Source organism: Oryctolagus cuniculus, chromosome 5, assembly GCF_964237555.1.
Source record: "Oryctolagus cuniculus chromosome 5, mOryCun1.1, whole genome shotgun sequence".
NCBI classification, from domain to species: Eukaryota; Metazoa; Chordata; class Mammalia; order Lagomorpha; family Leporidae; genus Oryctolagus; species Oryctolagus cuniculus.
Window position 1 is genome coordinate 42,147,702 of NC_091436.1, and position 288,358 is coordinate 42,436,059.

Consider the following 288,358-nt stretch of genomic DNA (forward strand, 5'->3'; position numbering starts at 1 on the left):
GTACTCGGCGTGTGGGTAGCAGAGTTGGGATTGGTGGAAGAGGACTATAAAGGAGGAGAGAGACAACATGCACCAGGAACATCTATCTGAAGGAACATCTGAGCAGCCCCCAAGAGAGCCGGCCGGCGGTGTGCCACTCCCCCGCGGAAGTGGGGAAAGTGGCAGGGGGCCCGCCCCTCCACGGAGGTGGAGGGGTCGGCAGCCAACCCGGGAAGAACCAGCAGCAAACCCGGGAAGGGCCGAGCAGACAAAAGAACAGCGCAGGGTCCTGTGTCGTTCCTCCGCGAAGAGGGGGAGCGACACCTTGTCTTCAAATTCTCCACTGGGGAATGGAAAACTTAGGATGCCAAACTTGTTTGTCAGACATAATGAGAATGGACCTACTGTGCTTATTTTTAAGGTAGAGTAACTATTGATGAATGTTGAGACCTTCAGCAAGAAAAAGTAGTTAATGAATTATCAAAATGTTAATACAGGATTTTGATGATTCTGAGTTATTAAACTGTGATATTAGATTTAATGGTAATATCAAATGTATATAGCATTCATATAAAAAGCACCAAATCTTCACTTTGAGGTGGGAGTTGTGGCATAGCAGCTTCCTCCACCTGAGAGGCCTACATCCCATACTGAAGTGCCTGAATCAAGTTCCATCTACTTCATGTTTCTGATCCAGCTTCCAGCTAATGTGCTTAGGAGACAGAGGATGACAGTCCAAGTGGGTTCCCGCCATCCATGTGTGAGACCCAGATGGAGCTCCCGGTCCTTTCCTTTGGCCTAACTCCCTAGTTGTTGCAGGCATTTGATGAGAAAATCAGCAGATATCAAGATCTCTCTCTCCTGTCTGTTACTCTGTCTTTCAAATAAGTAAAATCATTACCAAAAATGTTCTATTTAGATTAAGTTAAGATTGAAAATGGGGGCAAGTTAAAATCAGGCATACAATAGTATTTTACCAATAATGTGTGGCTAGATACTGATCTTAATTACCAAGAGTGACTATTCATGATTTACAGAAGTAATGCAATATAATTTTGATTATCCAAGACCCAACTACATATTTACATAACAGCAATGACATGAGTAACTACAGTACTTATAGTAGAGAAGCAACTCATTCACAAAGTAGCCTGAATCCAGTCTATGAATTAAACTGTAAGTTTTGGGCCATAACATTAACTTGTAAAATGTGTAAAAGTACAATGCAACATTGTAGAAGAGTCTTTATTGAGAGGCCTAATATTACACTAGACCCAATGTAAAATATAGGTTGGGTAGCCTTTTTAGAGATGAAAAGAAGAATCATGGTGTTTACAACCTAAGAAATCTATGATTCATTAGTTATTATCTAAAATATAATTCAGAGAAAAATGTGACGCATTACTGCATACAAATTGCAGTAAAGGTCACAATAATGGCACAGTTCCAAGCTAAACTGCTCTCAAAAACCAGAGGATGGACCCCAAAACATCATGTGTTTTTTTCTGTAAGGACACTACAAATCTATTTGTGTATATTAACCAGCGCCTATGTTTCCAACTCTCTGCTTGAAATAATGAGGAAAACAGGAATATTATCTCAAGGTATTTACCATCCAGATGGACCATTGTAAAATAATCCAAAATTAACCATGTTTCTTTTTAAGATATTTTATTTATTTATTTGAAAGATAGAGTTAGAGAGAGGGAGAGAGAAAGAAAACCTTCTATCTGCTGTTTTACTCCCTCAATGGTCACAACAGCCTGGGCTAGGCAAAGTTGAATCAGGGAAACAAGAACTCCATCCAGGTCTTCCACATGGGTGGCAAGGGCTCAAGCACTTGGGCCATCTTCCTCTGCTTTCCCAGGCACAATAGAAGGAAGCTGGATCACAACTGGAACACCAGGGGCTTGAACCTGTGCTCACATGTGATGCTGGTGTCTGCAAGCAGCAGCTTAACCTGCTGGGCTACAACATTGGCCCCAACCAAGTTTTTCTAATGGTGTAACATTAGTTAATTTTATAGAAATTCATGAATGACAAAATTTGGAAAAAAGCGGGCTGGCGCGTGGCTCACTTGGTTAATCCTCCGCCTGCGGCACCAGCATCCCATATAGCTCCGGGTTCTAGTCCAGGTTGCTCCTCTTCCAGTCCAGCTCTTTGCTGTTGCCCCAGGAAGGCAGTGGAGGATGGCCCAAGTGCTTGGGCTGTGCACCTGCATGGGAGACCAGGAAGAGGCACCTGGCTTCTGGCTTTGGATTGACGTAGTTCTGGCTGTAGCGGCCATTTGGAGGGTGATCCAACGGAAGGAAGACCTTTCTCTCTGTCTCTCGCTCACTGTCTATATCTCTACCTGTCAAATAAAAAAAAAATTTGGTAAAAAGCAATGAAACAATATTGACAAAATAATAATAGTAACAATGACAGATAATAGAATAAGTAGTATTTCCAGGCACATAGTAATCATTGCAGTGCCAGTTACATAGTAATCATTACTTATCATTAGTTACAATTATTGTGTTCCTTTCACTGTGATGAATAGCTACACTATTTCTTAAGGATAATCACATAAATCAAGTACTTTAATAATATTAATTTAGCAGTATATTTTATGTGTAGGAATAAATAAATGAATGGATAAGTGAAAAAAAAAAAAGTTCAACTGACTTGTCTAAGTTCATATGACAAAAACTTTGGGATGCCGGCACTACAGAAGGTGGCCTCTCCTGCCATGCCACAGCACTGAGCTGATAATTGATTCTTAACTTTTGTTGGGCTTTCTAAAGTTGCTAATTGCATTGAAGTAATACTAACTTAGGAATAAATTGAAATATAAATACTTGAGCAGAGTACGAGTTCTTAAAAAAGCAGAACCAAGTATGTTTTATGTTCTAGACTACATTTATTTATAGTGGCAAAATTTTATTTGTAAATATTTATCTGAAAAAATATTTTAATCATATTATTATGCATTTTTGTTTGAATGAAGCCTTTGAATCTTAGCATTTCCTAGGGATATTACAGCTCAAGTTTGGGTACATTATGAAAAATTGTCTAATAAAAATTCCAAATAATGTGGTTGCATTTTTCCTTTGTCTTTTTCCCCTTTATTCTTGGTATGTTAATAAAATTTTGAGCCTTTCATCATATATGTCACAGATTATTTCCCATCTCCCCAAAGTGTTTCAAGGTTGTCTCAATTCTCACCAATATGCTTGAAGCTTCCCAGCCCAGGAACAATGTCTTGATTTATCTTTGAATCCCCAGCACCTTGGACAGTGCCAGGCATAAGATAGGCTCTTAATATCCGTTTTGGAAGATAAATGATTTTGTTGTGATACGATACTTGTCTATATGTCACTGGAGATATTAATCACCAGGGCCTGAACACATTTTTGCATTGCTACAATGACTGCTTATATGCAAACTACTTATCAATTGTTTTTACTTCACTATTGACACAAGACTTCCATTAGGAAAGCAAAATTTATTACATCAAAACTTAGGTTAGCATTGTCCATTATTCTATTTTTGTGATATTTACCTCCTTTTACCTACTAAACCTCCATATTAATGTCAGAGAAATTTTTTTTTAAATGTCCTTTCAAAACACTGCTTGCTGCTGTTTTCAGTTCTAACACCAACAACAATTCTTTGTAGTTTGAAGGAGCTTCCCTATGTTATTCCACCCCAAAAATTGTAAAGAAAATGAGAAATATCCACTCAATTTTAAAAAATATTATTACTGGAGCAATATAAATTGTAACGCATATATTCTGAATTCTTCGTCCTCTTTTCTTTAAAATTCATTTTCAAATTGATATTTTATCAACGCATTCTTCCTGTTATCCCAGGCTCAATAAACATCAGGGATCCCAGGATTGTTCCCTCTTTTCACAGTGAATACTGGCCCTCAGTAAAAGCAAATATGAAAATGTACCGGGGGCAACTGGTCTGTAAACGACCTCTTTATGCCGATATTTATTCCGCTTAGGTTGAATTAGTGCAGCTTCGCAAGATTCCTTTGTCTTTGGGATGGTGGGTCTGGCAACCATTATCTATTCGTGGAAACGACGTCTGCTGACTCCGCCCGGGCTCCAGACGGGGAGGGAGCACCGCGTGGAGAGAGGGCTCTTCTGAGCATTAAAGTCAGCGAACAAAGAGAACTCCCAGCAGCCGCCCGCCAGCAGCCTCGCAGCTGCATCGGAGACGCCAGACACGCCCGGAAGGCGCTTGGAATCAGCCTCCTTGGGAAAAGAACTCCAGTTAATAATTGATGGAGATTGATTGGACCCAAGACAAAGCTTTGCAGAAAACCACGCCATCCGATTTTAAGCGGGTCGGGAATCTTCTGCCAAGTACGGGACATGAGTGTGGAGTAAGGACTTTGAGCGCGGCTGCCGGTCTTCCTTCTCGGGCGTGGCTCAGGCCTTTTTGTTTCCTGGTGCTGCACGCCCTCTCCCACACCCATATCCCCGCGCTCTTTTCCTTTCTCTTGAAAGTAACCGCTCTCTGGTTACTTCTATTCTGTCCTCCCTTGCAATCCCGCCCTTTCCCCTGCCCAGTCCGGTGAAGTCAGCTCATGAATATCTCTGCACTTCCTGGGCAGCGTCTGGCACTGCTTGGCACCTCGGGCGTTCGCCTGCAGCGAGCGCAGCGCCAGCCCGGCCGCGGACCTCCTGGAAGTGACCGGCTCTTGACGTTAGCGCCATTGTTTGGAGAAATCGCGTGAGTGTGGAACTGGAACCAAGGGTCCCACCAATCCTGCTCAGCCAGAAAGTCGCATATAATACCGCGAAGCTGAACTTTGCTCTGAAAGACACAAAAGCAAACTCTATGAGATCCCTGGAATATCGGAAGGAAAGTGCTGTTGATTTGCATCGTCTTGGAAACATCTCCTCTGCTGAGAAGTGAGCAGTTCTGGATTTCTAATGCGGTGGGTCAGTAGGCAGATAAAACTAGAGATTTAAAAGTGTAGGTTTGGGCCATGCTGGTTTGTGTGGGTGGTGATTTCCACAGAGCAAGCCTAGGAGAGACACAGCATGTTGTCACTTTTTAAGGACCATGTGACAGCAGCAGGTGCCATTGACCATGGAGCCCAGTTCCTCGAGCCCTGGGCGTTCTCCTGGGTTGAGGTTATGTAGGGGCCAGTTTAAGCATTGATCCATGGCTTATCAGTGATCATGTCTAATTAAAAACAAAAGTACGTTCATATTGGCTATATAAACTAAGTAAAGTGGCCCACATTTGTGTGACCACTGGGTATGAACCAGGCCAAATATTGTAGTAACATAGGAGCTCTGAGAGATGTAGCATGTAAGTGGACCTACAACTTTGTTCACCTTTATATTGCAGAGTGAATTGCAAAAACAGAAAGGGAGAGAATGAAGGAACCACCTATTAATATTTTTTATAATATGAGGAATTACTGAATGCTAAGTTATGATACTAAAATGGATAACAGGAATCATAACAGTAAAGTGAATGGCAAGCCATCTCCTTTCTTAAAAGCATTTACTTTTTAAAGCAGAACTTTATGCCTAGTCATATCCTTATCTATTATTTGGAGAAAAATATTGTTTCTAAGAAAAGAAAAGCATTAAATTGAGCAGCTGACGAGACCACCTGGTCACTGAGGAGGGAGAAGAGTGCCTGAAGCAGTAGCATGCTACTTTATAGATTGCCAGCCCCAGTGGATAGGTTTATCTTGGCAAGATACACAATGGAAATTGATCTTACTGCCATGAGGGGAAATGCACCAGCTTCCTGGGTGCAGCATTTTTCTGTTTCAGGATTCGGTTCCATAGCAGGGTATGGGGCTTTAAAGTACAATGTTATCTGTGATATACCACCTGGGAAGATGCGTAAGAATGCAAACATATCCTGTCTAGCAATTACATTTGAAATTATTCACAAGAACTATGAAACTAGGTAAGTGTAGAAAAATTTATCACTTGCAACAGGAAACCGTAGAACTGCCAATCAACTTTTCCAAATGTATTTTTAAAATTATTTCCCAAAGTTTAAAAGCAAAGAACCTTTGTAGTTGCTAAGGACTAAATCATATGATTTTTATTGATATCAAAGTTTATTTAAAGTCATCCATTATTTATATTTTATTTTAGATCTATTCTAAAGGTACATGAGCACATTTCTCTAAAGTCAACATCAGGGATTGGAGCTGCTCAGGAAAAATATCACTTATCCATAGCATATTTTCTCCAAGAATCTGCATCATGACTCTCCCTCTAATTGACACTTAGTAATACTAATTAAATAAAGCTTTTCACTAAACTAGGCTTTGCAGATTCGATGGTGAACAAAGCCAACGTTGAAGAAGCAGGAGTTTGTCTATTCTAGCATGTGGACATCTCCTTTTCCTTCAGAGGCTTCTTCTCAATCAACCCTTACCCTCTTTTCTTTCATATCTCCCTTCTTAGCACTTCCTTTCTGTTATCTCACCCTTTTCAAAACGTGCTACTGTGAGAAGGTAAGGTTCAGCCCCTTTCAGATCCGGCCTCATCAAGCTGAGCTGGAGTGTGATGGAGGCAGCGCCACCCTGGGGTGAAATGAGAACTGACAGCTCTGCATCTTATTCCTAGAGTCAGGGCCTCTGACAGGCGCTTCTCAAATCTTTACATTTTGGAGGGCTCCTCTACTACCGCAAAGCTACCCTTTGTAACAACGCAGACATGCTATGTGCTTGCCTTGTTTTGTTTCTGTCCCAGCTTAGAAAGGAAGGTTGGTGGTGGTGAGGAGGAAGAGGATGATCTAGTGATCAACCATTCCAAATCGCATCCGGTAGGTGCTTCCTACACCGCCATGAGTCAGCCACCGATCGGGGGCGCTGCCCCTGCCGCAGCCGCAGCTTCCGCCGCCGCCGCAGCCACCGAGGCTCGCCTGCACCCGGAGGGCAGCAGCCGAAAGCAGCAAAGAGCTCAGTCGCCCGCTAGACCCAGGGACAGCTCTCTCCGACAGGCAGCCGTGGCCACCCGGACCCCGGTGGGCGCCGGCTCGAAGCTCAATTCCGTTCGGCAGCAACAGCAGCAACAGCAGCAGCAGCAGGGTAACAAGTCCGGGAGCCGCGCAGCGCTCGCGGCCGGAGCCCGCGGAGGCGGAGGCGGGGCGGAGAAGGCGGCGCCCCTGGCGCCCAAAGGGGCTGCCCCGGGAGCTGTCCAGTCCGCGGCTGGTGCTGAAGCGGCCCCCGCGACGACCCTGGCCGCTGTGGGCGGCAGGAGGCCCGGGCCGCCAGACGAGCCGCCCCGGGAGTCAGAGTCAGTGCCCTCAAAAATCGGGGAACCCCCTCCGCTCGGGGAAGGAGGAGGAGGGGGCGGGGAAGGAGGAGGAGCCGGTGGCGGCTCCGTGGAAAGGGAGGGGGGCGCTCCGCAGCCGCCGCCGCCGCCCAGGGGCTGGCGAGGGAAAGGCGTCCGCGCGCAGCAGAGGGGCGGCAGCGGCGGGGAGGGGGCCTCCCCTTCGCCATCATCCTCTTCTGCGGGCAAAACCTCAGGCCCGGGGAGCAGAAACTCCGGGAGTGGCGTTGTGGGGAGCGGCGGGAGCTACTGGAAGGAAGGATGCCTGCAGTCTGAGCTCATCCAGTTTCATCTCAAGAAAGAGCGGGCGGCGGCGGCCGCCGCGGCTCAGATGCACACTAAGAACGGCGGCGGCAGCAGTAGCCGCGGCTCCCCGGTCGCTGGCGGGCCAGCCATTTGCGAAGCCCTCGGCGTCCCTTCCGCCTCCCCAATGGCGGCCGCGGCGGAGGGCCCCCAGCAGAGCGCAGAGGGCAGCGCGAGCGGCGGCGGTGGCGGCATGCAGGCGGCGGCGCCCCCTTCGTCGCAGCCGCACCCGCAGCAGCTCCAGGAGCAGGAGGAAATGCAGGAGGAGATGGAGAAGCTGCGAGAGGAGAACGAGACTCTCAAGGTGAGGCGGGCAGGGAGGAGGGGAGAGGAGGCTAGTGGGGGAGGGGAGGTGTGGGGCCCTAGAGGATTAGGGCGTGTCCCGAAGGGGGAGCAGCCGCTAACCTGGGAGACGCAGGGGAACGAAGAAGAGGGGGAGGAGGACTGGGGGTGGGATCACCTAGGCCTAGTTCGGATTGAAGCAGAGTCTGATGTGAGTAGCGTCAGTTTTTCATTTAAAAACAAATCTCGGCCTTCGTTTCTCCCAAGGATCGTGGTTTGTTCCACTTTTTCCTTGGAAAGGGCTAGAGTAAGAGCGAGAGAAGGCCAAAAGTGTACCTGTTTTTCTAGTTTCTGCTCCTTCATCCATCCCCTTGTCATCCTGCCTCGTGGACGGGGGCAGTAAAGCTGAGAATGTGGAGTTGGGAATGGGGTGTACAAGGTGTCTGTCCGAGGGGCTGGAGGCGAGGCTGATTTTGACCTGCGGCCTGTCACCGCCCCAGAACGAGATCCATGAGCTGAGAACAGAGATGGACGAGATGAGGGACACTTTCTTCGAGGAGGATGCCTGTCAACTGCAGGAAATGCGCCATGAGTTGGAGAGAGCCAACAAAAACTGCCGGATCCTGCAGTACCGCCTCCGCAAAGCCGAGCGCAAAAGGCTCCGCTACGCGCAGACAGGGGAAATCGACGGGGAGCTGTTGCGCAGCCTGGAGCAGGACCTCAAGGTCTGCGGCGAGGGGACCCTGGGGGGCGCGGCAGGGGCGGTGGGTGGGCACTTTGTCCGGGCTTCTTTGCGCAGTGCCTTCTTCAGTGGCGATTGGGCAAGGAGCTTTAGCAGTGCTGACCACGAAGTATCAGGGTTGTGAAAGGGGAGGAACTGCGGATGGGCCTAAAGAGTGAATGTGAAGGGCTTGGCTGAGGAGGACCCTGGTGGACTCTCCTGGGAGCATCAGTGGCTCTTCCAGAGGTGGTGGGAAGAGGGTGCCTCCTCCTAGGATGAAGCAGGTGCCTGGCAAAGCATAGGCTCTGGCCTTGTCCTTGATCTTGATCTGGGATCCAGGGTCTGTCTTTCCAGAGAACACTGGGTGGAATCAGGCACTGGAGATCAAGCTCTCCAGAGGAGCTGTGTCTTTGAATTGGAGCAGCACTGGGAAGATATCAGTTAAGATTTCTTCCTACAGTTCCCTTCCTGCCCGCCTCCTCAGCCTTCTTGTAGGGCTCTTTCCTTCCTGTACTTAGCACATGAAACCACTGGCCAAATTGCGGTCCATTTGGAGAAGTAAAGGAGGGTGAAGTAAATGTAAGAATTCATTTTTAAAGCAAAGTTGCACTTTCAGTGCCTGTCCCAGTGGATAAATCTCATCCTGAAAATGCATTTTTTAATAAAAGTGTGGATCGGTTTGTAGGCAGATTCATTGTCAATGCAAGATAGATATTAAGTTCACGGTCTTAGGCTATATATATATATATATATATATATAAAGCTTTATATTTAGTTGAAAAGAAGAATTACAGAGAGGAGGAGGGAAGATAGATTTCCAATCCACTCATTCACTCCCCAAATGCAGGCAACAACCAGGACCTTGGTCAGGCTGAAGCCAGTAGCCAGGAACACCATTTGAGTCTCCCACAATGTTGTAAGGTATCAACTAATTGAGCCATCATCTGCTGCCTTCCAAACACCTTAGCTTGTCTCTGGATCTGAAACAGAGGCAGACTCAATCCCGAGCACTCTAGTATTGGATGTGGGGTTCCCAAGTGGCAATTTAACCCTCTGTGCCACAATGTTCATCTCAATCAATATAATTTTAACTGTATTAACTTGGCAATATAGAAATAAAGTATAATTGTCCTATATTAATTTTAAAGAGAGCTCTAAGTAAACATTTTGTGAAGGTCATTGTATTACTTTTTTATCACTTTTCCAAACATTTGTTGAGCACACACTATGCAACAGGTGCCGTAGCAAGCATTATCCACCTTTCTTCCAATCTATATTTCCAAGATAATCTCAAAACATAGGTCATTAAAAAAAATTAGTTCCCAGAACTAAAATGTTTTCTAAAATTAAGCATCTGGAATTCCAGTTACAAATCCATGCCCAAATCCAAGCGCATCCCCACTTGTGGAAATTTCTGTTTCCCAGTTTTTGACCTAAGTGGGAAGAGAAGCATCTATTTCATAGTTTTGTTGTAGAATTAGGAGAAATATGTATTTCTCTGCAATGCTGAAATGCAATTGAATATTTATTACCATATTAGAATGAGGAAATTATGAGAGCAAAGTCTAGAGTCAGACTGCCTACCTACTTTTTGTCTATGTGACCTTGAGCATATTGCCTCACTTCTCTGACAGTCTATTCATAAACAAAAAAGGTAATAATAGTAACTAAATCACAGGGATGTGGTGAGGGTTTGTTGATAAAAGTGAATGGCTTTTATGTATTGTGTTTGGAATACTGCTTGGCATATTCTAAGTATTAAATGAGATATTTACAAAAAGTTCATGGAAAATGCATATTATTAAAAAACTGAGATGCATTTCTTGTTTCTCTTTGCATCAAAATAAACTTGTAATTCAACTTTCTGTGAAGTCTTTGAAGTACCCTCTCACATGAATTGACTCTTACTACTCTCAATGTGAATAAAATTTTAGTTCAATTATTATACCTTCTTTAATTCTATTTTATTATTACCCACATTTCCATTTAGGTTGCAAAGGACGTATCCGTCCGACTTCACCATGAATTGGAAAATGTAGAAGAAAAGAGAACAACAACAGAAGATGAAAATGAGAAACTGAGGCAACAGCTCATAGAAGTTGAAATTGCAAAGCAAGCTTTACAGAATGAACTGGAAAAAATGAAAGAGGTTAGTAATTGATTATCTCATGGTGTACTATGTGTTTTTTGGCTCTTTAGAAAACAACTCCAAGGACTAATGTGACAAAGTAATTTTAACTTTCACAATTCTAGGAAATCCTGTTGTTCTCACCCAATCTACCAGAAAATGTATAATCTCATATTAATAAATGAGTAGCAACAGAATAATTCTGGCCTGACCCCTGCTTCTAGCTTGACATATATGAGGTGTGACTGGTGTTTCATCCTTGTGTCATCTAAATGTATGTTAATTAAACCAGTTACACATCATACTGAAAGACTGTTAAGAATATGAAGGAATGAGTCTTAGTTAACTGAGGTGAAGAGTTAGCTTTGTGAGATCACTGCTGAGTTCATAGAACCTTAAACTTCTAGAGTGGAAAAGACTATATGGGCTGTTTAATCAATTCCAATTATTGCTTGAATTCTTTTTAAGGAAGTCCCCCACATGGTCTAATGGCTTAGTGTCTCACTGATGACTAACCCTGTAGATCTTTCACTGCAGACAATTCCATCACATTATAGTGCTGTTTAAAGGTATCCTTTGTTTTGAGTTGAAATCCAGTTTATTGTCATTTAACCAGCCCATCTTTGTTGTACCCTTTAGGGTAAAGAATCAAAGTTCTCTTTCATGTTGGTAACTTGAAGATTCCTACCTTATTTACCCTGAGTCTCCTCAAAGAAAAGTCAGGATCAAAGGAAATAATTGGCAGAGAAAAGAAACAGAAAGGATCTATCCAAAATTAATTAGCAGCATGATAAATAGCAATTAAACTTGAATTCAAAGTAGTATTTTTCTTTGAAAATTCCCTGCATGTGTACACTGCTGCTTGAAGAAGCTAATATTGAGAATTAGCAAATGCACAAATTCATCTTCTGAATAATTTCACCAGCTTGGATATGCAGAATTCTAAAGAAAATACTAATCTTTCCACAGAAAAACTGAGTTATGAGCCACCTGTAATTATTGAGTTTATCTCAAAATACTACAAAAATGTAACTGCCATAATAACAGTGAAATCTATAGTCTGAGAATATGTTAGTGTAAGGACTTTGTAGAGTATACTTTCAGTTGAATAAATTAGTTTTTGTAATCTTGGTTCTACTTATTTCATTTACCTGACTTTAAACATTTTTTAACATGACATACAGGAAAAATCATTTTATTATTTAATTCTCAGCTATTAGCTAAGAGTGGCTTTGCTCTACAGTAGAGACACATAACAAAATGGGAGCCATATTATTTATCTTCACCAATAGCTAAGTGACCTTAAAAAGCCTCTAACATCTACTTGCCTCCGTGTATTTCACAATTTGTATTGTGAAGATTGTTTTAGGTGATTCTCAATTTCTCCTGCCATGATGTAAGACAATTATGAAATCTGTGACATTACCATTTAAAGAGCAGCATATATTTTTCCCATATAATTAAGAGATCAAATATGAAATTAATATAGAAATGTGTTTTCAGCAATAATGAACAGTTGAAGAGTGCCAAAAGTTGAACAGTTCATTTCCAGGGAAAAAAGTAAGTAGGTGGTTGTATTTGTTACTACTGTAACAAAGTCTCAAAGCCTTGGTGATGTAACAACCATTTCTTTCCTTATAGTACCAGAGACTAAATTTCCAAAATTAAGGGGTTCACAGGTTTGGCTTCTTCTGAGGGCTGTGAGGGAAAGATCTGTTCCAGGCCTCTCTCTTTGGCTTGGATATGACCAAGATAGCTGTCTTCATGATCACATGATGTTCTCCCTGTACTAGCTGTTTTCCTCCTTAAACAAACACCAGTCATATTCAATTAGGGACCATTCTAATGACTTGAATTGGATTACGTCTATAAAGATACTATGAATAAAATCACATTCTGATGTCTTGGGGGTTAGGACTCCAACATGGGAATTTGGTGGGGACAGTTTGGGAGAACAGAGAAGGACATGATTTAACTCGCAGTATTAGCCATTTAATAGCTTCTTACAGGCATGCAGAAAGTTAATTGTCAGTCTCATTAGGCTCCATTGCCTGTTCATACATTACTCTTATACAATTTGAAACATTCAAATAAAAACGAGTTTCAATTGATTATCAGAGATAAAAGAAAAATATCTTGTAATTTGGTGTCATGTGACTGTTTTCTATGTATGTATCTGGAAAGCTGTATTTAAGAGCTTTCTGATTTTCATGCTATTTCCAGGAAAAGTGAAATGCTTATAGACCATCTATAAACCAGTTAGATGGTACCCCCATCTTAAAATAAAAGTCAAAATAATCTGGCGTCCTAGTGGAAAGACTGGGATTTAGAAATGTTCCCAAGAGAATCACTGAAAAAGTACATTTCCTTGACTCTGGTCCCCATACAGGTCCTTGTGACTATTTCCTTCTGCAGGGCTCTTACTCTGGATTGGAAAGCTATAGCAGCACCTAACAGTGTAGGTATATGTGTTCTTACCAAACAGGCAAATCTCATTCTCCTTGGTGTTATAAAAGCCAAACTCCAATCCCTGAGAAAGGAATACAACAATAAAACTATGAGGGATTTGGGAGCATGTATGTAGGACATCAGATTTCGAAATAGCCTTTTATTATTAAAAATAGCCATAATAATTTGAGTAGATGGTGGGGGAAGGGGAGAGAAATAGAAATAGAATAGAAAATAAAGATTTGAGGAATGTGAAATATAATAAAGGAAAAATGAAAAATATTCTATCAGAAGTCTTCCATAATCATCCATTTGAGGTTGACTTCCATTGTGTTTAAAAAAGGGTCAAAAATAGTTAACATAATTTAAAGATATGTTTAGAAGTAGAAAATGTTTATTCAAGTAAGAATTTTTTAATGGTAGTTTTGTTACCCTCCAAGAAGATTAATATTAAAATGGAACTGCAATAATAACAGTCTTACTTTGAGGATAAGGTCTCTGAACTTGCCCTTGGATAACTTGGAATAGCTTCAGTTACCCATCTGCTTCTTTGGTTGTAAAATAAAAACATATTGAAGTCAATGATGAGTGTTGACCATATGGGCTATCATCCCTTTTTGTCATTCTACAAGTTGAGAAAAATAGAATCAAGCCAAGTTCTCCATAGTGAGTAAAACACTCTAGTTATGGAGTAAAGCCATAAACTGCTACGTATGATATGCTAGAGAGAAGCAACCCTCCAATTTCAAAATTTGAATTCCTTATTTGGAGTCATATAGATGTTAAATAGTACCACAGAGACCAATGGAGCATCTGCCAGAGTTTGGAACCATTTACTAAGGATTTAACTAGCTTCACGGGTATTGACCAATGGCTCTCAGGGCTAGCGATTGCACAGTCTTATGCACCTGCTCATATCCATCTGCTTATCTTCTCCCCCTGAGAGGATAGAGTAGGCACCTGGGAGTAAGAAGAATTGAGTTGAGGCAGGATGGAGGTAATTAGATGAGTTTACTGGAACTCATTACTTGTATTGAAATGGCTGATATTCTGCCAGTTGCAAACAAGAGGGACTTCTCAGAATGCTGCCTTCAAATCTTAATAGCATTCTCTTCCCAATTATAAAACATTGATTGCAGCTAACAGTATGCTTTCTTGCTGTAGAAAAATGTCTTTACCTTTAAGTAATCTGGGGAAAATGGTCTATGATTCTGCATCACAAATGAGGCAAGGTTTTTATAAACCTTATATTATAGGAACAACTAGCTCTTTGAAAGCCAGGATAGGTTTATGCACAGGTAGTATAAAGTCAGGTTATGAAGAACATTCAGTACCACCCATTCTCTGTGAAGGATGAGGTTTTGCTCCAGTTAAATTGAGGGCCACTGCCTTTCATGAAGTTCTGCTGCTGGAAAGAGAACTCTTAATTTCAAAGCTTCAAAGCTCCCTGAGCTCTTCAGGAAGGAGGGAACTTCTCATTAGTTTTTAAGATCTGGTGCTTGGAGAAGCATTTATGACAGACATTTGAGCAAAGAAATCACCAACAGAGGACCGATGTGAAGCTAGAGTAAGTGAGATGATGATGAGAATTGTTTACCAGAAGTTTTTTTTTTTATTTCAGAATATCCTATATTATTTTTGTTATCTCATCCCTCACTCTTACACAAGAGTCTCAAAAGAAAATACTCCTAATTCTGTTGTACCAATCTTAGTCTCAGAGGGCTCCTGACTGACCTAATGCAATAGTACTGTCTATTCTGGGACTTTTACTTGCTGTGCACTCTGTTAATATGGCCTATCTATGATGATGAACTTTCATTCTAGAATACAAGAGTAGTTAGTACTATAAATTTTGACATTTTGAGATTTTTTTTTTGTTTTCTTTTCTAAAATACGGGTATCTGTATATCCAGATTCTCTTTACAAATAGAACAGTTTAATAGACAAATTCTTGCCCTACATGCATACAATTACCTATTTATTTTCTTATATAAAGGAATGACTTTATTTTGCTAGAAAATGTTTGTCTCAAATATGATGTGTGAAGAAATGCTAAATGATCATCCAGTGAAGCAGCCACTCAAAAAGTTTTATTCAGGATGCAAATAATTTCCCCTGGTTCTGTTAGTGTACTTAAAATTTGAAAATAGGACAGTAGTACTTGTTATTTTTAAATGGAATGACCACATATATTTTTAAATGCATCAATTAAACACTATTAGTTTAGTCATCCTTTCTCAGAGCCAGTAGTCTTTTGAATCACATAGACAGGAATAAGAGTCTAGAATGAGTGTGCTAGGTAAGCATGATAAAGCTTGTCTTCCAGGAAGTCACCATGTGCTGTGAAGGCATTTTTATAGATCTGTTTATTTAGAAATTATAAGTGCTATTGGACTTTTAAATGAAATCACATATGCGGTTGCATGCACTCTGAAGTGATTCTTAAGATCCAGTCTTGGCTCTGGGATTTCTTTGTGCAGATGCCAAAACCCTAGCAGAAACAAAGCAATACAGAGATCAGATACTGGTTGCTTATTTTATGAATTATATTGGAATTTTATGACAAACTTCAAATTTCTGAATATTTACATAAAATACAGGTCAGTATTGCATACCCCCAACTTAAATGATCAATCTCAGTTTCTTTCTTGGCAGAAATTTTGAAAAAATTTTTAAAGCACTGAACAAGTAGAGGTTTCACCTGATTGTGCATCTCCTGTTGAGTACATTTCTAGTTCCCACATAAGATATCTATTGATTTTGATGTTTGCAGGGTTATGGGATTCATAGAAATTTTTGAAAACATGTGTGTTACATTTTCTGATAAACTATATTCCTGGGAGCTAAGTCTCCAACCCTGAACTCTAGTTAGAAGCCAGTTTAACATGGCCTAAGGACTGGTTCTTGGCTAAATGTCAGTGACTCACTCCTGAGATATCAGCAGTTTACCTTTGTTGAATGTAAGTATGTTACTCATATAGTTACTGAAGTATTGTTTACTTCTCTGACTTCTGTATACAACTTTAAAAAACAATTTAAAATGAATCATAGTAAAGAATAATGAATTAGCAAATTAAAAAGTTGGCCAAATAAAAATTTTAGGAAGATGAAGGAAAACTAGATCTGAGGACTATACATTGTTATGAAAAAGCACTTGAGGCAAGAAGTGAAATATTGAAAGAAATTCCTTCCTAGCTATGACCAAATATGGAGGCAACACTGAGTTTCTCCTGAGGCCTCTGGAGTAGCCATGAAAAATATCAATTGTAATACAGAAGATTTTTACAACTATAGCATTTACATGGAAAATAACATGGATGAAAGAGACTCCTAAACAATTGTCAGTTCTCAGCTATATCTCAGTTAGGAATTAAAATACTTTTAATGCCATGCTAGAGGCTAAACCAATGGGGAATGTGCAATCTTTTTAATCTTTTTTTAAAGAAAAACATTTATTTATTTATTATTTGAAAGGCAGAGTTACAGAGAGGGAGGGGCAGAGAGAGAGAGAGAGAGAGAGAGAGATAGAAGTCTTCCATCCACTGGTTCATTCCCCAAATGGCTGCAATGGCCAGAGCTGGGCTGATCCAAAGCCAGGAACCAGGGGCTTCCTCCAGATTCTCCAAGTGGATACAGGGGCCCGAGGAATTAGACCATCTTCTATTGCTTTCCCAGACCATAGCAGAGAGTTGGATTGGAAGTGGAGCAGCCAGGACTTGATCCGGAGCCTATATGGAATGCCAGCACTGCAGGCACACTATATCAAAGTGCCAGCCACAGGCACCAATATACCACAGTGCCAGCCCAAGGAATTGAAAGTTTAGAGGAAATAAAATAGTCATTTTTGCCATTAACCATGTATGTTAGTGTGATTTATTAGAAAGGGTATATGTGGCCGGCGCCACAGCTCACTAGGCTAATCCTCCGCCTTGCGGCGCTGGCACACCAGGTTGTAGTCCCGGTCGGGGCGCTGGATTCTGTCCCGGTTGCCCCTCTTCCAGGCCAGCTCTCTGCTATGGCCAGGGAGTGCAGTGGAGGATGGCCCAAGTGCTTGGGCCCTGCACCCCATGGGAGACCAGGAGAGCACCTGGCTCCTGCCATCGGATCAGCGCAGTGCGCCGGCCGCAGTGCGCTGGCCGCGGCGGCCATTGGAGGGTGAACCAACGGCAAAGGAAGACCTTTCTCTCCCTCTCTCGTTCTCTCACTGTCCACTCTGCCTGTCAAAAAAAAAAAAAAAAAAGGTATATGTCATGAGGTCTGGAAACTGGCTTTGAGGTTCCACCTGTCATTCCCTGTGACCTTGAGCAAATAACTTGAAATGTCTTGTCCTCACTTTCTTTATTTGTAAATGCACAGATTAAATTGAATGCTCTCAAAGATTTCTATAAAAACTTCTTCTACTTTTTTAGTAGTTCTCTGTCAGTTCTCCCTGAAAGTTTCACAGTCAGGTATGATACTCAGTTTCATTAATTACTATAATTATTTTTCATATATTCAATTAACAGGTATTTATGGAATATCACTTACTACATGTTAATAATGTGGCCAGATAGGTACTACAGAGAATATAAAGATAGAGATGGCAGAGCATTGCAGGAAACTCTAAGTTTGCACTGTATGATAAGCCCTTCTGAAGGAATTTTAACACAGAGAATAACACTTGCAGTAATCTCTCTCATTGTTGCTTCTCAACATTCGGAGTCTGGTTAGGATATGTAAAAATCAGAACTGAACACCTGATATATAAGGCTGAGGACATGTGGAGCTTTACTAATGATCTAAGCTTTGCTTTTTGATGTAGCCTTAGCTCTATACCCTAGCAAGCCACAAAGACTGTTAATCAAAGAATTCACCATCTTTCCCAGCAAGGAAACCAGTGTGTTGAATTGTCCCGTCCCGTGGGACAGCAACTGGGGCCGAGCACCTAGCAGGGGAAATGAAAGGGACAGGAGACACAAGGATGGCAGCAAGACAAGATGGCTGATCAAGCTGCGATTTTTATTTTTCAACCACACACTTATATATCATAAAGGCAGGGTGTCGGGCGGGGGAAGGAGGGGCGTTTAGGAGGGCAGGGTGTTTAGGAGGGCAGGACGTTGGGCGAGGGAAGGAGGGAGAGCTTATCTTGTAGCTGCAATGCTTGTGCAAGTAGGGGAAAGGTTACAAGGTCTTAAGGCATAAGGTCACACAAGGTTGAGTTATCAGTACTATCCGGTCTGGGCTATCTAGTCCTGTCTTTCCACTAAGAGGCCACATGCTGCGTGGTCCCCGACATTGAATGGTGGCTCCTGGACATTCTAGTTTGTGCAGAAACCTTCTGAGATTTCTGGGGTGAAATCTGTCATGCTTTCCTGCCCCCTAGAAGGCTCTTACTGCAGAGGATGTATGTTTGTAGCATATAAATTAATGAACATTTGTCCTCAGATAAACTTGAAAACATTTGTGGTTTGCTGCTATTGAAATTTATTTTTATTCTCTTATGACTTCTCTGATGTTTTCTAAAGTTCCAAGTCTACATTTCCAAGAGTGAGATCGAAATCCCTTTGAGGTTACTTGGCCTTTGAATGTTTGGCAGACTTTCACCTCATGTAGAAATGTCCTCATTAAACAACCTCACTCCTTTCCTTGAAGGATTTCGAGGGGGTGGCTGTGACTTAGGCAGTCCCTGTGGTACTTTTAGGCTTTGAGGCAGGAATTAATGATACCATTTTCTTCCTCTCCTCTCTGTCATGGGCATTCTTGGTGGTGTGAGAAGATCCTGGTCCATTAGTAGTGGCAGAAAATATCATCTCACCTCTGTCTTAACCTTTTATATAACACTAAAAAACTATAAACTCTGATGTGACTTTAATGTAGCAAACATTTATTAAACATAGATGGATCGCTTCTCGGCCTTTTGGCTAAGATCAAGTGTAAACATAGATGGAGGATCTTCAAAGTGTTCATTTAAATTAGAATTAAAAATATGTTTATTTTGATATAAGGCTTTTTGAAGTCTATGTATACCTTTTTTGTAACACAGTTCCATGAACTTTTTGAAGATTTCCACCTTTACAACGGACAATAGATAATGTCATTATGGGGGCCAGTCTCTATGTTCAAGTTAATTGTTTTCTGATAAACAAAACAGCCTTATACAGGTGGTACATTTACAGAAGCTACACATATGCATTGTTGTATCATGTACTTGGATGTCCATTATCTCAGGAAGTCCTCACAAGACCAATAGACTGTAATGTCAGTTGAGAACATGACCCATACCTGGTTTGGTCATTGTAACATTCAGTATCCAATGCAGTGTCCAGCGTGTAGGCAATTAGATCGTATTCTTCTGGAATATAATAATAACTGCTATTTCTTACATAATTCATATGTACTTTTTCTGGCACTAGTTTATAAACTCTTAAAGAGTCAAGACTGAGTCTTCTATTTGTCATTGTATACACAAAAACCAGAAGAGAACTGGATACAAATTTGGTCATAATAAGTAATTTTTAATAGAGAATGAATGATAACTAAGCTAGGCATTTCAGATCTTATTTTCAAAGAGGAAAAAAATTGACTGAGAACCAGGGTTCTTTCCATGACACTTAGTGTGATACAAACAAAATAAGGGAACACATGGATAACTACAGCACCACCATACTTCCAGAAGTAATAAGGTTCTATAGGATTCTTGGGAAAGTGAAGGAAGACAGGAACTCAAGAACAAGAGCATAACTCTGAAACAATGGACATCAGCTCTGCACTTGTTCTTTATATGCATTGGTGAGAAAGTGAGAAATGCAGGAATAAGAAATAAGAGAAGACTGCAGATCCTGTCCTCCCAATTGCTATCCAATTGAATTTGCTTTACATTTTCAATTTTGGAGACAATTGACTTAACAGTTAATTTGGCTAGAAAAAGAAAATTACCCCAGAGTTGCAGGTGCTTTAATAGCCCACAGTGTTGAGTTCTGATTATTATATGTGTCACTGTACTAGATCCTTTATGTATAATTAAATTGTTAATAGCTTCATCCTGGAGATAAAGAGTCCAAGACTCAGAATAATCAGACCTAGTCCACAGACTAAGTCTATTTATCTCCAAATGCATGGCTTCCACTAGCCAAATCTGCAGGGAACAGTAGCTTAGGCTATCCCTCTGTGGCCACTTCTGTGTTCTTCTGACCCACAGAAGACCTGCCATTCTTAGGGACTAAAATTCCTAGAATCTCCAGGTGCTGTTTCCTCTGGGATCTATTAGGAAACTTCTAAGCATCACTGAGAGAAGACTTACAAGTTGTCTATAGGGAAGAATCTATTTTATTTCACTGAAAGGGAAATCTTTGGAGAAAAAAATTAAGAACATAGAATTAAGAAAAAAATTTTCAGATCTGTTGATTCTCCTTTTTTTTTTTTTCACAAACATAAGAGCTGTGCTATTTCTGAAGTCACTTAACAAATGACTCTGAATTTTATCACTTCTTAAAGGAAAATAAATGTTTTCCTTATCTATTTTACTCACAAGGATCGCATGAGATAATATATGAGAAAAGGCGGTATGAACTGCAAAGTACTATATCTGATGTTGTTAATATGAATATTATCACATAGCTCTAGGTTAGCTGATTGAGACTTAACTGTTAGAAGAAATTTTTAAGTACATAAGACTGAAATTTTAGATTTGTCTAGGACTCCTGTTATGCTTTTGCTTTTTCTTGTCCCATGAATGCTACTTCTAAATCTCCCCTAGACTATCCTAGTCTCTCTTTGGGTATTTCCTTAGTCTTTATTGCTTTTCCACTTATTAGAGCACATATGCAGATGTGCTGTTGGATGTTCAGTCTGGCTACACTGTCTACCACTGCATTTATCTACAGAGCTGACTAGGCAGATTTGTCTGATTAAATATCTCTTTCCCACCTTGCAGCTCTATTAGTATTCTTCCTAAGGAGATACACTTTAGCAGAGAGAGGAACTCTGTTCTTTGCTTTGTTTCTTATGTTGACTCTACAGCTAACCTCAGTGCTCTCTGAATTTAAGAGCATATTTCTACATGATTCAAACAACACACACACACACACACACACACCACATACTATTTTATATATATGAAACTTTATAGATACATAAAAACTATCATTAAATGCTTGAGCAAGAGCTTTTAACAGCTGTATATGCTGCGAGAGGAGATCATCTTTCTTAAATTAGAATTAACTGAGTTCCTTTGTTTTCCAATATTTGTGTTACTTTTGAATAAACATAAGATGTGACTTCTGCTGTATAGAAAGAAGTATTTTCCAAATTGAAAATTCAGTTGTATCTTGAAGATGTTAGACTTGATAGAATTTAATGGAAATACAATTATTTATTTGATACTTCCATTATAATTCTATTTTTACTTTTCAGGGTCAGTTAAGCCAATCCTTATCCAGATGGTAAATGACATTTGAAGATGTCATTTAGCTTCTTTCCTGACCTTTTACACTTTTATACTTATGTATTTCACTTAATGGGGCCATTTATATTCAACATGATTGAACTCAGAAGTGCTTAAAATTAAAAGTTAAGAGTATTCTATAGTCATCTCCTGGCTAGCTTAGTTATTTCCAATTTGTCTAGCCAATTAATCATAGAGGTAATAAAATTTATGGTGTTATTTTTTTCCTTTACAAAGTAATAATTTCTTATCATTACATTGACCAAGAATATTAGATAATAGTTGAAACAGTGATATAGCACAATTGCTTATTGTAGTTATGAAAGTAGTAAGCAACTAATATGTTGGTGTGTAGTGGTATCCACTGCTTCTTTGCATTTGAAGGAAAGAAAAATTTTCATAGACTTTATCAAGCGACTCCATCTTTGTGTATTTAGGCCTATCTGTATATAGAAAGTATAAAAGATCACATATAGTTGGTGGATTCATTTATGTAGAGATAAGACTAGATTTAAATTAGAATAATTATGTCTGAAATGGTTCTGAAAGTAGGAATCCTGTTGACTAGTGTTAGCTTTAAATTGTATTTGTGTTTTTGTAATGCATGTATGATTGTCACATTTCCCAATTAGCAATATCAAAAGTGAAACAAGATTAAACAAACAAGATTAAAATTTTTTTTATTTAGGTCAAATCCTCAGGTAACAATATGGCCTTTCTTCAATTAATATACTAATATGTATTAATACACTAAGATTGCTACTATTAAAGCATTCAGTGTTATAAAAGCTTTTATTTAATATGCAATTATACAGTCATTTAAATATTATATATAATATATAGTATATAATATAAATTATATGTATTATATACAATAAATTATATACAATATATGCATATATACATACTATATATGTATATTTATTATATACATATATAATATGTATAATATAAATATGGAAATAATTTCAATACTTGCTGTTAAAGATTTTAAACCACAATTTCTGGATTCTCAGACTTTGATTTTAAATAATTTTAAACTGACTAGATAAAGCTCTTGACTTCATTTTTCAAGATAAGCTTGTAGATGTTATATTTTATGAGCCTTTACATTTTTGAAAATATTCCTTGGTTGATTTCACACAAGAATGGCCCAGTGAAATCAATGAGTCAAAATTTTTGCTCTCACATTATATATTCTGTTCCATTAGCTCTGGCACAGGTTTTGTACTAGAGAAGTGTGAGATTAGTCTGACTTTGATTCTTTTGTTGGTCAAATAATTTTCTGTTATACATATTTATGGATATTTTTCTTTTCCCTTTTTATCAAATAGGAGTATTCCAGTGGGAACAGAATTCAACCACGATAGTTCACATGAAGGGGGTTTCCTCCCAATAGTGTGGGCAGGATGATGCGAACAAACTAGGGCTGGTATGGCAATCAAAGAAGACTAGCAAAACTTGGAAACCTCATCACCACTAGTCATGAAGAAATAGCTGAAGCAATAGTGCTATGGAGGCCAGTGAGGACTGTAACTGGAAAAGGGCCCATCCAGTGTCATCTATTGCTGGAAGGGAATTAGCTATTGTCTAAGAAGGGGTGTTGAAAAAAACATTCTTGCCAGTGCAAGAATGACCTCACTGGTCAAACCCAGTGAGGAGTTGGCTGGTGAGGAGGGACCTCTCTAAATTAGTATGCAAGAGGTCAGCTTCCTGTAGCACAAAGCAAAACAGAGAAAGGTTAAGAATGGAGCAGGGTGGCTAAAGGAGAATGACCAGTTCAGCAATAACTCCTGGACATATCCAGGTGATGATTGGTGTTTATAGTATATTCAGAACAAGTAAATGCTTTAAACTGAAAATTAGCATTTATTTATTATCATAGGAAAGGTTTTTTACATTACAGACATGATAATCACACATGCTTTATCTTTCTTCTTAGCATTTTGTACACTTTTATTCCTTACTATTACAGGCTCAGTATCCCTCACCCAAAATGCTTGGTACCAGTGTGTTTCAGATTTTGTATTTTGGAATATTTGCATGTACATAAAGAGATAGCATGGGGATGGGACTCAGTTCTAAATACAAAATTCTTTTATGATTGACAGATACCTTATACATATAGCTTGAAAGTCATACTTTTAAGATGTCTGTGCTTTGATTGTCACCTCTCACATGAAGTCAGATGTGAAATTTTTCACTTGTGGCATCATTTAGGTGGATTTTGGAACATGTCGGATTTCAGGTTTTCTAATTAGGGATGTTCAGCCTGTATCTTCTTATCTTTTTATTTTTTTTTACACCTTCTGTATCCTTGGACAATTTCTAAGTTTATTCTCAATATCATTGAATCAAGTTTCTGTTAGTTGTTTCATGTTAGTTGTGCTTCTTGAAGACAAAAATGCAGTGTAATTATTGCACTAATTTTTAGAGTTCCTTGAGAGTTTTCTCATTCCCAACAGTTCCTTACTCTTCAGAGCTTGTTATGATCATCTTGTTCAAAGAGGCCATCTTTATTATTGTAATTTTTAAAGATTTATTTATTTATTTGAAAGGCACAGTTACAGAGAGAGGTAGAGGGAGAGAAAGAGATCTTCCATCTACTGGTTCACTCCCCACAATGGTGAAACAGACAGGGCTGGACCAGGCAGAAGCTAGGAACTGCATCTGGGTCTACTATGGGTGACAGGGGCCCAAACACTTGGTCCATCCTCCATGCTTTCCCAAGCACATTAGCAAGGAGCTGGATCAAAAGTGGAGCATCTAGGATTTGAACTAGCATTCAAAAAGGATGCTGGCATCACAGGTAGCACAGTGACTCAACTCACTGTGCCACAACAGCAGCCCCCATATTATCTTATTAAGAATATAGTATTTTTTTAAAGTTGCATGCTGTTTTTCATAATACATAGTTTTCTAGGATTTTTATTTGCTTTACTCTTGTTCTTTATTAGGTTTGTTTGATTAGCCCAATGAATTTATTTTAGCAGCTTTTTTGTGATATAATTCACATATTACTAATTCACTTAAGTGTTGAATTTAGCAGTTTTTAGCAAACATAGGATTTTGCAACCATCACCATTAACCCAATTTTAGAACATTGCTATAACTCCATGCAGATCCCTTATGTAACCCCAGTCAGCCATTAATCTATTTTCTGACTCTATAATTTTGTATTTTCTGAGTGTTTAAATATTTTCAGGGATATCTATCTTATCTTTTGTATCTAGTTTATTTCACTTAAACCAGTATTTATGAGATTTCCTGCAGCATGTATCAGCACCTCATTTCTTTTTATTTATAAATCATATCCATTTGCATTTATGTACCACATTAATCCTTTAATCAGGTGATAGGTGCTGGACATTTTCTAATTTGACATGTAATGTTGCTATGAACAACTAAATACACGTTTTTGTGTGGCTATATGTCTTCATTTTTCTTGGATAAATGCCAAGAGTAGAATTTCAGGGTCAGATGGTGAGTTTTTCTTTAATTTTTTAAAGACATTGCCATGTGTTTTCTAGGGTGATCACCTACAATTTTATATTCCCACCAGCAATGAATTACGATCTCAATTTATCCCCATCCTCGCTGATATTCTTTGCCTTTTTTTATTATAGCTGATCTACTAGGCATTGAGTGATGTACCACTAATGATGTTGGGTCTTTTGATGTGCTCGTTGTCTATCCATATACCTTGTTTTGAGTGTAGTCTATTTCGATTTGTTTTGCCCAATTTTAATTGAATTGCCTGTTTTTACATTTGGGTTCTAATTTTGACTCTATATACTCTGGACACAAATCATTTATCAAGCACATGATTTGAAAATGTTTTTTCAAATGATTTGTCTTTTTATTTTCTTTCTTTTGGGGGGCAGGAGTTTAAAATATATTTATTTGTGAGGCGAAGAGAACGAGAGAGAGAGAGAGGAGAAGAGAGAGAGAGAGAGAGGTTGCTCACATCTACTGGTTCACTCCCTAAATACCCTGAACAGCTGGGACTGGGCTGGGAGGAATGCAATCTAGAGTCTCCATTTGGGTGTCAGGAACCCAATTCCTTCAGCCATCACCTCTGTCTCCCAGGGTCTGCATTAGCAGGAAGTTGAAGTCAGGAGCTAGAAGTGGGAATTAAACCCAGGTACTCTGATAGAAGATGCATTTATCCTAACTACTAAACACTCACTCCTGGTTTTGCTTTCTTTTGAAGTATAATACTTTTGAATTTTTTGATTCATTTGCACACTTTTTTCTTTTTTCGCTTTTGCTTTTGGTGTCATATCTAAGAAATCTTTGCCTAACCTACAGGAAGATTCACCTTGCTGCCTTAGAGTTCTATGGGTTTTGCTCTTGCATTCAGATTTGCAGTCCATTTTGAGTCACTATTTGTGAAGACTAGACTTAGAAATATAAATTTCTCTTTTTGCCTGTGGCTTTCCAATTGCCCCAGCACTATTTGTTTCACATACTATCTTTTCCCTGCCTTGACTAAGACACTTTTAACCTCTTTTTCCCTTAATAAGATTTCCTCATTAAATGTCAAATGTTCTTTATAGATTTAGTGTGGGCTCAAAACATGCACTTCTTAGTCCTCGTCACTGTCCAACTTAAAGTAGTTGCCACTCCTTTAGATCCAGAAGTGTACAGCAGTTTGATATGCATGATTTCAACCCAATTTCTTCTTTTAAGAAAAGATTTATTTATTTGAAAGAGTTGCAGAGAAAGAGGGAGAGACAGAGAGTGATTGTTCATCTGCTGGTTCTCTACTCTGATGACTGCAACAACCAGGGGTGGGCCAAATCAAAGCCAAGAGCCAGGTCTCCCACATTCCAATCCAATTTCTAATGACTGACGAAACATTCACCTAGTTCTGGTTTATTTATCTGAAGTAGAAAAGTTCACTAATGTCACCCTCGTGGACACTGACTTTGAGAAAGACTTGTATTTTAGAAACATTTGAATCAGCTTGTGTTTGCTCTTTGTATATTGGTAGTTTATGAAAAACAATAAAACCTATCATGGGTACTCCCAAGGTTTTTCTAGCTGTGCTTCTACCCATGAAGCTCTAGACAAATAAAGAATATGTCTCTTGATTCACTGCATAATTAATAATTTAGCACCTTCTGCATAGTTCCTACTTGTATTGGAATTCTAATAACCAGAGGGCCGCTGATTACAGCTACACTACTCTTCCAGACACAAAAAAAGACAGTGTCTGTGCACTATTTATGTATGTATTGGGGGAAAATAGGGCTGAGGTGAAGAAGTATTGGCTGTCTAGTTGGTTTGTTTTTAATAACTTTAGAGTCATGTTTTACATATCACGTAATTAACCCATTCCAATTCTACAATTCAGTGATTTGTGGTAAATTTATTTCCAAGTTGTGCAACTATGACCATAAATCAGTTTTAGCAGTTTCATCACCCCAGTAACATCTCATCCTCACTTACTAATATCCATTCCTACCTTCCCTCTCACTAACCCAGGCAACCACTGATCTACTTCCTTATCTATAGATTTGCCTTTTCTAAATTTTTCACATAATTAGAATCATAAAATATGTGATCTCTTAGCTCTGACTTCATTAACTTAGCTTCTTTAACTTATCTAATATGCATCATTTATCCCTAATTTATTCCCTTTTTATTGACAAATAAAATCCCGTTGTGTGAATACTGTTTTACCTGTTCATTCATAAGAAGATGGACATTGGAATTGTTTCCAGTTTTTGGCTATTATATGTAATGCTGCTAAGAATATACTTGTGCATGTCCTTTGTGGATATGTTTTCATTTATGTTGGGTGTACACCTAAGAGTGAAATTACTGAGTCATATGGAAAATTTAGGTTTAACCTTTTAAAAAACAGGAATGTCTATTTCAATTGGCTGCGGTCCAATCCTTCTGTTTCAGATAATAAATACTAAATATTAGGTAATGTTTCTTGTTTGAATTTCACTGACTCTATTGTTAAAGGAAAATTTTCTCAGATTTTGAGAAATACCTCACTACTAAATGCTAGTTTCCAGTGTTGCTTTGTTTATACTTTTATCTTATCTTTGCCTTGAGGTGTGTATGTGTGTGTGTGTGTGTATGTGTAAATTAAGAAGTTTAGTTGACCATGAACTAGGTTTGAAACCAAGTCATGAAGAATGCTTGAAAAACATCAGCGTGTACATAAACCACAGGCAAGAATACTTAAGATATGGTTATTCTCTTCTGGCATTTGAAGAGATGTACTACAATAGGAGACAAAGTAGATTTATTACTTGAGTCACTGTAAGTGATTTTTAACTTTAAGTAGATTTGAAATCAAAATAAAGATGTTTTTATTCATTAGGGTCATCTGTAAAGGGATTGCGTTGCCCTCTGCATATAGAAATGAACTCCTGGTCACCAGAGAAACACAGGCAGGCTCTAGGTGCTGTGCGTGGGGTTCTGGTAAGGCAGTGAATAGAAGGTTGAATTTCTTGGACCCCTTCCACATACATGACTTTAGCAGTCCGTGGCAGAGTTTAGTCATTTCAATGTTACTGAGGACCAAGAAAAATCATATGAGTGAATGAAGTAATAGGGCAAACTGGAGAGCAGGCTTCTCAATATTCAGTTCCAAATCAGGGTTGCCACACCATAATCTGGACCCAACAACCAAGTCTTTCAGTTTTTCAAGTGAAAGTGGTCTGGATTATTTTAATGTAAATTACTTATATTTTTAAATTTCACAATTAGTTCCAAAATTTTAAAAGCATGATTTTGAACTTAGATTAGGGATTTTCTGAAGAAACTTACTCCTGCTTCTTTTTCAGTGCATTTTCAGAATTATTGAATACTCTAATACTAAATTTTTGTTATTCAATATCTTAATGTATAAATGTATAAAGAATACTTTTTTAAGGGCTGGCACTGTGGCATAGTGGATAAAGCTGCCACCTACACTGCCAGCACCCCATATGGGCACTGGTTCGAGTCCAGCTGCTCTACTTCTGATCCAGCTCTCTGCTATGCCTTGGAAAACAGTGGAGGATGTCCAAGCTCTTGAGCCCCTGCCCTGTGTGGGAGACCTGGAAGAAGCTCCTGGCTCCTGGCTCCTGGCTCCTGGCTTCAGGATTGGCCCAGCTCCAGCTGTTGCAGCTATTTGGAGAATGAAGCAGTGGATGGGAGACTCCTCTTTCATTCTCTCTCTTTCTCTCTGTCTGCTTCTGTCTCTCTGTAACTTTGCCTTTCAAATAAATAAATAACTCTTTTTTAAAAAAGTACTTTTTTAAAGATTTAATTTGTTTGAAAGGTAGAGTCTCTCTGTAACTTTGCCTTTCAAATAAATAAATAACTCTTTTTTAAAAAAGTACTTTTTTAAAGATTTAATTTGTTTGAAAGGTAGAGAGAGAGAGAGAGAGAGAGAGAGAAAGAGATCTTCTCATGTGCTAGTTCACTCCCCAAATGGCCACAACCAGGGCTGGGCTAGGCCAAAGCCAAGAACCAGGAGCTTTATATGGGTCTTCCACATGGATGCAGGGACCCAAACACTTGGGCCATCTTCCACTGCTTTCCCAAGTGCATTATCAGGGAGTTGGTTCAGAAGTGAAGCAGCTGGGACTGGAACAGGTGCCCATGTGAGATGCTGGCATTGGAGGCTGTAGTTTAACCCATTACACCACAATGCCAGTCCCAAGAATACTTTTTAAGCATTCATGTACTACACATTTCTTAGCCTCCCACCATCTTGTAATGACACTTTCAAGCATGTTTCTTACAAAAGACTGAATGTGATGCAATGGTGATGTTATTATCACTGCATTAATGAGTTAGAAACTGGTTGAGACACAGGTAGATAAAACTAGATGGCTCATCTTTTCAGAATGCTGCTGCTATTTTTTTCTTAGTTTCGTTGTATACATAAAGGCCATAAGGAACTGCCGTTACTACTGCAATACAATTTTCTAAATGTGTTTTAATTACTACATGGAATGAGGCTTAGAACTTAATCCATCTAACAGGAGCAAGTTAGAAAGAATATAAATCTTTGCATTTGCTTATGTCACTGTGTATAAAACATCTGGCATTAAAATAACTGTATTTTTTAACTCTTATTATTTCAGAGTTCACTATCCAGGTTCACAAATTAAAAAAAAAAAATCTCAGCTAAGCAGTCTTCCACTTTTAAGTCCATTTGTTTAGTAGAGCCTTCTGAGGCCTTTGCATGATGTTCATTCAAGTGTAATATTTTCTATGACTATCAAAGAAGCATTTATGTTCTCTTTCCTTCTTTAAAAGAAAATAATTTCCCTTTAGGATCAATTTATTATTGATAATTTGGCGTACCTTGTAACAACCCATACCCTGCTTTGAAAGAAGAATTCTCCAATGATAAAAAAAATCTTGTATCAGAAATGATGTCACCCGTAGCCTTGAGGACACTGGGTCCCAGAGAAACTAAGAGAATGCAGAGACTTTACTCCCTAAGGATTCACGAAATATTTTGATTATTTAAAGGAACCATACGATGGGAGACAACTAGTGGTTCTAAACCTGAATTTTAAAGGGAATATTTCCACAAAGATTTTATAATCCCAAACTATCACAATCTCTCTCCCAATTCTGCATCTTGTAGTTCTATAGCAACCATATGCCATTGACAAGAGAAGCCTTTGTTTCATTCCTTCTGTCTGATACCCATGATCCTTAAGATCTGTGAGGGTCTGTGAGAGTTAAATACATTTTACTTTTCAAGTTTCTGGCTTATCAAATTTCATTATGCTAGTAATGGAGAGTGAGTTCCAATATAAAACATCTGAATACTATTAGCAAGCTATATGCTAGGAGCAGGGCAGAGGTGTTCCTAGACATTTGGGAAGAGTAGGGCCATTTTGCCATGAGGAGGTAACATTGATTTTAGCACAGAAAAAGATTAGAAAGTGTTCCCTATCATTGGTAGCCTGGCTCGTTGCATGAACTGCCAAGTTCACTCACGAGTATTCCTTATCAATGAAGAATCATATAACTCTGTAGTCACTTGACCTCTTCTGTGGGTACTTACTTTAGCACAATGGAAAATGATGAAGAGACCGAGAAAATAAAATTTCTTTGGATTTTTCACTAGAAAGAAAAGTGTAAAGCTATTTCAAGTAGTCTTTACAACAGAAAAAAAAATGTGTTTTTTGTTTCAACTTTTAAAACTTGGTTTTACTTAGTACTCCCTGGAGATAAGAAAAAAATAAGTTTGGCAGCCTCATAACTCAGAAGATAGGACTGGTGCCTAGGCTTATGAAGTGCCGGAAGGGCACAACTCTGGCAGAAGAAGGTTGACTTGTTAGTGCATACATGGGGTTCTACCTCCCTGAAACACACATTAGTGTCCCAGATACAGCTCTCCATCCAGAGGCAACCATGTGACCTTCTCCAGAAGGACACAGGCATCTTCCTTAAGAATAAGAATAAATGAAAGATCTCCACGAGTGAGATCTCAGTGGAAAGAATGGGTCATCAAAGAAGGAGGTGCCTTTCTCTAAAGGGAGGAAAGAACTTCCACTTTGACCATGGCCTTGTCTAAATATGATCAGAGTCAATGAACTCGGGGGGCTTCCATAGCCTTGGCAACTCATGACAAGAGCCTAGGGTGATTACTGATGCCATAAACAAGAGTGTCAATTTGTTAAGTCAACAACAGGAGTCACTGTGCACTTACTTCTCTCATGTAGGATCTTTGTCCTTAGTGTGCTGTACATTGAGCTTTAATGCTATAACTAGTACTCGAACAGTATTTTTCACTTTATGTTTCTGTGTGGGAGCAAACTGTTGAAATCTTTACTTAATGTATGCTAAACTGATCTTCTGTATATAAAGAGAATCGAAAATGAATCTTGATGTGAATGGAAGGGGAGAGGGAGTGGGAAAGGGGAGGGTTGCAGGTTGGAGGGACGTTATGGGGGGGAAGCCATTGTAATCCATATTCTGTACTTTGGAAATTTATATTCATTAAATAAAAGTTAAAAAAAAGAAAAGAAAAGAAAAAAAAGAATAAGAAAGTCCTTAGTTTTAAATTTTCTTCTGAAAATAAAAAAAATCCATTTTAAATTGCCAGTTTCCTTTCCTATTTCTTCCAAAATCGCTTCTTGGGCTGTCTGAATTAATAACAGCATTCTTTTGTCCCTTTTCCATTCTATTATTTTCTAAATTCTGGCCATTTTAACTACCAATAGAAGTTTGGAAAATCTGATCCTTAAACGACAAATGGCAATTTTATGGTGCAGCTCCCTGTGTGTTCATCTTTATGCTTCAACTCTGTAAATTAACCTGATTTTCTCAAGAGGATTATTTTCATTTGCCTAATAAAACTATGGAAACTGAAGGAGAAACAAAATATGCTAATACTAAGAGTGGAATTAATAAATATAAATTAGAGACTTAGGTCTGGGGGGTACTTCAAAGATGTATACTTCATTTCTTCCTCAAAATGGAGACTAACACCTAAGTTCAAAATGAAGAAATACTTCAAAAATGAGCTGGCCTAGCCCCAGTAACAAGATTGAATGTTGGGATGTACTTATTAGCTTTTAACTAATATATCACCTTATGTGCTAATAGAACACTTGCTTTTATTAAAAGAAGCATCTGCAATTTAGAACTGAAAGGTGAGCTTTTAACATAACTCACTTAAGGCTCTGTTTCATTAACTTTTTGTAATTCAAAATATTGGCAGAAGCAGAATGAAAGTAAAAACAATGAAAATATACTGAGCTTTATTTTGCCTATATTTTATATCTCTCTTCAATTCTTTCTCCTGTCCTTTTATATCTCTTTTTTTTCCATACTTTTCTGGTATTTGAATAAGGAGTATTTGAAATAAACACAGGCAGAGTTCATTAACCTCATGTCCTTTCATTCTCTGAAATGAAAAATATTTTGTAAATGTATTCTTTATGTTTTGCTGTGTAACAAACCATCCTGAAATTTAGTAACTTAACAATTATGCATTTAGCTTGCAATTCTGTGTCCTTTTATTTGGGTTGTTTTGGCTTCAATTGGTCTTTGCACATACTTGTAGTCAGTTACCAGTCAGATAGGAGACTTTGCTTCTGTGGGTTGAGTGCCTATTGGCTGGGGCAGTTGGAGCAACTGAGCCAAGTGACTCTCTTCCTCGAGCAGTTTGCACCAAACTTAAAACAGGGGTAGCAGGTTTAAAAGAGACAGTGAGCAGAAGTGTGCCAGATCTCTCAAGAGTTGACTCAGAGCTAGCATGCCATGCCTCCCACCACATTTTATTGGTCAAGGCAAGTCCTAAGGCTAGCTTGGTTTCAAGAGGTGCAAAAATTGATTCTGCCTCTTTTTTAAAAAAAAAAAAGATTTATTTGTTTGTTTGTTTGTTTGTTTGAAAGGCAGGGTTACAGAGAGGCAGAGGCACAGTCTTCTATTCACTGGTTCACTCCTCAGATGGCTGCAATGGCTGGAATTGCACTAATCCAAAGCCAGGAGCTAAGAGCTTCTTCTGGGTCTCCCACATGAGTGCAGGAGTCCAAGGACTTGGGCCATCTTCTACTGCTTTCCCAGACCATAGCAGAGAGCTGGATCAGAAGTGGAGCAGCTAGGGCTTGACCTGGCACCCATAAGGGATGCCAGCACTGCAGGCGGTGGCTTTACCAGCTATACCACAGCGCCAGCCTCGATTCTGCCTCTTGATGAGGCACACTATAAATGAAACTGCTACTGACAGGAGGAAAATAGAATTTTGTAAAGAGTTTACTATAGAAAACTTTACTCACTAATAAAAGTCTTAAGTCTAATATATAATGAGATTAGTTAGGGCCCAAAGGTTAGATGTCCTAATGCCTATAATTTCCAGATTTTTTTTTTGTAAAATGATGATGGATTATATTATATGGAATGTAACTTAGTTCACATCATAATCATCACATTTCTCCAAGGGGAGTGAAAGCAGGAGAATCAGGTGAGTCATAGGCTTGGTTCCACTCAAAAACCCTTTTCATTTTGAGGGCAAAGAAGCAGCTTGCAGAAAAGTCCTTGTGGTGTGGACTTGAGGGCAGAAAGATAGACACAGAGTCCTGGGAGTGCTTGGAGAGCCAGGGACAGAGGGGGAATCGTGAGAGAAGCTGAGGAACAGAAGCCTCCAAGGCAGATAGACTGTCAAAGAATGTCGACAGCAGATGGACTTTACAAAACGATTTTGAGCTCCAGAATCTTAATCGATGACACCAGTAAAAAGGTAGTGACAAACATCAAGCCAAGTATTCCAACAATGTGAGGGTTTAAAGTATGCCTTGTGTTAAATACTTCTTAGGTCCTGTATTTTCTTTTTACTCTTCAGTCTTCATTGAAAAGATTGATTTTTTCCAGCTTTAAGTTGTACTTGTAACATTGACCTTCTAAAATAGGCTTTTATTTATTTCTTTTTGATCATTTATCAACTTCTTGTAATACTTCCAAAACAAACCTATGTAAGAAGCAAGACTGACGTAGCCATCTCCTCATTTAACTGACACTGATTGAGGAGTTCCTTTAAGCTAGGTCTGTTTTTTTGAGCAGAAGCTACAACAGACATCCATCCGTGCCAACAGCCTGCTCTTGTGGAGCTCACATGCCAGAACAAGGAGGCAGACGTGAAACAAACCAGTGTGGTGAAAGAAGCTGTGGAGAAAAAGTAAAACAGAGATAGGAAGACACAGTGTCTACCGAGGAAGAAAATGAGGGCAGTGGTTGTCTGTATACATGATGTGGTCTGGGAAGGTCTCTCGGAAGACCAACCTTGAAGAAGCTGTGCAAGGATATCATGAGAGTATCTAAAGGAACCATAGCAGGCAAAGGAAACTGTAGCCCAAAGCTTGGGGTATTTGAGGGACAAAGATGTCTGTGACACTAGACAAAAGACAGCTGGGAGGAGTGGTGGGGGTGGGAACATGAGGTTAGGGCACTTGATTGGGGTGAGAGTGGGGCTGACATAATGGTTCACAGTGCCAGAAGCACACTATACTCACCCTGAGAGCTATGGAAAGATGTTTGGGCCCAACCACAGGAACTGTCTTAACTGATCTAGATTTAAGTCTTTGTGTAGTGTGTAGTGTGCAGTGTGTAGTGTGTAGTGAAGACCTGGTGCCTTAGGAAAGCATGAATCAGAGGGTGAATGACAGGGAAACCACTTCAAGATTTGCCACAGAATGGCACCTCTTGGTCACCCTGGTTTCTGCCTCTTCTCCTTTCATGTTCCCCTTGACTCCCAAGATCAGATGCAAACGTGGGATCTTGCTCCATCCTTTTAGAGGAGAGAGTGAAGAAACGGTCCTGAGCAGGACCCCTGGGCACCATCTCCTGTAGGTATCAAGGTATCAAGGATGTGTTTAATAGAGAAGGAGGAGGATTCCTAGGGCCAAGAGCCCCTCTTTCTCCATTCTAAGATCAATTGGAGCCAGAGAATCCTGCCACTTTCAGTCTCCCTCTCAAATTCATTCAACAATTTCTGGGTCTCCATCCCAATTTTTCCCTGAAGTCACAAGTACTTGCACAATAACTGTGAAACCTACTAAGTATGTGTGCCACTTCTGATGAAAACAAACTGCACACATAGACTATATGCAAACCAGTGTCCCAAGCTCAGGTAGCCATGCTCTGATGGCATAGAGAAGGGTATGCTCAGACTTAAGAGAACTCTGCTTCCTAAATTGCACTGTTCTTCCTTTGGACTCACAGTATAGTGTAGTTGTTCAAACAAGGACTCTCAACTGGATAGCTTGCATCATAGTTCTAACATTTCCTAACTGTGTGGTTGAGCCATTGTGTGTTTTTGATAATGGTGCCAAACTGCCATTAGATTTAATGAAAGTAAACATATAAAGTACTTGGCAAAGTATATGGCACATATTCTGTGGCAAGTAAATCCTAGATGTCAAAGCAGCTATTGGTTCCTTCTTGATTTAATACTGTGATTGTGGATCTCTTTAATTTTAAAATATGCACACATGTACATAAATAATTTTAGGAAAATTCTTGTATAATCACTGAAAATATAAATGTGCTGTATATTAACAAGTGAAGCGGATGTTTGATGTAACAGTTAAGATGACAGTTAAGGGGCTGGCACTGTGGTGTAGAGGGTAAAGCCCCCACCTGCAGTGCTGGCATCCCATATGGGCTCTTGTTCAAGTTCCAGCTGCTCCACTTCCTATCCAGCTCTCTGTATAGCCTGTGAAAGCAGTAGAAGATGGCCCAAGTCCTTGGGCTCCTGCTACTGCACCTGCTTGGGAGACCTAGAAGAAGCTCCTGGCTCTTGGCTCTTCCCCATGTGGCCATTTGGGGAGTGAACCAGCAGAAAGAATACATTTATTTTTTTCTCTCTCTCTCTGCCTCTGCCTCTGTAACTCTGCCTTTCAAATAAATAAATACATCCTTTAAAATAATAAAAAGCTGAGAATTAAGACCTCTGCATCCTGGATTGGATTGCCTGGGTTTGATACCCAACTCCAGGTCTTGACTCCACTTTCCTGCTGTAGCGGACCCTGGGAGGCAGCATTGCTGATTCAAGTAATTGGGTCCCTGTCATCCATGTGGGTACATGGATTTGGTTCCTGGCTCCCAGCTTTGTCCTGGCCCAGCCTCACCTTTTGTAGAAATTTGGGGAGTGAACCAGCCCATAGGAGATCTCTCTGTCTCTCCTGCTCTGTTTCCCTCTCGAAAGAAGTGAACCAAATATCAATTGAGAAAGAAAGGGAATTTCAAAGTAGTTCTACAAAAAGCAATCCATTTTATATAATTGTTGTGCAGAGGTAATTACTTGCAAAACCCTTTAATTCCTGGCCTTCACATGAATCAAAAGGACAGTGGCTTCTTTTTGGACAAGCTGAGGCTGGGAATGAAAATAATTAAGAAGTGGACAAGAGGTATTTTCAACATATTTATCTAGAGAGCCATCTGAAGTGCCTGCTTTGGCAACAAAGATGCAAATCTGAAATTTCACTGTAGGCTTCCAAACCACTGTCCTTCCAGAGGTTACCACATTTAGTGGATAAAACTAGGACAGCACAATAAGAGGGGAAGTAACACAGTCTTATCCTCACTGGAAAGGGATTGTTTGGAATTACATTATTTCCCTAGGCTTCTCTACTTCTCATCTTTATTTTATAAGAGTCAGAAAGTTAATAAAAGCAGTGGAATATGAAAATATGATTAAAACTTTATTGAAAATTTAAATGTGATACTAAATGTACTGTTAGTCCTAGAGGAGCTTTAAGGGCAATGTACCTTTATTCAAGGGGAAACCTCTGTTTCAGAACTTGATTTGAATTTAATAGCCTACCTGAGTGATATTTAAATAAAAGTAAAGTGGAAAATGCCTCTTAGGAAAGAATGACCAAGTTTAAGCATTTGTTCTTTAATAATTTAGAGACTTCATTTTAACATTGTCCACAGGATAAAGTATAATTTCTCAGCTCCAGAGGCTAGTGTTGGTCATTTTTTAGCATCTTCTTCTACCCCGTCTCCACAGTGGCCCAACCTCTGTGACTTCTTTTCAGAGTGTGGATATATGCCACTGCTTGTGACACCAACATCCCATATCAGAGTGCTGGTTTGAGTCCTGGCCTCTCCACTTTTGATCCAGCTTCCTGCTAATGCACCTGGAAAGACAGTGGTACTTGGGCCCATGCGACCAATGTGGAAGACCAGGATGGATTTGTTGGCTCCTGGCTTTGACCTGGTACATATTTGGCTATTGCGGGCCTTTGGAGAGTGAATCAGCCAGTGGAAGATCTTTGTCTCTCCCCCTGTCTATCTTTCTCTTGCTATACTTTTCAAATAAATAAATCTTTGTTAAAAAAACTTTTTAAGAAGAACTCATGACATCTTTAAGGTACATCAGTTCTTCTGTGTCTTGTGCTGGTCACTCAGTTTGGTTTCTGTTGGAATTATTTACATCCTTCAAAGGTCAGCCCTATAAGATGATTTTCTCTGATTCCTCAGATCTGGAATCATAGCTTCTTCCTTTTCTCTCTGTCCTTTGTTGATGTATAGTATAGCCTGCTGTTTTAGCTATTTGCCTTCTTTTTGTCATTATAAGAAGCTCTATAGGGGGAGAGTAAAATATTGTTTAGTCATGTTTGTTTACTATATAATACCAAAAATATGCCAGGTATTTGACAAGTATCTGTGAGTGAATGGAACAAATTACCAAACAAACCAACAACAACAACAAAAAGCAAAGGTTTTTAAAACTGGAACATAGCTTCCAAAATAACCCTTGTGTGTCATCCTTTTATCTCATGGCCATTTGCACTGCCTCCTTTGTGTCTTTGGATGTCTTTTTTGACAGTCTAATTTTGACACTCCTTGTTTAAATTCCTTCAGTGCTCCAAATTGTTCTTAGAACAATAATTTGATCTGTGAGATTAAATCCAAACTTTATCCCATGTCCTTCAAGTTCTGATTTCTGCCATCAGTAAAGCTCATGTCACACTTCTCCTCATTGCTACACCCATACTAAATTTCCTTGTGTCCCAGACATGGATTTTCCACATAGAATGCTTTGCTCTTCCCTTGCCTTTCTCTCCATCTTCCACTGGCTAACAACTTAGCCATCAAATTTGAGATAAACTGTTATTTCTTTCTGGAAATCATCTACCTGCACCATCTCCAGCCTCAGGCTAGATTAAGCCATTCTCCTCTATGATTGATTATAAGAGACCATCAGAACATTTGCGGAAAAATAAGATTGAAAGAAAAGGTTGTTTTGGTGCAAGAACATTTTGAAATTCATCAGTAATTTTTTGACATGTCTTTTCCATGAGTTTTTTTTGAAGACCCCTTATAGAATACAATAAGAAATGAAAAAGACTTGCGTCAAGATCTGATTCTTCCTCTTATCTCATAGTAACCTGAGACCAACACAAGCTTTAATGTACATCAGAATCATCCAGCAAGTTCAGTAAATCATAGATGGCTGAGTCCCTTACCCTGAGTATCTAATTCAGTGGGCCTAGGATGGGTCTCAAGAATTTCCTTTGCTACTAGCATATTATTCAGCCATAAAAAAGAATGAACTCCTGTCATTTGCCTCAAAATGGATGTAATTAAACCAGAAAGAAAAATAAATACTGCATGTTCTCTCAGATGCACAAGTTTTGTTTTGTTTCATTTTTCAGAAAGTAGATCTCATCTTAGAATAATGAGCTCTGTAGACTGAGAAAGCTGTAAGGACAGAGAATAGAGGGAGGTTGTGTAACAGAAATAATAACAGTTAAAAGTAATAAAGTCTAGCGTTCTTCAGCAGAAGAGCTCATAGTCTTCAAACATAAAAAGAAAAGATAAGGAAATGGAAATGGTAACTATGCTAATTACCTGGTGATCCATTTATTCTGTATACATGTGTTGAAATATTACTCTGTAACCCATAAAAATGTGTATTACATCTTGAGCAATGACTTTTCAATTCAGTAAATTTATTAAAATGGAATTTAGGGCTTCTTGTAGCTATCTCCTGCTTACAATGTTCCATATTCTTCAGTACCACTCATTAATAATGTATTCTTGGTGTTCATGGTACTATTTTTCACTGATTGGTTCCTAAATCACCTTTGATTATGGTTACTCAGTCTCCACAGCCTTCATTTCTAAGACAGTTATCCAAACAATGTAGAGAACTGTTCTATGAAAAAAAAAATCAACTAGAAGTGACTAATCCTCTGGACTACTCATTTATCTCATTTCATTTTTTCAGTTTATTTTTATTTTCTGTTTATTTAATGATCATAAAGTTAAACCTGCACCAAGAGAAAGAGTATAACATATAGTATTAAGAAAAAAAAAAAAAAACACTGTTTCTCAATGGAAGACACAAGTGCTCTAAAAAAAACATTGAATCTCAAAATGTCCATTTCACTCCAGCACATTACATTTTAGATACTCTATTAGTTACCACAGATCAGGGAAAACACATGATATCTATCTTTTTGGGACTGGCTTATTTCACTAAGTACAATGGCTTCCAGTTGTGCCCATCCTGTTGCAAAAGGCAGGATATCATTTTTTTTTTACAGCTTAGTAGTACTCCATAGTGAATATATATCATAATTTCTTTATCCAGTCTACAGTTGATGGACATCTGGGTTGATTCGATATCTTAGTTACTGTGAATTATGCTGTAATGAACATGGGAGTACAGATAACTCTTCATATGCTAATTTATTTTGGTTTGGGTACATTCCTTGGAGTGAGATGGCAGATCATATGGTAGGTCTATATTCAGAGTTCTGAGGTGTCTCCATAGTGTCTTCCATAGTGGCTGCACCAGTTTACATTCCCACCAATAGTGGATTAGGGTACCTTTTTCCCCACATCATCACTAGCATTTGTTGTTCATTGATTTCTGTATGAGAACCATTCTACCTGGAGTGAAGTGAAACCTTGTTGTGGCTTTGATTTGCATTTCCCCGATGCCTAGGACCCTAGCATTTTTTCACATCAGAATGATCATTCACCCCTGACCAAGTGGAATTTATCCCTGGTATGCAGGGATGGTTCAACATTCACAAATCAATAAATGTGATACATGGCATTAGTAAAATGAAGGACAAAAACCATATGGTTATCTCAACAGATGCAAAGAAAGCATTTGATAAAATACAATATCCTAGGCCGGTGCCACGGCTCAATAGGCTAATCCTCCACCTGCTGCACTGGCATACTAGGTTCTAGTCCCGGTTGGGGCACCGGATTCTGTCCCGGTTGCCCCTCTTCCAGGCTAGCTCTCTGCTGTGGCCCAGGCGTGCAGTGGAGGATGGCCCAAGTGCTTGGGCCCTGCCACCCGCATGGGAGACCAGGGAAGCACCTGGCTCCTGGCTTCGGATCAGCACGGTGCACCGGCTTCAGTGTGCTAGCTGCGGTGGCCATTAGAGGGTGAACCAACGGTAAAGGAAGACCTTTCTCTCTGTCTCTCTCTCTCTCACTGTCTACTCTGCCTGTCAAAAAAAAAAAAAAAAATACAATATCCTTCCATGATGAAAATCTTAAACAAATTGGGTTAAGAAGGAACATTCCTCAACACAATCAAGACAATTTATGACAAACCCATGGCCAGCATCTTATTGAATGAAGAAAAGCTGGAAGCATTACCCCTAAGATCTAGAATTGGGCAAGGATGCCCACTCTCACCACTGATATTTAATATAGTCCTGGAAGTTTTAGCCAGAGCCATTAGGCAAGAAATAGAAATCAAAGGGATACAAATATGAAAAGAAGAAGTCAAACTATCCCTATTTGCAGATGACATGACTCTATCTATAGGGGGTCCAAAAGACTCCACTGAGAGACCATTGGAACTTGTAATAAAGTTTGTGTGAAGTGGCAGTTTCAATTTCACTAAATAAAAGCAGTTGTCCCAATGTATTCCACTGCCTCTGTGCTTTCTTTTAACACTGGATACAATTACAAGTTAGCATATGGAAGGACAGGGCCTTTAGTCCATTTCCCACATCAATTTCTTGGGTTCAGTTCCCAGTTCTAGCCCCTGACTCCAGCTTCCTGGTAATGGGGACCTGGGAATGCAGCAGTGATGTTTCAAGTAGTAGAATTCCTACCAGTCAAGTACATCTGGATCACATCCCCATCCCTGACCTTCAGTGCAGTCCAGCCATTATGTATGTTTGGGAGTGGGCTATAAGATGGGAGCCTGTGCACTCGTGCTCTCTCTCTCTGCTTCTCACGTAAAAAAAAAGTTAAAATAAATTAGCATATGAAGAATTTAATTTTGTTCTTTGCAAATTCTTTTTTTAAAAGATTTATTTATTTATTTGAAAGGCAGAGTTGACAGAGAGAGTGAAAGAGAGAGATATCCTGGTTGACTCCCCATGACTGCAATGGCCAGAGCTGGGAAGATCCAAAGCTAGGAGCCAGGAGTTCCTTCTGAGTCTCCCACGTGGGTGCAAGGGCCTAAATACTTGGCCAACCTCAGCTGCTTTCACAGACACACAAGCAGAGAGCTGGATTGGAAGTGGAGCAGCCAGGACTTGAACCAGTGCCCATCAAGGATACAAGCCTCCCAGGCTGCTGCTTTACTTGCTGTGCTACAGTGGAGACCCCTCTTTGCAAATTCTTGAAGCCTCCTCTCTTGAGAAATCTTTCCTGCTTGTATAAATGTCAGTTTATACCTCCATCCTTCTCTTTGACTTCAGAATCCCATATTTTATGTTAGCTCACTAATTTAGCAAATTCTTTTCACTGTCTTACATGTGGCAAGCATTATCCTCATGGTGGAGGTGTCACACTAAGACAATGTCCCTGCCATAAAGAACCTAGAGCATGGCATTGCCAGCTTTTATCACAATTGTTTACTTCCCTGTCTCCCATGCTGAATTTGAGCCTCCTGGTAGTCAGTGCACTATCTAATTGAACTTTGGATATCCAGTTCACTGTCTAGTATAAGGTAGATACTTGTGCATCTGGATAATTACTAGTGTCAGAAAGAGAACTTTCTTATTATCTTTGAGTGAGAAATGGTACTGAGGACCACTGAAGCAGTTTGGTACTATGTATGTGTTCTTTGACTTGCAAAGTATTGTTTGCTTGAATTCAATTAGGACCAACCAACAAAATGTGAAAGATTTTATATACCAGTCCAGATTTATGTCTTCTCTTGCAAAAGCCCATATTCCCGTGTTGCACTGATGAGCTGAAGCCACTCACAGTCCACCTGCTGCTTTAGTTGGGGCATGCCCTCTCCATTTGACAACAACTTCCACTATGTCTTTTGTATTGTGTGTGTGTGTGTTGTGTGTGTGTGTGTGGTGGGTGGGGATGTGTTTGCATGGATGTGTGGTGAGAGAAGAATGATATTCTTCAAAATCTACATGAAACCATTCAGAGTTTGTTGTTACAAGCTTCTGGCAATCTAACTCCAACATGAAATTACTTACTCTCTTGTGTTTTTCCTTAATAATGTGGAATACTAGCAATCATTTTCTTTCATTACAAAAACATAGCATATTGCATCATCAGTCTAAATTCTGTCTGAGTTGTTTTTCTGGATTTCACGTTAGATTTCCCGCATTTCCAAAATTGATTAGATAGTCATCAGCTTCGTTCTACTGTGAGGTTTATTCCAGTCCAAAGTTAAAACATATCTAAAGCTGTCTGGCTTGGTTTTGTTATATGGAATTAGAACTACTAAAAACACAAAGTTGAATGAAATTAAATTAAAATTATAGTTTACAAAACTAAATGTATTCCTGCTTTGTTTCAGCTATCCTTAAAAAGAAGAGGAAGCAAAGATTTACCAAAATCTGAAAAAAGGACTCAGCAGACTCCCCCAGAGGTATGTGGAAATAAAATTACAGTAAGTACATTGAGCACCTCTAAGTGTATGTACAGTTACATTTATAAATAGGTGTAATGGCTAGCTAGACTTCTGCAAAAGTTAAATTATGCATATCAATATGCATTGAGACAAGTGGTATAAAATATTCAGTATATTTGATTATAAAACCAGCACTAATAACCCTATTATAATTGGCTTTTATATTGTCAAAGCTGCAGAATGAGATTAGTACTTTATTCAATGCTGTACTAGAGATCTGTACCTCTGTTGCTAATCTAGTTCCTTCCTAATAGGTCAATAGAATGATTGTTCCTATAGCATCCATGGGGGAATAAAAAAGGGATGTTTTAGGAAGGGATGGTAGAAGGGAGGAGAGGCTTATGATGTCTTAAGAGAGCCCTATAATGAAGTAATTCTCTGAATCAGTGACTGGAGAAGCACAATGAAACGAAGAAATAAAAATAAAACTCAATATTCAATATTGGCTTGTTAAGAATACTAGAAACACAGCCATAGAAGGGTCAGAAATTTGGTGCTGGCTATTGTGGGCATTTGCCAAATGAACCAGCAGATGGAAGATCTCTCTTTTTTCCTCTGTGTCTGTCTTTCAAACTAAAAAAATAAATACACCTTTTAAATAAGAGAAAGAAACTACCATAATAAAGATTAACTCTGCTTCCAAGGTGAAGGCGTTGATGAAAACATGAAGGGAATTTTTTTTAACTTTTATTTAATGAATATAAATTTCCAAAGTACAGCTTATGGATTACAATGGCTCCCCCCCATACTAGTTAGAATTTTAAAACAGAAGAAGAAAGATTTGGGAAAAAAAGAGGTACTATGACTCCAGAAACATTTGGCTTAATACTCGTTTTAAATATCTAAGTTGGAATCTGTGGCAGTGTAGTATAAATTTTAAAAAACCATTACAAGGTATTTTGTCATTAAATAACATTAACTAGAGTAATAGTTACATATTCAAAGTTCAAAAAAGTTAATTGCAATCACATTCTAAACCACACATTGAATGTGTATTATTTCCCCCCTTCCTTTCTCTCCTTGCTCTTTTCTTGGTTAATTTTTCTCCTGGTTCTTGCACAACAGTTATAGGGGCTCCACATTTCTGGAATTCCAGTGAATTTCTTTTTTTTTTCTTTTTATTTATTTTTTTTTTTTACAGGCAGAGTGGATAGTGAGAGAGAGAGACAGAGAGAAAGGTCTTCCTTTGCTGTTGGTTCACCCTCCAATGGCCGCTGCGGCCAGCGCACTGCGCTGATCCGATGGCAGGAGCCAGGTGCTTCTCCCGGTCTCCCATGCGGGTGCAGGGCCCAAGCACTTGGGCCATCCTCCACTGCACACCCGGGCCACAGCAGAGAGCTGGCTTGGAAGAGGGGCAACCGGGACAGAATCCAGCGCCCCGACTGGGACTAGAACCCGGTGTGCCAGCGCAACAAGGCGGAGGATTAGCCTAGTGAGCCGCGGCGCCGGCTCCAGTGAATTTCATATGTAGGTGATGACATCTTTTTCACGCTTTTCTTCTCATTCCCTTAAAAAGCCTAAATATTCTCTGCCACCACTACTTCTCCACTTGATCTTTTCCATAACTTTAGCTACCTCATTCTGCTGTGGGTCACTTCATGTGCTGTCAGGAAAATTCACCCTACTTTGAGGAGTACATGGTGTGTGCTCCTGTTTTGAAATCTTACATCAGCTTTACTTAGTCATTTATTTTTATGAAATATATATTTGTCGTCCTCTTAAACTTCTTATTTTAAAGTTTGTATATTCTTCCCATTAATAATCCCTAAACCAGGAATTGTTAACTGACTGTTTCTGATGCTGAACTGCTACCCCCATATCATGTGGGCATCTTTCTGTCAAAGACATTCACAGCTCTCATCAGTTTCTTTGTGGGAACCTGGGACTTGACAAAAGTCAGGATGCCTTACAATTCACCAGTTTTTCTTTCACTGGCATAAAGTTCCAGGGAAATTTATAAGTACAGTGTTGTGGCATTGAAATCTTTCTGTCATTTTCAACATATTCATTTTCAGACACTTTTATTGCCAACTTGCTATTCATTTTGATTGACAGAGTGGCAATTTTATAGAATGCAACTTACTATTATTCAAATAGCTTTGTATTTCATTTTGTTAATTTGTGTCAGCTTCTTTGCCCCATTTCTCTACATGTTCCTCCAGCAGCAGAGTGACTTTGCTTGCTGAGAAATGGCATTGCACAACAATTAAAAACAGTAAAGTTAGGGTCAGATTACTTAGGTTGAAATCTCTAGAATATACCAGCTGTATTAACCTAAGACAAGTCACTTGTTCTTTCTGTGTCTGTTTTCTTCTATATAAAATAGAGACTGTAATAGAGAATTGTGTTGCATATTTATTAAATGAGTTAATGTATGTAATTAGAATCTAATTTAGTATCCCATAATGCCTCTTCAAGCCAAAGCCTGGCTCAGCTCACTTCTTCCTGACTTTCCATCAGTTTTATAATCCTCATACGTCATGTGTATCTTCTTTTGAGCAAGTCCCAAACATACACAAAACTACTAAACAAGTTGCTTCACCTCCCAGAGTAATTTATTCATTCTTTCCTATTCATCATGGAAAACAGGAACAAACATTTACTCTTTGGTTACAATGTACCAGGAACTTTCTATAAATCTTACTTTTTTGACAATTACGTATCAACCCACAGATGTTAGATTACAAAAGGAGGACAAAAGCATACAGCATATATGTTTCTTTTTTAAAAAGATTCAGTTATTTGAGAGAGAGAGAGAATCTTCTATTTGTTGGTTCATTCCACAAATGCCCACAACAGCTAGGGCTGGGCCAGGCTGAAGCCAGGAACCAGGAGTTCCATCCAAATGTCCCATGTGGTGGCAGGAACTCAGGTACTTTAGCCATCACCCACTGCTTCTGAGGCACATTAGCAGGGAGCTTGATAGGAAATCAACTAGCCAGGACTTGAACTAATACTCTGATAAGAGGTCCAAATGTTCCAAACACCACATCACCTTGCCCCTTCATGTAGGGTTCTTGAACTCCTGGCATTGTGAAAACTAGCAAACTTTGTACCTTAAAAGGATTCCTTTTTCAATAAGTACAATTATCACCATGTCCATCTTCCTCTTGCTAAATCTCCTTCCCTCATGGTGACTTTATTGCATGCAGTAAATGTCCAAGTCTGAAAGCAATGTTTATGCTTTCATTCCTTTGGGCAGGAGTGCTTATATACATATAAATCAGTTATTTTTCTGTCTTCTGTGTGCTTAATATAGCCCAGTGAAGTGTTATTCTGTTCCAATCTGTGGTTTGTATCATAGCCACTACAGTTTTGCTTAGATTCAAACTTCAGCATATGCTGACATTTTTTTGTACTAGCAAATAAAAGCTTTCTCTTGCAATAAACAACTTCTATCAAGCATAAAGCCCTACGCTTTCCCAAACTTTGACCTTTTATTTTCTTCTTCTCCTTTCCTCTCCTCTCCTCTCCTCTCCACTCCTCTCCTCTCCTCTCCTCTCTTCTCCTCTCCTCTCCTCTCCTCTCCTCTCTTCTCCTCTTCTCTTCTCTTTTCCTCCTTGGCTGCCTGTGTAACCATTGCAGTAGCTTCAACCATCACCTATGTGCATTGCTTTCTCCTGGACTCACCTTTAGACCTCAATTCTCCCCAATTCCCAAACTGTAATATTTCTGATCTTGGACTTGAGGTTCCACATACCTGATGTGAGATTTTTCCTCTCAGTAGCTCCCCCTGTGACACCTGAAAGAACTCTTATTGGCAGTATAATCCAGAAGACTCTTAAATTCAAAACTTCAGAGTTATCATTAATGCCTCTGCAGATGTGATCTTAAACCTTGTACTGTGTCCTTGGTTCTAATGGAATATGCATTCGTGTGAGGGCCCCACACAAAGTCTGAGGGCAACTTCCTTCCTCCCTTGTGTAGTAGAGTCCCACATCCAAGCTTTCAGTACATTCCTTCACTTCTCCTTGGAAGTTGCTGAGGTTCTCTTGTCTCTTCTCACTGTGCCTCCATCCTTTCTCCTAAATAACTTCTACAGGAACATGTGTAAGCCAGATCATCTGATTTCCTTCATCTTCCCCTTTTGCCCTGTTCTTTTGAGCTTTTTCTCCAGAGACTACATGTGCAATGGAAAGAAGAAATAGAAATTGTGCTTTGTGCTTTAGCAAATTAGGATATCTTTCTGAAATGTGATTGCTTTATCTGTAAAAGGGCTGGAGTGAGGACTTGGTGGTAACAGGAATGTGATGTTCTTCACATTCCTATTAGGAGATCTGTGCCATTTCATCATTTCTTCAAACTCAAGCACTCTGGGCCATATTGGCTGAGCATCTCTGGAAAAGCTCATTCTTCTCACCCTCCCCACCAGGGATTGCTCCTACTTTACCAGAGTGCCTCTCAAACACAGGTGACTCTCAGTGTTGGGTAAGAAGGTATTTTCATTTCCATTTGTAACCTGAAGAAATCAGTGTCTACAGAAGTTTCATGACTAGCCCAAAGTACATACTTAAAAGAGAATTTTGGGAGCTTGACCTTGGCAAAAATGTTCAGGCATAGTAGTGCTTCTATTACAGCTCTCAGTGAAAGAATGGATTTCCATTTCTGCTTTAGTTTAGTTCAGTTTAGTTTGGTTAGCACTTGAAGGTTGTCATAGACTATGTGAAAAGAACTTCCACAAAGTCTACTCCATTATCTTTTCACCATGCAAACCAGCTCTATCCATATCAGACTGATGGGAATACATTTTACAATAAATGCATCTCAGTGGAATACCAATTAATTTGTCATTGAATGGGCCATTCCAGCGTCAAACTTTCCTCACTTACCGGCTTTTTAAACAAATATCCTTTCAATGAAGGTGGAAGACAGATTATTTTATAGAAGGCACAGTGATCATGAGTGTTAGTTTCAGACAAAACAATTCAAATTTCACTTTTACTTTGCTATTTATTAACTGGGTAACCTTGAACAAGTCACTAAACATCTTTAAACCAAGAATTTCAATATCTACTGGTAAGTTTACTCTGAACATTAAGTTAGGACACATGTGTAAAAACCTTTATAGGGGATGGAATTGTGCTCAGTTAAGTTAAGCCACTGCCATTCCATATTGGAGTGTTAGTTCAAGTTCTGGCTGCTCTGCTTCCAATTCAGCTTCCTGCTAATGTACCAGGAAAACCAACAGAAGATAACCCATGTGCTTGGACCCCTGCTCTCCATGTGTGAAACCAGGGTGAAGTCCCTGGCTCCTGGCTTTGGCCTAGACCACCTCTGGCCATTGTAGCCATTTGGGGAGTGAACCAGCAGATGGAAGATTCTCTCTTTTGCTCTCTCTCTCTCTCTCTCTCTCTCCCTCTCACTGACTTTCAAATAAAGTGAAAATAAATAAATCAAAATCCTTAAAAATGAAAGATGCTTATTTTTGGTGAAAAAAAGTTTTGAACTCAATGTCTACAAAGCATCTTCAGCAAGTTCACAGAAAATGCCCACAAGGAAAAACACAAACTTTTTTCAGTACCCTCGCAGAACAGTTTCTGAATAGTGATGACTACAGCTTTTCTCTTTCGGTATCTCATTCCCTTTTTTGCTTCCCAGATGTAATACTGTCCTATTCTTTAATTTGCCAAATAATTTCAGTGATTTGGAGAAAAAGATACTGCAGCTAAGTCTCTCCATGTCATTAAATCTTAATTACAAGAAACAGAAATTTTTGCAGGTGTCCTTTTTTGATTGTTGTTTTGTTTTGTTTTTGATTTACATAAAAATGATCCTTTTCCCTCTTTTCCCCCCAATGAGGAGGACAATGAAGATCTGAAATGCCAGCTGCAGTTCGTTAAGGAAGAAGCTGCTTTGATGAGGAAGAAAATGGCCAAGATTGACAAAGAAAAGGACAGATTCGAACACGAGCTTCAGAAGTACAGATCCTTTTATGGGGATCTGGACAGTCCTCTGCCCAAAGGAGAAGCCGGGGGTCCTCCCAGCACCCGGGAGGCCGAGCTCAAGCTGCGGCTGAGGCTGGTGGAGGAAGAAGCCAACATCCTGGGCCGGAAAATTGTGGAACTGGAAGTGGAGAACAGGGGGCTAAAGGCGGAGCTGGACGACCTGAGAGGCGATGACTTCAATGGCTCAGCCAATCCGCTCATGAGAGAGCAGAGCGAGTCCTTGTCGGAGCTGCGGCAGCACCTGCAGCTGGTGGAAGACGAGACGGAGCTGCTGCGCAGGAACGTGGCCGACTTGGAGGAGCAGAACAAGCGCATCACCGCGGAGCTCAACAAGTACAAGTACAAGTCCGGCGGCCACGAGAGCGCACGGCACCACGACAGCGCCAAGACCGAGGCTCTGCAGGAGGAACTGAAGGCGGCGCGCCTGCAGATAAACGAGCTCAGCGGCAAGGTCATGCAGCTGCAGTACGAGAACCGCGTGCTCATGTCCAACATGCAGCGCTACGACCTGGCCTCGCACCTGGGCATCCGCGGCAGCCCCCGCGACAGCGACGCCGAGAGCGACGCGGGCAAAAAGGAGAGCGACGACGACTCGCGCCCGCCGCACCGCAAGCGCGAAGGGCCGATCGGCGGCGAGAGCGACTCGGAGGAGGTGCGCAACATCCGCTGCCTCACGCCCACCCGCTCCTTCTACCCCGCGCCCGGGCCCTGGCCCAAGAGCTTCTCCGACCGGCAGCAGATGAAGGACATCCGCTCGGAGGCCGAGCGCCTGGGCAAGACCATCGACCGGCTCATCGCCGACACGAGCACCATCATCACCGAGGCGCGCATCTACGTGGCCAACGGGGACCTGTTCGGACTGATGGACGAGGAGGACGACGGCAGCCGCATCCGCGAGCACGAGCTGCTCTACCGCATCAACGCGCAGATGAAGGCCTTCCGCAAGGAGCTGCAGACCTTCATCGACCGCCTCGAGGTGCCCAAGTCTGCGGACGACCGCGGCTCCGAGGAGCCCATATCCGTGAGTCAGGTACAGTTCTGCCTTTTGCGAGCCACGGCGCTGGCGAGGCTGGCACGCGGAGCTGCAGACCCTCGTGGGGCATCTCCGCGCTCCAACTTCCACGCCCCGCTTTAGGGAAGTCCCCGCCCCAGGGAGCACCTGTTCCTTCATCCTGCCCTTCCGGCCTGAGGTTTGGGGAACTCACTCTCTCAGTCAAATACCTCTTTACCTGCCTGTTTTCTTTTAAAAGGGAAATTTATCAAAGCCATTTCAGATTTTGTATAAAGATGAAGTGATTTATAAGATACGTTAGTATTTTAGAAGGCCAACATTTTCATACCATTCTGTGAAAAGATCGAGATGCAAGAAGGCCTGAATTGGAATCGCTAAGTGTTGATCTGAGATTTTAAAGCTAAGATCCAAATTGAGTTTAAGGTGTGTGTGTGTGTGTGTGTGTGTGTGTGTGTGTAAGTACGAAATAGGATAGATGGATGTTGACTGGTCAATGTAAAAATCAGTGGTGAAGAGACATGACCCTGAGTCTCCTGTCCTACCGAAAGGAACGCATGGAGACCACTCCTTTCCCGTAGGCGGAAGTGGCATGATCGTATTTTTTAGAGAAAATCATCATCAGTTAGGTGGTGGAGAACCTGAGGATTGGGGAAGTAGTGTTACAATTTAAAGCAATACTAATCTGGAGGGGAAAGTAACAACTATTCCAGCACAGGCAAAGCCAGCCTTTTCCTCCTCGGTGATTTGTAGAGGCACAACCGATGAATGGGACTCAACTGCATTGGTCAGGTATGTGGCCACTTGAGGACCAATGCATTCTGTCAGAGTAAGCCACATCAGAGGTCACTTAGGAAACAACACAGGCAGTGCTATCCCCTCTGGCAAGCCTGCTGCCCTGTATCCTTTAGAGAACGCGCAGAAGTATGATAGCATGCATGGCTTTTAAGACACGCAAGACGTTTCTGTACAGATATCAACTTGTGCACAGAAGCATGGCCCTGAACTAACTGCCTGTTAATCATGACTAGAAAAACCACAACCCTCTTGCTTCTTTAGCGTGCATGTTGCTCTGCTTTGCTATAAAAAAAAAGTTTTTGTGATCAAAGTTGTTGTACTTTGAAATGTTAAGGTTTATTTTTTTCTATTTATTTATTTATTTATATTTATTTATTTATTTATTTCTATTTATTTATTTATTTATTCTATTTATTTATTTATTTATTTATATAAAATAATTGGTTTTTAGTTTCCTTGTTGCAGATTTTGAATACTGTTTTGAGCTTGTGGTTTTTCAATTATACCCTCATGGAAAAAAAATAGAAATCAGAGTGAAAGAAAGCACTGTATATAATTATAGGCTTTCATATTTTGTAAGTATAGGCATAATGGGGGTGTGTTTACTTTAAATTGAATAAATACTTATTTGACATGAATTTAAGTTTTAAAATTTATTATTAATTAACTCTTCTCTTTGTCTTTGCATTTACCTTCCCAGATGTTCCAGCCTATCATTTTACTTATTCTCATTCTTGTATTATTTTCATCACTTTCTTACACAACGATATTTAAGCTTGTCTTCCTTTTTACACTATTTTTTGTACTGTAAATCTTTCATCATTTGTCATTCATTGTAGTATTTTCAGTTTGTTTATTTTGTTCACCCTTCAAGACAAGAAGTAAAAGAAGTATAATTTCTGTAGTAACCAATGCTATAAAAACACTGAAGACTGCTTATTTCTTTAAAAAGATACAACTCATCTTCCCACTACAAATTCAATAAGAAACCCAGGGACTAAAATATTTCAGGTAAGGAAGTAAGTGTGACTTTCCATTTTCAGTATAAATCAGTTTAATGTTTGCCTCTTTCTTTTACATCTTGATGTGTGCCCTTTCTTGATAATAATTGCCAGATTGCCTGTAAAAATTGACCAGATCTTTTACAATTACAGCTGAGTAGTTGACTATTCTGATCATTCAAATACTGAGTATTCACAAGTTCATCATACTTCCAAGCATTGTGTGGATTATGAAGTTCATTTGTTGGGCTTCATCAGACTAATAAGATAATTTTGACATCCAGTAAATGTCTGTGAAGAATAAGGTGAATAAATGAGATGTGGCCCTCATGGAGCCAAGTAATGTGTTGTCATGTTGGCTTGCTCTGTCTACAGATATGTATATGGAAGCATGAGAGTGGATTAGGCCTTTGTTCACTGAGAAAATAATTGTCCCCCCTACTGTATTTGAGCAGCTTATACCACACCAGCCATTTCCTTATTTACTTATGGTTGTTGCCTGGAGTGCTGTCCTCAATAACACATTGCTGCATAGAACAACCTCCAGAGCTGGACATATTCTGTAATACAGTATGTGAATTACTTCAAGTGGAGGGAAACATGCAGTAATTCTCTAGCACTTCCTTACATCATAACCCAAAAGCATAAGCTTAGTTCCAGTGAGAGTGCTGTCTGGATATGAACCTTCTTAGGTGATCCTGAGCATCCTTCTTAGTCCTCATACCTAAAGTGGCCTGGATAAACTCCATGTACCCAAAGGCCCTACTCTTTGATGGTTTACCCAGTGGAAACCTGGGATGTACCAGTGTCATCCAAGACTCAGCAATCCCATCACTGGCTGAAGTCACATACAGTGGTTGTATAAATGCTCTCAGGCTGGTTGGTGGATGTGAAAATGTGTGGTAAAGTGATGTATGTTATACCTCAGCAAAATAGGATAATATGTGGGCAAGCTTGGCTCTGTGACAAAATTCAATGCTAGTAATGAACTTTTGAATTTCAGAAAGAGGATGGCAGAAGACTATGATTTATTTATAGCCACATACCCCCATAGAACCATTTCTCTCTCTCTCTCTCTTTTTTTTTTTTTTTTTGGACAGGCAGAGTTAGACAATGAGAGAGAGAGAGAGAGAAAGGTCTTCCTTCCTTTGGTTCACCCCCCAAATGGTCACTACAGCCGGTGCGCTGTGCCGATCCGAAGCCAGGAGCCAGGTGCTTCCTCCTAGTCTCCCATGGGGGTGCAGGGGCCCAAGCACTTGGGCCATCCTCCACTGCACTCCTGGGCCACAGCAGAGAGCTGGACTGGAAGAGGAGCAACTGGGACAGAATCCAGCACCCCAACCGGGACTAGAACCCAGGGTGCCGGCACCGCAGGCAAAGGATTAGCCAAGTGAGCCGCGGCACTGGCCAGAACCATTTCTCTTTGAGTATTAATTTATGGTAACAAAAACAAAAATCTTCACAGTAGTTTAAAAATTCAGTATAAAATATCTGCACTTACTCTCCATGGAGCATTTTTTTTTTTTTTTTTGACAGGCAGATTTAGTGAGAGAGAGAGAGAGAGACAGAGAGAAAGGTCTTCCTTCCTTTGGTTCACCCTGCAAATGGTCACTATGGCCGGCACCCTGCACCAATCCGAAAGCCAGGAGCCAGGTGCTTCCTCCTGGTCTCCCATGCAGGTGCAGGAACCAAGCACTTGGGCCATCCTCCACTGCCTTCCTGGGCCACAGCAGAGAGCTGGAATGGAAGAGGAGCAACCCGGGACAGAATCCAGCACCCCAACCGGGACTAGAACACGGAGTGCCGGCACCGCAGGCCAAGGATTAGCCTAGTGAGCTGCTGCACCAGCTGTTTTTTGGGTTTTCTACGGGAAAAGAGAAGCATAGAGTGAGCAGTGGTCAACCCACAGCATACCATCTCTCATTTTCTGGGTTTCCATCTTAGAGATTCAAAGGGCTAGGTGGAACTTCATGACAAAAAGGAATAAAATAATAGAAATACTATGTTTAAGCAATTATTATTCGAGTGTTTAGTTTTTAAAAAATCATCTTAGAGATAGTAGCCACTTTCAAAATTAAAATATATTAGAGCCTTGGTAAGTCTTCAGATCACCATCTCAAAGGGACTGCAGTAAATATTTTGAGGGCTGAAATTTATCTGAAATGTTTATGCCTTTGGAGCCAGGTATATTCAATGAAATAGGAGTTCTTAGCTGCCGAAGGAGCGTTTGGAAAGGTATGGAAGTGTTTCAGGTTCTCATAATGATTGGGAGGCTCTCTGGCATTTAGAGGCAGGCATCAGATCTTCAATAATCCCACATCAGAAATCATTGTCCTGTCCCAACTGTTGATTGTCTCTGTAGAGAAACAAGGTATGCAGTGCCCTCGCATATTCACTACCCTGTGTGGCTTTGAGAAACTGATTTAGGAATCTAGGCTTCCTTTATCTTAAAAGCAATTGAGAACTAAATATCTAGATAAGGAGTTTTCAACCCTTGCTGTGCAAATCAGAACACCTGGGATATTTTTAGAATTGGGGCCCTACCCTACACTTATTGAAACTTAGTGTGTATTTTTCCAAACTCTCCCAAACCACTACTTTAGGTATTTGAAATATGTAAAAAATATCAACACATTCTATAGAACACCAGCAAAGGTTGTAGCAGACTATGCAGTGCTAGGATACAGGATCATCCGTTGCCTGTGTTTAGTTGCCAGTTGCTCAGATGACTGAATCTTCTTTAGAGTGTGTTCACTCAATACAGCCTTTGCCACAAGACCGCTAGTGATTTACAGTTCTCTTTCCACACTGGTAGTGTTGTTAAAAAACTCTACTTCAATTAATATAGGTTCTCAAAACTAACAAAATCCTGGAAGACAAGTAGAAAAAAATACATAATATAAAAGAGAACCAAGATGAACAGTGTAGGCTTCCAGAGTGATGCACACACCTAGAAATTAGGCACACAAGTGTTTCATTCAGGAATGACAGCCTCAGGACAATCCCATGATGATCTAACTTGCTATTACTGTAAAATTCCTAGGGATCCCTAGAAGGACTGATACCATAATCATAGGCATGGGGTAGGAGTAGTGGGGTGGGAATACCTCAGTGATAACTTGTGGCCTGAATAAGGGAGGAGAGATTTCTGGACTAACCAAAACACAGGTCTCTTCTTTACATCTCTCTTTAGGACTCATGGTTATCCTAACAACAGCAATATTAACTTCACTTGAGAACTCCCAAAGCATTGATTTTATAGAAGAGATCATGTGAATTTGAACCCTATCCAGGCCCTCCGTGTATGGAACTCTCATTTGATACTGGGGAGGACAGAGTACACTGAAACACTACTGACTTGACTGCTGCTCACAGATTGTAGGGAGGGAGGGAGTTGGGATCACTCAAGTGGCTCCTCTGAAGCTAGGGAGCCAGTTGAATCTCAGAGACACTATTTCCATCTGACTTGCCCAATGCAGAACTGGCCTCCCAGTTGTACTTGAATGTGTGCCCCCCCAACACACACACACACACACACACACACACACACACACCTGCATCACACCGAGGTGCATTATGAGAAATACATGCAGGCTCAGAGCATTCAGACTTGCCTAGATCTCAGAGGACATGCTTGGGACCATGAGGTGGAAGTGGTCCCAGCCAACTGCCAGAAGAACAAGGTGACCTTTTCCTTTGCCATCTTCTCCCTGTAACCTCAAACCATTCTGTGGACACTCAGTGTCTAAGGTGCATCCCTCTTTACCAGAGAATAAAGACTTGGGAAGAGAAATTTTTTAAAGATTTATTTTATTTATTTGAAAGACAGAGTTACTGAGAGAGGTAGAGACAGAGAGAGAGGTCTTCCATCCGCTGGTTCACTCCCCAATTGGCTGCAACGACTGGAGCTGTGCCAATCAGAAGCCAGAAGCCAGGAGCTTCTTCTGGGTCTCCCACATGGGTGCAGGGGCCCAAGGACTTAGGCCATCGTCCACTGCTTTCCCAGGCCATAGCAGAGAGCTGGATTGGAAGAGGAGCAGCTGGGACTAGAACCGGCACCCATATGGGATGCCAGCACATCAGGCCAGCGCATTAACCTGCTGTGCCACAGTGCCAGCCCCAGGAAGAGAAATTAACTAAAGATGTTGCCCAAGACCTCAGAAAGAGAGCCATCAGCATCTCCTTCCCTTCCCCTTTATGCTGTTTCCATTGTTTATGTTGTATTAAGCTAGTTTTGAAAGAGCACCAGGCTTCTTAGTTCATTAAGAGATCAAGAGAGAAAACACCCCCAATTATTGAGTAAAGGATCTTCCTGTTTCCACCTTAGTAGCTGTGCTGTCTAAATACCACAGGAAAACAAACTCAAAAATTCAAATATTACTGTATAAAACCCTCTTGCATGCATGTGTTTGAACTTAGGAAGGAATGACTTTGTTAATTTCGCCTAGATTTAAGAAAAAGTGAATTCAGTTGGCTATTTTTAAGCATAAATGGCTCAAACTCATAAAACAAAGCAAAATTCAGTGCTGAGCCTGGAATGCGTATTGGCCTGCCTTTCCCATTCCTGTGGTAGAGTGGGATATGGTTTTTTTCATCAGCTGCCAGCAAAGTTTGCATGGTCAGTTGGGTAGCCCAACCTTCACTGCAGATATTTCTGCACAGATATTCCTGTAGTATTTGTAGCTGCACACCATAGCTCAGCTTCATCTGGCAGAGCCACACTTGTGGACAGATGCCCACATTGAGTTAAGAGTGCTCTAACATTTTCCAAAGGGTTCTAGTTTTAAAATTAGTGTTTATTAGTTTTTATTTTATATTTATTTTGTGTTTATTTAATGTCTATTTTGGTACAAAAGTCATTTAAAGTTATTTAATATATCTAAAAATATAATGATAATAACATTTAAATAAATATCTAATATGAAAGTCAATAAAAGCACACAATTTTCTCAACTATTGGGAAAACTTTAATATCCCACACACTATGGAGATGCAGGTGTGGAAATTATTGATTCGGAAAAAGCATGCTTGAAACGTTTAGTCTCTTCTGAATGTTTTTAGTTGAGCTGCTTATATGAAGAATCTTCAAACAGTTCATGGAAATGCATATTATGAAAACACCATGCAAGGCAGACATTGTGGCAGGCAGATGCTGTGGCACAGTGGGCTAAGTCACTGCTTGTGATGCCCACATCCCAGCTCAGAATGACTGGGATTGAGTCTCGCCCCTGCTTCCAATCCAATTTCCTGCTAATGTACAGCGGATGATATCTCAAGTGCTTGGGACCCTGCCATCCACATGGAAGAACTAGATTGAGCTTCTGTATCCTAGCTTCAGCCTGGCCCAGCCCTCGCTGTTGAGGCCATTTGGGGAGTGAACTATTGGATGGAACATCTCTCTCTCTCTGTCTTTCTCTCTCTCTTTCTTCTCTGTCTCTCCGCATTTAAATATGTTTTAAAAAATAATTATCTGGCCGGCGCCGCGGCTCACTAGGCTAATCCTCCACCTTGCGGCGCCGGCACACCGGGTTCTAGTCCCGGTCGGGGTGCCGGATTCTGTCCCGGTTGCCCCTCTTCCAGGCCAGCCCTCTGCTGTGGCCAGGGAGTGCAGTGGAGGATGGCCCAGGTGCTTGGGCCCTGCACCCCATGGGAGACCAGGAAAAGCACCTGGCTCCTGGCTCCTGCCATCGGATCAGCGCGGTGCGCCGGCCGCAGCGCGCCGGCCGCGGCGGCCATCGGAGGGTGAACCAACGGCAAAGGAAGACCTTTCTCTCTGTCTCTCTCTCACTGTCCACTCTGCCTGTCAAAAAAAAAAAAAAAAAAAAAAAAAAAAAAAATATCAAGCTCTAAAAACATAAAAAAACTATGCATGGATTTTGAAAACTTTTTGCACAATAAACTTATCCTTTAATTACATTTTCCGTGAACTTTTTGAAGTACTTCATATAATCTATGTTAAGAAGTAAGTGACTAGTGAAGACTGGTTATTGTTCCTTGCTGAGGTTGTCTAGCATGCTGTACCTTTCAAGTCAGTCTTCTCACTTCATATCAAAAGTATATGCTTTCAATTATGAATGCAGACATGAAGAGTATGTGGGGGTAGAGAGGAACTTAGTTTACCGACTTGCCTCAATAACAGCCAATGGTAGGAAGGTACGACTGCTTTTTGGAATATACAGAGTAGTTACTGCTTCATTCCCACACTTGAATGTCTATTGCTGTATGCAATGCCATCAACTTGCAACTCTGTTCCTATCCTCTTTTCCTTTATGGATTATTGGGATGTTCATTGGTAAACCACCCATCACAATCTTGTGTTTATACACTCACATGGATTTACTGAGGGACTTTAGCTATGTGGAACGGGTCTGCAGAAGTCCTCTGATTGGAGTAGGCCTGGAGGCTGTACTGCAGTGTGACTGCAGTCTTCCCTTTCTGTACTCTCATCCCCAGATCCTTCACTGCAGCCTTCACACACCATGGTGCCATATTTCTTTTCACCTAGCACCAAGTGCTCAAAATCTATCACCCACTCATATGGTTTGCCATTCATATCTTTTCCCATTCCATGCACCATAAATGAAACAAATAACTTCACTGAGCTGAAATCAAAACTTGCCCATACGAAGCTGTTCTTTCTGATCCTTTCTTTGTGTTAGATGTTATTTTCTGTGCCAAGGTATGAATAGCCATAATTCTTCCTTCTCCTTCAGTGGCATTTTAATAGACAACTGCTGGAAACATAATGCTTTCACCCAGTAGTAAACTAGCATTTCTAGCAAAGGATATAATGGGCTAGTAACCCCCAGGGGATTGTGTATTAATTCCTGTGTCTTCCCTTCGTACTCCCTAAATAGCCTCTCGGCCAGGCTTTCCTGCTGGAAGTCAGCAGCACTGAGAGGTGCCTCACGATGGCCCTCTTGTGGTGGGTCCCCATCCACAGAGCTCTTCCAGGTCACTAAATAAAAGAAAGCCTTAGAACTGTCCCTTTCTTATTTCTATTGCATTGTCATCATGATCAATACCTCTCATGTCAGGAATCTGTAAATAATAAAATGGGAGGCTAAAAAAATTTTGAAAATTATAAGCAAAGTCTGTCTCTAGTTTTAAATAGCCCACGCTTCCAAATATGTTATTGTTTTGTTCAGGATTTGGACTATTACTTAAAAAGAACAGATAGTTCAAAACTGTCTCTTTTGAATGTTTCTGTCATCTGGAAATGGCCCGCACACAAGCCCCATGACGGATCTGCTTGGCTGAAAAGTCTGTTACCACATCACCAGCCTCAGAATAGAAGAGAGAGCCAGCGTCCTGAGATTCTAGGGAAAAACATCCAGCACTGAGGAAATAGTACATTAGCTGGAATACAGTCATGTAAATGTGCATCTTCCATGGGTAATGAACACTCTGAGCTTGACTCTTATCATTATGAACCCCAGAACAGAGGCTTAGAAGTATCAAAATGATATTTATTTTTTTAATACACAGTTGAAACTCTGCCATCTAGGACTGAAATGACATAGAACTCACTGTGACGGCATCAGCTGTGAGACTTTCTGAGAATTCAGAGCCTGGACCTCACCACTGGATGGTCCGATTTGAAAAGTCTGGGGGAAAAGTTTCAGCTTTAGCATTTTTGAAGAATTGCAATTCTTTGAGTGATTCCATGTGCTGAGAGTAACAGTAACCACTAAACTGTACTTCCCTGGGTGGAATGTAAGGATATATCAGGAGAGGGTCTCCAAATTTACTTACAGATTTATTTCAAGGTTGCAGGCTTCTCAGGATGGGAACAGTCCCTGTGGGCCACATTTCACGGAATCTTCAGTGTGGACTGAACTTGCTGAGAACAAGGATTTGTCTTATTCTTTGAATTCTTGTGGTCTAACTGGCACAGAATCTGTGGTGCTCACAAATACTTCTTATATGGAATGCTAAAGTGCCCAAGACTTTTTCTTTGGAACTGAAGATGATTTAAGACTCGTGAATTCTGCTAAAAAACTGAGATCAAGTATCTTAAAGTACTTTGACAGTTGCCTAGGGCAGACACTATTCTAAAAGGAAGAATTACTTAAAATATGTCACCTGTGATAGCCTCCATACTCTAACATGCCCTAGAATGGTTTCAGTTTTTCAGTTTTCAGTAGTTATTCTCTTTTCCAGTCTTTTCCATCTCAATGAAAATAGAAGCATGATGCCCTTTGGACTGTTAAATGTGTTTAAAGGATAAAGAAGTGACTGACAAACTATATAAACAAGGAGTCGGAAGCCCACCCAATCTCTGAAAAAACAAGGGTCTCATTGCCTAAAGAGATTAAATAAGCAAATGCTTTGGGATAATCCTCCAGAGATAAAACTATAGATCTGGCATATATAGGCACACTTAAGGCTATGTTGCCGAGTTTATCCCAATATTTTTTCAACTACCAAGTTAAAATTCCTCTATATCAGTATTGAAAGACAGAGAATCAGCTCATCATTTGGACCCAAAAGAACAGTGAATTAAAACTCGACAAAGCCAGAAGTCAGTCTCTCACTCTCCTGTCACAGCCGACACTTTTATCCCTGAGTCTGATCGACTTCCCTTGAACTCCGTGGAATGTTAAACTTCTAGGCGCTCCACTAGGAAGGAGAAGACCTGAATTCTATTCTTGGCATGACTAGTAAGTGGCTCTGTGACCTTGGGAAGATGACTTAACATCTGGGCCTCTTCTCTCTGCTGTAAAGTGAGAAGGCTGGGAAGGTTAAGTGGATGACTTCAGAGCCTCTTTCTGGTCCTAAAATTCTGTAAGTCTGGAAACACCTGCTCATGACATTTATGCACTCAAAAGCCATCCCTCCTTCCCCATTTCTGAATTGCTCTAGGTTGTGGCTCATTAGTAGTAGTAGTATAGTTCTTTTAACATCCTTTGTAGAATTTTCTTTTTTGTTAATTGACAGCAGCTAGTGTTTCTACATTTATTTCCTATTAAATGTTATGACATTCACTTCTTTATGTATCAGTACAGTAAAGTAGGATTTTTATGTCATCAGATACGCATGTTATAATTGTTTCCAAAACATAGAGCAGTGATCTTGGTGGATTTCAAAATTGAAGTCTTAAATGTTCATGTGGCTTAAAAGTAAACTTAGATTACATTACAAATTACAATTTTTCCATAAAGTTGTCAGCCATTCTGACACCTGTTTGAAAATTTAAGGCAGTTCACATTATCTGAAAATCACTGTAGGGCTACATGGACCAGCATTAGTCTTTTTAGCCAACTTATTGTATGCATATAACTACAAGAACTTTTATCAAAACAAAAATTTTCTTAGAATTTTGTAAAGATTCAGAATTAGAATGAATATTTGTTGCCCTTGTATCTAATTTAATTAATATCTTTTGGATATGAAATACGGTGTGGAAAATATAGATAATGCATAAATTATTCAATTTATTGTATATAATATATAAATTATTGATAAACATGAGAATACATGGTTTAACATAGTGAAATTCTTCTCAAGGCCTTTCACTAGTTTTTTTTTTTTTTTTTTTTGACAGGCAGAGTGGATAGTGAGAGAGAGAGACAGAGAGAAAGGTCTTCCTTTACCGTTGGTTCACCCTCCAATGGCTGCCATGGCTGGTGCGCTGCGGCCGGTGCACCGCGCTGCTCCAAAGGCAGGAGCCAGGTACTTATCCTGGTCTCCCATGGGGTGCTGGGCCCAAGGACTTGGGCCATCCTCCACTGCATTCCAGGGCCACAGCAGAGAGCTGGCCTGGAAGAGGGGCAACTGGGAAAGAATCCGGCACCCAGACCAGGACTAGAACCCGGTGTGCCGGCGCCGCTAGGTAGAGGATTAGCCTATTGAGTTGCGGCGCGGGCCTCACTAGTTTTTGATTCCAAGTGAGATTTATGGCCAACTATACCATGACAAAAATTAGGTGAAGCATCTGCAATAAGCAATTACTAGGATATACATGGAAAAGAGCACTGAAACAGATACTATTGGATGTGACCTAATTAACATAATTTAGCCACATGTTACCTGATAAGATTTGGAAAAATGTCTTAACTTGATTTACAAAGGATACATAGAAATTAAGATGTTTAGAGTGAAGGAAAGGGCAGAGGAAACAGTGTTATCAGGTAAGCCTATACTGACCCTTTGGGCAACTCCCTCCTTTACCCTCCCTCTCAGCATCTTTTTTTTTTGTCCGAGAAGGATGGATATAGAGGTTAGACACCAGCTAACAGTTATTCTGTGCCACATACATACACCTCTCTCTCACATTCATGAAGCAAATAAAATTATCCATTAATGAAGAAACAAAGGATTCAAAATCACACAGATAAGTGGTAGCAGTAAAATTGAAACCTAGATCTCTTTGGCAAAATTCCAGAGTCTCCAATTAGGGAAACTAGTTGCAAGCCCTACATATCCACATGGGCGTATTTCTATGAACTTTGGCAAGATCCTTTCCATCTCTGAGCCATAGTTTTATCAGGAAGATCGGGTTAATAAAATTTACAGTCACAATTGTTGTGAGTTCAGATAAAGATTTATTTGAGGTACTTAGCCTTGCCAGGAGTTATGAATAATTCTGTTGTTACTATTGTATTGTTGTTGTTAATGCTGTTGAGATTATGATGTCAGGCTTTCCAAACATAGGGTCAGGATTTCATTCAATTGTCCTGTGTGTATTCAAGTCCAAATATGAGCGGGTTGCTATTACTCAACTTTTCAGCTCCTTATGAGCTATTTATTTGGAAGCCAATGAAAATAAAGAGAAAGTGAATATGTAATGCTTTAAAGATCACACCAGGGAAACACTTTGAACCCTATTACTTAAATATCAATCTAGCTGGTTTGCTGAAATAAACATGAAATTGATGTAGAGACTTTTTGACTAAATTAAGCCAAACATGAGATTCATGTGTGTACCTGGCCACAAAAAGCCTGGAAATATTGCTGGTGAAGCAAAGACTCTTAACATTTTCAGGATAGGCCAATATGATTGTGATTTAAGGAGCTTTTCCTTATACTTGGGCTGCTGCACACCTCAGTCAAAAACAAGCATGTAGGGCTGTCATTATTGTCTTTCCTTCCCATAATAGGTAGTATCATCCTTTCCCTTGGGCTCTTATTTCCTTCACTGTAAAAACATCACTAGCATAATGAAATGGGCAACATGCTATCAGAGAATCACACAGTGCTGTGAGGTTGGTGTTCTTATAAGACCCATTTTTCTTTTATTTCAATACAGAAGTTCAGTCAGTTTTTGCAAGATGGTGGAGATCATATATATTTATATATTTACTACCTATGTTGTTCTGCCACATCCAGACACAAACTTTTAGAGGCACTGAAGAGTGAGTGCATCCTGACAGCAGCTGAGAAGGGTGAAAGAGAGGTATGCAAGGAGGGGGTTAATTCTTACCTATAAAAATGAGTTTACTTTCCTTAATAAAAGAAATCTAAAATTGGCCATTGTCTTCATGTGATGTCAACAACCAGCACTTCTGGAGAGTTTGAAAATACTGGGCTCCATTATAAAAGCTAAAAATGTCCTGGACCAGGAGTTGTTTACCCAGTGTAGGAGCCGCTCTAAAGTTACAGAGCTCTGGTTGGAAGAGGTGGCCTGAAAGCCGCCTCCAAGGAACTGACGTCACAGTAGTCTCCTCTGCTGCTGTGACACTGAGCTGAGTAGCTTTTTGACTTGAGAACGTGCTGAAGGTTTCAAAGGAACTTGTCGTTGCCGCTCTGTGGAATGGCTGGACTGATTCTGGAATCCGTTTTCTCATAAAGATTCAAGATTCTCCAAACTGAAACTCTTCTCTTTAAGATGACTAGCTCTCCACTCTATCTTCTTCCTTTGTGAGATTGACCAGTGGTCAAGCATCCGTAGGAATTCCCCCCGGTGCAAAAAGGTATGTTTCTGTTTGACAAGTCTGAAAGCAAATGACTGATTTTGGCAAGATGCAGAGGGTTGTTTTCAAGCAGCTTTAGACTGTGGATATGGTTTCAGTGCACTGACATTCAGCATCTGCCCGTGCTGGTGTGTGTGTGTCTGGGCTGAAGAACAGTGGGCGGGGTGGATAACGGATTGCCCTGACACAGGGCGAAGCTGTTCAGCTGCTGAGGGTGGATTTTCTGACCCTGGGATGACAGTAACATCCACTCTTTGAGACTTTGTTTTTCAAATGCTGCTTCTCAGTTATTTAAAAAGCACTTTATTCCCCATGGGATTTCACTAAATGCAATTAGTATTAGAACGTGATAATTATGTAGATGAAGATTTTTAAAGTTAACAATTTGAGTTTGCTGGTATTTGAAAATTGCACTGAAACATAAATAAATGAAGTTTTATCCAAGATAAGGTTGTGCTTACGTAAGATAAGTGTTTTGGTAATTTGAACTGAAATCTGAGTCATTCATAATGGGTTAATGTACAATTAAGAGGAAAGTTTACCACTATATCTTTAGTTCAAGACATATCAAAGCTTGTATTTTGCAAGTGAAGTAACATGAGTGTCTCTACAGCTTGAATGATTGCTGATTTGAGAAAAAGAAATGGAAAGAAAACAGGAAATTAATGAGAAGGCAATACTGATTCCTTCAGAATGAAGCATGTGGTACTGTATCTCTTGACCTTGGTGGAACATGAGGAATGTGCTTAAATAGCACTAAACAACAATAAAATTTTTTTCCCTGTACTCTGCAATGAAATCAAATCAGATTGGTTTTTGGAAAGATGCATTGGCAGCTGAACAAAGGGAAATACTGAGATAATTGAGATCTTTTAATTCATTCAAATGATGTAGGTGATGTATATTAGCATGGAGAAAGTGGCAAATTGTGGAGGCCAATGACGCTTCACTCAGATAGGTATGGGCATAGGAATTCCCAGTCCCTCAGAATCAGAGGCAAAACCTCTTTGGGCCAAATGTGAGATAGGAAATCCCTCCTGTGTGTGGCATTCATGTTGGTATATGTAACCTTTTATACATGAAAAATCTTCAATTATATAAAAAAAAAGTTACGTTTAGGAAAAGGAACTATGAAAGCAGAAAACAATTACTCTGCAGCCAAAACAATCTCAGAGAAGTAGCAATTGAGTAACCTCCCCAAGCACTGTTTATTTCGGTTGCCTAAAATCAGATGTCAGTGGGCGAGGTGAAGATTGCAGTGGTAACGACCAAGGTGTGGTAAGAATGAAGCACCCCTCAGAGAAAGAAGTGTTGCCGTGATCAAACTGAGACTAATTTGGGAGATGAAAATTACTTATTGCAAGACCCCTGTGTTCCTCTTAAATACTTCTCACTGGAAGGGCTGGAAGGTTATCAGAAGTATTTGCCTCCCGTCACCACACTTATGCAACCCACTCACAACTTTTTACAATTCTGGCTTGCAGCCTGGGGAAAGGAAGTGGGTTAAAAGGGATTATGTAATGCTGGCTTCGCTGTTAGGGAAGAAAGTTGTGTGTGACTCAGTAATGCAGCACACTCTGTCCTTTCCCATTTGCCCTAATAAACTTTTATTCTGAATGAAATTCCAGCAGGAGTGAGATGAAATTGGGAGCTCAAGAGATATGAGGAGGGGGATCCAGACAGCAGGAATCCTCCCTTCTCTCCCACATAGATGCCAGTATCCGTGGGAGGAAAAGGGTGTCAACCAGGAACAAAGAGAACTTTCATATTTGCTTCAGTCCAGAGCACTAAAATTGAGTCTATGAATCTGCTGACCCCTTTTGTCCCATAGTTTTGCATTACAGAACATTCTGTTCCTACAAAGTTACCCCTTCAGTTTGATTTCTTTAAATATTTATGTTATAGCCAAAGCAGTCTCATGTAAGACTTAATTCAAATTTTTACACAGAATAAAAGTTGTTTTCCTGAACAGTTAACTTGGCATGTATCTTTGAAACAGTTGACAAGTACAACAGCAAGAGAGAATCATGGACAGCATCAGAGTTCACATGAACAGACGTGTTGCTATCAATTTCCTGCTTAAGTGAAATCAAAATGATCAGTTTTATTACAGACAAGGGGAGTGGGATAGATGATGGAAAGGAAGGAGAAAAAAAGGGAAGACAAGAAAGGAAAAGGAAAAAAGAGGGAGGAAACTGAGAGGAAGGCGTCTCTGAAGCATTCACTATGATCTTAACCAGTGTTTGGGCACTTTGCTTAAGCATTATCTCCCTTGCTCACTTAATCACTGAAACAATTCCATGCCCCCCTTTTAGAAGAAAGAAGCGACATAGTCAGCCGCATTATGTTTGATATTTAAATTTATGACAAGACAGAGATGCCAGATAGGCTAACTTGAAGTCCTCCTATAAAAATTGGCATGGATATTACTCTACAGAAACTTTCTTGCAAAAGCTTGCTTTTCTGATCCATAACCATGACATTTCCTGGCACTTGGAATCACTCTGGTGCTGGGAAGGGGATGCTCTGTAGATAGATTGGCTCCATAATAAGCTATGAGTTTTATTCTTTGCAAATTAATACAGACTGGTTTTGTTCTTTGCAAATTAATATTCAGAGATACCTGCTACTGAGAGCAGGCTGATTTAGAGTATTCCTAAATGATCTGGTATGTAAAAACAAAAAGCATTTGGCACCTTCTAAACTCTAGTGTAGATGGAAATGGTTCAAGAAGAGTTAGGGATAAAAAAACTGGAACCACTTACAACAAAATTGTAGGGAAAAAAACCTTATGATAGTGATTTCTGAATATTTCTGGTGTTTAATGATAGTTGGGATAAAACATGGAATAGCATAGCCCCTCTTTTTCAGGTAGCTTGAAATTAGTCTGCTCCCTTTTTATAACTTCTTTGATTGCTTAAGTTCACAACCATTGCTGAAATCTCAAATCACTCCATTCTTCCTAAGAAGGTCCAGTGGTAAACACTAGTCTCAAGACAATTTCAGCTCACAGCTAATTACGTAGAGTTTTAAAGCACTCAGCCAGTCTGAAAATAAGCACTGTCTGCATTTTCTGCGGGTTAGCTGTTAGATGAACCTAAAAGATTACTAGGCAATCAAGATCAATGAACAATTAACTGAAACAAACAAAAGCAAACTCTATATTCTTTACAGATGTATCTACTGACATTTATTTGGGGGCAAGTGAGCATTTGCTATGGCAAGTATTTTTAGTTCTGGGCTTGTAGGTAGGAGGGTAGCAAAAGAAGGAAGGGAGGTTAAAGGGGATGGAAAATGAAGTTAGAAATAGAGCATGGCTAAGTGGGTAAAATGACATAAGATGGCATCTTTAATTGCTAAAGCTGACTTATTCGTCTTGACTGAATTAATCATAAAACCATTAGTGCCAAATAAGTAGGTTACAAATATCAAAGTGTATTCACCAAATAGTTTAAGGGAACAGTAACATTGAAAATCCCAGTATTCCTAGGGTACTTTTGAAGGAGAAGCCCTGAGTAAAGAGTTGACTTTTTTATTCTTGTTAGTTTATTACAATTCATTGATAGATTGCAGCTCAAAAAATATGCTCAAAATTGTTTACCTCTCTGATGTGTCTGTTCAGAACAGCCTTAGACAAAAATAAAATTAGTCTTCAATATTTATCTTATATTTGGGATACAAAATACGCCACCATTTTCTGTGAATACAAAATTGGCACTTGCTTCCTGGTTATGCATGTTTAATTTTACAATGCCAGCATCCACAATGCTACTGACTACTGGGACATGGCCATAATTAGCATAAGCTGTTGCTGGAAAGATATAGGCATTTTGGTAATGGTTTAATAAACTTAAGAGATTCTTAGTGGCATAATTGCCTTAAATAAAGATTCAAAAATTTAAACATGCTCTTCTACCTACTAAAAAAGGCAGATGACTTTATTATTAACAGCTATTTATTTTCAACTTAAATCAAAGAAAGATATTTAAAAGAAAATTTCTCATGTTGTTTTACATTCAATATTCCATTTTATCTTTACAAAAATTTGTGAATATTATCATTTTTAAATAAATTAAATCTCAGAAATGTAAGATGCCTAACATATCTAGTATTTTAAGTTGCATGTCCAGCCTCTAAATATACTTACCGTGAATGCTAGAAATCTAAATATTTCATTCACTACTTAAAGTAATATAGAGGATTCTCTACAAACTGAATAAAATGTTTTCTTCAATTCTCTCTATTTAGTCTCCTAACCAGTTTATGGTATATAGACTATTAAAAGGAACTGGAAGCATGGGTAAATTTCAATGTGTGTCTCACAGGATAGTTTTTATGCATTTAGATGGTTTTAAACTATATATACATATATAAGTATATAAATATATATATATATATACATAAACACACATAAATGTGTATACATACATATACTTTCAGTTTCTTTCTTGTTGATACATCTGTCCCAAATTGACCATCAACTTCAGGGTCTTAGTTGATATAGTAATCACATAAGCTATGGGCTTGATCTCTGAATGTAGAATTGAGACTGTAGTCCAGCACTGACTTAAGACTCTAAATCACAGAAATATGTTATCAGATTACATCGGAGCACAACCAGTAAATCTCTTGCAGCAGAATTTTCTGTAGTATGTACATGTGATCATACAATTTAATTTCACATTTCTGCTTTTAGGTACTCATGAAAAAAATCCATTTTTAGATTAGGTGGTTAAATAAAGGAATATTTGTATCACAAATGTGCATTTAACCATCTTGTGCACTATGATTTTGCTGTCTGGTCTCAAACAGGGGGAAAAGAAGACTTTAGACATCCTTGCTACTTTATTGACTGTGTTAATTTCTTTACCTTTAGAGTAATGTTGTCATGCTACAATTAAGCATCTCTTCTTTGGAGTCTAATTTTCTATGGTTTGTTTATGTGAATGGCTCTTGACAAAATGATAAAATATGTTTCCAGAAAGCACATGGGATCTGGAACTCTGTCTCGTTGTGTTTATATTAGGCTTTATTTTAAAGGCAACTGAGACTGCTTCAGATAAAAACAACTCTAAGCTTCCAAGAAACAGTTAAGAGAAGGCAGAGAGGAGCAGTAACACTTCTTCACTGACACTCACACTGTTGCCATGGACCTACATAAGCAGTGGGAGAACACAGAGACTGACTGGCACAAGGAGAAAATGGAATTGCTGGACCAGTTTGACAATGAAAGAAAAGAATGGGAAAGTCAATGGAAGATCATGCAGAAGAAGATAGAAGAGGTACAAGTTCCTTTGTTTTGACTATTGTGAACTTTAATCTCAGAATGCAAATTCTGTTGAAGTTTTATTTTGTATTAAACTCTTTTAATTTTCTTATTCCACCTACTACATGCATGTCTTAGTGACATTTACTAAGCCAGAAATAGCATTGTCTTACCCAGTGGTGTCTTGGGGATTATTCTTTTTTTACAGCATTGCATGAAAATTAAGACATTAAAATGTCACTCTAAAATGTATTCATTTATTTTTTTCCAGCTTGAGAGTCATGGTACCAAAAATGAGTACATAATTTAAATAAATTTCCGAACACCAGAGCTCAGGAGGAAAATGCAATAAAGAAATAATTAGTGGGACATATATTAGCAAAATTACAATTAAGAATTAAAACATAGATCTTTCCTGAGATAATCTATGATAAATGTTTATTAAAGAAAATTACATATTAGACAGCTCAATGTAATCAACAGGGTTATCAAATATCAAATGCTAATGGCTATGGGCATGAGATTTCTTTTGGCAAGGTGTGGCACATTTATTGGTACATATTAGGAGAAGGGTTATGAAAATGACATGTGATGACTCTAAGACAAATAGGCTTTTTATTCTTGTTGTCTATTCCTGAGCCTGTTGGGCATGGAATATTTCCTTTAAGCATTTGCATTGGTGAGTATACAAACTGGCTCAAACTAGAAATTATGCTTATCTTGCATTATTCGGGTAACAGCCATAGTATTGAATTGCATGGTTTTATGCATATAATCAAAGTGGTTACTTTAACAGATTCCTTGGCCTTTATTTGCAAACAACCAAAGCAAGTGCTTTATATATTGTAATGTACATATTTTTCTTATTAATCAGTTGTGAGTAAAATACAAATTGGAATGCTAAAAGGAAAAATAAAGAAGACTAGCTATTATTTTTTTTTCATTTTCCAAAGATTTCTTTTGTAAAGGAGCCATATTTGGCAATTAGATTGAAAATCTTCTAGAATTCTGTACAAATGTTATTATTACAAATATACACAAGGCTTTTGTTAAGAAAAGACATCATGACAACAAACAACAGAGGTGGCTTCTGTATCACCTACCACCTAGGGCATCTCAAACCTCCAGGAAAATAATGGGGTGATGGATCATAATATAAGATACACGAAATACACTACATTACATTGTGTACACTGAAGTTGAAGAACCCACTGTCCCCTTTGGACTGGTGACTGGCCCTCTGGCAGGAAGGAAGACCATTCACCACAAAATGCACGTAAGGAGAACTCCTTTAAGCTGAGAGGGGAAGTCCTGTGGAATGAAGTGGATCACCCTGAAATCTGTTAACAGCACAAAGCATGTCCTTACAGACAGGTGGTCAAAGTGAAGTTCAGAGATGGACCACTCCTTGTGCTCTTGGAACTCCTCAACTCTCCCTGTCCTGTTCCATCTCTGTGAACCCAGCAAACGCCTTTCTGGACAGCATCCTTATATGAATCAGCCCAGCCTTTGGCTCCAAGGAAAAGCAGTGGCCTGCCACCGTTATGGGAGACCCAGGTGGAGTTCCAGGCTCCTAGCTTCCATGTGGACCAGCCACATCCATTATGGCCATTTGGGAAGTAAACCAATTGATGGAAGTCAATCTCTCTCTCTCTTAACCCCCACCTCTCTCTGTGTCTCTCCCCCTTCCCTTCCTCCCTGCTTTTTTATATCCGTCTGCCAGTAAAAATGTCACCACTTTGCCTGTCAAATAAATAAATAAATCTTAAAAAAAAAAAAAAGAATAAGCCTTTCTTCTAAAATAGAGCAAAGAAGGCAGGCAAGTAGTATACTTAGAAATTGAAAGGTGGAATCACATTTTATCTCTCTCTTTGTTAAAAAAAAGACTTATTTATTTATTTGAAAGGCAGTGTTACACAGAGAGAGAAGGAGAGGCAGAGAGAGAGAGAGAGAGAGAGAGAGAGAGGTCATCATCTGCTGGTTCACTTCCCAAATGGCCACAACAGCTTGAGCTGCGCCAATCCGAAGCCAGGAACTTCCTCTGGGCTCCCACACAGGTGCAAGGGCCCAAGGACTTGGGCCATCTACTGCTTTCCCAGGCCATAGCAGAGAGCTGGATTGGAAATGGAACATCCAGGGCTCGATCTGGCACCCATATGGGAGGCTGGCACTGCAGACCCCCAACGCATTTTATCTCTTTATAGTCTGGAAAATGTGTTCTGCTTACTCCCTTAATTTCTTTACACAGAGACTCAGATCAGATCAACAAAGAGACACGTAGGTCAATCAGAATCTTAATCTATAATTCAATAAGAAATTAATTTATAGTTATAGGTCATTGGCTCCCAAGGATTTGGTAAAGATCTCAGGTAATTCTAGCATCCCAGCAAAATAATTAAAGATTGTAAAATTCAGTCAAGCTAATAGTTTAAGCCATGTAACTAAAACAATCTGCTGTCTGGTTTAATTTGTTATTGGTTATTAATTGTTCTGACAACTCTATTGACTCATATGTGATCACTACTAGCCTTATTAATAAGCAGACATTAGCATATTTTAAACAAGATTATAGCTCATAAAGATACTTCCCTTTATGCATCAGGGAGACAGAGGGCTGTAGTATTTGTTCTTCATCCTGGAAAGTAGTGATGTTATTTATGTCTTGCTGCATGTGGTATACAATTACATAGAAAGCATATCTCATTCATGATGCTTTCCAATACCTTAATAGCACCATGCTTACCTTATCACACATCTTATATGTATATGTCACACATATGTATATTCAGAAATATATACTTAGAAGAATTATATCATGCCATCTGTCTTACAGACATCAACCATGAATATTGTTCCTCTCAACTGAGATTTGGGTAAATATTGAGCATCAATAAATCTGTTATATTTCTTAAATAATACATGTAGTGCAGATACTGATTATCACTGTAAAATGTAGAATTACTTGGTTAAATAATTGTTTGGGAGCCTCTTTGGAAATTTGGCAAACTCTTCAAAGACTGAAGTTGGAAGAGAGGGCATTTTTCTTCCTCTGTTCATGAATGAGCTGAATGAAGGCCTGTCAACTAAAGTCTCATCAAGAAATAGTTTGGGATCCACATAAAGACTAGTAGGTGATCATACCCTTAGAATTCTATTATATAACAAAAGACACTGTCGCATTTGTTTTAATCTGGATGAAAAGCTTCCTTAGAATATCTATTGCTTTGGAATGAAAAAAAAAAAAAAACTCAGTAGTATCTAGTTCTCATGAAGGTAATTGATCAAACAAAGAAATCACCCATTGACGAGCAAAATGAATTGACTTGCTGTATGAGATTGTTGACTATTTAGACAGTTAAATATTGAAATACTAGTAAATCACATATATACATGACTTTTATATCAGTAACTTTTGCTCCACTCTGCGAGCAGCTTGAGCATGGCCAGTAATAGATTGAGGTAATGCCAATCTTGCAACAATGCTCCTCTGTCTAGACATACAGGTTTATTTTGTTTTTGAACAAGACGTTGGTTACTAGCCAGAATAATAGAACTTAGCATGCCTGAGCTGCCCCAATAGAAAGTAGACTTTACACTTCATTGCAGTTGCCCAAGCTTATCCTTGTTTTAGAGTCAGTATTTAGAGCTCTAAATATAAACATACCCAGGGTAGTATATAGTTCTATGGCAAAGAGAACACAAAATGGTTTGCTTAGTATCAAATACTGGCAAAAGTGAACTTACAAAAATAAAGTTTAATTTGAGAATTTGATTTTCACACAGCTTTGTCAGGAAGTAAAGCTTCGGAGGAAAATCAACATGAACGAACGTGCTAAGATGGTGGTTCTTGATCATGAAAAGGCCGCTCAAGATACAACGGTGAATCCTTCTTCAGATTATCCAGAGTCAGGACAACACGAACTTACCCGGATGAATCACAGGCATGGTCTGGAAAAAGAAACGAAAACAGAGCAGAGTTCACTCGGCAAAGGAAATCAAATATGTAAGGAACAAAAAGCAGCAAAAACCTCAATAGGGTTTGTGAATCCTTTGGGCACAGACAACCATAAGGAATGTGAGGCGTGGCCTGGTCTGGGGGCTTCTGAGAGAGAGAGCAGGAGCTGTGCTGGCGCCCTCAGCCTAGTAAGTATGGAAGTGATTCACCTACAGATGTTTCTAAGGAAATGTTTACATGTCAAAGTGCTAATGTGCTCTTGTTTATATGCATAAAGGCTCTTGAAGAACTTGCCAAAGTTAGTGAAGAATTATGCAGCTTTCAAGAGGAAATTCGAAAGCAGTCTAATCACAGAAGGTAAGCTGCTGTAGCTATAATTGTTTTATGTTGGAAAACAAAAAGAATATTATTTTTAGTTATTGCAAAGCAACTCCTCTTTATAATTTTTAGTAGTAATCCATTAGTTATTAAAATTTATCATGTTTGATAGAAGATAGAGTCTATTCATTAATTCTTAAAGCAAACTTTCAGCCCTCTTTGAAATTTGACTATTAGGAAAGAATGCTTTACTCTTTTGTTGTTTAGTTAAGGTAGACCTTGCATATGAAATTAGCAAATATCCTCTTATATGTTTTTTTTAATGTTGAGGATTAAGCCAGGAGAAGAGTATAAAACTGAATTAATCCAGTTAAATACATCTTTGTACTATGTCACATTTAACTCTGTAGTGTTTTAATTATATAATGACATTCTATTGAGATATTTTGTGTCTGATTTATTTCTCTATATAATGGAGGCATACAGAATTTTCAGAGTAACATACTACAAATATATACAAAATACACATGCCACAAAAAGTGCTATGTTATTTTAGAAACAATATGTAATTATAAGAGTAAGTTTTAGCCAAATTAACAAATCTGTTTTGGATTCTTTACAAGTAAGGAAGGATTACTCTAAGGTCAGCATTTATCTCTTGTGGGGCTGTAAGCACAACAACATGTTGCTCTTTCTTTTAACACTGAGGAAGCTCAGAGGGAGCTTTGGTTCTGACTTGCCATAAATTTGCTTTGCCGATTGTGTTTTATTCATGATTTTTTCATGGATCGGGCTCTTTAGATTTTTGTCTACTATTGTTCATTAGCGGAGATGTATCTACACTTTATAGGAAGCTGTCTCATAATCTTTTATAAGTTGACTAGCTATAATCATGATTTATGCTTATCAGTATGGTTAAATTTGATTTGTGAAACCACATTTTTGCTATAGTTAGGTTTTTATTTAAATCCACATTTTTTGCTATAGTTTGGTTTTTATTTAAGTAGTTCAGAAAAGACATGCGAGTTTTCTTTTACAAATCACATGTGGTATAAAGCTCTTACTGTCACCCATGGGCCATTAGAAAAAGTTCAAAATCTTTATATGTAATTCAAAGACATTGCCACATAACATGACTTAGTCTTTCTCTCTCTCTTCATTATCCTTTCTAATCTGCTTTCTAACCCATCCATTCCAAAAAATTCATTGTTCCTTGAATAACTGTACTATTTTTGTTACACCCCACTTTATCTATATTCCCTTTATTCAACTCATTCTCCTAAATCTTACTTTTCTTTGAAGCCAAAATCATACCTTCCTTTTGGAATTATTCATGTCTCATTGCAGTTTTACTCAGATTTCTTACTATTTACAATGTCATTTCAAATTCAAGAGGAGTAACTTGAGCTCATCTTGTAAAATGAATATGAACTTAGTAGACAGAGAGGAAGTAAGGACAGGGCAAGAGAAAAGCTGTAGAATTCGGAATGCCAATAGCAGGAATCCAAGAGACTACATAATCTAGTTGGAGTGTAGGTGAAGTTTCAGGTAATAGAAAACATGAATGACAAGATTGAAAAGATAGTTTATGTATGCATATAAATAGCCTTGAATGTAAGACTCAAGGGTGGACTTTATCCTAAAAGAAAAGAGACTTGAGGGGTGGGCATATGGTGCAATGTTTAACACACTACTTGGGACGCCTATAATCTGTATCCAAATGCCTAGGTTCAAGTCCTGGCTCTGCTTTCCAACTTCCTACCAATGTGCATCCTGGTAGGCAGCAAGTGATGTCTGCAGTAATTAGGTTTCTGCCACCCACACGAGAGACCTGGATTGAGTTCTGAGCTCCAAGTTTCAGCAGGGCCAGCCCTGGCTGTTGTGGGAATTTGGGGAGTGCACAGGCATTTGGGATATTTCTTTTGATTTCTCTCTCTCTCTCTTTCAAATAAATAAAATTAAATCTTAAAAAAATAAAAAGGGACTTGAAACTTTTGACTAGATGTTTATATAAAAATTATGTTTGAGGAATTTTTGGCTCCTTTTATCAGAAATTCATTGCTTATGCCATACTTTCTTTAAGAGTTTATGCTACATAAGGATATCACTGATCTGCCATGTTTTAAAATTATTTAGGATGAAGTCAGACTCTTTTCTCCAGAAAATGCCAACTGTGGTTAATATGCCTCCTGGGGACCACATGATCAACAATGGCCAGTGCATCCTTCCAGTCAATTTAGTAAAAGGAAAAGCGAGAAATAGGAAGAATCTGAACTGTATCAATATGCTCCAAAGCAAATCAGTGGAAAGAAGTGGAATCGATCTGCAAAGAAATGAAACCCCACCAGTTCCTCCTCCAAGGAGCACCTCTCGAAATTTTCCCATGTCATATTCCGAAAAAGCCTATGAAAATTTAAAGCACATTTTAGACCACCACAGCTGGGTGACTCATGAGGGTCCAGGTGAATGCAACTGCAGTCCTCATTCCCTTTTAAGGCAACGTGAGACGCCTACATTGTGTCCAGATGAAGGGAAGACTTTGAAAGATGGCATATTTTCCTCTTTGGAATTAGAAGTGAAAATAGATAGCAAGCCTCCATGTAATGAAAATGTTGGTCTTAGCATGGGGTCATATGACACTGGGAAAGATGCCAAAAACAGCCCTCCTACTGTGTGGTTTCAGAAAACCTGCTCCACCCCCAATAAGTCAAAATATGAAAACATGATCCCAGATCCTCCTGCTCAATCTCATGCTGATCTTCATGTAAGTAATGACTGTAGCTCTGTGGTGATTCAGGGAAGTGGCCCACTTAGAAGTTTCAATGGTGGTTTTGAAAGGACAACAAGGAATGAAAAACTGGCAGCCAAGACTGATGAATTTAACAGAACTGTATTTAGAACAGATAGAAATTGTCGTGCAGTACAGCAAAGTCAAAGCTACTCAGAATCATCTGAGGATATTAAGCACTGTGATACCTTAACCACAAATCCAGGTAATATATCCAAAAGTGACAGTGTATCTGGTAGTCTGAAAACCAGTGCCCACATGCCTGTGCCTATGGGAAATGTGCCTGATAATTCAACCAAGAAACTCACAACTGGTCTTGTCAGACAAATGCCGGAACCCACAGGTCCTAGCAGTTATCGGAATATGCTCCATGAGCATGACTGGAAACCAAATAATTTGTCAGGCCGACCAAGGTCAGCTGATCCCAGGTCAAATTATGGTGTTGTGGAAAAGCTGCTGAAAACCTATGAGACATCAACAGGGTCTGCATTGCAAAATTCTAAGTGCTTCCAAGATCAATGGACCAAATGTAATTCTGATGTCGGTAGTGGTGACACATTAAGTCGGCATTTAAAAATGATCCAAATGGAACAAGAGTTTCAACGAAACCCAGCTATTTGCGGGGTACAGCAAGTGAAGCAAGTAATAGATCGGAAAAAGATAACAGAGGTGAGAAAGCAAAACAGCCTATGTTAATGGAACTGCATTGGTAGTTAGTGATGGCTCTGAGTTGAGTTTAGTTGCCCAACACATCAGTAGAACATAGGCACAAGTTTTGGCATCTTCTGGGCTTCTTGAATATTTGTTGTTTCTTTCCTGAAAAATACTCAGGCTGCATATTTATTGATTCGTAGAATTTTAACCTTTTAAAGCTTTCTTTATTCAAAAATAATTTTCAGTTATTAAGTATGATTAGCTCATATTGAGTAAGTCACATGATTTTTAATATGGGTAAATATTTAAAAATAGTGACCTGTAGAATCCTATCTCTGGAATTAAAAGAGAATATATGAAATAAGATCTTTTTAAATATATATTCTTAGCATGAAAGTTGCTAAAGAAGCATGAGGTTTTTAAGTAAACTGTTATTCTCTTTATCTGTTTACAAGAGTATAACTTTTGTTAACTATAGGAAAAAAGAGATCAAAGAAATTTGTATTTACAAGAATCCCTTTCTATGAATTACAATTTTTAAGAACAACTTACATACAGTTAACAGCTTACATATAGCTAACAGTAACAAATACTGTTATTGTTAGCCAATCCTTCTAAAATTCTAGTTTTACATAATGCAGTGTGTATTCAGCATGGTTTTAAGCTATGATGGTTTCCTCCTTCTGTTGTCAAAAATATTTTTATGTCCTTTTGAGCCCCGCAAAATCATATTTTCCACCACTTTATCAGAAACTTTCCCTGTTTTTATGAGGTACAAATAATTATACTGTTTTTATAGTTCTCTCTTCTCTAGTTGAGCTCATAAATAGCTAGAGATGAAAAATTCAAACATATACAGTAACCAACCAAAATTCTCGTTAACTAACAAGGAATAACCCTAAATGTCTCCCTGTTCTGCATTGATTGAGGATTTGGAAGTCCTCTATTAGAGATCACTAGAAGTACTTTTGTTGGTTTTCCTCTGTAAGTACCCAACTCCAAAGAGAGAAAAAAAGGAAATGCAGGTTACTATAAGGCTTTGACTAAAAATTAGTAGACATCAAGCCCCTCCTCACTGCCCATCTCAGATGCAAGGACATGGATTGGCTAAGAAAGTCACTTAGAACCAAGAGTATAAAATGTATCATGGAAGCCTTTAAAATTTTTTTTAATTGATAAGGAATGCTTTTCTTCCACTGAAATGAAAGGAAAGAAAAGAAAGAAAGAGAAGGAAAACATTTTCATTTGTCAGAAGATACCCGATATAAACAGCAACTCTTTATTTGCAGTTAGAATGAAGGTACATGAAAAGTACTTGGGGGTGGGTGTTGTGGTGCAACAGACTAAGCTGTAGCTTGCAATACTTACATTCCATTTTCAAAGGGCTGGTTTCAAGCCCCTGCTCCTAAGGCTTCCAACCCAGTTTCCTGCTTCTGCACCTGAGAGACAGCAGATGATGGCCCAAGTATTAGGGTCACCCATGCTGGAGACCTGGATGGAGTTTTTGTCTCTTGGCTTTGGTCTTGCCCAACCCTGGCTGTTGCAGCTATTTGGGGAGTGAACCAGCAGATACAACATCACTATCTTCTCTGTCTCTCCCTTTCTTTCTGTCACTCTGACTTTCACATAAATAAATCCATCACTTTGACTTGCAAATAAATAAATGAATATCTTAATAGAAACATCCAATGTGGTGCAGTGGTTAAGTTGCCACTTAGGAAACCCATATGAGAAGCCCTGGGATTGAGTCCCCTCTCCACATCTGATCCAGCGACCTGCTGATGTGCACTCTGGGAAGCTACAGATGATGGCTCAAGGACTTGAGTCCGTGGCACCCATGCACGGGACTTGGATGGAGTTCTGGGCTCTTGGTTTTGGCTTGACACTACCCCAGGTATTGCAGTTATCTGGGGAGTAAACCAATGGATGATAGATGGATCTCTTTCTCTAAAATTTTGAAATTTAAGAAAAAGTATACTAATGATCATTTTAACTTGAGAAATAGTGATGGTGTCCTTAATTTAAAAAAAGAGATAAATTATGAGATTTTTATGTCTTTTGCTTATGATCTCTAAGAAGTATGAACTAGACATAAATGAGCAGAAGTTTTTCTATAAGGCATTTTCATTTTTAAATAATACTAAATATCCTAATAATCCGGTAAGAGACATCTGTAATTCCATCCTATCAGTCATTTAACTTGAACTTTTGAATCCTGAGCTCATAACTATTTTTACAAAGACATCAACTGTATTGAAATTTGTCAGTGTGAATGAGATCCACAAGATTATCACATGTAATGATTTATATTAAAATTGAATTGCTTTGATTAAACATTCCAAGCCACAAATATTAGACAGATACCATCTTTAATTTTCAGTGCCTTTTCTTGGTTATAAGTAGGCCACATTGATCCCTTAGTTGGGATCTACAGTATATATAGTTTGCCATTAGTGCCTGTATAGTGAGATGAATGTCTTCCCTTGTGTCTCAGGAATCCCTGGCAGTGAAGGCCTTCCCTGGAAAAGGGTTTTCTCGACCTGCTAGACCAGCAAATCGCCGCCTCCCATCCAGATGGGCATCCAGATCACCGTCAGCACCCCCAGCCTTACGGAGAACTGCCAACAGTTGCACCATTTCTCTTCAATCTGAAGCAAAGATGGTCTAAGTCTCTGGCCTGGATTGTTAGATTACAAAAGCTCTAGTCCCAGTGGCCAAACAGCATTATGAGTGTTTACAGACAGTCCTGTTTTCTACTGTATCTTTCAAGATCACTGGGAGGAGTAATTTAAATCTTAACCTTCCATCAGTCTTCAGTGTTTTTAATCTGTGGAACAGTTATCTTCCTGTGTTTTGATTTCTTAGACCAGAATTTTTAATGTCACCCTCATCAATTTCCCAATATGATTTCAGTTGAAACAATGTGTACAGATATTGTATATTCTTTCTTGCAAGTGGCAGAAAGCAAGGTTATGTGCATGACCATTTGTTTGTAGGTGCATGTGTTGTCATAGGAAGTATCCTAGTATGTGTTTAGATAACAAAACCGTATGTGCTAGTGTTCACTTTGAAATTATAACATGTATGCCTATATATTCTTTGTGTTTATTTAAAAGTTTTGAAAATATACAGTACTGTTTATATTTTGTAGACCTTTTAATAGGTATCCACTTAAGTTATTTGAGGTATACATATATTAATTAACCACTTCTATGGCTGTCAACTTTATTGAAAAATAATCATTATACACACGTCTAACACTGGTAGTTTTCTAAATACGAGTCATAGTTGCTTAATCCATGTGAGGATGAACTAACAATATTGATCTCCTTTTTTAATCTTTCAAGTAAGTATGTCACAAACCTAACAGATCGACCTTCTGAAATAGCATAAATATTCATAAAAGCTTTTATGTATCATTTGGTAGTCTAGTTTGGCTCTGACAATGTATTGATCCTCAGAGCTGGTTTCATGAGACTGCCTTATAAATGACATGACGAAATAATTTATTTTGTCAATCTCAGTGACAAATATTCCTTAAAGGGGATGCAAACAGAAATTAAACTATGTTGAAGTTCTGCTTTTTGTTAAAATTGTGGTAAGCTTTTAGTTTTGTTGCTTTATCTAGAGTTATACATGACTAGAGGTAAGTTGTTCATTTTTTCCTTTTTCTAAACTTTTCCCTAACATTAAGAGATAAAAGACTAATTCACTGTTTTTACTAACAAGGAAAGCAGGAATAATATTTCACTGAGCGCTGAACTGTAATATACTTCTTATAGTGTGCTACAAAAAAAAAAGCCTTAAACTAAACTTTGGCATCCATTGTAGCATAAGAATCAGAAATGTATATTTTGGCATTTTCTACAATTTAAATACAGTGAACACCTAAGATCCATGTTCTCACTGATATAAATAAGAATGATGAGGTGCTTGGAATTCTACACAGAAGATTTTAGAGGCAACTTTGCTCTTCACTGTCTATATAATACAAAAATAATTATGTTTTATTATTATCAGTAATTCTATGTAATTTTTATTTTACTGCCAGAAAAGGTTAAGAATTTCTTATTCCAAATGTATTCAAAGAGCCTTCTCTTTATTCTGACCATTTAGAGAATCTCACTTCATTCTATACCATGCCCAAAGGTAAAGTAAACAATTATAAAATAGCAAACTGCCTTAAAAGGCTAAAGACTGCAGCATGGTGATGGCCAGATTCATACTTTACCACAAGGTGACCTTCTATTGTGAAGCTAAAATAATCTTCTAGGATAAGATTTTGGATTGGATGGTAAGTAAAGGCTATCAATCCACAAGTAATCTAGAAATCAATTGAAATCACTGTCATTATATGCTTTTAAAGCAGAGGGGTGAAAACACTGGGAAGGTGGTATTCTGGGTAATAAAAAGATGGACCTGTTAGGAAAATGTTGCTGCAGTGGTGCCAAGACACCATCCATCACTGTATTCCAGGCAGTTTTGTATGATCTGTGGCTCCTACCTTTACCTACAAGTCAGAATATTGAGGATTTCTTTTAAAAATGAAATTATTGCTCTTGTTGCATAATTACTAATGCAAAATTTCAAAGGGTAGGAACTAGGACTCTCTTAAAACAAAGCAAAATACTTGATGACCAGGATGATTTGCAAGAAATAACACTGATATCTGAATGAAAAGATAACCTTGGGTAATCTCTTTCCTTCCCTGGGACTTGCCATTCCTACCTGTAAATTAGAAGAGTTATATTGTCAGGCTTCCTAGTTTTAAGCCACTAACCACTTGAATGAGCCAGTGGGACACATTTTAATATCTTATGATGACAAATCAGAATATTAGCCCTAAAACATTTAGTATCTAGTCCAACCCCTTGGTTATACAACTGAAGAAATTAAATCAGCTTACTTGAATGTTCTGCTTTTTATTTAACATGTTTTATAAATTTTTATGGAAAAATCTATCGGGTAAATGGAAGTTATCCTTGGAAAATATTTTTTGATGTATTGTGATTTTTAACTGGTCGTTTTTCTACTTTGGATGGACATTTTCTTCCCAACAACATATCCTTCATTGTGACACCATTTTTGGATTTAAATATTGGAGTAGAAACTCTTATAATGATAGATGTGTTCCTTAGAAGGCATTTGGGGGTTGGGAGTCTTACATTATTTCAACAGGAGATTATTGGCTAATCTCAGAAAGGAATAACAATGAGGCAGAGAAGAGTCCTGTGTGAGTGTATGTATGTGCCTGTCTGTGCCATCCTAACTTAAGCTCTTTCTGTTGCCCTTATGTCCCTAACACAAAAAATATAAATGATGCTTTGTATAGTTCACTTTCTCAAAACTTACCATGAGTTTTATTGACTTTTATTTAGACAATGAGAATGATCATTTTTCATTTTACAGATTTTTCCATAAAACATAATTCACTTCTACACAGATTGATTTTTACAAGGCTCCTTGTCATCCTGAGGAAACACCTCAACCTTCAAGATTATCTGCTTCCTTAAAAAGATCTTTAGAATTATTTTAGGCACATTTGCTGATAATGAAATCTCCTTCACTCATTGGAAGCTATTAAATAAAATAAGTGTGGAAATACCTGCTGTGGCATTTTTATGCATTCAGAAATTCTGTTTTTTCCTCAAAGTTGAGAGTCTTATGTGTAAATTCAAATACGTACACAGTTTAATCTAGCCTTCCCAAAAATGTCTCTAAACAGTAGAATCTGAGCTAAATCTGCCTGACTTTCTGCTCCTGGCCACATCTAACCCCGTATGAATATAGTTTCTCACACACTGACATTCTGTCTCCTATCTGTGTCCAGGTAGCATCTGATAGAGTTGATTAATATGGTTTTTTGAAAAGTGCATTCACTTTTGAAAATTTCCATTTGCATGATTGTTTACAATCATGATTACCCATCTTATCCAGAATATGTGTTCCTTCAAAAAAATGGACTTCATAAAGCAAAAAACAAAAATGTTTTTAAGGAAAGAAAGGAATGTCCCCCAGATAAGAACAAAAGATGACTTCAAAACAATGATTTTTACTGTATACAGGTAAATTTTTCAAATAGGAAATGATTTTTGTTTCAATGCAAATCAAATTCTGAAGACATAAGATCTGACATATATTTCAATACTGTGCAAATCCAATAGTTTATATTGATAAATTCCAGAAAAAAATATGAAGCTAAACAGGACTCTAGAAAATTAGGGAAGTCTAGATTTGGAAGGAGTTTATAAATCACTCTCCTCACTTAGAGATGAAAAACCTGAGATTTGGTGTGGCCTTCTTGGCTGGCAAAGTAACAAGAAGGGGATCTGGGACTGGGCTCAAAGACAGGTCCTGCTTCCCCATGTAAATGTGTGATGTGTCTTTATGACTTTATTGTTTCAAAGAACATTGATCTTCTATGACTTGTTTGATTCTTGTTAAAAACTTCAAAACAAGCAATTGGATTTCTTATCAGAGGGAAAATTAACTAGTCAGGTTAAGAATTAGAAATATTTCCCAAGATAATAGTTAGAAGTAAATGGATTCAGACTTCTGGTTCAGACTCTTTGCCAATCTTTCTTTTTCCCCAAAGAGGAAGGGGAAAAAAAGAGTAGAGTTATTTTTTCATGTTTGTTTGGTTATGTTATGAGTGACACAGAAATTTTTTATTTGCAGTCATTGATAGTTTCTCAAATTGCTTATTTTGCTCTCACTGAGAATTTCTCTTGATTCTGTTCTTCAATGGTCTTAATCATTAAGCATCAATCTTGATTTCTTTGCTTTTAACAACTTTAAGAAGTTGTGAAGAAGGCTCACTTTAGCAAAACTATTTTTCACATGTAACATCTATGTTCTGATTTTATATAAGTTTTGTGTATTGGACATGATGTTGAAGATAAAACCAATAAGCAGCCAAGCAAACATCATCTATAAAATCAACTGAGTCATGACCTTCTCAGTGTTCAAAACAATCATAGAAAAGCTTTACAACTGTAACGTAAACGTTCCAGAATAAATGAGACTGAGATTTCTAGAATTGTATTATTTTGCTTCAATTCTTGGACTCTTTTTTTTTTAAACTGGCAAGTACATTTTTCAGAATTTATAGCTATGACTGATCCAACTTACCCAGAAAATACACTTCAAAATATGGGCTTGATAAAGGACAAAAAAATTGTTTAAGTGAAAACAAGATGTGCTTGAAGAATTACCTTAATCCTTTTGTGCTTCTATAACAAGATGCCTGGTACTGGCTAATTATAAAATCCAGAGATTTGTTCCTTACAGTTGTAGAGGCTGAAAAACACAAGATCAATGCACTGTCATTGGTATTTCTCTGTTTCCAAGATGGTGCCTTCTTACTGTATCTTCACACAACAGAAGAACAAAAGAGCAAAAAGGGATCAAGTGTTGTATAAAGCTTTTTTTACGAAAGCTTTAAAGCCCATGTATGAGAGAGGGGCCCTCTTGACCTAAACACCCCTTCTAATATTATTGCATTAGAGATTTAACTTGCAATGTGAATTTAGAGCAACAGATGCACACCATAGCAAGCATGCAGTTATTTCCTATTTTAAAGTCTCACTCAAGATTGTGCTGTGCCATTAGTTTCTTCTTCAAGCTTTATTTCCTAAATAAATTGTTTAGTCATGTGGCAATCTTATAATAATGAGATAAAATTACCTATTCAAGATCTATCATTTTTTTTGCTATAAAGTGCTGATCAGTCTCAAAATAATGGCTAATATTCTAATTGAATCTCATATTTCATCATTTCGATCTTTGCTTGAAATTTTGTGTTTAAAATTTTGTCGTTAGGGGTTGACATTGTGGTGTAATAGGTAAAGCCACCGCCTATAGTGCTGGCATCCTATATGGGCAACAGTTCAAGTCCCTGCTGCTCCACTTCTGACCCGGCTCTCTTCTCTGCTGTGACCGGAGAAAGTAGTGGAAGATGACGCAAGTCCTTGGATTCCTGCAAGGACATCTGGAAGAAGCTCCTGGCTCCTGGCTCCTGGCTTTGCATCAGGCCCAGCTCTGGCCATTGCAGCCATTTGAGGAGTGGAATGGAAGTCTCTCTCTCTCTCTCTCTCTCTCCCTCTCTCTCTCTCCTCTCTCTCTTTCTCTCTCTCGCTGCATTTGCCTCTCTGTAACTCTGCCTTTCAAATAAATAAATAAAAATTTAAAAACTTAATTTTAAAATTTAAAATTTAATTTTACACACAAACTCAGTGAAAGGTTTTCTGAGTATCTGAAGTGAAACTTCCAGTGAAAGCCAGAGAAACATCTACAATGTTTTTAAAAGGAAGTCACATGGAGGAGTAATAAGAGGAAAAAGTTTCTATCTGTCGAAATTCAAGAGGTAAATCACTGGGGCTAAAGCTTCTTCCTAAGAAAAGCAGCGGCCAGGAGAAAGGAGTGGGGACCTGGTGTGTCATGTTGTTAAAGTTGATAGCCGTCTAGAAGAGGAGCTAAATGAATTCATAAGGCTTCCTTGGCAGAGCAAGGGCCTAGAAAAAGCTGTTCATCAAGGAGAGGACCAGACACAGGAATCAGACAGGTGGGCTTCCTCAAGATTTTTCAAAAAGCAGGGCCGGCGCCGTGGCTCACTAGGCTAATCCTCCACCTTGCAGCGCTGGCACACCGGGTTCCGGTCCCAGTCGGGGCACCGGATTCTGTCCCGGTTGCCCCTCTTCCAGGCTAGCTCTCTGCTGTGGCCAGGGAGTGCAGTGGAGGATGGCCCAAGTGCTTGGGCCCTGCACCTGCATGGGAGACCAGGAGAAGTACCTGGCTCCTGCCATCAGATCAGTGCGGTGCTGGAAGGCGGCCGCAGCAGCCACTGGAGGGTGAACTAACGGCAAAGGAAGACCTTTCTCTCTGTCTCTCTCTCTCACTGTACACTCTGCCTGTCAAAACAAAACAAACAAACAAACAAAATAAAGATTTTACAAAAAGCAGCAGATCTGACACTGATTCTAGGACCAAGGTAGAAATAAAATATCTGGAGAAGGAAAGTGGCAAAAATCAAGATCTGAGTGAAGAAATCTAGTCCGGGGGAATAACATGTTAGAAAGTTAAGAGATGGAACCTGAGGTAGGGAGGCAGATGCCATTGGAAATAGCAATGGAGAAATCTTCACCAGCACAGAAAACTTACACTGAAGTCAGAATCCAAGGAGATTTGGGAAGGAAGGGAGGACCCACTTGGCAGGAACCACCATAAACTTGAATGAAATTGTGGATCAGTTAAGCTTGAGCCTTCATCTGAGGTGTTTTCAGGAACTATAATTGATAGGATGCCTTCATAGGATCCCACAGTGTAGGACTGAACAGGATTGCAAAATTGATGACGTGGCCGGTGCCGCAGCTCAATAGGCTAATCCTCCACCTAGCGGCGCCTGCACATTGGGTTCTAGTCCTGGTCGGGGTGCCGGATTCTGTCCCAGTTGCCCCTCTTCCAGGCCAGCTCTCTGCTGTGGCCCGGGAAGGCAGTGGAGGATGGCCCAAGTGCTTGGGCCCTGCACCCCATGGGAGACCAAGAAAAGCACCTGGCTCTTGCCTTCGGATCAGCGCAGTGCACTGGCCGCAGCGTGCCAGCCGTGGCAGCCACTGGAGGGTGAACCAATGGCAAAGGAAGACCTTTCTCTCTGTCTCTGTCTCACTGTCCATTCTGCCTGTCCCAAAAAAAAAAAAAAAAAAAATTGATGACATGAGGATAAATCCTCTTTTCTCACTACTTTCCCTTTCTTATCACTTTCTTGCGGCTCCATCCCTGAACCTTAAACATTATCTGATGACAAGTCATTTATATTTTATATACTAGATATTAAGAGCAAAATTAGATACCCTAGGAATTAAGTTATGGTTTTCTCTAATTACAATTCAAAATAGGCACAAAAATATTCATGTCATAGAACTTGGAAAATGACATCAAATTGTGTGTCTAATCAACTAGAAGAGCACAGGGATCACCCAGACTGCATTGATGAAGCAAACTGTGATCACAAGGAAAAAGAAACACAGTGTGATTATAACAAAACACAAAACGTGTGAACTCTGAGCTCTGAATGGACGGCAGATAGGCTGCGTGGAGCCCCGGAAAAGAGATTCACAGATGAAGCTCATCTGGTGTTGACCTACTGCTGCCCAATGGAAAAGCCCAGGTCTGACGGCAGAAACTTTCTAGCCACAGGACTATTCCATTCTCCTGTGGCAACGTGAAGGTATCTGAAATGAATCTGTGCCACACACACAGGCCAGAAGGTGGCCGATTCCATCAATTCACCTCCACTTTCACGCCTACTGCCTTTCTCATTTTTTAACCAGCCATCTAGTACTATGGGCCAGAGAGCATGCAGACCAATGTTTCTCGAATGTTTCCACAAAGTTTTTTTCTAATAGCACAGAAAAGAAATAGCCATCCAAAGGTCTCTGATCATGTCTAAAATTGTGCATTGTAAGAGAAAATTTTTTTAAATAATTTAATTTCCAGTGGGTTTTAACTTGAAAATTTTGAATTCACAAATGCAGATTTCTGTCTCTTCACTGATTATACTAAGTAATTAAAAAGATTCGGAGGAGGCAAGATGGTGGAATAGGAAGGGAGCACACTGATAGTCCGGGGAGAGACACTTTAATAACAGTGGAGATACTGCAGGTTCAAGGAAGAGTAGGGGAGGAAACAGCAGAAGAAACTCTTCCGGAACGCGTGATTCACAGTGGACCTGCATGGAGAGCGTGGGAGCCCACAGTTCGGGACACCAGCGGCAGACTCAACACACCAGTGCTGGAACACGAGGTGAGCCGAACCTCAATAGCCCGAGACACCGGCAGGCAAGCGGAGAGAGGAGACTAGAGGGAACGACCGCCGGGGTGGTGGGGGGGGAAGTTCACCAGGCTAACTGGAAGAGAGAGAGAGAGAAAAAAGGTGACTGGTACGGACACGGGTTTCTCTCTCCGCTCACCTCTCAAGGGCGAGCAAGACAAAGAGCAGGCACCATCTTGGACATACGTCATAAGCAGAGCGACCTCAGGTCTGCACCGGCCCTGAGCCTAGCAGAAAAACCTGACTCTGGGCGGGGCGAATTAACAGGAGATTAGGACCTAGTAAATTTGTGGTGCTACTGAACTGAGACTGTGAAAAAAGAGACGGTGGGGGAGAGAACACACAGAATTCACGTGAGTAATCTCCAGAGACGCTACAATTCCGTAACTTTGGCAACCCAGTGGGAGACTGAAGGAGAATTTGAGCCCACTCTGAGGGCCGAACAGATTCCCTGTGTGGTCCTTGGGAAAGAGCTTCTGATCTCTGGCTCCTGTGGGTATATCATTTGCCTGCTAACTACCCCCAACTTCGTTCAGCTGTGCGGAATTACTTCCTTTTGAATCAAAAAAAGAAAGAAAGAGAGAGAGATCTACCACGCCTAACCTGGGAGTGTCACTTTGGCACACCAGAGCTCTCAGGCCACACCCATCTCAAGCCTCTAAGGCTCCATCAAAAACAGACAGTCCACTTAATCTAGAGTCATAGTATAACAAGAAAAAGCACCACAGTGAAGAAACCAAATATCTCCAATATGCCAAATAACAAACGCAAAAACCGAGGTAATAAAAACAAGGAAGTCACCATGACACCCCCAAATGAAAAAGACACCCCAATTCAAGATTATGAAGATGATGACATAGAAGAAATGCAAGAAGCAGATCTCAAAAAATTGATAAGAACATTAAGAAGTTCTCAAAAACAAATTCTTGAACTACAGAAATCCTTAATGGACAAGATAGAAAATCTCTCTCGTGAAAATGAAATATTAAGGAGGAATCAAAATGAAACAAAACAACTAGTACAACAGGAAACTGTGATAGTGACGAGAAATCATAATGAAGTGAAGAATTCAATAGATCAAATGAAAAACACAATAGAGAGCCTTACAAACAGAATGGGAGAAGCAGAAGAGAGAGTATCGGACTTAGAAGACAGAGAACAGGAAAGGATACAGTCAGACCAAAGAAAAGAAGAGGAAATTAGAAATCTAAAACATATTGTCAGGAATCTTCAGGATACTATTAAAAAATCCAACATTTGGATTCTAGGAGTTCCTGAAGGCATGGAGAGAGAGAAAGGATTAGAAAGCCTTTTTAGTGAGATAGTAGCAGAAAATTTCCCAGGTTTGGAGGACAGAGAAATCCTAGTACAGGAAGCTCACAGAACGCCTAATAAACAAGACCAAAAGAGATTCTCACCACGACACATTGTAATTAAACTCTCCACAGTGAAACATAAAGAAAAGATCCTAAAATGTGCAAGAGAGAAACCTCAAATTACTCTCAGAGGATCTCCAATCAGACTCACAGCTGACTTCTCATCAGAAACCCTACAAGCTAGGAGGGAATGGCGAGATATAGCCCAGGTACTAAGAGAGAACAACTGCCAGCCCAGAATATTATATCCTGAAAAGCTATCATTTGTGAATGAAAGTGAAATAAAGACTTTTCATAGCAAACAAAAATTGAAAGAATTTGTTGCCACTCGTCCAGCCCTGCAAAAGATGCTTAAAGATGTGTTACACACAGAAACACAGAAACACGGTCATCAGTATGAAAGAAGGTAAAGGAAGGAAACCTCACAGCAAAAGATCACAGGGAATTCAAAGCATATATTAGAACTTCTCTTTGGCAAATGGCAGGGCAAAGTTACCACTTATCATTAGTCACATTGAACGTGAATGGCCTGAACTGTCCAGTTAAAAGACACCGATTGGCTGATTGGGTTAAGGAACAAAACCCATCTATTTGCTGCTTACAAGAAACACATCTTTCCAACAAAGATCTATACAGACTGAAAGTGAAAGGCTGGAAAAGATATACCATGCCAACAGAAATGAAAAAAGAGCAGGCGTAGCCATATTAATATCGGACAACATAAACTTTACCACAAAAACTGTTAAGAGTGACAAAGAGGGACACTATATAATGATTAAGGGATCAATACAACAAGAAGATATAACAATTATCAATGTATATGCACCTAACTACAGGGCACCGGTTTATCTAAAAGATTTGTTAATGGACTTAAAGGGAGACTTAGACCCCAATACAATAGTTCAAGGTCACTAGCAATCAGGGAAATGCAAATCAAAACCACAATGAGGTTTCACCTCACCCCGGTGAGAATGGCTCACATACATAAATCTACCAACAACAGATGCTGGCGAGGATGTGGGGAAAAAGGGACACTAACCCACTGTTGGTGGGAATGCAAACTGTTCAAGCCACTATGGAAGTCAGTCTGGAGATTCCTCAGAAACCTGAATATAACCCTACTGTTCGACCCAGCCATCCCACTCCTTGGAATTTACCCAAAGGAATTTAAATTGGCAAACAAAAAAGCGGTCTGCACCCTAATGTGTATTGCAGCACAATTCACAGTAGCCAAGACCTGGAACCAACCTAAATGCCCATCAACGGTAGACTGGATAAAGAAATTATGGGATATGTACTCTTTAGAATACTATACTGCAGTAAGAAACAATGAAATCCAGTCATTTGCAACAAAATGGAGGAATCTGGAACACATCATGCTGAGTGAAATAAGCCAGTCCCAAAGGGACAAATACTATATGTTCTCCCTGATCGGTGACAACTGACTGAACACCAAAAAGGAAACCTGTTGAAGTGAAATCGACACTATGAGAAACGGTGACTTGATCAGCATAGCCCTGACTGTTAATGAACAACTTAATACATTATCCCTCTTAGTATTTTTTTTGTCTGTTCTACTTAATATGACTGGTTTAATTCTGTAATTAATACACAGTTATTCTTAAGTGTTGAAATTTAACTGAAATGTGATCCCTGTTAAACATAAGAGTGGGAATAAGAGAGGGAAGAGATGTACAATTTGGGACATGCTCAAGCTGACTTGCCCCAAATGGTAGAGTTAGAAACATACCAGGGATTCCAATTCAATCCCATCAAGGTAGCATGTACCAATGCCATCTCACTAGTCCCAGTGATCAATTTCAGTTCACAATTGATCCTAATGAAAGGACTAAGAGTCAAAGGGAGCACATAAACAAGTCTAGTACCTGCTAATACTAACAGATAGAATAAATAAAGGGGAGAGTGATCCAACATGGGAAGTGAGATACTCAGCAGACTCATAGAATGGCGGATGTCCTAAATAGCACTCTGGCCTCAGAATCAGCCCTAAAGGCATTCCAATCTGGCTGAAAAGCCCATGAGAGTATTTCAGGCATGGAAAGCCAAGACACTCTGAGGAAAAAAAAAAAAAAAAAAAAAAAAAAACCTAAATGAAAGATCTCTGTGAGTGAGATCCCAGTGGAAAGAACAGGTCTTCAAAGAAGGAGGTACCTTTCTCTGAAGGGAGGAGAGAACCTCCACTTTGACTATGACCTTGTCTAAACAAGATAAGAGTCAGAGAACTCAAGGGGTTTCCATAGCCTTGGAAACTCATTACTGGTGCATAGGGAGATTACTGATTGCATAAACAGGAGTGTCAATTTGTAAAGTCAACAACGGGAGTCACTGTGCACTTACTCCTCATATAGGATCTCTGTCTTTAATGTGCTGTACATTGAGGCTTAATGCTATAACGAGTACTCAAACAGTATATTTCACTTTGTGTTTCTATGTGGGTGCAAACTGTTGAAATCTTTACTTAATGTATACTAAACTGATCTTCTGTTAAAAAAAAGAAGAAATTAGCAATTCCCAACTTGACTCTCACTGGGATTAAACATGACAATAGTTCTGATCTGATTTCATCATCATTTAAAAAATCATCTATTATTTTTCACCTTATGTTTCTGTGTGGGAGCAAACTGTTGAAATCTTTACTTAATGTGTGCTAAACTGATCTTATGTATATAAAGAAAATCGAAAATGCATCCTCATGTGAATGGAAGGGGAGAGGGAATGGGAAAGGGGAGGGTTGTGGGTGGGAGGGACATTATTGGGGGGATGCCATTGTAATCCATAAGCCGTACTTTGGAAATTTATATTCATTAAATAAAAGTTAAAAAAAAAAGTGTCAGCACTTTGTTTGAATTACTTGCTAATAAAAAAAAAAAAACAAGAACAGCTTTCTTCTCTGATTCCTTACTTACAAATTTACTTACCTTATAGATTTGAGCTGGCTTGAATTAATTTGCATAGAAATTTCTCTTCTTGTGTCACTACAAGCTGAATCCGCAAGAAAATGTGTAAAAATTAAAATTGTTTTTTTTTCACTGTTTTGAAAATTTTATGAAAATAAGCACTACAGTAAGTTGGCCAGAACGTTAACAAAGAAATAGTGCACCTGAAGATTTCAAACTATTGCTGGTATAAAATGTCTTTTACCTGAAGTTCAGGACTTAATATCATAAGAAATATAATCAGATTGTCTCTTTTATTATCTTAGGGAAAGACAATTGAAGGAAAAATAACAACAGATTACATGTGCTTGTATCATCTATAGATGAATTAAGTTTTCAGAATTTTGCTTTCACAAAGTAGTTACCCTTAAAATGTTGCCACTGAATAAACGAACTTTGTGAACCACTGTTTGTCATTAGACAAAGCAATGATTCATCATTTTATCCCATGCTTTATCCCATTGAGATTTTAATTCTCTTCTTAAACAACAGTTCGAATAATTGAAAACCTAATCAGAGATGAGAATTGAGCCTAGTGGATAAAGGTCGGTGTCCTACAGCAGAGCACCTGGGCTCAGTTCCTGACTCTGGCCCCTTACTCCAGCTCCCTGCTTAAGCAGACACCAGGATGGCTCAAGTAGTTGGGTCTCTGCCTCCCACATGGAAGATTCATATTAAATTTCCAGTTTCTAGCTTTGGCCTGGCATAGCTCTGGACATTTCAGGCATTTGGAGAGTGCACCAGCAGATGAGAGCTCTCTGAAAGATCTCAAGTACCTGGGCCATTACTTGTTCCCTCTCAAGTACATTATTAAGAAATTGGATAGGAAGGAGGGGGAGGATTTGATCTCAGGCACTCTGAAATGAGGTGTGAGCACCCCAAGCAGCAGCTTCACTTGCTCCACCACAACACCCATCCTCTCATGGTAAATCATTTATATAATGAGTGAAGAAAGATCAATAATGAATCAAAACACTGAATTATTCATGTCTATGCTTTCCGACTTAAGGAGCAAAATTATTATTCATCTCTCGGCCAGTCATTCTAGGATATCATTCTTGCATGTTAGAACTATTTGGTCAAGTATGATTCAATCAATGTACCTTTTTATTTTTCACATTGCCAGTTTCTTTTTAAGCTCCACACAGGTTTAACCATAACTACAGCAAGTCTGTGCTTGTTTGATTTTGAGAATGTTAATCACTAAGAAACTTTGGCTTTTTAATTGCTTTTCATTCATAGACAATTTTTTTCCTTCATTGGTGCAACATTTTCTGGTTGTATAAAACAGTCATTTTTAATGCTTCTTACAAAAACAGTGATGGTTCATGCAATTACTTGCACCGAAATTGTTAAAAGAATAGATTTCTGAGGCCGGCACCATGGCTCAATAGGCTAATCCTCCGCCTTGCGGCGCCAGCACACCAGGTTCTAGTCCCAGTCGGGGCGCCGGATTCTGTCCTGGTTGCGCCTCTTCCAGGCCAGCTCTCTGCTATGGCCCGGGAGTGCAGTGGAGGATGGCCCAAGTCTTTGGGCCCTGCACCCCATGGGAGACCAGGAGAAGCACCTGGCCCCTGCCTTCGGTTCAGCGCAGTGCGCCAGCCACAGTGCGCTGGCCGTGGCGGCCACTGGAGGGTGAACCAACGGCAAAGGAAGATCTGTCTCTCTGTCTCTCTCTCTCACTGTCCACTCTGCCTGTCAAAAAAAAAAAAAAAAAAAGAATAGATTTCTGGCAGTTGTGCTAATACTAATCTGTTTTAAATAGGCCTTTTAGCCTATCTATTATTTTTATATGGCAGCCACTTACCAATTCATTAGAAAAGAGGATGGTCTATGATAATTTTCACCATCACGTTCACTGTTAAAACTTCATCTCTTCCATCTTTTCAAATTTCTGCCTGGACTAAACATTTTTAATCATCTTTCATATTTTATATAATATAGTTTATGATTGAAATTTATTGTTAAACCAGATTATATATTTCCTGTTAGAAATATCATTTTAAGATTATCATACTTTGAGCCGGCGCCGTGGCTCAATAGGCTAATCCTCCACCTTGCAGCGCCGGCACACCGGGTTCTAGTCCCGGTCGGGGCGCCGGATTCTGTCCCAGTTGCCCCTCTTCCAGGCCAGCTCTCTGCTATGGCCAGGGAGTGCAGTGGAGGATGGCCCAGGTGCTTGGGCCCTGCACCCCATGGGAGACCAGGAAAAGCACCTGGATCCTGGCTCCTGCCATCGGATCAGCGCGGTGCGCCGGCTGCAGCGGCGGCCATTGGAGGGTGAACCAACGGCAAAGGAAGACCTTTCCCTCTCTGTCTCTCTCTCTCACTGTCCACTCTGCCTGTCAAAAAAAATAAAAAAAATAAAAAAAAATAAAAAAAAAAGATTATCATACTTTAAATGTATAAGTAAAAAATAATGATGACCACCATTGGGAGGTACTTATTTGCTGTTGGCAGGAAGTAGAGCTAAAGGAAATCAAATGCTTGAAAGCAAAATACACAGTAAGTGTAACTGTTATAAATTTTTAAGTTCCATTTTGGAATCGATGACTTTTGATGTGGTGAAGGTTAATGTTTAAAAATGAAAATAAAAAAGACTGGCTGTGTAGGTATCTAAGCACCCATGAAAATATCACAGTTTTCAGCACTTGCACTCTGGCAGCCAATGCCATAAGCAACCTCAACACATTCTCTTTCCCTAGTAGCATCCCAGATCAGTTGGTTGGCAATGTGACCTTAAAACACTCTATTTCTCAAGCCCAGCAGCACCACATTTTTCAATGATTGCACATAAAATGTTTTCTGTTCTTACATGAAAGCAACAAAATATTTCCCAGGAAAAAAAAATCAAATGGTATTATTTGCTTTAAGTTGACATGTACCAAACACACTTTTTTTCCCTTTTGAAATAATGCTGGATCCAGGGGAAGCTAGAAACATAGAACACAGTTCCATGCATCCATCATCCACCTTCCTTTTTTACTGATCAACTTTATTTTTTAATTATTATTTAATAAATGTGAATTTACAAAGTGCAACTTTTGTATTGTTGTGGCTTCCCCTCTCCAACCTCCCTCCCTCCTGCGGCCCTACCCTCTCCCACTCCCTCTTCCATCCCACCCTTCACCAAGTTTCATTTTCAATTACCTTCATATACTGAAGATCAACTTAGTATACACTAAGCAAGGATTTCAACAGGCTGCCCTCACACAACCGCACAAGGTATAGGGTATTGTTCGACTAGTAGTATTGTTTTTAAGTTTCATAGTAAAACACATTAAGGACAGAGATCCTACGTGGGGAGCCTGTACCCAGTGACTCCCGTTGTTGATTTAACAATTGGCACTTTTATTTATGACGTCAGCAATCACCCAAGGCTCTTGCCATGAGCTGTCTAGGCTATGGAAGCCCCTTGAGTTCACCAACTCTGAACTTGTTTAGTCAAGGCCATATCACAGTGGAGGTTCCTTCATCCCTTTGGAGAAAGGTGCCTCCCTCCTTGACTGTTTCAAAACCCGCATTTAGGGATTGGCATCTGGCTTACTAGTTAAAATGCCTACATTCCATATCAGAATACCTGGGTTCAATACCCAGCTTCAGCTGCTGATTTCAGGTTCTTACTAATGCAGACCATGGGAGGCATGGTGACAGCTCAGGTGATTTGGTTACTGCCAATGACATGGGAGACATGTATTGAGTTCCCAGCTCCCAGCTTTGACCAGCCCAGCCCTGACCGTTATGGACAGTTTGGGAATGAATCAGCAGATGGTGGCTCAACTCTCTCTCTTCCTCTCTAATTAATTAGCTAAAGAATAAAACATGCATTAATTTGTGTGCGTGTTTACATGCACTTTTTCCATAGACAAAATTCTGTGATCACTAGCTCAGTCAAAATACAGATCTGATCCATCACCACAAACGAATATCCTACTCCTACTTGTACCAATGCCTCCATCTCCCCCACTACACATGTCCCTGTGTCCTGGCAGCCACTAATCTGCACTAACCCATCTCTGTAGTCATCCTGCACACTACATTTTGAAATTAACTTTTTTCTCACCTTTTTCATTCTATCAGTTAGTATTAGCAGACACTAGTCTTGTTTATGTGATCCATTTGACTCTTAGACCTATCATTATGATAAATTATGAACTGAAACTGATCATTTAGACTAGAGAGATGGCATTGGTACATGCTACCTTGATGGGATTGAATTGGAATCCTCTTGCATGTTTCTAACTCTACCATTAGGAGTAAGTCCAATTAAGCATGTGCCGAACTGTACATCTCCTCCCTCTATTATTCCCACTTTTCAGTTAAATTTAAACACCTAAGAATAAGTATGTATTAATTAAAGAGTTCAACCAATGGTATTAAGTAGAACAAAAAATACTACAAGGAATAAAGTAGTAAGTTGTTCCTCGACAGTCAGTACAAAGGCTGATCAAGTCATTGTTTCTCAAAGTGTCCATTTCACTTCAACAGGTTTCCTTTTAGGTGCTCAGTTAGTTGTCACCGATCAGGGAGAACATATGGGAAGCGGGATACACAGCAGACTCATAGAATGGCTAATGTCCTAAACATCGCTCTGGCCTCAGAATCATCCCTCAAGGCATTCAGATCTGGCTAAAAAGCCCATGAGAGTATTTCAAGCATGGAAAGCCAAGACACTCTGGCAAAAAAATAAAATAAAAAAATAAATTACCTAAATGAAGATCTCTGTGAGTGAGATTCCAGCAGAAAGAACAGGCCATCAAAGAAGGAGGTACCTTTCTCTGAAGGGAGGAGAGAACTTCCACTTTTGACTATGGCCTTGTCTAAATAAGATAGGAGTTGGCGAACTCAAGAGGCTTCCATAGCCTTGGCAGCTCATGACAAGAGCCTCGGGTGATTACTGACATCATAAATAAGAGTGTCAATTGTTAAATCAACAACAGGAGTCACTGTGCACTTACTCCCCTGTAGGATTTCTGTCCTTAATGTGTTGTACAATGTGAATTAATGGTATAACTAGTATTCAAACAGTACTTTATATTTTGTGTGTCTGTGTGGGTGCAAACTGTTGAAATCTTTACTTAATTAATTAATTAATCTTTACTAAATTGATCTTCTGTATATGCAGATAATTGAAAATGAATCTTGATGGGAACGGGATAGGTGAGGGAGTGGGAGATGGGATGGTTGTGGGTGGGAGGGAGGTTTTGGGGGGAAAAACCACTATAATCCAAAAGTTGTATTTTGGTAATTTATATTTATTAAATAAAAGTTAAAAAAAGAAGTATTAGATGGTAAAAGCGAAATATTCTATCAAAACCTGTAAATGCTAGAGACATGTTTATGAGACTTGTTTATTAACTTCTTTCATTAAATTTTTGGCTATGACAAATCCATGTGCTTTATTTTCATTCTGGTAGTTAGGGAATAAAAATGGCATGAACGTGAAAAAAAAAAGAAATTAAATTTTTTAGTAGATGTGATACACTTGAAGTTCATCCAGTTTGTTGTTTGTTTCAGTTCATTAGTTCTCATTGCCATTTAGTATTGCATTGGACAGCTAGATCATTTTGTTCACCCACACACATTTGATTCTTTCCAGTATTTTAGCAATAAACAGTTCTAACCATTTAAATACATGTTTTTTTATGAACATGAGTTTAACTTCTCTGGGATAAATGCCAAAAGTATAATTGCTGGTCATTTAAATGGTTAATTGCTGGTCATTTAAATGGTTAGTGCATGTTTGGTTTTATAGAATCTGGCCTACTGTGACCCAGCATAGCTGACCCATTTTTAATTCCCAACAGCAATGTATGAGAAATCCAGTTGCTCCACATCCTCTCCAATGTTTCTTATTTTAAACAGTATAAGTATAAAGCAATAATTCATTGCGGTTTCATAGTTGCATTTCCTTAATGGCTAATGATGTTTAAGATCTTTTAATATACTTATTAGCAATTCAGGTCTTCTCTTTGGCAAAATGTTTTTAGATTTCCTGTGCTCATTTTTCTCATTAGATTCTTTTTTAAATGTTGACTTTTTTGATTCTTCATATTTTCTTAATATAAAGCCTTTATCAGACATGTAGTTTACAATTATTTTATTTCTGTCAGTGATGGTCTTTTTTTTTTTTTTTTTTGAAGGCAGAGTTAGTGAGAGAGAGACAGAAAGGTCTTCCTTTTCCGTTGGTTCACCCCGCAAGTGGCCACTACAGCCGGCACGCTGTGGCTGGTGCTGCGCCGATTCGAAGCCAGGAGCAACCCGGACAAAACAGGCGCCCCAACCGGGACTAGAACCCGGGATGCTGGCGCTGCAGGTGGAAGATTAGCCAAGCGAGCCACGGCGCTAGCCTGGTCTTTATAACTTCTTAACAAGGTCTTTTGCAGAACAAAGTTTTTAATTTTCATTTTTTTATTAAATTTATTTCACTTGTGGATCATGTTTCTGGTGTTAAGTCTAAGACTTTTTGTATTGCTCTTTCTCCTGAAAGTCTTTATCATCTGAAAATTTTGTAGTTACTATTTTACATTTAATTCTATGATCAATTTTGCATTAATTTTTTTAAATCATGAGGTTTCTATTGAATATCAGGTTTTGCCAATTTTCATATCTTTTCTCCATTTCTTATCTCTTGTGGATTACTTATATATATTTTAGAATTCCACTTTCATTTATCTAGAGTGTTTTTAAATATATTTTCTCTGGTTAATGTCTATGGTTGCCTAGTTATTACTGTGTTCATATGTTAAACATCACAGTGTCCTAGTATAAACATCTTACTGAATTGAGTGAGGTATAGAAAACTGACATTTATTTAAGTCCTTTTACTCATCTCACTTTTAGACAACAATGTCTAATATTTCTTCCAAATATTTTAAGCAACACATGAGATGAGTTTATAATTTTAGTTTCAACTTCAAACACAGTTTAAAAATTCATGAGACAAAAATAGTCTATAATTTTTATTTCTATTTTCATCCATTCCTTTTTTAAATTCCTTCCTGAAGTTAAACCTCCTCCTTTTAGTGTTTCCTCTCTGTACTGGAGAACATGCTATTAGATGTTGTCTAAAGGTAGCTCTCTTGGCAAGAAATTCTCCTAGAATATCTGTCGCTGAAAATGTCTTCGCTTCTTCCTTCCTAAGGTTATTTTCATTAAGGTTTACAGTTGAACATTATGGCACTTCATTTTGGTTTCCATGTTTCAGACAAAAAAAAATCACTTTTACTTTAGTTATTTTCTCCATAGGTAATGTATGTTTCTCTGTAACATCATCCAAGATTTTTTATTAGGTTCTCAGAAGTTTGATTGTGATATGACTGGCATGAATTTTAGGAGTTTATCCTGTTTGAGTACCACTCAATAAGTTTATGCATTTCATTGCAGTTTATCCTGTTTGAGTACCACTCAATAAGTTTATGCATTTCATTGAAAATATTGTGTATTCTGCTTTTGTTGTGTGGAGAATTCTATAAATTTCTAATTCTGTTGGTTGGTTGTGTGGTACAGTTTTTTTGTTTGTTTGTTGTTTGTTTGTTTGTTTTGACAGGCAGAGTGGACAGTGAGAGAGAGAGACAGAGAGAAAGGTCTTCCTTTTCCGTTGGTTCACCCCCCCCCAAATGGCCGCTATGGCCGGAGCTACGCCAATCCGAAGCCAGGAGCCAGGTGCTTTTTCCTGGTCTCCCATGCGGGTGCAGGGCCCAAGGACTTGGGCCATCCTCCACTGCTTTCCCAGGCCACAGCAGAAAGCTGGACTGGAAGAGGAGCAACCGGGACAGAAGCAGTGCCCTGACCAGGACTAAAACCCAGAGTGCCTGTGCCATAGGTGAAGGATTAGCCAAGTGAGCCACGGTGCTGGCCAAGGGTCAATTTTTAATGCACTCTTCCAATATCTACCTTTTAAGTGATGAAATTATATCATTTACATTTAAAGTAGTTACTGCTATGTCAGTGCCCAACTCTGCCTTTTTATTATTATTAGGTACAAGTCCCTTAACAGATGTATAATTTCCAAATATATTTTCTCATTCTATATGTTATCTTTTCATTTTATTTATGGTGTTCTTTGAAGCACAAAATTTCTTAATTACAATGAAATGCAATTTATATTTTTTCTTTTGTCACATGTTCTTTTGGTATCATAACTTGAAAAAAGCATTGTCTAATTCAAGGTCATAAATATTTACCTCTGTGTTTTCTTATATTTATATTTTTTCTAGTTTAGCTCTTATATAGATTTATAATCCATTTTTAGTTAATTTTTGTATATGGTATGTGGTACTTGTTATTTTACATGAGGACACACAATTTTCCCCAGAACCATTGATAAAAAGTCGTTATCTAAACAAGAATACATGAAAGAGTTCATGGTAAAGGAATTAAAAGGTAAGTTTTCTGTGGTATAATTTTTTTAAGTCCATGAATAAAAGTGATCTTCAAAAAGTTTATGAAAATGCATATCATGAAAAAATGCATGAATATAAAAACTTCTTGGACCAGAATAAGCTTATGTTTCAATTCCATTTTCCATAAACTGTTTGAAATACCCTTACATATCCAATGATTTTTGTTTCTGGATTCTAAATTCTATTCTACTGACCTGTATGTCTATGTGTATGTCAGTACCACAAATTCTTGTTACTATAGCTTTGTAGTAAGTTTCTAGGTACCTGAAATTTCTATGTGAATTTTAGGATATGCTTATTGATACTTATAAAAGAAGAATGAAGTTAGGACTTTGGTAGCAATTGCATTAAATCTCTAGATAAATTTGGACATTATTGTTATCTTAATAATATTATGTCTTCTGATCTACGAAAATGGGATGTCTTCACATTTATTTAGAAACGCTTTAACTTCCTTCAACAATGTATTATTGTTTACATTTTACAAGTCTCATATTTCTTTTGTTAAAATTTATCCCAAGTATTTGATTCTTTTTGATGCTATTACATATGGAATTGCTTTGTTAATTTCATATTATGATTTATATTGCATATTGATTTTGTATCCTGTAATTTTTCCCGATTTATCTGGGCTGAAATTTGCATTTCAGGGATGGGGACACAGGGAATCCTCAGGACATTCTATGTATAAGATAATGGCATCTGCAAATTGAGATAGTCTTACTTCTTCCTTTCTAAGATACGAGACTTTAATTATTTTTTTCTGAACTAAATGACCTTGTTAGAACATATAGTGCAGTACTGAATAGAAGTATCATGAGTGGCTATCCATGTCTAATTGCTAATTTTAGAAGAAAGAATTCAGTCTTTCTTCACAAAGTACGATGTTAGCTGAAGGTTTTCCATGAATCTCTTTTACCAGTTTAAAAATATTGCCCTTTATTGTTAGTTGAGTGGTTGCTTTATTTTTCCTTTCATCATTAATAGGGGGTATATTTGAAAAATACTTTTTCTGCATCTATGCAGATAGTCATGAGTTTTTTGTCTTTTATATAAATGATATGCATTTATATAATTGATGTTGTATATAACTGACAGATGTTAAAACAACTATGCATTTCTCTGACACATGCCAATTGGTCATGGTATACTATCCTTTTTATGTGTTGCTGGCTTCAATTCACCAGTACTTTGTGGAGAAATTTTGTATCTATATACACAGTGGATATATGTGTCTAGCTTTCTTTTTTTGTGGTATCTTTGGTTTTGGTATGAAAGTAAGACTGGCTTATAAAATGGGATGTTAAGTGTTCTCCTATTTTTTGAAGAATTTGTGAAAGATTGATATCAGCCTTTTAGGTCTTTGGTAGAATTCACTAATATAATAATATGGTAAAATGTTTGAGTGAAAAGTTTTTTTAAATACAAATCTTCAAATAAAATTTACCTTCCTTAAAACTGTATTGAACTTATTATATGGCATACCACTATCACTTCCATTTCATAAGTGTTGCTAACCATTCTTTTGTGAAATAATATACCTTGTTATACATGGAAAAATTTTTCAGGTACCTCTTTAAAGATTGTGGTGGAGGATTTCTACTGTCTTCTCATCAATACTTTATCAATCAAGGTCTAGTCAGAAGAACAGAAACAACACCAGGAATTTCCAAACAAATCAGGGCCAGCGCCATGGCTTAATAGGCTAATCCTCCACCTGTGGTGCCGGCACACTGGGTTCTAGTCCCAGTCGGAGCACCAGATTCTGTCCCGGTTGCTCCTCTTCCAGTCCAGCTCTCTGCTCTGGGCCCTACACCCACATGGGAGACCAAGAAGAAGCACCTGGCTCCTGGCTTCAGATCAGTGCCATGCGCTGGCCGCAGCACAACGGCCACAGCAGCCGTTGGGGGGTGAACAAACGGAAAAAGGAAGACCTTTCTCTCTGTCTCTCTCTCTCACTGTCCACTCTGCCTGTCAAAAAAAAAAAAAAAAAAAAAAAAAAGAGAAAAAAGAAAGAAAGAAAAACAAATCAGGAAGTTATTGACAAATGTGATGGAATATCTAGGATGATAATAACAACAACAACAAAGGTGTGATGATACTGCTAGTGTTCCTGGCCTGGAGCACATATCTGATTCCACTCTGTGGGCTGATTCTGAAACACATAGTAAAGGCTATTCAGCTTTTCCAGTTGGAAATGTTCTGCTTTCACTCAAATGTAGAGTCTAAAATCATCTGACCTCCAATCCCATAACAACTGCCAACAACTACCACTTGGTAGGACCTAGGAGCCAAAAGCTTTTCTTTCCTTTGTCTTTCTGTACTTTGGCAGTAACAGCAGAGGCTAGGAAATATAATTAACCATGTCCCAGCCCTCACCCCACACAGCAGAGCAAACAAAGGCAAGTACAGAAAATTCAAAATGATCCTTTAGAACTTATTCTAAGTTTAAACATTTGATTTAAAATGCTTTCAACAATAGGAAAAAATAATAGTAGATGGTGTGTATTGCATGATTTTCTGTTCATCCTAATATTTTTAGAGCAAAATAAAATTATTTCAAAAATGTGCTTACTTATGGTTCATAGTAAAATCAACAAAGTGGATTTAGAGTTTAACTTGGCAGAGGGTACTACAAAGAAATGTCAAACTTCCAAAGAATAATAAGGGCTGGCACTTTTTTCTTTCTTTCTCTTTTTACTTTTTAAAGTTGAACATATTTCATGTGTTTCATATAGACAGATTAAGCAGTACAGTGATACTCCCTACCCTACTATCTCACCCACCCTCTCTTCTTTCCTTTCTGATTCTTTCTTTTAATTTTTGCAATTATCTACTTCCAGTTTATTTTATACTCATAAGATTAGCCATACATTAATAGAGAATTAAGCAAATAGTAAGAAAAAAATACTATTCCTCAACAGCAGAGACAAAGGCTGTAAACAAACATCAAATCTCAAAATGTCAATTTCACTCCCATTTATTACATTTTTTGTACTCTATTAGTTACCACAGATCAGGAAAATATATGATATTTGTCTTTTGGTGACTGGCTTATTTCACTAAGTATAATGGCTTTGAGTTGCATCCATTCTATTGTGAAAGACAGGATTTTATTCTTTTTTATAGATGAGCAGTATTCCATAATGTATGTACACCATATTTTCTTTATCCATTCATCAGTCGATGGCTATTTGGGTTGATTTCATATCTTAGCTATTATAAATTGTGCTGCAATAAACATAGGGGTACTGATAATTATAAGCTGATTTCATTTCCTTTGGAGAAATTCCCAAGTGTGGAATAGCTGGTTCATATGGTAAATCCATTTTCAGATTTATGAGGAATCTCCATACTCTCTTCCACAATTGCTGTACTGGTTTGCATTCCCACAAACAGTAGATTAGTGTACCTTTTATCCCAAATCCTAGCCAGCATTTTTTGTTGATTTCTGTATCATAGCCATTCGTACTGGGGTCAGGTGAAACCTCATTGTGGTTTTGATCTGCATTTCACTGATTGCTAATGATCCTGAACATTTTTTCATGTCTGTTGGCTACTTGCACTTGCTGGTTCAAGGACTTTGCCTATTTATTAACTGGATTGTTGGTTGGTTCTATTGCTGAGTTTCTTGAGTTATTTAAAGATTTTGAATATCAGCTCCATAGGTTGCAAATATTTTCTCCCATTCTGTTGGTTATCTTTTCACTGTATTGAGTAATTCCTGCACTGTGCAGAAGCTTCTTAGCTTTGTGTAATCCAATATGTCTATTTTTACTTTTATTGCCTATGTTTATAGGGTCCTTTCTAAGAAGTCTTTGCCTCTGCCAATGTCTTGCAGTGTTTCCCCAATGTTGACCTCTAATGATTATTGGTATCAGGTCATACATTTAGATCCTTTATTTTGAATTGAGTTTTGTATGAAGTGTAAAATAAGGGTCTTGTCTCATACTTTGCATGTGGAAATTCAATTTTCTCAGCACAATTTATCCTTTATCCAGGGATTGATTTCAACATGTTTGTCAAAGATTACTTGGTTGTAGATGCATGGGTTAATTTCTGAAGTTTCTAGGTCTTTGTGTCTATTTTTATGCCAGTACCAGCTATTTTGATTTTAACTGCCCAGTAATTTGTCTTGAAATCTGCTTTTGTGATGCTTCCAACTTTGTTTTTGTTTTTTTTTTTAACTTTTATTTAATAAATACAAATTTCCAAAGTACAACTTTTGGATTATAGTGGCTTTTTCCCCCAAAACCTTCCTCCTACCCACAACCATGCCATCTCCCACTCCCTCTCCCATCCCATTCACATCAAGATTCATTTTCAATTATTTTTATATACAGAAGATCAATTTAGCAGATACTAAGTAAAGATTTCAACACTTTGCACCCACACAGAAACACAAAGTGTAAAGTACTGTTTGAGTACTAGTTATACCAATAATTCACATAGTACAACACATAAAGGACAGAGATCCTAAATGGGGAGTAAGTGCACAGTGACTCCTGTTGTTGATTTAACAATTGACACTCTTGTTTATGGGTCAGCAAATACCTGAGGCTCTTATCATGTGCTGCCAAAGCTATGGAAGCCTCTTGAGTTCACCAACTCCTATCTTAATTAGACAAAGCCATGGTCAAAAGTGGAAGTTCTCTCCTCCCTTCAGAGAAAGGTGCATCTTTATTTGATGCCCATTCTTTCTGCTGCAATCTCACTCGCAGAGATCTTTCATTTAGGTAATTTTTTTTTGTCAGAGTGTCTTGGCTTTCCATGCCTGAATTCCTTAAGGGCTAATTCTGAGGTCAGAGTGCTATTTAGGACATCTGCCATTCTATGAGTCTGCTGTGTATCCCGCTTCCCATGTTGGATTGTTCTCTCCTTTTTCATTCTGTCAGTTAGTATTAGCAGACACTACTCTTGTTTATGTGATCCCTTTGACTCTTAATCCTATCATTATGACCAATTATGAACTGAAACTGATCACTTTGACTAGTGAGGTGGCATTGGTACACGCCACCTTGGATGGGATTGAATTGGAATCCCCTGGCATGTTTCTAACTCTACCATTAGGGGAAAGTCCAATTGAGCATGTGCCAAACTGTACATCTCCCTCTCTTTTTCCAACTCTTACATTTAACAGGGATGACTTTTCAGTTAAATTTAAACACCTAAGAATAATTGTGTTAATTAAAGAGCTCAACCAATGGAATTAAGTAGAAAAAAATACTAATAGGGATAAAGTAGTAAGTTGTTCCATAACAGTACAAGGGCTGATCAAGTCATTGTTTCTCATAGTGTTCATTTCACTTCAACAGGTTTCCTTTTTGATGCTCGGTTAGTTGTCACTAATCAAGGAGAACATATGATATTTGTTTCTTGGAGACTGGCTTAATTCACGCAGCATGATATTTTCCAGATTCCTCCATTTTGTTGCAAATGACCAGATTTCATTTTTTTTTTACTTCTGTATAGTATTCTATAAAGTAAAGTGTCTCACATCAGAGTGCCTGTATTCCATTCCTGTTTCCGGCTCCTGACTCCTGCTTTCTACTAATCAGACCCTGGGAGGCAGTGGTGATGCTCAAGTAATTGAGTTTCTACTACTCGCATGGAAGACTTGAATTGAGTTCCTGGTTCCCAACTTCAGTCCCAGCTCAGCTCCAGCCATTGCAGGTACTTGGGGATTAAACCAGCAGATGAGAGCTTTCTATGTCTGTCTCTCCCTCTATTTCTCAAATAAGCAATATTTTAAAATATGTAACCAGAGTGGAGATAACATACTAGAAAGATTGACTAATAATATTTCTGATCACAGATCCTATCCACATCCCAGCATACAGATGGAGATTTTGCAGGATTCTATGCTTTGCCATGCCCCATTCTATGACCTAGAAAAAAAATAGATCCTCTGTAGTCAATCTGACTAAAGTCCTGGTGAAACTGCCAGCTCTGGGCATGGAGGAAACATCTAACACAGAAACTCAAAATAATCAGAAGGATGAAGAAATTTTTCTAGATTCATTGAAATCAACGAGATTAGAAGTTCCTATAGCAAACCAAAATATTCAGAGAAATATGTATCCAATCATAAGAAAATAAAATACCTAATTTATTAGTGTTTCATTCAGTAAATATTTATCAAACAATTGTGTATGCCATGCTGTTCTAGGTCTTGGCAGAATCAGCCATGAACAAAGAAAAAAAAATGATCAAATCCTTTCACCTGGTATTTACATTTTAGACAAAGAAAGATCAAAAACAACACAAAAATAAAAGGCATACAGCATCAACTGGTATGCCGGAAAATGAAAGAAAAAGGATAGGGTATGCAGAGGTGGGAATTCAATTCGAAAGGAGTGATTAGGGAGGCTTCATAAAACAAAGGATGCTTGAGTAAAATCAGAAGGCAGAGTTGGACATTTGGCACAGCAGGTTGAGCCACTGCTTGAGACATCTACATCCCATATCAGAGGTCTTGAATTTCAAGTGTCCTGCTGATGCTACCCTGGGAGGCAGCAGGTGCTAGCTCAAGTACTTGGGTCCTTGTCACCCACATGGGAGACACATATTAAATTCCTGTCTATTGGCTTCAGCCTGGCCCAGCACTGGCTCAGCCCTAGATGTCATGGGCATTTGGGGAGTGAATCAGCAGGTGGGATATCTCTGTCTGTCAAAAAATAAATAAAATAATTTTAAAAATCATAAGGTAGTGAGGGAAAGAACCCTATAGATATCTGAAGGAAGAGTATTCAAGAAAAAGGGAATAGCAAGTGCAAATATCCTGAGGCAGTGATGTGCCTGATATGTTAGAGTCACAGCAAAAATCAGTAGTGTGGCTAGAGAAGAGTGAGCAAGACAGACAGAAAAGAGACCAGAAAGGCAATGTGGCCATGTAGTAGTTGGCCTTCTGGGATGTTTATGATGTATGCTTTCACTGAATAAAACATAAAACCAGTGTAGGTCTTTTAAGCAAAGGTACGGTATGAACTTCTGCATGTTTTAAAGGGATTATTCTGACTGCTATGTTGAGAATTAAAAAAAAATAAAGTTTGTCTTTGCTCTCAAAACAAGAAGTCTATAATAGTATTATATATCAGTTGATATGTTGAAATACTTACTTAAGGTATACTAAGCTGATCTTCTGTATATTAAGATAATCGAAAATGAAACTTGATGTGAATGGAAGGGGAGAGGGAGTGGGAAAGGGGAGGGTTGTGGGTGGGAGGGACGGTATGGGGGGGAAGCCATTGTAACACATGAGTCGTACTTTGGAAACTTATATTCATTAAATAAAAGATTAAAAAAAAATATATCAGTTGATAAAAGAAATGCCTTGTCCTGCAGTCTACAAAAATGTGATTTCAATCCATCCCCATTTGGGCATGAGGCCGAAAACTTGTGGTAGAAGTTGGAACTGACCCATCTCCTTCGGTAACCTTGCCATACCTCTGACACTTATGACTCCTCAGTTGTTGACACTAAGGAGCCAGCTGGTCAGGATTAGGCACTTCCTTTCCACACCAAAAACTATCAGGAAGGGGTGGGCAACAGAAGCTTATCATGGGCAGGTGCAGGTTGAAATACTTATCTCTCATCCTCTGCCTGTTAAAATGAATATCAATTTCCCCTCAAGGACAAATGAAACAGTGTTTTATTAATAAAAAGTAAGGTTTCTGTACTTCAATTATTACACACACACACACACACACTCACACACAAATGAAATGCAAAATCCCTGACCTGCCATCCAAGATTTTCTCAACAGAGAACTGGTTTTTCTCACATGTTTTTTTTTTTTTATTTTTCATGAATGCAGAGCATGGACTTCAGCTAAACTGTACCACTATTTTCTGCTTTTTAAAACTCATATTATTGCTCTGCCTAAAAGGTTCCCCTATCTCTCTTATTTCTTCAGGTTTGAATCACACCCAAAGCAAAGCAACAAAATGAAGTTGAAAGAGAACTTAGAATGAGAAACTCTAATTGTTAAGCTTTCATCACATAAATTTTTTATTCTGTTTCCCTGAGTGCTGTGACCTACCTCATGGAGTTTGTTGCACACCAAATTGATGATATATGTGAAAGTCCTCTTCAAATGCAAATAAAAAAACTCATTAACTTATTAAGTCAATAAATCTTTATCTCATTAAAAGAGAAAATGTTGAGGAGCACCATGGAGGAAATGGGGAACATTTTCAGAAATAAGAAAGCACAATGGTGAGTGTGTTCAAGGAGGAGGGTCTATGGGCCCCCTGGGGTACTCTTCCCCAAAGACATCAGGTTATATGGTGCACAGAAAGTAATCAGGCCCACTCCTAACATTTGTGCAGCTTAGCACAAGAATGAAAATGGAGACCTGGGTTCCATATATCACATAACTTCATAGCAACAAAATTGCTAAACACATATAAAATTATGGCTTTTATATAACTGGATGTATGTAAAACAACAAATAGACTGAGTTCAACTACTTTTACACATGTGTGGGTGTCCAGTTCATAGACAGGTGATGTGACAAGTAAAAATAAAGATATATATGCATATGATAAATTATCGTACATTTCATAAAGTTACTTTTAATGTCTATTTTAGCAAAACTGCTAATGATGTGCTAAAAGTGTAAAATACAGATTTCTGAAGACAAAAAATGTAAAATATCTCAGCTGTTATTTTTTAAAAATAAGACACCTGTCTAATTGTTTTCAATTTCCCTTTTCTTTTTTCTTTTCTTTTCTTTTCTTTTCTTTCTTTCTTTCTTTCTTTCTTTCATTCTTTCTTTCTTTCTCTTTCTTTCTTTCTTTCTTTCTCTTTCTTTCTTTCTTTCTTTCTTTCTTTCTTTCTTTCTTTCTTTCTTTCTTTCTTTCTTTCTTTCTTTCTTTCTTTCTTATTTCCTTCCTTCCTTCCTTCCTTCCTTCCTTCCTTCCTTCCTTCCTCCCTTCCTCCCTCCCTCCCTCCCTCCCTTCTTTCCTTTCTTTCTTTCTTTCTTCCTTTCTTTTCCTTTTCTTTCTCTCTTTCTTTCTAGAAGCTGAGAGACAGGGACAGACAGACATACAGAGAAAGCTCCCATCTGCTGGTTTACTTCCTCAAATGCCTGCAACAACCACTGGCTGGGGATAAAGCTGGGAATCCAGAATTCAATTCAAGTCTCCCATGTGAATGACACAAGCCCAATCATTTGAACCATCACTATTGACTCCCGGGATTTATATTATAAGAATCTGGAGTCAGGAGGAGAGGAAGGCATCAGATCCAGTCACTCAGATATGATTCATGGACATCCTAATCAGTATCTTAACTGCTGGACCATTGCCCACTCCTCATTAGTGGCTTTTGTGTTGATTACATATTGATAAGATAATGGTTGTATATATTGGGTCAAATAAACTATGTTATTGGAATTGTTTGTGGGAGGGGCACGCATTTACTTTTGTGTTTACATGAACCTAGACATTGTGCAATCTAAAACTAATTTGAGATATCACCCTTTTTAATTTTATTTCTGAGGCAAGGAACATGACTGAACATTCCTGGTGACCATTGCTCCTTCAAAATCTTCCTTACTCAGATGTAAGAAGAACACGATAGAACAGGGCTGCAGCTCAAGAACCTGGAACAGGAACAGGAGGCCTAGGTTCAGTTGAAGGTCACCCTTGGGTGTGCTGTTTCCTGATTTCTCTTCCTTTATATGAGGTCACTATAAGGCTGATTTACTAGACAGTAGGCAGAGAAGCGAGGAGAGCTATGAACCTAAACTAGCTCATTGAACAGCAAACATGGCAACTTCAAATAACAGAAAAAATTTCTTTCTAAAATCACAGGAGGATAGAGACAACAACATTCAAACCGCTTCCCATAAAATTGTATTTCATATTGGATGCAAGTACATATGTATCTTGTAAAACTGGGGACATCAGAGTTCCTGGAAATAACCTTGAAACTGAAAGAAGTTGTAAGTAACTCAGAGTCCATAAGATAGAGCCTATCTCATTAACTATAGCACTGTTATGAATTTTATCTGATTAACTCAAGTTAAGGTAACAAATTCATAGAAATCTAGTTTAAATATTTTAGAACTCTTCCTTTTCAGTCTGGATTGTTTAGAATGTGGAAGCAACACAGGGATTTAGAACACTCAGGATGTATGGGCATAAAATAGGGTTCTGGGATTGATCACAGTGGAGCATTAAAGTAAATTCTGTCCTCACTAAAAGTAGAAAGTTTACAGGGAACGTGCTGAGGCATCCATGTGTGGTCTTGACCTGTCATGGAGCAACTCAAAAATAGGGAAAGATTCAGGGTCAATGTGTACTTCTCAAAATGACCTTGGAGTAGGGCCCAGCCAAAGAAAACAAGGGAGAAAACCTTCTTTTTCAGTATCCTCCCACTTCCCTTGCTCACACACGTACAAGGGTACTTCAAAAAATTCATGGAAAATCGAAATAAAAAAGCTTATACTAGTGCAAAAAATGTGTGAAATTCATGTATAGTTTTTCCATAAAGTGCATTTTCCATGAACCTTTTGAAGACCACTTGTTATAAGGATCTGAATAGGTACAACACATTCATATTTCTCATTCATCTATTTAATAAATATTGAGTGACATCAAAGTGTTTACAATTAAGTGGGAAGACATATTAAACCAGTAATGACATAGCTTGTCATTTAATTATAGTCCATAAAATGCTGTGAAGGGAAAGTATGAGATGTTGGGAGTATATATAACCGGAGAGCTTGCCTAAACTAGGACATCAGGGAAGGCTTCCTTGAGAAAACATTTAATTGGTTGTAGAGGATGAGTAGGAGTTAGTTAAGCAAAGTGATGGAGAAAGAACCTTCCAAAGTGATAATAAAACTCAGACTCTAGGTTGGCATGAAGCTTGATAAGCTTTCAGAACCAAAAGTAGGTCAATGTGTCTGTGTTGATCTAGAAGAAGGGCTAGATGTAGGCATGCTAGGACTAGTCCTTGGAGAGCAGACTGCAATTTCAGTTCATCGTGTAGCAGCTTGCCTTAAAGTTTTGGTCCACAATCTATTCCCAAATTTGCCCATCTTTGTATCCTAATGTAGTTTAGCTGAGATGTTCTTCATTAATCAATATATAGTAATTCCATTTTGAGAGGGAACAAGCCTATATGAAATCATGTGATGAAAAGATCAGATTAATAAAAAGAACATTTATTACTGCACATAGCTTAAAATCAGTGATGAAATCAAGTTTTTTACTGCTGACAGTTACACCAGAAGGCAAAGGGCTTATATTATCAGAATTGATACGTGTATGGACTTAATAAGAAGCAGATGCCAGGCAGACCAATATAGATTTTCTGATTATTCCATCATTTCAATAATACTTAATTGTGCAATTTCTACCTAAGTCTTTGTTAACAGGCCCTAGAGACCAGGAAAAACACTCTGATCAGTATAACAGTCTCTGATTTACAAGTTCTATCGCAGATTCCAAAGTGTTAATTTTTTAATCCATAGAGTGTGATTAGGCACACATACACACACTGCATACTTGTTAAAACTACAGCATTCTCATGTGTTTTTCTCAGTGGCACATCAAGTGACAAGGAACATATCAGAACACCAGAATAAGACTTAATGTTTTAAGATATAAAAACAATATATTTGAATTTGTCTCATCTCATAAAGGAAATGACTGATTCTAGGGTTTCGGCAAGAAAGATACAAGCTTATCCTGGAATCATTTGTTGTATAAGAAATTGAGGAAGTACTCATCAAAAAAAGGACAGAAATGATAGATGCATAAATAAATGACACATGGGGCACCTTAAAGTATCTTACATTTCAGCAATCTGAAGCAATTTAAATATATAAGGACAGAAGTATAGAATAGAATAGAAAACAACATGCCTACAATGGAGATAGAGAGCAAAGGGCCCATCCTTTCCTAGATTGATGACTGATAAACATGGGGCAGATGCTGGAGTTTTAAAATCTTCACTTTGCCTGCATCAACAATACTCTTATTGATTCAGTCAAGAATAATCAGTAAGTGCTAAATATGAAGGTGGTATGAAAGATGAATTTTATAAATAACAGAATATTTTCATGGCTTCAAAGTATCTGTCTATGGTTTATTTATTAGCTGCAGGAGACAAATTAAATAACCATGAAGTAGATAAATTAGATAACACATTGACCAGTGATTAAAGAAAGCATCACTATGGTGACACAGGTTGATATTGCATGCCTCCAAAAACGGCATCCCGAAAAGAACACGTCATCACTTACAGTATTCTAGCCAGGATGGCATTAGCTGAATCAGACTATGAGGAAACATTATGGGAATAAATATTCAGATGCTACAAAAACACAGAGAAATGAAAACTTTTGGAAACGCATGATCCTACACCAGCCCCTTCTGGAAGGAACATGTTACATGAATCATTATAAGAAAATTGTTGTTTTTAAAAAGCAAGAGTATGCAAAAATATTATTTTACTCCAACAGTACATGGTAGTTTGTAATGCTTTACTTCATGTAGGTACATCTGCAGGCTTATAGACAGATGCATCAAATCAGCATTAAACCAATTGGAGAAAGGCTTGAGTGTCTTGTTTTGCCAGGTAGAACCAGCTAGCCAAACACTACCAGAAAGATCTTCCACTCAAAGATCGCACAGCTCTTGTGCAGTCACTCAATGTAAGCTGGATTTTGACTCGTGACAGCCCCGTGTCTTCATTCATTTTTATGCCACAAATCACCTTTCTCTGCCTTTTATTGCTTCCTGCTTGGTTTCTTGAATATTATACCTAAGAATTACCTGGACTCATGAATTACCCTTGAATTATCAATGTGCTCAGTTTTAGACTGAAGGTACCGCCTGATTTGGAAAATACATCTTTTAGTAAGAGAGCCTCTATCTCCACCAGCACCAGGGCTCTGTTTCCGCCTGTCTAAAATAAGAGAAAGAAACTCTGATGACCTAGGAATTTTCTTTTAGCACTAAAATTCTGTGATTCTAATGTCAATAATGGTAATGGTAAGTGGCAGGGCATGCTGATAACACAGTTATCTGCCACATGGGTTGCCAGTAAAGTACTAGTCTGTACCATGGATAAAGGACATAAGAACGATTGTAGTTGTTAGCTGGGAGAGGCCATATCAGATGCCAGTGCCTCGGATGGCAGCTTAAACTTCTGAGTCACAATGCTGGCCTCTCTTCAACATTATTTAAAGTAACATGATCATGCTTTTTTGTTTTAATAATGACTTTGCCTTCAGAGTGAAGCTGTTATAAATATTATTTTGCTAATTTTCATATGCCTCATTGGAATAAGTACCACTGGTAACTTACAAACCCTGAAAATTAATTTTAATTGAATATTTCCAAAACCAAGAAATCTTGTAAGAAATGCATACAGTGGGAAGAGCAGGATTTTCAAAATCAGATATGTCTAGGTTTGATCTTAATTTTGCTACTTAATAGTTCTGTGAATTGAGAATAAGGACTTCATGTCTCTGGATCTATTTATTCATCTGTCATATAAAAAAACAATTTCTATGGGAAAATGTTTTTACAAAGACCCAGTGTGATCACATATAACACTGCTACGTTGTTAGTCATAAAATTGGCATCAGTAAATGTTCCATTTTCTTAGTAGCCTTGGATTTTGAGAGACCTTCACCTTGTCCCTTTTCATTCTGACATCAAGTAGAATAACAATTATTTCTAAGCTTTATCCATTACTGAGTTCAGTTTCAAAGTCTCACAAAAGAATCTGATTTGGAGCAATGTTGTGCCAAGCAGCTGAGCCTAGAGAACACTGGGTTACTATTTTATCAATAACCTACCCTGTACCAGTCTCAAATGGAACTGAAGCAGTGACATTCTCATACTTGCACAATACTGATGTGTAGAGGGTGTTAAGATTCCCTTTGGGGGAAAATTCTCAGAGGCTTGCCTTGAAAAGTTGTTATTCTGGTTTCTGGCCAAGAGTTTAGCAAAGCCAGTTTCTTATTACTCAGTTACCTAATTAAGTAAGAATCTCTTTCAAAAGTTATTCATTAAGATTCCTTACAATGTGTTCTTTATACAAGTTTTCCCTCAATCTAACTTCATTTTTTAAAATTATTGGTTCAGTCTAACTTTAAACTGGTGTGCTAATGATATGCTGTTTTTGTCCATGCTGACACACTCAAGGAAAGACCAATAATGACCATTTGGACAGCAGTAGGAAGGGAGACTGTTACCACTCCTACTGAGGTCACTTACTATTCTGCATGTGAGGTGTTGAGGACGGCCGCTATCATAATTAATCAAGTGAATTCAGGAAGTAAGAACTCCCACTCCAACTTCATAATTATAATCCAAAAATTTTAATTGCTTCTTGACTCTTAACTCAACTTCTATCTAGACTAAATTCTACTTCACACATATCTATAACCATTTAACGTACATAGAAAAATAAAACTCTGTGAATGCAAAAGTGTGCATGTGCTAAAAAAAGTTATGGAAACATCTTTTCTGGGTTTTCTGTAAAATCATGGCTAACATGTGTCTAATAGACAATGCATGCTAATTTTATCTCAGGGTAATTATATGTATCTAATTTAACAAAGGTTAAAACTGACATTGCCTTTGAGGGATGTGCCTTGAGATTTTCTTCGAAACGTGTATTATATGTAAGATAATAGGTAAGAGAATTGATTCAACACCAAGTTACTGTCCTGTACTATACAGGACAATGTTAATGTTACTGCATATCAACCTGAAGGAAGTGAAAAACATTAAGATTCCCGAAGGAATGTCACAGTGCAAATATAACACCATCTTCTAGCACTGTTTCTGTAAGGAATACTCAGTGCTGTATGCAATCCTAAAGTTTCTGTTACTATATAATTCATAAATCTTATTATTGAACTTAGTTGGTATGCTTGTACTATAAATACAAAGGAAGCTGTAGGAGTGAGTTTCTGGTTTCTATTTGAGGAAAGCAAGGCTGATGGTGTGGGACTTACAAAAATAAAAGGAGATAGTCAAAAGTGTTAACCAAACTCAAATGGCAAATATCACTCAACAGCAAAAATAGAAGTGGATTTTCCAGGCAAGGTAAGATTTTATGTGAAAATAGCAAAGTAAAACCTAAGGTGAATAAACAGGGAGACATTGGACCTTTTTCTGTAGAAACCATGAGATGTCTGGACTGCAACAGAGGCAGAGATATCTGTAAATGCCATACATATGATGAACTTAAAGTAACAGAATAAACCACCTGAGAAAGTAATGGTGTTTTTCCGCAGATAATTAAAAGTAGACCTACCAAGTGATTGAGGAATCCCACTACTAGGTATCTATCCAAAGGAAGTGAAACCAGAATGTTGAAAAGATATCTTCATTCCCAAGTTCAGGGCCATACTATTCATATTAACCAAAATACAAAGTTAAACAAAGTGTCCACCAATGGAAGAATGAATGAAAGAAATGCAGTATATATATATTTATATTTATATGGAGAGGGGACGTGAAAAAAGGAGACTTCAAAAAGTTCACGGAAAATTCACACTTTTTTAATTCCACATTTCCATGAACATTTCAAAAACTCTTCATACATAATGGAATATTATTCAGGCTTCAACAAGAAGGAAATTTGATCATTTTCAACATACAAATAAGAGTGAAAGATTCTATGCTTAGTGAAATAAGCCAGACATAAAAAGACAAATACTGCGTGATCGCATTATATGTGGCATCTAAAAGAATTTGAATTAATAGAAGCAGAGAATGAAATGGTGGTCACCATGGGTTGACAGGCAGAGATAGGGAGGTGTTGGTCAGTATGAAATTTCAGTTAGATGGGAGGTATAATTTCAAGAGGTTTACTACAGAACACGGTAATTACAATCAACAACATAATATAAACTTGAAAATTATTGAGATTATATTTTAAGTGTTCTCATCATAATGTATACATATTTCAAAACATCATGTTGTATATGATAAATATATATAATTTGTATTTCTCAATTGAAAAATGAAGGGTTTACATTGCACAGCAAAAAAAGGAAAAATGATACAGTTCCTTGATAAAGATTAGTGGGGCAGGCATTTAGCCAGTTATTAAGACCCCAGTTTGGGTCCGGCACTGTGGCTCACTTGGTTAATCCTCCACCTGCGGCTCCGGCATCCTGTATGGGTGCTGGGTTCTAGTCCCAGTTGCTCCTCTTCCAGTCCAGCTCTCTGCTGTGGCCCGGGAGGGCAGTGGAGGATGCCCCAAGTGCTTGGGCCCCTGTACCTGCATGGGAGACCAGGAAGAAGCACCTGGCTCCTGGCGCTGGACCAGTGCAGCACCGGCTGTAGCAGGCATTTAGGGAGTGAACCAATGGAAGGAAGATTTTCTCTCTGTCTCTCTCTCACTGTCTATAACTCTACCTGTCAAATAATAATAATAAAAAAAGACCCCAGTTGGGAGGCCCACATCTCAAATTAGAGTACTTGGATTTGAGTCCTAACTTTGCTCACAATTCAAGCTTCCTGATAATGAGGACACTGGGAGGCAGCAAGTGATGGTGCAAGTACTTGGGTAACTACCACCTATGTTGGAGACCTGGATCATATTCCCAGCTCTCGGCTTGAGCCTGGCTGAGCCACAACTGTTGCAGGCATTTGTTGAGTGAACTAGCAGATGGGAGCTCTCTGTGTCTGTCCATCTCTCCCTCTCTGTCTCTCTCTGCCTCTCAAATAAACAAAACAGATTATTTAATGACTGATAATTCAGACTTGTGGGACACTTTTAAGTGGCAAGCAATAGAAGAGGAAATCTGAAATGAATCTTAGCAATTAGAAAGGACATTTTCAATGGAAAGATAAGAATTGAAACTATTTTCTGTTGGAAGATTATAGAGAGTATCAGAAAATATGAAATTCTGAAAGGAATAAGAATTAAATTCGTATGCTACTTCTGGTTGTTGGGAGAATTTTTCTGATGTTTTGTGCAATGCAGGGGAAGGGGAAGGATTGGGTATTGGCTGAGTGGTCACTAGTTGACCCACCTCACTACCCAGAGTGACAGCACAATGCCAAGAACTTTACAGTATGTTCCAGGTTCAGATCCCAGGGCTTGATACTATTAACAGACATGAGTCCTGTGGTTTTCAAAAATGTTGAAGTTTTTGCTATTTTCCTTTCTCTTTTTTCCCTTTGTTTTTGGTGTGAAGTACACTGGTGTGTATAAGACTTGACTGAATGAATAAAATTGATTAAAATGATATAACTATTATTGAGGAGAGGGCATGAAATGAACTCACATTTATGTTGCTTTCTGCTTCAGACTGTGACAAAGTCCTTGACTGTGGCTTATTAACAGTGTCTTCTGGGAGGACCAGGACAATGTTGGCCATGAAAAAATACTTTTACTCAGGCTGTTTGATCCTCTTTATCTGCTTATGATATTTTATCTGCCTCTTTGCTACATGCATTTGTATAACTATGATACCTTTGGCACCTCTTGAAATTATTTCCAAAGCAGAAAAAGTTATGTAATGTCACTTGCTTAAGCCTGGTAAGGGGTACTCTACTTAGATCATTACAGTAAGTTTAAGGACCACCACAATGGGATTTTGTGGTAGAGGAGAAAGATTGAGCTCAAATCTGAATACAGCATGGGAAATGGTAACTTAACAGCCAAGGAGAAGCATGAAGGTCAGCGGTGGAAAATTAATAAAGCCATTATTAGGGGTAAGGAAGGATTCTGTCTCAACCAACCTAACAGGATTCTTGCTGAAGAAGGGCTAAGGTAATAAAACATCTGGAGGGGTGTGGAGGTTGAGGAACCTGTTTAATTAGCAAAAGCAATTGGATGTGAAAGATGAGAGGTACTTGGCAAGTTGACTTGGCAGAGCATCTTTTTTTTTTTTTTTTAATCAAAACTGTACTTTATAAGATGGTACATAAAAGGGACTAGGATCTAGGAGAAGGTTTGGGAGCCTAATATTTGGCTAAGGAACGACTCATTATTACTGGACTCACAAGTCCCCTTTTCCAGGGAGCCAATCCCAACACTAGGAAGTAAGGGTATGTAAGGATTGTGTCTGTAGGAAATGTCCTTGTCAACAAAGCCAGAGCTGTTTGACCCAACTATGGGGTACAGGACCAAATTAGTCCATCAGAAGAAGAAATAGGGGCACTGGGAGTTGAATGAGCCAAGTTCCTTCAAAGACATGGAGAATCTGGACAAAAATGAATGTTCCCAATTTCCTGCCACTGGATTCCTGGATCTTCTTTCTTCCATTCCTTGTTGAATTCTGAGTTTTTCTTTTGATTTCGTGAGATATATCCATAGTCTTCCAACAAATTTCCTGGTCTTGTTTAGACTAGTCCGAATTGGTTCCCACAGCTCTCAACCAAAAGGACTTAATGAATGCTCTTACCATTGAGAAGGTAATGTTGAAGAAAGGCACATTCTTCGAGTTGCATGGCAGAATTAGCATTCTATGTTTGTTGATGGAAATTTGAACCAATAATTCTATGTTGCTCCATTAGAGAGTACTGTCAACTTTCCCACAAGAATGCAAGCTTTAGAGACAGATAATATTACCAATTTGCACAACAATGAATCCTATGCACTTAGCATACAGCCTGGCATGAAGTAGATGTACCAATATTATTGAATGGAGAGAACTCATAAACTATATACCATGTCATACTTACCATGGCAAAGCTAAGCTCATTTTGCATTTCTACAATGTCGCTATTTATTATTACTTATTTTAGGGCTTTCGTTTATACAGTTTACAATTTTCTTCTTCTTCTAAATCTTGAGCCTGAGTTATTTTCTTTGTTTTAAAGACCTAAATTCATTCTGAACCTATATTATGACCATAAAATCATGACTTTACTTAGAAACCTGATTTAAAACATGGAAAATAAAGTATACTTAATATATACAATATAATTTTCAAAGAATTATAAACAGCTGACTCTACAAATTATTCTTTCTGGTTCTTTCCTGCAAATGAAAAAAAAGTAGTGAACATTCACTATTTGAATCTCTTAGTGGAAAATCTGTAAGTTTTCTGCTGGTAGGCATCTAGTGTGACTAATGTAGTTTGCAAAGCATTCAAATTGGTAATCTCTCACCCTGCATTTTACTGGAATGAGTAATGTGATTCCATATTAAAACAGCTGTGGGAGTGGGAATTTGGACCAGTGGTTAAGATGCTGTTTGGGATGCCCACATTTCATTTTACATTGCTTAGGCTCAAGTCCTGGTTCCACACCTAGTTCCAGTTTTCTGCTAATGTGCACCTGTGAAGCAGCAGGTGATGGCTTAAGTAGCTGAAATCCCTGCCACCCATGTGGGAAATCCAGAATGAGTTCCAGCTCCAGTTCAGCCTGGCCCAGACTGGGCTATTGCAGGCATTTGGAGAGTGAACCAGAAGATGGAAAATAAAAACTCTTTCAAATGAAATGAAAGTAAAATGAATAAAATTTTCAAAAAAGAGTTGTGGAGGGATGTGCATTTGGCACATAGGTGAAGCATCCACTTGGGTCACCCACTCCCATATCAGAGTTCAAGTCCTAGCTCATCTACCTCCAATCCAGCTTCCTTCTAATGTGCACCTTGAGCAGCATCAGATGATGACTCAGGTACTTGAGTCCCTACTATTCAATTGGAAGATCCAGATAGAGTTGAGCTCCTAATTTCAGCCTAGCACAACCCTGGTTATTGCAAGCATTTTGAGTTGAAGCAGCAGGTAGAAGGATGACCTCTGTCTGCCTTTCTTTCTGTGTGTCTCTCTGCCTTTAAATAAAATTTTAAAAAAGTTTTAAGACAGCTGTGGAGCAGCTGTATTCTGTCTTGACCATTCATAATTTTTTTCTCTCTTCTAAGATATAAAGCATGTAAATATCTGACCTAAGGACAAGGGTTCTAAGTTGGGTGCTGGTCAATGTTTTACAACTGGCTGTCTGGGAATGAAAAGGGAAAAAGAAAACAAAACAAACAAAGAAAAACCTGGTTACAACATTTGTTATTCTCATGGTTTACATTGTTTCAACCATGACCAATTTCCAGCAACCAGTGTGATGTTAACCAGCTCACAAAATTCCAGAAAACTTGTCATTGGCTCTCATGAGATTGTATAACATAAGCACATCACTGATTTCCTTCCTTGGAGAATGCCTATCACATATCTCATTCCATTGTGGCATTTGGCTTCATTGACTAATGCATGCATATTTGTGCTCATTTCTTACACTTGATCTTAGCCAAAGGCTGAGAAGTGATTGTGTTTATTTCTTAAATTAGTATTTATCAAGTGTCTTGTGACAGGAATGGAAGATAAAAAAGATGGACCCTACCCTCAAGGATTAATAGTATAAATTAGATAAAATTTTAAGAAGAAAATATAGTATTAGAGGGATAAACATTCTACCTGGAAGCACAAACATAAAACTTTGTAAATGAGGAGGTCAAGGAACATAAGATTAAAAATTTAGTCATTTTATGAGCATGCTTTCAGTAACTACTGTGTACCAGAATCAGGGAAGTATTTGATAATACAAAGGAAATGAAATGTATCTATTGAGGCATTTGCACTGTAATAAAAATATAAGTAAGTAAATGATCACTATCTTGTTAAGTACAATCACAGAAGTAGATATTAGAAAAGTGATGGCAGGAGAGAGGCATCTGGTATGTGGTTAAGCCAATGTTTGGGACACCTGAATTCCATATCAAAGGACCTGAGTTTGAGTCCCAGTTCCACTCTCCATTACAGCTTCCTGATAATACATACTGTGGCAAGTAAAAGTGATGGCTCGAATAGATGGGTCCCTGTCACCCATGTGGGAAACCCACATTGAGTTCCTGTCTCCAGGCTTCAACCTAGCCCAACCCTGACTGTTGGAGGTATTTTGGGAGTGAACCAGCAAATGGGATATTTCTGTGTCTCTACCTTTCAAATAAATATAAAATGAGAAAATAAATATAAAATGATGTCACATAAAAAGTCTAAAATCTTCTCTACTCAGCAGAGCTTATGGGACTCACAGTTGCAGAGTCCTTTCATCTTCTTAGACCCATTTCTGGTAATTTCATGCAATCTATGCTCCAATTTGGCTGAGCATTTAAAACTCCACCAAAATACCTATTTCTTGCCTCTGAGACTTGGGCTTTTCTTCTTGGGAATCAATGGTACTAGATATTTTCAGATAATATTTTTTGGAGAGGCAAACTAGAGCACAATTTCTTATCTTTCTGTCTGAATTTCTTTTCTTTACCTTTCCAAAAATGTTACAATAATTTATATTATTTTCAAGTAACATGATAAAATTTACTGTTTTATTTGTCCAGCAATATTCAAAACAATTGAAATGACTTCTTTAGAAATGTGTCTTGAGATTATCCTTTATGTGGAGCTGTTGGTAGTTAACAATTTTTAATTTGTAAATGTCTTAATTTTTCCTTACTCTTTTGAAAGACTTATTTTATTTATTTGAAATGCAGAGTGACAGAGGGTGAGGGAGAGACACAAAAAGAGAGAAATCTTTCATCTGCTGATTCACTCCTTAAATGGCCACAGTGGCAGGGACTGAGTCTGGTTGAAGCCAGGAGCCAAGAACTTCATCCAGGTCCCTAAATAGGCCCTGTGCTACTGGATCAGAACCACAGCCTCAAAAACAAACTGGCATCCTAATACAGGATGCTGGCATGCAGTGTTGCAAACAGTGGCTTAACGCTGCACCACAATGCCAGTCCCTCTTTCTTTATTTTTAAAAGGTTTTGCTAAATATGAAATTCTAGGTTGGATTTTATTTTTCAATAACGCTAAGGTATTATCCCACTCTCTCTCAGCTTTCATTGTTGTTTTTGAGAAGTCTGTTGTATCTCTATAATTGCTGATACTACTCATTAGTTTGGAATGGAAAGAATAAGAGTGGTTTTGAAAACCATGCTACTCCCCAAAGGTATACTGAAGGGAAACCTGAAACTGAACAGAGCTCAGCTCTTTGCAAACACTGATTTGTAGAATTTGCTGGCTAAGAATTATATGACGGCCACACAACAGTTTACATGTTCTTATAAAGTTAGGGATAATTTTTGCACAGTGCAGTTGATGTGTCTGGATGTAGATTTAGGTCTTTAATCCATGTAGAGTGAATTTTTGTGTAAGGTGAAAGGTAGGGGTCTTGCTTCATGCGTCTGCACGTGGAAATCCAGTTTTCCCAGCACCATTTATTGAATAGACTGTCCTTGCTCCAGGAATTGGTTTTAGATCCTTGATCAAATATAAGTTGGCTGTAGATGTTTGGATTGATTTCTGGTGTTTCAATTCTGTTCCACTGGTCTATCCACCTGTTTCTGTACCAGTACCATGCTGTTTTGATTACAACTGCCCTGTAGTATGTCCTGAAGTCTGGTATTGTGATGCCTCCGGCTTTGTTTTTGTTGTACAAGATTGCTTTAGCTATTCGAGGTCTCTTGTGCCTCCATATGAATTTCAGCATCATTTTTTCTAGATCTGCGAAGAATGTCTTTGGTATCTTGATTGGGATTGCATTGAATCTATAAATTGCTTTTGGGAGAATGGACATTTTGATGATGTTGATTCTTCCAATCCATGAGCATGGAAGATTTTTCCATTTTTTGGTATCCTCTTCTATTTCTTTCTTTAAGGTTTTGTAATTTTCATCGTAGAGATCTTTAACGTCCTTGGTTAAGTTTATTCCAAGGTATTTGATTGTTTTTGTAGCTATTGTGAATGGGATTGATCTTAGCAGTTCTTTCTCAGTCATGGCATTACTTGTGTATACAAAGGCTGTTGATTTTTGTGCATTGATTTTATATCCTGCCACTTTGCCAAACTCCTCTATGAGTTCCAATAGTCTCTTAGTAGAGTTCTTTGGATCCTCTAAGTACAGAATCATATCGTCTGCAAAGAGGGATAGTTTGACTTCTTCCTTCTTGATTTGTATTCCTTTGATTTCTTTTTCTTGTCTGATGGCTCTGGCTAAAACTTCCAGAACTATGTTAAATAGCAGTGGTGAGAGTGGACATCCCTGCCTGGTGCCAGATTTCAGTGGAAATGCTTCCAACTTTTCCCCATTCAATAGGATGCTGGCTGTGGGTTTTTTATAAATTGCTTTGATTATATTGAGGAATGTTCCTTCTATACCCAATTTGCTTAGAGTTTTCATCATGAAAGGGTGTTGAATTTTATCAAATGCTTTCTCTGCATCAATTGAGATAACCATATGGTTTTTCTTCTGCAGTCTGTTAATGTGGTGAATCACATTGATTGATTTGCGAACGTTGAACCATCCCTGCATACCAGGGATAAATCCCACTTGGTCTGGGTGATGATTTTTTACTTGTAAAAATTTTCACTTGTCTTTGTTTTACCTGATAGATTCTTTTAAGTTTGATTATTTTGTATAAGAATAAACTAAGATCTTATATCTCCATAATAGCATATCAACATAATTCCTTACAAGCAGGTGTCATTTTGATCAGAAATGTAAAATACCAACACCTGGGTTATATCAAAAACCACAATAAATTGATGATGATATAACATTTATTACAAGATTGTGTAGATATCTAATATTGAAAAATGAGTGGCCAATAGATACTTTCATTTTCCAAATCTTCTGATTTCTCTGGTCTTCCATTTCTGTGATAAATTAACCCTCAGAGAAACATTTGCTGAATGCTCCCTGCATTTAATAAATTAACTCAATTGTATAAGACAGGAAATAGTAGTAGTAGTATTCCCATACGAGAAAATTCAAACTTACAGAAGTTAAAGAATGTGTGCAATAGTTACATCACTGGTTGGACCAAGTATTCAAATTCAGAATTGTTCAAATCCAAAGCTCCTAATAATTTAAACATTGGTATGAAGTTGTTTATGAAAATAGCACCTAATTTTCCTTACATAAGGACTAACAAACAATTCCTGTTTAAATGCAGTGTAAGAAAAAATTGCCACTGTAATCTAAATTGTACATTTTCCTTTGCTAGATCATGAGAAGTACATCACTTCATATAATTTGCAGATGCCTGGTACTAAATTTAAAATTGCTTTCATCAAGGGTTTTTATTCTGCTTTTGTTTTTTTCTTTTAATTTTCAAAAGGGTTTTAGATATTTTTATAAAATAGGCAAAGCATGTTTTAAAATTCAATATAATGTGCTAGGTGTGAGGAATTTTCATTTCCTCAACACCAATGTTTATTTCAGTTGAGTTTAATCAAAATTAATTATTTGGTTGTTTCAGGAACCAGCGTTAGCCCTGGAGATACAAAGTTGACAGGGACAATGACTGATTCTCAGAGGAATTTGCAGAATTTTTTTCCCAAAGAGTTATTCATTTGGAAGGCAGAGTTTCAGGGAGGCAGGGACAGAGAGAGAGAAGTCTTCCATCCTCTGTTTCACTCCCCAGGTGGTCGCAATGGCCAGAGCTGTGCCAATCCAAAGCCAGGAGCCAGGAGCTTCTTCCAGGTCTCCCACATGGGTGCAGGGGCTCAAGCACTTGGGCCATCTTCTAATACTTTCTCAGGCCATAGCAGAAAGCTGAATTGGAAGAGGAGCAGCCAGGATGAAAACCGGTGCCCATATGGGATGCAGATTAATGTGCTGATGCACAGCGCCGGCCCCACATTTCTGGTTCTAAAGGGTGCTGTCTCTGTTAGACATCAAGGATTTCAAACTATTATAGCAATATAAACTGTCATTTGAGAAGGGAATGAAAATAGATTTAGTTTTAGATTCCATGTTTATTGCTACAAAAAAGAGCCACAGTTGGCATCTAAGACCATACAGCTTTCAAATAGATTCCACATGGCACCACGAAGAGTCTCCTCTAGGCCAAAGAAAATAAGGAGAAAATTCACCAGAAACAGCAAAAGCAGAACATGACAAGTTAGAGTAACAATGACACATTGTTGTCCATTCATTTGGCAACTCTCTAAGTATTTGTCTCCATAAGACAAATCTAGTACACATAATCAAGCAACACCTGTAGTTTATTTAAATAGTACAGATTTCCAACATGAGTTAATGTTTTTAAAACTGTAGCAAAAATACCGAGACATGAAATTACAGGAATGAGACAAAAATGATCAACATGGGTGGTGGAATATAAATTGGTCTATCCTTCCCAGAAAACAATTTGGAAACAATTATAAAATGACTTTACTTAGGGGACACCATTAGGCAGGGGGTTAAGCTTCCACATGGGATGTCCACATCCCAGATAGGAATGCCTGCGTTAGAGTTCTGCTTAACTTCCAATCCAAATTCCTGCTGATGCATACCCTAGGAGGCAGCAAATACTTGGGGCCCTGCCACCCCAGTAGGAGACCTGGGTGGGTGGAGATCTGGGCTCCTGGCCCAGACCTGGCTACTACAGGCATTTGGGAAGTTAAGCCAACAGATGGAAGACTCATTCTCTCTCTCTCTCTCTCTCTCTCTCTCTCTCCCCCCGTGTGTGAGTGTGTGTTGTTCTGCCTTTTAAGTAAATGAAAATAAGTTAGTTAAATAAAATAAAGATACTAGTTTTTTAAAAAGCTTACTCAGAACCTTTTGATACTTCCGGTGATCTAAGGAATTATGCTTTACAGTTATATTGATGTTTTTCACAGTACTATTCATGAGAACAAGAGTTGACTCTCCAACAAAGGAATGATTAAATAAACCATATTGTCTCCACTTCATAAAATATTGTAGAGCCAATAACCATGTTTTGAAATTTATAATTCTTTGATGTTTATTTTCATCTGTTCGAAAGGTGAAATGAGAAAGAGAAAGAAACACAAAAGATCTTCCTTCTTTTTTTAAAGATTTATCTTTTTTGAAAGCCAGAGTTACAGAGAGAGAGGGAAAGACAGATATCTTTCATCCATTGGGTCACTCCCCCAGATGGCCACAATGGTCAGAGCTGGGCCAGGCCTAAGCCAGGAGACAGGAGCTTCATCTGAATCTCCCACAGGGGTGGCAGAAACCCAAACACTTGGCCATCTTCCACTACTTTCAAAGGACATTAGCAGGGAGTTTTGTTGGAAGTGCAGCAGCCAGGATATGATCCAGTGCCCATATGAGAAGTGTTGCAGGTGGTGGTTAAACCCACTATGTCACAATGCTGGGTCAGAGATCTGCCATCTTAAAATTCACTTTCCAAATGCCTGCAAGAGGCAGGATTGGATCAGGTTGAAGCCAAGAGCCTAGAACACACAGGTGGCAGTAACCCAAGCACTTGAGTCATCATCTGTTGCCTCTAGGATGCATCCAGGACTCAAACCAGCACTGTAATGTGGGATGTGGGTGTACCAGGTCCCAGCTTAACCCACTGTGCCACAACACCCAGCCCTAATATTACTTTTAAGGGTTAATTATTCATGCTAAGTTTTTGAAAATTGAGTAAAATTTGCATAAATGTGGCCAACCACCAAAGTTTATAAAAATCAAAATAAAGGAAATGACAGTGTTTGAGTTACTGATACTTTCTATTGCCAGACAACAATAGCTGCTATATTTATTGATGAATCAGGGTTTCTTTTTATTATTTTTAAAAATGTTTAAATTTTAATTTTAATTAGTTTTTTTTTTTTTTTTGACAGGCAGAGTGGACAGTGAGAGAGAGAGACAGAGAGAAAGGTTTTCCTTTGCCGTTGGTTCACCCTCCAATGGCCGCCGCGGCCGGCGCACTGCGGGCGGCGCACCGCGCTGATCCGATGGCAGGAGCCAGGAGCCAGGTGCTTTTCCTGGTCTCCCATGGGGTGCAGGGCCAAGCACCTGGGCCATCCTCCACTGCACTCCCTGGCCACAGCAGAGGGCTGGCCTGGAAGAGGGGCAACTGGGACAGAATCCGGCGCCCCGACCGGGACTAGAACCCGGTGTGCCGGCGCCGCTAGGCGGAGGATTAGCCTAGTGAGCCGCGGCGCCGGCCTTAATTTTAATTAGTTTTTAACAGATTCAATGTGGTTTGTAGACAAAATTCTAAGAACATAATGATATCCTCTCCCTTTTTCTCCCCCCCTCTTTCCTTCTTACTCTTTTTCCTTCTGTTTTTTTAGCTCCTGTGATAACATTTTAAATTTACATTACAAGAGAGGGTGGAGCCAAGATGGCGGAATAGTGAGGGCGCACACCGATAGTCCGGGAAAATTTAGTTTAATAAAAGGGGAGTTACGGTAGCCGCAGAAAATAGAACCAAAAAAAATTGCAGGGGAAACCCTTCTGGATGGAGCAGGCGTGAATCGGAGGACCTACTGGGAGAACAAGGTCGCCCACCCCGCAGAAGCCAAGTCGCGGGACCCAGCCACAGAAGCCCCAGGGTCTACGCGACAGTGCTCCAAGGGGAGTGCATGCCACACAGACAACAGCGGGGAGACTTGGGACGCTCAGGGCTCCGAGTCCACACATCGGCGCTGGAAGGGGAGGTGAGCTCAATAACCCGAGACATTGGTGGGGGAACGGGGGTCAGAATCTAGAGGGGGGCCGGAAAGTGCAGCAAACTCACTACCGGAAAGAAGGAAAAAAAAAAAGCTTCGGGGTTTCTCTTCCCCCTAACCTTGCAAAGGTTACAAGGCTGCAAGGCTTGAAGAATTCCCAAGAGACAAAGAGCAGGCCTCCTCTTTGGATTTACATATCAATGGGGGAAAGTTAAGGAACTGAGTCACTACAATTCAGTAGCCTAGGCAACCCAGTGGGAGTCCAGAGGAGCCAAAGACTGGAAGCTAAATACCATCAATTCTGCACAGCCCTGCCCTGCGGTGTTACTTACCCCCTGAATAAATAAAATAAATAAATAAATAAAAAAGAGAGAGATTTACCACGCATAACCTGAGGGTGTCACCTTTGCACACCCTTAACCAGGAAGAACCAGGCAGAGCTCTCAGGCCGCACCCATCTCAAGCCTCCAAGGCTCCTCCAACAGCAGGCAGTCCACTTAACAGGGACACAGTATAAAAAAAAAAAAAAAAAGAAAAAAAAAAACGCACAGTGACGCAAGAAGAATTAACTATGCCGAGTAACAAACACAGAAATAGAGGGAGCAAGATCAACGATGACACTATGATGCCTCCAAATAAGCAAAACACCCCAAGCCAAGAGTATGAAGATGATGAGATAGAAGAAATGCAAGATACGGATTTCAAAAAATTTATGATAAGAACATTTAGAAGTTTTCAAAAGCAAATCCTTGAATTACAGAAATCCTTAATGGACAAGATTGAAAATCTCTCTCGTGAAAATGAAATTTTAAGGAAGAGTCAAAATGAAACTCAGAAACTAGTAGAACAGGAAAGTGTAATAGTCAAGAGAAATCAAAATGAAATGAAGAGCTCAATAGATCAAATGACAAACACATTAGAAAGCCTTAAAAACAGAATGGGTGAAGCAGAAGAGAGAATATCGGACTTAGAAGACAGAGAACAGGAAAGGATACAGTCAGACCAAAGAAAAGAAGAGGAAATTAGAAACCTAAAAAATATTGTTGGGAATCTACAGGATACTATTAAAAAAACCAACATTCGAGTTCTAGGAGTTCCTGAAGGCATGGAGAGAGAGAAAGGATTGGAAGGCCTTTTTAGTGAGATACTAGCAGAGAACTTTCCAGGTTTGGAGAAGGACAGAGATATCCTAGTACAGGAAGCTCATAGAACCCCCAATAAACATGACCAAAAGAGATCCTCACCACGACACGTGGTAATTAAACTTACCACAGTGAAACATAAAGAAAAGATCCTAAAATGTGCAAGAGAGAAACGTCAGATTACTCTCAGAGGATCTCCAATCAGACTCACAGCTGACTTCTCATCAGAAACCCTACAAGCTAGGAGGGAATGGCGAGACATAGCCCAGGTGCTAAGAGAGAAAAATTGCCAGCCCAGAATATTATATCCTGCCAAGCTCTCATTTGTGAATGAAGGTGAAATAAAGACCTTTCATAGCAAACAGAAATTGAAAGACTTTGTGGCCACTCGTCCGGCCCTGCAAAAGATACTTAAAGATGTGCTACACTCAGAAACACAGAAACACGGCCATCAATATGAAAGAAGGGAAAGGAAGAACACCTACCAGTAAAAGAGCATGGGAAGCTCAAAGCATATACTAGAAAATATTTCCGGGAAAATGGCAGGGCAAAGTCACTACGTATCAATTGTCACATTGAACATTAATGGTCTGAATTCTTCAGTTAAAAGACACCGTTTGGCTGACTGGCTCACAGAACACAACCCAACTATTTGTTGCCTACAAGAAACACATCTCTCTAACAAAGAGGCATGCAGACTGAAAGTGAAAGGTTGGAAAAGATATTCCATGCCAACAGAAACCAAAAAAAAGCAGGTGTAGCCATATTAATATCAGACAAAATAAACTTTAATACAAAACTGTTAAGAGAGACAAAGAGGGACACTATATAATGATTAAGGGTTCAATTCAACAGGAAGATGTAACTATTATAAATGTATATGCACCTAATTACAGGGCACCGGTCTATTTAAAAGATATGTTAAGGGACTTAAAGGGAGATTTAGATTCCAATACAATAGTACTGGGGGACTTCAATACTCCACTCTCAGAAATAGACAGATCATCCGGACAGAAGATCAACAAGGAAACAGCAGATTTAATTGACACTATTGCCCAAATGGATCTAACAGATATCTACAGAACTTTCAACCCTACATCTACAGACTTCACATTCTTCTCAGCAGCGCATGGAACCTTCTCTAGGATTGATCACATACTAGGCCATAAAGCAAGTCTCAGCAAATTTAAAAGAATTAGAATCATACCATGCAGCTTCTCAGACCACAGCGGGATGAAGCTGGAAATTAGCAACTCAGGAAACCCTAGAAAGTGTGCAAACACATGGAGACTGAACAACATGCTCCTGAATGAACACTGGGTCATTCAAGAAATCAAAAGAGAAATCAAAAACTTTCTGGAAGTAAATGAAGACAACAACACAACATATCAAAACTTATGGGATACAGCAAAAGCAGTATTGAGAGGCAAATTTATAGCAATAGGTGCCTATATCAAGAAATTGGAAAGGTACCAAATAAATGAGCTTTCAGCGCACCTCAAGGACCTAGAAAAACTGCAGCAAACCAAACCCAAATCTAGTAGGAGAAGAGAAATAATTAAAACCAGAGAAGAAATTAACAGGATTGAATCCAAAAAAAACATTACAAAAAATCAGCCAAGCGAGAAGCTGGTTTTTTGAAAAAATAAACAAAATTGACACCCCATTGGCCCAACTAACTAAAAAAAGAAGAGAAAAGACCCAAATCAATAAAATCAGAGATGAAAAAGGAAACGTAACAACAGACACCACAGAAATAAAAAGAATCATCAGAAATTACTACAAGGACCTGTATGCCAGCAAACAGGAAAACCTATCAGAAATGGATAGATTCCTGGACACATGCAACCTACCTAAATTGAACCAGGAAGACATCGAAAACCTAAATAGACCCATAACTGAGACAGAAATTGAAACAGTAATAAAGGCCCTCCCAACAAAGAAAAGCCCAGGACCAGATGGATTCACTGCTGAATTCTACCAGACATTTAAAGAAGAACTAATCCCATTTCTTCTCAAACTATTCAGAACAATCGAAGAAGAGGGAATCCTCCCAAATTCTTTCTATGAAGCCAGCATCACCTTAATCCCTAAGCCAGAGAAAGATGCAGCACTGAAAGAAAATTACAGACCAATATCCCTGATGAACATAGATGCAAAAATCCTCAATAAAATTCTGGCCAATAGAATACAACAACACATCAGGAAAATCATCCACCCAGACCAAGTGGGATTCGTCCCTGGTATGCAGGGATGGTTCAACGTTCGCAAATCAATCAATGTGATTCACCACATTAACAGACTGCAGAAGAAAAACCATATGGTTATCTCAATTGATGCAGAGAAAGCATTTGATAAAATTCAACACCCTTTCATGATGAAAACTCTAAGCAAATTGGGTATAGAAGGAACATTCCTCAATATAATCAAAGCAAAAAAAACCCACAGCCAGCATCCTATTGAATGGGGAAAAGTTGGAAGCATTTCCACTGAAATCTGGCACCAGGCAGGGATGCCCACTCTCACCACTGCTATTTAACATAGTTCTGGAAGTTTTAGCCAGAGCCATCAGACAAGAAAAAGAAATCAAAGGAATACAAATCAAGAAGGAAGAAGTCAAACTATCCCTCTTTGCAGACGATATGATTCTGTACTTAGAGGATCCAAAGAACTCTACTAAGAGACTATTGGAACTCATAGAGGAGTTTGGCAAAGTGGCAGGATATAAAATCAATGCACAAAAATCAACAGCCTTTGTATACACAAGTAATGCCATGACTGAGAAAGAACTGCTAAGATCAATCCCATTCACAATAGCTACAAAAACAATCAAATACCTTGGAATAAACTTAACCAAGGACGTTAAAGATCTCTACGATGAAAATTACAAAACCTTAAAGAAAGAAATAGAAGAGGATACCAAAAAATGGAAAAATCTTCCATGCTCATGGATTGGAAGAATCAACATCATCAAAATGTCCATTCTCCCAAAAGCAATTTATAGATTCAATGCAATCCCAATCAAGATACCAAAGACATTCTTCGCAGATCTAGAAAAAATGATGCTGAAATTCATATGGAGGCACAAGAGACCTCGAATAGCTAAAGCAATCTTGTACAACAAAAACAAAGCCGGAGGCATCACAATACCAGACTTCAGGACATACTACAGGGCAGTTGTAATCAAAACAGCATGGTACTGGTACAGAAACAGGTGGATAGACCAGTGGAACAGAATTGAAACACCAGAAATCAATCCAAACATCTACAGCCAACTTATATTTGATCAAGGATCTAAAACTAATTCCTGGAGCAAGGACAGTCTATTCAATAAATGGTGCTGGGAAAACTGGATTTCCACGTGCAGACGCATGAAGCAAGACCCCTACCTTACACCTTACACAAAAATCCACTCAACGTGGATTAAAGACCTAAATCTACGTCCTGACACCATTAAGTTATTAGAGAACATTGGAGAAACCCTTCAAGATATTGGCACAGGCAAAGAATTTCTGGAAAAGACGCGGGAGGCACAGACAGTCAAAGCCAAAATCAACTATTGGGATTGCATCAAATTGAGAAGTTTCTGTACTGCAAAAGAAACAGTCAGGAGAGTGAAGAGACAACCAACAGAATGGGAAAAAATATTTGCAAACTATGCAACAGATAAAGGGTTAATAACCAGAATCTACAAAGAGATCAAGAAACTCCACAAAAACAAAACCAACAACCCACTTAAGAGATGGGCCAAGGACTTCAATAGACATTTTTCAAAAGAGGAAATCCAAATGGCCAACAGGCACATGAAAAAATGTTCAAGGTCACTAGCAATCAGGGAAATGCAAATCAAAACCACAATGAGGTTTCACCTCACCCCGGTGAGAATGGCTCACATTCAGAAATCTACCAACAACAGATGCTGGTGAGGATGTGGGGAAAAAGGGACACTAACCCACTGTTGGTGGGAATGCAAACTGGTCAAGCCACTATGGAAATCAGTCTGGAGATTCCTCAGAAACCTGAAGATAACCCTACCGTTCGACCCAGCCATCCCACTCCTTGGAATTTACCCAAAGGAGTTTAAATTGATAAAGAAAAAAGCGGTCTGCACCCTAATGTTTATTGCAGCACAATTCACAATAGCCAAGACCTGGAACCAACCTAAATGCCCATCAATGGTAGACTGGATAAAGAAATTATGGGATATGTATTCTTTAGAATACTATACCACAGTAAGAAACAATGAAATCCAGTCATTTGCAACAAAATGGAGGAATCTGGAACACATCATGCTGAGTGAAGTAAGCCAGTCCCAAAGGGACAAATACCGTATGTTCTCCCTGATCGGTGACAACTGACTGAACACCAAAAAGGAAACCTCCTGAAGTGAAATGGACATTATGAGAAATGGTGACTTGATCAGCATAGCCCTGACTGCTAATGGACAACTTAATACATTATCCCTCATAGTATTTTTTTTTTGTCTGTTCTACTTAATATGACTGGTTTAATTCTGTAATTATCACACAGTTATTCTTAAAGTGTTGAAAATTAACTGAAATGTGATCCCTGTTAAACATAAAAGTGGGAATAAGAGAGGGAAGAGATGTATAATTTGGGGCATGCTCGGGCTGACTTGCCCCAATTGGTAGAGTTGGAAACATACCAGGGGATTCCAATTCAATCCCATCAAGGTGGCATGTGCCAATGCCATCTCACTATTCCAAGTGATCAATTTCAGTTCACAATTGATCATAATGAAAGGACTAAGAGTCAAAGGGAGCACATAAACAAGTCTAGTATCTGCTAACACTAACCGATAGAATAAATAAAGGGGAGAGTGATCCAACATGGGAAGTGAGATACTCAGCAGACTCATAGAATGGCGGATGTCCTAAATAGCACTCTGGCCTCAGAATCAGCCCTAAAGGCACTCGGATCTGGCTGAAAAGCCCATGAGAGTATTTCAGGCATGGAAAGCCAAGACACTCTGGCAAAAAGATCTCTGTGAGTGAGATCCCAGTGGAAAGAACAGGTCTTCAAAGAGGGAGGTGCCTTTCTCTGAAGGGAGGAGAGAACCTCCACTTTGACTATGACCTTGTCTAAACAATATAAGAGTCGGAGAACTCAAGGGGCTTCCATAGCCTTGGAAACTCATGACTGGTGCATAGGGAGATTATTGATGCCATAAACAGGAGTGTCAATTGGTAAAGTCAACAACAGGAGTCACTGTGCACTTACTCCTCATGTAGGATCTCTGTCCTTAATGTGCTGTACACTGAGGCTTAATGCTATAACGAGTACTCAAACAGTATATTTCACTTTGTGTTTCTATGGGGGTGCAAACGATTGAAATCTTTACTTAATGTACACTAAACTGATCTTCTGTAAAAAAAAAAAAAATTATCAATTCCCAACTTGACTCTCACTGGGATTAAACATGACAATAGGTCTGATCTGATTTCATCATCATTTAAAAAAAATCATCTATTATTTTTCACTTTATGTTTCTGTGTGGGAACAAACTGTTGAAATCCTTACTTAAGGTATACTAAGCTGATCTTCTGTATATTAAGATAATCGAAAATGAATCTTGATGTGAATGGAAGGGGAGAGGGAGTGGGAAAGGGGAGGGTTGTGGGTGGGAGGGACGGTATGGGGGGGAAAGCCATTGTAACCCATGAGTCGTACTTTGGAAATTTATATTCATTAAATAAAAGATAAAAAAATTTACATTACAATAAAATGCTTAATAATTCATTAAATAAGAAATTTTACAAGTAAAAAGCAAAACATACTAGTTTATTGAGAATATAGACAATGGCTATAAACAACAATTAAAAGAAAAATGATTATTTCACTCATATAAATTTTAAAGTCATCACTGATCATTAAAACTATAGTAGTATAACATTCTTTGTTCCTTTTTTTTTTTTTTTTTTTTGACAGGCAGAGTGGACAGGGAGAGAGAGAGACAGAGAAAGGTTTTCCTTTTCCATTGGCTCACCTCCCAATGGCTGCTGTGGCCGGCGCACGGCGCTGATCGGAAGCCAGGTGCCAAGTGCTTCTCCTGGTCTCCCATGGGGTGCAGGGCCCAAGCACTTGGGCCATCCTCCACTGCACTCCCGGGCCACAGCAGAGAGCTGGACTGAAAGAGGAGCAACCGGGACAGAATCTGGCGCTCCAACTGGGACTAGAACCCGGTGTGCTGGTGCTGCAGGAGGAGGATTAGGGCCACGGCGCCGGCCCTTTGTTCCTTTTTTAAAAATGATTTCTTTATTTTATTTGAAAGGCAGAGTTGCAGAAGGGGAGAGGGAGAGGCAGAGGCAGAGAGAGAGAGAGAGAGAGAGAGAGAGAGAGAGATCCTCTATCAACTAGTTTACTCCCCAAATGGCTGCAATGGCCAGAGATGGGTCAAGCTGAAGCTGGAAGCCAGGAGCTTCATCCATGTCTCCCACATGGGTGCAGAGGGCCAACTACTTGGGTCATCTTCAATGGCTTTCCCAAGTGCATTAGCAGGTAACTGTATCAGAAGTGGAGTTGGTATTCAAACCTGTTGTACCCTTATGGATACCGATGTTGCAGGAGGTAACTTTACCAGCAACACCACAGTCCAAACCCATAATATAACATTCTTAATCATTGGTTTTACAAAGGAATAAAACAATGTTTTACAAAACTATATTTGCAGCAATACTGATACACACAGACATTTCTTTCTTTTTCTTTCTTTCCTTCTCCCTCTTTTTAAATTTTAGCTCCCACATATAAGGAAGAACATGTGGTATTTATCTTTTTGGGAATGGTTTATTTCACTCAACATGATGACCTCCAGTTGCATCCATTTTGCTGCAAATAGTAGAATTTCATTTTTTATAGCTAAATAATATTCCATTGTAATATAGACCATATTTTCTTTATCCATTCATCTGATTATGAACACCTTGATTGAGTCCAAGTTTTGGCTATTGTGAACAGTGCTGCTATAAACATGGTGGTATAGGTATCTCTTTGATACCTTGTATTCAAATCTTTTGGTTATGTTCCCAGTAGTGGGATTGCTGGATCATATGGCAAGTCTATTTCTAGGTTTTAAAGAAATCCCCACATTGTTTTCCATAGTGGCTGCATAACTTACATTCCCACTAACAGTGTTCACCTTTCTCCATATCCTCATCAGCATTTCTTACAGAGAGTGTTTTGGATTTTAGCCATTCCGACAGGGTTGAGGTGATCTTTCACTGTGGTTTTGATTTGCATTACCCTGATGGCTAGTGATGTTGGGCATTTTTTCATATAATTGTTGGCCATCTGTATTTCTTCTTTTGAGAACTATACCACCCTGACCACACTTGATCTCATCTGATGAATCAGTTTTAATTCTGTTCATTTAGTCCATTCAGAGCGACCCTGTTCCCACTCACTCACTTTATACATATTTCAAAGCTAGGTGTACAGCAATGCCAGATGATCTTTCTGCCCACCTTCAATATTAACTTCTCCATATTAAATACCCTTGCTCCCACTAGCCATATCCTATGTGTCATTTTCAATATCCATTTAATGAGAATTATATATAATGGTTTATATATGATGCTAGTTACTGCTCTGTATGCTTGACAATGGTAAGTTACTCTAGTCTCCAAAGTATTTGCTTATCTGGGCTATCTAGAGACTATTTTAGTTAATAAAGCCTCAAAGAAAGTGAAAGGGAAGAAGGTGGTTTTTTAAAAATATTTATTTAAGAGAGAGAGAGAGAGAGAGAGAGAATTTCCTCCATCTGCTGGTTCACTCTGTGAATGGCTCCAACAGCCAGGGCTGGGCCAGGCCAAATCCAGGAGACTGGAGCTTCTTCCAGGTCTCCAAAGTGGATACACAGATCCAAGGACTTGGGCCATCTTCCACCATTTTTCCAGGCACATTAGCAGGTAGCTGGATTGGAAGTGGAGCACTCACATGGGATGCTGGCATTGCAGGCAGGGGTTAACCGGCTATGCCACAATGCTAGCCCCTAACTAGAGAAAGACTTTTAAGGAAAGAGAGAGGGAGGAGATATGAAGGAAAAGAGTAAGAGAGGAAGGAAGGGAGGAAGGAAGGGAAGGAGAGAGAGAGAGAGAGAGAGAGAGAGAAGGGAGGGAGGGAGGGAGGGAAGAGTCTTGAGACTAGTCCAGGTGGAGAGTTAACACTGAGTCCTGCTTTCCCATCTTGCACAGAATAGGACACTTGAAGGGCTCTGCTTTCAGTATGATGATAAGTGAGGCAAAATCTATAGACCAAAAATAAACATGTCTAATTTAACTTGAGCCATGTGTGAAGAAAAAAATCTCCCTTGAGAATTTGTAAACACAAGCATGATTCAAGCAGTTTTAGAAATTTAATTTAAACCATGAAGGAGTGCCAAGATAAGAGATGTACTTACAGTTGTCCTCCCTTAGCAAGACCCTAGGTATCTGGCAGAACATTCTACCTAAAGGAAATCATTTTAATACAGCTCTCAAGAGTCCAATAATCAAGCTGACAGGCCAAACATGACCTCATACCTCAGAATTACAAAACTGACAAAGTTTTTTTTTTTTTAATGCTTGAACAAGTTGAGTGAAACAAACACTAATGACCTAAGTAATTATGCTTTTAAATATAGGATAATTTGAAAATTTTAAAAATGAAGTAAAAATTAAAAATGGAATCATTTAAATTAAACATGCAATTTGGGGCAGGCATTGTGGTGCAGTATGTTAAGCGGCCTCTTTGAATGCCTGAATCCCATCAGTGGGGTGTGGGTTCTAGTCCCAGCTACCTTGCTTCTGATCCCAGTTTCTGCTAATGCATGCTGAGAGGCAGTAGATGATGGCGCAAATGCTTGCACCCCAGCCACCCACTGAGAGACTGGATGGAGTTCAGGTATCCTGGCTCTGGCCTGGCCCAGAACTGGCTATTGCAAGCATTTGGAGTGGGAACCAAGTGGCTGAACATCTCTTTTTGCTGTGTGTGCATGTTTATATGTATGTGAGAGTATGTGTGCCTATATCTCTGTTTTTCAAGTAGATGAAAAATTAATTTAAAAAATTAAACATTAAATTTTATCAGAATAATTTGTAAACTAGAAAATAAATCTGAATTTTCTGAAATGTAGCATATAGAAATAAAGAAGAAATATTAGAAGAATAGAGATTAAGAAACATGAAGGATAGAATTAATGTATATATGTTCTCATATATTTGCATGTGTATATGTAGCCCTAGAAGAAAGAAGTTACTATGAGAAAAAAGAGAAAGGCAATATAATCAGAAAAGGAAAAGCAAAGACAAACAAATGATGTTAAAAAGGAATTCAGAAATCAAGAGATTGTTTATACAGAAAAAGTAGACCCATTGCAGATTTCTCAATCTGAACAACAGAAGCCACAAATTTTTCAAAGTATTAATACAGATTAATTTCAATCGGCAATCATACTTACACATAAGAAATTATTCAAAAATGTGAAAATAAAACAATTTCATGACAAAAATCATAAAACATAAGTTAGCTCTCTACCAACAAACCCTCAACAAAAGAAATTTCAAAATTATATTTCAGAAAAAAATGGTGCCAGAATATGGTGCCAAAGAAAAGAAGAAATAGTGATCAAAAAAGTGATAAAAATTAAAAGTCTTCAAATACACAATGAGAAAAGCTAAATAAAATATAAAATGCATCAAATAACTACAAAGAAGTTAGGATCTTAGAAGAGAAACATATCAAGATGAGCTTGACATTCTGCAACATTTTCCTTCCTAGGTATTTGTCAGCTTATAAATGGCACAGCATAAAGCTAGGTAGAAAGCTGCAGCAGAAAATGTGAGAAACCAAGCTACGATTCACACTGTCACATACCCACAAAGACACACTTACATTTAGGACTATGAAGGCAGCCAAGATCTGAGAATCCTATATTACAGAAAGAAAGGAAAGGCATTCTCCTCAATGCATTTGCCTATTTACAACCAGCATGAAGTCAAGAGACTAGGAAGACAGGCATAAATATTTTCATAATGTTCCCATGGTTGTCTCACCAAGTCCAGGAGGCAAAAATTAAAACCCAAGACCCCATTAAAAATAAGGGTCTTGCTGGAAGTCCACTTAGGTTCTCACAGGGACTCAGTTTAATACTATAGATGGTTAGAAATAGCTCAACCCTCATGACTGAAAATCAGCTCTGCACCAGCTCAGTTCCAAATGGGTTTAAAGTGATCTATTCTCATTTAACTGCCTGATGGAAAGCAAAAGCAAATTTTGGAGGAAAATAAGATTAGCAAGAGCTACAAATTATCTTTTAAAAGATTTGTACACTTTTTTGGGTTTAATCAAAATTATCAGGTATGTCAGGAAATAGAATTAAAAGATCAAAAACCAAAGGAAAAAATAGACATTAGAAACATGTACACAGGATGTTAGAATTTAGAACTGCTAGGCTCAGATTTTAAAAATTCTGCAACTGATATATAAAGAATCTCACCAGAAACTAAGCTATCAAAAATGGAATCTCTAGAATTTGAAATATAATAATTAACAGCATGATCTCAATAGATGGTGGTTGGACAGTAGCTTAAAAAAGAAGATTAGTAAAACAGAAAGTTAAAAATATGGAATGAAAAAAAGTTCCTAAAAAGCATAAGGGAGGGATAGGAAATGTTAACATTATCAGATTTAAATGTAATCTGAGTCTTAAGAGAAAGGGAAAAAATATTTATACAGTACAGACTGAGAATTTCCAAAGCCTTAAAAATATACATCAGTTCAGAAAGTTATCAATACTTTAAAACAAATGTAGGTTAGGGGCCAGTGATGTGGCACAGTGGGTTAACACCCTGGACTGGAGCACCTGCATCCCATATGGGCGCTGGTTCGAAACCCAGCTGCTACGCTTCCGATCTAGCTCTCTGCTATGGGAAAGCAGTGGAAGATGGCCCAAGTCCTTGGGCTCCTGTACCCACGTGGGAGACCCAGAAGAAGTTCCTGGCTCTTGGCTTTGGATTGGTGCAGCTCCGCACATTGCAGCTATCTGGGGAGTGAACCAGCGGATGGAAGACCTCTCTCTCTCTGCCTCTCCTCTCTCTGTGTAACTTTGACTTTCAAATAAAGAAATAGATCTTTAAAAAAAAGTAGGTTAATACAAAGAAAGCCATAGAAAATTTCTGAACAAAAAGACAATTTTCAAAATAATCAGAAAAAATGTTATCTTCAAAAAAGCAATTTTTCAACACTGACCTCTCAAGCAGAGATGAAAGCCATAAACAATGATGACATATTTAAATTTCTAGAGGAAAAATTAAACATTAAAATTATGTGTCTAGGAAAATAACTTTTAAAAATGAATATTAAAATAGTAGTTTTCCAGATGCACAAAATATAACAGAATATGCCACTAACAGGTTCACACTAAAAGTTAAAAAAAAAAGGAAACTCCTCAAGGAGCAATAAATGGATCTTAGAAAGTTAGGTAAACAAAAATACTTACAATTTATCCACTGGCTCCCATCCCCCACTAATTAAAGTGTAGACCTAATGGGCAACAACTTCCACTCTACTTCTTCAAGGCTGAGATTAAAAAAAAAAAAATCCTTATGTCCTGCAGTTATGGAAAAGGCACAGAGGTAGGAGGTAGAAAAAAGCATAGAGTAAGTTTGAAATAAGGCGCTTTGTGAGTCTGAGCTCCTACAAAACCACCCACTGCAAAACAACTGAAATCACTGATGGCCCAAAGGAATGTAAGGCAGGATATCAAAAGTTTCTCCTGCATCATTGCATATGAAACTCTAAAATTTGTTCAATTAACATGGAACCATTATGGGGCAAGCACTTGGCCTAGTGGTTAAGATGTTGAATCCCATATCTGAGTGCATGGTCTTGATAACCTGCTTCTGGGTCCTGATTCCAGCTTCATGGTAAAACAGACCCTGGGAGGCAGCAGTGATAGCGCAATTAATTGAGTTCTTGGCTCCTGCTCTTGGCCTCGGCTTCAGCCCAGCCCCAGTCACTGCAGGCATTTGGGTCAGTACACTCTCTTTCTCTCTCAGATATAAATATATATGCATATACACACACATATATATGTCACTCTAATATTTTTTCAAGTTTAATGAGATTATTTTGAATTTTGTGGGATCAAATCTATAGCCATTCTTCAATCCTGTATAAACATAAGAACATCACTGTTTTCTCACCTTCATTCTCTTCAAATTTGCAGAATTTATCAATAACAAATATAAATCAGTGTCACTCTAATGATCACATTTTGACTTATCCAATAGATTGGGTGATAAACAAAATTAATATGGGATTTCTCTTCTCCGAGATTTCAAGGCTTACAACTTTTGACCTCCTAATAAAAAGTTAAGAAACTTCATGATACCATGAGTCAACCAGTTAATTATGTGGTTCTGTTTTCATTTCAAAAAGCAAACATATAATGGACTCCAAGCAAATTTAAAGAAGAATTTAATGCTGGAGGCCTAAGAATCTAAACTCTAATTTCTAGGTTCTCTTTTCCCCTATCCCTCAAAAAATGAGTTGTGCACTACAATGCTGTCGCTGAGAATTATCTCTGAGCTGTGGGGTAAGTTCATTTGAGTTGCCTTTGAACTCTCCTGGATACTCTCTGCATGACAGCTACAAGGCTTTCTACAGAGACAAAAGGAAATAAAATGCATGTGTTTTATTGAAATAAAGCAGAGCACAACTCCCTTCACCCACTTTGCCAAAGAGAGGGGCATGAGACATGTTGACTCCATAGTCCACAGCCAGTCAAGGATGCCAGAATGAACCCAAGCCTGACATAAAACCAGATACAAATCAAGTCGCAAGTCCCATAAAAGGGAAATTAATATTTGCTATGGTCAGTCAGTATTACTTTAAAAAAAAACTCAGTTAAATGTTTCAGATAAAAAGTTTGAAAAGTTTCCTCTGATTTGCCTAATGTGCATACAGTATCCAATTTTTTCTTCCTTTTTCACCTTAGACATGGCTACATAAACCTGCCAGAGTTACTAATGCATCTTACTCTATTATTCCGAGGCTTTACTAAATATGGAAACATCAGAGAAACAGGTCCTTAAAAGAAGCAAATGTGCTTGCTGTGGAGAAGTGAGCAGGGCTGCTCTTCCCTTTTCTACTGCTTATATGGTGTTACAATCCTTCCATGAGTGTGTGAGTGTGTGCAAAAGAAAAGTAAAAAGAGCTAGCTCCATTGAATGCTGAAAAAATGAACTGTAGGACAAAAATGTACTTTCTCAAAATCTTCAGAAATATTTTACTCCAATAAAGAGCTCCCAGAATACATGCTGATGGTAAATGAAGTTTTCAGAGTGCTATGGTGACTATTGTCTTGTCTTCCTAAACCATTTTGCATAGTGTCGCTCCCCCTCTTCGTGGAGGAATGACACTAAACCCTGCCTAGGCTTCATATCCGAGTCACGGCACCTTTATGTCGCTCCCCGTCTTCGTGGAGGAACGACACAGGACCCTGCGCTGTTCTTTCGTCTGCTCGGCCCTCCCCGGGTTTACTGCTGGTTCTTCCTGGGTTGGCTACTGTCCCTTCCACCTCCGTGGAAGGGCGGTTCCCCCTGGCCACTTTCCCCACTTCCGCAGGGGAGTGGCACACCGCCGGCCGGCTCTCTCGGGGGCTGCTCAGATGTTCCTCAGGTGTTCCCCTTAGATGTTCCTGGTGCATGCCGTCTCTCTCCTCCTTTATAGTCCTCCTCCGCCAATCCCAACTCAGCTGCCCACACGCCGAGTACGCTGCTCTCCTCTAATCAGGAGCAGGATCAGCTCCTGGAGGTCAGCACTCAAGTTGGCAAGAGGCAGCTGCGTAGAAGCTGTTTTCTCCTCTCCCAGCGCCATATTGTGGGAGAGCAGATGCACAGAATAAGTCCTAATTCCAGTAACTTAGTCTAGTCCGAGTTGCTCCCCACACATAGTTATTGCACAACAACTGTTTTTAAGCTATGAGCTCTTTTTCTCACATTGTTGACATTATTGAGTCCTTAAGATGCCTGAATTTTGTGGTAGAAGTAGCCACTAGAATACTCTATGTACTTGCTAAAAGGTTGCATGAGCTCAGAGGAAGGAACATTCTTCTGCCTACCAGGTTAGGGTAGAAATTTATTACCATTTAAAAATAAAGTCTGTTCCTCTTCTCCCTTTTCTACTCTATCTACCCTACTACCATCACCCCCAACAAACATCTCATTCTCTCATTCTCTCTCTCTCTCTCTCTTTCTCTCTCTCATATTTGGAAGACAGAGAGATAAATTTCCCATCTGTTGGTTTACTCCCTCAAATACTTACAACATCCAAGGTTGGCCTGGAGCTCAAGCCAGGAGCCAGAGAACCAATCCATGTGTCCTATTTGGGGGCAGGAACCATCATGGTTGTCTCCTAGTATCTGCGTTAGCAGAAACCTGGAGTTAGGAGCTGGACATTCAACTCAGGCACTTTAATATGGGACATAAACATCTTAACCACAAGGCGTAGTGCCCACCCCTTTTTCTTCTCTTGCCAGGAGCTACTCAATGCCCAAGTAACCCAGTGATGCTACAGTCACCCAGGTACTGGTACACAGGACTTCGAACTGTTCAAGTAACTCTATATTCTGGAGAGCAAAGGCACCATTTTGATGGACGGAACGTGTGACCTGGTCTACTTCACCCACCAGGGCCTAAGCTGATCATAATACATGGAAAGAAGTTTACAGCTCACAAGACATTTTTACATAGGTCTTTCTGCTGATTTTCATGACCACTCTAAGAGAAAAGCACAAAGGCAAAAAGGGTTAAAAGCATCTCAACATATTTGTGCCATCATTTCATATAGTGAAACCACTGGTGAGATTTATCCAGTAACTTATCTACCTTGCCTCGATCTGCAGGTATCTATCTTGTAAAACCCTCCTCTGTGATGGATACACACACACACACACATACAGGATGGGGTCTTTAAAAGCCTCAAAGAAAATAAATATATATTGTGAAAAAGTGTATGAATTTCAGAACTGTTTTGCAACAAAATAAACTTATTAACTCCATTTCCAAGAACATATTCAAGCCACTTTATATGTATGTGCATGTGTGTGTGTGTGTGTAGATTTATTTGAATGATCTTTGCCTGCTATTCAAAAGTTGTTTCGTTGCTTTCATTTATTTTCTATTTTATTTATTTGAAAGGCAGAGTGCTGAGAGAGAGAGACAGAAAGAGGGAGAGAGAAAGAGATGAACTTTCCATCTGTTTGTTCACTCCCCAAATGTCCACAAAAGCTGGGGCTGGACCAGCCCAAAGCCAGGAGCCTGCAACTCCTCCCGGGTTTCCCATATGAATGGAGGCGATTCAAGTACTTGATTACCTGCTGTCTTCCAGGATCATTAGCAGGAAGCTGAACTGGAAGCTTCATAGCTGGGACTCAGTCCTAGCACTCTGAGTTGCATGTGTCTCAAGTGGGGCTTAACCTGCTGTGCCACAATGCCCATTCCCAGTAGTTATTCTATTACTTTGAACAATTCTTTAATTCTGTTTATGCTTTTCTAGTTGTTTTATTACAATAAATATGTAGGAGATGCTTTCTTTTTGTTTAAAAAATTAATTATTTATTTGAAAGGCAGAGTTACAGAGAGGCACCAGCAGAGAGAGAGAGAGAGAGAGAGAGAGAGGTCTTCCATCACTGGTTTATTTCTCAGGTGGCCGCAAAAGCTAGAGCTGCACCATTCCAAAGCCAGGAGCCAGGAGCTTCTTCTGGGTCTCCTATGTGGGTTCAGGGGCCCAACGACTTGGGCCACCTTCTACTGCTTTCCCAGGCCATAGCAGAGAGTGGGATCAGAAGTGGAGCAGCTGGGACTTGAACCAGTGCCCATATGTGATGCTGGCACTGCAGGTTGTGGCTTTACCCACTATGCCAAAGTGCCTGCCCCAGGAAATGATTTCTTAAAATGGCAAAAGACAACAAAATATGGTATTGAAGAGTTTAGTTTTCACCTTTCAGTTGCCTCATTCTTCATAATCTAAACAGAACCATTGACGTTATACTATTCTCTGGACCTTAAGGAGCTCACCTATTCTAAATTTTTGTAGATATTTTAAATTGAGCCAAAGTATCTAAAACAGAGGAATTTTATCACAGAGGAATGGCTGCAGAAGAAATGAAAGGACTGAGAAGCCCAGGAGAGGAGAGTGAGGCCATTCAGCAGCCAACAAGAATGGGAAACTACTTTTTCCCCTGTCCCAGGATAAAGGGACAAAAGAAAGAGGTGGGGTTATCAGAGCACAGGGGCCAGGGTCACCTGGCAGGAGCTGGAGACATATGAGGAAACACAGCTCTGTCAATTACAACACTGCTGGCAAAGAGATGGGAAAAAGTCTTGGCTTCCATTTTCCTCCCACCCCCAACTTTCTCCTGTAGCTGTCATTGGCTATAAACCAACTGGCGAGGGAGTTCGTTCTTTTGCAAAATAGAGCAGCAGATCAAGAAGGTGATTTGAGGGTAAAGTGGCCCAGAGCCTACACAAAAAATATAAAACAGGAGAATATAATCTACTACTATGATTGTATCTGGAATAAACCCCTTTACTCATTCCCCACTTATACACCAGCCTGGCTATGTAGCCATACAGTGAGAAATAATTGCTGGTAAGGTAGTCTTAAACTCTTTTTACTGTTTCACTAAGACAGAAACCTGAGTAAAAGGAGACTGAATGAAACTGAGGAAGCTCTACAAATAGAGGAATGGAGATCTGTTAATGAAGTGTTTAAACTCAAATCATTTGACATAGAAAAAACGACAAGAGGTGTCAGTGTTGTGCTGGAGTGGGTATAGATGCTGTCTGCCATGGAAAGCCAAGACACTCTGGCAAAAAAAAAAAAAATAATAATAATAATAACCTAAATGAAAGATCTCTGTGAGATCCCAGTAGAAAGAACAGGCCATCAAAGAAGGAGGTACCTTTCTCTGAAGGGAGGAGAGAACTTCTACTTTGACTATGGCCTTCTCTAAATAAAATCGGAGTTGGCGAACTCAAGAGGCTTCCATAGCCTTGGCAACTCATGACAAGAGCCTCGGGTGATTATTGACGCCATAAACAAGACTGTCAATTGTTAAATCAACAACAGGAGTCACTGTGCACTTACTCCCCTGTAGGATTTCTGACATTAATGTGTTGAACTATGTGAATTATTGGTATAACTAGTACTCAAACAGTACTTTACACTTTGTGTTTCTGTGTGGGTGCAAAGTGTTGAAATCTTTACTTAGTATCTACTAAATTGATCTTCTGTATATAAAGATAATTGAAAATGAATCAATGTGAATGGAATGGGAGAGGGAGCGAGAGATGGGATGGTTGCGGATGGGAGGGAGGTTTTGGGGGGGGGGAAGCCGCTATAATCCAAAAGTTGTACTTTGGAAATTTATATTTATTAAATCAAAGTTTAAAAAAAAGATGCTGCCTGCAACACAAACATTCCATATGGGTGCCTGTTTGTGCTCCAATTGCTCCACTTCCTTTCCAGCTCTCTACTAATGGCCTGGAATAAGCAGCATAAGATGACTCAAGTGTTTGGGCCCCTACCACCCATGCTGGAGACGTGGAAGTAGTTCTTGGTTCCTGGTTTTGGCCTGGACCAGCCCTGGCCATTGCTAGCATCTGGGGAAGAAGGAAGAAACCAGCAGACAGAAGATATTCTCTCTCTCTCTCTCTTTCTCTGTAACTTTGACTTTCCAATAAATAAGTACATCTTTTGAAAAAAACAAAGAGCAAGGTTCAAGCTAAATTAAAATGAATTCAGGGTTCACTTAATTTTCCTCTGGTTCTATACTAGATACCTTTGAGGGTTAGCTAAGTGCTCTAAGCGCTCTACATGGATACAAAACAGAAACCTGATGGAACAGGTGTTGGAGCACAGTGAGTTAAACTTTCACTTGAAATGCTGGCATCCCATATCAGAATGCCAGTTCCAGTCCTGGATGCTCTGCTTCCAATCCAGCTTCCTGCTAATGTTTCTGGGAAAGCAGTGGTTGATGAACCAACCATTTGGTCCCTTGCCACCCACATGAGAGTTGCGGATGGAGTTCCAGACCCCTGGTTTCAACCTGGGCCAGCCCTAGCTGTTGTGGGCATTTGGGGAGTGAACCAGTGAATGGAAGACTGCTTTCACTCTCTGTATCTCCCTCTCTCGTTGTCACTCTGCCTTTCAAACAATAAATAATATTTCAAAAAAGAAGATACATGAAAATTATCAAAGCACTATTAAAAAAAACGCAGAATTTGGCTTCAAATTTTGTTTTGCATTTATAAAGCATAGTATATTTGGTAAGATTTTAGTCAACCAGACTTTAGATTCCTTATCTATAAAATGGAGTTAACAAACTCTATCTAGAAACTTTCTTTGAGAATGTCCATATAACAGAGACTTGAACTGGACAGGACAGTTTGGGGAAGTGAGTGTTTAAGTCACATTTGCACAGAAAACAGCACTTGTCTAACATAGAATTGCCACCAATTAAAATTAGCAAATGTAAACTACCAGGATACATACTAGGCACTTGATACATAGTTCCACTAGTTTTGTTTCTAAATCTAGGCAAACTCTGTGCTTAAAACAGAGTCTCGGGCCAGCACTGCAGCTCAATAGGCTAATCCTCCACCTAGCAGCACTGGCACACCGGGTTCTAGTCGCCGTTGGGGTGCCGGATTCTTTCCCGGTTGCCCCTCTTCCAGGCCAGCTCTCTGCTGTGGCCAGGGAAGGCAGTGGAGGATGGCCCAAATGCTTGGGCCCTGCACCCCATGGGAGACCAGGAGAAGCACCTGGCTCCTGCCTTTGGATGAGCGTGGTGCGCTGGCCACAGCGTGCCAGCCATGGTGGCCATTGGAGGGTGAACCAACGGCAAAAGGAATACCTTTCTCTCTCTCTCTCACTATCCACTCTGCCTGTAAAAAAAAAAAAAAAAAAAAAGAAAGAAAGAAAAAAAAAAAAGAACAGCGTCTCCTGGGACATGGAAGGTCCTGAAACATGTGCTGAAATTTAGGCTACCCTTCACTACTGATTGCTTAACTGGTAATTCTGAAATCATTATGTTGCTAAGAGCTACAGTTGTGAAGTTACAGAATATTATCTTTTATTGTTGGCCATTACACATGTATGTGATTTACCAGAAAGCCTGACTTCTTAATTTCACAGTATTCATATTTCCAAACCACTTATCTTTGCTTTATTTCAGTCTGATAACTTTGAATCTCTCCACTTTCAAGACTGAATCTCAAGGCTCCACCTCCACCTAATCCTTTCACTCTGTTCTGCTCCCTCCTGTATTCGTGGCCATAATACTTATCATTGTACGATCTCTGGCTTCTTTACCTCTTCCCCTTCTTTAAACTTTCCAAACCTACCTTTTGTTTTCATTTTTTAAAATCTACTTGAAAAGCAGAGTGAGACAAGACAGAGAGCAAGTGTGTGTGTGTGCTTCCATTCACTGGTTCACTTCACAAAAGCCTGCAACAGCCAGAGCTGAGCCAGAAAAAAGCCAGAAGCCCAAAACCCCATCTGGGTCTCCCCTGTGAGTGGCACAGACTCAGTACCTGAGCCATCATCCGCTGCCTAAAAGGATATATTAGCAAGAAACTCAACAGGAAGCAGTGGTTTTGGGACATGAACCAGCACTCCCACATGGGAACATAATCCACTGTACCATGACACCCTCCTCTCCTGAATCCTTCTGTATTCATTCAGTACATTAGGCCATTTACGACTGCCTTTATTTGGCATAATTCCATGCTCATATATTTCAGAACTATTCTTCTTGCCAGCACCTTTAGATTCCTAAACTCCTTAACCTCCCACAGACTTATAAAATCAGTCCATGTATCTTGACAAGTTTCCACACCCACAACTTCACAACTTTTTCTTAGAATACCTAATGCTACCACATGTCACAACATGGTTCTGGTTGGATCACATGGATTTCGGCCAATTTTATTTCAACTCAAACAATATCTTAATTCATTTCTTGTAGGCTCATAATCACATCCCCAAACAGTCCTTTAAAAATTTTATTCCTCGGCCAGCGCCATGGCTCAATGGGCTAATCCTCTGCCTGCAGCACCAGCACATCAGGTTCTAGTCCTGGTCAGGGCGCTGGATTCTGTCCCGGTTGCCCCTCTTCCAGTCCAGCTCTCTGCTGTGGCCCGGGAGTGCAGTGGAGGATGGCCCAAGTCCTTGGGCCCTGCACCTGCATGGCAGACCAGGAGAAGCACCTGGCTCCTGGCTTTGGATCAGTGTGGTGCGCTGGCCACAGCGCGCTGGCCACAGCGGCCATTGGAGGGTGAACCAACGGTAAAGGAAGACCTTTCTCTCTCTTTCTCTCTCTCACTGTCCACTCTGCCTGTCAAAAAAATTTTTTTTTATTCCTCTTCTCTCCAATCTCCTAGTCCTACTGTGGCCTCTTTGAAGCCAAGTGGGAACTTTACTTTTATTTAACTTCTACAACTTTTAACAAAACAAAGTAAGGCTATTCATCAATGGGGCATCTTTATGAAGAGCATGTCTACCTGCCCCTCTTTGCCCCAGTCCACCATAGAAGTGGGGTCAGAATTTAGGTAGAGGGGAAGGGGAAGGGCAGGATGTGGGGTGTCTTATTTGAAGAAGTTTCCAGTGAAGCAAGCACTGTCTAGAATCACACTTAGCATTGTTGCCAGATGTTTTCTGAAGTTCATTATCATGTCTCACACAGAGCTATTCTCAGACCGTCCTGGAGTGCACAGCAGGCCAGATGCATCTGTTCGCTGACAACTGACAGTCTCCAGGGACAGACCTGAACTGGTAGCTCACTGGAAGCTGTCATCATACCCTGGCTGAAGTAACCCTGTAAAGCATGCTTGGTATTGCTGGGCTCATTTACCCACTGTTGTAGTGGACTTTGTGATACTGCCTTCAACTTCCTGCATCACCTCAGGGTGTTCCTGGCAACCTTCAATAAACTGCTTGCATATGAATCACTGGAGTGAGTAAGATCTGTTAGGTCTGCAGGCAGCAAGGAAAGACATCTAATGCATGATTTTCTCACACACAATGTTGGGAATAAGTGCTTTAACAAGATCGAAATCAGCTCTCCAAATTGATATTATTTTTCCTGTTTTTCATTTCAAATTACATGAGGCTACACCTTACCGTGCAACAAAGATTGTGCAGTGACCTCCCAATCCACTTGCCTGTACTTCAATACATCTCCTTGTCAACATTTTTCATGTTCTTGTTTACTTTCAAAACTAAAATCCGGGGCCAGCGTTGTGGTAAGTTAAGCCTCCACCTGAGGTGCTGGCATCCTATATGGGCACTGCTTTGTGTCCTGGCTGCTTCTCTTCCAATCCAGCTCTCTGCTTTGGCCTGAAAAAGCAGTGAAGGATGGCCCAAGTGCTTGGGCACCTGCCCCCATGTGAGAGACCTGGAGGAAGCTCCTGGAAGCTTCAGATTGGCTCAGCTCTAGCCGTTGCAGCCATTTGGGGAGTAAACCAGAGGGTGGAAGACATCTCTCTCTCTCTCTCTCTCTCTCTCTCTCTGTAACTTTGCCTCTCAAATGAATAAATAAATATTTTTTAAAAAATACCTAAAATCTGAAGACTATTAAAAGAGCTTGCCTTTATTTAAGATTTCTCCATTCTTATACATCTCATCTATGACTGTGCCATACCTTACCTTGCACCCCCCCCCAAAAAAAATCTAGAAGGCTGGTTTTTAAGTCACTGCTTTTACTTCATCACATTCCCTGCCACTTGTATGGGAAAACTGGATTGAGCTCTCAGTTCCTGGCTTTGATTTGGCCAAGCCTAGGCCAATGCAGGCATTTGATCGAGTGAGGGATCTGACTGTGTGTGTGTGTGTATGTGTCTGTGCATGTGCGTGTTGTGTTGTGCCTGCTTCTGAAATAAGTAAAAAATAATTTTAAAAAGTTACAAGATATAAAAAGGGACATTTTTCAGTGGCAAAGGAGTTATTCTTAGGAAAATGCAATATTCAAAATCTAAAAGCATACTCTGGAAAGTTAACATAACTGAAAGGAAAAATAGAAATAAATTCAGCAATAATAATAAGAGACTTCATTATCCTACTCTCCGCAGGAAACAAGTAAGAAGAAGATCAACAGGGAAATAGAAGACTTGAACATTATAAAGCAACTACTTCCAACAGCTATGAAACCCTCTATTCTATTACTGTATCATATACAATATTTTCATATACATTTCTCTCAAATGCAAATGAAGCATTCTCTGGTACAGACAACATGATAGACAACAAAACAAGCCTCAGTAAGCTTAAAAGTACTAAAAATCACACAAAGTTTGTTCTCTGGCCACAATGGATGAATAAATAAAAAATGGAGCTAGTTAGTACAGTTTCGTATTGTGCTGTAGTTGGTTTCATAACTAGGATTTTCATCTTCAACAGGGAAGAAACAATGCCAACTTTCTTTTCCTTAGGAGCTTATAACTCTTAGTGCAAATTTGCTATGGGGGAGGAGCACACAGCTGCAGCTTATTTGGCCTTTACTAATCAAGATGGTGCCTGGTTAGGTTACATCTGGTTACTGTCCTGTTCCAGAAAATCCCACTCATAGAGATGGCCTTCCAAGAGTTTTTTTAATTTATCCTTCTATTGAAGTTCTTAGGTCAATTATATATGTTTACTAAATTTACAAATAAACTTGTTTATTCAGAAAAAATACAAGAATTCACAAATAAGTGTGCATTAAACAACACACTCCAAAATAATATGAAGAAAATTATATTGAAGAAAATCACTGTAGAAGAAAATCAAAACAACTTTGAAATAAAAAAAATACATAAAACTCTGAAACTTACAAAAGCAGAAACAGCAGTGTTTGGAGGGAATTTATAAGCATCTATATAAAAATATTTTAAAGTATTCAAAATTAACCACCTTAAAACATCAAAAATCATTAGAATAAATCTAAAGTAAGCAAATGAGGAAAACTTTTTAAATTAGAAAAGTAATGAACAACAGAAAAGCAATAGAGAAAATCAGTCACACTGACAAAACTTTATCCAAGCTGGTGAAAAGAGAGAAAACTTGTTAATAAAATTAGAATTTGTATTGGTCTACTTAAGGTGGTATATAAAACATCATAGACTAGATACCTTACCCTCAACAGGAACTCATTTCTCATAGTTCTGAAGGTTGACAAGTTCAAGAGCAATGCACAGGCAGATTTGGTGTCTGGTGAAGGCCTATTCCTGGCTCACAGGTGGTGAGTTTTCATGGTGGAAGTGGTAGGGCAGCTCTCTGGAACATTCTGTTAGACTACTAATCCCATTCCCAGCTAAAGTCCTTAGCCCCTAATGCTGTCACATTGTTGATTAGGCTGTAAACATCCAGAACAGGAAATAGAGGTTATATTACTAAAGACATTACAGAAGTGAAAGGATTGTAAGGATATACTACTGCAATGGGCATGATGATTGTGCTTCCCCCAAAGTTATATGTTGAAAACATATCCTCTTCCTGCCTCCCCTCTGTTGCCACCACCACTATAATGGTTTAAGAGATGGGATTTGGGGGAGGTAATTAGGTCATGATGGGGGAGCCCTCACAAATGGGATTAGTGCTCTCATGGAGAAACAAACAAAAAACCAGAAAACTCTTTTTAATATGTAAGGGTACAGTGAGAATGGGCCATCAGTAAGTGGGAAGACAATCCCCTCCAGAAATCAGACAAACTGGCATCCTGATGTTAGACTTACACAACCTTGAGCAATCAATGTTGTTATTTAACCCACCCAGCCTATAGTAATTTGTGATGGCAGCCTGAACTAAGAACGTGCAGGCCTCTAGAATTTATTCATCCAGCTTCGTCTCCCACTGCTTCCCTCAAGTACTTCATATAGATCATTTTCATGTCCATATCATACATTTCTATCCTCAGAAATTTGCATCTCTCATTTCTGTCTCTTCTCTGTTGTTAAAACTTACTAATCCAACAAGGCTCAGTTCAAGTGCCAATACCTCTGTGATGACTTTCTTCAGTGTACTTGCCAAAGGTATACTCTCTATGATGAAATTCTTATCATGTGCCACAATAATCAGATATTAATTTGTGGTTTTGCTTCTCATGCATATGCTTTTTCTCTTCTACTAGATTTTAAACTCCTACATTTAAATATATGTTGTTTAGCTACTTTTTAAAATATTTTATTTATCTATTTGAGAAGTAGAGTTACAGACAGAGAGAGGGTGAGAGAGTGTGGGGAGCAACCGGACTAGACTGAGTTACTGGAATTAAGACTTATTCTATGCATCTGCTCTCCCACAATATGGCGCTGGGAGAGAAGTAAACAGCTTCCGCACAGCTGCCTCCAGTTCAACCAATAAACTGTAGGACTTGCTCCTGATTGGAGGAGAGCAGCGTACTCGGCGTGTGGGCAGCCGAGTTAGGATTGGCGGAGGAGGACTATAAAGGAGGAGAGAGACGGCATGCACCAGGAACATCTAAGGGGAACATCTAAGAGGAACACCTGTGCAGCCCCCGAGAGAGCCGGCCGGTGGTGTGCCGCTCCCCTGCGGAAGTGGGGAATGTGGCAGGGGGAACTGCCCTTCCACGGAGGTGGAAGGGATAGTAGCCAACCCGGGAAGAACCAGCAGCAAACCCGGGGAGGGCCGAGCAGACGAAAGAACAGCGCAGGGTCCTGTGTTGCTCCTCCACGAAGACGGGGAGCAACAACAGAGAAAGGTCTTCTATCCACTGGTTACTCCCCAAATAGCCACAATGGCCACAGCAGAGCCAATCCAAAGCCAGGAGCCAGGAGCTTCTTCTGGGTCTCCCATGTAGATGCAAGGACCTTAGCACTTGGGCCATCTTCTACAGCTTTCTCAGGCCATAACCACAGAGCTGGATCAGAAGAGGAGCAGCTGGGACACAAACTGGTGCCCATGTGGCATGTGGGCGCAGCAGGAGGCAGGAGGCTTAGCCTACTATGTCACAGTGCTGGCCTCAATATATTTTATTCAGCTTTAAATTTTCAAAGGCCTTATCATAGTTCTTATCACATTGTAAATGTCCACATAGATCTTAAAACATGATAATTATTGATAGATTTCCTATACCAAATGAGAAGCACCAAAAGAATCACCTGGGAAAACACCAATTTTTGACATTTTGTGATTGTGTGGGTTGAGCAAATGAAATTTGTTACTGTATCTATTTTTCCTTAATGAAAGTGTTTAACATATTTCTTTTTTCTTTTTTCTTTTTTTTTTTTTTTTTTTTTGACAGGCAGAGTTAGACAGTGAGAGAGAGAGAGACAGAGAGAAAGTTCTTCCTTCCGTTGGTTCACTCCCCAAATGGCCGCTACGGCCAGCGCTGCGCCGTTCCGAAGCCAGGAGCCAGGTGCTTCCTCCTGGTCTCCCATGCGGGTGCAGGGCCCAAAGACTTGGGCCATCCTCCACTGCCTTCCCAGGCCACAGCAGAGAGCTGGACTGGAAGAGGAGCAACTGGGACAGAACCGGTGCCCCAACAGGGACTAGAACCCAGAGTGCCGGAGCCACAGGCAAAGGATTAGCCTAGTGTGCCACGGCACCAGCCCCTAACCACTTTTCTGTTCAAGTAAATAAAACTTTGAATGCTATTATGTAAAGAAAACATAAAAATTTTGTTGATAAAGGTCATTATTTTTATCTTACTCAAAGCAAATAATCAGTATGTTGAAGGGACTTCTATATCTCCATGTTCATTGTAACATTATTCACAATAGCTAAAATATAGGATCAAAGTGTTTGCTGAGGGATGAATATATATAATATTTATATATAATAGAATACTACACCATACTGTACAACAGTATAATACTATGTTATACTGTACAATAGTACAATATTATGTAAGAAGAAAATTTTCTCATTTGTGACAATTTGTATGAACTTAGCAGCATAATGCTAAGCAAAATAAATCAGAACAGAAAAATAAATACTGTATGATATTACTTATAAGTGGAAAAGTGTTGATTACATAGAGGCAGAGAGGGGAAAGATGGTTGCCAAAGGCCAGGAATAGGGGAATGGAGACCAGAAGACACTGGTCAAAGGGTATAAAGTTTCAATTAAGCATGATGAATGAGCTTTGGGGATTCATTTGATAGCCTGGTGAGTATAACTGTATATAATAATGTATTATATACCTGAAAATTGTATGTGTATATGGACTCATCTGTACATATCAGATATCATAGATGAAAAGGACAAATCTGTAGAAAGAATAAAACAAATTAAATCAACCAAAGAAGAAATTTTAAAAATGGACAGCCAATGAGTAAATAGATTAAATTAGTAATTCTAGTCTATACACAGGGAAAAATGGGCTCAGATGACTTTCCTGAAAAATTTTATCATTTTCTTACAAATGTTTCCAAAACAACAGCTGATGAGGGAATATTTCATTCTGTGAAGACAGTATTACCCTCATATGAAAATCAGACAGAGATACCACAAGAAAATTACAAACCAGTATCTCTCAGATAGATACAAAACTCTAGGGGTCAGCATTGTGGCCTAGGGGGTTAAACTGCCGCCTGGGATGCCAGCATCCCATATGGGCACAGGTTTGGGCCCCAGCTGCTCCATTTCCAATCCAGCTACCTGCTAACCCACCTGGGAAAGCAGCGGAAGATGACCGCCACCTACTAGGAAGACCCAGAATATGCTCCTGGCTCCTGATTTCTGCCTGACACAACCCTGGCTGTTGCAGCCATTTGTGGAGTGAACCAGCTGATGGAAGATCTCTCTCTCTCTCTCTCTCTCTGTTTCTCCTTCTCCCACTCCATAATTCTGCCTGTCAAACAAATAATCTTTAACATAAAAAAAACTCCTGTACAAAATATTCACAAATGAAATTCAGCAACAAATAAGAAGTGTCGCTCCCCTTCTTCGTGGAGGAACGACACTAAGCCCTGCCTAGGCTTCATATCCGAGTCACGGCACCATTATGTCGCTCCCCCTCTTCATGGAGGAACGACACTAAACCCTGCCTAGGCTTCATATCCGAGTCACGGCATCATTATGTCACTCCCCCTCTTCATGGAGGAACGACACAAGACCCTGCGCTGTTCTTTCGTCTGCTCGGCCCTCCCCGGGTTTGCTGCTGGTTCTTCCCGGGTTGGCTACTGTCCCTTCCACCTCCGTGGAAGGGCAGTTCCCCCTGCCACATTCCCCACTTCCGCAGGGGAGTGGCACACCACCGGCCGGCTCTCTCGGGGGCTGCACAGGTGTTCCCCTTAGATGTTCCCCTTAGATGTTCCTCTTAGATGTTCCCCTTAGATGTTCCTGGTGCATGCCGTCTCTCTCCTCCTTTATAGTCCTCCTCCGCCAATCCTAACTCGGCTGCCCACACGCCGAGTATGCTGCTCTCCTCCAATCAGGAGCAGGTCCTACAGTTTATTGGCTGAACTGGAGGCAGCTGTGTAGAAACTGTTTTCTCCTCTCCCAGCGCCATATTGTGGGAGAGCAGATGCATAGAATAAGTCTTAATTCCAGTAACAGTCTAGTCCGGGTTGCTCCCCACAAGAAGTATTTTATACCATGGCCAAATTTAATTTATTCCAACAATGCAAGCCTTCAGTGCTTCATGAAAAAAAAAATGAACTGAATAAATTAGGAATAGAAAGAAATTTCCTCAACCTTTGGGTAATATGAACATTTTAAAAATATTAATTTTTCCAATCCATAACTATGAAATATCTTTCATATATTCATGTCCTCAATTTCTTTCATCAATGTCTTACAGTTTTCTTACAATCTTTCATCTCCTTGATTATGTTTATTCCTAGGCACTTCATTCTTTCAGATATTATTACAAATTGGATTATAATTTTTTGTATAGCTTAGTTTTACTGCCTAACTGATTTGTGTATACTTACTTTATAAACTGAAACTTTAATGAATTTGCTTATAATTTTTAACAGTACTTTGGTGAAGTTTTTAGGATGCTCTATATATGCAGCTGCTTCAAAAACTTCATGAAATTGAATTAAAATATAAGCTAATTTTGGTGTAAAAAATACTTGGAAACATCCACATGGTTTTTCATCCTATGCATTTTCCATGAACTCTTTGAAGCTCCCCACCCATGCATGGATTTCATGTTTTTGTACCAAAATGAATTTACCTTTTAATCCTATTTTTTAAAGATTTACTTATTTGGGCTGGCGCCATGGCTCACTAGGCTGTTCCTCTGCCTGCAGTGCCAGCATTCTGGGTTCTAGTCCTGGTTGGGGTGCCGGTTCTGTCCCGGTTGCTCCTCTTCCAGTCCAGCTCTCTGCTGTGGCCTGGGAAGGCAGTGGAGGATGGCCCAAGTCCTTGGGCCCTGCACCCTATGGGAGACCAGGAGGAAGCACCTGCCTCCTGGCTTCAATAGGCGCACACGCCGGCTACAGCGGCCATTTGAGGGGTGAACCAATGGAAAGAAAACCTTTCTCTCTGTCTCTCTCTCACACTACCTCTGCCTGTCAAAAAAAAAAAAAGATTTATTTATTTGAAAGGCAGACATATGGAGAGAAGCAGAGAGGGAGAGAGAGAGAGAGAAGGAGGGAGGGAAGGAGAGGGAGGGAGAGGGAGGGAGGGAGGGAGGGAGAGGGAGAAATCACTGGCTTTGCAGGAGGTGGCTTTATCCACTATACTACAATGTAGACCCCTCCAATTCATTTTTGTAGAATTGCTCACAGAAGTCTTTTACAATCATTTGTATTTCTGTGGTATCAATTATAATGTCTCTTCTTTCTTTATAATTTTGCTTGAGACTTCCCTCATTGCTTAGTCAAGCTAAAGGTTTGTCAATTTTACCTTGGAAAAAAGACCTAATGTTGGTTTCATTGCTCTTTCGTTTTTTTTTTCTAGTCTCTGATTCATTTATTTATGTACTGATCTTTATTATTTCCTGAGATCTACTAATTTTCAGCTTATTTCATTCTTTTTGCTAATTCACTGAGGTATAAAGTTAGATTGAGATACAAGAATCATCATATACTTAATGAAGGAATTTATCATCATATACTTCCCTCTTCAAACTGTATTTGCTGCATCTCATAAGTCCAGGTACAGGAGGGTCAAAGGCTACCACTCAGATTCAACCAAATCTGATATATTATAGTCAAACTCTCTAAAGATAAACATAAAGAGAGGAATCTTAAAGGTGCAAGAGAAAAGAGAAACAAATAACAAATATAAGAGTTTCAATTTGTCTGACTGCAGATTTCTCAGCAGAAACTTTACAGGTCAGGAGGTAGTAGGATAAGACTTTTATAGTACTGAAGGAAAAAAAAAAGTTGCCAGCCAAGAATACAGTATCCTGAAAAGCTATCTTTCAACATGAGTGATAAAGGCAATCCCAGACCAACAACAACAACAAAAAAAATCTCGGAAAATTTATCACCATGATATCCATGTTACAAGAAATGCTAAAGAGAGGCTGTGGTGCAGTGGGTTAAGTCGCCATTGTTGCCACTTGTGATGCTCACATCTATATAAAAACATTGGTTCAAGTCTGAGCTGTTTTGCTTCTGATCCAACTCCCTGCTAATGCATCTGGGAAAGCAGCAGAAGACGGCCCAAGTATTTGGGCCCCTGTCACCCACATGGGAGACTTGAATGGAGTTCTGAGACCCTGGCTTTAGCCTCACCCAACCCCAGCCATTGCAGCTATTTGGGGAATGAACCACCGGATAGAACAGCTCTCTATCTCTCCCCCTCTATCTCTGTATTTCAAGTAAATTAATAAATATTGTTAAAAATGTTAAAGGCATTTCTTTGAACTGAAAGAGATGCTAACAAGAAGAAGATATCAGAAGGTAGAAACTCACTGGTAAGAGTAACTATACAAATTCAGAATGCTTTAATATTGTAAACATAATGTGTAAACCACTTACAGCTTTACTGTACAGATTAAAAAATTATCAGTTCATTAAAATAGTAAAAGATGGGCAATATTTGAAAAGGTCTGATGTAACACCAAAAATTCACAATGTAGAGAGGAATAAAGCACAATGTAGAGTATGCTACATTTTTTATCTCTTTGGTTTTTGTTTGTTTCTTTCTCTATGTTTATAATCAATGTTATATTATTATCTATTCAAGGTAGTTTGTTATAACCAAAAGAAGTCTTTTGCAAACCTCACAGTAACCACAAAGCAAGAGGCTGGGACCAAAAATAACAATTATTACCAAAAATAATAATCAAGAAATTAAAATTCCACCACTAGATAAAAATCACTTAACCACAATCAGAAATTATAGGAGAAGGAGACAGAAAGAAATTAAAGCAAAAACACAAAACAAGTATTAAAATGGCAGTACTAAGACTTTATCTATCAGTAACTAGCTTAAATGTCAGTGGACTAAAGTATCAAATTCAAAAACATAGAGTGACTGAATGGATTAAAAACATAGGAGGGGCTGGCACTGTGGCACATTGGGTAAAGCTGCCTCTTGCAGTGCCGCATCCCATATGGGGGCCAGCTCAAGTTCCGGCTGCTCCTCTTCTGTTCCAGCTCTCTGCTATGGCCTGAGAAAGCAATAGAAGATGGCCCAAGTCCTTGGGCCCCTGCACTCACGTGGGAGACCTGGAAGAAACTCTTGGCTCCTGGCTTCAGATCGGTGCAGTTCCGTCCAATGCGACTGGTTGGGGAGTGAACCATTGGATGGAGGATCTCTCTCTCTCTCTCTCTGCCTCTCTGCCTCTCCTTCTCTCTGTGTGTAACTCTGACTTTCAAATAAATAAATAAACCAAAAAAAAAAAAAAATAGGACCCAACTACATGCAGCTTACAAGAAAGCCATTTCACCTCTAAGGACACTCATAAACTGAAAGCAAAAGAATGGAGCATGATATCCCATGCAAATGGAATCCAAAAGAAAGGAAGAACAGCCATACTTCTCTGGGATAAAAGAGATTTTTAAATCAAAAGCAGAAAAAAGAGGATCCAGCAGTGTAAAGCAAGAGTACTGGATTGAGTCTTGGCTACTTTACTTTTCATCCAGTTTCCTCTAATGCACCTGGAAAAGCAATGAATTATGGCCCAAGTACTTAGCCCCTCCCACCCATGTGGGATATCAGAATGGAGTTCCAGCTCCTGGATTCAGCCTGGCCCAGCTCCAGTCCAACCCTGGCCACTGTGGCCATTTGGAAAATGAACCCAGCAGACAGGAAGATCTCTTTCTCTCTCTCTCTCAAAGGAGGAAGGGAGGGAGGGAAGGAAGGGAGGAAGAAAGGAGGAAGGAAGAAGAAAGGGAGAAGAAAGAGAGGGAGGGAAGAAGAGAAGAAGGGAGAGGGAGGGGGAGGAATGGGGGGAGAAAGAGAGAGACAGAAACCTTTTTAAAAATCAATAAAAAGACATCAGGAAGGTCATTATATAATGAAAATATGCTAGATTTAGTAAGAGAAAATAACGCGACTATATATTTAACAAATATTAGAACACCCAAATACATAAATCAATATTAATAGACCTAGAAAAAAGAGACTCCAATACAATAATAGTAGAGAATTTTAACCCCTCACTTTTTTTTAAGATTTAATTATTTATTTGAAAGTCAGAGTTACACAGAGAGAGGAGAGGCAGAGAGAGAGAGGTCTTCCGTCCGATGGTTCACTCCCCAGATGGTCGCAAGGGCCGGAGCTTCACTGATCCAAAGCCAGGAGCCAGGAGCTTCTTCCAGGTCTCCCACGCGGGTGCAAGGGCCCAAGGACTCGGGCCATCTTCCACTGCTTTCCCAGGCCATAGCAGAGAGATGGATTGGAAGAGGAGCAGCTGGGACTAGAACCAGCGCCCATATGGGATGCCTGCACTTTAGGCCAGGGCATTAACCCGCTGGGGCACAGTGCTGGCCCCAACCCCTCACTTTTGATAATTAACAAGGGAACAACAATTAAACTGCACCCTAACAAATATGTACAGACCTTTCCACTTAACAGCTGCAATACACATCTCAAAAGTATATGGGACATTTTCTAGGACAGATCATATAGTAGGTCACAAAACAAGTCTCAAAAAATTTGAAAGAACAGAAATCATATCAAGTATCTTTTCTGACCACAATGCAATAAAAAAAGAACTCATTAAGTATAAAATTTTGGAAACTACAAAAATACACAGAAATTGAACAACTTAGTCCTGATTAATCACTGGACCAAGGAAGAAATCTAAAAAAAAAATTTTTTAATTTCTTCAATGAAAATGGTAAAACAGGGGCCAGCGCTGTGGCTCACTTGGTTAATCTAATCCTCCACCTGCGGTGCCAGCATCCCACATGGGCGCCAGGTTCTAGTCCCGGCTGCCCCTCTTTCTTTCTTTCCTTTTTTTTTTGACAGGCAAAGTGGATAGTGAGAGAGAGAGACAGAGAAAAAGGTCTTCCTTTTGCCGTTGGTTCACCCTCCAATGGCCGCCACGGCTGGCACGCTGAGGCCGGCACACCGCGCTGATCCGATGGCAGGAGCCAGGTGCTTCTCCTGGTCTCCCATGGGGTGCAGGGCCCAAGCACTTGGGCTATCCTCCACTGCTTTCCCTGGCCACAGCAGAGAGCTGGCCTGGAAGAGGGGCAACCGGGAAAGAATCCGGCGCCCCTACCAGGACTAGAACCCGGTGTGCCGGCGCCGCTAGGTGGAGGATTAGCCCATTGAGCCGCGGCGCCGGCCTAGCTGCCCCTCTTTCATTCCAGCTCTCTGTTGTGGCCTGGGAGAGCAGTGGAGGATGGCCCAAGTGCTTGGGCCCTGCACCCGCATGGGAGACCAGGAAAAAGCACCTGGCTCCTTGCTTCGGATCGGCGCAGCGCTGGCCGTAGCAGCCATTTGGGGAGTGAACCAATGGAAGGAAGACCTTTCTCTCTGTCTCTCTCTCTCTCACTGTCTATAACTCTACCTCTCAAATAAAAGAAAAAAAAAAGGAAAAAAGAAAATGGTAAAACAACATACCAAAACCTATGGAAGATAGTAAAAGAAGTACAAAAATGGAATTTTATAGCAGTAATGCTTGCATTAAAAAGTTGGAAAGTTAACTAGCATTGTGGAACATTGTGTTAAGTCCCTGTCTATGACGTCAACATCCCATATGAGCGCTTATTCAATCTCTGGCTGCTTCACTTCTGATTCAGTTCCCTACTAATGCACCTGGGAAAGCAGTAGATGATGGCTGAAGCGCTTGTCTCCTGCTAAACATATGGGAGACCTGGATGGAGTTCTATGGTCCTGATTTTGGCCTGGCCCAGCTCCAATGGTTGTGATCATCTGGGGAGTGAACCAGCAGATGGAAGATTTCGCTCTCCCTTTCTCTCTGTAACTTTGCCTTACAAATAAACAAAATAAACCTAAATATATATATATATATATACACACATATCAAAAAAACAAGTTTGCACTGCACCTCAAAGGAACAGAAAAACAAGAACAAATCAAACCCAAAGTTGATAGAAGAAATAACAAAATTTAGAGCACAAATTAATAGATTTTAAAAATTCAAAAAATCAATAAAAAGTTGATTCTTTGAAGAGATATGCAGAATTGATAAGCCTTTCAAGCAACTGAAAGAAGATTCAAATATACAGAATGAGAGATTAAAGTGGAGACATTGTGAGTGACACCACAGATATACCAAATATTGTTAAAGATTTCTATGAACAATTACATAGCAAGAAATTAAGTAACCAACCTAGAAGAAATGACCAAATTCTTGGGCACAATCACCTTACCAAGACTGAATCATGAGGAAATGGAATATCTAAACAGACAAATAATAAGCAACAAACTTGAATTTGAAATAAAAAAAAAACACCTTCCAGTAAAGAAAAGCCTGAGATCAGATGGCGTCACTGCTGAATCACATCAAAATTTAAAGAAGAATCAAAACCAATCTTTCTTAAATTATTTTAAAAAAAAGAGTAGGAAGAAACTTTTCTAAATTCATTTTATGAAATCACCATTATCTTAATACTAAAATCAGAGGACACAGGAACAAAAAAGAAAGCTGCAGGCCAACATCTTTGATGAACAAAAATACAAAAACCCTCCACAAAATACTAACAGATAGAATCCAACCTCATATTATAAGACGATTCACCACTATCAAGTGGAATTCATCCCAGGGATGCAAGGATGGTTTAATGGTAGTAAATCAATACATATGATATATTACACTGACAGAATGAGGGAGTAAAACAAATCATACGATCATTTCAATAGATGCAGAAAATTCCTTCAGGATTAAACGTTTGACCAAATTAGGGACAGAAGGAAAATTTTTCAATATAGTAAAGGCCATATATAACAATCCAAGAGTTAATATCATATTGAATGGGAAAAAGCTGAAGACTTTCTCTTTAAGATCTGGAACAAGATAAGGATCCTTACTTTTACCACTTTTATTCAACAACATACTGGAAGTCCTAGCTAGAGCAATTAGGCAAGAGAAAGAAAGAAAAGGGGCATCTCATTGGAAAGGAGGTATTCAAACTGTCACTGTTGGCAGATGACATGATGTTATATATAGAAAACTTCAATGATTCCACCAAAATGCTCTTAGAACTAATAAAGAAATTCTGCAGGATACAAAGCTGGTACACAAAAACCAATATCATTGTTGTTTACCAATAGTGAATCATGTGAAAAAAGAACAATGAAAGCAGTCCAATTTCCAATAGCTACAAATAAAATAAAATACCTGGAAATAAACTTAACCAAATAGGTGAAAGTTCTCTAGCAATTAAAACAATATGTTATTGATGAAAACATGGAAGAATACACAAAGAAATGGAGAGACATCCCATATTCATGGATTGGAATAATCAATATCATTAAAATGTGCATACTACACAACATGATTTAGAGTCCATGCAATTTGTATTAAAATACCAATGATATTTTTACAGAACTCAAAAACACACTACTAAAATCTGTATGGAATCAAAAGGCTCCAAATAGCCAAAGTGATTTTGAGGGGGGAAAAACAGGAGGCATTACACTATCTGAACTTAAAATATATCACAAAGGTAAGTAATTAAAACAGCATGGCATTTGCATGAAAATAGATTCATCAAGCAGTGGAATGAAACAGAAATCCTAGAAGTAAATCCACATATCTACATCTAAGTGTTTTTTTGAAGAAGGTGTCAAGAAAATGCATTGGGGGTCAGTATTGTGGCATAGCAGATTAACCCTCTGCCTGCAGCCCTGGCATCCCATATGGGCACCAGTTCATGTTCTGGCTGCTCCTCTTTGGATCCAGATTTCTGCTTATGGCCTGGGAAAGCAGTAGAAAATGGCCCAAGTGCTTGGGCTCCTGCACCCATGTGGGAGGCCTGGAAGAAGCTCCCGGCTCCTGGCTTCAGATCATCTCAGTTCCTGCCTTTGTGGCCATTTGGAGGAGTGAATCAGGGGAATGGAAGACCTTTCTCTCTGTCTCTCTCTCTCTGTCTATAACTTTACCTCTCAAATAAGTAAATAAAATATTAAAAAAGAAAATACATTGGAAAAAGGATGTTATTTTTAATAGATGGTGATGAGAAAATGGGATACCTACAGGCAAAATGAAATAAGAATCCTTATTCTCACCATTTACAAAAATCAACTCAAAATAGACTCGAGCCCCAATTGTAAGACCTGAAACTTTGACATTACTGAGACAAGAAAATGAATCAGAATATTGGAATGGGCAAGGATTTTCTAGATCAGACCCCAAAAGCACAGAAAATAAATGAAATGCCGTACACCTTGCCACACCCCTCTTCCTCTCAGAGATCAGGCAAGTGTACTATGAGGCAATGTGATGCCTGGATTGTAGGTATTTGCCAGCAATAAAAAGCAACCCAAATACAACTATGTTCTTTAGTTTTTTTGAGCCTTGTTCCCCTTTGTTATCTTCATGAGAAAGAATTTCATAAAGGGAAATAATATCTATTAATGAAAGCAGATTTGTTTCAGTGTCTGTATTGTTTTTTTCAGGCCTCTCTTCTCACCTCAGATTCTTTTTGACAGGCAGAGTTAGACAGTGAGAGAGAGAGAGAGAGACAGAGAGAAAGGTCTTCCTTCCATTGGTTCACCCCCCAAATGGCTGCTACAGCCGGTGCACTGCGGCCAGCTCACCACGCTAATCCGAAGCCAGGAGCCAGGTTTTTCCTCCTGGTCTCCCATGTGGGTGCAGGGCCCAACCACTTGGGCCATCCTCCACTGCCTTCCTGGGCGACAGCAGAGAGCTGGATGGAAGAGGAGCAACCGGGACAGAATCCAGCGCCCCAACTGGGACTAGAACCTGGGGTACCGGTGCCGCAGGCAGAGGATTAGCCAAGTGAGCCACCTCAGATTCTTAAATTGAGAGAGAATACTCCTAGAGACATCAATGTGACTGGTGCCAAAAAGTAGACTTATTTCACCTTCCTTGATACTGCGGCACCATATTATCAGAGGTTTTATATCGTCTTTTCTTCACTCATCTCAACTTGTTATCTTTTCAACTTGTTAGCTAATTCTTAGTCAATAGGTAACTACAAAATGTTGGACAAAAGACATGGAATAAGACAGTATCATCCCCAAGTGACATTTATTTTCTATTTAATGAAGATACTATCCCAGAGCTACACAAAAATGTTCAAAGGTCGAGCTTCTTAGCCACAGCTGCTAACCTTGGAAGGTTGCAATACCACATATACATATATAAGTCTAAGGCACAAATAATATATCTGTCTCCTTCATCATTCTACAAACTGATAGATTAATTCTCCTAGACCAGTTAATCAAGTGACTCTCATGTTCAAAACAGCATAATGGCTTAACTTGCCTGTTTTACAATAAATGGGAATTAAATACTTCTAATGACTTCCTTCTACCAGTCCACACTGGTCTCTCACTTCTTCTCTATCATACACAACTCAGCACCACAAAACTTCACTGTCATCCCTGCTTCACTCCTTTGGCACATTCTGTTCCCTGTGCTAGAAACACTTCCTTTACTTATTTCAGTTTTACCTACAACTCCATCCAAGTCCCAGCAGGAAGTGACTTGACCAAGTTATGTGCCTGGGATGACACTTGCTCTCCTTGCAATGCCACCTGAGGAAGCACAACTATTTGTTCTGGGCAACACCCAAAGAGTGACAGGTCCTTGATCTTCCTGTCTCAGGCATTTACTAGAGAGGGCTTATAGTAGCAAATGTGTACTTAGTGCAATTCAGAAGTACTCTCCGAATACCTAAGAGGCATTCCTTTGAAAAGGATGAAGCCCAGCTCCATGTATGGGAGAATAAAATCCCAAAGTAAATAACCTAACAGGCACAACCGGCCTAATCACATTTACACCAATTAATCTTGCCTAGCTTTACTTCTCTCATTACTGAGCACCCACACTGACTGTCCCTTAAGGGCCAAATTACCTCTACACCAACTAGAATGACACTCTTTCTCCTACTGTCTGTATTTACAGCATAAAAATCTATTTCCACCGCTTTAATATGCAGCTGTATTCATCTTTGACATCCACTACCCAAGATACACCTTCAGTACTTCGTCTTTGAGTAAAAAAGACTCTAATCCTGTAAGCTATCTTCCAAACTACTACCTGTCTGCACCATAAAATAGGTTTTAGCACAGAATTTTAACATTACGGAGCTGTATAAAGAACACGTCACACTCAGGGCAGATTGTCAGTATACAGTTTTTTAAATGTCAAAAAATACCTATTTTCCCCTCAGCATCAGTATTTTTCCCTCGGCTCCCCGTCCATTATTCCTAGAAACTGCCTTCTCGCCCTCTCCTTCTTCCCCGGCTAAGAGCGCGGGACAGGAAACTAAGCCAGGTTCGCTGACCACGATCCCAGAGCCAAAAAATTCCAAGCAAGCACAAAACAGCCCGCAGTGCTGGGCTCGCTTGCAACCGGGTCCGCTGACGGTACAATCGGGTAAAGTGGCCCAGGGGAAAGGCGCATCTCGCTGTGGGGACGGGTCTTCCGGGGTCACAGGGGCGCTGGGATGAGGAAGAGCACGTGGGGAGCGGAGCGCGGGCGCCGTGAGGCCGGAGGGAGTCGCCACGGAGTCCTCAGTGGACTGAGGCGGGCGGAAGAGGATCTTGCAGGAGCGAAAGGGAGACCAGGAAGGCGGAAGTGGGGGTGCCGGGGAGCGGAAGGGGGTCGCGGGAGAGCGGAAGGGGAAGTCACCGCTGCCGGCTGCAGGGTCCTGCGTCCGTGCTTTCTGGTCCTACGGATTCACCTTTGGTGTCATCAGGAAGAGAGTCCTAAACATGTCGCCGTGGTGCGGACTCTAGGGCTGTGCCAAGCGATTCCAGGCTGTGAGCCGCGCGGCCCGGCTGCCCGCTGTCCGCGAAGTCGCAGCGCAGGCTCACTGCCCTCTGCTGGCCGTGGGGGCGCAGGGCCGAGCGCCGCGGACCGACGTTGCGAGGTGAAGTAGGGCGCCGGGGCAAGAGTGGAACTTTGCAGAGAACGTGGGAAAATGGTGACTTTTTAACGTTTGCAAAGGGATAAGGAGGCTTGTTGCCAACGCTCTAATTTCACTTGTGAATAATTTCAAAGCCCCGTACTAAGGTAATAATCCCTGGAACCTCCGTAATTGTCCCTTCCCTTTTGTATTACATACATGATCTTGCTTAACAGACGTTTCTTAAACCATCTGGTTTCGTGCAGCCAACTTTTCACCGATAAAAGTTAGTGTTGGTTGTTTTACGCTAGTTTTTGCAGCCGCAGTACACCCTTTAACCGCACGCACAGAAGGTATCCTTTGTCTAGAGGGTTAAATTGCTTACAGATTCAAAAGGCTGATAGGTACTTGGAGGCTAAGTCAGCACTTCTCTCCTCGCCACCTTTTCGTTACCAGCCACTGCTTGTAGGTGCTAGGTATAGAGATACAGCTGATGTGGGCGGGAATAAAAGGGCGTTTTCTTTTTGAAGATTGAGCACTCACCTGAAAGAAATACACTTGGGGTTGATTAGGGGTGGAGAAGTGTAGTTGTTGTGAAATCCGGGGGAGGGAGGGGCGTGGTAATAAAACAGCTGATCTTTTCTTAGCAGCCTATTGGGTTCTGACCTGAAAGATGAGTGGGTAATAATCTTTTGGGGCACAAGCAGTGATCAGCATTCCAGTAAGGGGAACCAGCTTGTGAAGAGGTAAGTTGAATCGAAGTAAGTGTAAGAATAATAAACAGGGAAGCTGGAGAGTTGGTTTTTGGACAGATTCTTAAGTCCCTGTATGGAATTTAGTCTTGAAGGAAATTTTAATTGGCATTTCCTGCTTGTCAGATACTATTCCAGGTCCTTCAGATGCCCTCTTGCACTTAAGTCTAATGGGATGATTAGGTTGAAGAACTAATTAGGGTGAAGTAGTAAGTGAGGGTTATGATGAGGGGTATAAAAGTGAGCACAGATAGGAAGGGAACTTTGATGTAGTCTGGGGTGTTCCAGGAGATGACGTGGAGTTACTCTAAGGAAGAGGTTAGTGTAACAGATATTGGTGTCACACATGCAAAGGATTGAAATGATGAATGAGAAACCTGAAGGATTTGAGGAACTAAACGTGTTCATTTGGTTGTATGATGGCGGCATGCAGTGAAACTTGAAAAGTAGTTGATTTGATGACAACCTAAAATAAAAACTTTAGAAGTGGCCTATGTTGACAGCGTAAAAGCAAATTAATATGACTTTTCCTTGTTTGCTACCTGCCTTAGGTTGTTTTCCTGTTAAGCATGGGTTTCTGTTTGCTGTTTGGAATAAATGATTTCAACATAAGATAAAAACAGGAAAAGGGTTTCGAGAGAACATCTAGCTTATTTCCAGTGCCCTGAGAATAACTGTGTTCGTTCACTTTCACAGAACTCGACCTTCGGTCTCAGATGGCCATAAGGAGTTCCCTTGCTGCCCCATTGCTAGTGGCTTAGCAGTGAACTTCCTTGTCTCGGTGTACTTTCTGCGTGCAGTGGAAAGAATGGGTCATCAAAGAAGGAGGTACCTTTCTCTGAAGGGAGGAGAGAACCTCCACTTTGACCATGGCCTTGTCTAAATATGATCAGAGTCGGTGAACTCAGGGGGCTTCCATAGCCTTGGCAGCTCATGACAAGAGCCTAGGGTGATTACTGAGGCCATAAACAAGAGTGTCAATTTGTTAAGTCAACAACAGGAGTCACTGCGCACTTACTCCTCATGTAGGATCTTTGTCCTTAGTGTGCTGTACATTGAGATTTAATGCTATAACTAGTACTCAAACAGTATTTTTCACTTTATGTTTCTGTGTGGCAGCAAACTGTTGAAATATTTACTTAATGTCTGCGTGCAAGTTTTAAACGTTTTTTGCCCTGAGGGTAGTTTTTAAAATTATAAATGCTTCAAAACCTTTTCATTGCCTTCTAATTCTGGAAGAAATCCCAAATACTGATTGTTTAATTTTATTTGTTTGCTTGTAGTTTCAGAGACCATCATTTCTCTGATGGCTTCCACCTTATCTCCTCGATCTCAGCATTGAGTTCTTGTCTGTGGTAGTCTTTGAATTTAGATCTGGGTTGAAGGCAAACCCAGGAAGTCATTATTCAATTTTTAGATTGGATTCCTAAACTTGGGGCTAGCAAATCTTGTAGTCTTAAGAGGGGTCCTTGAGTTTTTCTGGCACCACTTTAATAAGACAAAGAGATATAAAAGAGAAAGGGGAGAATTAGAAGTGGGGAGAGAATGAGGGTACAAAGAGCAAATATAGAATAGGGAAAAGGATATATAAAGTAGTGGCATAAGGTTTTCTTCAAAAAGTCAGCATTTCAAAGATAGATTAATGATTTCTAATGAGGCAAAATACTATTACAGAAATATGTAAATGTTGAATTAGTAAAGGATAATGAACTGCATATCTTAGCATTCATACTAATTGCCCTAATATGAAAGCAGAATATATTTTGCTGATTGATTCTATTATCTCACAATGATAGTTAAAAATGATTGAGGTAGGCTTTTGGTAGAGAGGTTAGTTTACCACTTAACCCTAATCCCATATCAGAGTGCTTGATTTGAATCCTGGCTCCTCTGCTTCTGATCCAGCTTCCTTCTAATGATGTGAGCTAAGGTGTATTAATTGTTACTCCAGGCTCTTGTCTCACGCAGAGACAAGTGTTCTAAGTGCAGACACGTATAAGGTATGCTAAGTGATAACAAACTTCTTTCAGTAGGTGAGAAAGTGAACATGTATGCAATCATGAGCTTGGGTTGCTCCACATGGAGAAATATCCATCATGAGTGGGCCGTGGGCCAGAGGAGTGCCCCAAGGGAGAAGGGGTGGAGGAGGAGAGACCAAGACACCTGTGAGGCACCTCCAGGCACGGTCTATGGTAACAGAGCTTCCCCCAGTTTTTGGCTTCTTTTATGAGATACGGGGTGGTGCCCCTGCAGATGTGAAGCCTCCTGGGAATTTTATGCTACCTCCATAAGTCCCATGAGGGCCGCCTTTATATCCATATTTTCGTGGTGTGCCCTCTTAAACCTCAGATGAAGCAGATGCATCTCAGTAAAGGGGGTGTTTTGATTGACAGGTAGAAGGATGGAATTATATATGGAAACTTGCAACTTCCAACTCAGCAGACCTATCTGGGTGCCTGCCTATTCATTACACATCACTAATGAACACCCTGGAAAGCAGAATATGGTGGCTCAAGTACTGGATACCACCACCCACATGGGAGACCAGGATTGGGCACTGGGTTTCTGGCTGCTGTAGGCATCTGGGGAGTGAACCAGCAGATGCAAGATCTTTTCTCTGGTTCAAATTTTTTTCAAAAGCTTAGGGCAGGTATTTAGCTTAGAGGTTAAGGTGTCTGTGTCCCATATTGGAGTAACTGGGTTCAATATTCAGATCTAGCTCCTGGCTTCAGCTACCTGCTAATGCAGACGCTGACAGCTGCAGTGCTGTCAACCACTTTTATGGGAAACCTGGATCCAGTTCCCAGATCCTGGTTTCTGTCTTAGCCAGTCCCAGCCCGTGTGAGTTTTTGGGGAGTGAATTGGTCGTTGGGAGCTCTGCCTCTCTAGATCTCCATCTCTTTCCTCCTGCCCCTCCTCTTTCCTCTCCTCCTCTACCTTCTCTACCTCTCAAATAAATATGTGCTTTTTAAAATGCCAATGATTTTTGAAAGCCACTCTTTATTTTCCGGTGTAATTCCTTGTTCATTTTCTAAAACAGAAGATTATTGAAATCTTAGGCAAATTTTAAAAAATTATCCTCTGTTCCCTTAGCAAGTTTCTTCATGTTTATTGCTGAAGTCATGATCATTGTGGAAAAGATTAGGATCTCTGCTCCAAATGAATTTTCTCCCTTGAATTGTCTCCCCACTTGATTCTGTCCTGGGAAAAAGCATACATAGAGCACAGTCTACAAAAATGCAAGCTCCTGGAATACCGTGTGTGGGTCTGAATAGGTAGCCTCCCAGCTTTGTGAGTGGAACTGGTAAGTGACATGGAGAGCTTATTTTCCCTAGAGGAGAAGCAGCCCTAAGAGGCCTACTCTTATTTCCATATCTCCCTCTGGAAGGGGGAGTGGGGAAGATGAGGACAGAGTAGTTAAGTCTGGGTTTCTCTTTTAAATTTTCTAATAGCAGTTGCTAGCAGTTTGCTACAATACTGACTTGGTAAACTGCCTCTCCTTCTGAGAAACTGGCAGGGAATGTATCAGGATAGCCATAACCTGTAACACCCAGTAGCTGTGTGAGAAACATCTATTCATTTTTTTTGCCATGTCCCCCCATTCATAGTAGAGACCAGGCATGAAGCCTGAGTTGAGGTATATTTGGGGAAAGTCTACTCTGCCTCCTCTTTCTATACAGTCAGTGTAAGAATGCAGCCAGTGGTAAGGAGGCCTCAGATAATTGAAGTGGGACACATAATTACTAATCAGACTCTTATAAAATTTGTATTATAGATATTAAATATAGAAAGTACCTTCATATTGCCTATAAACCCTATTCCTTTAAAAGTGTTATTTTGATTAATGACCTAATAGATATCATGTTGGATGCAAACCCATTTTGTAAACATGAATGAAACCAGAAACAGAGCTCTTGCTGTTCCCACTCCTCTATTTCCAAAGACTAGCAGAAATTCCTCAGCTGGTACTGAAGGAGGAATATTGACACCGTGGCAAGCTGACCAGAGATCAGTGGGAAAGAGAACTTACTTCTCTTCCTATATATGATTCCCTCACACACTTTGGGCCACATATCCCAGACTTGAACATTTCTTAGAAACCCAGAAATGAAATAATTTTCATTTTGTAAATATAAAACTTTAGGAAATGAGGGGTACTTATAATACCTCTGTAATGTTAAGCATATGTCATTCAGTTCAACAAATATTATAAAACTGTATGCTAAGGGCTGTGAATAAGATATAGTCCCTGTCTGTAACAAATTTTTGATTTAATGGAATAAGGAACTCACCCCCAAAATACTACCTTTCATCTCATATCTAATTCTCTATTACCTTTTCTGGTTGTGCATCAATTTTTAAGAGATAACATTACTTTTAAGGTATCTTGCTTATGTTGCCAGATGTACCAGAGATTTTGGATTGCTTATGAGTTTCTTATCACCAGTAGCTACCAATGTAAAATTTCTTTTCCCTATTAAATTTCTTCTGTATAAAAATATAGAGTACTTAAGAAGTTCATTTTTTTAAAGATTTTATTTATTTATTCAAGAGGTAGAGTTACAGACAGTGAGAGGTAGAGACAGAAAGGTCTTCCATCTGCTGGTTCAAGAAGTTCATTTTCAATTTGGCAAGGTAGAATATTACTAGCAAAGGCAGAGACATCCTCAACATTTGGAATAATAGTCTTCAGTTAAAAGTTTGTTGAGAAGTAAATGTAACATACGTACATAGGGTGTGAGAGATATAAAAATCTAAAGAATAATTTAAAAGAAACCCTGTCATAAGCAGAGCACAACCATCCTCTGAAAGAGCCTCTTGGTTTTGTGAGCTGAGCTGACCTTGAGAGCTTATTTTCGTAGAAAATATCCCTGAGAAATGCTTAGCCCTACTGTGTCTGACTTTCTAATCAGTGAGCAAAAATCATTTTTAATAGAAGTATATATACAGACTAGTAATGTACAGCTTCTTTATTATATTTAATCATATAGTCTGTATATAAAGTATGTTCTTGTCCATTCAAAAGACTTGTGAGTCTAGACTACTATGGAATGACTTGAAAGAGTATCCCAGATATTTAATAAATTGATAAATTTTTTAAAGATTTACTCATTTATTTGAAAGAATTAGAGGGAAAGACAAAAAGGTATTCCATCCACCGGTTCACTCCCCATACGGCCACAACAGCCAGGGCTAGGACAGCCTGAAACCAGGAGTTTCTTCCAGGACTCCCATGTGGGTGGCAGGGGCCCAAGCACTTAGGCCATCGTGCTTTTCCCAGGCCTATAGCAGGAGCAGGATCAGAAGTTGAGCAGTTGGGATACTAACCCACCTGGGATGTTGTGTTGCAGGCAGCAGCTTTACCTGTTATACTATAATGCCAGCCCTGATAATTGTTTTTTTAAAATTTGGCTTAAATATTGGTATCTGACCTGGGATGTATGCATCTGATGTAGGAGTGCCTAGGTTGGAGTTCCAGCTCCACTCCCTATTCCAGCTTCCTGCTAGTGTGCACCTTGGGAGGCAGCAGATGATGGTATGAGTACTTGGATGCCTGACAACCATACGAGAGATTCAGATTGAGTTCTGAGCTGCTACCTTCAGCTTAGCCTACCCTTGGCTGTTGCAGGCATTTGGAAACAACCACTGGCTGGGAGCCATCACATGCATACTCTGTCTCTCTCTCTCTTTCAAATAAGTATATTTTAATGTACACACTTACTTGGAGGAAAAGGAGTAAGGACTTTGGTTGAGAGCTTTTGTATTTTTTCTAAATTTGAAGTAAGTTGCTCTAGTGCAAGTGTGGGGAACTTCTTGCCCTTTGGGCCATATAAAGCCTGGGAAATCATTTGGTATCGCCTTGCCAAGATAGGCAGGACTCAAAATTCACTAAATCTGTGGCAGTCTAATTTTTAAGTTGATAATTTTGTATGGCATGAAAAGGTTCCCCACAACCATGAAGAAAGTACTCATGAAGGTAAGCTTTTTTTTTTTTTTTTTTTTTTTAAGATGTATTTGAAAGGCAGAGACATAGAGAAAGAGCTCTTCCATCCATTGATTCGCTCTCCAAATGGCCATGATGGTCAGAGCTAGGCCAGGCTGAAGCCAGGAGCCAGGAATTCCATCCACGTCTCCTATGTGGGTTCAGGGATCCAAGTACTTGGGCCATGCTCTGCTGTTTTCCCAGGCACATTAGCAGGGAACTGGATAGGAAGTGGAACAGCCAGGTCTCAAAGCAGTGCTCTGAAAGTGGATCTAGCATCATAGGTGATTGCTTAACCTGCCATGCCGTAACACCAGCCCAAAGGTAAGCTTTGTAAAATGGAAATGCCTTGTTCCATTTTGTGCTGCTACAACAAAATACCTGACAGTGGGTAATTTATAAAGAACATAAATTTATCTCTCACAGTCTTGGAGGCTGGGAAGTCCAAGTCCAAGTTCATGGTGCTGGCATCTCATAGGGGCTGCTGTCTGCTTCCAAGATGGTGCCTTGAATGCTAAGTCCTTGGCAGAGGGCGTATACTGTGGGCAAGGGGGGCAAAGTCCCTCCCCATGTCATGCTCTTATTATTTACATATATGGTAGTACTTCTTTGCCATTTAGAATTTCCATATCATTCTTTGGTATCACAGTTATCTTCTAATTCTTAGATGTGCACAATAATTTTATATATTACCAACAGAGTATCTATTGCACTAATTTAGAGTCTGGGAACACCTGTAATATAAACCATCTTTTATTTTCTGTATATTGTGCCATTGTATATTTCCATGTTCTAATTTTCTTTGGAAATTTATTTCAAAAATCTTAAATGTCCATTGAGTTAACTGGAAATATCCTGGAATGTTGAAAAATCATGTTTGGTAATAATTCCTTCAAGCTTCTAGGTCTTTAATAGGCATTAGATATCTTGAAATCAGTTAATTCCATAATATCAGTTCCTTAATTACATAATTTTCTAATTTAATAATCTATGACAGATGACGGGGGATGGTAGGATGTTGCATAAATTAAGGATACTGCATTAGTTTTGGAGACAGAGTCTGAAATAAGCAACAAGTAAAGATGTTAAAGCTAATTTTAAATATGTAGATATTTTATTTTGCAGTTCATGGTGTTTGATTTCTTTCCTTGGTTGCTTGTTCTGTTAATCATGTTGATGCAGACCACTATTAATCATAATCTATTAAGTTTGTTACCTAGTGTGTTTACTGTTTTTTTTTTTTTATCAGCTACAGGCAACTGGTCACTTTTTTTGAGGGAGGGAAGGTACGGAGTAACTATATGATAGGATAGCATATGATAATTGAGAGCAGGTTCTGTCACAGATTGTAGGATGGCAAGTAAAAGCACCTTTGTTCTTGGAAAAATAACAAGTTCTTATTCTTGGATATCATTCTGTAAGACAATGAGCACCTTACTACCTTTTTTTTTTTCTTTTTGATGTTAAACCCTCTAAAACATAGTTCTCTGATAGTCATTACATTTTATTTAGTCACCTTGAAGAGGTTTTAGGAAACAACGTGGTCTCTTCAATATTGTATTTACAAATTACCTTAATGGGTAAAATTTTAAATACTGTTCCCAAGTTGTAAGATATATCCCTTAGTTGCCTATATATTATTAGTGGCTTATATATTAGAGACATTTTAAAAACTATAAAAAGTTTATTTCACTTAGCCACTTGATGATTTATTTTTTACTTCCCCATATTTTCCTTCATTAACTATTTAGTAAGTACCTTTTAGTGTTGACTACTATACTAGACACTTGTGATAGAAAGTATATGCTTCAGAGAACTTCTCTCAAGTATCCTTCCTACTGAGACAGACAAATGAAAAACAAAAAAATGTGTGGAATCTATTAAAATGGAAAACTGATATTACAGTATACTGGGCTGGGGCAAATATAGTACTGATTACTTCTACTTAAGGAATTTCTTTTAGGTGGAAGCTTAGGAATTCAGTATTCAAAGATGATTGGAGATTTACCAGATTAGAGTGGGAGGAAAGAATATTATAGGCAGGAAGTAGTAATGTAAAATACTTGGTAAATTTGCAGGACTTTGGTTGTTTGGTATCCCATATAGATTGTATATAGAGATATTATGAAAGAAGAGATTCAGGACTGTTAGATAAGGATCAAATCCAGCAGCACTTTGGACTTGATCCATTTGGTAATAGAGGTCTATTTAACAATCTTAAGTTTGAAATGCCCTGATTGTTTTATAAAGATAGCCACAGGACTTTGAGGATTATGTTACTCCAGATGAGGTTAAATGAGGTTTGAACTGTATTAGTATTAGAGGGAGTGGAGGAGAGAGGATGAGAAATATGAGAAAAAAGACATTGTATTAGAGGTACATTGCATGTAAGAAGTGAGGAAGAGAAGGAGATTTGGGTTGATCTAGAGATTTTTCCTGTGTGGGTCTGAAGATCAAAGATACAGTCAATAGCCAAGGGAGGGAATAAAGAAATAGCAACAGGTTTTAGGACAAGATGAATTCATGTTTAGGTAATGATTTTGAGATACCCGTGATATATCTTAAGTGTATTTCTGGTAGACAATATTGAGTTGAATGTACAAGTGAAAGGTCTGAATTGGAGACAGAAGTATAGGATTTGTTTTAGGAAAACTGGACTGAAGAGTAAAAGATCTTCAATAAATCAGTACTAAGGCAGATAGATAGAAAAAAGTGGGCAAAAAACTTAAACAGTCACTTGCCTAGCGATGATATGCAAATGAAAGATAAGTATAAGAAAGTGGGGCTTGTCTTCATTAGACATGATATGAATACAAAATTAAACTACAGTGAGGAGTTACCCATTAGAATGCCTAAAATTGAAAGAAAAAAAGGCAATTGCAAATGACAAAAAGTTTGTGAAGCAACTGAAACATTCAGTATCTGTTGGAATAAACATTGGTACAACGATTTTGGGAAATCCTTTTGACACTGTCTTCTAAAGTTGAACAAATGAACAAAACCACACATTATGTGTGTGTGTGTGCGTGCACATATACGTGTGCATTTGGGGTGAGGAGTGGGGTTTTAGTGTCTGCTCTGACTCCTACTATGATCAATTTGGAGCTACCAATGGGTTAAAAAACTAACTTGCAAAATTCTTCAGTGGGTAAGAATTAATAGAAGCTTGGCTGCAACACACCAAGCCAACCAGTTCCTTTTCTGGATGTATACCCATGAGAAATGCATACATTAACCAAAAACACATGCTGAAGTATTTGCAGCAACTCAATTTGTAATGTCAAAAACTGTAATCAGGCATTTTGGTAAAGAAGGTTAAGCCACTACTGGGATGACTGCATCCCCATATCAGAATACTTAGGATTATGTGATTGAGTCTACCCTCTGTGTCCAATCTAGCTTCCTGCAAGTGTACTCATGGGAGGCAGCAGATGATGGATCAAGTACTTGGGTCTCTGTCACCCCACATGGGAGATTAATGCCGTTACCAGTTCCTTGCTACAACCTGTACAACCCCTGCTGTTGCTGTTGTGAGTGAACCAGTGGTTGGAAGATAATACATCTTAATACATCTATCTCCCTTTCACTCACTCTCTCAGCCTTTCAAATACATAGATCAAAAAAAAAAAAAAAAAAAAAAAAAAAAAAAAAACTCTGAAAACAGCCCAAATGTCTTTGTGGTATATTCTTAGAATATTACAATGAGAAGCCAGTGCCGTGGCTCACTAGGCTAATCCTCCGCCTTGCGGCGCCGCCACACTGGGTTCTAGTCCCGGTCGGGGCACCAGATTCTGTCCCGGTTGCCCCTTTTCCAGGCCAGCTCTCTGCTGTGGCCAGGGAGTGCAGTGGAGGATGGCCCAAGTGCTTGGGCCCTGCACCCGATGGGAGACCAGGATAAGTACCTGGCTCCTGCCATCAGATCAGCGCGGTGTGCTGGCTGCAGCGCGGTGGCCATTGGCGGGTGAACCAACGGCAAAGGAAGACCTTTCTCTCTGTCTCTCTCACTGTCCACTCTGCCTGTCAAAAAATTAAAAAAAAAAGAATATTACAATGAGAATAATGAACTATTTAGGCTATTTTTTTAAAAGGTGTATTTATTTATTTTGAAAGTCAGAGTTGGAGGGACAGAGGGATCTTCTATCTGTTGATTACTCCCTAATCTGGCCACAATGGCCCGAGCTGGGCCAGGCCAAGTCAGCAGCCAGGAACTTCACCTGGATCTCCCACGTGGGTGGCACAGGCACAAGCACTTGGGCCATCTTCAGCTGCTTTTCTAAGGCCATTAACAGGGAGCTGGATGGGAAAAGCAGCAGCTAGGACATGAACTGGTACCCATATGGGCAGTAGCTTTACCTGCTATGCCACAGTGCCAGTCTAAATTGATAGCTTTTGAAAGAATACGCAGGACTGTAGGTGGCCCATATCCTTCCTGTATCCTCCTGGGAAATTCTTGCTAATACCCTCCCACTGGTATCATCCATTACTCTATAGGGAGAAAGTCTACACTAAAGATTCCCCTGGTCCAGCATTATTTATGCTTGGGCAATTCTGCTCATCCTGTGTTCATTTAGCAGGCTCCTTTTGCCCTCACTTCATTTAGTTTATCTTCTATGCAACAAAGGGGCTATTTGGTATACACTTGCCATTTCTTTGTATTGTGAATCATTTTATTTAAAAATTAAGCTTATTTATTTCATTCCTAAGTAATCCTACCACACAATTAACATAATGGATGTCAAAAACTTTAAAGTTTAAACCAGACACAAAAGAATATATATTATTCAATTTCTGTAAAGTTCAAAGCAAGCAAATTAATTTTGGCTACTAGAGGTCAAGGTAATGATTATCCTTGTTTTAGGTGTCATTACTAAAAAGGGCAAAAGGGTCCTTCTGAGGCTAAGGCTGTGTTGTTTCTTGATTTGGATGCCATTTACTACAATTTAGTACTCTCCATGTAAAAATTCACTGAGGTGTAACTTGTATACTTTTCTGAATGTATGTCTTACATAAACAAAATGTTTACCTAGAGCAAAATGTCAAATCAGATTACTTAGGAGACTCTGTGGTGTGTGTGTGTGCGCGCGTGCATGTGTGTGTGTGTGTGAAGACCTTGGAGAACACAGAAACTATGTGTACATTTCTATTTCTCCATTTTCCTCAGGATTCCTTTTAGCTTTTGTTTGACAGGATCTTAGAAGATAAGAATAATGCAATGAATATAATTTCTTTTAGAGAATAGTATTGCTCTTGTAGCATTTCTGCACAGAGACTGTTTCGAGAGGGGCGCATTTGGACTGCATTATTCTTAGAATTTAGAAAGTTAAGGGTTTAATGCAAAAAAAAAAGTGCCATGATGAGAACTATTACCTAGAGGCAGGAGATGGTGGTACTGCCTGATACAGAACAGCAACATTTTGTTTTTTAACCTTCCTGGTGTTGTGGTTCCCAGTGAGTGCATTGTGATTGTCATCATCTCTCAGTAATAAGGTGAAATGATACGGTTTGTGAATTGTTTCATTTGAGGAGGGAAAAAAGAAAGGAATGCCATGTTGACTGTGTCCTTAGAAGTAGGGGGAAGGAGTACTCCCAATTCAATAGAAAACTCCATTACTATAGCCCATTAATATATAATATTAGAAAAGTGAGTGTCTGCTAATTTACACAATTGCATACAAATCTATCTTTTCCAGAAATGGCAAGCAGCCTTTTGAAGACATCATCTCTGTCAGTAAGGACCAAATTGCTACATCAAACAGGAGTGTCACTTTATAATACATCTCATGGCTTCCATGAGGAAGAAGTTAAAAGAAAACTTCAGGAGTTCCCTGGTGGATCTGTTGACCTTCAGAAGGAAGACAATGGCATTGGTATTCTTACTCTGAACAATCCAAGTAAAATGAATGCTTTCTCAGGTATTAGTGATATTTGTTTTCCCTGATAAGGAGTGATACTAAATCAACATGTGTCTGCCAGCACATGTTACTGTATCCTTGCTCTGGTGACAGAATTCTTTGAAAGTCTTGGTACTCTTTGTAGAGCAGGAGAGAAAAAAATGCAAAAACTCTGTAATGTGAACCAGGAACATTTTTACTATGAACATTAAGTTTTTTCTAAAAATTCATGAACACAGGTGTTGGTTATAAGAAAACCATTCCTCCGCCGGCGCCGCGGCTCACTAGGCTAATCCTCCACCTAGCGGCGCCGGCACACCGGGTTCAAGTCCTGGTCGGGGCGCCGGATTCTGTCCCGGTTGCCCCTCTTCCAGGCCAGCTCTCTGCTGTGGCCAGGGAGTGCAGTGGAGGATGGCCCAGGTGCTTGGGCCCTGCACCCCATGGGAGACCAGGAAAAGCACCTGGCTCCTGGCTCCTGCCATCGGATCAGCGCGGTGCGCCGGCTGCAGCGCGCTGGCCGCGGCAGCCATTGGAGGGTGAACCAACGGCAAAGGAAGACCTTTCTCTCTGTCTCTCTCTCTCTCACTGTCCACTCTGCCTGTCAAAAAATATAAAAAAAAAGATGAAAAGAAATATCTAAGATTAATTTTAATAATATATTTTATTTAAAATTGTGTATCTGAGGCCAGCGCCGCGGCTCACTAGGCTAATCCTCCTCTGTAAAGCTAATAAAAGTATAGCTGCTTTGATTGGGTAATATGTTTAGTTTGGTTGGGCTGAAAGAGGAAGACTAAGTCTTCCAAGTTGCTTTTTTAAAAATCATCCAACAATATACCCTTTAAGGACTTAAGATGAGTTTAAGATTAAAAACTTGCATTGACTTTTGTAATACTCAAGATTAAAGCAGTTCTTTTTTAGAAGTTTAAATATTATAAATGATTGAAGATCTGTATTTGCCTATGCAAATTTATTCTTACTCTAAATGTGCGGGTTATTTTGTTTTTCCTCACTTGACCATAAATCATTTACAAGCAAGAAATATATTTTTCAAGTGTCTTCTACGAGGTCCTTGGGAAGGGTTACAACTTCAAGTAGATCATAATTAGCAATTAGAAAGGGAAGATGCATTAGTCATTTGTGAGTTAATAACATTAATTTTAATATTTATTGTGGGTGCAGCTCACTGATTGCTTCAGAAAATGGCAAAGAAAATAACAGTTCTTGACATCGTGGAATTTATCTTCCAATGACATGTTGGGACCAACACTGTGACATGGGGCCAATGCTGTGGCATAGCAGGTTAAGCCACCACCTGTGATACCAGCATCCCATGTGAGTGCTGGTTCAAGACTTGGCAGCTCCCTGATAATGTGCCTTGGAAAGCAGAGGAGGATGGCCCATGTGCTGGGACCACTGCACCCACATGGGAGACCCAGAAGATAATCTGGCTCCTGCTTTCATCCTGGCTTATCCCCAGCTGTGGCAGCCATTTGGGGAGTGAACCGGTAGATGAAAGATCTCTCTCTCTCTTCCTCTCTGCATGCAACTCCTACTTTCAAATAAATAAACCTTAAAAAGAAAAAGAAGTGTAAATAATTTAATGGGGACTATTTAATAACTTTTGGAAACATATGGTACAGATTTATTTTTTTTTTCCCGTTGTAACCCTGTGACCTTTACATTGGCTTCTAAGGCATTTCCCAGACAGAGGAAGGTAAAATGAATCATGTTGAGAACATTAGAGGAACTTTATGAACTTGAAATAGCACCACAGATAAACATATCTAAAAGTTATTGAAGCAATCTTGAGGGATAGTCCCTAATGTTGGCATTTTAAATTTGTCTATTATAAACAAACTTTAACAGAATTTTGGAATGATATCAAGGTAACAAACCAGTCTATAAATTAGACTCCATAGTTGGTAGGCCTGTGAAGCACTTTATAGTATGCCTTGACTCATTAGAGCACAGTTTGTCAAGAATGAAACAAGTTTAATATCTACTACTTCTTTCTTGGACTAACTTGTTACACTAGTTCCGATGTGAGTAGGGTAGGAATCTTACTTTGATCTTCATAATCTGATATTACACTTATAAAACGTGTTCAGCTTGTTGACCGAGACACAAATGTGCATCTGTGAAATCAGGTCTGTGTTTTATCTTTACCCCAAATAATAATTTTATTTCCATATTTGATATTCTTCATTCTGTTTTCTATTTTTAGGGCATGTATGATTTAGTCTATTTTTCTACCTAATTATATACTTGTGTGATTTTATTTATTTGAAAGGCAGAGTTACAGAAAGAGAGAAGGAAAGAGAGAGCAAGATCTTCCATCTGCTCATTTCTCCCCAAATGGCCACAATAGCTGGAGCTGGCCAGTCGAAAGCCAGGAGCTAGGAGCTTCTGAGTCTCCCATGTGGGTGCAGAAGCCCAAGGACTTGGGCCACACTCCACTGCTTTCCTAGGCACATTAGCAAGGAGCTGGATTGGAGGTGGAGCAGTCGGGTATTGAAGATCATCCATATGGGATGCTCGCACTGCAAGTGGCAGCTTCACCTGCTGTACCACAGTGCTGGCCTCACTGTGATTTCTTCATATAGACGAATGGGGTGTGCATTGTGGTATAGCAGGTTAGGCTACTGCTTTAGACAACCGTATCTCATATTGGAGTGCCAGTTCCAGTCTGGACACCTCCTCTTTTAATCCAGCTTCTGCCTAATGCATCCTGGGATGCAGCAGATTTGGGCTTGAGTACTTGGAGCTAGAGGGAGGGTAGGCGAGGGGACGAATATATATTTAGAGAGAACGGACACCAGTTCACTCTCCAAATGTCTGCAACCACTGGGGCTCAGCTGGGACCAGAACCGGAGCTGCATCTCCCATGTGGGTGGCAGCAACTCAATTACGTATAATACTGTACATTTTTATGAATTTCTAAATTTTTTTTATTTTCCTAGTCTCTTATATGACTTCTGGATTTCTTCCTATCCTCCCTGGCAGGTGTTATGATGCTGCAACTCCTGGAAAAAGTCATTGAATTAGAAAATTGGACAGAGGGTAAAGGCCTCATTGTGCGTGGGGCAAACAATACTTTCTCTTCAGGATCTGATCTGAATGCTGTGAAAGCACTAGGAACTCCAGAGGCAAGTGTTATATGAATTGTGCATTAGTCCCACACATTTCTCATATGTCTGTGGGTGAGACATTTATATTTTACTCTTGATTTTTAGAATAGCTATTGCTCTTTAATAACTTTCAAGTAACCTTGTTGATATTGGCATGGATTAGGAAGTTTTTTTTTTGTTTGTTTGTTTTTTTAAGATTTATTTATTTATTTGAAAGGCAGAGTTACAGAAAGGCAGTTCTGAACCATCCACTAGTTCACTCCCCAAATGGCTGTAGCGGGCTGATCTGAAGCCAGGAGCCAGAATCTTCTTCTGGGTCTCCCAAGCGGGTGTGGGGGCCCAAGGACTTGGGCCATCTCTCCTGCTTTCCCAGGCCATAACAGAGAGCTGGATGGGAAGTGGAGCAGAGGGATACTAACCCGCACCCATATGGAATGCTGGCACTGAAGGTAGCAGTTTACCCGCTGCATCACAGCACCGGTCCCAGGAAATTCTTACCATATTGGGTTTTACCTCTTCTTGTCTGCATTGATTTTATAAATCAACATAGTTCTCCACCCAAAACTCATCTAATTCCCTTAGCTTCAGCAAGCACCTACTATATGCAAAAATTTTACTAACTTCTGAGGATTTACTATCAAGGATTTACTGTCTAAGCCCAGCATGTGCCATCTCCTGTTCTCTATAAAGTTCCCCAACTACCCCCTATAGCAGTTGAAATGAATTGATTCTTCGTTGACATTCTTCTTAATTTATTCAGGCCTTTTGTAAAATACTTACTCTACTGTACTTTGATGTTTATTAAATTTCTGTATCTGTGGTAAAATTATTGAGGGTTTCTCCTTATATTTGCTAGTCCCTGTTTTGAATCAATAATGTGTTGAGTAATGAAATCAAACATATATTTCAAATAAAAACAATCTGTAAGCACTGTATTAAGGTACAGAAATAAAGATGCCATGGAAACATGGAAGAGAAACTATCACTGTGGAATTTAGAAAATCTTGATGGAGAAATATTATTTGACCTATGTATTTAAAATAGATAGAGGCCAAGCTGTTCCAAATAGTAGGAATGTTGTGAACAAAGACACAGGAACAGCAATTAAGTCTAAATGTAAGTTGGAAGATGACAAATATTCTGTTGTGACTAAAGTTAGGATGTTTGAATGAGAGGTGTGGTAGTCACAAATTTTGGTAAGATAGTTTGGGATCAGTTGGGATTGGATCTTGCCAAAGACTTTAGATTTTATTCTGCAGTGATATGTGAAATCATCATCCTACAGGAAGGTTAATCCGGTAGCAGAATTGAAGGTAAATTTAAGAAGAAAATGAAATTATATAAAGAGAGATCAAGTAGGAAACAAAATGATTATAATAATTTAGGCATGGTAGTACAAGTCTGAATTAATATAGTGGCAATGAAAATAGCAAAAGAAGGTATTGATATTAGAAGTATCTCAAAGGAAGACCAGAGTGAACATCTTAGAAACCATCTGAGTGTGGCAAAGTTGTGAAATGAAAAGTCAAAGATAATACTTAAAATCTGAACCTTTTTGGCTACCAGCTTACTCTTATAAACTCAGAACTCTTATAATCTTTTAGAGTAGATAGTTACCCTTTCATTTTTAAATCAACTAGAATAGATTTCTTTTTATTATTCATTCCTTATGGATGAGGAAACTGAAGTTCACACTTATGATTTGCTTCATTTCATGCTATTAAGTTAGAACACTGGTGTTCAAACTCAGCTTTTTTTTTTTTTTTTTTTTTTTTACCCCTAGTTGTTTTTGCCATGCCAAGTTTGCAGTGTTGGCAGAATGGGGACATGCCTGCTAGATTTCAGCACTTGACTTCAAAACAATAGTTTTTGCAGTGGGAATTAATTTGACATCCAAAGAACAAGTAAAGGAGAAAAAGAGAATCATAGATTGGATTTTGGGGCACGCATGGATGTAGGGAATCAATTGACTGAGAAGAGCTAAGAAAGGAAACTGGAAAAGAGTATTAAAACAAACAGGAAAAGAATCAGAAATGTAAAATGTTGCTTCAGGGAGAATATAAGAATGAAGAAACTTTGTCAAAGGAACCACAGTTACGGAGAGAGAGAGAGAAGATAAGGGATGAGGAAAAAGTATTTAATTGGAGAATAGAGGATTATTAGAAAATGTTGAGAGCAGTAGCATTTAGCACAACAATTAAGATGCTCTCGGGACTCCCACATCCTGTATGACAGTGCATGAGTTCTATCCCATCCCTGCTTCTGTTTTCAGCTTCCTGCACTTCATGTGTCGTGGAAGGCAGGTAATAGCTCCAGTTCTTGGATCCTTGCCACCCATGTGGGAAATCCAGATTGAGTTCCAGGCTCCTTGCTGCAGCTACTGTGGCATTTAGGGAGTGAATCAATAGATGGCTCTCTTGCTCCTTCTGCATTTCAAATACATTGAAAATTTAAAAAAAAAAAAAATCGTTGTGGAAAGTCTTCAAGGAGAAGGCTAAAGGCCAGATTACACTGGGTTGAAGAAAGTGTATAAGTTTAAATAAAAAAGATAATTAACTTACTACTTTTCAGAAATTTGTAATTTTTAGAGATACCAAGATAATAGCCTTAGAAATACAAGAAAGTCAAGCCCAAGATAACTTTGCCCTTATTCTCTTCCTTCTTTTAGGAGTTTATCTTCTTAGAGATAATAAGTAGGGGGTGTCCTACGTTTCTTTCCCCCAGTTACCCTGAGTAGGACTCCAAACTGTTCTAAGGGTATGTGATCTGGCTCTCTCTCCTATCTTTATTAGTACCTCCTGCAAAGCTGAGCTCAAGAAGCCCTTCTATATCAACAGTCAAATACACTTTTGGCATCATTACTTTCTTAAAGCCTGAATTGTTGGCTGGCGCCATGGCTCACTAGGCTAATCCTCCGCCTGCGGCGCCAGCACCCTGGCTTCTAGTCCTGGTCGGGGCACAAGATTCTGTCCCGGTTGCTGTTCTTTCAGTCCAGCTCTCTGCTGTGGCCTGGGAAGGCAGTAGAGGATGGCCCAAGTCCTTGGGCCCTGCACGTGCATGGGAAACCAGGAGGAAGCAGCTGGCTCCTGGCTTTGGATCGCTGCAGCGCGCTGGCTGCAACGCTCCGGCCATAGCAGCCATTTGGGGGGGTGAACCAATGGAAAAAGGAAGAAAATTTTCTCTTTGTCTCTCTCTCTCTCACTGTCTAACTCTGCCTGTCAAAAATAAATAAATTAATTAATTAAATAAAATTAAAACCTGAATTTAAAAAAAATTCTTGGGTAATATATTTGCATTTTACCTTTATGTTCATGCATATTTTTATTTGTAGGAGGGAATTGCTTTATCCATGTTCATGCAAAACACCTTAACAAGATTTATGAGGTAATGTATTTGAATTTTTTAAATATTTTTTAAAGACAAAATAATGAATCTTTATTTTTCTGTTGTTTTCATTTAAAAAGTAGCAGCTGATTTTCAAGTTATACTTTTTCTAATGATGAATTATTTCTTTGTGCCATGGGGGATAGTCATTTAATTAAGTGTTAGTATACACAAAGTATTTTAAAAACAAAAGAAATGAAGAATGAAAAGAATTTAAGGCATAGCCCCTTTCCCTAAAGAGCTTATGTAACTAGCTACATGAAGCAGTAGATATAGGGGAAGTTAAATGCTAATATTAAAGCAGAATAAAGATAATGATCAAGAATTGACACATGAAGATTACTTCTTATTTGAAATCAGTAGGATGTGTAGTAGAATGGTCTGTAATCAGCAAAGAGAGAAAAAGAGCTAAGATTTGGTGGGGTTTTACAGCTTTCTGAGGAAGACAGATATTGTGTACCTGGATGGAGAAGAAAAAAAGAGGGTCCTTCCTGGCCTCCCACTATGCATTTGGGGTTCTAGGCGGTGACATGTTTTGGCTGGGTAGCTTTCTACTTTCATATTCAAAAGTAGAAAATTTAAAAATTGTGAAAGCTGTGGAAATCATACATTTTCAAGCATACTTTGTTAGTTGAACATTACGATTTCTTTAATAGTCATCACATCTGTGAGTCTAGAATGAATAATAGAATCATAACATTTCCATTATTATATACTTTTGTCACTGGCTTAATTCTTTTTTTAAAATTTTTTTTTAATTTATTTATTTGACAGGTAGAGTTACAGACAGTGAGAGAGAGACAGAGAGAAAGGTCTTCCTTCCATTGGTTCACCCCCAAAGTGGCCGCTATGGCTGGAGCTACACCGATCTGAAGCCAGGAGCCAGGTGCTTCTTCCTGGTCTCCCATGCAGGTGCAGGGACCCAAGCACTTGGGCCATCCTCCACTGCCTTCCCAGGCCACAGCAGAGAGCTGGACTGGAAGAGGAGCAACCGGGACTAGAACCTGGCGCCCATATGGGGTGCTGGCACCGCAGGCAGAGGATTATAGCCTAGTGCGCCACTGCGCCGGCCCCTTGGTTTAGTTCTTGTTCACCTATTACATTTGGCTGTTTCTTAAATGCAGCTGGAAAGTTATCTTTTATATGTAATCCCTTCTACTTTCCCTTCTACTTTGGAAAATGATTTTTTAATTTTTTCCCAGAAAACTTTTATTTAAGGTATGCAAACTTCATGCATTTCACAGATGCAGCTTTAGAAACACACAGGCACCTTTGAGCATACTTTTGGAACTCCATGTTCTGTACCATATTTCCTAACACTGGATACAGCCTTAACTTTCCTACCCTTAACCTGATGTCAGTTAATGCTGGGTACACCCTCAGTTTTCCTACCTATAACCTGACAATACCACATTGAATTATTCCTGATTGCCAGCAGCTAAGACGTTGCAGGAGGGGCCAGCATTGTGATGCAATGGGTTAAGCAGCCACCTGTGACTGAGCACCAACACCAGTATCCCACGTGGCCATGGGTTCAAGTTCTGGCTGCTCTACTTCTGATCCAGCTCCCTGATAATGCGCCTAGTAAACATTAGAAGATAGTCCAAGTGCTTTGGCCTCTGCCCCCCATATGGGAGACCCAGATGGAGTTACAGGCTCCTGGTTTTGACTTGGCCCAGCCAAATGTTGCAGCCATTTGGGGGGTGAACTAGCAGATTGAAGATCTCTCTCTCTCTCTCTCTCTTTCTCTCACTCTATCTTTCTAGCTCTGCCTTTCAAATAATTTTTTTTAAAAAGTAAATCTTCCAAAAAAAAGTTGTTATAGGAGCTTAAAGGTATACAAAAGTATGTGTTTGGAAGTTACATCTCCTGGTCTCCCATGGGGTGCAGGGCCAAGCACTTGGACCATCCTCCACTGCACTCCTGGGGCATAGCAGAGAGCTGGCCTGGAAGAGGGGCAACCGGGACAGAATCCAGCGCCCCGACCGGGACTAGAACCCGGTGTTTCGGTGCCACAAGGCGGAGGATTAGCCTGTTGAGCTGCGGCGCCGGCCTGATATGTTTTTTATCACAAACACTACAATTATTTTTGTTTCCAGTGCATTTTGTTTTAAAAATAATATTTTTAAATTAGTTTTGAGATAGATATTAACATCTATTTTTCCTTAAAATTGCAGACTTCCCTTAATAAGTGTTGCCCTGGTTCAAGGTCGAGCTTTGGGTGGAGGAGCAGAAGTTACCACAGCATGTGATTTCAGGTAAGATGAAAATTGCATGACTTCTTGCACAAATCTAATTAATGTATGCTCACATTTATTTTTTGCTTTGATATCAATTTGATTTTATAAATTCTCAAACAGAAACTTTTTTCTTTTTGAGGCAGAGAGAAAGGTCTTCCTTTGCCGTTGGTTCACCCTCCAATGGCCGCCACTGCCGGCGCGCTGTGGCTGGCACATCGCGCTGATCCGAAGCCAGGAGCCAGGTGCTTCTCCTGGTCTCCCATGGGGTGCAGGGCCCAAGCACTTGGGCCATCCTCCACTGCACTCCTGGGCCATAGCAGAGAGCTGGACTGGAAGAGGGGCAACCAGGACAGAATCCGGTGCCCTGACTGGGACTTGAACCCGGTGTGCTGGCGCCGCTAGGCAGAGGATTAGCCTAGTGAGCCACGGTGCCGGCCCGGCCTCAGTTATTAAATAGGTTCTTTTAGTCTTGTGTAAGTACCATTATGTTATTACTATGCAATTCAAAAAATTAACAAAATTCAATGATTTGGGATAAATTAAATCCATATTAGGAAAACATTTGGAGAAAACATCTAAGTAAATATATGAAAATATTTAAATTCTTTAAAATACAAATGTTTAAATTATTTAAAATACAAAAGACTTATACAAAGAAAAGTAAATATCTGAAAAAAACAAAGGGAAAAAGAATGGCGAAAGACTGCTATAGCTGTCCTTTTTCCAGTGAAAAGTTTTCTGAGATCCACTTCATGTCTTCCCTTTACTATGATTTACAGCAACTTTGTGGAGCTTTTGGGCACACTAGAGAATAAAGTTAAAGAAAGTTAATTTGGAACCAATAACTCTTCAGTCTCTAAAGTTATCTTCAGTATTCTATAGCTATGCTATGTAGGGATAACATTTGGTAAAATCTAATGCTTTACAGGTGCTTGAAAGTGTTTTCTCAGTACCATGGTCAACACCTACTAGCACAGATATCAGGAGACCAATGTAATATTCTATAATCTGGATAGACACACACTTGAACCCCTTTGTAATGGAAAAGGTAGTATAAATAGCACAATTGCGGGTAAAGTGGCAATCCAGTAAAGAGCCTGAGCACTGGTGTCATGGACTTGGGTTCAGTTTCAGTTTTCAACTTTTACCTATTTGACTTTGAGCAAGTAACTGTTTCACCTCTTTATGTCTCTGTTTCTTGATCTATAAAATTATCTCCCTTAAATATTGATATTCATAGGTAAGTTTAAATTACTGTCTGGGTATTGTGTTGGCAGGATCAAGCATATAAATTCCCCAAGCCACACAGGAATCTTGAGGTTGAAAATGAAGAAGGAAACTCCATAAGTATAAGGATTTAGGGAAACTTACATATATGGGATTCCGGAGCAGTGTGGCTAACAGTCAGGCATAACTGCATCATGTTTTGTTCTGCACAAAATAGTAGAAGAGGCAAGGTGTTATGTTTTTATAAACCATGAAGGAAGTGAGGGATGGAGCTCATGTTATGATACTCCTTTAATGTTTTTTAGTAGTAGCCCCTTAGGCATCTTACTGTGGTAGAAAGACTAATGCTAGCATTTAAAGTTTTTGTCTGGAGAGTAATCCCTTTAGCCTGACAGATGGCCAGCTTCCTTCTGAGAGAAAGTAAAACTTACGATGGCATGGTTTGCTGTCACATAACGAGATAATGAATATTTAGATTTTAGCATGTTTAACCTAAAGGATACATCAATATACACATAATATTATTGCTCAGTTTCTTAAGATTACTCCATGCTGTTTTTTTAAGTTAAAGTATTGTCAGCTGGTGCTTACAAGATTTGACAGAAGGGTACTGCTGTCATTTTCTGTGAGCTCATTTCTCTTTATACTCATATTAAGTGTATTTCTGTCTGTGGAAGTATTTTCTAGTGGCAGTGGATAAGGGTATTGATGACAATGAGTAAATTTCAGGCAATTCTCTAAAGTAAGAAAGTTAAGCTAAAAAGTGTCAACATATACACTTAAAGAAGGAACTTGCCTGGTTAGCAGAATGCTATTACAGATTTTGGCATTCTTTTGGAGTAACCATATATTCTTAGAATACAATTAAAGCAGTTTGTCATGGCTTCTTCCACTCAGTACAGTTATTTTGAAATTCATTCATGTGTTAATACTTCATTTCTTATTAATGTTGAAAAGTATCTTATTGTTTGGAAATATGGTTTCCTTTTGAGATTTATCTGCATTATTGCATCTATCTGTGTTTGTCAGATTTGTTTATTTTATTGCTCAGTAGTTCCTTGTATAACACAATAGGTATTACGTAATGATGGACATATGAACTACTTCCAGTTTAGAGCTCTTATGGTGTTCTGAACTCATGTATAAACATGAGTATTTATACATAAAAGGATATAGGTTTTCATTTCGTCTGGATAAAAACCTAAGAATGGAATCACTGGTTCATAGGACACATGCACATTTAACTTAAAGGACTAAGAAACTGGTTTCTAAAACCTTTCCTAGGTGGGTTGTAGAATATTACTTTCCAGTCCACAATGGATGAAAATTATAGCGTTACTACATATAGCCAACCTTTTATACTATCAGCCTCTTTTATATTTAGCCATTTGATAGATGGGAACTATTGTCATTTCAATGCCCTTGATGACTGATAGTTTTGAGCATTTTACCATACGATTATTGGTCATTCGATATGTCATCTTCGCTGGTATTTCAAATCCACCTGTAACACCTGCATCTCATATGGGTGCCAGTTCGTGTCCTGGCTGATCTACTACCAATCCAGCTCCCTGCTATTTGCCTGGGAAGGGCACCAGAAGATGGCCCAAGTGCTTGGGCCCCTGACACCCATGTGGGAGACATAGGAAGCTCCTGGCTCCTGGCTTCTGCCTGGTCCAGCCCTAGCTATTGGGGCCTTTTGGGGAGTGAACCAGCAGATAAAGATTGGAATCTCTATCTATCTATCTATCTATCTATTTCTGTTTTTCCCTCTCTCTATGTAACTCTAATGTTCAAATAAATAAATATTAAAAAAAAAAAAAAAAGGATTCCTAGTTCTTGGCTTCAGCCTGAACCAGACCTGGCTGTTGTGGTCATTTAGGGATTGAACCAGTGGATAGAAGATCTCTATCTCTTCTCTGTAGCTATTTCTTTCAACTAAAATAAATAAACATTAGGTTTCATGATTTGTTACAAGATGGGAATCATACATAACCATGATGCAAGTCAAGAATGAGAACATTACAAGTACTCCCAGAGCCTTCCACATTTTCCTTCTTGATCTCAAATGCTTCACGTACACCTAGGGTTAACTATTACACTGAATTTTATGGTAATTAGTTTCTTACTGATCTTTATAGTTTTATAAGGTAAATATTGTATAATGAATGTATTCTGTTTTTTCAACATCATCAAATGGCATTTCATAATAATGTAGTGTGAGAAAAGATTCAGTAAGCTAATCTATGCAAAGTAGTAAAATTTTATATTAATTTTTTTCAGATTTGTGACTAAGGTTTCATTTATCAAACTATGTCTTTTGTACTCACATAAATAGAAATTTTAAAATATTTTTGGTATATAGGACAATTTTTAGATATCCTAGCCTCTGGGCTTACTAATGGAATGGGATTCTGGTACAGTGCCCTCTGCTGTCCTCAATGCACATTGCATTAGCATGCTGCTGCCTGTAAGGTGGAAGCAGTCATTGGCTTTATGGGTGATGTGAGATTAAGTTAGAAATGCCTTATTGTATGAATGTATTAAATCTTTCCCTCACCTTACCATGATGTACATGTACTGATGACATATGTAACTTATATATATAGTTATACATAGTTTAAATAATCATGTAATTTAATAAATCCTAAGGTATATGTAAGTGCCTATTATTATATTGAGAAATTCTCTACATAAAAGTAAGTGCAGATTCAGACTTCATAGATGTCATTTGGAGAAAAAAAATCTGACATAGTGTGGTGACCATCTTTAACCATTTATTAGACTTTGCATCTTTCTACATGTTCATTCCTCATCTGTGCTTGGGTATAATTAAGATTTAGAGAAAAAAGCAAAATAAAAAATATCATAAATGAATTTTTCAATACTACTAATTAACCTTTATATACTGTTTTCTAAATTAGGAAGTGTAGTGTGTCCTTGGGACTCATTAAGTGATTATTTTTATTTTTTATGTGATATCTGAGGGTACTGCTCTCTATTAGATATTTCCAATAATATTCCTGGTACATTCAGAGTAACTTACCAAGGAGAAAAGGCTTATTTGTGGACCAATTTTTCTGGAAGTATTGTCTTCTTTCACAGTTTTTAAGCACCCATTTATATAGGGCGTAATCATTTTTTGTTTCATTTTTCTAGTAATTTTTTTCATATTTTGCCAAATTACTGGTCCATAACTGATTACAGTAGTCCCCTTCCCTATCTGTGGTCTCACTTTTTGCAGTTTCAGTTACTTGCAGTCAATTATGGTCTGAAAATATTAAATGGTGAATTCCAGAAATAAATAACCCATAAATTTTAAATTGCATGCCATTCTGAGTAGCATGATAAAGTCTCATGATATCCTACTCCATTCCATTTGTCCAGCAAATCAACTGCATGTGCCACATGCCTGTTAATCCTTAGTAGCCTCTCAGTTATCAGATCACTTGTCACTGTATTATTATACACTGATTATGTTAAAGTAACATTTATTTTACTTAATAATAGTCCCAACATGTAAGGGCAGTGATGCTGGCAGTCTTATTACACTATATTTATATAGTTGTTCTGTTTTATCACTAGTTATTATTAATATCTGTTGTGCCTAATTTATAAGTTAAATTTTACCATAAGTATATATGTATAGATACAGAAAATAACATAGTATATATAGGGTTCAGTATTCAGGTATCCACTGGGGATCTTGCAGTCTATCATCTCAGAAAAGGAGGGACATTTAACAACAACAATAAAGATTATGAAACTAATCCTACAAAATTGAACAGTACTGTCATACATTACTCACCCCTTTTTAAAGCTGTGTTCCAAGAACTGTAGTTCTTGAAAGTCAGAAGCTGGTAAAAAGGATTGTGTACTGAATGAAATAACATTACTAGCACCAGTTCCAAGGAAGTCATAAATACGTGTTCCTCTAGCTGATTTCCTGCCAACTTTACCAGTACCTTTCAGTTATCTGCCATGACAAACTCTTAATTGTATTGCAGGAATATATGGTTGTTCCAAAAGAATGTCAAGATCTATCATGGCATTCTGCTAAACAGATAAGTTCCTTCTTTAAGTGTATGTGTTGACACTTTTTAGCTTGTTTAACTTTCTTACTTTAGAAAATTGCCTGAAATGCACTCAACTGGCATCATCTTCAATGCACTCATCTACTTCCAATGGAAAATACTTACACTGATGGAGACACACTTAATACAAGTAGATAAGAAATGAACTTGTAGAGAATTTCAGCATTGCCCTTCTCTTAAACCCTGTAACCACACCTGACAATACATTTAATGAAAACCTATCCCAGAAACACTCAGGATACTTGGCATATATAAATCCTCATATTAAGTTGTATTTGATTGAGTCATAAATGCCATGTAAAGCATCCCAAGGGAAAATGGCTTTTTCAAACATTATGGAATAATCAGCTTCCAGATGCTCAGGATCTACTTGAGTATTCAAGCCTTATGTTTCCACATTAGTGATACAGTTGATGTGAGGAATTGAAGTTAGAAATGTGATCAATCCCAGATGTGTACAAATAAATGTGGAAAAACAAGAGACATGAACAAGGAAGACAACAACTCACCCAAAGGAACAGAGTACTTCAATGTTAGGTAATGAAGGTGACCAGATTTATGAAATTTTGAAAAGGAATTCAAAAGAATGCTTGTAAGATTACTTTAAAAACACAGTGAAACAATGACATGAATTAAGGAAATCTATAAATGACATGGCTGAGAAATTATGCAGGCAGATAGAGATATTAAAGAAAAATTAACTACAATATTAGAAATGAATTCATTATGTCAAATATAAAATACGATGGAAAACCTTAATAGACAGACTGGGAGAGGCAGAAGAAAGAATATCTGAGCTAGAAGACAAACCTTTTGAAATATTTCAGACAAAAAAATTTTTAAAACTGAAAACAGTATTTGGCAATTATAAGATACCATCAAATAACCAAATATACATTCTCTTAGGAATTCCTAAAGGAATGGAGAACAGAATGACTTAGAAAATATATTCAGTGAAATAATAGCAGAAAATTTCCCTAATTTGGAGAAAGATATGGACATCCAAGTATAGGAAAAATGTAGAACCCCAAATAGACATGATTAGAAAAAATGTTCATGAAGATACATTATAGTCAAACTTTCAAAGTAAAACATAAAAGATCCTAAAGTGTCAAGAGAGAAATGCCAGATTACTTGTAAAGGATCTTCAGTTAGACTGACAGTAGATATCTCATTAGAAACTTTATAGGGTAGGAGAAGATGGAGTGATACTAAAGTCCTAACAGGGGAAAAAAAAAAAACAACAAAAAACACTGTCAACCCAGAATCTGAAGCTATGATTTATAAATGAAGGTGAAATAAAGATGTTCCAAGACAAATAAAAAATAAAATAATTGGTCACCACCCAGACAGCCTTACAAATGATACTTAAGGGTTTACTACACACAGAAATAGAGAAAGATAATCAGCATTGTGAAAACTGTGAAGGAAGAAAACCTCCTAATAAAAGTACAAAGGAGATGAAAAGAAGCAGTAGGAATATTTACAGAAAAATGTAGGACCACGTCATTATTTATCAATAATAACTTTGAATGTAAATGGACTAAATTCCCTAATGAAAAGATACAGATTGGATGAATGGATTAAAAAACAAGACTCATTTGCTGCCTGTAGGTCATACCTCACCAACAAAGATACATACAGACTGAAAGTGAAAGGATGGAAAAGGTTATTCCTGCAAGTGGAAATAAAGAGCAGGAATAGCTATCCTCATATCAGATAGAATAGACATTAAGACACAAACTGCTAAAAGAGACAAGGCCATTATTTAATGATTAAGGGGTCAGTTCAACAGGAAGATTTAATTATTGTAAATGTATATACACCCAATACTAGAGCACCTAGATACTTAAAACAAATGTTAATGGATCTAAAGGGTGATATATGTTCCAATATAAAGATAACAGGGACTTCAACAACCCCACTTTCATCAATGGACAGAGCAGAAAAAATATCAATATAAAAAAACAACAGAGCTAATCTGATCTGCAATACTGACCAAATGGATCTAATTAATCTTTTTTTAAAGATTTATTTATTTATTTATTTATTTGAAAGACAGAGTTAGAGAGAGAGGTGGAGACAGAGAGGTCTTCCATCCAATGGTTCACTCCCCAATCAGCCAATTGGCCGGAGCCGTGCCGATCCAAAGCCAGGAGCCAGGAGCTTCTTCTGTGTCTCCCACGTGGTTGCAGGGGCCCAAGAACTTGGACCATCTTCCATTGCCATCCCAGGCCATAGCAGAGAGCTGGATCGGAAGAAGAGCAGCTGGGACAAGAACTGACGCCCACATGGGATGCCAGTGCTTCAGGCGAGGGCTTTAATCCACTGTGCCACAGCTCTGGCCCCAGTGGATCTAATTAATATCTACAGAACATTTCATCCCACAGCTGCAGGATACGCATTCTTTTCATCAGCAAGTGGAACATTCTTTAGGATTGACCATATGCTAGACCACAAAACAAGTCTCAACAAATTAAAATAAAGTTTTCTGACCATAGTGGAATCAAGCTGGAAATTAACATAAGAAATTAGAAAATATGCAAACACATGGAGACTGAACAATATGCTCCTGATTGAACAGTAGGTCATAAAAGAAATTAAAAGGGAAATCAAAAAATTCCTGGAAACCAATGAAGATGACAATACAACATATCAAAACTTAAGGGACACAGCAAGAGCACTGTTAACAGGAGAGGTTATAGCAACTAGTGCCTACATCAAAAATGTGAAAAGGTGGCCGGCGCTGCAGCTCAATAGGTTAATCTTCCACCTGTGGTGCTGGCACACCGGGTTCTAGTCCCAGTTGGGGTGCCAGATTCTGTCCCGGTTGCTCCTCTTCCAGTCCAGCTCTTTGCTGTGGCCCGGGAGTGCAGTGGAGGATGACCTAGGTCCTTGGGCCCTGCACCTGCAAGGGAGACCAGGAGAAGCACCTGGCTCCTGGCTTCAGATCAGTGTGGTTTGCTGGTCACAGCGTGCCGGCCGCAGCGGCCATTGGAGGGTGAACCAACAGCAAAAGAAAGACCTTTCTCTCTGTCTCTCTCTCACTGTCCACTCTGCCTGTTCAAGAAAAAAAAAAAAAAGAAAGTGAAAAGATATCCTATAAATGATGTAAAAATGCATCTCAAGAACCTAGAAAAAGAACAAATCAAACCTTTAGAAAACGAGCTAAAATCACTTTCTGGAGAAAGAACAGCCCTCTCAATAAATGGTGTTGGGAAAATTAGAACTCTGCATACAGAACTATGAAACAAGACCCTTAACCTACACCATATACAAAAATCAACTCACACTGAATGGATCAAGGTTCTAAACTTACTGAGGTCTGAAACCATCAAATTACTAGAGAAAAACATTGGAAAAGTACTGCATTACGTTGGTACGGGCAAAGACTTCTTGGGTAAGACCCCAGAAGCACAGGCAATAAAAGCAAAAATAGATGGGATTACATCAGCTTATGCATAGTAAAGTAAACACTCAACCAAGTGAAGAGGGAACCAACAGAATGGGAGAAAATATTTGCTAACGATGCATTTGATAAAGGTTTAATTTCCAGAATATATAAGGAGTTCTGGGCACAGAGTTTTGGTACTCACTGAACGTAAAACTTTGCAAAACTTGAATTTTTCAGTCAGAATTGTAAGCTGGACCAATTGGGATATCTGTAGTATTGGCTAATGTTACTGCTGTTAATTGTCAAGTCTCACTCAGGACATGAACAAGATTATTTTTTCCTCACAAGTAGATGTGTATGATGTGTTGTTGTGGGTGTCAGTGCTGTTGTGTCCCTTCTTAAAATAAGTTATCCATTTGTTAACTGCTGATTTCAAAGTTTCACTATAAATTTGATATTTCTTCAATTTTAGCAGAATTCATGTTAGGGACTGATAGGGCTGTTTTCAATTTATGTCTTACTCATCTTAGGGCTTCAAAGTAGATCCTCCTTAGACATGTCATAACAAGTTAGTATGGATTTATTTTTTGTGTAAACCATTTGAAATTCATGAATAGTGGTTTTTTCATTATATGTATGTTCCATGAACTTTTTGAACACCCTGTGTACATTTGTTCAGAGACCTGAAACAAGGTTAATTCCTTCAGAAAGCAGGAGCACACTTCTTCAGCTATCACCAACAATGAACAATCCTTCCAGGAATCATTAACATGCGTCATTACATAACCTGTCAAAGGGAATACTCTTTCCCTATTTATGAGTAAGTTAGCCTATTACATTGTTCTATTTGGACTGTAACAAGAAGCATAGCCACATTTGGTTAATTTCATCTCCTCTCCTCCGTGATGTCAGGAAATTTTGAACACCATCTATAATCAATGTACTAATAGAATCAGAAGGTACAAATCCTTTTACTCGTTGAAACAAGGAAGTTTTATTTGGTTTCAGAAATTGAGTCTGTCCTAAGTCTTCAAAATTATGTAAGCCAGGTCCTCCAGTACTCTATATGAATGAATAGAATTCCCTTGCATTAAATTACATTATGAGTAATACTATGTAACAGAATCTATACTCAGAATTGATGAATAATCCTGTAAGACCTGTCAGGAAGTAGTTTCAATTTTTAGATATAGGTTGTTGATTAGACTGCATCTTTTTTTATTTATTTATTTATTTATTTAATTTTGACAGGTAGAGTTATAGACAGTGAGAGAGACAGAGAGAAAGGTCTTCCTTCCATTGGTTCACTCCCCAAATGGCCGCTACGGGTGGCGCTGCGCCAGTCCGAAGCCAGGAGCCAGGTGCTTCTTCCTGGTCTTCCAGGTGGGTGCAGGCACCCAAGCACTTGGGCCATCCTCTGCTGCCTTCCAGGGCCACAGCAGAGAGCTGGACTGGAAGAGGAGCAGCCAGGACTAGAACCTGGCGCCCATATGGGATGCTGGCGCCACAGGTGGAGGATTAACCAAGTGAACCACAGTGCCAGCCCTAGACTACATCTTACATTATAAGTTTCAGCATTTAAAAATTGTATTAAACTTTACTAGCTTAATAAGGAATCTTGTGAAAAGTTATCCTAAGAATGCTGTCTACTTCTCTTACTGTTAGACTAAATTATGTGTTCTTTTGTCATCTTTTTTTTTTTTTAAAGATGTTATTTATTTGAAAAGCAGAGAGAGGGGAGAGTGGGTAAGAGAGACAGAGATCTATGCATTGGTTCACTTCCCAAATAGCTACAACAACTGGGGCTAGACCAAGCCGAAGCCAGGAGCCAAGACCCCCATCTGGGTCTTCTCAGTCAGTGGCAAGAACCTAAGTACTTGGGCCATCATTTGTTGCCTTTCCATACTCATTTGCAGGAAGCTGGATCAGAATCATGTAGGTACTCTGATATGCAATGTCGGCATTCCAAGTGCTGGCCTAATCTGCACCACGGTGCCCACCCCATCAGTAGATTGCTTTATCACATTTATTTAATGTATTTTAAATGTCTATCAGTGCACAAAGCACAACCTACGTATATTATTTGTAAAAAAGTAGAAGTTAGTGGCACGTTTTGTAATGCTAAAGATTAAGCAATACTCATTCAGGTCTAGGTTCCTCTACTTTGGATCCAGCTTTCTGCTAATGAGCCTGGGAAGCAGAGAATGATGGACTTGGGTTCCTGCAACCCATATGGGGAGACCCCGATGGAGTTCCTGGCTCCTGGTTTGGGCTGGCCCAGCTTCCCTCTTCCTCTCCCTCCCTGGCTGTTTCCTTTTGTCCTCACCCCTCCCCCTGCCTGTTCATTTGCTATTCAGATAAATAAATCTTAAAAAGAATTTGGTTTTAAAAAAATAGATGCCAAAATTTGATCTCAACATCAGTATCAATTCCGAGGATTTAATCTGGAACAATGACAGATGTAACTGATTCCTTTGAAAACTTCACAGGATTGAATTTAGCATTAAAAAATTTCCTATCTCCGAAATTATTACACATCCTACCTGTAAATGCTATTAACTTTTGACATTGTTTTCATCGTAACAAGGCAGTACTCTGACAATTTTGGGCTAGACTGATTCTTATCTGAGACTTATTCTTTCTTCCTACCCATTTAAAAATTATTCATTGAAAGCTTCTATTTTTGTAGCTGTTTGCCTCTGGAAGCAATTGTTCATAATTGTAGTGCATTTTCCTTTGTAGAAATTCACAGCTATGAGGGAGATTTTCCCAGTGGATAATAGGCTTATGTAGGAATTTTCTATTGGAATATTTCTCCTGACTACATGGGCAAACACTTGAGTCTGTTCTTGGTGGTAATAACAAAAGCAAATCACCTGCAGTTGAACATTTATACTTTGGAAAGCTAAACTAATTTAAGGTATTTTTTGTTATGAGTAGTTTGAAAACCAAGATTTTTAGTTTTAGGATTCTGACATGACATTCCATCCAAATTCAGTTTTAACATAGTGAAAATGTCTTGTTGAGGCATGCAGTCAAAATACAATTCACAGGCAACATTCCTAAACAGTCTGTTGGTAGTTTACAAATATTTAACCAATAAGTGTGTAACCTTTTACTGTGCCTACCAGTTTCTTTGCATTATCCACAATTTGGATAAAATGAACCTCTGCTAAAGGAAATTGATACTTACCAATCTAATCCAAGCCACTATCAAATTTCTTACTGGTATCCTTGCTTCCACCTTTGTCTAGTCAAATGACTGTGTATGCCATGAGGTTAAGAAGGAGCTCACACCACTGGAACCAAACTGCCTGGGTTTAAATCCTAGCTGTAGGGGCTGGCATTTTGGCAAAGCAGGTAAAGCCACCACCTGCCACACCAGCATCCCATATAGGCAACAGTTTGTGTCCAGGCTGCTCCACTTCTGATCTAGCTTCCTGCTAATGGCTGGGAAAAGCAGTGGAAGTTGCCCCAACCATTTAGACCCTTGCAACTCACATGAGAGACCAGGAAGTATCTCCTGCCATTGTAGTAGCTAACAGGGTAGTGAACCAGCAGATGGAAGCACTCTATCTCCTTACCTCTCTCCCTCTAACTCTTTCAAATAAATAAATAAATCTTTGAAAAAAAAATTCCTGGCTGTGCCATAGCAATATGCCCTTACGTGAAGGCTGTGCCATAGCAATATGCCCTTATGTGAACTGTTGAATACCTGTTGGTTCTATTTCTCATCTATAAAATGAGAATACTAATTTACCTCAAATGGTTGTTCTGAGAATCTAACAAAATTTCTTAAACAGTGAATAAAAATGTTATCCAATGCTGAATAAAAAGTTTTCAGAGGCAGGCTTGGTGGTGTACTGGATTAAGCCACTGCTTGCGATGCCTGCATCCCATGTCAGAAAGCCTGATAATGATTCTCACTTTTGATTCTGATCCAGCTTCCTGTTCATGTGTCCCCTGGGGATGCAGTAGGTAACGGATCAAATACTTGGGCCCCTGCTATCCACATTAGAGTCTTGTGATATAGTCTCTGGCTCCCAGCTTCCGCCTGGCTTAGCCCTGACTGTTGTAGACATTTGGGGAGCAAACCAGCAGATGGAAGTGCAAGATTTCTCTCTCATGTGCACGCTCTGTGCTTTCAAACAAAAAACAACAAAAAAACCTGACAGCAGTCAGCCTCTGGCTACGCTGCCTGCCTGCTACCCCATTGCAGCATGTTCAACAAATCTAACTCTGCTCACTCTGTCTCATTGTTGGGGTGAATGCTTTTCACTCTGCAATGTTGGCTTCAATCAGTTGCTTTCAGTCACAGTCCTCACTATCGCATTGCTCAGTGGGACCAAGGGGGCAAGGAAGCTGCCAACATCCCATAATTGAGGAGTCACCAGCTTGCAACAATTCCAACCCAATGGGAGTGATGGCACTGTGTGGCCCCCCAAAAAAAACTTTAAAAAAAGAAGTCCTCATACAACAACCTGAGCAACCTTTATAAAATAACAGATACAAATCTCTCAGTTGACCTCCTCTAAGTAACTTTATACTTGAAAAATAAAATCTAAACTTACCAAGGCCTCTCAGTGTACTCTCTGACTTCATCCCCCATGGCTCTCTGCTTCCTCTGTTCTGGTCACATTGACCTGGTCCCGAGACATACTAAGCAGTTCTATGTCATGACCTTTGAACTTGCAGGTCCTTCTTCCTGGAACACTTTCTCCCCAGCTTTTTGCCGTGCCTACTCTGTCAGGTAGTTGCTCAAATATTGAGAGGCCTTCTCCATCTAAAAAAGCACATCCCCCAACACACATAGCTGCATTCATTAGTTCCTTGCCCAACTTTGTTTCTTTATAGCACCTACTGCCATTGCCATTTGCTTAATTTCTCTTCAGACTGGAATGGAAGCACCTGAACACACAGGTTTTATTTTGGTCATCCCTAGCCTCAGTATCTAGATCACTATGTAGTCCTGGTATTGCTTAGTAAATACTTGTATTTGCTCCCTGTGAAGCAACATAGTCGTTTCATTTTTTTTATGGTATGCACCTAACATTTCCCACTCCTATACTTTGATCTGATGCCAAGTTCCTCATTAGGCCACCACTTACTCTGAATGATAAAATAGACTTTCAGAAACATAAACTGGAATCTTATTTGCAAAGTTAAGAAGACACAAAGAACATAATTATGTTTTTAAAGGGAAGTTAAATTCTTGATGAAACAGCTACTTTCTTTTTTTTAAAAGATTTATTCATTTATTTGAAATGCAGAGTTAAAGGGAGACAGAAATCTATCGACTGGTTCACTCCTCAAATGGCCACACTGGCTGGTGCTAGACCAGGCTGGAGCCAGGAGCTTCATTCTGGTCAGCAACATGAGTGGCAGGAGTCTACGTATTCAGGCCATCTTCCCCTGCTTTCCCAGGCGCATGAGTAGAAAGCTGCATCAGAAGTGGAGCAGCCTGGAGTTGAACCCATTGTGCCACAATGCTGGCCACAAACACTTGAGTTTTTAACAGATATACTTGTAAAGTTCTTTGGGGATTTCTCATCAGATCATGAATGGGAAGTACTATGCTTATAGCATATATGTGTACTTGATGTTTTTCTTTCTTCTTTTGCAGGTTAATGACTCCAGAGAGTGAGATCAGATTTGTCCACAAGGAGATGGGCATAATACCAAGCTGGGGTGGTGCTACTCGGCTCGTTCAAATAATTGGCAGTAGACAAGCTCTCAAAGTGTTGAGTGGGGCCCTCAAACTGGATTCAGAAAAAGCTTTAAATATAGGAATGATCGAAGAGGTCTTGCAGTCTTCTGATGAAATTAAATCTCTAGAAGAGGCACAAGGGTGGCTAAAGCAATTTATCAATGGGCCGCCAGAAGTAATTAGAGCTTTAAAAAAATCTGTTTGTTCAGGCAAAGAGCTTTGTTTAGAGGAGGCATTACAGAATGAAAGAGATCTTTTAGGAACAGTGTGGGGTGGAACTGCAAATTTAGAGGCTATTGCTAGAAAAGGAAAATTTAATAAGTAGTTTTTAAAAATATAAATGTACTCCAGTGATTGTTTTAACATTAAATGTTCGTGAATATGAATATCTGAATTGCTTTGAAAGCTACTACTAGTTTTTAGTAATATTTTGAATACTTATATTCATGGGCCTAGTTCTCACCAGATATTCATTTGGGTATTTAACACATAATCTGGGACATTGGCTAAAAGATATACCACTTATGCGCTTAAAAATTATTGCTGGAGTAGTTCTTAGCTTAAAACCAAAGATTAGTTTTTAAAAGGAATTAATTCTACACAAAATCTGTTCCTAGGATTATCATAAAATTTTTGTGATCTTACCTGGAAATAATTTACAAAAATAACTGAATGAACTTTGTAGTTAGAGAACCAAACTGGGAAGGGATTAGATATAATAAGAAAGAAAAGCTGTCATTTCTTTCCCTATGCAGCTGAAGTAAGTCATAGGAAATGACCCTTCATTTTGAAAAATGGTATGACCCGCTACACCCTGTGAATCTGGAGCCTTACTTACTTGATCTTTTCAATGATTACTTTTCTATTCATAATGGCCAATCATTTGTGTTCCTAGAATCCTAAATTAGTATACTACTGTTCTTAACAGATTTAATGTTGAGACTACTCAGATTCATGAAGCATCCTATAATATACATTCACATTATATATCACATTTCAATTTGAATTTTTAAATAGGTAATTTTTCTTTTTTAAATAAAAATAAATTTTTATGATCATGTTGGTAATATACATCTTTAAAAATATATGTTAAAGAATTAAGTCTGAATTCTATCATGAGTTAAAATTTCAAAACAGAGACAATTCTCCTTTGCTGTTTTTGTTACTATAATATTTGTCATATTAGAGAATTATAGTAAAAATGAATAGGTTTTATCAACATCCTACTCTTTTGTTTTGAAAATATGGTAGAACAACCAGCACCGTGGCTTATTACTAGGCTAATCCTCCACCTGTGGCACCGGCATCCCGGGTTCTAGTCCCGGTTGGGGCGCCAGTTCTGTCCTGGTTGCTCCTCTTCCAGTCCAGCTCTCTGCTGTGGCCCAGGAGTGCAGTGGAGGATGGCCCAAGTCCTTGGGCCCTGCACCCGCATGGGAAACCAGGAGAAGCACCTGGCTCCTGGCTTCGGATCGGCGCGGTGTGCCGGCTGCAGTGCGCCAGCTGCAGCGTGCCGGCCGTAGTGGCCACTTGGGGGGTAAACCAACAGAAAAAGGAAGACCATTCTCTCTCTCTTTGTCTAACTCTGCCTGTCAAAAAAAATAATAATAAAAAAAAGAAAATATGGTAGAACAAACTCATGTTACTTTGTTTTCAGAGACAAATTATAGATAACCATGTTAACATAATACTTCTTACTTTGCCACAGAAATAAAAGCTGCCTCCCAAAAGTGGTCTGCACTACAGCATTTTGTTATGTGAATTCATGTTTACTAATGATATTTTTAAGTAGTATAATGTGCCATGTAATCCAGTGTTGGACTTATAAGGAAGATATAAAGTATTTATGCTATCAAGTATTCAAGAAATGTACATGTCACAAGCTTTAGGTATATTTCCACACATATTTCTTCCATATATATGCCTGTAGATTCTGTTCAAATTTTCCCTATGAGGAAATCACTTTTCTGAGCAGATGACCATTTAAGCTGTGTACAACCAATTTAAACCATCATCTACCTTTTCTACAAATGTCAAAATATTTCCATCCCCCTTCTAGATTCAAACCAGAGACAAATTATTTGATAAACTCTAGTATTTATTAAATTATAAATCTTGTAATCAAAAAGAAAAATGCAGACCAAGAGAAATCTCAAACTACAAAGACTAGACAGCAAAGCATATGGGAATGAACGCCATGAAATGTGTTACAAAGATTCTGAAATGTAAGTGATTAGCTGTTTTCTTTACATTTCCATTTCAGTAACTTTACTATAAAATAGCCGTTATTCTTCTATTTTAAAATCCCAAATTCATTTCTAATCTTATATTAAGCTTCCTGTTCATAATGATAGCAAACATCTCATGGTGCCAAATTTTAGTAATGGTTTTATGCCAATCCATGCAGAAAAGTAAGATAATGAAAGAGTCAGATGATGACCATTAATGCACAGGTAATACACAAACTGGCCGAAAGAACTAAAAAACTTAAAAAACACAAAACTATAAACAGACCTCAAGAAAACTGGGTTATTACTAAACAGCGTTCAACTATTAACACCCAAGCTCCTTACATTAAATAAATTTCTCAACAGTGACATGTTAAGACATTTTAATTTCAGATCTATCCTTCCCATACCCCTTCCCACCCCAACTCCCAAAATGCACTACGAGGGATGAATATAATGTTATGTGGGCAGAAATTTACAGATAACCATTGCAACCTTGAGCAAGGAGCTGAAGACTTTATTTAAACTTCAGTTACTGTGCACTGTCCATCAGGCCTTCTAGATCGGACACTCACTGTTCCACCCCCTGCTACTGATCGATCAGCTACTGTCTGGTTTGCATTAGGAACCAAAAGTCTCTGTTGAGTCAAAGAGTGCTGTGCAATAACTGCAGATACTTCCTCACTATCACTACTGGCATCTGATTCAGTTTCCTCAATGGAGGTGTCCGGTACCCTGCCTGAAGACGGTGATTCATGATCTTCTTCGCCTTCCCCTCTGTGACTCCTTTCAGCTATGTTGTCTCCACTGAGCTGTAAATGAGCAAAAGAGTCTTCCAAAGAGGTGCTTGCATCAGGAGATGGTGTTGCAGGGCTTGTTAACTGCCCATCTACTGATGTTAGAGGCCTTACAGAAGACGCCACTGGAGGCTGAACAGAAGCTCCGCTCTGTGCTGATACGCTGTCCGCTCCATCGGCAGAGCTCTCTCGTGCTAGGTTTACGGCACTAGTGTCACAGTCCAGCCTAAGTCCAGCTACTCCCTTCTTTGGTATATCTATTATATCTCGCTTAATCTTCCTACGACGTCCATGTTCATTTCTCCTATATTGAACCATATTTTCAAGATCAGCAACATACAGAAACCCAGCAATTAACATTTCAGTGTTCTTTTTACCTTTGGAAAAAGCATCTTCCAGCTCTCTACTAGTACGCTCATCATACTGCCACCACCCATTTCTTCCTTCATAATACCATGCATATTCACCATTTCCTCTACTTGCTGCCTTGAGTTCCTCTGGTGACAACAAAGTTGGCTTGTCAAGGAAATCCTCAGGAATTTCTTGTCGACAAAGAGCACATCGTTTTCCAAGCCATGAAGCTCCCTTTACACACAGATAGCAGAAAACATGTTTACAGGGCAGACTGACTGGGTGAACACAAGTTTGAAGACAAATGGCACATTCAGGGACGGTGAGAGAAGGTGCGGTATTAGAACAGGACTCATTTGCTTTCTTGTTCGTAGGAAGCATGTTTATTGAGTGATCAATTTCACCACAGCCAGCCATCCTAAGAAAATGAGAAAAAAAAAATGTAATTGTGTTTAAACTTTCCTAAAGCACTTTCCAGAAAGCACTTATTAAGCATACATTATATGCAAGCCACATACTAAACAATGGGGATACAAAGATGAAAATAAGAAGAAAACTCCATTTATATACAAAATCTTTTTGATTTTTGCTATCAGTTTTAACTGCAGGGGACAATGAGGTACATAAATGTTAAACCAAACTGAAACAATCCCATTTTATATATATATATATATATATATATACACACACACACACACACACATCCCTGTATATATGATATATATATATATATATATATATACACACACACACATATATATACATATATATATGTCTAGAGCACAGATTTTAAATACACTATTTCCATCTGGACACAGAATACATCAGAACTAAATGCAAAGATTTAGAAATATAAACAATCTGTCCTAAATTGACTTTACAGTCAATCTGAAAGGTAGTTAGACAAACAAAACAGCAAATTCAGAGTACAACTGCAAAAACCAATTCTGGAGACAGGATATTAGTGTGGCTATTTTATAAATTTTGCCATATATTTATATATCTGGGGTATTAAACAAGCAGATAAATATGAAATTTAGATGAAAGCCTTAGACATTCCCTGCCCCTGCATGTATCTAAAACTATTGCTTGAACCAGTCATTTCTGCCATACTTTTGACCAGCTCCTCTCTCTGAAATGGAGAGTTGGGGGGTTGCGTTTGTCTGTTTTCTAAAGCATGTGTTATCAATGTACTCTTTGAGATGATCTCATCTGTACTCATGGATCAGCTATTGCCAAGGTGGAAATCACACACACATTGCTATCACTTGCCCAGACCTCTCCTTTCAGTCATAAATCTGTATTTTCAATTACCTATATTAGATCTTACAAAAACTGTAATCATCTGTTCCTTCTTTTTTGCTCAATAAAAATCCCATGGTAATACCACTATCCATAAAGCTTATGCTACCCAAAAACCCAACCTAGAAACTGCCCTTCTCCTATCCCTCCCTACACAAAACATCAGCAAGTCCTATCAGTTGTATCTCCTGAATCCATCTACTATTCATCACCTTTCCCTGGCTACCAAGCATTGTTTACTGAATTACTGCATACACTGTTTAATTGGTACAGCCATATCTGTTGCTTAAAAATTTGATTTTAGGATACAGACCAGTCTCTAACAGGGCTCTATAGATTCCCCATGATCTGGGCCCCACCTCCCATTGCAACCTCCATCTCCTATCAAACATCCATTAGACTTCTAAGCACACTGACTACTTCCTACCAATCATAGGTTTTCTCTATATAAACAGTCCCTCCTCATCTCCTGCCTTTCATAAGCTACTACCCATCTCCGATCCCTTTGAGAAAGCCTCCATGAGGAAGTCAGATCATGCTACTAATTCGTTACTACCATGCACTCCTCATTCCTTATCAGAACTGCAATGTTACATTTATTTGTGTGGTTATTTTGTTAATGTCAGTCTTCCCCACAAGCTGGTGTGCTTTGTAAGGGCAGGAACAGGTCATTTTTGGCTCACTGCTCTATTTGCATACGGGATCTGGCAGATAGAGAACATTCAAATATTTGCTTTAAAAAAATGTTTTTTTTTCAAACAATAACATGAACACATCATGGTATCATAAAATTGGTATTTTTATTTTACTTTAAATAATATTAAGTGAAACCACCTGATATAAGCATTTACTTATATATACTTTGGGAATATATAAAAATTCTGCCAGTGGACTTACAGATCAGCCCTGAAGCAGCACACTGAAATACTATATAATGAGAAGCTGTAGTCAGCCATGAGAGAAAGGGTAACTTGAATTAAGGAAGCTGCTACACTGTGAAATCAACACTAGACAAGAAAACTAAAAACCTGTGTCTTAATCTTCTTTGTTAATTATGTGCTCTTTGGGACTCAGTTAAACCTTTAAACCTTTAAACTTCCTTACCTGCCAACCAGAATTTACAAAGTTTAACTCACTAAAGCTCCAAAAGATTACAATCTATAGAAGACCAGGGGAGAAAATGACATGAATATCAAAGGTGCCCTGAAGAAGAGGGAAAAAGAAAGAAAAGCACGATTTGTCAAATTAAGTATTGATTAAACACACTGACATAAAATTTGGAATTTCTACTTTATCAAATCAGATCCCTACCATAGTTCATACACAATACGAGTATTCGATGGCTCTAAAAATCAATCAGCCACGCACTTGGTCTATTAAGGAAATATACATGCAAACAATCATAATATGCACAATATTCCTGCAGTAATCAAAATGTATCATAACAAAAGAGATGACAATGTTTGCGATGCTGAGAGGCTTTGGAAGTGGAGACTTCAGAGACATGTGCAAAGCACTGAGCCACATAAACAAGAGGATAGCAGGAGATGAAGCTGTAAATCAGAGGCCGAATCATAAAAGCCTTATTGTGCCCTGCTAAAGAAATATGTGGCTTGACTTTTATCACATAGTTACAGGAAACAATAGCTATTTTAAAACAGGAAAAAATGACACAGGGTGTAGCCCAGAGACAAATAAGACTGATTAATGGAAGTAAAGATATCAGAGATTCAAAACCACTAACTGATGCTTAAAATGAGTGACAATCTCTACCAATTAATTTTGCCATATTTAGGAATTTAATTACCACAACAATTCTTTTCATTTGAGATCAAGCAATAAAAAATGAGAACAGTAGCTGTAAAAGGGATAGTCAATAAAACTGCTAACACTAACCAAAAATTGAAAAACATTATTAGACTTTCATCACATCTAATTTACTGCTTTTTCTGTGTCTCTGATTTTCAGTTGATAAGATTTAAAATGATAGTTTTTTTTTAAACTGGAGTTATCTAGAAAAGGATGCAACAGTCTCAATGAAAAACTTAATTTCAAATTGTGTTTCAACTTTAGATTTCCAATCAACTCCTTGACCAGAAACTCTAGATTACAGAAACTCAGTAAAGTATATTTTTTTCTAACCTATCAGAAGTTCTACATCAACCAAATAAGTCTTCTTAGTATGTGTTAGGCATTGCAGAAGTTTCAAAATATCTTACATTGCCTTCAAAGATCGATTAATAAACAAAATGAAAAAGGGGGGAGTGATATTCATCACCAATTTGGAAAAATAGCAACATCTTACATATAAGTTCCACAACCTAAACCAATTAGGTATCTTGTGAACATAGGACAACCTAATAAATTTAAAATTTAAGTAAGAAAATAAAAGTCTGGTAAACTGTAAAACAAGATATCCAATATATCTCTTTGACCAATGTTGTACTTTTCTATGCACCATTTCAAACCTGTTATATTTGCTTTAAATAAAACAGACCCACAGTCAATTTTCCATCAGATACAGCTAGCTAATCTACAAAGAAAGTATTCAACCTAAAAAGCATTATTCTCCACCCCACTTAATGGGAGGAAGCTCCTGGCTCCTGGCTTCAGATAACCACAGCTACAGCTGTTGTGGCCATTTGGGGAGTGGACCAGCGGATGGCAGACCTGTTTCTCTCTCTCTCTCTGCCTCTCCTTCTCTCTCTGTGTAACTCTGACTTTCAAATAAATAAATAAAACTTAAAAAAAAAAAAAAAAGAAACTCAATATATAGAAATTTGGAGCAAAGTTAGTCCAACTCTGCTAAGACTAAAGAATACAGAACCAATTTTCTAAGACATGTTCATAAATTCTTACAATCTAACTTTTAATCATAAATCCCATTCTTCTTTCCATAGATAATCTATATAAAGTATTTCTGCAAGGCAAGTAAAAGTCTATTAATATTAGTACTATTAATACTTTAGTCCTCAAGAAGACATAACAGATGGATATGGGGGCAGAGTAGGTAGAAATCTCCAAGCATTCAGATTTTATTGAATCTTCTTGAAGACATTCAGTTAAAAGAAAGGTAAAATTATTAAAACACATAGATATTTACCATTCACAGTACTGAAGAACTTTTCAGCCAGCAACACAAATTCCAAATATTCAAAGTCAGATTTTTTTTTTAAGCATGGGTTCAGAACTTAAATGCATGGGCAGGAGTTTGGTACAGCAGTCAGGTGGCCACTTCAGAAGCCCACTGCCATTTCAGAGTACCTGAGTTTGAGTTTCAGCTCTGCTTCCAATTTCAGCTTCCTGCTAATGTGCAACCTGGGTGGGAGCAACAGTAGTTGGGCCCTTGCCACCCATATGGGATACCCAGATTGAGTCCTCAGTATACAGCACATCTCTGAGTCTCTCTGCCTTTCAACTAAGTACAAATTTTAAATAAATAAAAGGAATCCAATTACAAACACAAAAAGAACAAAGAATAAGTTAACATCACTATTAATAAATGCAGACATACCAAAAAAGAAATTTATCCTCCTTCCCAAAACTGTGATTGCTTTTTAAAAGAACAAAATTCCTCCAATCTTTAGCTCTTTCACACTAGAATGGGTATGAAATTTAACTTGTTCAAAATAGTTATACCATACGACACTGCAATCTCACTCTGGGAATCTACCTAAACAAAATGAAACGTACCCCCATGTTCATTGAAGCTCAATTCACAACAGCTAAGATATGTAATCAACCCAGATTTCTACCAGTTGATGACAGCATAAAGAAATTAAAGTATATGTACATTATGGAATACTACTCAGCTGCAAAAATAAAGAATAAAATTCTGTCTTTTGCAACAAAATAGATGCAACTGGAAACCATTATACTTAGTGAAATAAGCCAGTCCCAAAAAGAAAAATACCATATATTTTCCCCTGATCTGTGGTAATGAACAGAGGACCAAAAATGTAATATATAGGAGTGAAACTGATATTTTGAGCTTTGATGATTGTTTACAGTCCTGAATAGTGTTTTTCTTCCTCTCACTATCTGCTTACCTAGTATAGGGTTAATCTTATGGGTATAATGTAAACTGAAAGTAGATCATTGTAAAAATTGAGAGAGAGATTAAGAGAGGGACTAAGAGAGGAAGGAGGAGAAAGGAGCTTAGGGAGGGAAGTATCACTATGCTCCTAAATCTAAAATACATCCTAAATATGAAAATACATGGCCGGCACCGCAGCTAACTAGGCTAATCCTCTGCCTGCGGCGCCAGCACCCCAGGTTCTAGTCCCGGTTGGGGCGCTAGATTCTGTCCCAGTTGCTCCTCTTCCAGTCCAGCTCTCTGCTCTCTCTGCTGTGGCCCCGGAGTGCAGTGGAGGATGGCCCAAGTGCTTGGGCCCTGCACCCGCATGGGAGACAAGGAGGAGGCACCTGGCTCCTGGCTTCGGATCAGCGCACTGTGCCGGCCACAGCGTGCCAGCTGTAGGGGGATGAATCAACAGAAAAAGGAAGACCTTTCTTTCTGTCTCTCTCTCTCACTGTCCACTCTATCAAAAAAAATATACAAAAAAAAAATTTTTGTTAACATTTATTCAGTAAATATAAATTTACAGTTTATGGATTAATTCATATTGGACAACACATTAAGGACAGATCCCACATGAGAAGCACACAGTGACTCCTGTTGTTGACTTAACAATTTAACACTCTTGTTTATGGCGTCAGTAATCTCCCTAGGCTCTAGTCATGACTTGCCAAGGCTATGGAAGCCTCTTGAGTTCGCTGACTTCGATCTTATTTAGACAAGGTCATAGTCAAAGTGGAAGTTCTCTCCTCCCTTCAGAGAAAGGTACCTCCTTCTTTGATGGCCCGTTCTTTCCACTGGGATCTCACTCACAGAGATCGTTCATTTAGTTGTGTGTTTTTTTTTTTTTGCCAGAGTGTCTTAGCTTTCCATGCCTAAAATACTCTCAGGGCTCTTCAGCCAGATGCGAATGCCTTAAGGGCTGATTCCGAGGCCAGAGTGCTATTTAGGACATCTGCCATTCTATGAGTCTGCTGTGTATCCCACTTCCCATATTGGATTGTTCTCTCCCTTTCTGATTCTATCAGTTAGTATTAGCAGACACTAGTCTTGTTTGTGTGATCCCTTTGACTCTTAGACCTATTAGTGTGATCAAGTGTTTAACTTTTAACTGAAAAATACTAAAAAAAATTTAAAAAAATAAAATACATGAAATTTGTATACCTTAAAAGGAATTTTTAAAAAAAGGTTTTAAAAAGTTTTTTTAAAAACTTTTTAAAAAGAGTGGGAGTGTAGGGTGGGAAGTATCACTATGCTCCTAAATCTGAAATATATCCTAAATATAAAATACTTGAAATCTGTATACCTTAAAAAGAATTTAAAAAGTAAATGTCCTTTTTATATAGGACCTTTACAATATCAATTATTTTATTTCATAATTACCTTCAAATAAAGGTTTTAAATGCCAATTGAAAAAAAAGTAACTTTCAAAATTTAAATTGCAATAATCAACACTCCCTAGTCCTTAAGACAAATTTCCTTACATATTGCACAGTCTCTTGTAAATAAATGGTGGGTGTTTGTTGATGCAAATTTTTACTCTATCAAAACATAAACATAATGAGTAACATTTATAGATTATATAATACATGCCAGGAGCTGATTGAAGCACTTTACATTTAATGTCTACATTATCTAATAAAATGGTGAATTATGTCCCCGAGGAAACTCAAGTGTTGTGCCCCAAGCCACTGACTCATCGTAAGTAAATGAGCTTCAGAGTTAGGTAGGTTTCAAATCCAGGTGATCTGACTTTAGAGTCTGTACTCTTAACTGCTAATTAATTGCCTCCAAAATAATTACAGCTACCCAAATATAAGAAGAGCTCTGTCAGTTCTAGTATTTCCCTCTTTTCCATTTCAATTCTGAACTAGGTATTTGAACATCTATTATGTCATGGCACTAGGAAGGAAATAAATAATGCTTCCTATCAGAAGTGTAGGGGCAGATAAATTAATGGGCCCATGCCTTACTTATGACAGGTTCAACACACACAAGGGGCCACAAAGGAGGGAATGATTATCCGTAGGAAGGGGACAGACAGACACATTTTGAATGGATGATACACACTTTGCAACAAGCAGTGCTGCCAAGACCTTGTCATTCTGCTATCCTAAGATGAGTATAGATGTGTACCGTAACTATCAATGGTTCTTAAAAATCTTTTAGGTCACAGCCTTATTGAGAATTTGATAAAATATTAACACAATTTCAAGGGAATTGAAGGAGCTCTTTGGAGTTGGTTCACATACAAACCCTTAAGGGGGCAAAATAATTTCACTGAAACATTTTATACCAGGAATTGAAAGTTGTTTAGTAATGTTTAATTTTTAAGACCAAATGATGCTCAAGAGCAGTTTGGAGGAAAGTCTGGTAGTGAGAAATACAAGTGGGCAAAAAGGAAACTAAAATTTATACATATATATATATATATTTAAGGGTAAGATAATGAGAGGGATGGTACTGATGTAAGGTTCCTATAGAAGAATATAAGCAATACTATAGAAACAGAAATCACAGCATTTTGTTACTGATGGATGGTGACACTATTCACCAAGATTCAGAATTTGATGACTTTAAAAAATCTGTAAGTTCTCTAGACTGAAAGTAAATTGACAATTAAATTTAATGGATTAGTACTCTAAGAAGAAAGGAAGCTGAAAAAAAGCCTGCGAGTCACTAACAAATACACATGGTCCTTGAAGCCATGAAAATGGATGGGAGCCAGCACTGTGGAGTAGCGGGTAAAAGCTGCCAACTGCAGTGCCAGCATCTCATATGGGCAACAGTTCGAGTCCAGGTTGCTCCACTTCTGATCCAGCTCTCCGCTATGGCCTGGGAAAGCAGTAGAAGATGCCCAAGTCCTTGGGCCTCTGTACCCACATGTTGGCTCCTGATGGGTGCAGCTCTGGCTGTTGTGGCCATCTGGGTAGTGAACCAATGGATAAAGACCTCTGTGTGTCTCTCTGCCTCTGCCTCCCTGTAACTGCCTTTCAAATAAATAAATAAATCTTAAAAAAAAAAAAAAAAGGATTAATGCCCAAACTAAACCAGTTGAGGAAGCAGAAAAAGCCAAATTCAGAACTGTGGATTGATTTAACATTTGTAAGTGAAGGGAAACAGCAGGTAAGAGAGGTAAGGAATGGTCAGAGAATATATATATAACAAAAAGAACATCATCACAAACACCAAGAGATGAGACATTCATGAAAAATGATTAAGTAAGGAGACTTACAAAAGCTACTCTAACCTAAGAAAATGACACTTTTACAGAAAATTGTATGGTGCAGAGTCTGTGAACCCCACACACTATTTTGATTTGTCAGAGACCAGCAAGCCTAACAATAAATTCTCAATGTTTAAGTTTCTTTTTAATCTATTTATTTGTGAAGAAAAGAGAGGCAGAGACACAAGACACAGAGATAGCCCATCCACTGGTTCACTACCCAAATGCCCTCAATAGCCAAAAAGGCCAGACCAGAGTCAGGAGCTGCAATTTAATACAGGTCTACCAGCTGAAGGGCAGAGATCCAACTCCTTGGGTCATCAACTACATCATCTTCTGCTGTCTCACAGGTGCAAATTATGAGGAAAACTGGGCTCGGGAGCGGAGCCAGAATTTGAAGATAAGCACTCTTGAAGTACAGGTATCCTAACAAGCATCTTAACTGCTAGGCTAAACATGCACCACTCTAACTTTTTACTCAGCCAAAACACCACAGACTATTACAAAACTATTGAAAGCTCCCAAGTTCAGAGGTATTCTGACTTCCATGTCACTGAGAAATTGGATACCCCAGAAATAAATCCTCAAAATCTGCCTTATTATCATTCCTCTTGGCTGACAATGGGGTACAGCTGTTGGACTCAGAGCTAATCTGTTAATTTATAGCATCAGTACCAATCCCCAAGTTTTCCAACACATAGATCAATATTCTCTAACCCTAAAATCTAATGTCATTGTCTTTTACAATCTATTTGATCCCACTGAACTATATATTAACCACTTAATCGTTTTCTAAAACTCTACATTCTTCATTTCCACAACAGCATTCTTTCCACTTCTTTTATTTCTGTCGTCTTTAGCTTTCTGTAAAAATGTGTACCAGTATTTCTACAAGGATCCATGGGTGGCCCAACTTTCATACTATATTTTATGCCTAAAAGAATCCATGCATATTTCAAACTAATACACCTACCACTCAAATTTGCAGTTCTGTACCCAGAAAGTTTACCCTCAATATTCTCCATGCACCTAAAATTAACATAACTAAAAGCAAACAACTTAAAAAAAAATTACTCCCCTGAACCTGCATCCTTGTCCTCTGTTCTCTATCTTGGATAAAATGTGGAGCCATACTTAACACTCCCCTATTCTTTGGCCACCTCTCATCTATGACAGGAAGAATTTGTGTCTCCTTCATTCCCAAAGCCTATGACTCTTGGCTACATCTGCTTGTACAAATACCAACCTTCCAACTGACTTCAGTTGGACTTCCCTCTGGTTTTTCCTCTTTTCAGTAATGTTTAATTAGTCCTCTCTCAATCTTCAATAGTCTCCTATTCATATAATCTAATCTAAATCCATAAGCATTGACCTTTAAGACTACTGATACAGCCTTAATGGTAAACAGACTTAATTAAAATCCTGGCTTTATCAGTTATTCCCAGTGTGTTAACCTAGGCCAGCATTTCCCAAACTTCCCTAAAGTTAAGGATTAGCTTATGTGCTGTCTCCTGGAAATCTATCCTAAAGTTTCTAGGTTACAGTACAGGAATGTATTTTTACCAAGTACCCCAGAAGATTATTCTGAGAAGCTTGGTGAACACTGGTCTATGCAAGTGATTTATGTTTCTAATTCTGCCTTTAAAAAACAATTCATTTATTTATAAGTCAGAATGACAAGGCAGGGTGGGAGAGGAAGGGATGGCAAGCAGGGGAGATCTTCATGTGCTGATTCACTCCTCAACCACCTACAAACTGCCTAAGCCAGGCCAGGCAGAGTCTGAAGCCAGCAACTCCATGCAAGTCTCCTCTGTTGGTGGCCAGAACCCAGGTACTTCAGCCATATTCTGCTGCTTTCCAGGGACATTAGCAAAAGGCTGGATTAGAATCACAGAGTAGCTGGGACTTGATCTAGACACTTCAAAATTGGGGAAGCAGGTATCCCAAGCAGAGTAAGATTAGCCCACCCTTCTCATTCTGTTTAATCATCAGTAAATGAAGCTACGATTCCCTACAAAGTAATTCATTTTAATAATCTAAGCAAAACACTGATAATATAGTAGGTGCTAAGTAAGTATTCATTCTCTTTATTTACTTCAAAGTTTCTTTATCCTATCCTACTTCACCACACAGAGCTGTTCCCTGAATCCCCTAAAATGCCTCATGTTAGGTAGAGCAACACTCCTCATTTCCTGGGCTTAAAATATAATTTCTGATTTTCTCCAATTATTGAAACTCTATTCAATCTTAGACCAAACTAAAAGTTCTTCTGTTTATTTTGAATCCTTCAGAAGAAATTGACCTCCTCTTCTCAGTTCTAATCACATTTGTTACCTCAACACTGTTAATTACTTATGTGTCTCATGTATTAGACCACAACAAATTTGTTCATGATTAGGACTTAGAATATCTACCTGGGCCAGCGCCACGGCTAACTAGGCTAATCCTCTGCCTGCGGCGCCAGCACCCTGGGTTCTAGTCCCGGCTGGGGCACTGGATTCTGTCCCGGTTGCTCCTCTTCCAGTCCAGCTCTCCGCTGTGGCCCAGAAGTGCAGTGTAGGATAGCCCAGGTCCTTGGGCCCTCGCACCTGCATGGGAGACTGGGAGGAGGCATCTGGCTCCTGGCTTCGGATCGGCACAATGCACCGGCAGTGGCGGCAACTTGGGGGGGGTGAAGCAACAGAAAAAGGAAGATCTTTCTCTCTGTCTCTCTCTCACTGTCTAACTCTGCCTGTCAAAAATTAAAAACAAAAAATCTGCCTAAAATATGAAAAAATATAGATAAGATTAAAATTCCTAGTGTATTATTATTCTTTAATTAAATTCTCAACACTAAGAATGATATTTCACATACACAACAGAATTACATAATCAGAGTTATCATGCTGGAAAAGCAGATGTCAAGAGATATATGTTAAACAAGGAGAGACTACAATGGTATCTATAGGGTTAATGTTTGGTCCAATAATTTAAACAATATAATCACTAATACTTATTAAAGAATTAATAAAAATGTTATTTGCATGTCTTATTAATGCCATTAAGTTGGATAATGTTTATATTAATTTGGGAGATACAAATATAATGCTCATCATGGAAAACTGTTTTATCAGTGAAGTTCAGTATGAGTAAGTTCAAGGTCATGTAATACTTTAAAGCATATTATGGAAAGACTAAATGATAGGAAACATATCTAGTTAACTGACGATAAGAGTGAATCAATGTAAATAAAGACATAATGTGCCAAATTTTACCAATTAGCGTATGAAGACATTTCTGTAATTTTGTGAAAATAGCTTTTGGTAACTAGTGTTTTTGTAACCCAGAAGCCTTTTTATTTATAAAACCTAACACTGTCTACCTACCTTGTTTATTGAAGTCAATGTCTTTTTTTTTAACTTTTATAGTAAATATAATTTTCCAAAGTACAGTTTATGCATTACAATGGCTTCCCCCCTCATAACTTCCCTCCCACCCATACCCCTCCCATCTCCCACTCCCTCTCCCATTCCATTCACATCGAGATTCATTTTCAATTATCTTTATATACAGAAGATCAATTTAGTATATATTAAGTAAAGATTCCATCAGTTTGCACCCACACAGAACATAAAGTGTAAAATACTGTTTGAGTACTAGTTATAGCATTAATTCACATTGGACAACACATTAAGGACAGAGATCCCACATAAGAAGTACACAGTGACTCTTGTTGTTGACTTAACAATCTGACACTCTTGTTTATGGCGTCAGTAATCTCCCTAGGCTCTAGTCATGACTTGCCAAGGCTATGGAAGCCTCTTGAGTTCGCTGACTTCGATCTTATTTAGACAAGGTCATAGTCAAAGTGGAAGTTCTCTCCTCCCTTCAGAGAAAGGTACCTCCTTCTTTGATGGCCCGTTCTTTCCACTGGGATCTCACTCACAGAGATCTTTCATTTAGGCTTTTTTTTTTTTTTTTTTTGCTACTAGGCTTTCCATGCCTAAAATACTCTCATGGGCTCTTCAGCCAGATGCAAATGCCTTAAGGGCTAATTCTGAGGCCAGAGTGCTGTTTAGGACATTGGCCATTCTATGAGTCTGCTGTGTATCCTGCTTCCCACGTTGGATCGTTGGATCATTCTCTCCTTTTTAATTCTATCAGTTAGTATTAGCAAACACTAGTTTTGTTTATGTGATCCCTTTATACCAACCCATTTAATTTACCATAGCTTTGGAAAAACCATGTTCACTTACATTTCTATTATAAATCCCACAGATGCCTGCCAGAAAAGTACAACATCTTCACCAGGAGTCAGCCAGTTTGCAGTATTTTCTCTTCCACTGCTTGTTCATTCTTTGTGCTGCCAAAGAAAAAATTTCAACATCAACTTCTCTACTGACTATATGAGAAATCCCAAAGAATTTCCAAGGAAGCTAATAAAAAAATTCATCAAAGCTGCACACACATACACACACACACACACATTTTGTTTCTATACACCAGAAGTCAACAACCAAAAAAGGAAATCAATAAAGCAATTCCATTTAAAATAACATCCAAAGAAATAAAATATGTGCAAATCAATGCAGCCAGGAGGTGAAAGGCATATGTAATGAAACATAAAAAAAAATTACTACAAGAAACTAAAGGGCTAAATAAGTTGAAAGCTGGGGCAGACATTGTAGTGCACTTGGTTAATCCCTTGCTTAGGTCACCAACATCCCCTATCTCAGAGTTGGTTCAAGTTTGCACTATTCCACTTCTGTTCCAGCTTCCTACTAATGTGCCTTGTGCCTCAGAAACAGTAGATGATGGCTCAAGTACTTGACTTGCTGCCATCCATATGGAGACCCAGATGGAGTTCCTGATACCTGGCATCAGCCTGGCCCAGCCCTAGCTGTTGCAGCCATTTCAGGGGAGTCAATCAGTGTATTTGAAAATCAACCCTTCCCCCTCCCTCTCTTCATCTTTGAAATAAATATTTTTTAAAAAATAAATTGAAAGATAACTGGTGTTCCATAGATTAAAAGACCTAATATATTAAGGCAACAACAACAGATCAACATAATTTAAAATAATTCCTATGAAAATGTTAATTTTTTTGTATAAACACAGAAGCTAATCCTCACATTCATCTGGAATTGCAAGGGATCCAACTATCTACAACAATCTTGTAAAGGAAGAAAAAAAGCTAAAGAATTCACACTTTCCAATGTCAAAAGTTATTACAAAGCTATGGACAAATACACCAATGGACTCGAATTTATAAGAGTCCAAAAATACACTCATATATCTATAGTAAACAGATTTTCAAAGAACATGTCAAATCCATTCAAGAGGAAAAGAATAGTCTCTTCAACAAATGTTGCTGGGACAACTGGATTCCCACGTGCCAAACAATGACATTATACACCTATCTCATACCATATTAAAAAATTAACTTAAGGCCGGCGCCGCGGCTCACTAGGCTAATCCTCCACTTAGCGGCGCCGGCACACCAGGATCTAGTCCCAGTCGGGGCGTCGGACTCTTTCCCGGTTGCCCCTCTTCCAGGCCAGCTCTCTGCTATGGCCAGGGAAGGCAGTGGAGGATGGCCCAAGTGCTTGGGCCCTGCACCCTGTGGGGGACCAGGAGAAGCACCTGGCTCCTGCCTTCGGATCAGCGCGGTGCGCTGGCCGCAGCACGCCAGATGTGGCGGCCATTGGAGGGTGAACCAACGGCAAAAGGAAGACCTTTCTCTCTCTCTCTCTCTATCCACGCTGCCTGTCAAAAAAAAAAAAAATTAACTTAAAATGGATCAATGAACTACAACATAAGTAAAACCATAAATTTCATAGAAGAAAACATAAGAAGAAATAAATCTTCATGGCTTGGATTTGGCAATGGATTTCTAAATGAACAAAAGGCATGTGGCAAAAGAAGAAACTTAAATTATCAAAAATTTATCAAAATTATCAAAATTTAAAACTTTATGCATCAAAGACTACTATCAAGAAAGTAAACATACTATTGAATGGGAGAAAATCTTTGCAAACTACATATATGATAAAGGTCTGAAATACAGAATGATCTACAGCTCAACAACAAAAAGACAAACCAATTAAAAAATAAGCAAAGTCTTAAACATTTCTCCATAGAAGATATACAGACAGCCAGTAAGCACAAAAAGATGCTTAACATTATTAGTCACTAGGGAAATGGAAACCAAAATCACAATGACAGATCTATTAGGATGGTTACAATCTTCTAAAAAGGGAAGTGAAGTGTTGGTAAGGAGAAACTGGACCTTCAAAGACTGCTGGTGGAAATATAAAATGGTACAGTGTCTGTGGACAACCATTTGGTGTTTTTACAAAAACTTAACCATTATATTATCATATAACCCATTGCTACTCCAAAAGAATTGAAAAGATGGCCTTAAATAAGCCAATGTTCATTAGACTAAAGACAGATGCAACCCAAGTATCCATAAACAGAAGACTAAAAATCAGCATAGTGAGGTGAGGTGGTATACCAAAACAACAGTGAGGAGCTGGCATTGTGGTGCAGCAAGGTGTGCTGGTTTGTGTTCTGGCTGCTCCACTTTGGATCCATCACCCTGCTGGTGCAGCTGGTAGGGCAGCAGAAAATGGCCCAATTAAGTGAGCTTCTGTCACCCATGTGGAAGACCCAGATGAAGTTCCTGGTTCCTGGCTTCAGCTCGGCCCAATTCCAGTTGTTGTGGTATTTTGGGGGTGAATCAGAGGATGGAAGATCTGTGTCCTGTTCTCTATAACTCTGCCTTTCAAATAAGACAAATGTCTTAAGTACAAGTGTATATTCAATAACAAGAAGAGATAAAGTTCTGATATGTACTATAACATGGATGAAACTCAAAAAATTGTGTTACATAAAATAAATCAGACACAAAGAGACAAATGTATGATTTTACATTTATGGAATATCAAAAATAAGCAAATTCAGAGACAGAAAGTATATTAGAGGTTACCAGTGGTTGGGAGAAGAGAATGGGGAGTTACTGTACTAGGTGTTTGTCAGGAATCATTTTAAAAAAAATAAATAACAGCTGTGGAAATACATAGTAATGGTTGCACAGCAATACAAATGAAATTTTACTGAATTGCACACTTACAAATGGTTACAACAGTGTATTTTATGTAACTTATATATTACTACAATAAAAAGTTTTTAGGTGAAACAATTTTTATATGGACAAAGTAGCAACAACAAGAACAAAAAACCTGAAGTATCCTATTTTAATATTGAATACATTCATCATCTCTGCCTTCCTAAAAGGAGGTAGTAGTTACAAAGGCAATGTCATCATACCAACCAGAACTTCCTCTTTTTTTTAATTTTATTTATTTATTTTTTGACAGGCAGAGTTAGACAGTGAGAGAGAGACAGAGAGAAAGGTCTTCCTTCCATTGGTTCACCCACCAAATGGCCACTAAGGCCGGCGCACTGTGCCAATCCGAAGCCCGGCACCAGGTGCTTCCTTCTGGTCTCTCATGCGGGTGCAGGGCCCAAGGACTTGGGCCATCCTCCACTGCACTCCCTGGCCACAGCAGAGAGCTGGACTGGAAGAGGAGCAACCAGGACAGAATCCGGCGCCCCAACCAGAACTAGAACCCGGGGTGCCGGCGCCTCAGGCAGAGGATTAGCCTAGTGAGCCAGGGTGCCAGCCTTCCTCTTTTTATATGCAGATATTTGTACAACGTTTAAGTCAATCTTCTTTCAAGGTACCTCTTGTCCAGGAAATCCAGTGGTGCTACCCAGAACATCATGTTGGTCATGAATATTTTTTCTCATTTAGTATTTCCTTCTCCCACTGCATCAGTCCCATTGTAGGATGCACATCAAACTGCAAAGAACTAACTTAAAATTAAGCACACGAAACGAAACCTATAATAGACCTTACAATACATACAATGTAAGACAGCCTTGAATCTTTTTCTCTTTAGGATAGGTATCTGAGTGTTTAAAGAAAAATATTTTCAATATCATTATATAGCCTCTAAGTACAAGCCAGCTTATCCTAACAAATATTTAATAAAACAATCTAAGAATCAGACAACTTCTAAAACTGACTAAATGTGACTAAATGAAGTGTTTGTTGTTGTTGTTGTTGTTGTTTTTTTGACAGGCAGAGTGGACAGTGAGACGGAGAGAAAGGTCTTCCTTTTGCCGTTGGTTCACCCTCCAATGGCCACCGGCGCACCGCGCTGATCCAAAGCCAGGAGCCAGGTGCTTCTCCTGATCTCCGATGCGGGGCCATCCTCCACAGTACTCCCGGGCTACAGCAGAGAGCTGGCCTGGAAGAGGAGCAACCAGGACAGAATCCGGTGCCCCAACTGGGACTAGAATCCGGTGTGCCGGCGCTGCAGGCGGAGGATTAGCCTATTGAGCCATGGCGCCGGCCCTAAATGAAGTTGCTAAGTAACCTGGCTTTTGTTTTACTCTGACTTTAGATGATACGGCACTCCACTACGCTGACTTTCCTCCCAGCCCTTTTTTTCCCTTTACCCTCTACGTGCCTACAACTTCAATGGCATCACAGACAACTCCATATACTTTCTTCCTGCAGTCTATTCAAAACAGAAACAGTCCATTTTCACAAACATCCATATACTCAATATAGTTATACAAGAGAAGACATTCTACTGTTTCAACATCACTACTTACTCTTTGAAGTTTCTGCACCAATGACGGCATAGTCCACATATTCAATCACAATCCCCTTCAGCTGCTTTCTCAACTTTCAAAGCAGCCTCTTCACTATAACTCCTAACATCACTGTGAGCCAATTTAAATAATCTGAAGAATGAACCATCAGGGCCTGTGCTGTGGCACAGCAGGTAAAGCCGCCACCTGCAGTGCTGGCATCCCATATGGGCACCAGTTCAAATGCCAGCTGCTCCACTTCTGATCCAGCTCTCTGTTATGATCTGGGAAAGCAGCAGAGAAATGGCCCAAAGACCAACTTATAAACACAAGATTGAAGTCATCTTTTATCTTTTAGCGAGCACTTCTTTTATCCAGCTATTATTCATTGGCAATGAATTCTACAGAATATAGACAAAAACCCGAAGATAAGTCAAAAGAGGTTCTACCAATAGCTTTCATCAATCTCTTTTCCCAGTAAAGGTAAGGTCTTCTACTAAGAAGACCTTATGTAGGACATACATAGAACCATATATAGGACAGTCCAGCTTCTATCCTCTATCTTTTGAGAAAAGAAACCCTACTTTTTTTTTTTTTTTTTCCTGACAGAGACAGTGAGAGAGAGACAGAGAGAGAAAGGTCTTCCTTTTGTTGGTTCACCCCCCAAATGGCCACTACGGCCAGAGCCAGGAGCCAGGTGATTCTTCCGGGTCTCCCACGCGGGTGCAAGGGCCCAAGCACCTGGGCCATCCTCCACTGCACTCCCGGGCCACAGCAGAGAGCTGGACTGGAAGAGGAGCAACCAGGACTAGAACCCAGTGCCCATATGGGATCCCAGAAACCCTACCTTTTACTCAACACAAAGGTTTTTGGAACATTACTCAAAAATCAATTTATTCTTACTTTATCCTCAATTCTAACATAATTGATACTCAAGCGCCTACTGGGTATAGGGTATAGCTATTGGTCTACAGCTATGTCTTTCCTTTTTTTTTTTTTTTTTTTTTTTTTTTAAGATTTATTTCATTTATTTAAAAGACAGAGTTACAGAGAGAGGTAGAGACAGAGATCTTCCATCTGCTGGTTCACACTCCAGGTGGCCGCAATTGCTGGTTCACACTCCAGGTGGCCGCAATGGCCGGAGCTGAGCCAATGTGAAGCTAGGGGCCAGGAGCTTCTTCCAGGCCTCCCATGTGGGTGCAGGGACCCAAGCATTTGGACCATCTTCTACTGCTTTCCCAGGCCACAGCAGAGAGCTGGATCAGAAGAGGAACAGCCAGGACTAGAACCAGCGCCCATACAGGATGCCAGCACTTCAGGCCAGGACTTCAACCCACTGTAACACAGGGCTGGCGCCTATTCTTTCCATCTTAAAATGCTTTTTTTTTTTTTTTAATGTATTTATTTATTTGAAAGGCAGAGTCAGAGAGAGAGAGAGAGAAAGGTTTTCCATCTGCTGGTTCACTCCCCAAATGGTCGCAACAGCTGGAGCTAGGCCGATCTGAAGCCAGGAGCCAGGAGCTTTTCCGGGTCTCCCACATGGGTGCAGGGACACAAGCACTTGCACCATCTTCTACTGCTTTCCCAGACCATTGGCTAGGAGCTGGATGGGAAGTAGAGACTTAAACCAGTGCCCATATGGGATGCTGGCACTGCAGGCAGTAGCCTTATCTGCTATACCACAACACCAACCCTTTAAAAGTCTTTAAAACATACTAGTCAATCATTTTAATCTCTTATTCTCCAAAAATATTGCATTGAATGTTAAACTTCTAGTCCAGAACTTAAACAACTCTTTAAAAATCTTGTTTGATCACTATTTTGACTTTAGTACTTGAGATGTGTATAAAGCACTTTTTTACTCCTATGAAATACACAGGAAAATCTTCCCATTTCTAATCCCTCTTCTCTCCTACATTTATAAATACTCCCTTTAACAAATCTCATCTATTCTTCTCTACTCACTTACTTATTCATGTTTTTCCATAAATATTTTATCTGAAACATGTTGATGCTTAAAGGAACCTAATATAACAGAAACAAATACCATCAAAGGAATGCACAGAAAATTCTTCAGAACCCCCACATTTGGACATCTAAATAAGTTGTGATTTTTTTTATATAACTACTTCACAAAGTTGAAATAAGACTACAGACACAAATATTAAAAGCAAAGGCTTTGCAACATATACACTAGAAGAAAGTGGGTAAAACTCCAGTTAATCCAATCAGATTAACATTTTAGAGAATGAACAAGTAAAATTAATTTCAAAATTTCATTTAATCCAATGTATCTACAATATTACCATTTTAACATGTATTCAATTTAAAAAATAATTTATGTTTTATATTCTTGTGTGTACTCTTTGAAACTCACTGTGTACTTAGCATTTAATGCACAACTCAACTCAGATTGGCCACAGATCATATGCTCAATAGTGCCACATGGCTACTAGCCATCATATAGGGCAATGAAGGTCTAGACTGGTATACTGAGAAGTCACTTTTTTTAATGCAAAAAAGGCAAGTTACTACAGGAATCACTGAATAGAAAAAAAATTACCTCCCTGTTAATTTATTCATACCTTTGCTGGCCACAGATAAAGAAAATTTTCTATCGTGTGCTGCTCAAAGTTCACAGGTGAGACCAATTCTGCCAAACTGACCTATCCACTAAAACCCCTAAGAATCATGTTAACAGGGCACAAACTAGGGCATGCCTATATTACAAATAGCACATGAAGAAGCCCTCAGAACACCTGAAAGATGTTATTAAAATGGCGTGGGCAAAGTAAGGCTGGAGAGATAAGGGAGAGAAAGAGTATTGTTTTTATTTTAACCAAAAGAAGGATATAAGACAACAGCTTAATTTGAACTACAGACCAGAATTAATTTGACAAAATAATTTATATAATCTTCGCTATAATAAATGACTGGCAAATTGTACACCAAACTCACTACAATGATCCACTAAAGAAGGTAACAAAAAAAAGAGATCTAAAACTAAATTAGATATATTGTCCATTAACAATTCTGGGGGGGGAAAAACTGACAACAGGAAATGTTCTATACAAAAACCATCAGTGACAGAAGGAAGAAAAATACTTTAAGCCTTCCAACTTTTGGTACATAACAAAGAGAGCAAAAAATAGGGAGACAGATGTCAGGTAAGATTTAACACACACATCTTAATAGTTCTTAATAAACAGCCACAAAATGAGAGATGAAACAAATGCCCTAATGTTTCCATTTTCAGTCTTCATCATCCTTTATTAAAAAAAAATCTAGTCCTGTCCTGCGCTGTGGCTCACTGGGCTAATCCTCCACCTGCAGCGCCTGCACACGGGGTTCTAGTCCCAGTTGGCGCACCAGTTCTGTCCCGGTTGCTTCTCTTCCAGTCCAGCTCTCTGCTGTGGCCCGGGGAAGGCAATGGAAGATGGCCCAAGTGCTTGGGCCCTACACCTGCATGGGAGACCAGGAAGAAGCACCTGGCTCCTGGCTTTGGATAGGCGCAGCGCGCCAGGCCATGGCTTCCATTTGGGGAGTGAACCAATGGAAGGAAGACCTTTCTCTCTGTCTCTCTCTCACTAACTCTATTAAAAAAAAAAAAAATCAAGTCCTAAAGGTCATAATTGGAAAAATTTAAACTTATTTGAAACAAATGAGGTCCAACAATTTATTTTAAAGAATTATTTCTCTTATTATGTATCACTCCTTTTAAAAATACTACTGTATGGCAATCTATTTACTGACTTCACAATCTTCACACATAAGCATTACAACTTTAAATCCTCCCTAGAGAAAGTAGGTTTTGCATTTCATTTAAATAAAATGTGAACAAAAACTGACTTTAATTAACACATGTAAGTATCATGGCAAGCAACCACTTTGCAAATAACAAAGACTCTTGCTAATTATCTGTGTGACCTTGTCAAGTCATGATTCTCATGTCTTTTACCAGATTCCTCTATTCTGTAATTCCAAATTTTAAATCTTTAATTAACAGGCATTTAGCAATAGGTTTTATTTTTATTAACGCAAAGATAATATAGGCCGTGAGTACTACATAAGAATTTATAAGCAAACACAGGTGGCTGTAGCCTAGTTTTAACAAGTAGGTTTGTAGAGTCAAACTAATCCAGCATGTTTAAAAATTCAGATTCCTCAAGTCACAAGGCAATCAAACTAGGCAAGAAAATGCCAAAGGCTCAGTACTTTCTATTACTAGTACTAGAGAAAAACAACCAAACAACAACAAAACACACTCAAATTCTCAACTGACAGTGTGTCAGGTATTTAATACCAGTATATCCTTAACACATAAAACTATATTCTTCAACCAGATCAATGTTTTGGAAAAAATCAATAATATCTAAGTCAAGAAATTATTCTTGATCCTTTAAAAAAAAAATCTGCCTCCTTTCGTCTGACAACTCAAGTTGGCAGAAACTAAAAAAAAACATTTTGCCAGTTGACCTAACTCCTAAAGAAAAAATACCACCTTTTTTTTCATCTTGCCTGATGACTGGCTATTTGGAGAAAGTTTCCTTGTCAGCCTCTTAACAGACAAATCACAAAAAAATCTTCAAATGTTTAAGCGCCATTATTTTCATTTTGTCCCAACTTACATTACATTAGCTCATTTGACACTTAAACTATAAACCAAAAATAGGACTTAAAATGGTCCACTTTAAGATACACAAGGCCAAAACAAACATGATCAAAATCTATTTTTAGAGTGCTATTCACTCTTCAAGTTTTCTCTTTAAAATGAGGTTTACTTGAACTATTTTCATGCGTTTTCACAGCACCCAGACTCTGAACACAAATATCTGCTAGTCAAAAAAACAACAAACTCAACATCACAAATCCTATCTGTGGGGGTCATTTTCTGTGTGTGTCCTAACATGCTTATTCAAAAGTCTAAATATAGATGCACTTACTAAAATGTCCAAGGTCTTCCAAAATCTGTAATTATATACTGCTTTCAGTGCCAACGTTATACATCCACTTCCCACTTAAAAGTGTACACTACACGTACGGGGTCCGGTGGGGGTTGGGGAGTTGCGGGGTCCCTGGCACCTGAAATGTCAATCACAGGAAGAACAAAGCGTTTTCTATCCTTTCTTGGTTTTCTTCTCCCCTCAGTTCCACAGTTTCAATATAAACCAACAGGAAACAAGACGTCCCAAACTTGAGAAAGAAGGGCTCACTAAAATGGCACTCGGACAAGAGAAATATAAAAACAGGGACGGAAATGATGAACATGAAAAAAAAAAAAAAAAAAAGCGAATCTAGTTGCCAACATGTGTGTGTATAAACTTAATCCTGGAGTTACTCCCTGCGGGAAAGGACGGTGCCCTCTCCACACCCTCAAAAAGCAATGCTGCAGCCTCTCAGAAAACAAAATAGCGACCAGAAGGCAAGAAAGACCAGCACTCTCGGACCAACTGGACAGCAGGGAGGGACCTCCGCACCCGGCAACCAGAACAAAGCAACCACCTCCGCCGAGAAGCCGCAGGGAGGTCGGGCAGGCTCCGAGGCTCTCGGAGCTCTCTCGCGGTCCCCAAGAGTCCACAGCCGTCCAGACAACCGTGAATGTGCAGCGCTGAGTCTCGCCAGGACAAGGTGGGGCAGCTGCTCCCTTCAATGAGGCAAGACCCAGACGCTAAGCAGAAGCAGCAGTGGTGGGGAGAGAGAGAGAGAAAAAACAGCAGCCCAAGGCGCTCGGGATCACACAAAACGCGGGCACTCCATGTCCTAGCTTGCATCGGACCCCAGGCCCAAAGTCTCTGACTCCACACGGGGAACAGGTAACCCCTAAAGCATCTGGGTCCCTGCACCTTGAGGCCAGCAGGTCCCTCGGCAGAGGCCTGACCCCACGGCCGAGGAAGAGGAGAAGGACCCGGCGGCCACCAAAGACGGCGACGCGGACCCGGTCGAAGAGGCTGCGCAGTAATGGCCGCTGCCCTGCCTCTCGCACCTCGGCCCAGGCCAGCTCCGGCATCGCCACCGCAGGGGCTGCGGCCAAGCGGCCATGCAGAGGCCGTCACAGTCTTCGTGCCTGCGACAACAGCCTGAGCGGGGGCGGCAGGGAGGCCGCAGGGCCCCTCCCGCCTCCCGGCCACAGCAGCTACCGAGCCGGCCAAGGGCGTCCATCTACGTACCGGGCCCTGACCCCGCCGCCGCCCCTCTCCGGGCCCGACAGCAGGCCGACCGGGGCGCGTCGAGCCTGCCGGAGGCACCGCGAGTCGTGCCTCTTCCCCCCGAGTTTGGATCCCGGAGCAGCGGGCCTTCGCCGTGACCTCCGCGAGGGCGGCGCCTCGACTCCCTCCTCTCCGGCCACAGCCCCGGCCACCTCGCCGTCTTTTCTCTTCGGCCTCGGAGCCCGCAGCGGCCGGGGACGCGCGCGACCGTCACGTGACCGCCCGGCGCGTCGCGGGGGCGGGGCCGCGCGGGCCGGAAGTCGCGCCTCGCGCTCGCAGAGCTCGCGCCCGAGCCTCCCGCCGCGGGCCCAGGCCCCGCCCTCGAGCGCGCCGCCGGTACCCGCCCTCTCCACTTGCGGGAACCCGCCGTCCAGCTGCTTGGATGCTCCTGATCTCTTAGGTTTTGCCTTACTCGTATTAAGGGCAAGGAGCCCTGAAAGCGTGCAGATCCTCAAGGGAGAGATATTGCGTAGGGGAAGTAAGACGCGGGCACTACCAGCAGGTGGTGCTATTCAAAAATCCAATTTAAGACCCCAGAGAAGCCCTGGGGCGCCTAGCTGAGCTCTGGGTTGAAGACCCCTTCTGAAAGTACCGCTTGTTCTCTCAAGAAATAAAACCTTCTGAATGGCTGGGCAGTTTATGCAGAGGGGAAAAAATGGATTATAACCATGTTTTGGACCAATGCTTCTTAATAGAATCGAGCTAAGACGCCAGAGGAAGAAATTAATCTTCGCAAGAATCTGAAATTAAACGGGCAAAATGAATGCGAGCATGTGGTTTTAAACTTCAAAACACTGGCCGTGTTCTCCGTTTTAGCACCTACATTGCGTTTTTCCGAAACTGACTAAATGAGCTTGATATGTGGTAAAACGAACGAACAGGAGGGGAAAACGTGTCCTTTATCTTGAGTATATATTTCAACCTTCCACTGCAATGTCTTTCAGTGATGTTGCATTTTTGAGATTAGTGGGTGCAAGATTGGAAATCTTCCATGTCTTGATACATATAGAAAGCTGTACATTTTCCGTTATTCCCCTGAAATAGTTTATTTTGGGATCCTAATCATGGGTGAGGGGCATTCAAAAGGTACATGGAAAAAAATCACTTTTCTTTTAATGCCATTTCGACGAACTAGTATAGAATACTAATGAAGTCAATGTCCTCCAACTTTAATTCTCTACCTTCTTAGCCACCCGGTTTTACTCCTCTATCCTACACAACCCATGAACAGATAATGTACTTTAAGATTTCTGCTTGAAGAGAGAATTCTAATATTAACTAACAATTGGTAGTTAATGTGCTTTACATATATAACCTCATTTAATCCTGACAGTAAACCATGAGGTAGCTACTATTATTATTTCATTTTACAGAAACAGGCACCCATCTGGGATTTAACTTCAGTGGGAGGCTACAATAGAGTTCAGCTACTCCAGTTCTTCATATTATTAATTAGGAAATGGATATAATGAGGTTAAACGGCTTGTTTATGATAGAGCTGCTCATGGTAGAACTGAAGTCGACACAGATGTAGCTCCTGGTCCATAACTGCTTTTATTTTAAGAAAAGACTTTTGCAGTTCTTTAGTTGCTCTAGGTGCATGTTTAGAACAAGTTCTTTAATATTTTAAGTTACATCCTATCTGTCTTTTCATCAGCATGTATGCCCTTCCCTGCTTCAACCACTCTCCTGCACCTGCAACCTTTGTTATTTCAGTAAATGGCCCCATCTTTCCTTGTCTAAATCTTTTTTTTTTTTTTTTTTTTTTTTTTTGGACAGGCAGAGTGGACAGTGAGACAGAGAGAGACAGAGAGAAAGGTCTTCCTTTGCTGTTGGTTCGCCCTCCAATGGCCGCCGGCGCACCACACCTATCCGAAGGCAGGAGCCAAGTGCTTATCCTGGTCTCCCATGGGGTGCAGGGCCCAAGCACTTGGGTGGGCCATCCTCCACTACACTCACTGGCCACAGTAGAGAGCTGGCCTGGAAGAGGGGCAACCGGGACAGAATCCGGTGCCCAGACCGGGACTAGAACTCGGTGTGCCGGCGCCACAAGGTGGAGGATTAGCCTACTGAGCCGCGGCGCCGGCCTGGCTAAATCATTTTTAATTCCTCAGTTTCTTTCCCTTATGTCCCATATTTATTGTGCAGTTAATCTGCTGCCTCCAATCTCAAAGTACATACAAGATCCACTACTTACTACAATGTACATAAAACTGGTTTGGATTATTGAAGTAGACAAGGAACTGGTCTTCTTGTTTCTGCCCCTGCTTTCCTTTGAGTCTGGTCTCAACCCAGAAGCCAAAATAAACCAGTTCAAAAGGCAGGAAGATCATTCATTCCACTTCCCTATTCAGAGTCTCCCTTGGTTTTCCAACACAAAGTAAAAACCAAAGTCCTTAGGGTGGCTTTAATGTCCTCCCCTCCTGATCACTCTGACCTCACACACTTCTCAGGTAGTCTTGTGTTCCTAGGAGACTCTACCCAAGCTCTCAGCTTCAGTCTTCCATTGCCCTTTCCTCTGCTGCAAACACCCTTCCCCATAATGCCTTACTCCCTTCATCTGTGCTCAAATGGTATGTTTTCAGCTAGTCCTCTACTTGCCACTATTTTCAGTCATGACACTGCATGTCCCAATATTTCTGATTTCTCCTTTGCCTTTTCTAATACTTACCACAAGCAATGAGTAATTTATTTTACTTATTCATCTTTATTGCATTTTCTCTGTGCTAGAATGTGAGATTCACGAGGCAGGAATTTGTGTTTTGTATCTCAACTGCCAGAAATAGTACCAGACACATTTAGAATAAGTAATAAATATATGCACACATTTGAGCATGTATGTGTGTATACACACACACTTACATACTAAGATATAAATGATTACAAAACGAACCTGTTTGTCACAATTGTACATAAAGAAACGAATTGCACCTATGGAATGCTATTCACCTCACCTCCACCAACACACAAAAGAAACATAGTGATAAATTTCTATGTCTTTGATAATATAAGACAACACCTCTCAACATTGTTAAAAATATTTTTACAGTAGCTGGTTTCCAGCAATTGTCAAATGCCTATACCTTCAAACTAGCACCTCTCAACACTGTTAGAATGTTTTAAACTAGCTTGTTTCCAGCAATTGTTATTAATACTCACACCTTTAAGTTATTTACTGAAAGAAATAAAAAGAGCTTAACTAATTAAAAATATAAGGGTACTTCCAAAAGTAAATGAAAGACAGAATTCAAAAATTTTCATTTTGGTGGAAAAAATTGAAATTCAGGCACAATTTTTCCTTAGTATGCATTTTAATGAACTTTTTAAAAAGCATTCAAATGCAGGGATATCAGAGAGGTTTGCACTAACATAAACATCTTTTTATTCTATTTTTCATGAACTTTTTGGAAGTAGCCACATAATAATGCTATTAACTTTCTCTTGATACGTTGAACCAAAGATAAAGAAGTTTCAGCTAACTGCTAGGAATTGCTTATTATTTATAACATTGTTTACTTCCCACAAACTCATACAATACTTTCATGAATACCACATATTTTCCAGGCACCTATTCCCTCCCAAAGTACAGCCCCCCAAGCCAAAATTGGTGTTAGGTGACAGAGAGAGGAGAGAGAGAGCCAGAGAGCACTTTTTGGTATCCATACACAAAGTATAAAGCTTTATTTCCATTTGATGCAAAGGGAGGGCCCCAGGGTTGCTAGCAAGCTGCCTAGCTGGGGGAGGGAGAGGCTCAGGCAGAAGCCCTGGCCTCAGGAGGCGCCGAGATCCCCTGCAGAGGCTGCTGGGTGCTGCAGGTACTAGACACTCAGCCTTTTGAAAAGCTACTCTCAGCCCAGCCTGGGGGTCTGCCAGCCTGGTGAGGTTGGTCAGGTGATCGCCCTCCCCCCCAAAGAAAAATTTTTATTTATTTATTTATTTATTTATTTATTTCTAAGAGTTACAAAGAGGCAGAGGGAGAGAGAAAAAGAGAGGTCTTCCATAGCTGGTTCACTCCCCAAATGGCCTAAATGGCCAGAGCTTTGCTCCATTAGGAAGCCAGCAGCCAGGATCTCTTTCCAGGTTTCCCATGCCAGTGCAGGGGCCCAAGCACTTGGGCCATCTTCCACTGCTTTTTCAGGCCATAGCAGAGAGCTGGATCGGAAGTGAAGCTGCCAGGACTGAAACCAGCACCCGTGTGGGATGCCGACACCACAGGCAGCTGCTTGCAGCTGCTGTATCTGCTAGGCCACAGCGCTGGCCGCTCGCCCTCTTTGAGGAGTTTCACCTCCTCCTCTTCCCGGGAGTGGCTCGACAGGAAGTCACAGAGATGAAGGTGTTTGCAGGCAGATCCCAAAGGGCCTGGTTCAGGTTCTTCTCCAGAGCCCTGCAGGCTTCCAAGGCCCCTATGGTTTCGCCCCACTCACCCTGCGACGGCTTCTGCGCGACCCGGAAGAGGGCGCGGCTACCAATGCTGGTTTTGCTTCTTCGAGAGACACTGGATGCCCTCACGCGTGTCCTCGACCAACTCGCTGAGGAGGTGGCCCGCATCTCCACAGCCACTTGGTCGCGCTGGAAATACAAGCCCAGAGAGAGGTAAGAATCGGAGGCACGCGGATGTGAATTGGCCTGGCAGCTGAGGTAGCCTCCACCTCGGTGCAGTACTGCAGAGTAATCTGGGCGGGCATGCTTGGCCAGAGACAAGGACGGAACCACAAAAAATAAATAATAATAAATAAATAAAATAAAATAAAAAAAGGTGTCAGTTGGTCCCAGAAGCAGGGCATGGGCAAGAAGTGGTCCCGGAAGTTGCCCCTGGAGAGACCTGAGGGCCGTGGGAGGTTGGAAGAGGGAGAATTCAGCACCTGTTGGGTTCCAACACTGTTAAAACCAGAGGCAGGTCGGCAGGTCTCCAGGAGTGTTGCTGGATGATGTAGTTTTAAATGTAAGGGTCAAAAATATGCTTTTTTTTTTTTCTTTCTTATTTAGTTTCTGAAGACCTCAGTTGAAAATGTGCCCGAGAGAACTATTATGTGTTACAGTGGAGTCTATGTTGAGAGCTATTGATGTAAGGAGCTAAGGGCTGCATTTTTTTACTGTGTTGTCTAGTGACCCCAGAGGGTCCTTGTGACCCTTGCTCAGAGTCTTGGCGAGGGAAATGGTTTTTGTGATAATACCGGGACTCCAGGTGACTTACTCGGTCACGATGACTCTCTCAACGCTGTGGTGGACTTTTCCAGCGGCCACATAATGTGTGATGTAGCAATACACTGGATGTAGAAGTAGAGATGGGAATTTGGCCTGAATCTATTAATCTATGCATTATTAAAGAGATTTGCAGGTCGGCACCGCGGCTCACTAGGCTAATCCTCCGCCTTGCGGCGCTGGCACACCGGATTCTAGTCCTGGTCGGGGCGCCGGATTCTGTCCCGGTTGCCCCTCTTCCAGGCCAGCTCTCTGCTGTGGTCCAGGAAGGCAGTGGAGGATGGCCCAAGTGCTTGGGCCCTGCACCCCATGGGAGACCAGGATAAGTACCTGGCTCCTGCCATCGGATCAGCGTGGTGCGCCGGTGCGGCCTCTGCGGCGGCCATTGGAGAGTGAACCAACGGCAAAAAGGAAGACCTTTCTCTCTGTCTCTCTCTCTCTCACTGTCCACTCTGCCTGTCAAAAAAAAAAAAAAAAGAGAGATTTGCAAAATATAAAAACAATGTCACTCATTTAATTAACCCTGTTTTGAAGAATGTAGTGAGGTTTCATAAAAATGTACTTATATTAATATTTCATGAGCCTATTTTTAATGCATTAATAGACATTTTTAAATAGTCCTTAGTTTTAATTTCTAATTTAACAAGTACTGACTAATATAAAACAAAGGTGCTCTGCGCTCTTCTATAGCTTTTTTTTTTTTTTTTTTTTTTTTTTTTTTTTTTTTTTTACAGGCAGAGTGGGCAGTGAGAGAGAGAGAGAGAAAAGTCTTCCTTTGCCGTTGGTTCACCCTCCAATGGCCGCTGCGGCTGGCACGCTGCAGCTGGTGCGCTGCAGTCAGCACACCGCGCTGATCCGAAGCCAGGAGCCAGGTGCTTCTCCTGGTCTCCCATGGGGTGCAGGGCCCAAGCACTTGGGCCATCCTCCACTGCCATCCGGGCCACAGCAGAGAGCTGGCCTGGAAGAGTAGCAACCGGGACAGAATCCGGTGCCCCAACCGGGACTAGAACCCGGGGTGCCAGCACTGCAGGTGGAGCATTATCCTATTGAGCCACGGCCCCGGCCTTATAGCTTTTTATGGTATGAAGAGGTCCTGACAAGAAAAAGTCTGAGAGCACTGGTATGTGGCTATTTCATGCCCCAACTCTGAGCTATGTTTCTTCCCACATGCTAACAATCATCTACTAACTTTGAACCCAACTTTCTCTTATGTGTGAAAACAGAACAACACAGAATTAGGAAAGCACCAGCCATTAAAGCTAGTGGATGAATAGAAATAAAACCAAGATGAATTTTGGAAAGAAAATTTTTCCATTTCTACTGAAGATTTTGCTCCCAGAGCTGATCCATAGCTTGGTCTGTATCCTGCCATTTGATGTTGTTCTATTTACAATAATCAAATAACATCTAATTTTCTAGTAGAACTCCTTTGTAAAAAATAGTTATTAGCCAGTTTTTCTTGTGTTTTGCTTTTTCTCTAATGTGGTAATCAATGCTTTCTCTTTAAGAAGTTCTCAGTGTTCCTACTCTGGGACCAGAAAATTACAACCGAATTAGGATAGTTTATTTTCAGGAAATAGCATAAAACAGTCACTGAATCAATTTTTTTTAGTTTTACTATAAAGTCAAGAGTGCCTTTTCTAACCCTGGTTCCTGGTTGTATGTATGCATGATGTATATGTTGATTTTTAGATATCTTTTTTGACAACGTTAGTTATTATATAATCCCCAAAGTCCATGCATAAATGGCATGAGCTGTCATTGAACATAGTATTGAAACACAAGACTAAATGCTCTTTTGTGTTTTAACTAGAGTTTTCTTTTAAATTAGATGATTATTTTAATACTCTCTTTTTTTAAAGATTTATTTATTTATTTGAAAGGCAGGGTTGCAGAGAGGGAGAAATCGGCAGTGACAGTTGGAGGGAGGGATCCTTCCATCCACTACTCCACTCCCCAAATGGCCACAGTGGCCGGAGCTGGGCCAATCCAAAGCCAGAAGCCTGGAGCTTCCTTCACGTCTCCTATGTGGTGCAGGGACCCAAGGACTTGGGTCATCCTCTACTGCTTTCCCAGGCCATGGAAGAGAGCTGTAACCGAAGTGGGCAAGCAGCCGGGTAGAAAATGATGAACCACAAACTTGAGAGGTGGCATCTGGACAAGGAGTCCTTTTAACTTTAGGGATGATAAAATAGAGGATATGACCAGCACGTAGTTCCTTAGAGACTGATCTTTGGTTTCCATGGTAGACAGATCTGTAGTCCTATCTAATAACGGATCCCATATAACAATTCATAGGTGGACAATCCCATCTCACTTCTTGGAGCTGTTCTAACCTTAAGGAGTGCTATTGGGAGGCATTTGTTCCAAGGTAGTTTAGTTTCCAACATTACTTTAGCAATCTGCTTTTAGAGTTTGATTCATCCTTTCTACCTTTCCTGAAGAGGGAGGACTCTAGAGAGGGTGGTAGTCCCATTTAATATTCAGGCTTTCCAAAATTCCTTTCAGTATCATTGATGTAAAATGTCTCCCATTGTCTGAATCAATATTCTCTTCAAGGCCAAATCTAGGTACAATTTGTTCTAGTATTATTTTGATGACATTTCCGAGCTGGGCAGTTCTGTGTGAGAAAGCTTCCACACAGTTGGAAAAATGATCTGTTGTCAGCAAGTATTCTAGTCTCCCCACCTTAGGCATTTCTGCAAAGTCTACATGAATACTTTGACATGGCCTTAACTCAGGAAAGCTTCCTCCTGTGATTTGTTTTCTAATTACTATTTTATTTATCCTCTGATGTAATACACAACCTCCACACATCTGTTTACCAATGGTATAGAGCCCCACATAGCCATTGTCTCTTAAGTATTGTATCACACATAGCTCAGGGAACCCCAATTACTCCCTTTATGTAACATGGATATTAGTTCCCTCATCATGGGTTTACTTATCATTTTCCTCCCATCAGGAAGCACCCATTTTCCATCTTCAATTTGAGTCACCCCTATTTCTCTTTTCCTCTTTAGTAAACCGGGGCCTTCGTGTTACTCTAGGGATGTGTGGGATTAGGGTGAATAATTTAATTTCTTCTAGGGAGCCTTGCTTAGCAGCTTCATCTGCAAGCCTATTTCCTATAACTTTCATAGAATTTCCTCTTTGATGAGTATTTACACAAAGTGTAGCCACTTCTGTTGGAAATAGGAGGCTTTTTAGAATTTATTTTACTATTTTTCATGTACCAGTTCTTTTCCTCTACTATTTATAAGGCCCCTTTCTTTCCATAATTTCCTGAAGTATATACCACCCCATAGGCATATTTAGAATCCGTGAATATAGCCCCTCTTTGCTGTTGAGGAGTTTTAGAGCTTGGTTAAGAGCATACAATTCACAGGTTTAGACTGACCAGTTGTTAGGTAATCGTCCATCTTCACATAAGGATTGGCTGTTACGTCTATGATAGCATACCACTGTGTCTCTTTCCCTCTATCACTTAGGATGAACCATCCACAACCAATCTCATCCTGACATGTAATGGAGCTTTCCTGAGATCTGGCCTGACCCTAGTCTAATGTCTATAATGTCTAAGCAGCTGCAATCTAACGTTTCTTGACTTTCCATTCCTTTCCATAGGAAACTAGGTGGATTCTGACAGGTGTCTGCTGTTAATATCAAGTCATCTCTTTGTAATAATATGGCCTCATACTTTAAAACTCAGCAGTCTAGCCATCTCCCAGGTTTTTGACTTAAAGTATTTCTGACCTGATGTGGAGTGCTCACTACCAGGGTGCCTCCAAAGGTTAATTTTCTGGTCTCTTCCACTAATAGGTTGGTGGCTGCTACTGCTTGTACACATTCAGGTCGTCCTCTAGAGACAAGATCAAGGACTTTGGAAACAAAAGCAACAGATTGTCTTTTTCCTCCTTACATCTGCCTGAGTACCTCAAGAGAAATGCCCTAGTCTACCATCACAAACAGATGGAATGCTTTTTCTAAAGATGGGAGGGCCAGGACTGGAACCATAATAAAGCCATGTTTTAATTCTTCTACTGCCTGAATTTCTTCTGGAGACCATGGAAGGGAGTCGGGTTCTTCTTCCAACAATTTGTGATATAGAGCCTTTGTCTTTTGAGCATGAGTAAATCCACAATCTACAATAGCTGGCCGTCCCAAAAGCTTTCTGAGCTCCCTTTTCCCTTTTTTTTTTTTTTTTTTTTGTAAAGGCAGACTCACTGAATCTGATATCCTCTCTGGGTTGATTTTTCACTTTTCTTCACTAATTCAGTGTTCCAAGTATTTTACCACTTTTTCTACAAATTGTAGCTTACTTTTGGAAACTCATAACCTTTCTTTCCCAAAAAGTTAAGCAAGATTATAGTGACCTCTGACACTTCAACCTCCTCCTTTCCCAAGGTTAGATCATCTACAAATTGTTGTAACTAAGTCTCTGTGGAAGGCTGGAACTCTTCCAATACTTTTTCTAACACTTGGGCAGATAGATTTGGGGCTTCTGTTAAGCCTTGTGGTAACACAGTCCAGTGGTACTGTTGTTTCCTTCCATTTTCAGTATTTTCCCACTCTAAAGCAAAAAGATTTCTGATCTAAGGGACAAGCCCAAATGCATCTTTTAAATCCACCACACCAAATCAGTTATGTTCCTATGGGATCTCACTAAGGAGGGTGTTAGGGACATGGCTCTATGGGTGGCAGGCCTAGATAATTAGGACACATGAGTGTTCTTAACTGGAAGAATTGGGGTATTGGATGGTGCCATACAAGGTTCTAGCAATCCATCTCCATCACTTAGGACGAACCATCCATGACCAGTTTCATCCTGTCATGTAATGGGGCTTCTTTACTGGTTGTAAACTCTTCTTTCCTTCAATAGGAATGAGGTTATTTCTTTAAAAAAAAAAAAAAGTTTTATTTATTTATTTATTTGAAGGTCGGAGTTATACAGAGAGAGAAGGAGAGGCAGAGAGAGAGAAAGAGAGGTCTTCCATCCACTGGTTCATTCCCCAGTTGGCTACAATGGCCAGAGCTGTGCCGATCTGGAATCAGGAGCTAGGAGCTTCTTCCAGGTCTCCCATGGGGGTGCCCGGGCCCAAGGCCTTGGGCCATCCCCCAGTGCTTTCCCAGGCCATAGCAGAGAGATGGATCAGAAGTGGAGCAGCCGGGATTCGAACTGGTGCCCATATGGGATGCCAGCATTGCAGGTGACATCTTCACACACTATGCCATAGCGCCAGCTGCGAGGAATGAGGTGTTTTCTTTTATAATCTCTCCTGGTTGTTTAAGTTTAAATTTTAATAGTGCAAGTTCTACTCATCTCTTGTTGCCCTTTCTTAGCCAGAAGAGGGGAGCAGTCTTTCCCTCCTCCTCCTCCTCCTCCTCAGTAAGAGACCCATCAGTACTTTTTTTTTTTTTTGCCCTTCGTCTACTCCTAATCCTAAAACCTAGTCTCATAGCCAGGAATTGACAGCGGAGATTAATCCTGCCTCGGGTACATATAAAAATGACCCCTCCATTTGTTCTGATCCTAGACTGATTAGCATTGTTTAAAATATTGAAACCTGAAATTCTCCCCCTCCTTTACCCTCAATGTCTTCAGTTTTTCTCTGGAGAATTCTGTGCCCTTTGATTGATGCATCAGGGAAGAACAAACAGCTCTAGTGTCAACCAAAAATGCTGTCTTTTCCCCTTCAGCTTCTACTATTAAGTTTATCAAAGATTCCTGGTGGGGGCTTCTCAAAAGGAACCCCTGCCCCTCCTAATCTTCATCAAAAGTCATGAGGAGCTTTTGTTCTTTCTTCCATTCTGGGCTTTCTCTTTTGAAAGTTCTTTTCTTGCCACACCTGACATCCACTTAAAGTTTTAAATGCCCCCTCTGTATTTCCCTCCTAGCCATGTGCTGAAATCTGGGATTTACCCATCTTTTGAGAGGGGGATTCTGATCCAATCTCTTTTTAACTGCCTCTTCTACAGTGGAAACTGTGACTTTTGCTTTTTTGTTTTTGTTTTCCTCTTCTTACAAAAACTTTCTGTGCTTACTTTAATAGTTCCTCAATTGATTTCTCATCCCACCCATCAATATTTTGTAATTTTTTGTGATATCAAGCCAGCTGTTAATTATAAAATTAACTTTCAAAAGTCCTTGTCCCACTGTGTTCTCTGGATTCTATCCAGAGTATTTTCTTATTTGATCTCTAAGTCTTTACAGAAAAGCAGAGTGGGGATGTCTAAATTGCAAATGCCTTAGAGACATTTTGTGATGGGGAGCAGACTCTGATTTCTCTAATTATTAGCTCTCTGAAATCCTGCATTTGTGATCCCTTGGTTCATTATTCTACTAAGGATCAACATTTGAAAATTTTTGTTTGGCCAATAAGACCCCCCTGGCCAGGAGGATGCTCTTCTTCTCAAACAGCCATGGCTGCCCTCCTAATCATTATGACCACCACCATCCCCTTCTGACCTCAGGACTGATCCCATAGGAGCTTCCTGAAGAGGGAACATACTATTTGTGGTTTGCAGTGGTGGTGGTGTGGGGGGATAGGGAAGTTTTCTAGATCCTTTTTACATTGTTCTAATTCATTTCTTAAATTGGCATAAAGATTTAAGGTAGCTGTTGGTTTGACTTTCTCATGATCCCTGGATCCTATGTACCTGATTCTTCTGCTTTCCCTTGATTTTCTTGTTCTCTACTTTGAGGGACACAGGGAGGGGGCAGACATGATATGGAGTCCTGAGGCTTTACATTGGGACCCTTTTCACTTTATAGGGGGGACATCAGGGTACACTCCATCATCCAGCAGAGAGCATAATCTATTTCTTCTTGTAAGGATCCTCATGTCTCTATGTCATTCTATATAGAATGTGGATATTCTATCTATGTCTATATGTCTATGTCTATGTCTATATCTGTATTTATATTTACTCTGTCATTCACATAGAAAATTAGTCAGGCACATCCATTCTTTATCTGAGCCAAACTTGGGCCAAAATACTGAGAGTTCCTGAATTGGGTCTTTAGGCCAAGTAAAACAGCAATAATTAAGCACTTTTTTTTTTTTCTCTTTCTTTTGTTACTGGTGTGAAGAGTATCCCCTCAGGACACCAACATTCTCCCCAGTGGAGTGTCTGGGAGAATGTCTGAGCCTCTTTGCCACCTCCTTTCCCTAGGCCTAGACTTTTTATTTCCCATTTTGACTTGTCTTTGTATGTGAGTTTCCATGTGTGCTCAATCTCCTGTAATGGAGATTTCTTGCACACCACCCTGAGTCTTCCTGTGAGCTCAACCCTCCACAGTGGAGGATTCTTGCACACCCCATGCCCCTTCTTCATCCATCTCTGGTCATTTCCCTCACAGGAGAATGGAACCTTAGATTGGGACTCTGTACTCAATGCCTATCGAGGATACTGCTGTCACACACACACACTCAACCTCTGAAAACACCCAACCACCAGGGAGTCCTTAACAGTCCCAGATTCTACCTTGGCTCATGCACGAGCTTGCCTGGTTGCTGCAGTGCCTGCTTTTTTCTTTCCTGTGTCACCTCTGCTGTCTTCGGAATAGTAGTCTCAAGCTTTCCTGTTGCTTCTGCGGGTGGACAGTGCACGCACACAGAGCAGGACACCCGAAATTAGGTGGGGCACATCTCCCTCTCTGCCAGAGTCTCCACTGCACACAGGCACGGAGACCCCGGATGGGCCTGCCAGTTTGTGGGAAAGATCCTCACCTGTCCACTCGAGATGAACTCCGACTCAGGAAGTGCAGTGAAAGCAAAACTTTATTATTGGTCTTGCAAGGTCGGGTGTCTGATGAGCAGGCACACCGGGAGCAGTTACAGCAAATGATTTATGTCCTAGCATGCTGGTCGCTTCCCTGGTTCCCCAATGGCTTAGTACTGTGGGGTGTACAATCTTCTCAGATGTCACCCAGGTTACAAAGTTACCTTCCTCCTTCCTTTTCTGTACTTTAATTTCCTCTTGTGAGTTGGCTACTCCATAACATCCTTTTGCCTAATGATGTTTGCTATATCTGCAAATCAGATAACAGTAATTTCCCATCCTGTGTTGAAAATGGGCCACCAGACATTTTCTTACACACAGCAGTAGCAATTTTTTTGAGTGTGGGAAAAACTTACTCAACTGAAAATTGTATAACCTTGCAATTTTTATAAAAAATGAAAATAGCAATTAAAAAGGATGCAAGGAGAGAGGAAAAAATGTGAAATATAGAAGTCAAAGTAGAACTGATAAACTACAACTTTTATTTTGATTTAAAAATAAATGTATGATATAACAGAAAAATCTTGGGCAAATTTTATTTTATTTTTGATTGATTCATAATTATACTTGTTATTGGGCACACTATGGTATTTTCATACATTTATACATTGTGAATTGATCTAATTGCAATAACTAGCATATCCACCACCTCAAACATTTATCATTTCTTTTAGGTGAAAACATTAAAAATCCTTTCTTCTAGTCATTTTGAAACACACACTATGTTCTTGTTAACTGTCATTACCCTACTGTGCAATAGCACACCAGCATTTATTCCTTCCTCCTATATAATTCTAACATTTTATCTATTGATTAACATCTCCAGGTTCCCCCACCTGCTTCTCCTTTCTTCTATCACCTAAGGACTATCCTTCTTTTGACTTCTAGGAGATCAGCCTTTTTAATATGCATGTGAGTGAGAAAAAATGGAGTATTAGTTTTCCTATGCTTGGCTTATTTCTCCTAATGTACATTTTATGGGTTCATCCATGTTGTCACAAATGACAGGATCTCAATCTTTTTTATGAGTGAATAGTATTCCACTGTGCATGTATATAATATTTTCTTTAAACATTCATCTGTTGATGGACACTTAGGTCAATTCCATATCTAGGTTACTGTGACTAATGCTGCAATAAACCTTGAAGTTTATATGCCTTTTCAGTAGACTGATTTCATTTCCTTAGGCCAGATACCCTGTAGTGGCATTGCTACATAAGAAAGTGGCTCTATTTTTAATTTTTTAAAAGGCTGTTAAACAATTTTATGCCAACAATTCTAGAAAATTATGTAAAATGCCTATATTTCTTCCAAAACACAAATTCAGAAAAATGACATGAAAACATAATTTCAGAATAGCCCCATATATAAGAAATTAAACTCATTTAAAACATATTCCCCTACAAAGAAGTGTCAGTAGTTTTGCTGGTGATTTCTACACAACATTTATAGAAACTATAATAGCATCATAGTATGTTCTTCCAGAAAATAGATGAGGATCATATACTCTCCAATGAATTTTAAAATACCAACATAACCCTTATATTAAAACCTCAGGTGGGGAGTTCATTTAGCCTAGGAGGTAAGATTCTCATTAAGATGTCTGCTCTTAATGCCTGGCTCTGGCTCTTGACTCCAACTTCCTGCTAATGAAGACTCTGGGAAGGAGTGGTGATAGCTCAGGTAATTGGATTGCTGTCACCCATGTGGGAGACCTGCATTGACTTTCCAGTTTTCAGCTTTGGCCCCACCTACTGCAGGCATTTGGGAATAGATTGGTAGATGGGAAAAAACACACTTTTTTTTTTTTTTTTTTTTTTTTTTTTTTTTTTGCCTGGTAGAGTTATAGACAATGAGAGAGAGAGAGACAGAGAGAAAGGTCTTCCTTCCATTGGTTCACTCCCCAGATGGCCACCACGGCTGGTGCTGCGCCAACCCAAAGCCAGGAGCCAGGCACCTCCTCCTGGTCTCCCATGTGGGTGCAGGGACCCAAGCACTTGGGCCATCCTCCACTGCCCTCCTGGGCCACAGCAGAGAGCTGAACTGGAAGAGGAGCAGCCGGGTCTAGAACCTGGCACCCATATGGGATGCTGGCACTGCAGGCGGAGGATTAACCAAGTAAGCCACGGTGCTGGCTCCCAAAACACACATTCTATCTCAAATAGACAAATAACAAATTGAAATAAAAACTTAATGAGATAAGATACTCTTTTTGCAGAACTAAAGTTCTAATAAAGATTTTAAAAAATCCTAATTAAATGTACAAAAGATCAAGCTCAGAAAAAAGTAAAAACAAAACACAAGTCATTAGGTTTTTCTTCTTTCTTTTTTGTTTATCTGCTCTACTATTGAATTTTGTACTTTCAAATGTTCTCATGATGGTAGTCGTCATCCTTTCCCCTTGAACGTAGGCCTCCCTTAAGTGTTTTTTGAAGGGCTGATCTGGTGGTAATGAATTCTATTAGTTGTTGCTTTAATGGAAAGTCTTTATTTCTCCCTCTCTGCAAGATAGTTTTGTTGTAGCAATACTGTTGGCTGTTAGTTTTTTTTCTTTTAGAGCTTTGAATATTTTATTTTATTATTCTTGGCCTGTAAAATTTCAGCTGGGAAGTCTACTGCTAATCTGTGACTAGATAGATTTTTCTTGCTGTTTGCAGAATCCTCTCTTTTTCTTATATTTCTGACAGTTTGATGTAATATTATTCAGAGAGGGTCTTTTAAAATCTACGTGGACACTACAGTAAAGTGCTTACCTGGAACAAAAGCCAGTGTGGTATATCTGGTAGTAAGAAACATGACCATCATAAAGTTTTTTCTATGAAAGCCACTGAGTAAAATTGATAGAACCAGCTCACCCAGTAGATTCACAAAAACCAATGTAAGGTCTCAAGAAACATACATAAAAATTAGGTGACCTGATGCCTTCAAAGGAATACAATAATTCTTTAGCAACAGAAAACAAAGAAATGGAAATTGAGGGGCTAGCGCTGTGGCACAGCAGGTTAAAGCCCTGGCCTGAAGCGCTGGCATCCCATATGGGCACCGATTCTAGTCCTAGCTGTTCCTCTTCCAATCCAGCTCTCTGCTCTGGCCTGGGAAAGCAGAAGAAGATGGTCAAAGTCCTTGGGCCCCTGTACCCATGTGGGAGAAACCTGGAAGAAGCTCTTGACTCCTGGCTTTGGATTGGCGCAGCTCCAGCCGTTGCAGCCATGTGGGGGTGAACCAGCAGATGAAAGACCTCTCTCTCTGTCTCTACCTCTCTCTGTAACTCTGTCTTTCAAATAAATAAAATAAATCTTTAAAAAAAATAAAGAAACGGAAATTGATAATTAACTGAAAAAGAATTCAAGATAATCATTTTAAGGGAATTTCATGAGATACAAAAGAATCCAAGCAATTTAATAACATTAGGAAAACAATTTATGATATAACTATAAAATTCAGCAGAAATATAAACCATGTAAAAAGATTAATCAGGAATCTTGGAGCTAAAAAACTGAATAAATGAAATTAAAAATATAGTTAGGAGCCTCAATTATAGAGTTGTTCAGGCAAAAGAAAGAATTTCTAACCCTGAAGATAGGCATTGAAATAAGCCAGTCGGTCAAAGAAAAGAAAAAGAACAATGACCTAAACTTATGGGACAACACTGAGTGGACATTCACATTATAGACATTAAGAAGAAAAGGGAAAGAACACAAAACCTATTCAATGAAGTGATTGCTGAAAACTTTGTAAGTCTTGCAAGAGATATGAATATCCACATTCAAGAAGCCTAAAGTACCCCTAATAGATTCAGCTAAAGAAGATTTTTAAGCTATAATCAGTGTTGGTGATGGCCAGGAACAATGCGGTTCCCTTAGGTGGGGCACGTTCATTGGAAGCTCTGGGTGTGGTATATTTGGCTGAGTGTGTTGGTGAGCATACATTTCTGTGGGTCATGTAAAGACAGGGTCACCCCTATGGGCCCAGGTAGGTGTATCACAGCATGGTTGTAGTAGAGTAGGGTGCTAGAATCTGATGTCTGTGTAGTTAACTCTGTAGGGCCTCTGGAGCAGACATGCTTAGTGAGGTATGCACAGCTATTTCCCAGGGTGAAGGAGGTCATGCAGGACCAAATTTCTGTCTGAGGGCCTCTGTGAGCCGAACTTGGGAGCATGGGTTGTTCAGCTCCTTCCTGGAACCAGCAGAGGGTTACAAGGCCTCTCCTTTGCCTTCCTGGGATGCAGAAGGTAGGTGGGGCTAACCAAATTTTTCTTTTTGCAAACCTAGCTGCTAAGAATGTGCAGCCTAGGCTCTTCCTTGGGCCAAAGCAGAACAGGCAGTGAATCCTGTTGAGTTGACCAGGCTAAGTCTATGGAACTGATGGAAGCAGCGTCTTCACAGGATGCCAGTTGGGTGGGGTCTCAAGATGGCCCCATAAAGCTAGAGTCTGGGTGGTGCAATGCAGGTTTGGAGTTCTTTCTTCAGAACAGTGCAGCAGTGTGGTAACCCATCATCAGCTCCCCAAGCCAGGCTCAAGGGTGGAAAAGGCCAGAGGTTTCTCTAGAAACAAGGCATGAGTAGGGATGGCTGAGAGCCTTCTGCTTACCATTTCCTTACTGGACAAAATCCTGCCTTGGGTCAGCCTTGATCTTGAGAGACAGAAAAACAGATGCTGTGTCCTAGTTCCCTGCTTTGGAAAGCCATTGTGTACTTCCTTGATCTGTAATGCCTAGTCCTCCCCAACCCCACAGTAGGTGCAGTCTTCCTACAAGCTGTGCTGCTCAAGGCATGGGTGGTTGGAGCTTTGACTTGGCAGCATAGTAAGTCAGTGCCAGAGGCCCAGTCCATGGGTTCTGGCCAGGGGTCAGGGCCCAGGGGTCTCTGCCTGGCACTTGTTTTCACCATGATGGCTCCGGGACACAGTCTGAACTAGGACTGGATTTAATTCCTTCTCCCTGCATCAAGCAGGAGGTTTTTATTTCCATGCTGAGGCTCTGGGAGTTGGGGGAGAAGTAACATGGACAACTTTCCTTCCTGCGTTCTCAATGCATGTTTCTTTTTACTGTACTAAACTCAGATACTGTGTGGTCTCTTGCCTGGCTTCCCAGCTCTTAGTGTGTGAGTAGCTCTTCAAATTGGTATCTTTGTAGGGAGAAGAATGGAAGAGGATTTTACTCAGTTGCCATCTTGTTTTATCCCTTTGGGCAAATTTTATCTAAAAAAACATGATGAAGAATACAAGCAAGCATTATCAATAATGCAAAATAAGAACAAAAAAAACCTCATAGATATGGATGAAGTGAACAGCACTAGATGTCCCTGTACTAATAAATTTGAAAATTTCAGTCACATGAGTTATGTGGAATATACCACTCTTCTTTGTACAAAAAGAATTTTTTCCTACTAACTGTGCCTTTTTCATGGACACTCTCTCCCTGGATCTCTTAATGCCTTGTCACGATGTCCCAGCTTAAATGTCACTTTCACAGACAGATCTTTTTCTGGCTACCCATAATTTCTCAAGTTGCCTCAGCATGTCACCCTCTATGATATCACAATCTTAATCTCATCAACTCATTTATCACTGCTTGATATTTAAAAAAATATTTTTTGGTTGATTATGTTTTCTATTCTGAGAATATAATTTCCTTTTAGAATAGAACTCTGTTTCTTTATTTTGTAATGCACATGGAACATAGGCACATAGTAGGTAACAATGACAGTCTGAATTAAATTAAAAAATGATTTAGGAATATAAAATGATTAAAATCACAAAATAAGGCAGATGTGGTGGTGCCACAGGGTAAGCCACTACTTTGACAGCTAGAATCCACATTGTGTGCCACACTGAGTCCCAGCTATTCCATTTCTGATCCAGATTCCTGCTAACATGCCTGAGAAAGCAGCAGATGATGTCCCAAGTACTGGGGTCTCTTCCACTGGGCTCCTGGCTTTGGCCTGGCTCAGCACTATTTGTTGCAGGCATTTGGGGAATGAATGAGCAGATGGAAGATTGCTTCCTTTCCCTATCTCTCCTGTCTCTTGAAAGTCTACCTTTCAAGTAAATAAATACATTTTAAAAAAATCACAAAATATATTCATTATTCGTGGAATTACCTCAAAAAATATTTCAACAGTCTATTGTTTGAGAACGTTCAAGCTTTTAATAAATAAAAACTCTGTATATTAAATGTTTCATAGCACAGAAATAATGACCAGTTACTTAGTAATAAAATACCTAGATGAAAAAATTTAAAAATTCATAGAACCTGAAGGAATTTAAGTCAGATATTCAAATACAAGATCAATATACAAATGTGCATTTATATTCATACGTTAACATTAACAACTTGGCTGATAGTATTCTGTTAAAATCTCAAAAGAATGTTGTTAGAGATGAAGAAAGTTATTCTTAATTTACACAACAGTGCAGGAAATAATGAACAAAAAAAACTGGAAACAATACCAATGAAGGGATGCTGGCTTTGAAATAGATGAGAATACTTTGTCTCATTATTATTAAAATATTTTCAAAAATAAATAATAGTTAACATCATGCTAAATTTATTAATATGAAAATAACATGGAATTGACAGAAGAAAATTCCCATCAGTGGGACAGCTGCTTTATTAGTAGCATTTGGAGAAGAAGGGATAGGATCTTAACAAGAAGGACTATGTCTTTCAGTAAACAATTTTGAGGGGAAATTGCCTACTTAGAGAAAAAAAGTATGTAGCATCCACCTTTTATACTACATATCGAAGACTTCATGCAATATGCTGAACTCATTACCTAGAAAGTTAATCTTCTGTGTATAAGGTTAGATGAAAATGGATCTTAGTAAAAAACGACTGGGAAGGGGAGAGGGAAGAGGAGAAGGGGTGGGAGAAGGGTGAGATTGTGGGTGGGAGGGCAGGTATGGTGGGAAAAATTACTCTGTTCCTAAAGTTGTATTTATGAAATGAATGCAAATAAAAAAAAAAAAGACTGCAAACTGGTCACCTTTGTACTAGAACTGGACCACAGAGGTATACTGTTTGTTGCATGGTGTTTTAAAAATCAGAAAAATTTATATCAAAATACAAATGCTTTAAAAAATCTGGGAAAGAACAAGTAAACCAGAAGATATAGCAACACTCCCAGATGGCAGCATTTGGCACACATAGGGGAGTGGTAGGCCCCCTGATGCTCTGCAGCTTGGCACAATTCTTCCCACCTCCTGTTTCATGCCAATTTTCTCACACATTTATATGAAAAGCTCTACTCATGTTGCCATTCGATATTAAAAACTTCAGGTGGGTTAAGAGTTATACATAAAAGGTAAAACCATGAAATAAATTAGAAAATACAATTGGATATTTAACTGATGCTTATGAATAGGCCTTATACAGCTTTTAGGTTGTTGATGTTCTTGAATAGTAACCTCTAAAGATCACAGGTAGATGAAGATTATCTACTTCCACATAACCTGTCAGTAGGTTACAAAGAAAGCAATTCTTAGATCAAATCCTGCTTCATATGCAGCCATAAGAAATTAGGCACACACAAACACATACGCAAATCTCATGAGGGATCAAGAGTTGGTGCAAACCATAAGTGAGCAGGATACAGGGTTTCTGTTCATGTAGGAAGTGTTTAAAAATTTTTATCATTGATATATATATATATACATATATATATCAAATCCCATTAAATTTACAATAACAACCCATTTCACCAAACAAAATCCATATTGTGTTATTCACAAAAGTTATGGTAGTGATCAGTGATAAATTAGTTGCAACATTTCTCATTTGTGCCATGTAACCTTTCTGATTAAATGCTAGTTGATTTGTGATTAGGGATTTCTGGCTGATTTCTGTGTGGGGATTTCTGATTAGGAGAAAAAAAATAAACCATTGCATAAGTAGCTCATACATAATAGCTCACAGTCTATGCCAAAGTTATAAAAAACAAATTATAGACAAAATAGTATCAGTGTTTTGTTGGAAAGCACTTCCCAAGCATAAAAGAAATGGAAAGAAATCACAGGAAAAAGATACTAAATAGATTAGAAGTCATAAAAGTGACAAGCTTCTGCATATTAAAAATACCTTAAACAATGGGGCCAGCAGTGTGGTGCAGTGGGTTAAAGCCCTGGCCTGAAGACTGGTATCCCATATGGGTGCTGGTTCTAGTCCCAGCTGCTCCTCTTCCAATCCAGCCTGGAAAAGCAGTAGAAGATGGCCCAAGTCCTTGGGCCTCTGCACCCATGTGAGAGACCTGGAAAAAGCTCCTGCCTTTGGATCCCTGCAGCTCTGGCTGTTGCAGCCATATGGGGAGTAAACCAGCTAATGGAAGACCTCTCTCTCTGTAACTGTCTTTCAAATAAATAAAATAAATCTTTTAAATAAATACCTTCAATAAGTTAAGATAGGGAATTAAAAACCTTTGGAAAATGTTAGTAGCAAATATTTCTCAAGTGGAATATCTTATGTTTTATGGCATATATATATAATAAAAAAAAACACACAAAAAGTTATATGTATGCATTTCTGTCTTCCTCTTACCATTTTTATATGTTAGCTTGTCATGCAGGAATGGCCAAGAAGATTTTCACTAAATAGGTAGGGTGTATGTATTGCTCTGGTGTAAGCATTTTCTTCTGTTCCAATGTTGTCTTGTATCTCTTTTAGGCAGCTACTAATGTTCATTATTCTGGATGTTTCTCTCTTGGACATGGATTCTCTTCCAGTCACCACTGGTGAAACTATATCTTGTCCTTATGTGAAGACAATTATTTCTCCTGTAATCTAGATGACTGTTTTTAGGTGAGGAGGGCAGCTTATGATCATTATTATTATTTTCCATGCACCATTACTTACCACTGACTCAGACATCCCTTCCTTGCCATGGGAGCAGTCCACAACCAGTCATGTGGGTACTGCAAGTAGCTTATCTTTCTCCATAGTCTTTGCTTACATACTAATCGGAGGTTCTCACCAGCCACCCCAGGCAGAGACAGCTCTGCAACAACACGGGTAATGAGCCCAGCCTGAGAGAGTGAAGAGAGACCTCCCTCTGCCATACTGAGGTCCATCTTTTTGGGGTCTACTCTTAACCTCTTCCCAGAATGATTCATCTTGAGATATTCTTTTCTTTTATCAAAAAAACAATATTCTTGTACCAGGGTTCAACTGGTTTTCTTAACATTGCTCTACATTGTTGCATTTCCTCAAATCTGTGCTATTGAGTCATGCAGTGGGCATCTGTTGTTTGTGCCTGCCAAAAGTCCATTTCCCCTGCTTTTGAAATGGTGCCCTGAACTTACACTGGGAAAGCTACTCCTTCATATTGGATATAGCCATGGAACTCTCAATCAGCATATCCTTCTTTTTGCTGGCCAAAGCATGACTTAAGCTATACCAATCCAGTACCTTCCTCTGCTTGGAATTTGGAGCTCATGTGGAAATGCAGAAAAGGTGGAAAGACCAGTCAGTGCTGATTCATCCCACCTGGCTGTGAGTGGCCCTGAGTTTGCATTCTTCCAGAGATACTTTGGCTTCTGAGTGTTCCTCAGTTGAATCTGTGATTGTGTAAAGGTGTCATATATTCTTCAATAATCATATACATTTCTGTGTGTTTGTTAAGCTGGGTTGATTTCTGTTTCTTGCACCTAAGAAATTTCAGGTGATACAAATTCTACCCATAGTGACATTCTTAGGCAAGTATGTTCATTCTACAGATTTCTTAATTCTGGGTTTCACCAATCTTTCAGAATGGAAACGGAAGTGGATTCAATCATCTTCCCCAAACCGTCTGTCCCTTTGGTTTACTTTTCTCACAAGATGCTGGATATACCCATATTATATCATATTATACCTGGAATGTGATTATTGAAGTCAAATGACTGTCATGACTCATTCAAATTATAGTATGTTAATTTCATTCATTTTATTGCTTCAGTTTGCACCATGGTTCCTTGACGGAAAGAGAGGAGAATATGAATTAAAGTAAAGGCCAGTTGTGTGGGCATTCAACTTCCCCTTCATGTTTGCCACCTGGCAGGAATTAATACATCATTGCAGGTATAATCAGGGCTGAGGCTTCTGACTCTGGGGTGAACAACTGGATTTCTATTTAGGAAAGAGACTCCCTTGTTTTGAGTTATAATTTTTTTCTTAGAAATATATTTTTAACCATACAGGTCTAAAGCAAAAACTGACCCATTATCATTGGAAAAGCTATTTTCCAATGAATGTACTACATACTTGATTTTCCATGATTTTTAGAACTATTTTAAATTCTGTGAACTATTCTGTTAGGATTGTATTGAATTATTCAGGATTGATAGACTGATTTGGCAAAGAGTTGTCCCAATATTGCGACATATTCATACTAAAAAGTTATTCTTCATTTATTTCAAGTTCAAATTTAATTGGATATTCTATATTCATTTGCCAAATCTGGCAGCCCTAATTTAGAAAGAAATGATAGTTATAAACTATTAGATCATCCTTCTCATAACAATGCTATACTCTTAGGATTTATATAACTAAATAATTAGGGTTATTTATCTTGCTTATTTTGTTTGATTCATTTTGAAATGACTTTAAATTTTTAACATTATTGTGAATGTTATTGGTTTTGCAGAGAAACCTTATTGATTTTGGCATACTGATCTCATAAGTAACAATCTTTTGAAATCTATTAATTTGTGTGCCAAGTATCTTGAATTTTTTTGTTCACAAACAATAAAACATACAAGGAATAACCTTATATGAGTAATTCTTCCTTTTATGAGGCATTAAAAGGGATAGTAGGAAATTGATGAGGGCCCTTGTGGGTGTGAGGAGCCAGGTGTTTTATAGGGTAGCTCCCAAGTAATAGAATGATAGTTAGGGAATATAGTGGGTCCCATTCCCATAGATAACTATAAGAAACTAGGCTTTGGCTCCCGGCTAAATCCCACCACAAAGCAGCACATCTCAAGTGCTTAACAACCAATCAGGTTAGCATGAACTTTCTTAACTGGTCAGATCAACAACATTTCTCAACTCACATTTCTCAAGAAGTCAACAAGATAACATTTCTTCTTGGTCAGCACCCACGGCTGAGAGACACACACACACACACAAAAAAAAAACAAAGCAGACCTCCGATGTATGAAAACTATGTAGAATAATTGATCAAATGGTATCCACTACCTATGTAAGTTCCCAGACATTACTGGAACCCTCCTTTGAGTCTCCTCCTAGTTAGCATGTCTCTCAATAAGTTCCCATCCCACCCCTGGGAACTTACCAAAACCAAAATGATATTAGCCTGCTTATTGATAATTTTCAATATTAATTACCTTTGGGTTCTTATTCAGAGAAGGATTCTGAATACTCTCAAATAGACCAGACAACATGATAAGTTTTAAGCTTTTTATTTAGTGAGAGAAGTGCACTGGAAGGTGAGGGCTTTATTTAGGGGAGAAAGAGAAGTCTAGAAGCTAAGTTGGGTCCATTCCAGGCAGAGAGCAGGCCAGGAGCAAGCCATGCAGGCAGGAAAGCAGGGAGCAGTGGCCCGAGGGCCACATGCCCGCAGGGCAACAAGGGAAGGGCCCACTGTGTTCCAGGCCTTTTGTTTACTCACAAGGGGGAGTGGCTATATGGTCTGATTGGCAGGTGTGCATACAGGTGGGATCAGGTAGGGACATGAGATCACACAAGGGGTGTGGTCTTCCAGCTCACAAACCTGATTAATTTTATCCTATCTGCCTGCCTATATAAAAAAGAAATCAGTATATGAAAGAGTTATCTGTATCCCCCATGTTCATTGCAGCACAAGTCACAATAGCTAAGATATGGAATCAATGCAGATGTCCATCAACTGTTAAAGAAATTATAGTATATATACACTATGGAGTACTACTCAGCTGTACAAAGAAATGAAATTCTGTCTTTTGCAACAAGATGGTCACAATTGGAATCCATTATACTTAGTGAAATCAGACAGTCCCCAAAAGACAGACACCATAGATTTCCCCTGATCTGAGGTAACTAATCGAGTACCTGAAATGTAATGTATTGAAGTGAAATAGATATTTTGAGAATAGATGATTGTTTATAGCCCTTGTTTCTTCCACTGAAAAGCAGTGTTTTGTTTTGTTTTCTCTTCATACTACTTGTTGAACTCTTTTACTTAGAGTAGGGTTAACCGTACGATCATTAAATATACTGAAAAATAAATAATTGTAAAAAAATAAGAGTGGGAATCCAATAAGGAGGAGGAGGAAGGGTTGCAGCGTAGGCAGGAGGGAGGAGGGGGAGGGAAGTGCCACTATGTTCTTAATCTGTATATATGAAGTATATGAAACTAGTGTAACTTAAGTAAATTTTTTAAAAAATCTGCTTTCACTTTTGCTCACTCACCTTCACTGTGTCATCATTATTTGCTATGAGACAAGAAGCAACTTTAATTCCTGTAACTCTTTCTAATTCATATCCATTTTATTTCTTTCTATTATTTTGCTGCATAGACTAGGATCCCTAGGACAATGTTGAATAGAAGTGGTAATAGCATACATCCTTATTTTGTTTCTAATTTAAATTTATATTTATAACCTCATCAAAATATTATGTCTATTGAATATTTTCAGTCGATAGTTTTGACAGGTTAATACTTTTATATTTCTTATTTGCCTATATTTTATGATTATTATCATTATGATTTGATATTGAAACTCACCAAAAATGTTTTATGTTCCCATGGAGACTATCATCTGGTTTTTCTATTTTAATTTGTTAATGTGACAGATTACAGCAATAGACTTCCTGATATAAAAACATCTTTTGGTATGTTCCCAGCTTAGCCTTAGGATACATGCATAAGATATTCCCAGCTTAATCATGGTACATATACAACACAAGCTTCCATGACTTCCACTTACTAATAGTTTGTTTAAAAGATTTATGTCTTATGTGACATCAGCTGATAATTTTCCTTTCAAGTGGTGATTATGTCTGATTCTGGAGTGGCTATATTGGCCTAATAAAGTTAGATCATTTGAGGGTAATTTAATTTCCTAGCCTTTAAACCAACTTTTTTTTGTAAAGATTTATTTCATTTATTTGAAAGACAGAGTTACAGAGAAGAGGTAGAGCCAGACAGAGATCTTCCATTCCGCTGGTTCACTCCCCAAATGACTGCAATGGCTAGAGCTGAGCTGATCCAAAGCCAGGAGCCAGGAGCTTCTTCCAGGTCTCCCAAGTGGATGCAGGGGCGCAAGAACTTGGGCCATCTTCTACTGCTTCCAATTTGGGATTTATTTTTTTCCTTGAAACAGTGATTCTCAAACTTCAGCATTCGTCACTATGCATATTCACTGGCCTCACACCCAGAAGTTTCTAATTTAGTATGTCTGAAGTAGAACTTGAAAATTCACATTTCTAGCAAGTTCCCAGGTGATGCTATTGGTTTTATTCTGAGGACTAGATTTTAACTGCCTTAAAATCTGGTAAAATTCATTTATAAATCTGATGACAGGGGCCGGTGCTTTGGCAGGTAAAGCCGCCACCTGCAGTGCTGGCATCCCATATGGATGCTGGTTCGAGTCCCAACTGCTCCACTTGCGATCCAGCTCTCTGCTATAGCCTGGGTAAGCAGTGGACGATGGCCCAAGTCTTTGGGCCCCTGCATCCAGGTGGGAGACCCTAAGGAAGCTCCTGGCTCCCGGCTTTGGATCAGCTCAGTTCTGGCTGTTGCGGCCATCTGGGGAGTGAACCACAGATGAAGACTGCTCATTCTCTTTCTCTGCCTCTCTGTAACTCTGCCTTTCAAATAACTAAAGATAAATCTTTAAAAAAAAAATCTGATGAGATACACAATTTGGTTTGTTATGAAGTTACAGGTGAATTTCAAGTTATTTAGTTGTTCATTTTATCCAAATTTCACTTAAATTGTCATTCGAGTATTACAATGTTTTAAATTTCTGTTGCATCGTATCCTATCTTTCAGTCCTAGTATTATTTATTTGTGACCTCTCTAGTCAGGTACTGGAGCTGGCTTTTGTCTATATGTCGGCTCCCAAGTGTACATACTGTGGCGTGGTAATGGTAAACTAAAAAATCAGCTATGGGAAAATTTACACTGTAGGAATCAGAAGCATCTATAAAGAGGGGTCTACCTCAGAACACCCTGAATAGCGTTACCTCTTCTTTTCCTCTCTCTACCTCCCTGACCCTCTGCTTCCCTCTTGCCTCTCTCCCTGTCTCTCTCCCATCAGGCTTTTTACAGATTTTCTATTTTATTAGTTTTTTTAAAAAATTGCGTTTTCTGTTTTGTGTCATTTTATATTGATACTTGATCTTAGTTTTATAGTCCTCTATTCTGATATCCTATTTTTAAAGTTTTTGAGTTTATTTTTTTAATTTTTTTTTTTGACAGGCAGAGTTAGTGAGAAAGAGAGACAGAGAGAAAGGTCTTCCTCCATTAGTTCATGCCCCAAATGGCTGCTGCAGCCAGTGCGCTGTGCTGATCAGAAGCCAGGTGCCCACCTCGATCTCCCATGCAGGTGCAGGGCCCAAGCGCTTAGGCCATCCTCCACTGCCTTCACGGGCCACAGCAGAGAGCTGGACTGGAAGAGGAGCAAACAGGACTAGAACCCAGGGTGCCAGTGCCACAGGCGGAGGATTAGCCAAGTGAGCCGCGGCGCCAGCCAAGTTTTTGAGTTTATGATTACTTATTTATTTTTAGTTATTCTCATTTTGTAATATATACATTTTAACATTACACACTTTTCCTTAAAAACTGCTTTAATTGCATTCCACAAGTTTTGCTCATGTCTGAATCTCTCATAATAATCGCTGTCCATTATGATTTCTTCTCTTACTCATGGCTTATCTAAAATTATGCTGTTTGGATGCCCAGATATTTGTTATTCTGATCTTGGGTTTACTCACTTGTTTATAGGCTACCTCTTCTAATAATTATTAGTTTTTATTTTTATAGAAAATAATTATAGAATGTGATATTTATGCTAATTTTTCTTCTCTTCAAATATTTTATTCTTACTAAGAAAAATATGGACTAACATTACATTCTTTATTTTTTAAAGTTTGTGATTCACATGTAATAACTCTACACTATTATGGATCACAATGCAATATTTTATCAGGTACATGTAGCATAAGCTGATCAACTGAGTCCATTACCATCCCACCTCCTAACCCTTCCTCCAGGCTTGGAACCTACCAGCTCCCCTCTTACAGTTCTTTATGTAGAATATAATACATTATTGTGATCTATAATTACCTCACTCAGAGCAGGCACTGTGGTATAGAGGGTAAAGCTGCGGCCTGCAGTGCTGGCATCCCATATGGGTGCCAGTTGGAGTTCTGGCTGCTCTACTTCTGGTCCAGCTCTCTGCTGTGGCCTGGGAAGACCCAGAAGAAGCTCCTGGCTCCTGGCTTCAGATTGGTGCAGCTCCAAGCATTGCAGCCAATTGGGGTGTGAACCAGTGGATGGAAGACCCCTCTTTCTCTCTCTCTCTCTCTCTGCCTCTCCTCTCTCTGTGTAACTCTGACTTTCAAATAAATAAATAGGTCTTTTAAAAAATTACCTCACAATGCTATAGTTTAATGTTTAGCATTTGTTGAGACTACTTTGTAGTCCCAGATCTGATCAGCTTTTGAAAATGTTTCATTTGAGCTTGAGAAGAATGTGCATTTCCTAATTGTCCTCTAAATTATTAATTTTGGTACTCAAATCCAATCCTATTCTTTTTTTTTAAATATTTTATTTATTTATTTGAATGGTAGAGTTACAGAGGGAGAGACAGAGAGAAAGGTCTTCCTTCCATTGGTTCACTCCCCAAATGGCCACAATGGCCGGAGCTGTGCCCACCCGAAGCCAGGAGCCAGGTGCTTCCTTCTGGTCTCCCATGAGGGTGCAGGGGCCCAAGCACTTGGGCTATCCTCTACTGCTTTCTCGGGCCACAGCAGAGAGCTGGATTGGAAGAGGAGCAGCTGGGACTAGAACTGGAGCTATATGGGATGCTGGTGCCGCAGGCAGAAGATTAACCTACTGTGTCATGGTGCAGGCCCCTCAAATCCTATTCTTAAGTAAGTTGTCTCTTTTAATTCTCAGTTTCTGAGAGAAGTGTGTTAAAATATTCCACCGTGTGCTTTGTCACCCCCTGATCCTCTTATTTCTGTTAGAATCCCAGCTTTGGCTAAAATACCTAGTTACATCTTACTTCAAGGGCTAGGCTATTGGCTTCTCCTTCCTTCTCTATTGCTACTTCAATATCATGGTTCCTGGAATTTTGTCATCTTTCAAGTTGAATTCATTTAGCCACTTAAAAATATTTTGCCCAGAATTTTCTGTATGCTTATAGTCAGAATCCATCCATCCCAGTTGAGCTAACCATATTTGCTTATGCACTTCACATGCTTTCCAATTCTGCCATAATTTCTTTCTACTAAGTTGAAAATTGTAACTTTTTAGCTTTACTAATCCTTTTGTTCTGTTACTCTTATTTTTATATGATAATATATTTTATAATTTATTGGACTAAAGTCCTTATTTTGTATCAAATTTTACAAAGACACTAAGATCTGATTTCTCTATAAAGTATTTTTAAGGAGATGCATGTTTTGAAAATCATTTGCTTAGTTTTCAATTGTCATTGTATATCTGTTCTTTATTCTTTATATTTGTTGAGATTTTTGCCTATGTAAAGTCACATATTCAAAACCTTTTTCATGTTACTGGGATGCTTAAAAAAGCTGTGTAATTTTTTAGTCAATTTATAGCCATTAAGTATATTTAATTAATGAGATGATTCAGTTGTGCCCCATACTTAGTAATTTTTAATGTAAATTTCCATTCATGAACTTAGAACAACATGGTACTTTGATGTACTCATTTTATGCCGTGTAGGGCATATGCAATATAGTTACTGGAAAATAGTGAACATGTAATAAGTGTTAAATCAAAAGTGAGGATTAATATTCCTTAAAGCAGCATTCAAATACCGACAAGCAAGTTTTACAAAAGCAAGAAGCTTAATACAATTTGATTTTATACCACTGATCCTGCAGCCCCTGCTGCTAGTGGAAATAAGTTAGAAACAAGTTCTGTATGGTTGGAAATGTAAGCCAGAGTAAAATCTTATTAATAGATAACATCCATTTTGTAGTGTAGACTATGAACAGTTCAAATTTTTGAAAGTGCTGATTTTTTAATTAAGTAAGCATTAAAAAGATATCTTTCAAATCTGTGCAAATAATATGGCAAAAATTGTGATACAGAATAATCTGTTGGGCATTGATGGTCAAGAGATCTGAAAACGGGGTCAAGGAGGGAGCTAGAAAAATCAGATAAGAGTTTAATTAATTAATTAACTTGAAAGGCAGAGTGAGAAATAGAATAGGAGAGAGATCTTCTATTTATTGATTCACTCCTCAAATGCTTGCAGCGGCCAGGATTAGGCCAGACCAAAGCTAGGAGCCAAGAACAATGGGTGGTCTCCCATATGGGTGGCAGGACCCCAAGCACCAAAATCATTTTCTACTACATTCTCAGGTGCGTTAGCAGGAAGCTGAATCAGATGTAAAGCAATTGGGACTCCAATATAGAGTGTGGGCATCTCAAGCAGTGGATTAACCTGCTGTGCCACAATGCTGAGCCCAACAGCGGATTATTTTAACCTAGGGATATATAAAGATAAGAGATCTGCAAGACAGAATTGACCAAAAAGAAGGAGAAGGAGAAAAAGAAGGAAGAATAGAAACATTGCTAAGGAATAACAAATACATCTTGGTAAAAACTGACAGTTTCTAAAATTTCGAAGTAGTATTAAAAATTAATTTAAATCTTTAAAAACAAGGACTTCATACATCTCTTAAAAATCTCAGAATTTTTCAGGGGAAATTAGTTTTTATTTGTATGAGAAAAATATTTAAAAATATTTATGACCATATAAATATTTGTTTAAAAGTACAGTTTAAAATTTTAAATGAGAACTTTCTTTTCTGGTGAACTTGAATTAGTTCAAGATGACCTAATAGGGAACAGATTTTTACCAACAACCATTGCCTTAAACAACTAGAAAAAGAAACACACAAAAATCAAAATTGTTCTGGCATTTGACAACAAACAGCACAGGACTGAGATCCCTGAGAGATCAGCTTGTTGGTCATATATACTCATGGGAGTAGACACCCAGGAATAGACACCATAGGCCATGCAGTGCCACATGGAGGCTGCACTTGGGGGTCGCACTTGGTTGTGGAACATGGGTTTTGTAGTAGCAGGACAGTGGAGAATTCTGTGGTTCCTGTGGGAGGTTTTGATTTGCTGATTTGAATAATTTTGTGAGAGAGGTGGAACAAGATGGCAGATAGGGAAGGGCATACTGCTGTAGGCTAGGGAAAAACAGTAAAAAAAAAAAAAAGTGGAAAAAGTACATTTGCAGGAGAGAATTAGAGAGAAAACCTCAGTGGAAATTCTTTACCCCTGCAGAGCTGGAGAAAGCATCAGCTTTGTAGGTCAGGGGAGAGCAGACTGCAGCGGCCATGACACTAGAGATATAGCTGGAGGAAGAGTTTGGTGTGGGTCTGTCTTGGAGCTCTAAGGGGGACAGGGTGCCAGCTAACCCATATCAGCTAACCCACTGAAAAAAAGGGGGCATCCCCATTCCTCATACCATGGCACCCAGCAACTGGCTTAGAGAGGGAGGATGCCATTTTGGGCCTAAGCAGCAGCTGTGGAAGTGCTTGTATACACACCCAGCAGCTAGCCAGGATAAGCAGCCATCTTGTCAGCAGTAACAGCAGCAGCAGCTCTGGTGGGTGTGCCCTGCAACTGGTTGGGAGAAGGCAGCATTCAGCCAGCGGTTCTTGGGCAGCGGGTGATCTAGAGACTCTACCAGAGGGAAAAATCTGTGTCCCCTAATGACATTGAGTCTGGCTGGGAGGACTGATGGAGGTCTGGGCACCCACGTATGACTGTGAGTTGTCCCCAGCCTCTAGACATATCACAGGTTCTGGGGCTCAAACATCCTAGGTGGAGCACCCACAGACAGCTGGCTCTGAGAACGTCTTTGCCTCTCTGTAAGATGGCACAGGCTAGCAGGGTAGAGTGGCTCCTCTGCACACCATGACTATAGGAGCCCTGTGTGCTAAGACTAAGGGAACTCTGTGATTGCACAAGAGGGTACAGAGTGTAGCTGGTCTCAGAGAAATCAACGTGAGCTGCTCCACATGCTCAGAGCTCATGATTGCCTATGATGGGTCACTGCAATGAGATGATGAGCTCACACTGATGACTGCAAAGATCCTTTTTACAGTTCATAAGGCAGCGTAGATGAGTATTGCACCCACTGTGGGCTAACACATGGGCACTGATCACTTGAAAGAGAGGAAGTGAGGGTGTGCTTAAACCAACAGAGGTGATGATTCCCTCTTTTTGCTAGAAAGGGGAGATCTGCTACACCCAACTTGGGTGTCACCCTTGATACTTTCCCCAACCTGGAGCACAGACCAGAGCTCCCTGGCCACACCTAGCACACATTTCTAGGTATTCACTGAAAGAGCAGACACTTGAATAAGATATAGAAGCATAGCTCAAAGAAAAAATCCAGCAGAGGAAAAAAATCAACAAGTATTTCTACAATTGCTTGAAAATAAAGAAATTCAAGAAACAAGGATAAGGAAGACAATATGGCCACCACCCAAAGGCATACAACAATACTTCAATATTAGAATGTGATAAAGAGATGGATGAAACGCCTGAAATGGAATTCAAAAAAATTAATCAGCAGATTACTCAGAAACAATGAGAAACTTTAAATTTTCAAATTAAAGGAATTCATATATGATATGAATGAAAATTTTTCCCATGAAATTGAGATTTTGAGTAGAAAACAAAATAAAATATTAGAAATGAAAAGTTCAATAATTCAATTTGTCAAAAAAAATGTAGTGGAAAGCCTTAACAACAGACTTGATGAAGCAGAAGAAAGAATATTGAAGCTGGTAGATAAATCTTTGGAAATTTTTCAATCAGACAAAAAAAAAAAGAAATTAGAAAAATTAGAAACAATGTTGGATATGGGTCTTAGGAGTTTCTGAAACAATGAGGATATGGGTCTTAGGAGTTCCTGAAGGAGTAAAAAAGAGAATGGATTAAAAGGCACGTTCAGTGAAATAATTACAAAACGTTTCCTAATTTGGAGAAAGAGAGGGATATCCAAGTACATGAAGCACATAGAACTCCTAATAGACATGACCAGAAAAGATCTTCACCACAACACATTGAAGTCAAACTTTCAACTGTATGATATAAAGATTCTAAAATGTATATGAGAGAAATGCCAGAATATTTTCATAGGACCTTCAGCTAGACTCATAGCTGACTTCTCATCAGAAACCTTACCAGCTAGGAATGAGTGGAGAGACATAGTCTGAATCTTAAGAGAAAAAAACTGTCAACCCATAATACTGTACCCTGCAGAGCTATCATTTATAAATAAAGGTAAATGAAGATCTTTCATAACAAAAGATATTGAAAGAATTTGTCACCACTCATTCAGCCTTACAAAAAATATTTAAGGATGTGCTACATACAGAAACACAGAAACACGGTCATCGCTATGAAAGAAAGTGAAGGCAGAAAATCTCCCAGTAAAAGTACAAAGAAATCTAAAGCAAATAATAGGAATATTTATGGAAAAATGCTGGAGCCAAGCTCTTACTTATCAATAGTCACCTTGAATGTAAATGGCCTCAACTCTCCAATTAAAAGATTTGGTCTGGCTGAATAGATTAAAAAACAAAACCCACCTTTTTTTTTTTTTTTTTTTATTCCACCACAATGATATAAGCAGACTGAAAGTGAAAGGATGGAAAAAGATTTCATGCTAACAGAAAGCACAAATGATCAGATGTAGCCATCCTTATTACACACAAAATAGACATCAACACACAAACTGTTAACAGACAGTGGAGGGCATTATGTAATAATTAAGTGATCAATTCAAAAGGAAGATGTGACTATAATAAATGTATATCCACCCAATGCCAGGGTGCATGGCTATTTAAAACAAAGATTAATGGACCAAAGGGAGACTTTGACTTCAATACAGAAGTAATGGGGGACTTCAACAACCCACTTTCATCAATAGGCAGACCAGCTATACAGAAAATCAACAAAGAAACAACAGAGCTAATTGACACTATGGACCAAATGGGCCTGATATCTACAGAACCTTTCACCCCACAGTTGCAGAATACACATTTTATACATCAGTGAATGCAACTTTCTCTAGTAGAGACCACATGCTTAGCCATAAAACAAGTCTTAGAAAATTCTAAAAAATTGAAATCATACCATTCATTTTTCTGAACACAAGGGAATGATGATGGAAATTTACAATTCAGGGATCTCTAGAACATATGCAAACCATGAAGACTGAACAGCTTACTCATGAATGAACAGTGGGTCATAGAATAAATCAAAAAAGAAAAAATTCTGGAAATGAATGATGACAATACGACACATCAAAAATATGGGATACAGCAAATGCACTCTTAAGAGGGAAGTTTATAGCAGTTGGTGAATACATCAAAAAATTGGAAAGTCACCAAATAAATGAGCTATTAATGCATCTCAAGGACTTTGGAAAAAAAAACAAATTAGTAGGAAGAAAGTAATAATCAAAGTTAGAGAAGAAATAAGATTAAAACAAAAAACAAAAATCAATGCAATGAAGATCTGGGTTTTAGAAAAAATAAACAAAATGAATACATAATTGGCCCAAAGACACAAATCCATACAATCAGAGATGAAAAAGAAATGTAACAATAGATACCAAGGAAATAAAAAGAATCATCAGGAATTACTACAAAGAGCTATATGCCAACAAATTGGAAAATCTAAAAGAAATGGATAGATACCTGAAAACATACAATCTACCAAAACTGAGTCATAAAGACATAGAAAACATAAACAGAACAATAACCTAGACAGAGATTTAATAAGTAATAAAGACTCTGGGGCCTGTGCTGTGATTTACTTGGTTAATCCTCTGCCTGCGGTGCTGGCATCCCATATGGGCTCTGGGTTCTAGTCCTGGTTGCTCCTCTTCCAGTCCGGCTCTCTGCTGTGGCCCCGGGAAGGCAGCGGAGGATGGTCCAAGTGCTTGGGCGCCTTCACCCGTGACAGAGACCAGGAAGAAGTACCTGGCACCTGGCTTCGGGGCCATTTAGGGGGTGAACCAACGGAAGGAAGACCTTTCTGTCTGTCTCTCTCACTCTCTATTTGTCAAATAAAAATAAATAAATAAATAAGTAAGTAAGTAATAAAGACTCTTCTAACACAGAAAAGCCCAGGATTAAATGGCTTCACTGCTGAATTCTACCAAACAATTAAAGAACTTATTCCAATTGTTCTTAGGCTATTCAAAACAATTCAAATGGAGGGAATCCTCCCAAACGCCTTCTATGAAGCTGGAATTACTGTAGTTGCTAAATAAGAAAAAAGAGACAACAAAGAAAAAGAACTGTAGACCAATATCCCTGATGAACACAAATGCAAAAATCCTCAACAAAATACTAACTAATTGAATCCAACAACAGATCAGAAAAAGATCGTTCACCCTGACCAAGTGGGATTTATGCAGGGATGGTTCAACATTTGCAAATCAGTAAATGTGATACATCACATTAACAAACTGAGCAACAAATGCTATATGATTATCTCAGTAGATACAGAGAAAGCATTTGATAAAAAGCAACACCCTTTCATGATGAAAACTTCAAGAAAATTGAGTGTAGAAGGGACATTCCTCAACATAAGACAATTCATGAAAAAACCCTCAACCCGCTGTCGCTCCCCCTCTTCGTGGAGGAACGACACAGGACCCTGCGCTGTTCTTTTGTCTGCTCGGCCCTCCCCAGGTTTGCTGCTGGTTCTTCCCAGGTTGGCTGCCGTCCCTCCACCTCCATGGAGGGGCGGGCCCCCCTGCCACTTTCCCCACTTCCGCGGGGGAGCGGCAGACTGCCGGCCGGCTCTCTCGGGGGCTGCTCAGATGTTCCTCAGGTGTTCCTGGTGCATGTTGTCTCTCTCCTCCTTTATAGTCTTCTTCCACCAATCCCAACTCTGCTACCCAAACGCCGAGTATGCTGCTCTCCTCCAATCAGGAGTAGGATCAGCTCCTGCAGGTTATTGGTCGAACTGGAGGCAGCTGTGTAAAAGCTGTTTACTCCTCTCCCAGCGCCATATTGTGGGAGAGCAGATGCATAGAATAAGTCTTAATTCCAGTAACTTAGTCTAGTCCGAGTTGCTCCCCACAACCAGCATCTTATTGAATGGGAAAAAGTTGAAAGCATTCCCACTGAGATCCAGAACCAGACAAGGAAGCCCACTTTCATCAATATATTGAATATAGTCCTGAAAGTTTTAGCCAGAGCCATTCAGCAAAAAAAGAAGTCAAATGATACAAATTGTAAAGAAGGAAGTCAAACTATATCTATTTGCAGTTGACTTTATTCTATATATAGGGAATCCAAAAAGACTCCACCAAGAGACTTGGAAGTCATAAAAGAGTTTGGGAGGGGCCAGCACTGTGGCGTAGTAGGCTAAGCCTCTGCCTACAGAGACTGCGTCCCTTACGGGCACTGGTTCGTGTCCTGGCTGCTCCTCTCCTGATCCAACTCTCTGCTATGGCCTGGGAAAGCAGCCAGCCCAAGTGCTTGGGCCACTGCACCCACATGGAATACATGGAAGAATCTCCTGGATTTTGGCTTTGGATCAGCCTAGCTCTAGAGATTGCAACCATTTTGGGGGTAAACCAGCAGATGGAAGACCTCTCTCTGTCTCTCCCTCTCTCTGCAACTCTAAATCTCAAATAAATCAAAGCTTTAAAAAAGAGAGAGAGAGTTTGGTAAAGTGGAAAGATATAAAATTAACACACAAAAATCAATAACCTTTGTATACCCAGACAATGCCATGGCTGAGAAAGAACTTCTAAGATCAATTCATTTACAATAGCTACAAAACAATTTAATATCTTGGAATAAATTTAACCAAGGATGTCAAAGATCTCTATGATGAAAATTACAAAACGTTAAAGAAAACAGTATTAGAAGACACAAAAAATGAAAAATTTTCAATGCTCATTGATTGGAAGAAACAATGTCATCAAATTTCCAATTTAAAGATTCAGTACAATCCCAGTCAAAATACCAATGACATTCTTCTCAGATCTAAAAAAAAAAATAGTGTTAAAATTCAAATGGAAACACAGGAGACCCCAAACACCTAAAGCAATCTTTCACAACAAAAACAAAGTTGGAGGCATCACAATACCAGACTTCAAGACAGACTACAGGGCAGCTATAATCAAAACAGCTTAGTACTGGCAGAAAAACAGATGTGTAGAACAATATAACAGAATATAAACTCCATAAATCAACCCAAACATCTACAACCAAGTTATTTTTCACAAAGAAGCTAAAATAGGGGCCAATGCTGTGGCGCAGCGGGTTAACGCCCTGGCCTGAAGCGCCGGCATCCCATATGGGTGCCAGTTCTAGTCCCTGCTGCTCATATTCCAATCAAGCTCTCTCTATGGCCTGGGATAGCAGTAGAAGATGGCCCAAGTCCTTGGGCCCCTGCACCCACGTGGGAGACCTGGGAGAAGCTCCTGGCTCCTGGCTTCGAATCAGTGCATCTCCAGCCGTTGTGGCCATCTGGGGAGTGAACCAGTGGATGGAAGACCTCTCTCTCTGCCTCTACCTCTCTCTGTAACTCTGTCTTTCAAATAAATAAAATAAATCTTTTTTTAAAAAAAAGCTAAAATAATTTCTCAGAGCAAGGACAGATAAAGGATTAATATCCAGAATCTAGAAAGAGCTCAAGAAATTGAACAACAACAAAACAATCGATTTATGAAATGAGTAAAGGAGTTGAACAGATGGTTTTCAAGAGAGGAAATTCAAATGGCCAACAGACACTTGAAAAAATGTTCGGGATCAGTAGCTATCAGGGAAATTCAAGTCAAAACCACAAGGAGGTTTCACCTCATGGCAGTTAGAATGACTCTTACGCAGAAATCAACACAGAAGAAATGCTGGCAAGGATGTGGGAAAAAAGTACCCTAGTCCACTGTTGGTGTGAATGTAACTGGTGCAGCCACTGGGGAAGACAGTATGGAGAAACCTCAGAAATCTGATTATAGATCTACTATATGATCCAGCCATCCCACCCCTGGAAATTTACCCAAACCAAAAGAAATCGGCAGATGAAGGAGTATCTCTATCCCCACGTTTATTGTAGCTCAATTCACATTATCTGAGACACGAAATCATCCCAGATGTCCATCAACTGATGACTAGATAAAGAAATGATGGTATTGATACACTATGGAGTACTACTCACTGTAAAATAAAATTAAAATCCTGTCTTTTGCAACAAAATGGATGCAATTGGAAACCGTTATATTTAGTGAAATAAGCCAGTCCCAAAAAGACAGACACCATATATTTTCCCTGATCTGTGGTAACTAATAGAGTACCTAAAATATAATGCATTGAAGCAAAATGGATGTTTTGAGATTCAATGACGATTTACAGCCCTTGTCTCTTCTGATGAGGAACAGTGTTTTGTTTTGTTTTGTTTTTTTTCTTCATACTGTTGTTGAACTCTTTTCCTAGCATAGCATTAATCTTATGAATAGGAAGTAAGCTGAAAATAGATTTTTGTAAAAATTAAGAGTGGTGATAGCAGAGGTAGAAGGAAGTAGGGCAGGAGCATGGGAGGTAGGGAGGTTAGGATGGAAAGTATTGCTATGATCCTAAATCTTAAATAAATTAAAATTTAAACTCAGTTATGATGTATTATCCATGGAATAGTTTGTGTGCAATTGGTATTTTCTCTCCATTAACAATTTTTTAGACCTCACCAGATGAGCTAAGCTTGGAGTTACCTTTGTGGGAAGTTTTATGGCTATAATTTTAATTTCTTGAAGAAATGTAGGGATATTCAGATTGCTTACTTCTTGAGTGAGTTTTGGCAATTAAAGTCTTTCAAGGAGTTTGTTAATTTCTTCCCTGCTTCATAGGCTGGAAACTCTGAAGACATTAAATTAAGGAAATTATAAGATTATGTCATATATTTTCCATCTCATAAAAATCACTGTCCTTGTTGCCTCTGTACAGTGTTTCAAAAATTATTATTTAATACCATTTATATGTTTTATTTTGTTTCACACACGTGGGCAAATGCTATCCCTAGTTCTTCATCTTGGCAAGAAATGAAAGGTTTCTACTATTCTTTGAGTTGCCTTTGCATTTATCCCCAGGTTTTATTTTTAACTTATTTCTGATAAGAACAGATACTACACTTGATCTTAGCCAAAAAGCTGAGAAGCGATGAACTTATCTTCTTTCAATTTAAATTCCATTTATTGTTACAGCATAGAATTTTACCTAACTTGTAAAAAAAATCCATTTTAGCTGTCTCTGGGTTTTAATTGCTGTGTTAGGCCATTTACATTTAATATAATCATCAATATTTTGTATTAGTTTAAATCTAACGTCTTTCTATATTTTTTCTAATTGCTTCCTTTCCAATTTAATCTAGTTTTTTCTCCCCTGTTTTGGATTATCACTTTCAATTCTACTTTATCCCTCGTATTGACTTATTTTTTATTCCTTTTTATTTCATTGTATGCTATTTGCTTTAGGATTAGCAACAGATATCAATAACATCAGAGTTAACCTTCAAATAACATTTTTTAAACTCATGTACAGTCTAAGAATCATAAGATCATAGGCTTTCATTTACCCCTGGTATCCTTCATCCTACATTTAATTAAATTTTCTCATTTTATTTTCTAAATATTTTAAATTTCACAACCCATTATCATTTTTCTTTAAACATACATTATCTTTTTTTTTTTTTTTTTTGACAGGCAGAGTGGACAGTGAGAGAGAGAGACAGAGAAAAAGATCTTCCTTTGCCGTTGGTTCACCCTCCAATGGTCGCCGCGGCCAGCACGCTGCGACCTGCACACCGCGCTGATCCGATGGCAGGAGCCAGGTACTTCTCCTGGTCTCCCGTGGGGTGCAGGGCCCAAGCACTTGGGCCATCCTCCACTGCACTCCCGGGCCATAGCAGAGAGCTGGCCTGGAAGAGGGGCAACTGGGACAGAATCCGGCACCCCGACCAGGACTAGAACCTGGTGTGCCGGCGCTGCAAGGCGGAGGATTAGCATATTGAGCCGCAGCGCCTGCTCAACATACATTATCTTATATAGCAATTTTAACATGAATGATAAATAATATATCTCTCTTATGTGTAGCTGCTCCTTCTGGTGTTTTTCATTCTCTAGTTTAAACCCAAATCTCTTTCTGTTACTGTTTTCCCTCAGCCTAAAGAAGTTTCCTTAGTGTTTTTTTTTTTTTATTATTTATCTCTGCTGGAAATGAATTATTTCAGCTTCATTAATCTGAAAAAAACTTACTTTGCTTTCACATTTGAAATATATTTTCACTGCCTAAAGAATTCCAGGTTGTCAATATTTTTGCTCAACACTTTTAATTTGTTATTCCATTGTTTTTTGCTTAACAGAAATCTGGTGCTATTCTTAAATTTGTTCCTTTGCAATTTGATTTTTTTACTCTAACTATTGATATCTCTGGTGAAATGTCTGTCGTTTGATTATGATGTACTTTGGGATTTTTTTAAAAAAAAGATTTATTTTTTTGAAAGAGTGACAGAGAAGAAGAGAAAGATAAAGAAAGTGATCTATCCACTGATTTATGACCTAGATGGCCATAAAAGCCAAGACTGGACCAGCCTGAGACAAGTATCCAGAAATTCCAAGAAGTCTCCTATGTGCTTGAGCCATCGTCCATAGCTTCCCAGGTGCATTAGCAGTGAGATAGATTAGAAGCAGAGTAGCCAGTCCTCAAATCAGCACTCACTCCATTGTGGGGTTGGACACAGGCATCTGAAGCAGCACCTGAACCTGCTGTACCACAAGCCCCACCCCTGGCATGATTTTCTTAATGATGCATATTGAATTAATATATTCAAATGGTTTTTTGTTTTCATCAAATTTGGAAAATGATTAGCCATTATTTCTTCAAATATTTTTCTGACACGTCTCTTCTCCGTATTTCTTTCCTCTATGATTTTAATTACTCATATGTTAAATTACTAGGTATTGTCCTACTAGACATTCTTTGTGGTTAAAAAATTAATTTTCTGTTCTGTACTTTGCTGTGGGTATTTTTTTTATCTCTAGTTCCTCAGGTTCATTAATCTTTTTTTCTGAAGAGTCTAGTCTGTCTCGTCTTAATTCCTTATAGTATGTTTTTCATTCAGTTGCTGTATTTTTCATCTCTAGAAGTTCCATGCAAGACATTTTCATGTTTTCTATTTTTCATTATCATTTTGTATTTTGCCTTATCTTATTGAATATATGAGTCATATTCACAAAAGCTTCTTATACATTGTTGTTAGCTTGACCTATACTGATATTTCTGGATAAATTTCTGTTAATTGATTTTTCTCCTTGTCATTTTTTTGTTTGTTTTCAGAATACTTTAAAATGTTCATCGATACTGGACATTGTGGATTTTATATGATCAGTTGCTCTATTTTGTTATATTCCTTTAAATTGACTTGAATTTTATCCTGTATACTATTTATAATATTTATGTTATATAACAATAAAATGATTATAATCAGCTGGATCATTTTGATTCTTTTAAACTGTATGACACTGAGCCTATAGTGTGAACACTAAAATTGCAAGTGCTGTCTTGATATCTTTGAGCCTCACAGAGTATCAAGGGCATGCTCTGAAGTCCCTGCTCTCCCCAGGTACACCTTTCACCCACATCTTGTCAATCTAATGTGTTTCCCCTTAACTTTGTCAATCTAATGTCCTTTGTCAATCTAATGTGTTTCCCTTAACTTTGCCAATCTAATGTCCTTTGTTAGTCTAATGTGTTCCCCCTTAACTGCCAACCCACAAAATTATTGATTTGTTTTAATTTGAAAGAGAAGCAGGGATGGCTCACCCATCCTCTGGTCCACTCTTAATGCCTGCAACAGCGCTCATACAGACTCAATCTGGGTGTCAGATAAAGGTGACAGGGTCCCAGGTATTTGAATCTTCTGCTGCCTCCCAGGGTGCACATTAGCAGGGAGCTGCATCAGAAGCAGAAGTGCCAAGACTGAAACCACACACTCTGATAGCAGGGAAATGTCCCATTGGCATCTTAACTCCTGCCCTAAATGCCTGCCAAATAACGGAGTTTTATCCCAGATAAATAGGATAGGGTTGAATTAACAGAGAAGAAATCATGTATTAACTATAAGTTAAAAAATAAAAGTCACTTGAAGACTGATCTCAGTACAAAAATGCACTTGAAACATTCTACATGTATTCCTGATAAAAACTTTCAGCAAACAATACAAAAAATAAAAACCTACAATTAATGTAATTCTTAGTGGTAAAAGAATGAAATTTTCCTCCTAAGGTCAGGAATAAGACAGATGTATACTCTTCAAATCCGTCACTGGACGGAGGGGCTTTATCATGAGAACTGAGTATCTGAAGTGAAATTTCCTGTGTGTATAACTCTATGTGTACAGGCAATGTCTGCGTGTAAGGCTTATTGAAGAGATAAAAACAAAGGTCGCATACCTTCCAGAAGCCAAGAAACCACCACCTTTCCATTCTACTTTTTATTTGATAATTTTTTGTTAACTTGGCACTTCCCAAAAATGACAGTACTTTGGATGCCATATTGTACCTAATAGAAATTTTAGTTCAAAGGCTTTTTATTTAATTTTGGTTTAGAGCAAAATGATTGTTTAGGAGTGCTAAAATGAAAAGAACACAAGCCTGGAACCAAAAGTTCTGGTAGTGATCTTGGTTCTGCCACTTAGACAAAGACCTTATCCCTTCTTGGCATAGTTTCTCTGTCAAAAAATAGTGAGACTAAAAGACCCCAAATTCCCTTTTAGTTTGGAGATTTTACAAATATCTAGATTATCTCTCAAACTTTAGCATGCATTAGAATCATCTACAAAGTTTGCTCAAATACCAATTCTTGGCTCCTGTATTCAAAAGATTTTCACTTATCTGGGGTGGAGCCAGAAAATTTGCATTTCTAATTAGCTTCTGGGACCTGGTGATGTGTCTTCATTCTACACAAGGAGCTGCATTGACCTAAAATCTGAAGTATGCTAGTTGTAATTCTGTTTTTTTTTTTTTTTAAGATTTTATTTATTTATTTGAGAGGTATAGTTAGACAGTGAGAGGGAGAGAGAAAGAAAGGTCTTCTGTCTGTTGGTTCACTCCCCAAATGGCCAAAATGGCTGGAGCTATGCCGATCCGAAGCCAGGAGCCAGGTGCCTCTTCCCAGTCTCCCATGTCGGTATAGGAGCCCAACCACTTGGGACATCTTCTATTGCTTTCCCAGGCCACAGCAGAGTGCTGGATTGGAAGATGAGCAGCTAGAACCGGCGCCCATATGGGATGCCAGCGCCACATGCGGAGGATTAACCTACTGCGCCACGGCGCCAGCCCCTGTAATTCTGTTTTAAGACTAGATGATGTATTTTTGGATGAAAACTAGTCAAAAGTATTCTAGGGAGACTAACTATTGAAATATAAAAGTATTTGTTTAGATATAAAAAGCCAGCATTTATTGTTTTATATTATCAGCTGTGTTTGTATAATCAACAAAGTACATCACTGAATCATGTGTGTGCATTAGTAAATGTAATACCATTCATTGAGTAATTTTTACATATAAACCTTTTGGGACTCAAGGTCAGGTTGTTTTGCTTGACCTTGGTAATTGAGTTCATTATCAAGTGTAGGAAACAGACTTAAACACACTTCTTAAACAAATTATCAAATAAAAATTTTAAAATAGTCCTTAAGGAAATAAAGAAAGAAAACATACTTTCCCTCTCCCCTGAAGAAAAGCAAGTGAGTCTGAAGGAAAGATGAAGTGTAATTAGGGGAAGGGGAAAAAAGAGAAAAACAGACTTGGTGACCAGAGTCTAGTGATTAAAAAAAAAAAAATAGAAGTAAAAGAGAGAGGAATTTGTTGTGCAGTAGGTATTGTGGTACAGCAGGTTAAGCTGACATTGGTATGCACACATCTCCTGTCAGAATGCCTAGGACACAGTCCTGCTTATGTTTTCCATCCAGTTGCTTCCTAAAACACACCCTGAGAGGCAGCAGTGATGACTCAAGTATTTATTTAGGTTTCTGCCAACCCATGTGAGAGACCCAAAGTTCCCAGCTCCTGGCTTCTGGCTTCAGCCTGATCCAGCCCTTGCTGTTGCAGGCATCAGAAGACAACCTCTCTCTCTCTCTTGTTCTTTTCTCTCTGTCACTTTGCCTTATAAATAAAAATAAATAAATGAACTTTAAGTTAATTTAAAAAAAACAGACAATGTCAGACTAAGAGAATTTATAAAAAATAGCATGGAGATCTATTTTAGATATTTTTCTATTTTGGAAGACAAATAACACATTGGGAGCTTCCCTTTGACACTATCTCATTTTTAAGTATTTAAGTCCATTGAGACTAATTAAGAATAATTGTTGATGACTAAAGAATATGCTTAGTCATCAAAGTTGTCTTTATAAACATAAAATTTTCATTTTTAAGTCTATTAACTTCTAAGTTCTGTTCATTTTTAAATACTTTTGATTTTTAATAACAATGTCTTATAAATTTTGGCATTCCTGAAAAATGAATAAACAAAATTTTCAGACACCAGTCAAATCAAGCCCATAACAGAATGAGTAATATTTCTGAAAACATAAGAGCTTTTTAAAAATAAATTTTTCAAAATAAAATAAAAATAGACCTTGTTAAAAACCATATTAACATGTGTTTTCAGATTTCGTGAAAATATAAAACCATGAGTTACATGTGAATATTATTTTATTAGGTTCAGAACTTAAAATTTTAGAGAGGAGATTTAATCAGGCCCATGGTTTGTACCAACAGTTATTTTTCTTACATCATAGTAAAATTGCATTATATCTAATATATTTGATTATATTACAGTTTATATTACAGTTTCAGTGATATTGATATGACTAAAATTTAATGAATGTCTTGTGCTATCCACACATAATATACATTTAATTGAATAATTCCAACAACCCTAGAATGTCAACCATGTAAACTTCACATTCAGTGTGTCTTAAATAGGCAATGCATCTTCTAAATTGTATATAAATTCCTGGTTGACTATGAACTGAATACTTGGATGACATCACCTATATAGCTTTTTTTGACAGAGTGGACAGTGAGAGAGAGAGACAGAGAGAAAGGTCTTCCTTTTTAAGGTTGGTTCACCCTCCAATGGCCGCCGCAGCTGGCGCACTGCGCTGATCCGAAGGCAGAAGCCAGGTGCTTCTCCTGGTCTCCCATGGGGTGCAGGGCCCAAGGACTTTGGCCCATCCTCCACTGCACTCCCTGGCCAGAGCAGAGAGCTGGCCTGGAGGGGCGGGGGGGCAACCGGGACAGAATCCGGCACCCCGACCAGGACTAGAACCCGGCGTGCCGGCGCCGCTAGGTGGAGGATTAGCCTATTGAGCCACGGCACCGGCCAATATAGCTTTAAACTATTCTAATTTGGCCTAAAAGAATTACTGCTGATATAATTGCCTTAAATCAGCTATATTATACCAGGCTTGTATGTCTCTGTTTTTGCTTTTAATAATAATAAAAAGTTGTATTTACTTGGAAACATTCATTCATACTGCCAAGAAAACAATTACACTTTTTTTTGCTATTATAGAGTGATGTCCAGTTAACAGAACAATTATTTCATACTAGCTTCACCACAGACAATTTAAGACACAAGGGTAGTTCACGAAGTTCATGGAACTCAAACTCCTTATATGAAGCCAAGGATCATCATAATTGCTAAACCACAAAAAGCTACAACACAGAAAGAACTGTAGACCAATATCCCTGATGAACACAGATGCAAAAATCCTCAACAAAATACTAACTAATTGGATCGAACAACACATCAGAAAGAACATTCACCTGGACAAAGTGGAATTTATCCCTGGTATGCAGAGATGCTTCAACATTTGAAAATCAGTAAATGTGATGCATCACATTAAGAAACTGAGCAACAAATGCCATATGATTATCTCAGTAGATACAGAGAAAGCATATGATAAAATACAATACCCTTTCATGATGAAAACTTCAAGAAAATTGTGTGTAGAAGGAACATTCCTGAACACAATCAAGACAATTCACACACACACACAAAAAAACCCTCATCCAGCATCTTATTGAATGGGAAAAAGTTGAAAGCATTCCCACTGAGATCCAGAACCAGACAGAGAAGCCCACTCTCATCACTATATTGAATATAGCCCTGGAAGTTTTAGCCGGAGTCATTAGGAAAAAAAAAAAAAAAAGAAAGAAATAAAATGATACAAATTGGAAAGGTGGCAGCCAAACTATCCCTATTTGCAGATGACATGATTCTACAAATAGGGGTCCAAAAGACTCCACAAAGAGACTATTAGAAGTCATAAAAGATTTTGGTAAAGTGTCAGGATACAGAATTAACACATAAATCTCAATAACCTTTGTGCATCCAGACAATGTCATGGCCAAGAAAGAACTTCTAAGATCAATTCCATTCACAATAGCTGCAAAACAATTTCATATCTTGGAATATTTGGTTATGTTAAGTATACAAAAACTGGCATGATAAAGTTTAAAAACAAATCTTACACTGCCTTACATTTCAATGATTTTGAAAGGAGTTAGTTCTGGTTGATGGTTTGGGGGAGGAGGGCAAATGCTTTATAGACAAGGGAAAAAAGACTGTGCTTTAATTCTCTTCTTAATCTTCCTCCTGCTCATTATCCTCTTGAACTTCCCTGTCTTCCTTGTTTTTCTTTTTTCAGCCTTGATGACTCTTTTTTTGCTGCATCAGATTTTGCTTGAGCTCAGAATGGCGCGATCTCCTTTTTATACTGGTCTTTCAGCTTACTGGCCTTTTTTCCTAAGGCTGCCTGACATCTACAGCAGTATTGTTCCACAGTGGGCCCAGGTTCTCTGCATCACCAACAGACAAAGTGATGTTGATTTTGAGGTGACAGAACAAGAAAATTACTGAAGGAGGCCTCCTGAGTATGTTGGAATTCCTGAACTTCGTTGTTCTTTCCCCTCTGGGAAGGATCTAGGTTTTCATTTCTTTTTTATAACAGGCCTTGTATGCTTTGCACATCATCAAGTGTCCTGTTTTGTGGACAGCCATGGTCTTCCACCTCTCTGAGCACTTCTTGTTGCCTGAAGCATATCCATGCTTTCTCTTGTGCTGCTAAAATAAGATTGTACAAAGAGTGCATCTGACAACCTTTTGGTCCTCGGCTTCTTTCTCCTGGCCCCATATTTTGTTAGTTTTCTCAGGGAGGCACAGAGTTGCTCAGCGCCCATCCCACTCTCCCTTACCCTGGTGCTGTCTCTGTGGAGCTCCACATATGGCGATGGCTGTGAGAGCGGGAGTCAGAGGCATCCTCCTCCCACTGTCAGCTCTGTAGCATCACTCTCCATCTGTCTCTTAACCAGCAAATACAACGGGAAAGTTAGCCCGATTGGAGCTATGTGCAGTTCATGGATTGCGTGCACTCAGACATACGTACAGATTGATGATCCTTCAGAAGCATAACGGAGAATGGAACATACTAGATCTTATCTCCAAAATATGGTCTTTGAAGTGAAATGAGAAAGCCATGTAGGCAGTTGGGAGAACATGTGCAAAATAAGCATGTAATCTCAGCCATGAAGGAAACCTGCGGGCCACTTGGTACAGCACATTTAGTTAGTTCCAAATCAAATGTGCGACTATAAAGCCCTGTCATGTGACTGCTTTGCCCCAGTTATCCAACCCTCGGTTTCTCTAATTGTCTCCAAGACTTTTTATGCTCTTCAGCTTTAGCTTCCCCTGACACTTCCTTCTGGAAAGTGTCCATGGCTTGAGTGCTTGATAGCTTTTCAAACATCTGTGCATCACTGACATATTTCTGCTGGAAGGCTGTAGCGGATTAACGACAGCCACGCACTCTTTGCCACCCTTTCTATCAGGAGGTGACCCTGTTTGTCCTGCTCTTGAATCTGGGCTGGCATTGCTGTTTTGACGGCTATAGTGCAGTGAGGGAGACCATGACACTTTGAGACCTTGTTGTTAGGAGACTGCCAGTCAGAACGTAGGAAGTCAGATCATACTGCTAGAGAGGTGACCGTGTGGAGAGGATTAAGAATGTATGAATGGATCCATAAGGGTCTTGCTGAGCCTCACCTTTCAGTTGAACATAGCAAGGTGCAAAGAAGTGACTTCCCTAGAGCCTCAGACCCAGCCCAGCTTCCAGGTAAAAACCATTGAGTCAGCACCCTGTGTTGGAGCAATACAGTTGCCAAGCTGAGCATGCCCAAAGGAGTGACTCACAAACAGATGACTTATGCTAAAACGGGTATTGTTTCAAGCCATTATGTTTTGGGGAGTTCTTATACATCAGTAGATAATGGGTTTTCTAAATCTTGGATTTTCCCTTGTGAGATGATTGACGTTATATCCCCTGTTTTCTCTCTCCCTAGAGATGGATAGGTACCTTCAGAACAAATTGATACAGTCACTACCTCAATATTTAAGGAATTGCTGCCTGAATTCCATTCTCAGTCCTTGTCACTGCCCATCCTGTTCTTTTGGCATACTGCTGATTTTTCTGAATTAATTAATTTATTTTTAAGGACTGCAAATTTCAAATGTACTACTTTAGGAATATACTTATTCTTCCAACAATACCCATAAGATTCCTCTTCAATTAACTTTGTACACAGAAGACCAACTCTATACTAAGTAAAGATTTAAACAGTTTGCACACACACACACACACACACACCTGTTTGGGAACAAGTATCACATTTAACTCTCATAATACAACTCTTTGAGGACAGAGGTCTTGCAAGGGGAATTAGTGCACAGTGACTCCTGTTGTTAATTTAACAATTAACATTTTTATGTATGATGTCAGTGACCACCCGAGACTCTTGACATGAGCTGCCTGGGCTATGGAAGCCTTTTGAATCCACAAACTCCATCAGTATTTAGACAAGGCCATTAGCAAAGTGGAAGTTCTCTCCTCCCTTTAGAGAAAAGTACATCCTTCTTTAATGGCCATTTCTTTCCATTGGGATCTCACTCACAGAGATCCTCCACGTAGAATATGTTTTGCCACAGTGTCTTGGCTTTCCATGCCTGAAACGTTCTCACGAGGTTTTCAGCTAGACCAGGAAGATGTAAGGGCTGATTCTGAGGTCAGATGTTACTTAAAGCAGTTGTCATTCTATGAGTCTGCTGTGTGTGGACTGCTTCCCAAATTGGAACATTCTCTTCTTCTTTATTCTATTTACTATAATTACCCCACACTTGATCATATTTATAAGGTCATTTTAACACTTAATCCTATCTATATGTTCACTTTAACGGTTAATACGATCACTTTAATATGTAAGATGACATTTTTATCATTCAGTTCAATGGGATTTGGGGGTCACATGACAAGTTTTTAAACTATATCCTTAGAAGTTAGACCTTAGGAACGTATGTAGAACTATACAGCTTTACAGTTATAAACTTCCTCCTCCCTCTATTATTTTTACTCTTATTTGTTACTGAGATCCATCCTGAATTGACTTTATACACATATTATTAACTCTATGTTAAGTAAAGAGTTCAACAAATAGTATAAAGAGAAAAAACAACAACAACAACAAACTGTTCCTCGACAGTCTAGACGAAGGCCACTCAAATCATTCTTTCTCAAAGTGTCAAATTCACTTCTGCAGATTTCATTTTAGGTGCTATATTCATTCTTGCAGATCAGGGAGAACTTATGGCATTTGTCTCTTTGGTACTGGCTTATTTCTCTAAGTATGATGTTTTCCAGATTCATCCATTTTGTTGCAAATGACCCTTTCATTTTTTTAACTGCTGTGTAGTATTTCATAGTGTGCATATCACATAATTTCTTTTTTATTTATTTATTTGATAGAGTTACACAGAGAAAAAAGGAGACGCAGAGAGAGAGAGAGAGAGAGAGGTCTTCCATCCACTGGTTCATTCCCCAATTAGGGGCAATAGCTGATGCTGTGCCAATCCAAAGCCAGGAGCCAAGAGCTAGGAGCTTATTCCAGGTCTCCCACATGGGTGCAGGGGCCCAAGGACTTGGGCCATCTTCCACTGCCTTTCCCAGGGCATAGCAGAGAGCTGGATCAGAAGTGGAGCAGCCGGGACTTGAATTGGCACCCATATGGGATGCAGGCACTTCAGGTAACGGCTTTAGCTGCTATGCCACAGTGCTGGCCCCTTTTAAAAATTATTTATTTGTTTGTTTATTTTTCCATAATTTCTTTATACAGTCTTCTGTTGATGGACATTTAGGTTTGTTCCATATCTTAGCTATGTGAATTGAGCTGCAATAAACATGGGGGTGCAGATAATTCTTCTATTTACTGATTTCATTTCTCTTGGGTAAATTCCCAGGAGTGAGATGGTTGGGTCATATAGTAGGTCTATATTCAGATTTCTGAAGTATCTCCATACTGTCCTCCATAGTGGCTTTACCAGTCTGCAATCCCACCAACAGTGGATTAGGGTGCCTTTTTCCACACAGCCTTGCCAGCCTTTGTTGTCTATTGATTTCTGTATGAAAGCCATTCTAACTGGTGTAAAGCGAAACCTCATAATGGTTTTTATTTGTATTTCCCTGATAGCAGTGATCCTGAGCATTGTTTCATGTGTCTGTTGGCCACATGGGTTTCCTTTTTTGAAAAACATCTGTGTAAGTCCTTGGCCCATCATTTAACTGGGCTGTTTGTTTTGTTGTTGTGGATTTTCTTGATCTCTTTGTAGATTCTGTTTATTAATCCTTTATCAGTTGAATACTTTACAAATAATTTCTCCCATACTGTCAGTTTTCTCTTCACTTTCCTGTTTCTTTTGCAGTGTAGAAACTTCTTAATTTGATGTAATCGTATTTGTTAATTTTGGCTTTGACTGCCTGTGCCTCTGAGGTCTTTTCCAAGAACTCTTTGTCTACACCAATGTCTTGAAGGGTCCCCAAGGTTCTCTAATAATTTGATGGTGTTGTGTCATAGAGCTAGATCTTTAATCCATCCCCTATATATAGAATCATGTCATCTATAAATATGGATAGTTTGACTTCCTCCTTCCCAATTTGTATCCCTTTGATTTCTTTTTCTTGCCTGATGGCTCTGGCTAAAACTTCTAGGACTATATTGAATAACAGCTTCAGTACCTCAGTTTTTTTTTTTTTTTAAGAGTTCTAGCACACAAGCCTCTTACATTCACAAGCACTCAGCCCCTGTTAGTTCTCCCCACCAGAGTCAGGAGTCTCCACTCTGCTGATTGCTGGGCACAGACAAGCTGGTGCAGCTGTGACGTATGTCCAAAATGGCACCTACTCTATCAGCCACTTATAGGTCACCATTGTAAGATGATTGGGACGAGAGAAACATGTTTCTCTTTTTTTTTTTTCTCTCTCTAGTTTCATAGGTACACTATCCCCCATGGTACTGCAAGCCAAGTTCCCTCTAGGCTCTTCCTGCAGCATTATCACTAGTGGCTCGGGCTGCTGCAGTCTGGTCTCACCTCCTTCTCCCATGCTGGTGTGGAAGCTCTCAGCTGCTGCAATCCTGAGCCGTTGGCGTCCACGGCCTCCATGTAGGTCCACTGTGTCCCTCTAATCTGTGTAGCGTTTCCTCTGATGTTTTCTCCCTAACTCTTCCCTGAGACTAGACTCTCTCCTCTTTTTTTTAAGCTATCTACTCCTAGACCAGAGCATTAAGCTCCCTCCCTACTCTGCTATCTTGGAACCTTACTGATTTATATGTTCATGTTTTACTGCCTTGGTGTGTGTAATGGTCTGTTGTTGTAAAGCATTCATGCCAATTTTTGTATATGATCTTTTACTGCAATTACCTTACAATGAGACTCTCTTTATATCAGTTTTCTCCATGCCTCTGTGGAATATAGATATCTCTCTGTTGACACTTTCTGCTTGATGATTTACCTTTATGAATGGTTCAGTTATTGCACATTTCATTAGCTTGTTTCTCTTTCTTGCTTTCTCTGCCTCTTTCTACTAATTTCCCTCCCCCTCCACCTCCCCCATGACAGGTCATATGTCATAGTGGATTAGAGCACAGGCTCTGGAGCCTGAATCAAGTCTTAAACTCTGCCGCTACTTGTGTGGTGACCTTTGGCGAATTTCACAATATCTCAGTGATGAAACGCTACACAGATTAGAGGGACACAGTGGACCTACATGGAGGCCGTGGACACCAACAGCTCAGGGTTCCAGCAGCTGAGAGCTTCCGCACCAGCATGGGAAAGGGAGGTGAGACCAGACTGCAGCAGCCGAGCCACTAGTGATAAATTTCACAATATCTCAGTGATGCAATTTTCCCATATGAAATATGAAAATACTACTAGTTCCCAAGACATAGAGTTGGTGTATGAATCAGTCAATACATTAATAATACATATATGTACATATATGTAAATGTAGGTGCATCTTTATTTACACATAGATATATGTATGTGTATTAGAATGATAATTGTATCACAATAAGTACACTCTAAGCATTAGACATTATTGTCAATTCTGATTCTCACTGGCTCTTTGTCTCTATTCCTTGTTCCCTAATTTTTACTTTTCACATTTCCCTAGAAATTGACTGATGTGCAAATTTTATTATCTTCTAAGTAAATTAATAGAATTCTGCATTCTCATTAATTATTTTAAAAGATGAGTAAATTCTGATGTATTATCTTAAAAAGTTTCCCAATTGATGTAAGAATCTGTTAACTTGTATGCACATTGATTTTTAAATTATGATCTGAACAAGATTTAGTTTCTCAAACTCTTATAGATGTCTAAAGCTGAAAGTCTGTTGACCTTTAATAGATTATTTATGGAGTAAAAGTAGGACTTCATCCCATCATGGTGTCTGAAGGTGGGGCCTTTGAGAAGTGATTGGACTGGATTAGGTTGCCAGGGAAGAGTTTGTTGTCTGACCCATGGTGGCTTTATAAAGAGAGATGACACAGTTGGCAGTAGAGTATGCTCCCTGTGTCTCTCTGCTTCCTGGTTCACCACCTGATTTTCCTTCCACCTGCATTCCACCCTTATTAGGTGCCAGAGTGATATGGCTGCCCAATGTTGGACTATAAACCTAAGTCAATATTATTTTTTAACCTGCAAAACTTAAGTCAAAATCAATCTTTTAGTTAAGAATGCATTTTAGTTAAAGTAACAGTGGCAGCAACAACAGACCCTAATACAGATATATAAACAGATTCTTCATCTGGACTTAGTTTTGGGAGAGATTTCAGTTTTGTTTGTTTTTTGCTTTTTTTTTTTTTTTTTTTTTGGAGGGACATATCTGACAGATGACATTCTTAACAGGGATGGTTCTGTGGGTGTACTCAAAGGCTTGAATAATTTCTGACAGAACATCTCCAAATTTAGCATTTTCTCTTCCATTCAAGACAGCATCTTGGTTTGAGTAAGTTTTCTCAGGAGCGTCCTAACCCTGAGACAAGGACTTGTGTCCAAGACATTTGTATAGGTAATGGACACAGGGACATCAGGAAGAGAACAGGATTAGCAGGACATGAATGCAGAAGAGCCAAGGAAGAGCCTCAGTCTGATTTTGAAAGAATGTCAAATTCTCTGGATTGCAAAAATTCACCCAGGTATGTGTCCTGAGTGGAGAGGAAAAGAGCTGGCCTTTCCTATTTTTGGCCAAGGGCTGGCATGTGGGAGGTACAGAAGCTCACAGGTTGAGCTCCTTCGGTCTTAAGTCTGCAAGCAAAACAACTCCAGTTGGCCCCAGGCAGTTTTCATGAGTCTGAGGTACCTACCAGGAACCGGGCAGAGAGTTGTTTGAGAATGGTAGAGGCAGTGCAAAGAGATCCAGGCAGATCTTGGAGAGTTCATGACACTTATCAAAAAGCAAGGAATAAGGGAAACAAGATTTTATGTATGAAATTAGAATCTATTCAAATTTACTTTTAAAAGCGTCACTCACAAGGGCCAGTGTTTTAACACTTAGCAGGTGGCATCCTCCACATCTGCTGTCTTGCTTGTGTGTCACGACAGTTTATATGGAACTGGCTTAGACACTAATTCAATTTTTCTGTTTTTAGAATAGTAACAGCATATCTGTGCCTTAATTCAAATTCATTTTCCTTATGCTATGATTATACTTACAAGTTGGCACAAATAGAAATGATGTAAGAAAGAGGAGTCATTTCAAGGTTAACATACATCACAACCTTTTCAGTTAAATAAGACTTCTCAATGAGGCAACAGCTAAATTCTTCTGACCTTATTGGGCTACATGTGGTGACTCAGGCCATCATAAAAAATTAAACTTAAGAGAGGGGCCATATCTTACCAACTTCCTGATTTCACATGTGCCAAATGGGCCTTTAAATCCACTTCTAGTTCCAAGCAAGTCTTTCTCTGAGTCATTTCCAAAGCACAGAAAAGGCCAGCCAAGGGCAAGACACGAAACAGTGAGGAAGTGATTTCATGTGGCAGCCGCAGTCTCTCTTTTTTGAATTTTATTTTGCCCTTTCTGGGACTCCTATGACTTTATTGCTTCTATGGTTCTACTCTACTGAAAGAGGAGGAAACAAATGTGGGGTTTTAATTCTGTCTATTATAACTGTAGGGTGCCGTGTTAAATAGAAACACCCCACCCTCAACTGCTGTAGTCAGTGTTGACATAGAACATGTCATACATGATACTCATGTTGTAGTCAAATTGGGACATGCCACTGTTCTCTAGGAATGTCCTTCCCTCCTTTCCCTGCCCCTTCCCTTGTTTACTTCCACCCATCTGTCCATCCAGCATCTGCCCTAGAAAGAAACAGACAGGAGAATGGAGAGAGAGTGAGCGAGCAAGAGAACATTTCAAGGTTAAGAAATAAAGCAGGCTGAAAAGTAGTTGTTGGAACAATTAGAAGAGTCAACTCTCTACAGAAATCAAGTGATGGAAATTTGAACATTTGTAGATTAAAAAAATGAGGATTACTCTGAAAATAGTAATGAGGGCTTTTAAATAAGACAGACACAAATCCCAGGGTAGGTGGCCTGATAAAAACTATGAGGGCAAAAGAAAAGCATATAAAAGAATTGCAGGCTGGAGCAGTGTTCTACACCCTCATTTAAACTGGTTAAAGGGATCTCACAATATCCTTAATAAGTATCTGATGTACAATTTGGGATATACTCAATCAGACTTGTCCCAAATGGTAGAGTTAGAAACATGCCAGGGGATTCCAATTGAATCCCATCAAGGTGGCATGTACCAATGCCATCTCACTAGTCAAAATGATCATTTTCAGTTCACAGTTGATTATAATGATAGGTCTAAGAGTCAAAGGGATCACATAAACAAGACTAGCATCTGCTAATACTAACTGATAGAATTAAAAAGGAGAGAACGATCCAACATGGGAAGCGGGATACACAGCAGACTCATAGAATGGCAGATGTCCTAAACAGTACTCTGGCCTCAGAATCAGCCCTTAAGGCATTTGGATATGGCTGAAGAGCCCATGAGAGTATTTTAGGCATGGAAAGCCAAGACACTCAGGCAAAAAAACAAACAAACAAACAAACAAACAAAAAAAAAACAACAAACCACACACACACAAAAAAAAAAAAAAACAAAAAACAAACCCACACTAAATGAAAGATCTCTGTGAGTGAGATCCCAGTGGAAAGAACGGGCCATAAAAGAAGGAGGTACCTTTCTCTGAAGGGAGGAGAGAACTTCCACTTTGACTATGACTTTGTCTAAATAAGATCAGAGCTGGCAAACTCAAAAGGCTTCCATAGCCTTGGCAACTCATGACAAGAGCCTAGGGTGATTACTGATGCCATAAACAAGAGTGTCAAATTGTTAAATCAACAACAGGAGTCCCTGTGCACTTACTCCTTATGTAGGATCTCTTTCCTTAATGTGTTGTACAATGTGAATTAATGCTATAACTAGTAGTCAAACAGTACTTTACACTTTATGTTTCTGTATGGGTGCAAACTGTTGAAATCTTTACTTAATATATACTAAGTTGATCTTCTGTATATAAAGGTAATTGAAAATGAATCTTGATGTGAATGGAATGGGAGAGGGAGCGGGAGATGGGAGGGTTACAGGTGGGAGGGAAGTTATGGGGGGAAAAAGCCACTGTAATCCATAAGCTGTACTTTGGAAATTAATATTTGTTAAATAAAAGTTAAAAAAATATAAGAAGTATCTGAAAGCATAGTTTAGAGCCCTACCATATTATCATATGAAAATTACATATAAATATGCATATATTTAGTTATTATAAAGTTTGTGAATGTCTGAGTATGTGAGTATATGTACGGGTGAACCCTAAGAGATTTTTATGGAAGGGGATATGACTAGCCCGGACAGAGCATCCTAAGCATCTTAATTTTGTTCTTAACATGTACTTATACTCACAAATCCAGAAAAGTGTATGTACAGAAAATAAAGCCAACCAAATGAATACTTTATTACTATCTGTAATTGACTCCAAATTTCCATGGAGTGCTCGTGTGCAGTGGGGTAACCTTGACCATTCACTGACTCTTTTGGCTTGGTTAATTGAGCCTAACCATCATAGGGCCAACATTGAATGGAAGCCTAATTGCTTTCTTTGCTTCTACTCCAAAGTTTAAATCTAAACTCTGAATGTCAGCACTCCTTTGAGTCAAGGAAAGCACACCATCTAACAACAAACAGTGGAAGAAAGCAGAGAAAACTAAGAAAGCATTTGGCCCAAGCTGTAGGGCAGAACCGGTTGGATTCTCGTCATCTGTGTTTTTGGGGTTGGCTGGAAGGGGAACTCAAGGGAGCTCCCTTGGCTCTTCTTACACAGCTGGTTGGAAGAACTAGCCAGGGTTATGCAACATACACCAGATAAAAGCCTAGTTCAGTTAAATGGTGCCAGAAATATAAAGTATATGATAATTGTTTTCTTTCTATAAAATAAACCAAATGAATCCCTTCTCTTAATCAAGAACATCCTTGTTCTCACAAAGAAATGAAATGTTTCATAAATTATTTTTACCCTTATATTATTCCTGAAGAAATACTAAAACTCTAATAGTACAGCAGCTTCTATTTTCTTTTTGTCTTTTATCCTACTATTGGAACTTGTATTCAGAATTTCCGAAGTTTTAGTATGTCAGCTCCAGATTTGGCTAACCTCTACTGAATCTGTTTGCTTAGAAGCTTCCACTCTTCCTCATGGACAGCTCTCATTCATTTCTGTTTTCATCCACCTGGTTCAGTTAGGTGCTGACCCTGACTGGAATATTTCCCAAACTAGGCAAATCAGAGCTTCTCTTTCCAAGAATTGAATGTCTTTCTATATTTCTCTGATCAGGAGTTGTAAAACATGACATTTGGTTAGTTAGGAAGCATTACATACATTCTACCATATTGGAAAATGTAAGAAAGCAAAGCTAACGTCACCCTGGTTTCCAAGACATAGTGAGGAGATGTACAGAGAATGAGAACATTTTGAGAATATTACCAAATCTGGATATCCTTTCAGGATCTGGTTGATTTATTGCTAATGCTATTTCAGTATATACCTGTTCTCTGAAAGTTTTGATCACTTGCTAATTTTCTATGTCCTGAACATTAGACAAATATCTTTCAGTTAAAACCTTCCTTCTGCTTCAGCTAGCTCAATGTAGGTTTCTATCACATGTATCTGATAGAGGCCTAATATAGACCAAGACTTTCATTTCTTCCATTTTCCCTGTAAAAACATTGCTACACCATTTCTGACTGTATTAGGCACTCTAGCTGATGAGGTTAAGCAGTAGAAAAGAACTTTTTTGTTTAGACTGGGTTGTCCTGAATGGCCTAAAACAAAACTAACCAAAAGTTGTAGACTTTGCCTTCTGTACCCAAATCCTCCTCCTGGATTTTCCACATGACAGAGACTGCTCACTGCCTACTCTAGTTTCTACTCTCTTTTTTCCTCTTACAATAGAAATATCCTAGATTTTAGTCGGGTATGGGTGCCTGGAGAAAATTCCTCAGTATCTAATATTCCTCACAGTTGGGGATGACCTTATGACTAAGTCTGGTCAATGAGATATAAGCATTATGTCCTTCCTTCCTTCCTTCCTTCCTTCCTTCCTTCCTTCCTTCCTTCCTTCCTTCCTTCTTGCCTGCCTGCCTGCCTGCCTGCCTGCCTCCCTGCCTCCCTGCCTTCTCTTTTCTTTTCTTTTTTTTCTTTCTCTTTCTTTCTTTTTTTCTTTTTTTTTAACAGTTTCTCAAATTCCTACTAAATGGTCAGCTGACACATGTTCCTTTTAAAATTTCTTTTCAAGCTTTATTCTTTTCAACTGGCTATAACACAGCACATCTGGAACTTGACCAATCTCTTGGACCGTGAGGTGGATGCCCGGAGTTGAGATTGATGGAGCTAG

General features: G+C 39.2%; 4 protein-coding genes, 1 long non-coding RNA gene and 2 pseudogenes across 19 annotated transcripts; 3 read left to right on the forward strand and 4 right to left on the reverse strand.

Moving 5' to 3' along the window:
* Positions 1-4,755: 4,755 nt before the first annotated feature.
* On the forward strand, positions 4,756-51,657 carry MTCL3 (MTCL family member 3). 4 transcript variants are annotated; one of them, XM_051854337.2, is made up of 7 exons: positions 4,756-4,889; positions 6,785-7,896; positions 8,375-8,599; positions 10,586-10,744; positions 42,829-42,900; positions 48,742-49,917; positions 51,395-51,657. In XM_051854337.2, the coding sequence occupies exons 2-7, from the start codon at positions 6,802-6,804 to the stop codon at positions 51,503-51,505; spliced, it is 2,838 nt and encodes a 945-aa protein (XP_051710297.2). In that variant the 5' UTR covers positions 4,756-4,889; positions 6,785-6,801; the 3' UTR covers positions 51,506-51,657. The 4 variants fall into 4 exon arrangements, with proteins under 4 accessions (XP_051710297.2, XP_051710296.2, XP_069929722.1 ...); XM_051854336.2 differs by having other exon boundaries at positions 4,780-4,915; XM_070073621.1 differs by having other exon boundaries at positions 4,780-4,915; positions 48,742-49,908.
* On the forward strand, positions 51,567-82,195 carry KIAA0408 (KIAA0408 ortholog). 4 transcript variants are annotated; one of them, XM_002714808.5, is made up of 6 exons: positions 51,567-51,705; positions 68,651-68,892; positions 72,660-73,019; positions 73,109-73,188; positions 75,286-76,606; positions 79,086-82,195. In XM_002714808.5, exons 2-6 carry the CDS (start codon positions 68,758-68,760, stop codon positions 79,257-79,259), a joined length of 2,070 nt encoding a protein of 689 aa, XP_002714854.2. In that variant the 5' UTR covers positions 51,567-51,705; positions 68,651-68,757; the 3' UTR covers positions 79,260-82,195. The 4 variants fall into 4 exon arrangements, with proteins under 4 accessions (XP_002714854.2, XP_051710301.2, XP_051710302.2 ...); XM_051854341.2 differs by having other exon boundaries at positions 51,569-51,705; positions 68,637-68,892; XM_051854342.2 differs by lacking the exon at positions 51,567-51,705 and adding an exon at positions 63,265-63,610 and having other exon boundaries at positions 68,637-68,892.
* LOC127492967 (uncharacterized) lies at positions 69,114-167,102 on the reverse strand. Its single transcript, XR_007922832.2, has 3 exons — positions 166,981-167,102; positions 83,806-83,890; positions 69,114-72,824 (listed from the first exon to the last, which is right to left on the reverse strand). It is a non-coding gene; the product is annotated as an uncharacterized lncRNA (long non-coding RNA).
* ECHDC1 (ethylmalonyl-CoA decarboxylase 1) lies at positions 166,792-204,672 on the forward strand. 3 transcript variants are annotated; one of them, XM_008263477.4, is made up of 6 exons: positions 166,792-167,312; positions 179,571-179,792; positions 182,775-182,917; positions 186,231-186,283; positions 188,461-188,541; positions 202,862-204,672. In XM_008263477.4, exons 2-6 carry the CDS (start codon positions 179,573-179,575, stop codon positions 203,268-203,270), a joined length of 906 nt encoding a protein of 301 aa, XP_008261699.1. In that variant the 5' UTR covers positions 166,792-167,312; positions 179,571-179,572; the 3' UTR covers positions 203,271-204,672. The 3 variants fall into 3 exon arrangements, with proteins under 3 accessions (XP_008261699.1, XP_008261700.1, XP_002714853.1); XM_008263478.4 differs by having other exon boundaries at positions 166,864-167,169; XM_002714807.5 differs by lacking the exon at positions 166,792-167,312 and adding an exon at positions 167,772-167,891.
* LOC127493362 (small nucleolar RNA SNORA51) lies at positions 171,486-171,611 on the reverse strand (annotated as a pseudogene).
* Positions 204,673-205,022: 350 nt separating the features above from the next.
* RNF146 (ring finger protein 146) lies at positions 205,023-229,877 on the reverse strand. 7 transcript variants are annotated; one of them, XM_070073623.1, is made up of 6 exons: positions 229,738-229,873; positions 228,514-228,652; positions 222,347-222,780; positions 221,421-221,683; positions 219,160-219,266; positions 205,023-206,736 (listed from the first exon to the last, which is right to left on the reverse strand). In XM_070073623.1, coding segments are annotated over exons 5-6 (1,047 nt in total). In that variant the 5' UTR covers positions 219,162-219,266; positions 221,421-221,683; positions 222,347-222,780; positions 228,514-228,652; positions 229,738-229,873; the 3' UTR covers positions 205,023-205,691. The 7 variants fall into 7 exon arrangements, with proteins under 7 accessions (XP_069929724.1, XP_069929723.1, XP_069929725.1 ...); XM_070073622.1 differs by lacking the exon at positions 221,421-221,683 and adding an exon at positions 223,592-223,854 and having other exon boundaries at positions 222,653-222,770; XM_070073624.1 differs by lacking the exon at positions 221,421-221,683 and adding an exon at positions 223,592-223,854 and having other exon boundaries at positions 222,653-222,780.
* A 39,158-nt stretch (positions 229,878-269,035) lies between these two features.
* On the reverse strand, positions 269,036-269,152 carry LOC127493397 (U2 spliceosomal RNA; annotated as a pseudogene).
* Between the last annotated feature and the right edge of the window lie 19,206 nt (positions 269,153-288,358).

What these genes read in the sequence shown, in the direction of transcription:
- MTCL3 (XM_051854337.2), top strand. Translation starts at nt 6,802, where the DNA reads ATGAGTCAGCCACCGATCGGGGGCGCTGCCCCTGCCGCAGCCGCAGCT. An exon ending in AACTGGAAAAAATGAAAGAG is followed by an intron (nt 10,745 to 42,828) that starts GTTAGTAATTGA and finishes GCTTTGTTTCAG; the next exon opens with CTATCCTTAAAAAGAAGAGG. An exon ending in CTCAGCAGACTCCCCCAGAG is followed by an intron (nt 42,901 to 48,741) that starts GTATGTGGAAAT and finishes CCCCCCAATGAG; the next exon opens with GAGGACAATGAAGATCTGAA.
- KIAA0408 (XM_002714808.5), top strand. Translation starts at nt 68,758, where the DNA reads ATGGACCTACATAAGCAGTGGGAGAACACAGAGACTGACTGGCACAAG. An exon ending in TGCAGAAGAAGATAGAAGAG is followed by an intron (nt 68,893 to 72,659) that starts GTACAAGTTCCT and finishes ATTTTCACACAG; the next exon opens with CTTTGTCAGGAAGTAAAGCT. An exon ending in AAGCAGTCTAATCACAGAAG is followed by an intron (nt 73,189 to 75,285) that starts GTAAGCTGCTGT and finishes AAAATTATTTAG; the next exon opens with GATGAAGTCAGACTCTTTTC.
- ECHDC1 (XM_008263477.4), top strand. Translation starts at nt 179,573, where the DNA reads ATGGCAAGCAGCCTTTTGAAGACATCATCTCTGTCAGTAAGGACCAAA. An exon ending in AAGCACTAGGAACTCCAGAG is followed by an intron (nt 182,918 to 186,230) that starts GCAAGTGTTATA and finishes TTTTATTTGTAG; the next exon opens with GAGGGAATTGCTTTATCCAT. An exon ending in ACCTTAACAAGATTTATGAG is followed by an intron (nt 186,284 to 188,460) that starts GTAATGTATTTG and finishes TTAAAATTGCAG; the next exon opens with ACTTCCCTTAATAAGTGTTG.